The sequence below is a fragment of the Phlebotomus papatasi genome, chromosome 1 (genome assembly GCF_024763615.1).
Source record: "Phlebotomus papatasi isolate M1 chromosome 1, Ppap_2.1, whole genome shotgun sequence".
Taxonomy (NCBI): Eukaryota; Metazoa; Arthropoda; class Insecta; order Diptera; family Psychodidae; genus Phlebotomus; species Phlebotomus papatasi.
The window spans coordinates 59,768,351-60,021,991 of record NC_077222.1 but is presented as its reverse complement, the minus strand read 5'-3'; the positions used below and the strand labels follow the sequence as shown (position 1 = coordinate 60,021,991).

The 253,641-nt window shown below is 33.1% G+C and overlaps 5 protein-coding genes and 1 long non-coding RNA gene across 59 annotated transcripts in view; 3 read left to right on the top strand and 3 right to left on the bottom strand.

Moving 5' to 3' along the window:
• Positions 1-12,251: 12,251 nt before the first annotated feature.
• Positions 12,252-86,050, top strand: LOC129809518 (neuroligin-4, Y-linked-like). Of its 2 annotated transcripts, XM_055859436.1 has the most exons (11): positions 12,252-12,816; positions 43,463-43,786; positions 43,842-44,635; positions 64,006-64,223; positions 64,302-64,451; positions 66,400-67,088; positions 67,150-67,523; positions 68,227-68,345; positions 68,441-68,680; positions 71,012-71,737; positions 85,143-86,050. In XM_055859436.1, the coding sequence occupies exons 3-11, from the start codon at positions 44,385-44,387 to the stop codon at positions 85,364-85,366; spliced, it is 2,991 nt and encodes a 996-aa protein (XP_055715411.1). In that variant the 5' UTR covers positions 12,252-12,816; positions 43,463-43,786; positions 43,842-44,384; the 3' UTR covers positions 85,367-86,050. The 2 variants fall into 2 exon arrangements, with proteins under 2 accessions (XP_055715411.1, XP_055715410.1); XM_055859435.1 differs by having other exon boundaries at positions 43,463-44,635.
• A 3,998-nt stretch (positions 86,051-90,048) lies between these two features.
• On the top strand, positions 90,049-148,410 carry LOC129809512 (putative transcription factor capicua). Of its 28 annotated transcripts, none has more exons than XM_055859367.1 (21): positions 90,049-90,364; positions 96,637-97,027; positions 101,647-102,171; positions 105,476-105,706; positions 108,480-109,540; positions 109,667-109,785; positions 115,671-116,357; positions 118,631-119,196; positions 123,642-124,001; positions 124,094-124,228; positions 124,318-124,561; positions 129,968-130,336; positions 130,616-130,854; positions 130,949-131,171; positions 134,333-134,548; positions 134,629-134,848; positions 134,927-135,081; positions 136,867-137,007; positions 137,086-137,351; positions 140,180-140,291; positions 140,392-148,410. In XM_055859367.1, the coding sequence occupies exons 2-21, from the start codon at positions 96,884-96,886 to the stop codon at positions 140,436-140,438; spliced, it is 6,060 nt and encodes a 2,019-aa protein (XP_055715342.1). In that variant the 5' UTR covers positions 90,049-90,364; positions 96,637-96,883; the 3' UTR covers positions 140,439-148,410. The 28 variants fall into 28 exon arrangements, with proteins under 28 accessions (XP_055715342.1, XP_055715362.1, XP_055715360.1 ...); XM_055859387.1 differs by having other exon boundaries at positions 90,061-90,364; positions 124,094-124,162; positions 129,968-130,303; positions 130,646-130,854; XM_055859385.1 differs by having other exon boundaries at positions 90,061-90,364; positions 124,094-124,162; positions 129,968-130,303; positions 136,888-137,007.
• On the bottom strand, positions 127,600-128,829 carry LOC129809517 (uncharacterized). The gene is made up of 2 exons (XR_008752651.1): positions 127,833-128,829; positions 127,600-127,757 (listed from the first exon to the last, which is right to left on the bottom strand). It is a non-coding gene; the product is annotated as an uncharacterized LOC129809517 (long non-coding RNA).
• A 17,943-nt stretch (positions 148,411-166,353) lies between the features above and the next one.
• LOC129809511 (uncharacterized) lies at positions 166,354-183,576 on the bottom strand. Of its 3 annotated transcripts, XM_055859364.1 has the most exons (9): positions 182,844-183,576; positions 182,674-182,743; positions 179,362-179,535; positions 179,228-179,294; positions 179,052-179,114; positions 173,340-178,791; positions 173,016-173,275; positions 169,372-169,797; positions 166,354-169,293 (listed from the first exon to the last, which is right to left on the bottom strand). In XM_055859364.1, exons 2-9 carry the CDS (start codon positions 182,700-182,702, stop codon positions 166,528-166,530), a joined length of 9,237 nt encoding a protein of 3,078 aa, XP_055715339.1. In that variant the 5' UTR covers positions 182,703-182,743; positions 182,844-183,576; the 3' UTR covers positions 166,354-166,527. The 3 variants fall into 3 exon arrangements, with proteins under 3 accessions (XP_055715339.1, XP_055715340.1, XP_055715341.1); XM_055859365.1 differs by lacking the exons at positions 182,674-182,743; positions 182,844-183,576 and adding an exon at positions 179,841-181,265; XM_055859366.1 differs by lacking the exons at positions 182,674-182,743; positions 182,844-183,576 and adding an exon at positions 180,030-181,265.
• Positions 183,577-195,219: 11,643 nt separating this feature from the next.
• On the bottom strand, positions 195,220-196,623 carry LOC129809516 (gastrula zinc finger protein XlCGF8.2DB-like). 2 transcript variants are annotated; one of them, XM_055859434.1, is made up of 3 exons: positions 196,345-196,623; positions 195,593-196,260; positions 195,220-195,508 (listed from the first exon to the last, which is right to left on the bottom strand). In XM_055859434.1, exons 1-3 carry the CDS (start codon positions 196,515-196,517, stop codon positions 195,411-195,413), a joined length of 939 nt encoding a protein of 312 aa, XP_055715409.1. In that variant the 5' UTR covers positions 196,518-196,623; the 3' UTR covers positions 195,220-195,410. The 2 variants fall into 2 exon arrangements, with proteins under 2 accessions (XP_055715409.1, XP_055715408.1); XM_055859433.1 differs by having other exon boundaries at positions 195,220-196,260; positions 196,345-196,602.
• A 12-nt stretch (positions 196,624-196,635) lies between these two features.
• The window catches only part of LOC129809514 (TLD domain-containing protein 2), a 116,205-nt gene continuing 59,199 nt past the window's right edge, over positions 196,636-253,641 (top strand). For 4 of the 23 annotated variants that reach the window (XM_055859411.1, XM_055859408.1, XM_055859410.1 and 1 more), the window contains exons 1-3: positions 237,561-237,770; positions 243,298-243,712; positions 244,069-244,361. In XM_055859411.1, coding sequence (XP_055715386.1) covers positions 243,434-243,712; positions 244,069-244,361 — 572 coding nt within the window. In that variant the 5' untranslated portion in view covers positions 237,561-237,770; positions 243,298-243,433. Of the gene's footprint in view, positions 196,894-216,424; positions 217,151-237,560; positions 237,771-243,297; positions 243,713-244,068; positions 244,362-248,474; positions 248,570-249,725; positions 249,907-253,641 lie in introns of those variants that run through there. The other 19 variants (XM_055859400.1, XM_055859397.1, XM_055859415.1 and 16 more) reach the window with 16 other exon arrangements.

Genomic DNA, 253,641 nt, shown 5'->3' with positions numbered 1-253,641 from the left:
TCCATAGAGGGACCAGGCCTTCCCATAAGGGGAGTTCGGGACATCCATTATTATTTTTTTCTTATACAGAGATGGGATTGTCAGTCCCATGCCCCGTGGAACCAAGTGCAGTGAAGCTCACTGAACGCAATTCGATCGAACACCTTTAACGCCAGAAAAAATTCCTGGTGACCTAAAAGGGATTCGAACCCGGGATATTTAGCTAGGGTAACTAAATGAAATAGTTGACAAATATTAGTTACAGTATCTTTTTCAATCAGTTACCATAACTAAATTAGATTAGTAACGGATGCAATAACATATTAGTTACAACAACTAAATAAATGTGGTTGATACAGATCTTATTGGCTGTAATAACTATATCATATTAGTTGTGGTTACTTTATAGCTCGAAAAAGCTTCAACACATAAGTAAAAAAAACCACTCTTTACTATTGAAAAAGTTGTCAGAACTTTATGAAAATATAGGTCCATTTATTTGCATTAGTTGTGAGAACTAAAAGGGATTAGTGACCAATATTAGTTGAGATATCGATTTCATTTAATTAACACAAGCACATATAATTGTATGAAACAATTATTAAATAATTGCAGCAACTTATCCACATAAATATTGCCTTATGTTCTCACTACTAATAAATTTATTATGAGTAAAAATTTTTAAGATTATAAGAACTATTTTAAATAGATTTGATAATAATCACCCGGTCAACTAATTTTCATTAGTAATGATGTCTAAACTTTTCTAAGATTGCAGTGATCCCCGGGATTAAACACATCATCGGAAAAAGTAACATAACGCGATTAATAAAGAACGAGACATTTTTACCTGGGAAACTAATTCGTAAAAATTCTATACAAGTTACGATTTGAAATTTATTTTAAAAACATATTAAGGAAGTCAAAGCAAGAAAGTACTTTATTATTTTGACACTGTATAATATTTTCTATAAACAAAAAATGTTAGAAATGTTTTATATATGTAGAGCGTATGGCCCATTCGACAATTGTTAACCCAGTCGACGGCCAAACCCACCAATCCCAATCCTTCATTCCTATGACACACCCCACCCAACATCCCTAGGCGGGTGCTGAAGGTTGCTGGGGCTTTTGTTCATGTCAGCTGTCCCTGCACTTCAGTGAGTGAGCATCAGTCGCCGTGGACGGTTCACTCCAAGGAAGTTGAAAGATGGGTGGCACCTTCAGTTCCCCATTTTCCCTTAATAAGTTTATATTACTTCAGTGAGCCCCATCAGGGCTTACAAATTCAGAAGTGGGATCCCCAATCCCCAAAAGTGGATCGCGAAAAGAACAGTTGAATTAATTGTTACAGTTGTTGTGTTGAGACTTTAATTAATCTTGCATTGTGGTCGTGTGCTGTGTAAAGTCCAGTGATACAACGAGAACACAGAAAATAAAATGGAGCATTCCTGTCGAGGGAAGTCTGCAGATAACTGGGGAGTCCATCCGGAATGACTAAGCCAACGCGAAGGAGACGTCGTTTTGTGGAACCAGGAAGTTGTGGAGCATTTAGAGCGAAGGATTCTTCAAGAGAGTACTTGTGAGGATGGAAGTCTCTGTGCAGAGAAATCATCAGAGAAATATTTTCAGATAAGTCCATTTTAATTAAAATTTCTAGAAAAAGTTATTTATATTGAGCAATCGCAGATACAGTAACAGAGATAGCCATCGATAAATTCGTGCCCATTTCACAGAAGCATATAGTTTACATCGAGAATTGGTTTTGAAGAATTGCAATACTATTAAATGTTTCATTTTTTATTATCAAAGGAAATGTGAGGGGGGATGATCTTCTATGTAAAGTGTTTAAACAATAATTAAATAACGCTTGAACGTGTTTTAATTTTATTAAAGATCTAAATCACAGCCACAAATGAAAAGTTCGTCAGTGATAATTTCGGATACAAGTCCTTCATAACTTCATTATTTAGTTGCATCTGTGTTATAGTCTTCAAAATCACTATTAGTCCCATTTTGATAGCTAATTATTTTCAGGACCCATGACCACATCTTTACGGAAACACATAGTGATTTAAATTTAGTAGAAAAGGTATAAAACTATATTTGAGACAACTATTTTAATAGATCAAACGCGAGTTTTTCATGATTTACCAAGAACAACGTTAAGTGCGCAACTCAGTAAATTTATGATCGAGATCAGAGGATGGTAGCAAAATAATTTAGAAGTCTGTAGGGTCGTATGCAAGCAAGTGATTTCATAGGATTACGTAGGTTAAATTAAAATATTAATTGAGTGAAAGTACTCATCGGAACATTAGCAAATAATCTTTTCGCGGCGATCACTTAACACCCTGTCGATGACGAATAAATATCGGAAGATTTAAACGGTCATATGAAAAGCAAAGTATCATCTAGCAATAAGATTATAATATTTTGGATGAGAAATAGCAGAATTGTAAATGGAATTTAAAGGCTGTATTTATGAATGGTCTGTGAGATTGATGTGTGATAGAGGGCCCTCGAAAGTGTGTGTGAATGAGGTTTTCCATTGCAGTTGTAAATTGAATCAAAATTGAGAATTTGAAGGAATTCGTATAGATTTGATCTTAGGAGAAACCATAATTTCAGTTGTATAGGCTAAATAAGGTAAAGAGTAGGATTAATTTGAAATTGAAGACGCGCCACAATTATATATTTCAGAGGTTTATATTGATATCTATAAGTGATAAGACGTTTGATATTAAATACTTATCTTCAGAAAGTTTACGCGATCAAGGATCATATGCTTGACCATATGACCATATGAACCACATATGCTTAACGAACATTAACGCGGTCTCAGAATTGAAGGGCAAATTAAAATATTAAAAATTGGAATTCATATGATATTGTTGAAATATAAGAAGAAAGGAGGGAAAATGATAAAGATGAGTAATCCATTTTCGAAAGTATGGGAATAACCCAAAATAAATGCGGCTAGAGAATGGTACAAACTTAGGTAAACGATAGGGGCTGTAAAATATTGAAATATTTTTGCAGACAAAGGGACCCGACACGTCGGCAAACTTAATGTTATATTTGAAGGATGCGTTAGAGGAAATGGTCTAAATGAGTTTTCCAATTGCTTGGACCCAAAAAGAAATGCGTCTGGGTTAAGGGGCGAAAAACAACACCTCATTCAGGGATCATAAAATAAATGCAAAAGGATCGATAAGCAAATTAGGGAAACCCGAACATATTGCAGGGACTCATTAGTTCAAAACCTCTCAAGAGAATTTGGGATTTTTTCAAATAGACATATCGGCAGCATTGCAATTATTCTACAGAAAGGTTTTTTCAGTTTTACAATATGCACCACTCATTAGGCGGGTCTTGGGATTTCCGAGATGGTCGGACACTCGGGTTGAAAACTTATCCCTTGCAATAAAACCCTCATAAATAGATATGCGTAATGCTTTTAGAATGTACACAGCTGCATACCATACTTTTCACCAATTGTTCAATATGCATCGGATGTTGGACAAAACGGAGGATCTTCGAAATTACATTATGTCGTGTCGCCATGCCGAGAGAAATTTGAAAACTTTTCCAACTACATGCTCTTGGATCTGATCTCAATCAAAAAGGGAATATTTTGGAATAAAAGGGGTAACTCAAACTTTAAGGAAGCGGATTTCAGATGGCAGATATATGATAGATAAATAAGACAGGTAATTCACGGTTATATAAGTCGAATTCAGTAACAATTAGATAGTATTTTAAAAAAGTCTTAATATTAATATAGTCTCTTTAGAATTCTTAATACATACGGGAATACAGGGCTACGTAACATAAAGACACTAAATCGCGTGTAAATCTAGGTTGAATACGATAGGGAATATCATGAAACGTGACCATATCGACGCGACGCTTATTTTAGTCAATATTTGCGGCATAGAAATTAACTTCAGTTGTACAACACTCGCTCAGAAAATATAGTAATTCATTAATTGGATAAGGCTTTGTCGAACCATCTACATCAACAGAAGATCATAACTCAGTCAGGCGATTATGCAAAATACTACAGATCGACTGTTCGTATTTCGGAAGTGACTCCTTAGAGACAGATAGATAATTATATTGCGAGAGAAGGAATTATTTAATGGGGAGGAATAGGAACACGCTGTCATATTGGAACATTAATGGCCTCTACATACTTTAATAAGTGTTCATCAATATTTGCCATATTAAAGTAAATTTTTACACCAGAGTTAGGACGATCGTCAAAACTTCGTACCGCAAACCGTGAGCTCAATATTATTATTACTCGAAAAAAAACGAACACAAATCAAAGGATACACATTTTAAAACAAAGGATCGGGTTAATGAGGAAATAAAACTTCCTTCAGCGCTTGGGATACATAGGCATGAAAAGATCACCACTTTTATCATATCGACGGTTGGCACTTTTAAAACATTCAGTTGAAAGCTGTACTACGCATAATTGCAAATAGTGGGCGCTGTATACGGAACCGGTAATTCCCATGGGGTCAAATAGGATTAACAAGAAATAGGATGATGAAAAGTTTTGTACCTACGGCGCGACCTTGAGGAAGACGGTGAACGAAACTAGTAGCAGTCGGCACTTCAACAACGGATAAACTATAACTTTAACGGAAAGAGTAAAAAAATACCTTCACCACATCGTACTATGATGACGGATTTAGTACCTACGAGAATAAGACCTACTTAGATTTGAAACAACTACACAACTCATAAGCGGAAGTCCAAAGCCTACAGAGATCGGTATTAAGAAAACAATGAAATCTGTAACGCTATCTGTGCAAAGATTAGTATAGTGACTCTGGTATAATTAGACTGTCGTATGAAGTTTCATGTAGAATTCATAAGACATCAGATAGGGGAAAAGGTAAGACAGGAATGAGAATAGAAGTGAATGAATTCTATTCGAGGAAGGAGAATTGAATGAAAGAAAAGGATAGTTAGCGAGAGGGATAGTATATCACAAACTTCAAATTGACACATCAAGACGTAAAGCAAAATACAGGAATTAGGACTCAGGATAAGAACAAATCATATCAACGAAATGGCCAATAATATCGAATTAGAATAATATTAGAATAATATTAGAATAATAGATGTTTTACTTCGGGAAACGGTAAAGAGGGTGTAAAATTTAAAATTATTGATTGCAGGCTAATTTCTGTTACATAAGTAAGGAAGGATTTTCAGGGGGCTACGCAAAAAAAATATTCAAAAAATAGGAGCGATAAGTTATAAACTCTAGAGTATACGGTCGGTAACTGAATTACATGACTAAAACGGTAAATCATGGGATAGTGGTATGATCAAATTCCTAGGTCCAGAGGTACGATCCAATTACAACAAAGCGGACAGAATCTGGCCAGGAGTTTGATGCATACAATCACTACACCCCAAAGTTAGGAAACAGGGAACGAAAGCACCGAGCAAACCAAGTTAATTCCTGCAGCAAGAGGAAAAGACTTCACATCGGAATCCTACAAGACAACTCTACAACAATGCACGTTCCACACAACAGTGACATTCTATTACACAGATGACTTCTAATCAAAATGCAAGACAACACAACTTTAACCAACAAGAACATAATTGGATTCTTATCAGGCGCAGAAGACCAATGTAAAAGGAATGCTGCTGCTGGATCACTTCAGAAACCTTAGAAAAAAACGATACTCGACAGTGATTGGATCACAATATAGATAGGATATGATACTATGTTGAGCAACCAAGTTGATATAGCCTTTATGATTAATTCCCAAGAGGAAAAAGACGCATTAGCAGTGAGAACCTGGACGCTTGAGGACAACATTGGCTGATCTGAGCGATCGCCACAACATTGGATGATCTGAGCGATCACCCCAACATTGGCTGATCTGAGCGATCACCCCAACACTGGCTGATCTGAGCGATCGCCACGACATTGGATGATCTGAGCGATCACCCCAACATTGGCTGATCTGAGCGATCACCGCAACACTGGCTGATCTGAGCGATCGCCACGACATTGGATGATCTGAACGATCACCCCAACACTGGCTGATCTGAGCGATCGCCACGACATTGGATGATCTGAGCGATCACCCCAACACTGGATGATCTGAGCGATCACCCCAACATTGGCTGATCTGAGCGATCGCCACAACATTGGATGATCTGAGCGATCACCCCAACATTGGATGATCTGAGCGATCACCCCAACACTGGCTGGTCTGAGCGATCGCCACAACATTGGATGATCTGAGCAATCACCCTAACATTGGATGATCTGAGCGATCACCCCAACACTGGCTGGTCTGAGCGATCGCCGCAACATTGGATGATCTGAGCGATCACCCCAACATTGGATGATCTGAGCGATCACCCCAACACTGGCTGGTCTGAGCGATCGCCAGGAGGTCCACTGCAGATCCTCTAGTGGTTTTACAATACCTATTGTGAAACACCTCGAGGGGCAGTGCCACCTCACATTCGATCCATGGCTCATTAACACTGATGTCACAAGGATTCGAACGCTCTCTACATCACGGAAATTTAAGGGTAATTCGCCTTCTTCGATGAGTATACCAGATTCCGAGACATTGTGGTGATATGGGCTGAAGGAGCAGGTTGGTAGACTATGGTCCTGACCCGGGGCTCCTACTATTTCACCACGTTGCCAAGGGACGGCAACTCTGTCAGGATTGGCCGAATTGTAGAGCGTATGGCCCATTCGACAATTGTTAACCCAGTCGACGGCCAAACCCACCAATCCCAATCCTTCATTCCTATGACACACCCCACCCAACATCCCTAGGCGGGTGCTGAAGGTTGCTGGGGCTTTTGTTCATGTCAGCTGTCCCTGCACTTCAGTGAGTGAGCATCAGTCGCCGTGAACGGTTCACTCCAAGGAAGTTGAAAGATGGGTGGCACCTTCAGTTCCCCATTTTCCCTTAATAAGTTTATATTACTTCAGTGAGCCCCATCAGGGCTTACATATAATTTAGAAAAAGCTTTCATTGGGATCAAAAATCATTTGTTAGATTTCAATAAATCTACCGATTGTAACTAATTCACTGGGAATCCTCAGAAGTGTTGCTGTCTTAAACATCCGATCTTCAATATATACTGGGAACTGCTTCTTTTACTTTGCATCTTCAGTACCCCTCGGGGGCTCTCTACTGTCTCAGCTCGTTGCTTAGAAACATAACGCCAGATAGATTTACGGTTTAATCCGAGAGACGGCTTAGTGGGATACTGATGGGAATGTAGTCCATTCATTATTTTTATTATAACTACGTTAAGCCGTGTCTCGGCTTAGATAGTTGGTCTGTCCAGCATAATTAGTCTACGGCAAAGTTGGGCAGATCTTCCAGTGTTCACCATCGGGCAAACCGGGATGGATCTCTAGAATTCAGAAATGTAAAAGAATTTTGAACCCAGAATGAGACTATGTGTGACTACTGTCTCAATGTCTCGAGTGATTTTTTAATTTCAATACCATATCTTGCTCACAAGAATTATATCTTTAAGGCGGAAAATTATACGCCAGTGGAAAATTACACGCAAAATCGCGGCGATAATCTTAAATATCATTATCATCATCAGTTCAATCGCTTTGGGATCGCGAGCCCAAATCGTAGAGGAATCAGACCACAAAGCGCTGGAGACTATTTTTTGCAAAGCCGTTGAACAAAGCTTCATTACGTCTGAGGCAGATTCTGCATGATGCGAAAGCTTACGGTCTGACAGTGAAATACGTCAAGGGGACAAGGATTCCGATAGCAGACACCTTTACAGAGATTGTAGCTCCAATTGCGCTGATTTTGAAAAAGATACTGAAGAGTTACATGTGAATGGTGCTACTTGCTTGACTGAAGCTGCATTGGAGAGATATCAACATGCAACTGCAAATGATCCGGTCTTGCAAAAGCTAAGAAAATTAATCCTGGAAGGATGGTAAGACAGTCGTGAAGAAGTGCCTAAAGTTATAAGGAATTACTTTACATTCCGCGATGAATTATCCATTCTTGACGGGATAATTTTCAAAGGCAACCAAGTCATCGTACCAGTCACCGAGCATCAAAGAGTGATAAACGATATTCACGCTGGTTATGTGGACATCCAATCTCCGCTGCGTCGAGCACGTGATTTCTCGTATTGGCCGTATATGACTGCAGACATCACCACAAGAATTGAGAAGTGTCTCGTTTGTGAGAAAAACCAAAGATCGAGCCAAAAAGAGACAGTGTTGATGAAAAGAGTTCCATAATATCCTTTCGAGATTGTCGCTCTCGATTTTTTCACTCACCGAAAACAAGAATACTTGCTTGATAGTCGACTCATTTAGTGGATATTATGATTTCAAATTGATGACATCATCTACTAGCGCAGTGTTGATCTCATTCTTGAAGGATAAGTTTGCTGATCACGGAATCCCATTGGAAGTACACACTGATGGAGGGCTCCAATTCACGTCGGGAGAGTTCAAGAACTTTAGGAAAACAATGGGATTTCAAACACGTAGTTTTAAGCTATTATTTTGCACGTTCTAATGGATTAGCAGAGCGTTACGTGCAAACTGCGAAGAACCTTCTAAAGAAGTGCAGCGAAGATGGACAAGACATCAAATCGGCACTATTGATGTCATGAAACACTTCAGGGAACGAACTGAGGTCACCGGCGGAGAGACTTTTTTGTCGAAAGACTAGAAATCCCCTGTATTGCAATCTCCTTGTTCCCAAGATCGCCGAATACAATTCAGAACGACTCCAGGACAACGTAACCGACAGAAGAAAAATGTCAATGTGGGCGCAAAATCTTTCGACAAGTTAGCTGAAGGAACTCGTGTCAAAGTTCAAGAGATAGATAATGCATGGGTAACGGGCACAATCCAGAGTCAGCAGACCGAAAGGTCATACAATGTGCAATTGGATGATGGTCGCCTGATCCATAGAAATCGCCACTTTCTCCATGAGACAAAAGTTGAGAAGCTAATATTGTCTCCAGTTCCAGCGAGTTTGCCCGTTTCACCAACACCTGCTAGAGATTCATCGAGTTCCAATACTTCTGTCAGGAGTGAGGAAATTGCATCCGGCGTTCAAACTATACTCCAGAGATGGGTTCACCAATGTTACAGGGAGAATGAGATGAAAGGGACTGTATCAGATCCTCCTGCAACACCAGTAGCTGCCAAATCCCATCAGGATCCTGTGTCATCACCTGTGCCTTTGGCAGTGATCACCACCCGATCAGACAGAGTAATTAAACTACCAGAGATTGAATCTTTAAATATGAATTTCCATTTGCTATACTATTGCATTGAATTATTTAATTACTTAATTCATTGTTAAACTCATTAAGTTTGAATTCCACCAATTACTTCTCAATTACTTTATTATATATTAATATTAAACTGAATTATTAACTATAAAAAGGGAGATGTAACATTGAGGTTATAGAGATGTCAATAAAACAGTTTTCGAAGTGACGCCTGACGCTTTGGATCGTCCTTTTGGTGCTCTCAAGATTATCTCTTACAGAAAATTACACTAATTTTAAGTTTTGTATTAAGATTCTGTGTTCTTGTCTGATTTTACTTGTTTAGTGTAAAAATATTGCAGCCTGTTTCAGTTGGGGTAATAAACACTGAATTTTATTTCTCATAAAAAGGTTATAAAAGCCATTTAATAAGGTTGAAAAGAAACCCCCACACAAAACACATTAAATGTCTAAAATGTTTTAAGTATGTCAGATTCTGGGCAGTGAGTGGTTAAAAGCAACAATTATTTTCATAAAACATGCTCAAAAATATCTCTATTTCTAAGTAGAAGAAAGAGCGCTACCTTCGGACGATTTATGCTTCGCACAAAAGCATTTTTTTTTCAATGTATTATTAATGAATTTGACCCATTATAATATTATATTTTAATGTCCAATGCCTCAAGTTTTCAATAAAGAGCTATGAGTGAAATCCATAAGGAACATAGATAAAAAAATGAATTGTCCAAGTCCAAAGCTTGAGTCGTCCGAAGGTAGCGCGCTCTCCCCTATAGTGCTTTCAGTCAATTATAAAAAATCATAATCAATATTTCCTTATCTTATCTGTCACTTTCTTTAAGTTAAAGACAAATTAGTTTAAATACAAAAATTGTGAAAGTTTATTGAAATTTAAAACATCTTCAAACTGAATTTATAGGCCGTTTAAGGTGGATGACATTGTAATGTCACCTACAATGGGTTAATATGCGGCTAACTATGTTTTTTAGGCAAACTTTTTGCCATAATCGAAAAATGGATATGCACTCAAAAAGCCATTGAAGGCACTGTGGTTTTTCAGTTAATGGATTTAGGGCTTCGTTAATTTTTGAACGAACTCCTATTTATCCCTTTATGGAGCTTTGCTTGGGCATTCAAGGGATTAATGTAATGTATTATGTTTTCGCGACCTCCCAAAAGGCATGGTGTCGTTCTAACCACCACATTTTTATAAATTATTTTTGTTTTTAAATTTTAGAGATAGATACACACACAGTTGTATAAATTTTGAAAAATAATTTGAGCAAAATTGAAATTTAGAAGGCAAATAATTTTAAATGTACATTCAAAATTTCAATTATTTCCACAAATCTCTTTAAAATTTGGACCCTTCAGCTGTTTAATGAAAGTTTCTTAAAATTTGAAGCCTAGGCCAATTTTTATAGAATACAAAAAAAATTAGAATTTTTTAGCTTACCACATAGTACCCCAAGTTCCCCTACAAACTTTGTAATTCTTACGGAGTTATCACACTTGCACATTAAAATTTTAATGTGATTCACATTAATTGTCGCTTGTGAGCGTCCAAATTTGTTATTTGTGCCTTTGAGTCACTTAATATTTCGGGTTTTTCTATTTGTTGATAAAGAAGTGGACTTGGCTTGCAAAAATAAGTTTAAATTCACTTAAAGCATAAATATTTTTCACATTAAGAAATTAAAGAGAAAATCACATTAATTTTTCGCATTAATGCTATAAATCAATTTATAGCAAATTTTGCGGGCCAAGTCTACCTTTTTATCAACAAATAGATCAAATTTTGAATATAAAATGATTCAAACACACAAATTACACATTTGGACTCTCACCAGCGACAATTAATGTGAATCATATTAAAATTTTAAAGTGCAAGTGTGATAACACAGTTACATTAATTCGACTTGTAACAGTATCGCCACATCCTTAAGATATTTATTTCAAAATTCTCGTTTTATTCATTTATTGTCTATATTAACAGAATAGTATAGCTCTTAAAATTAACTTCAAGTTCAAATCTTTGTGTAAAAGTTTAACAGCTGAAGTCGTGAATGGAGTTATCTAGGTGAAATATAAAGTTTATGATCCTCTAAATCAACTTCGAAACAAATGCGCTATATTTCCTTAATTAGGCCATATAAAGTACTCCTTATATCAAAATTATCAAGATGTTTCGCTAAACTTTGAATTTTTATTTTTAAGTCTAACTTTCAAACTACGGTCTTCAAAAGAATCTCTACTGCCACAATATTAAACATCTATAGAACTTAAGTTTTTAAAGCTCACGGGGCGTAGGCAGCTTATCCTGTAGATAAAAACTTTCTCCGCAATTAGTCTTCATGAAATTGTGCTGATTAAGCCACTTGTTCATTAGTATTGAAATTGGCACACCATAGAATGAATTACGTAATTTTAATTAGTTTGAGGGGCGAGGACCGTCCTCCCCATAAGAAAAAAAGCAATGGAAGACAAGTGTAGATAATAATTGTGTTTCCATTTCAAGTTTTCTGGTGTGGAACACAGGGAATATGAGTGAACACCACAGACAATTTTCCATTCAACATTGTGTGGAGATGAGTTTGTTGTGTGGTGAGGGGTGCAATGGTGTAAAAACAACCCCACATCTCACTGGAGAGATGAACAGGAATGGGGAGCTTTTGGGGCATAGGGCGACTTGGGAGGAAGTGTAGGAGTGAAGATGTATTTGTGATGGCGCCGACTCAGAAGGAACTTTGAAAACGAACATATAGTCGCAGGGGAGCTTTCTGTCGCCACCAAAGCTCAGTGTGGGTGAAAGAGATCAAACCAGATGACACCAGCACCAACACATTCCCGTTTGTTGGCGGAAAATATGCATCTGGGAACAAGGACCGGCGCAGTTGTGTTCAAAAGCCGTCCTGGAGAAATGTTGGATGCGTATAATGATTTTCGTGGGGTTTGGAATTTTTCAACTCCTTAGTCGTGAAACTTTCGTGCCACTCGCATGTTACATGCCATACGTACAGATTTCTCTGGCTGTCAGGAACTAAAACTCATCAGGACTTCTCATCCCTCCGTTCCGGATTATCTCGATTAAGTCAAGTGTTTCGGTGTTACAGTCCATTTGGAGTGAAAGGTTGTGAATATTTTGTCTGCGAGTGCTCCAAAGTTTTGCAGAAAGAGTGGAAGAGTGGCAGATTGAGTGGTTTAATACTAAAAACGGGTTGATAAACTCTAGGGAGCGGCACATCTAGCTCACAAAAGTCAATGTATACAAGTGATGTATTTCTCAATATATTCAGCAGTGCTGTGATGACCTGAACAAGTGAGAGAAAATTCAGTATCCCACTTTTTACCCCTTAAATGGTTCTACAGATATTGAAGAATCATCCCAAGTGATCAATACGAACGATTTAGTGAAATTTAATGTATCTGTTTGCCCGGGAGCTTACTGACACAAACCGACAGAAAGTTCTCCAGCAAACCTCAAGAAAAAGTCATGGAAAAGTTCCCGGCACAACTTTTTATTGATGTGCAATGATGGTAAATATTTTTGTCTTGATTTTTACTGTCACATCTACCATCACTCTTAAAGTACACCCTCACAAAAAGCTCCCCGAGAGAAAGCCTCCTCCTGAGTGAGGGAATGAGTTTATTTCGCCATAAAACATCCAACTTATAAACGATTCTTATACGCAAACACCCATGTATGGCATGTAAAAGGGGAGCTTTATTGGAGCATCTTATGCGACCAAAATCGCGTTTTATGCGGTTTTCATGTGAATTCGACAGACCTGAAAGATGATAGGGGCTAAAAATCCTTTTTTTTCATCATATTTCAGCAACTAAAACTATCAATACGATTTTGGTACATAGGCTTCAGTTTATAAACCATTTTCTAAATAAAATGTACTATGACTTTTTTTTCAGTAATCCTCTCACACTTTTTGTTGACCTGCTTTACTATATTATATGTTGAATTGTAGTGTTGAGGGATTAAGTTAGGTTATTGCATAAGTTCGTGTCCTATGCAAAGATAAACTTAAATATATTCAATTTTAATTGTTCTATGATAATTGTTTTTCTACAATTTACAAGTTCAATACAAAGAGATGAGAAAACGTCCGAGCTTTTCGGGAATGCTCGAACTCACTAGATAGAGCTCTCTGTGAATTAATTTTTCGCATGATCTTTTGGTAAATAAATGATTATTTTAGAATTTTCTAGCATGAGTTACAAGCATATGGACAAACAAAAAATATAAAGACGAGAGAAATAAGTCACTCACGTATATTCAACCGATTCATTATATTGATTTCAAGAAAAGTTAAACTTTGACATTCGAAAATTCAAGATGGCGATTTTTTTAGGTCATTTTTTAGGTATGTTTGGACGAAATGATCGCCTGGACCACCTCCAAAACATATCCAAAAATGAAAGAAATCGTAGGAGCCGTTTTCGAGAAAAACAAAAAAAACATGGTTTTAAAGTTTTTAAAGTTTTTAAAGTGCACTTTAATTTTTTCAATACTTAAACATTACCGAATTAACTTTAGTAAAAGGAAAATATTTAAGAGACTATGTACATTACTACCATAATTAACATCCTCAGCGCTTCGTTAACTTATTTGAAAAACCTGAAGTATCCGTTAACCTGTAAACCACTTCTAACTACAATATTTCCCCCAGGCATTTTAATCTTCCAAGTAACTTTCACGAACGCAATCTTTCACACAGGTACTCACTATAACTATCAACAATAGTTGAAATTGTGCGGAACAGAATTGATCTCTCAAAGCAAAATATACATTTCTATATCATCCTATACAATTTTCAGTATAACAATTTTAATAACCGTTTCTGTAGTTTTTTCTGCAACTTCATCACTCAAATTTTTCGAAAATTCCTTTAACAAATGCATTTTTCTCTATGTTTTGGAATAATTCTACAAAAGATAAATCGACTTGTATGACCGGCATTTTTGATTTTCCTTTTTTTATTAAGGTGAGAAAAGACATATAAACTTTCCAGTGCATACAAAGAAGTAAATAAATGTGTTGAAATTCTATCGTAAATCATTTTAATTCTTCTATAAAAATCGGGCACGAACTTATGCAATCACCTGATAGGTCAACCATAAATCATTGAATTGTAAAAACTATATCTCGAATTCTCACTAATCAATATTTTGTTAATAATATATATTCAAATTGCGAATGTTTAATCTTAATTAGCATATCAGGAATTTAATTTAAATTGACTGAAATTGTACCTTTTCAAATACAGAATTAATTATAAAAGAGACGGTTACATAAAAAAACTGAAATTCGCCCAATGCGCTAATTAAATCTCAAAATATTTCAGTTAATTATTATTTTTATAGAAAGCTTTGATCTAAAAGACATACTTTTCAGCTTTTAAACGAATACTTCTATGAATGTTTTATTATTACAATTTATTTTATTTTACTTGTTAATAAATGCCTTTTTTATATTTGTTGAGTTGCACAAATTATTACAAAGCATATCAATGGGGGTAGTATAATTACAGTTCTCGCTTGACGATTCAAATGTTGAGAATTCAAAAAATAAAAAAGACTAAAAATTAAAAAAATAAAATCCGCCAAATGAACTAATTAAGTCTCATAATATTTCAGTTAATTATTTTTATAGAAAACTTTGATCTCAAAAAGGTACTTTTCAGCTTTTAAACGAATTCTACTGTAAATGTTTCACATCACAATTTGTTTTATTTGATAATAAGTGTGTGTTTTTTATGGTTATTGAAGTGCACAAATAATTCTAAAACACATGAATGTATTATGCGGTGCAATTCTCTCTTAACCCTATAAATGTTGAGAGTATGAATCCACTTTGAACTTATTTCCAAAATTTGTACACCTTTACTTTTTTTCGTGTACGATATCTCGTAAAATCACGAAACTTTTTTAAAATCATAGCGTAATTTTTTGAACCCACTTAAGTAGCTCTATATGTTATCAAGAAACTGATCACGTGTATAGATTGGTTGTTGGAATAAAATAGAAAAACTCGTTTTAAACAGGTTTAAATCTATTTTTTTCAACCAAAAAAAACTTAAATTGCGAGATTTTGTCAAATTTCGGCTCAAAATTTGGAAATATATATCAGAACCAGGAATATTCAAAACATAACCTGTATAGGTATGAATTAAGTAATAGACGGCGACCCGGTTTGCAGCATCATAAAACTGTGATTGCATAAGAGAATCAAAGCTAAAACATTGAGCTCAAATTTTCGCAAATTGATTAATGCAAATGAACATTTAAATATAAATACAAGAGTTTTGAATTAACCCTATAACACGCCAATCAATAGATGTACCATCGTAAAAACCCCAACTTTGTATGTGGTACTGAAATTGACATCTCAAATAAATTTTGCCTGTGTACACAATATTAGTCCAATTTTACTTTTCTCATTCTCAAATCACATTCAACCACTTTCCGGTTGGTGGTTCACACTCGTGCCTCAAAAGCTCACCTCATTTCATATTTCCCAGGCCACATAGCGTGATTCAAGCTCCTGTATGGGGCTTTTATGTGAAATATATGTATGCGCGTATTGAAAAAATGAGGTGGAAATGGGATAAACTGTTCAACACAGTATTTACAGATAAATTTATTTTAATTTCTACCAACACTAGTTTTGCGTGTCTCACCAAAACCAATTTATTTCAATGATAGACGCACATTAAGCTGAATAGGAAAACAACCCCAGGAATAAAAAGGGCACTTCAAAATAGCCTGCAATGCCTCCCCCGCTAACTCACCCTTTTCGACACAATCATTAAATAAATTCCATAGACAAGGTAAATGTCAATATTTACTGAAAGTCGTTAAAACACACACAACACACCCTTGTTTTCATGTAACAAATGAAATTAAATATTGATGATTAATTTCACATAGATACATAGCCCACATACAAGTGATAAGATGAATTGACAAAATGGAAAATTATGTAAATTCTCTCGCTATGCAAATACTAAAGATAAGTGTGAGATATACCTGTTATGCCAGTACCTCAAGCACAATCAAGAAAAAGTGAAAATTTAAACCTTTTGTGTAAGTTGAAATACTTGGATTGGATTACTTGAACGCGTAAAGTCATTTTTAAAAATAAATCATTTTATATTAAACGCATTTAGATTTCAAAAACAACGATGAAGAAAAATTGCAGGATTGCTGGAAATTTTTGTCGAATGTTTTAACTTGTGTGCCAGTGTTAAGTGATTTTATACCGTTTAATAAACAACTTGAAATAGTTTTTTGAAATACAAGGAATGTATAATTGGTCGGTTGTATTAACAGATAGCCTATCTTCATTTGTGTTGTATTTGCATTAAGCGACATATTCATGAACAAAACAGATTTAAACAAAAACTCTTTAACACTGTAAGAAAGTCAACTTATCGCTTATGTTTTTTTTCATCTAAAATGTAAGGAAAAAATAAGTAATACTATGATTATGAAAGCTTAAGCAATAGATAAAACAGAATACAGTTAATTTGACTTTAGGAAACCATGTTAACCATTTTCGTCTATAATTTTCATAGTTTTAAGACTGTAGACACATACGAGTCCAAAACTAGACAAAAATAAGCTAGATTAATCTTCATGAATTATTTAATCTTATAGACTTATGCCCTAGACAGGTTTACGGCTTAAGCCGCGAGGCGGCTTAACCCTTAAACGACGAGACACTTTTTACGGACTGAAAATCAACAATTAAAATTAAACTGAGAAACATAATCAATGATAAGTCATACATCTAACCTTGAAAAGTCCAACAGAGTCTGATTCGATTTTGTGCTTCTATGAACGATAGGGACAAAAATAGCCCAAAAATTTAAGTAATTTTTCTGACAATGCCAATGAATAATATTTTTCGCTTTAATGAAAAATATTACGTATTAGTATTAGAGTTTTTATTGCCAAAAGGCTTTTGCTTAAAAAATATTAGATGTAAAAATAAATATAATCAATTTTATGAATTTGAGAATTTAAAAATTCGACATTTTTGAGCTTAAATAATTACTATACATAGCAAATAGCTAGAGACTTGCAAAAAATATTCTAGATTCGTTCAACCTTCTACTTTACAATTATGTACAGACATATGAAAAAAATGACTTTAGGTAGTCAGGAAAAAATATTTTCTTTATGGGATACCGGTGTTCCAATCATCCTTGAAGGGTTAATAAGAAACTGATGGGATTGTATTTTAATTCATTATAATGATTATATTTATGTTAAGCCGTCTTTTGGATGAAGCCATACTGGCTTCAGACCTAAGGCTTAGTCATATGGCTTAACTGTTCTAATTATTTCTTACCAATCACGATTTTTTGGCAAAATTTAACTTAAGATTGGATTATTAAAGATGAAAGACCTATTAGATTCTAAAAAAGCGACAAAATTTCTCGCTATTTAAGATTTTGAGACCTTCGGGAACTGGGCTAAACCTCTAGTCTAAAGACCGCTTTAGGTGTGAACAGCTTTGAAAAAAAATTAAGTGTTTACAACTAGATATATGTTTTCTCTACTGGTATAATAACTCACACTTCACTATTCTTTGAGTTATAGTAAAAAAAATAAATATAACATAAATGGTATACGTATAAAACAATTAGCAATACTTTATTTGCTAAGTTGCTTATTTTTAATATGTATAACGGAAGCTCAAAGCATCTAGATTTCATTGTAAGTATTAGTAGATCACACGTAAGGGTCTAAGCCTAATCCTGGGATTAATTCTAATAAACTCATTTACTGCTCAACAGAAAAATCTATCATATATGGAATTAAGATTGAATATATTATTTATACTTATCCAATATAACTGTTTAACACTTTATTATACACATATTAATCCTTCACTTTTCACTTTGTTTAACTGCCCAGATGAAAAGCGTCACAATTGAGTTTGAGTTTACATACAGATACAGGATAATAAAAAAAATGTACATATATGAAAATCAATTTTCATATTTTTATTATTGATTTTTTTAATCCCACGTAGGGGGAAGTGGGGCACCTTTGAAATTGGGATTTTCACCTATTTTTAAATAAAATTGAGCCTCATCGTGGTATAATGTAGCAGCACAAACAGATTGAGAAGCTAAATTACATTATAATATGACTCAGTTCCACTTAAACATAGGAGAAAAATCTCAATTTCAAAGGTGCCCCACTTTCAAAAGTGCCCCACTTCCCACTAATCTTGAAAGTTTTGATAAAAATACCGATTAAAACTTTTTTGTTCTTTTATGACTTCGGTACAACTTTTAGCTCGGTATTACTTCATGCTTCAAGAACTTGTGTTCAAAAGCAGTTGATTTCAATGAATTGAAAAAAATGAAATTGAAATTGAAAGGTACAATTTCATGAAATCAAAATTCGCGTCCCTTTCTCTTTCACGCTATATGCATAAGTCTATCCCACTTTTTCGGTCCCAAAATAGGACTGAAATAAATTTAATTTGGTGTGATGTTCAAAAGAAGAAGAAGAGGAGAGCGAAAGAGTAAGTTAGACATATGCAAAGCTTTTAAGAAAGAGCGGAACGTGACTTTTGACTTTATGCAATTTTCCTGATCTAAAAGCTATGCCGGAGCCATTATAATTTGAAATCGAACATCAAAAACCAGAAATCCTTAATTTTTTATTTTCTCAAACGTGTCATAAGGGGGACATCCACAACAAAAATTTAAAAAAAAAAATTTAAGAATATCTATTCAGTATTAATGGATTAAAGCAGTTTTGCACAAATATCATAAATATTAGATGAAGTTTTTTATCATAATGATTCATAATAAAATGGTTAATTTCGTGATTTATAAGTCAAGCATATGTATCGGCCATAAAAATTGGATCGTCGACTTTTTGTAATTCATTCGTCACATTTAAATAATTATTGGAACATGTATACCATTATCAACTATTGTAAGACATTTTGCGAAAACCAAAAACAATTAGAAAAAATAAATAATAATTTAAAAAAAGGTGTCAAAGAGTCCCAGCCTTTGCGAAATGCTCGAACTCGTAGCTTAGATGCTATATCTCAAAAGTACTCTCGCATCATTTACCGTTTACCGGTATTCAACCGATTTTAATCGATTCATAAATCACTCAACAGATTCCACAAAATAGTTTAAAGAGTAATAAAAATTATATTCCAACAAAAATTACTTATCGGTAAATAATCGGTTCATTACCGGTTCACAACCGATTTGAACCGACTTATATATCACTCAAAATATTTCCCAAAATACACCTCAGGAGTAATTTAATTGAATTTCGTATAAAAATTATTTATCGGTTATGAACCGGTTCATTATCGATTCAAAACCGATTGGAACCGGTTTAGTTTTGTCAGAAATTCCAAGACCTTTCCAACGAGCATAACATGACCCCATTCGCTTGATAAATGCGCTCTCTAGTGTCTTTTTAACCTTTGAGCTTGAAAAACTGTTATTAGGAATGATTCAACGGTATTTTCGTCTAAGAACGAAATGTCCGTCTTGGTAATCTCTAAAACATATTCAAAAATGAAAAAAATCGCACGACGCGTTTTCGAGCAATCCCAAAAAACATGGTTTTTTAGAGGAAGGGGAGGAGACTCCCCTAATTTTATTCATATTCCTTACTTTCCTACGTATCCCTTATTTTCCCCCTACTCCTCCGAGGAGTGGGAGGAAAATAAGGGGTATGTTAACGATCCTTGGGTCAACTTATGGGGGGGTCCCCTTAAGTCTCAAGTCGCTATCTCTGACCGTTTGGCATCTAGAGCTGGTGACAGCAGGACGAACAGACAGAGAGATGGACAAACAGCGTGACGACATTTCTCAGAAATCGTCTGAAACGTGAAGATTTGTTGACAAAAGTGATCTCCGGGGGGTGGAAGATGGAAATTTTGGGGGGTTAAAAAGTCGGGGGATTATATATACTGCTCTCTCCGTAGATTTCCGAGCAGTAAAAAAATCATTTTATTTTGGGGTAACTATACAACTGTCACGGTAGATGCTTCACTTTCCTTACATACAATTTCATTATTCAAAGAGGAGACGAATGAGAAAATTGCTAATTACATGAAATAATATCAGTGTGATGAGTTTAAATGAAAGACTGAAATTAATTCAGGTATTGCAATATTTCTCTTATGCACCTTTTCTTCCTCATAAGAATTTCTCTGCAATTCACAGGTATACCAAACAAAATTTTGGCTGGTTACTGTTGGTATTCTAAGAACGGAAGTTTGCCACTGTCTACAAAATACTAATAAATGTTTTGGATTATTGTGGACAAGTGGTAGAGTGTAGAGGTAGTATATCGTACTAACTGATAAATATTGCATTTGATTTAATTTTTGCGTATAACCAAATATCACGCTGTTTGTCCGTCTGATCCATCCTTCCGTCATGCCATTAACCGGAGGTAGAGGCAGAATGATTAGAGATAGCAACTTGGAATCTTCGTGGGACTTCCTATAAGTCTACTAAGGGATCATTAACATGACATTTATTTTCTCCCATACCTTCCCTTTTCGTAAAAACCATATTTTTTTAGAATAATCTATATCTTTCTGTGTATATCGTGTATATCACAGAATAATTGCATATGTCCAATTTGTGGCATAATAACTAAAGTTGAAATTCGAAAAAAGAGATGATTTCTCGGGGTATCATATTTTCATCACATTTAAATTGGACGTTGCCTAGTAATTTCTCACATGGAGTGTCTCCCCTCTAAATTAATTAATACCACGTATACCATTTCCCATTTTGTGGTTTTGCAAGACCACAACTTTATGACAATACCGATTATATGACTGCTAGAGATATATGTAACATTATTAATGGGTGGAAATTCTCATATTCCATGTCACAATTTTCCATCCACCATGGACCATCAGTCTGTCAAGAAATTTCTGTCACATGACGAAGACATTAATGCATAATTTTCCCACTTTCTCCATCAAATACTCTCCCCCCAAAACATGTGCGTGTCCATTATGTAGCTCAATATTTCAGGGGAGAAGAGTTTGAGGGTAGAGGATGAGCTCAAAATTGACAATAACTTCTAAGGGTGATTGTCAATTTCATATTTTTCAGCATAAAATGCGTTATGATTTTTTTTTGTGAGTGAACAAAAGAAATACGAAGATTTATTCGCGTGTAAAATTCAATTTGGCTGCAGGCTCATCCAAATGGATACATTGGAATTGTCTGCAGAAGTTGAAATTGAATGTCAGGCAGAATAAAAAACTATCAGACCGAGAAAAGTACTTTTCCTTTTAGTCCCACCATCCTCAATAAGAGGGGTGTGTCCTAAGGGATTTCTATCTCTGCTCCTTTTACGATTATAACCAAGTTTTTTTTGATAGATATGACAAATGTAAAATAAATTGATCATAGGTAAAAGGCAAAGTGTAATAGAATGAAATTAATTTAAAAAATCTTTCTTTAAATAGATGAGAGAAAACCTGTTGAGTAATATTCATAAAGTGTAGAATGGAGAAAGGATTAAGGTTGTTTTGCCCCATTCCATGGATTTACAATGAAGTTATTAATTTCTATGGAAAACCCAAAGCTGAATTGCATTTATTAATGAGAGAATATGTATATTGATGATCTTTCTATAAGATTTGATGGAGAAATTTCGGTTCACTCACCATCACAAGTGAACCCAAGAAGACGCCACTCAATAGACTTTCCCTATACCACAAAATACAGAAAACCCTACCAAAAGGGTTCAATGGTACTTGAGATATTCTTAGAATAGACGAAGATACTTTACTTTCTACGATAAGTTTTGTGTGAGAGGTATCCTTGACCATTGTATACTAATGAAGATGAGGGTAATATTTGAATTTGGCCAAAAATTCATCTAGAAAATAGCAAAACAATTTCAAGTTTAGTCTTTTTTTACTTGTCTGTACAAACCTCTTAATTAGCCTTCAACAAATTCTCTCTAATTTTTCTTTGTTATTTTACAACCAGCAACAGTCTACGCTATAAAATTTTAATATTGCTTTCTTCTGCATTTTTCTTCATTCCACATTTTATTAAATTTACCCGACAGACATTATCATGAGCAAGCATATCTTCTCTAAAGGGGGTAATGTACATTTGACAAATAGGAAAAAAAGCATATCATAATATCATTATAACTTTCCAGAAACTTGAGTGTATTTAGTTTTTAAAGGGGATATTTACAACAATTGTTTCTTAATGAAAATGGAATATAAAAAATGTTCATGCAGGAGGGTGAAGTAGTTTCACGAAGGCATTCCTTTCGAAAATATGTACACATTTTTTAAACAATAAATAATTATTTATTTAACTTAGGTTTAGAGCCAATACCCAAGAGAAACTAACGGGATTTAATTTATTTGAATACGACTCATACTTGTCAAGAAAATGAGTCTTGGAAATAAGTTTAACTGCCCCACCCTCCCCTGTATTTTTTCTTTATTCCAGAAAAATTAGGATTACCTGAGTGCGTTAAATGAAATATTTTATGGTAAATAGAAAGAAATCTGAAAGCGTATAAATAGATATTTGCATATGAAATGATTTAAAAATAAAAAAACGAATATTTTTCTTTTATGATTGGATCCAATTTCAGATTAAGACATTTGTTTTGAAAGTATATATCATATAATTTTTCCTGACGTTTGTTTTATTATCTTTTGACATACATATCTTGTCTAATTTGAGCATTTTTTCTTTTTTAAAAAAATAATGTTTCTACTCTGCAAACGATCAAGTAAAGACCAGAAGCAAAAAACAGTTTTTTTTTCTTTAAATATATTTTTATATCTAAGTTAAATAATTTATTATACAAAACTAAACTTCTAAAGCCCTCTACACATTGAGAGCAATTTTCCTCAAAAATTGTATTTTTGACTTTTCCATCTACAGCAGCGCAAAAAAATTTCCTTAAAAAAACCATTTTTTACAAAAATTGCTCGCAATGTGTAGAGGGGCTTTTAGAAGTTTAATTTAGTATAATCAATTATTTACCTTAAGAACCTTTATGTCACTCATTCTTTAAATTTGAGGAATAAAACTATGGACTTCAAAATAAAGCGTAATAATAAGATTCTTTCTCCCATTCCAAAAGTGTACACATCCTCACAACTGCTTCATAAAAATTCCACTGACGGAAGCAATTACTATCAACAAATAAGGCAAACATAGTGTGTCTCAAACAGATGAGTATATGAAAAATTAAAGAAGGAAATGAATGTCTTAAAGGAGTCAGTACACTTTTAATAAATTATGAGGTTTTCTATAGAAATTAGAGAACCTGCAAGACTCATAAAATATTAATAATAATTATAAAATAGTTGGGTTCTTTATAAAACTATAATAATATTTATAATTTTCGCAATGTTTATAAAACATTTGTAGTATTCAAAAACCATCAAAGTAATAGAGAGAGATGAGGCTACTTTGAGTTGTGAGGCTACATTCATATAAATATGTACGAGTACAACATATTTATATTGTTTTTACTGGATTTTATTTATTTAAAAAAAAATAAAAAAAACGAATAAATTTTGAAAAAAAAACAGAATTAGAACGTAAAGATTTATCTATCTCAGAATTTAAATACTTTACTTTATTGTCTAAAATTGTACTCAAAATCTAATTTACACTCATACCGAAATTCAAACACCCAGGGTTGCATGCATTCCGAAGTCGCCTGTAAAGAAACTCATCTAACATAAGCATATGCCCTAGAAATACTTACAACTTAAGACGGAGAAATGGTTTAACGTAATTATAATCAAAATATTGATTTGACTAAATTCACATCAGTTTACTACTAACAAAACCGATATTCGGCCTAGGCCGAGAGACGGATTAGTCAAAAAATGATGGAAATGTATAATCTGATAATTAATTAGATTATAGAGATTATAATTAAGTTAAGCTGTCCCTCGGCTTAACTTAAGTAAGTGTGTCTAAAGCATTGTCCGGGCCCATTACTGGATATTTTCTATTTTAAATACTTTGAGTTTATTAAAATCGATTAATATGCATTAGTGATAGTATCCGGTCAATTTCGATATAGTAAGGGTCGAGTTACAATGTGTATATCACCGGTTAGCACAAATCTTCGCTTGCTCTAAATAAAACTTAAAAAAAAATAATCTGATAGGGTAATGTAGGCATGGTTCGCATAGAGTAAACCTTCAAACGATGTGAATTTTCTCTTCGTTTGCAAAGAGCTGACTTACCATTTCTCATCTCGTCTCATGAACTTAATAATTATCTATCCTATGGCTAAGAAATGACGAACTAACTCTTTGTAAACAAAGAGAAAATTTGCGTTGTTTAAAGGCTCACTCTATCCGAACCATGCCAACATTCCCCTATATTCTTTAAATTTATTGCTTTCATTGAGTTATAAACTACATTAATTTTATTGAATTAGTTTTTCAAAATTTTTCATAAACATTCTTTTAAAAGCGTAAATAAATAAAAAAGACCTTCAATTTCTCATTTTCTAGTTTATTTAATAAATATACTAAACTTTACGACCAGAACTTACGCTTCACTTCCAGTTTCCTAATTAATTCCACAAATTATTGTTGGGTTGAGGTTTGAACAGAAGCCACAGGAAGGAAACTTTTACTATAATGTTGTAGCATAAAAAAAAAATCACACATTACAAAGCCCCATATCGCTGAAGTAAAATGCATAAAAAACATTATATATGAGGTTCTTGAGATCGCTTGATTTTTTTTCATAAGCTGATTATAGACAAAAGAGAAAGAAAAAAAAAGGAATTTTTTTCGAGCTGCAAAGTTGAGAGAAATTTAAACAATTCCGGTTGAGCAAAATTTATGATGATGCTCAAAAGTATTATTTTCACTAAGGGAATTTTGCATATTACATTTTTTACGAGTTTAGAGGGGCCACTTTAGTTATTGTTGCTCAGTACATAACTCTATAAAGAGTCGTCTTTAATATTTCGTTAAATAATCAGGGAGCATTCTGGTGCTATGAAAATATTTATATTATGTTCCTCGTCTTTTGTCCTTAAGCTCTCCCAGATTAATAAGTCTGTCACTCCATTCTTCATATTCATTGTAAAATTATACACAACAAAAACCTTGTAATAGTATAATTTATTATTCCATATGAGCAGTATATGTTTGTTTTGAAATTACAATTCTAAGTGATTTTTGATAGCGTCTCTAATGGACTTTAGTATTATTTTCACATAAGGAAATTTATTTAGACAGGATGTGTGAATGTTTTTTTGAAAACGACGCCCTCATTTTGCTTCTTCCATAACAAATACACGGTTATTTATTTAATTTTGCGAGAACACACAACAAATGGAATGTTTCCCACCATCTCGACACCCACTTGAGTGACCTTATTAGGGAGAAGATGCACAGTGGACTAATACACGTGCTCCAGAAATACAACGTTCATTGTTCAAAAGGAATCTACCCTGTGAGCAAAACAAATAGTTTTCAAGTTTATTTTATTTTTTTTTAAGAAAAAGCTTCCTTGAAAAGCCACAATATATTCGAGTCATGCATTGCTAAACTAGAAAAAGAGTTAACAGTTATTATTGTAAAGAAATTTTCAAACTTTTAAAGTTAGAGAATTCTTTGAACAAGAAGAAATTTCATAAAAAGTTTTTACTCTTTCTGTTCAATAAATTTTATGAATATTATGTGTATTTATATTCAAAAACAAGTTTTCCATTCATATAGTGATCATTTGTTTGACCCATGCAAATAAGTTTCCAAATAAAACAAGGTTAGTATTTTACAAATTTCTGTTAGCTTTAAACTTCAAGATACTTTTTTATAAAATAGATAGGTAAATACAATGTAATTTAGATTTAGAAAACGTCAATTATTTCTAATAGCTTGGAAAACAAGATTTTAGATAGGAAAGAGAGGAGTCGGGGAAAATTAATGCTAAAATGAGCAGTCGACTTAGTACGAGGGGTCGTCTGAAAATCCTGTCGATACTTTTAACCGTTTGCAAAATAGTGATTGCCATATACGGACAAACTGTTTGGCAACATGTTTCAGAAATCATATTTGTTCGTGAAAATATAAAACAATTTGTCTCCGAGGGTTCAAAAAATAAATAAATGATAAAAATAAACAATTAACAATATAATGTTTCTAAGATTTTTTTTCAAAAATAAAAAATAGGTAATTTCTACTAAATTCTCCAAGAAATCAATAGACAACTTGTTCTGGCCAGGCTGTGTGATTCTAAGTTTATGGAAAACACCTTAATGGTTCACACGAGGAATATTTTTCATTCTATTGGGCCAGATCATTTGGGGCAAATGAAATTAAAATGAAGGGTATAGGGGGCAGCAATAAGTGAAAACATAACACTCCATTTTCACCTACCATCGTTATTTATTGCTTAAGAATGTTGAATTCTCTTCTATAACATTTTGAGGAGGGATCTAATTGAAAATGTATCGTAAGAGGCACAATTTCGCCATGGGAGAAGATCTCTCGTGGAAATTCTTCTGTATAAATAAATCATGTGGGAGAATGATGCTAAAGATGTCAATGTATGGTGGAAAAAAAAGAAGAATTTTCAAGTGGTACTGAGAGTTAAAATGAGGGGAAATAGCAAAAGGCGTTAAAATTGCTTTTTTTTCAATGGAAGTATATCGTGTGGTAGTGGAGAAAAAAAAGGAGCGGAAATTGAAAAACCTCATACCAATGGTTTGACGGAATAAAAAATTTCTCTGCACAACATGAAGCATCACATAAAATTAATACTGTTAAAAAATTCTTTCCAGACATATTGTCAATCATTTTTAAATTTTCCTCGTCAGCTTTCCTACACATAACACCGATTGACACAGCGTTAAAGCACAGGCTATACCTCTCTTTCATATTTTATTCATATATTTTATGTAAAATGATATACCATCTTTTCCTTTTCCGCGGGGGCTGAAGGATGGTATAGAACAAATAGAGAGAAAAAAATACACAACGAACTTGTAACAAGCTGTTCTAGAAAATTTACCCAAGGAAATCATCTTATGCGAGCCAAAGATACATGCTTGAAGATGTATCTTCTTTGGGGATGTTTCTTAAACACTCGTGGTGATGCGGCCTATACAAAATTTCATCATTTTATTAAAATGAAGGAGGAATGGGATTGGGTGTAGGAAAAATATACACATGAGATATAAATTTCACTATACAGCCCCTCAAGGAGAAAATCTTCCCAGAGGATGATGTGAATGAAGAGCATCTTGAGAGCTTATGGTGTCTTTTGTCTATGAGATCTTCGCACATTGTATTTTATTGAGGGGTTACCCATTCCAAAGTAAAATGATCAGTAATTGAAATTGCTTTCTGCTTTAAACAGTGTTAGTAGAATGTATAAAAGATTGCTTGTATTTATCATTTATTCAGAAAGACTTTTTTATATAGAGGCTATACAGAGACGTTTCCCGGAATCATCTATTTTTGGAAAATAAAGCAATGTACATAATAAAAAATTAAGTATACTATTAAAATCTTAATGCTATGACCCTATAAAAAATTAATTTTAGATTTCAAATAAGTAAATTATAATTAAAATATCAACTAATTCTATTTATGAATTTTTATTTAATTAATCCTTTTTTTTAATTTATAAAAGCATTGAACTATTTATAAATGGGACAAAATGTTCTTATACAACAAAGACATTTAAAAATTTCTCAGAAAGCACTTATTGCATATTTTGACATACAATTATAGGTATATTAGAAAAGAATGAACTTGGAAAGTACATAATCTCCCGTATTTTATAAGATAATGTAACCGGTGTTGATTTCTCGAGCAATGCACGCAGTTTTATAATTCGATACCTACAAATTGAATCATTTCACGCCCTTCATAATATATCACATATTATCTAATTGGCATTCCATTGAGTAAGACACGCCAAAATTTAGGTATGATGTCCATTTCCTTTTGTAGAACAACATTTTATTTTAACGGCTATTAATTGTTAGACATCAAAAGAGAAAGTTTAAGAGTTCAGATTCCAGCTTTCTACTGTTCAATAACATACACTTCATCACCAAACCCTACTTACACCAGTTCTTGGTCAAAAAAAAAAAACATTGTGGCCTGAAGAAATGTTGTTTAAACTATATTTTCGCTCTAAAGAACAATTTAAATTAAAAAAAAAATACACAAATTGAGAAAACTCGATTTCAATTTAATTTTTTAAGGCAAAAAACAAACGAGCAGTAAAAAATTAAAATGAGCAGTAAAAAATTAAAAATGAGCAGTAAAATATCTGATTATGGTCAGTAATAAACTTAAATCTTTACAAAAATGGGTCTATTTCATATATTTAACATTTAAAAGAATTCCATATAGAGTGAAAAGCCCTTTATTTTCCCTTTGCCAAAATTTGGACGATAATATCACTGTTTCAAAATTTTTTGTTACTGATCAATTTTAACTTTTTACTGCTCATTTATTCAATGCCATTTTTTAATAGTTTCAGAAAATATTTTTGTTACTGGTAAATCTTATGTGTGAACTACCCTCCATGTTCAATGCTAATATTGATGTGCTGTCGCGATGGTAAATTGAGGAACAAATGTGTTAAAGTTGTCTTTTTTCTGCATTTTTTTCAATGAGCTCCGGTAGATAATTTATTATTGAAAATTAGACTGAAATTGACGTTATAGTCTAGGATTTGTTCTAAACTTTTAGAGTGTAAAAGGAGAAATCAATAGTTAATTCCGTTATGCCATGTTTTATTGTTCAAATTTTGCAGAAAAAAAGTTTAATATTGGAAATCCGGTAGTAGGAGTGATATTACGTTATTGGCGTATACGGATGAAATGTTCATCTGGACAATATCTAAAATGTAATTAAAAATAAAAAAAAGATCCTTTAATTCGTTTTGAATATATCCCAGAAGTATTTGTTTTAGGGAAGAACTGGGAGTGGACGTTAAATGATGGACTCGTTAATGATCTGTGAGATGAGGACATCCTTTAAACATTACAAGTTGCTATCTTTCGTCGTTAAACACCTAAACCAGATGGAAAAAAGCACGGAAAATGAGAAATTTCTAAGACTTGTTAATCAAATTGCCATCAAGGCTGAATCCCAATATTAGCACTTAACTTTAACAATAGTTCATGCAATATATGTCTTCTAGCATAAAAAAAATTACCTTAGGACTGTCCCTAAATCTCATTTCTTTTCCCAAATGTGTGACTTTTTTGGGACAAAAATTTTATCCAAAAGTGCGACTTATTTTGATACGAAGCGAGTAGCATTTACTGGGTAAATCTAAAGCGATTTAAGTCAAAATTCCAAATTTGTCACGTTTATTGAAGTTATAAAAAAGTAAACATAATTTATTATATATAGTGCGCAGATTTTGGGTCTATTTCTTTAGGCGTTCCGCGACAAGCAGTAGAATTGCAGTAGTTTTCATCCAATTCACTTGAAATTTTTAGGGCAGCTGTTTAAATAGATTCTCTAGAGAAGTAAGACAATAAGAAATTCGTGAGATTATTTAGAATGCTACCTAATAGGGTGGGTAGAAAATTCCAGAAGAACAGGATTTTGATATTTTGGTAATAAGTACTTAGCAATAGAATATTTAGGACTTTTCAACGTTTTCAAGAATATTTCAATTAAATTTTAAAAGGAGTGCGAAAATACCCCATACTTTGCGGAATGCTCAAACTCTCAGTGAGATAGTATACCTCAAAAGTACTTCAGTATCTTTTACCTATATTGATATAGTTCTTTAGAAGTCCAATTTATGGAAGAACATAGTGATAAACGTGATAAACAGTATGAGGATTTAGCAAATTTTTTTTTCTATTTTATTTAGGTGAAGTAATAAAGAACGGTGAACAACCGCAACCCTTAGGTCATGTTTGTGTACACGTGTAAATAAATTCATAAAATAAGTTGCTATTGTCACGAAAGCTTCATTTGACATTAGGCAAGGTATCCTCAAAGGAATCCTAGAATACTTTTATTAACAGAATTCCGCAAAGAAATACACAAGATTCCTGAATGTATGGTATGAGATTCCAAACATTTTGGCGCATTAATTACAATTGTACAGAAGAGAATAAAAGTAGACTTTATTGATACTACTCTTTGCGTAACCAGGCGTACCCAGACTTTTTTTATAAGCCAATAAATGTCTGTATAAGAAAAATTGTGTAGAAGAGAATAAACCTCAATATCCCATAAATTGATTCCGAAGTCAGTTTTTTTTTCAAGGAATCCCATATTCCTTCTCAAATTCGGAATTCTTGTCCCCCAAAGAGCTACATAAGATATAACAACGGCCTGGATTTATTAACTTATTACATAAATTATTTTGTGCTAGTCGCCTCCAATCAAATCTGTTTGAGCCAATTATTTGCAAGAAGGGCAAGAAGAGACATTCCCTTTTTTATATATATGTATAATTCGTATCACATGTCTTCCTTATATATTTACTATATTGCTTCCTCTGGCGAGGATATACAATTCGCTGACGGATAAAGGCAGTTTGATGATCTCTAATCAACTGAGATTTCTTCTCATACTCACCATCATTTTCAGAAGGCGAAACGCAAAGAGATAGAAACAGGGTAATCTAATGATAAGAAAAATAATGTGGTACAGAACTGTATTATTATACAATACAATGTATAGCTATATACCCAAAAAATAGAGTGTTCATTGTGTTTGTTTCTCCCACTTTGATATATACAATTGTCTTGTTTTTCCCTCTATTTTAACAAGTTTGATTCTGTTTCGAATTCCACACACATTTATTCATAAAACAAATACAATGAGGAGCAAAATAACTATAATACATAGTGTAATAATAGTAAAGAATCTCATGTAATGCAAAATTTGGATCCAATTATGAAGAGAAAATTTTGATATTTTTGGATATTTATTTGAAATCCGTTGAAAAATCACCTTAAAAAGAAATTTAAAAGAAATTGACTATTTGGAAAATTGTGTGTATTATAAGCAAGCTAGGGGAGACTGGGGCAAAACTTGTCAAAACGCATATTTAATTCCTTCACGAGCTCTGAGAAAACTTAAACGTTTTATAATGTACATATTCTTATAGAAAATTTACTGCTCTACAACATTGCAGAAGACTATTTTCTTCCATCTCGAAAGAAATGTGATTTTCGGATCATTTTCTAAAAGACGATTTTGTGGAAATTCTCAAAATTGCTGGGGCAAATTTTGTCAGTTTTCGGACAATTTGTGACGTTTTACTCTCGCAAACGTTAAAAATATCAAATAGACATATTTTTATAGGAAATTTATTCCTCTACAACTTTGTGGCAGATAATTTTTCTCTATCTTAACGAGAAATGTGCTTAAATTGAGCTAATCAGTATTGATATTTTCTGTAAGCCAAATATTCCAAAAATAGGGCTCAAAATTTCATTATTTTTTATTTTACATAATCCTTCCTTGAATCCCTTGAAACTTTGTAAGTTTAAGAATTTTCATGAAGGCTATCTATAATAAAAATTTCAAGCCTCAGTCTCTTTTATTTTAGAAAATAATGAATATTGAAATTTTCGTTTTGACAAATTTTGCCCCAGTCTCCCCTACCGTCGTTGCGGGTGACTTTGCACGTTTTTTCGCTATTTTTCAACTTTGCTCTCTAAAAGTGGATAGTTAAAGTGAAGGGAGGGGGGTTTTTGAGTAAAATTATTTGTATTCAGTTGTTAATGAATGGATTTTGTGCCACTAGCATTAATTTTATAAAATTTTACTATGTTTAAAAAAATCAAGAAAAAAGGCTTGCACTGGGGATAAGGTGCGGGTGACTTTGCACTTTTTAATGAATACTAAAAAATCAACAATTTCTGATAATAAACGACAATGAAGATCTTCACATCTAAGGGTAAGATGCACGAGATCTGCAAGATGACATGATCGCCATCTTGATTTGACGTTTCTGTCCGCCATTTTGAATAACTGTCAAAACCTAAAACTGGTCCGATTGAGTTGAAATTTTAGTATGTTGTAGCTGATGTCAAGACCTTTTCAGAACGTATCTATGTCCCAGTCTACGTCAAGTATTTACCTAGATACAGAGGCTCAAATTTTAAAATTTTGAAATCATCATATTGGCGATCTTTATTTACTAATCCTTAATTTTAAAATCTAAATGAAATGCCTCAGTAACCATTAAAAATGGTTGAGGCTTTTATTTTATATATTTATTTACTCTTACATAATTTAAAAAAAAAATAAATGAAAAGTGCATTTATTAATTTTTTTATTTTTTCATTTTTGCAAAAACAGTTTTTCAGATCTTTAAATAATATGCTGTTATAAAGAAAAACATTACTTTTCTCTTTGTTTGTTATTTAGATCTCATCGCCTAACGATAGTACTGTCTTTTTTGTGATGATTTCGATAAAAGTAGTTCTGTATTCATGAAAGTGTCAAAATTTTGAACTTGGAGCTCCTGTATCCAGGCAATCGCTTGACCGAGGTCGGATGTTATATATGTTCTGAAAAGGTTTTGACATCAGCTAGAACATACTAAAATTTCAGCTCAATCGGACCAGTTTTAGGTTTTGACAGTTATTCAAAATGGCGGACAGAAACGTCAAATAAAGATGGCGACCACACCATCTTGTAGATCTCGGTCACTTTATCTTACATTATCAAAAAATTGGATAATTTTTAGCCAAATACTTCTATAATAAAGCTTTAGAAAGACCATTACATGCAACTTTATAACATAAATCATGCGTTCTTAGAAAGATAATAGGGAAAAAAATATTTTAATAAAAATAATCAACAAAATCGAAGTGGATTATTCTAGCCAGATAAATTTAGAATAGATTTGGGCAATTTACTACTCTGAAATCGATTTTAAAATTGCACCTTCAGATAACTTTTTCACGGAGCCGTTTTTTGACAAAATACCTATATTAGCATTTCATTGACTATTACTGAAACCACAAGAATCCTTTTGAGGATCATTGTACCTTACTTGGTACTTAACATATCCCTATATACTTTGACATGGTAGACCGGATCGGCGAAGACTATCAATAAGTGCTAGAATTGTTCAAAGTCTCACGAACAGCAGAGTGCAAAGTCACCCCCCGAGTGCAAAGTCACCCGCAACGACGGTACTTGATATTAATTTTATTTTATACAGTATTATCCTTGTTACTTTATAAAACAGTTTTTTTTCTATATTAAGTGTGATTCCTTCTAATCACACCTATTTTTACATATGAATTAATGATAATGGATACAAACGAAATGATTAGATTTTGTGTGCAGAGCGCAGAGGATGAAAAATCCGGATTAGCGAGTGAATGGTGAGTAACAGAGCGACTTATCGGCGCTGATTAGTCTTTATTTAATTGCTCTAATTCGAAGAGAGAGCAGTTATATAATGCGTTTTTTTTCTAAATTTTCACCGTTCTGGAGCTTAAACGGTAAAAGATATCAACTTCTGGTCTTCGATAAACCCATATAAAAAACATTATCCCCAGACGTTTTTTTTCTTTTTCCCCTAACTCCCTTCATCCCCTACAAAACCACTTTTTTTTAGTTTTTATCAAAATTGGCTAAAACTTTTTCGATAATTCTCGGGTATGTTTTAAAGGTAGTCCACAGCAACATTTCGTCTAAACATACTTATGATCGAAAAATTCCCCATTTTGAAATATTAAAGGTCAAAAGTGAATCACTTTGGAGCGCTCATTTTTTAACCTATTTGGTTGAATTTGGATCTTAGGAACGGTCTGGATCTGGACATTCATTATCCGTCTATATCACTCCCCATAAAGGTTAAGAAGGCTCTAGAGTAGAGAGCGTATTTCTCAGCCGAATGAGGTCATTTTTGGGCTCGTCATAAAGCCTTTAGGATTTCTGACAAGTCAGAATCAGTTCCAATCGGTTATGAACCGATAAGTAATATTTATTCGAAAAACACTAATCTATTTTGGAGAATCTTTTGACAATTTTTTTTTAAGAAATTTGGAACATTTGTCAAATGTGCACAAGTGAAACATTAATTTTTTTTTTTTTTTGAATATAGAAAATTTTGTTATGTTACTTTTACAGAAATGATATTTTTCAGTATTATGTTAATAAAAAATATATTAGCTCTCTCTTTAAATTCGAACAATAATGCATTGGAATGGAATCTCACATAGACATATCGTTCTATCGAATTTTTAATAGATAGCTCATTAATTTTAATTGTTAATTTTTATAATGTATATAGATCGTATGTCTTTGCTACTCAAAATGCAATAATCCGTATCTTCTGTGTTTGATTCCGCAACAATTGGCAATAATCGTCATCGTCATAACACGGATAAATCGCTAAACCTTCGAAATATTTTATAAGGTTTTTGTTTGGTATAATACTGTATCTTTCAACACTCGATACACGGCATAAAGAAAAATGTTTTTTTCCACCCAGGAAGTGTGCTTATGTGGACATAGAGAGATGAAATTTCTGTATTCAACGGGAGAATAAATGGGTCTGTCGTCACAAAAGCATCGGCAATAATATGTATATTGCTATATAGAAGAAGGTATTCATGAAAGTGTAAAATGGAATGGATCAATTTAAATGCGGGTGTGAAAAGAGAACTTTTGCAGAGCTTTTTCACTCGTACTTTTTTTATGCCCGGAATCTCTCTTCTTTATCCTCGTGGAAACATTCGTTAGGAGAATTGCTGAATGTATATAAATAAAATAATATACAGTGCGAAATGGCTTCTATTTGACCGTCCTCAAATGAATTCCCTGCAGGAAAACTCAGAAATGGCGAAAAAAAATGTGCTTGAATATGTGAATAAAATTTTGATGAATGAGCATCAAACACAGACGAAAACGTAATATTTTCACTTTAATTCAATGCAAAAACCAATTCCTGTAATCAAATTTAGTCAGCAAGGTAAATATTTATATGCATTTTTATTTGACAAAATAACCATTTTGAAAGAAAAATTTAAATTTATAGACATTTGAGTCACATAACTTACCCATTAAGATAGCAATACTCTGAAATTGAGACTAGTTACTATAAGGTACGAAACAAACTATTTTATTTCGCAATGGCAGCTATTTTAACTACAAAGCATCTGAATATCTTAATTTGCATTTTCAAAATCAAATTATAATGTATCTTGAGTTTAATTATGTTTCAAATGCAATGTGTCGAAATTTTAAACAATTGAACCATAGAATCTCGTTACAAGCTATTAGCTGTTTGTAGTTACAAGTTGAAGAAGCTTTTCGCACGATGGCTGCCACATTTGCTCATTTTTAACCAAAACCGAAAAATCAAAAACAAAACAAATTTGTACAAAATTGAGTTTCAACCATAAACGTAAAACCGTAACTTCACGAACAAACAACTTTATACAAATGACGAACATATATTCTAAATATAGTATTCTTTCGAATATATTTGGATATTTAATTGGAAATTATGCTTCAAACTTATAACCTTAATCCTTATATGCCTGTTCAAAATTTGGCACAGTTTTCTTATTTCTTAAAAAGTTGATACGCTAAGAAAAAAATAATTTAATCAAAAATGTAAAACACTGAAATACAATTTTGATTTTTCCCAATATTTTTCGTTTTTAAGCACCTCTCTCTAATAAATAAAAATTAATAATAATAGTAATAAATAATTAAATTTTGGATAAAAATTAAATTCGGTTCAGATCTTTATCGGTTCATTTTTATCAGAAATTCAGGAACTTATCAGGAAATTAAGAGTGTGAAAAAGCGTATTAGAAATAATTCAACGGATTCAACGGCATTTTCGTATAAAGACGAAATGTCCGCCAAGGAAACCTCTAAAATATATCTAAAAATGAAAAAAAAGTCGTACAATTCGTTTTCCTTCAATCCCAAAAAATATGATTTTAGAGGGAGAGGGAGGGGTGACGCGAAAATAAAGGGCATGTTAATGGCCCCAAGGTCGTCTTATGGGAGATCCTGCGACGGTCCCAAGTCTCTATCTTTACCCGTTTGACTTTTAGCCGTGGTAACGGCCGGACAGATGGATGGACAGACAAACAGATGGACAAACAGACGGACAGACAAGCACCGTGACGTAATTTCTTAGAAATTTCCTGAAACTGAAGATATATTGAGAAAAGTAATCGACTGAGTGAAGTTCAAACACTGCGATTTTTTAATCAGATATTCGACTTCAGAGGACAAGACTTATAGAAATTTATAAGTATTATAGGGATGCTTGTCCACCGAAGAAATGGTCGAGATAGTCCAAGTATAGCAGAGGCGTGCAAGGACCGTTAAAACCGAATAAACGTCAAATGAAACATGTATGTCAATGGTCAAAACGCTACCAGAACAAACTTATTTTGACGTTTATTCGTTTTCAACGGTTCTTGGACACCTCTGAAGTTTAGGGTGGATGTGCCAAATTTCGGCATAGTTGCATGCAAGGACCAAAGTCTCAAGTTTGAATTGTAATATCCTTAATGGAAATTGATTTTTTTCATTCCTTCTACTTAAGGAGTGTTGCTTAGAACTTTGTAGACAGTTTATCGTCTTTATTTACTCTAAAATCATTCTTAATACATTTTAAAATGAATAAAAATGTATACATAGCTTTGGTGCTCTATTTCGGCCACCTTCATTCTCATAGTACCTTGCCCTTCGGGAATTCTTCCAATGTCTTTTTCACGTCATCTCGTTTTTCGAAGCTACATTTTTTGTTATTATTTTGCATTGTATAATCTCTACAGTATGTAAAAACTAAAAATTTATGAAAATTCGAGGAACAAAAAAGGTGGCGGGAATTGCAAGCTGGCCGGAATTTGGCACACTTACCCTAATTTAGAATTAAAAATTAGTGTTTGGTGCTACCCCAAGTTTGGTGGTTTCCCAGTTTCCCAGTTTCCTCTAACATTTAACTGTTCCACTATTCCCTAATAGAGAAAGTTCAATGCTCCCCAAAATAAACATGCTAGACCGCCATACAATAAATGTAAATGCATTCCGATTCACAGTTTAAAACATTTTTTGGATGCTATAAATTTAGTAACAGAATCGTGAAAGTTCTATTGAATAAATTTTCCATGGTCAGGTATATTTTAATTAAATTCAATTGCACTTTTTCCCCAATTCTGGGTGCATAGAAAAGTTGTATGCGCGATGGATAAACAATGTTAACCACATTCATTGATTTAATTGGGAAACCCAAACATTTTCCATTATAAACTTTCATGGAGGGAAAGAATTCTATCCTCTCTCTACAAATTTTCAATGTATTCAAGTAACAAGGATGGTTAGTTATTTGTTTATTGAGGCAATTTATTGCTCTATTAGTTTACCTTCTTTCACACTCAAAACCACGTCTCAAATGCACACAAAAGCTTTTCCGTCCAACCTTCCGTATATAGTTGAAACTCAACCTATCTGAGTTTTCAATGTTCTTATAAAGACCTTCAAGAAGTTGAGAAAATTGAGAAGCATCTGTATCATGTGTGCACAATCATCTTGTCAAAATGTGCCAAAAGAATCAAGGCGGTAGGTTGCACTGCAAAAACGAATAGGGAAAAGGAAGAAATAAAACCTTAAGGGACTGTTAGTCAGGAAAAATAAATTGAGTGTGAAGTGGATATCGAATTTCTCAGTTCACTTACACACGCAAACAATATTCTTTATTGCGATAATTTTTCACCCTTTGTACACATTTTCATGTACATATTCTCCTTGGTTATTCGCTTCATTTTGGTTGATGAAGAACGTTGATTTTGCACCACAATAAACATACACTTGTGAGTTTTTGAACCAATTCACCAGCAACAATGGTAATTATTCATATCTCTGGGTCTCTTTTTCAACCCCTTTGCTCCATATAGCTCTCATACACACCTTATTTATTTTCAACCCATTTATACGATCCCATTGTTTTTCCTTTTGCCCAACCATTCACCACCTCCAAAGTGAGTGGAGGCGCCAGGTGAATGGAGAGCTTTCCCTCCTCAACTGAAGGCACTTGAATCAATTGTTTAAGGACTCTCCCCATACCTTCTATACGGAATCTTTATATAATATTCACGTCAAAAAGGATAAAACTACTTTTGATGGGTAAGGTAGAGTTATGAAGTTTATATAAAATATATATAGCAAAGTATCCCAGCTTTGCAGAATGCTCGAATTCACGAGATAGACTACACGTGAATTGATTCATTGCATAGTCGGCTTACTACCCATTTAAAATGGCTAGTAGATAACAATAACAAAATTGCAAATTGACTATAATGACCAACGCACAATAACTTTTGTTTAGTAAACATGTTTTTGACATTTCAATGAGAGTGAGTGAGATCTAGATTAGTCATCTCGCTCATTCTCATGGGAAATTTTGAAAACATGTTTACAAAACAAAAGTTATTGTGCGCTGGGCATAAAGGTGCAAAAATATTTGTTTTTGTGTATCCTTAACTTTTTATTTAGAAGTAATTTTACCACATTTGAATGAAAACTTTTAACATTTGACATTGAATTGTTATAATAAAGAAATTAAGAACAATTACATATTCATTACCAACGATGCAGTCATTTTGGAGATTTCGAGACCTTTCTAAAAAATCCAAATTTGATCAAATCGGTTCAGACATCAGCTTTCCATAGTCATTGAGCTTTAATTTTGAAAACATCAAATTTCAAAATTTTTGGTCAAAGATATAGGGGAGACTGGGGCAAAATTTGTTAAAACGAAAATTTCAATATTTACTATTTTCTAAAATAAAAGAGACTGAGGCTTGAAATTTTTATTATAGATAGCGTAGAGAGCCTTCATGAACCTTCTTAAACTTACAGAGTTTAAAGGGATTCGAGGAAGGATTATGTAAAATAAAAAATAATTAAATTTTGAGCCTTATTTTTGGAATATTTGACTTACAGAAAATATCAATACTAATTAGCTCAATTTAAGCACATTTCTCGTTAAGATAGAGAAAAATTATCTTCGACAAAGTTGTAGAGGAATAAATTTCCTATAAAAATATGTCTATTTGATATTTTTAACGTTTGCGAGAGTAAACGTCACAAATCATCCGAAGACTGACAAAATTTGCCTCAGCCATTTTGAGAATCTCCACAAAATCGACTTTTAGAAAATGATTCGAAAATCACATTTCTTTCGAGATATAGGAAAATAGTTTTCTACAATGTTGTAGAGCAGTAAATTTCATATAAGAATATGCTCATTATAAAACGTTTAAGTTTTCTCAGAGCTCATGAAAGAATTCAATATGCGTTTTGACAAGTTTTGCCGCAGTCTGCCCTATTATAGCCGAAATTTCTATCTGAGACCATTGCTCTAAATACTTCAGAAGACCAGAGAAATCGTTGAGTCAGTTCTCGACATAAATCAAAAGCATGATTTTAAAGGGGAAAAATGGAGCGAGGCAAAATTAAAAACATCTCTGGATAGTGTTTTTTTTATATTGGGGGTCAGCGAAGATCAGAAGTTGATATATATCTTTCTGTTTGACCTCCAGCCCAATTATACAAGTTGAAAATTAAACCGAATTGTATATATTGCTCTCTCTCTTTAAATTCTCGCTATAAAAGTGGTAAAAAAAACTAAAAACATTTTGAATTGGACTACACTAAAATAACTTATTAAAAGTATATCATTTTGAAAATTTGAATATTTTAATATACGATAATTGATTATTATTATTACTATTGCTTCAGACAGATTCATGAAATTAACATTATGTGTATATTATGCAGCAAACTAATTTTTGAAAACTCTGTGAATGATTTATTCCTCATTTAAGTATATTACACTCATAATGAAAAAAAATAACTCAACATTGAATCAATTATCAGTAATATAAATTGAATTTAAATGAAATTGCAAATTAGCGGCTCATTACCGATTTATTACTATTATATAATCCGTGGTTCAGACCTAACCAAAATTTCAAGAAATATTATTACAAATATTTTTCGAATTTCTGTCATTACTAATTTATGTAAAGTCAATCAAAATTATTTCTTTTGTATTGTATGTATTATTCCCTTTTATTAAGACACTTCAGACACTTACCACCACTTTTGTGTCCACCCCGATCTCGGTGGTGTTGACCAACCTCAAGAGACAAAAGGATGGGAAAGCTCTATCACAGGTTGTAGGGTGAAATGCACACTTATTAGCACTTTGAAAACTTGTATCATGACTCATCATAATTTATGGGCAATAGACAATCATTCAGTATCATTTGGAATATGACATCTTAACACCCCTGTTTATAGGAAAATGTAGTTTAAAGAAAGCAGGTTATATTATTTGCATTTTATCAAATACCTTAACCCAACAAAATGTTTTCTGCTTAACCGGTGTTCCTTTGAGAAATCATACGAACTTACGCTTACAGTCATAGTGGAAATTTTCTAATTTATTTTTAGAAGATGGCTAAAATTTTTCTGAAATTTTCACTTCCACCAATTCAAAAAAAATCAAATGATTCTTTTGAATAATATTACGTTTCTGATATATTGACCTAGGACCTTCGAAAGATTTCTATATTTTCACAGGATATTTTACTGACATTTCATCTCGGTACGAAGAATTTTCAACGGGTCTACTTAAAAAGATTCTGGATCAGTTTGGATACATTTAAGTTCGTTAGAAATGACAAGAAATTTTTGACTAAGATGAATTGGTGCCTATCGATAATGATCTGCTTATGAACTAACTGTATCGTTCTTACACTATTTTGAGCATTTTTCAGTGATTTAGGAATCAGTTGAGCTTGTTTTATAACCGATCAATAATTGGAATAAGTTCAGGAATAGCTCGAATTCATAACCCGCAATTTTGTTTATGTAATTACTACCAAAACGAAATTGAGTGGTAAAAATTGAAATTTACTCAGAAAAAAACTTAAAATCAGTGCATAGAATTTTGTTAGAGTCTACTCTAAGTTTCTATAAAAATAAAACTAATTTATAAAATTAACATCTATATGAATAACTTATTTCGACTATTTCTTTTTGTCGTAATGTGCTTGAAAATTTTACTACTCTGAAAGTTTAAAAAAAATTGAACAAATTTAATTTTTTTTTCGATTAAATTCAATTTTTAACCACTCATTCACATAATAGCATTATGATAATTGACAATTTTTATAACCATATAAATCAGTTATTAACTTAACAGAAACACAGTAAAACGATGTTATTACGTAATCATGGAGTTAATTTATTTTCACGATTATCATAACAATCATACGGAAATTATTAGTTTAACGGTTTAGTCATTAAATTGTCATATAACATTATAATATAATGTCAGTTGGATCAGCAATTGTCATAACTACCTCATCGCCTCATCAGCAGTTGATGTATAGTATGTGTCATTTTATGTTATTAGAAGAAGTGCTGATGGGGCGTTGAGAAAGTTACGACAGTTGCTGATCCAACTAACAATATGCAAAGCATATTTTTGAGAGATCGGGGAGGTTTGGGACACTTTTTCATGTTTTGACTTTGAGACAGTATTATCACGATAATGTATTACAATTCCATGCGATCTATAGGATGGGTATTCACTTAATAAAAGGTACTCGATAGAACTTGGAAAACAGAAGAGTTGTCTTGGAAAAGATAACACATTAAAATTGACGCTTTATCCCAAACCTCCCCGATTTAGGGCAGTATGGGACGCAAAAGGGGACGTTTAATCTCTTATTTTCAATACTTAGAAATTACTTTAAATCTTATTTGTATAGTAGAGTCATTTATTGTCAATCAGTTATTTCTTCTTCTTCAGTGTTCTCTTCTTATTTGCCATCCTATAGCTTTGTTTTTTTTTATTTTAAATATTAAAATCATAATCATTAAATTCCTCAGGCGAGTAGATTCTTTTGACACTTTTAGTTTTGAAATTATTTACGGATTAATGATTGATTTTATGACAACTGCATGGTAACTGCATGGTTTTTCCTTGTTTATCTATATGAGTTCTTGTCTCGCCTTTTCTAAGAAACTTGTGAGAATTGTAGAGGATATTTCTCGAGAAATTTTTCTTAACAGAACGAGATTGCACAAAGGTCGAATATCCTCAGAAGAAGAAATTAGTGATTCCCAAGACATTGATAGTTTAATTGTGTCTGTAAACAACTCCTCAACTGGTAAAGTTTGGACAAGAGAGAGATTTTCAATAGAAATTGGGAATTACTCTCCATTTTGACAGTAACAATTTGCGCGCTACACAATCTCGTCAAAAATCAACGTCCCATTCATCCCCGTTCAGGTGTACCAAACATCCCCGCGTGTAGTTTTGATAATTAAAACCTTTAAATAAAAACAAAAGAGTGTATAATCTCTGAAACTTTTATAAAAATATGTTCCCAAATTACACTGCTAGCTAATGAGATAAAAAAGTTTTGCTTATATATAGCTCATATAAAATACAAAGAGGAAAACTGAGACATCAAAAATATATTATTTTTATCAATTTTTGAAAAAGTGTTCATAGAATTTACACAATAAAACTAAGGTTATCCATTCTTTTAGTCATTATACATCTTAATGTTGCCTACGATTGAGTGGTGCTCAATAATTAATGAAAAAATCGCCTCGTCCCATACTACCCCTGTCCCAAAACTCCCCAGTCTCCCCTATACTTTTAATTAGTGTGAAAAAAGCTATGGAACAAAAGGGAAAACAAAATATTTGGTAGACTGATCAAGCTCGTACTAAAATGCGTCTTCCACCATGTTAATATCTATAACATACCTTCGAAGTACATCATCGAACTCACGTATTCGATCATTTCGCGAAGGCTTTCTCTTTTCTTCACCCCTTGTCTCAATAAATCATAGAAAATAATTAGTATTAAGGCGATAAAACTGTTGGTGGTAAGACAAAGTTGAGTGGATTCAATTGATGTGTCAGTCACAACCAATTGGGATTACATTGTCCAATTAAATACCATGGTGACATTGTATCAATGAAAGAAGTAAAATCCAACTGTATGAAGCTATTTAAAGGCATATTTCTTTATTACATTGCATTAATCATGCTATATTCCACGTGACACTAAGTTAAATTAATGTTTTCTCTTCTCTTCTGTTCATCTTTCAGGTTCCAACACTGCTGATAGTCTTAATGCTTGGGCAGAACATGGGTTGTTCGGGTGGTGAGATGGAAATAAATCATAATAGAAATGGACCAGAGACAATCCCACAATAATTTGGTCTGACGTGAATTCAGCAACATGATGCATTTTGAGTGCTAATTTAATTGGATTTCCAACTCCTGCTGGTGCTCCATTGCTGCCCCAATTGAAGTATTGTTGCGTTCTATTTTCCACACCCCAAAAATAAACACACATAGGAGTTGAACCCCCAAACAATTCCCCAACTCTTCCAGAAAAGTGAACGAGTGCCTGTGTGCGTGAAATACGAGGTGGGCTTAAATAATGACAACAATAATTCATAATTTGATTAGAACTTTCGCATAGTGTGTCCAACGTCACCACATACAGGCCCTGGCAATTCAATTCAGTGAATGGTGTGGGTGTTATTGTAACTCCAACTATCGTGGTTTGGAGCAACGTAAATAGTAATTTTCGCTCCGCTAAAACCCCGGTGGAGCATTTAGCCAGAGTTCAGCTATGCACCCACTAACACTTTGATGATGGTGCTTCAGCTTAATATGTAAATTCATATATAGCAAAACGGTGGATTTAAATTCACGATTCCCGTTATTCTGCGTACTTATATATACAATACTCGGGCAATTTATATATTGTGTCCGCAGAAAATGATTCACAACGGCAACTTAGCCTTCGTAAATCCTATTATCCTGATTAGAATGAAGCACTCATTTACATGAAAATGACTTGAATTAGTTTGTGTAGACTAATTAGTGTGTAAAAGAGAATACACGAAATAACATTTGAAAATTGTATTAACGGAAATATTGGATGTGTATTGACTAAGGAAAAAAAAGTAAGGGTCGGAAGGTGATAAGAAAAGAAAGAAGACACCACCAACCCCGGGAAATGCATAAAATAGTTACTTGGAAAATGAAAATACAACACTCAATTGGCTTCATCCTGATGTACATCGTAACGTTAGTACAATGTTCTTCGATGGATCTGTACAAGAACACTCATCTCAGTCCGAGAATTGTACAGACACGCTATGGAAGACTACAGGGAGTCATATTGCCCTTGGATAGCTACAAATTTCTCAAACCCATCGAAGCATTTCTCGGAGTTCCATATGCTACGCCACCAATTAAATCAAATAGGTAAGAAGATCCAATTGAAAATCTATTTCTACGCACGTTTACAGCCTGTGACAAATTTCTACTTCCTCCCCAATTACCCCCTTAGCATCACCCTAACCCCCGCTCCGTTAATTTCCCTTTCGTGTCTAGCAATTTAAGTTTTATCAATTAAAATGAAATTTCGCAGCAGCAATTTTCCCTCGAGTGCAAATTGTTCTCAAATTCGTTCATTTCATCCGCATATATATATACGTCACCCCAGGAACACTGTAAAAAGCATATCCATTATGTATGTAGCATGAAACAACGTGTGCCATAGTACAAGAGCGCTAGAATTTTCCACCCACCAAAATTTTCCCAGTTATACCCGGGGTGAATGTTACAACTTGGAGGAGTGTACATAATGCAAATGGGTATGGGGGATGGGATATTGTTCCATGTGAATGGAAAGAATAGAGAATGAGAATATATATAAAAGCGTCCTATTTTGTGAATATTGCTCGATAGTTCATGAAATGAGGCATAGAAACAATAGCAACTTTACTAACTCATTTTACTCTACACTTGCAATTTCTTCCGCCATCCACCTTTGCAACGATGAGCACCTACAATAGTCCATGTTGATAGTTATAGAACCCATCCCCGGGTGCCAATGAAATTTCCAACCTACATCAAGAGAAATTTCAGTGAATGGAAGAGCTTTGGTGAATTCCTGGGCCATGTGTGCCCTTTGTCAGCAGTTGCACGTATATCTGATCAAGCAACATAGAAAATATAATTAGTAAAAAAATAACTTAGATAGACTCCTTAGATTAGAAGTTTAGCTATGATCTAATTTTTTTTTAAATTCACAATAAATAAGACTTTCGATGAATTTTCTTTTGGGTTGTAAAGAAAATATTAGTTCACGGCTTAGTTCAAGCCGTTCAGGAATAAAATTGAGAGCTTATAAGTCTATTTAGGGCTCACCGCCCTCTAGTGGAAGTATGGCAAGCAGCTATAGAACGTAACACAAATATATTGTAGTTATATAACTGCTGTCGCTTTCATTCTGTATTTATATTTCAAGTCTTGTTTCAATTTAGTTACTGCGAAAAATTCCAATACTAAGCTTTGTATATATTCATAAAAGCCGTAGGCGAGCCATAAAACAGGAAACCAGAAAAAAATAATCTATAAAAAAATTGTAAATTTATTTCAATAGACTTCTTTATTAAACTTATCAAATAGTTTATATGAATATAAATGCGAAAAGACGCATTATTTTCAAATCATCGAAAGTTTGTTTTTTTTTTGTCTCATACTACGTTTAAAGAATACTGGGGTAGTAGTAAAAATGGAGTAATTGTAAACACTGCGATTTTTTTAAATTTAATATTAGACATCATAGGATGTGACCTATATGAATTCATAGATAGTAGGGAAAGTACCCATGCTTTACACGGTCCCAAGCTTTATAATGACTAAACTTTTCCTATGTTTTTTAACAAATGTGGCTCGTCGCACCCAAATTCTAAAAACTAGGGGACAGTGTCCTGTTTTTAAAATATATTGAGGAGTCATATTTATTCAGAAACATAGGGAAAATATAGTCAATATGAAGCTCGGGACCGTGCAAAGCATGGGCACTTTCCCCTGTGGGAATTCTTCTGTAAGTTTCCTCTACACTAACATTTAATTAGGAACTGTGCTCTGAATCATTTTGTATTAGTGTCGTCATATTTTCTTATAAGGTAAAGTACCCTCACTCGATCGGTGTCCTCGACTCGACCGGTGGGTCAATTTTTGAGTGTTTGATGGTCAATTTCTATGAAATTGTCACTAATTCGTATTATTTATGGAATAATTGACCTATATTAATATTAGATCATACGCTAAATATTATAGTAAGTAATAACAATTATAAATAAATTAAATAAATAATTCTACCGGTCGAGCGAGGGCACTTTACCTTATGCATTATATATCTAATTATAATATTCGTCAACAGTAAGACATTCAGAGTCACTGTTCCTAATTATATTGCTGTCACTGTACACACACGTATATAGATAAGTAAAGAATTTCAAAGCTATCTAAACAGTACGAAATAAAAAAAAATATAATTTTTTTATATAAACTCAAATGTTTATTGTATGTCATATTTAATATAATATACAGGCAACAATTTTTTTTTAGAAAAAAAAAACAATGACGATGCTTCGATTTTAATCGAATTTCTCAATTAATATCCAATCCGAATGGAACAAATTGAAACATTAAAACAATTTAGAGTTTTTAATATCAAAGAGAGAAATTTGAAATGGAAATTTTCTGTATTTAATTATAACTTTTTTGATCAACATAAAAAAAGTAAAATTTCTTAAATAAAAGTATACTACCTATGGCACTAAATTGAAATATCATTCAAATTTATGTACAAAGACATTTAAACTTGTATAATGCTGCAACAGTTGCAATATTTAAGTGCAAATTGGGTAAAATTACCCTTGATAATTTAAATTTAAAATTACTTTGAACATATTTTTAGAGCTACGATTGTAAATTATGAAAAAAATACCCAAACCTCTGCAATATTATTAAAATTGTCACAATGAAACTCATGAATAACGCCCAACGCACAATAACTTTTATTTTGTAAACATGTTTTTGACATTTCAGTGAGAGTGAGTGATATCTCGATCTAGTCATCTCGCTCACTCTCATAGGAAATTTTGAAAACATGTTTACAAACAAAAGTTATTGTGCGATGGGCATAAAAACCAAAAACTATTTGTGAAATGTTTATTATTCAATATTTCAATAAATTAATCTTTCATATAAATTACCAATTGAATCAAGCCCGCGAAGCTTTGAAATTTCTGTTTTGAAATTATGCTTATAAGGCAAAATAGGATTAAAATCACCAATCGATATGAGGAACGTGTCCTAAAAACTTTTTTTCCGACCTTATTCGGTCTAACAGGAAGAAAAATCCAACTGTGACTAATATAATTTTTTGCTCATTACCCAAAATTTGTCTCTGATTACATTTTACCATTTTACGTCTTGTCGATATCAGTGAGGGTGGAAAATTAACTTCAATCACTGAGCATAGCCCGGAGTTTTTTTTTCGTGGACCCATGCTATATTACGATTTCCTGTAATGTGAAAATGCTATAAATACGTTTACGGAGCATTTCACTGAAGTACGTCTGATTTATACGGTGATTATAAATCCATTTATAAATATTATCAAGACACATTTTCTCTACAACACTTTATATCCAATCCATCATTATTATTTTGACTCACTCCCAACTGGAATTTCTGCTATAATTTAATATCGTATACCTCATACTACAATCCCCAAAATGTTGAGCCTCAAATTTATTGTGTTAGATTATTATTAGTCGGAAAAGTTGTACAAGAGGTTGGTTTGGGTGAGACCGGTGAGACAGTGTCTCTCAAGTGCTTCTATCAGTTTTACACGTTACTTATACGGCTTTCAAAGTAGAAAGTTCAAACTTTAATAATGGTGCCTCTTGTTTACCTGGGCCCATAAATATTGTGCATATACAATTTGTCAGTCAAAGTTCTTGTAAGCTTCTATACCAGACTCCTCATCCCCATGCCCTATGAATAAAACTTTTAATTACTTACACTCCAAGTACTATATGTTCACTTCAGAATCAGACACCGTCGCTTTTCAGGCTTTTTCACTAAATCCACTTCTCCATGCGTGAATCCCATTCTTAGCCAGTTAGCATAGAAATATTAAAGGAATTGTTGTATGTGTGTTTTCTCTGGCAAAGCTAAATGGAAATCTCAAGAATAGAAACAACATGACTTCACGATATATCACGATAATTGCCTCGAAAGCTCAAATTGTTGCGATGGGGAGGCATTCCATGCCTTCCCCAGGAGACACATCCATGGGACATTTAAGCGCGACACGATATATATTATGTGGGGATGGTTCTACAGAAAGAGAAAAAAAAACAGAAAGGCATTTCAGACCACCAAGTACGATGCCATAAAATATGATTTACGAAGCTGTAAATTATTTCACAATGAAAACATACAATAGAACTCGGAAATTCCATTGAGCACTATCCAAACTAAATATTTTGATAAAATCTTTCTAGACTTGTTTCGTCTCAAAAACTCCAGAGAAGTAAAGAAAAATTACTTTTCTATTCTTTGTAAGAAAAGTATTAAATACATTTTTGCAACTTTTTTATTGCTCAAAGCGCCACAGACAAAGATAGAGCAATGAAAACTCAAATCAATTTTTTTTCCAATAAATATTTTGATCTAATCGTGGTCTCTAATTGCCTATAACTTGGAAGCACTTTAAACTTTAGCAAATCCAGGAACGTGATGTAACTTAAATTTTTTATGGGATTAAATATTTAATTAAAAGTGGATAGTACTTTTCTAGTGGTAGTATAATGGGGCTATTCCATTGAAACATTTTTAGTTTAAAATATGAATCCGTGCCTCATTTCGTTGTATTTCTTTCTCACTAACCCTTTTTATATAATGGGTACCATTATAATATCGAAATTAATAAAATCTTAGTTGTAAAATTGAAATCAACTTAAAGAATTTGAAAAGGGAAATTCTGTACATATGTTTTTAAAATTTAGATCGAAAATTGACAAAAAATACAGCCATTGGGATTATATAATATTACAATATGAAAAATTAAGGTACTAAAACTATAAAAATACCGCCATTCTTACAAAAAATATTAATAAATAAAATGTCATTGATTGTGAAACCTTTGAATAAGTTGTGCTCGTAAATAAATTAGCTGAGATTTTATATTCCTATTTGAAGTATACTAACATTACTTGTTGTTACAAATTAAATTAATGAAATTTCTTTTGATACTACGTTTTTTATTCATGGCCCATGACCCTTGAATTCATTCTTATACGTCTCAAATATATGGATAAGGAGAGTAATGGATGCTTTTAAGATCCCATCCCTAAATGGTATATGTCGACAGGGAAAATTGTCCTCAATGTTGTGAGCATAAGTTTGAAATCACAAATTTGAGTTGGAAAATCTCACATTGTTAATCACGGTGAAAGTAAAAAATTGACATCATTTCTCTACACTTTTTTTCTTTTTTTTTCCTATTCCTGGCAAGGATGGAATATGTGTCGGGATTGGGAGGGCAGCAGTGAAATGGTTAGCAATGGAATGGTATTTTGGTTGTTTGTGTTCTATTTCCTGGATGGAAGCTCTCTATTTATTTCCCTCCCACAAAAGCTCTAAGCTTTTTCTTTTGCAAAAGATTGCTGAGAGTGGTTGAAAGAGTACACAAGACCAGTGAATGAACAGACACTGAGGAGTGGTTAAAGAATACGGTAAATATTAGCCATAATCAATCACCTCGAGAAAAAACGACACGCGGATTTTTTTTTCTTACTCCCCCAACATGGCAATCTTCCGCGCACCAGTTAATGTTGGGGAGTCTTCCAAAAGAATAATCTTTGCTATGGAATCTCTTCTCTACTTCTCCCTGGGAAACAACAAATATTCAACGGGAAGATGGATGAAAGCAATCTGCTACGTAATCCTTTTTAAAACGTAATACACAGAGAGAGTACTCCCAATGATTCCAAAATGAGCCACACTGAAGATGGAATCGATCCTTTATCTACCTTTTCCAAGCACACGAAGTGCTTATATGTAGCGTGATCTGATCTAGATGTTCCTCAAGTTATAGTTAGGCTATGCATAATAACTATACACATATTTCTTCCAATTTCGCAGGATACAGTAGAACCCTGCTATAGGCCATCGCTCTATAGTCCACAATTTATCGACTGTTGATTTCAAAACACTGATTTTAAGTTAGGTTATGTTTTTTAGTACGCGACATGCAATGTTGTCATAATTACTTTAATATTTTTGGCAAACTTTATTGAGTAGTTGTGATAATTGTGATCCATAAATGAAGAGAGCGAGGACAAGTACCACAATCGCAAAGAAAGTGAAAGCCGTCGCGCAATTTCAATACTAAAAGTCGTTGATAATTTTAAAAAGATGACATGGACTATAGTGCGAACCAAGTGTCAAATCTAGAACCAAATATGGCCTATAGCGAGGCTCTACTGTAATGAAGAAACTAAAATATTGCAGATTTATCTAAATGTTGCATTAAAGAACAATGGGCAGAAGTGCATGAGAGCTGGTCCAACTCTCTTATAAATTTATAGTCCTTCATGTCAAGTTTTTGAGATATTTTAAAATTAGAGTTCTTAAGAAATCGGTAGAGTTATTTTATGAAACTTGCTTTTTCTCAGTAATGGTATATTGTAATTTGTTGGTGCCAAAAACCAATTCCGAAAGGAGAACTCAAAAAACATTTTCCTAGAAAAAAACCATTTCCTTATATCTTTCCATTTTCCTTGTAATTATTCATATTTTCCTCAAGTATCTTTTGAATGTCCTTTGATACCATTAAAAGTATAGCGTCCTTTTGAATTTTTTTTATAAACATTCTTCTTAAAAAAAAAGCTAGGGTTGCTGAAGATTATAAAGTTAGAAAAAATAACAAAAGGTTCAGAGTATAATGGCAATCGCCTCATGAAAATTTTTTTACTCTGAACTTATCATTCAAAGTTTTTGAATAATAGTGTCTTTTAGGACCCTGCGATCTTTAGAGGCTTCAACTCATTTTCAAGGAGAATATTTCTGCATATGACGCATTTCCCTACATGAAATCCTTTCTATGAATTTGAAGGATATTCAAAGAACAATGAGAAGGATCTGGAAAATTGCAGGGAAAATGAAGAGATAGATATGGTTTGTTCTAGAAAAGTCTTCCTTGAGCCCTCCATTATAAATTGTTCTTTGAAACGACCAACATAAGATGAACCTTTATTGTTTAAAAAGAGTTTTGCTAAAAAATAGTCACATTTTTTAAACATGTTTTAGTTCTAGTCCTTTTCCTACATGTACTTTTGAAGTTAATCTCGGTACAAAACTTATTATCTTTACCAACACCTATTCGATGGTATAGATCTCATTCGTGGTGAAAACTTGGACTATCTTGCCCATTGTCCTTTACGTAAGTTTGAGAAAAATGATAAAATTTTATGACAATTAGGAATTTTAATAATTACAATAATTAACAAATTTAACAAAATATTTGCAAAGTTTGTCTTCAGAAAAATAAAAGTGTTCTTGATGTTCAAAACCTACATACTGATTATACGTTAAATGGTTAAATTGAGTAATAAAACTTTTACTAGGTAAGGTTGTTAGCAGTTTCAACCGCAAGTATGACTTTCGAAATATTATATAAAATTTTGAAATAATATTAAATTGAAATGAAAAATGTCATATTTTTCAAACAGTCAATAATCAAGAAAACCAGTTAGAATTAGTTAACCTTAATATTAATGTACAGTTCATAAACAGTTGATAAGTTTTAATCTCCCCAGAGGTAACAGATTTTAAAAGAAACTTTTTATGACCTTCTTAATGAGATATTTGGAAAATTCTTGGAACTTTATGCAAAAATTGAGTATGAATTGTAACTACTCTTATCGAAATTAGTATCCAATTTACCATTTGAACCAAGAGCTTCTCAGACGAGGTAAAGAAAAGTCAGATGATACTTATAAAAAAAAACCTAATGTTATAATCCAAAGGGAATTAGAAGCTTATGCCCGAGACAACTTACACGGGCTTCAGATCGAATTATGGATAAGCCCAAAAATTTGGAGACTTAGCTAAGTCTAATTCCTCGTTGAAACGAAGGTTTAGTGCTTTCTTAGTGGCTTATCGATGATAACGCACCCTTGCAGTGACACGGTGATACATAAAATCAGAGATGAAAAAAGAATTATACAGAATTATTCAGGTAGTGTTTTATGATGTTTTGAACTAAAAACTGAGATAACAAAAAAGCACAAAATGAATTCTCCACCATACTCGAGAGAGAAATAATTTTGTGCGTAACGTTTGACAACGCACTTTGTTTATGGTTTCGGAAAATGCTATTTGACAGCCCGTCAGATTTCAACGTTGTCAGAATCTAAGCACTAAGTCTCAATTTAGATCTTGAAAGGTTTATGGCTCATCCTCAGTCACCAACAAAGCCATCTTAGTCCAGGAACTGGCATTAGTCTCAGGTCTGAAGCCGGCCTTACGGTTTAGCCGAAAGTCGCCATAGTGGGAAACTGATGAGTATATAGTACTAGATATTATTTTGATTATAATTACGTTAAGCCGTCTCTAAGGTTAAGCCGTAGGTGTGTCCAGAACATGGGCACTTACATCGTTAAGCAAACACTCGCTTTTACTATATCTAAACCAACAACAAGTTAAAAATGATAAAAAAAAGGTTACAAATTTACGAAAGCTTACATCTTGATTGAACCACATTGTAAAGGAAACTCAGATGGATACTGTAATTCTTACGGTGTTCGTGTGGGGGTTTTAAAGTGAATTTCACAAATTAAACATTAAAGAATGCTAGCTTGTCCCCAGCAAGGAAGGTTTGTGAAAATATGGTTGGAATTTCCCACACTATATCGCATCTGCGACTCTCAAACTCAATTAATTCAATTGAATTTTTCCACTTGAGTTGCGGGGTTTTTGTTTGGGGCCCATGAGATTGACACATGATGTATGATGACTAAAAGAGAACAAAAAAAAATCGTCACAATCGATGTCGAACATTAAAAATCACAGTTTAAAATAAAATTACATTGAAATAGTGAGTGAATAATGGATTGCGAGTGAGGGTTCGGCACTCGACACGATGGATGATTATTGAATTTTGCAGCAGTCAGGCAGGACTGCCCCTGATTCCCGACCCTAAATCGTTTTTGAGAACCAACCAGAGTATTGGGTGATGATAATGCGTGCGGGCTTGTTTGAGGTACTGAAATTGTCACATATAGGCCATATAGGTAGCTTGTCCAAAAGACTTTGAGTGGCGAGAGTTAACCCCCAATTCCCCCACGTCGCATTTCATTGGTATTTTGGACGTGTGTTATCCACGATGTGGCACAAATCGATAAATTTTGTATTTTGATTGACTGCCAGCTACATATCATGTCCAGCCTCCCAGAGGAAATTTTCAAATAAATCATTTCCAACTTGCTATATTTCACAACTTTTCACTCAATTCACTTTTCATGTTCTCCCACTGAGTTTTTCATGGGCTTGGGTACTAAGGGGAGAGGGGAAACTTTTTCCGAAAACTTTTTCATTCCTCCACCAAAAATATATTCCATAACCCCGTCCCGTGTCAGGAACAAAAAAATATGACTGGGGATTTACCAAAAATATGGTATGCAGGAATTCGTAAAAACAACCTTGCTGAGAGTTTGTCAAAAAATTTTATACATCCGTTATAATTTTTTTTTTTTTTGAAGAGAGGAAGTGGATTTCTATACCTTTCTCCACGGATAACGAGCGAAAATTCACGGGACTGAAAGGAAGGCTGTAAATTTTGTATTAAGGATCTCTCAGTTAATATTTTCACGCTTTTGAGATAAAAGGTTTCACTTTGCTGTTCATGTGAAAATTCGTGAACTTTTCCGAAAGCAATCGACTCTGAAGTAGTTTGTTTTTGGCTGTTAACTTTTTAATGGCCAATATCAATACAGTAATAAAAATTGGCATATCACCAATTTAATTGGTTCATATTTCAATCGAAACTGATTGAATTTTACAACAATTATCAGTTTGAAATATGAACTTTTTGATTGGGATATCTATTTGTCAACTAAATCACGAAATTTCATCTAATTTTCAATGTGTACATAATTGAGGTAATGTGTATTTATCCAAGAGAACAGAAACTGTGCTAATGTTACGCCTATTTTTGTGATAGGAAATTATTATTTTTATTTCCATGTGGACATTTAGCCCACATTAATCATTAAATCGATATCTCTTTCCTTCAACATTTCCTCAAGATCAAGGCCTAGAAAACTCTGGATCTGGAAAACTTACGTTTCAACTGTTTCTAGGTAATATGAACTCATTACAATAGGATTTTAAATTCAGGATACGTTTTAACTTTTTCTAACCAGTTTTAAAATAATATTATATTAAACCAGAAATATTTTTTAAGTAAAAATTCCAGAAACGTTTATCTTAGGGGAGACTGGGGTAGAACTAGCCTGTAAATAAAATTTTTCATTGCGTATAATTTGTAAAAAAAAACTGTCTGTATCATGCTGATAAATGCTTCAATAAATAGGAAGAAAAGTGTTTCTTTGGAATAAATAGTGGTTTCTTTAATATTTCTTCTAATGCAAGCTATAACATTGCACGGTCTAATACCATGCGTGGCTAATTCTGCCCCGGTTTTCCCTACATTTTTCTGCAATTCAATATATTCATTCTCTTATACCATACTAAGAGGCCAAGTCAAGGTATTGACGAGATCTTTGATGAAAATAACAATCTTAGAATAATTTTGTTTTTTGACGGACTTATTTTCTACGTAAAAAAGTTTAGGATAACTAAGAAATTTGTTTGTAAATTGTATTGTTCAAAGAAGATAACCATTAATTCAATAATTCAATGATTTTTTATGATCAAACTTACAAAACACGCAAAATACTCGAAAATTAGGTGAAAGAATACACTCTTCTACAGAAGATTCTGCCATTGTTCGTATAGTAAAATTGAATTCTTTTGCTGCAGTACCAAAAATAAAGTAACAAAATGAACAAAGTTTGAAGAAGTAACTCACGTGAGTACTACTAATAGTCAATTATGTAAAAATACCTGGTTTAGAAGTGTTTCCAAACGTACAGAGTTAATATTCAAACGAAACCGTACCTGTTGTTTGATATTTGTCAAAAAGCATATGCGGAAGAACATGTAATTCTGTAATAATATTCTTTAAATCGATGTATTCCTGTATAATATCATTGATTATGACATAACAAAATATTAGATGTCTCAAAAGTCAAGAATTTTGTGAATTTTGTCCTTGATACATAATTAAGAACGTAAAGTTTAGCGGTGGTAATTTTATTATATGGGGTTGTATTTTCAGAAGTGGCTTATGGTCTGTAATATGGAATATCACATCAGGCAAAATAAACCAGTTTGTTTACAAGGATATCTTTGGACAAGACATGTACTTCAACATTAAAAAGAATTTGCTTTTGGTTTTTAAATTTTAACCAAGCTAATGATGCCAAACACACTGCCAGGATTTTTTAAAAATGGTTCAATCAGAACAAAATTGACCTTTTGGAATGGTCGGTACGGTCAAGGACTTCAACCCTGTTGAGTTTAAAGGAATAGTTTGACTACAAGATAATAAATCTCTGGAATGTGACTAATATGGAATAGTTTTAAGTTAGATATCCAAACTACATGAAATACAATCACATTAGAATAGTGCTAAATCCTGATTTCCTTAATGGTCCTTCGTTGTCAAGCGCTTATTTTTCCAAAAGTTACTTAACTAAATACTAATTACCCCAAATTTAATTTTCAAATAGAATTCGTAATTTGACAATTGTAGTAGAAGCAGAAAGCTATTACTTCTTATAGGGTATGCTATTTATATTGTCCCCTTAATATGTGCCATTTCAAGAATTTTTTTACCGTTCTAAATTTCTTGATAGAACTTTCAGGTTTTTTTTCATATTCAAAATGTAATTATATACAAGTTCATTTATTATTATTAGTTTCATAATTTAAAAACATAATTTTTCGAGATAATAATAATAAGCAATGGTCGAAGTAATTTTCGAAATAAGTAATGGTCTCAGGGTCGACTTATGGGGTTCCCGCGGACGACCCAAGTCTCTATCTCTAACTGTTTGATCTCTAGTTGTAGTAACGGCCTTGGCTCAGACTATTTTTAAAATAATTTCGAAAATAAAAACATGTCCAATAAGTTTTATCAAAATATTTTAGAAAAACAAGGTTCTTAAAGGAATAAGGAGCGATTGTAGTAAATAAAAAGAATTCTTCTCTGTCTAAAATGCTGGAAAATTATATTTTGAATTAGTTAGGAAAAAGAGAATGGTTTTCACTGTTAAATTCCCTATTATGCGTTTAGATTCACACTACTACAGCTCTATTTATACTAGCAATGTCGCACTGTATTCGAATTTTAATAAAATATTCTAGAGATCGTAAATAAGATAAACCAAATCAATTTATTCATGAAAATTTTGAATATTCCATACATTTTCAAATAACTTCTGGATCAATATGTATCCACCTACCACAAATTAATAATAAAAGTCTTTAAATTATGCAAGACCTTTTAAATATCCAAGCAAAAAAAAAGAACCGTAATTTCTTTAACATTGAGAAAGGAAACAACGAGGAGATACTCGTAAATTTTAGAGAGGAAGGGGAAATTTTGTGAAAAACACAGAGAATTTTCCATTCGTGTAAATTTCCACAATAAAGAACACTTATAACTTCCGGTGGGAACGAAATGGGACTTACTCTAAGGGGCACATAGGTACATCTCAACTAAATACACCTTCGTACACAAAAGTCGGTTTTTGTTGGCCACAATGCGGGTATCCGTATAATTCGCACTGTGTAATGTGGTCGGGAATGGCTAGTGGCCCTATTATGTTCACGAATCCCCATTCTATTAATTTAATTCAGCAGAAACAAATTTACCAAAAGGCATTGCGAATTTCTATTGTGTCACAGAAATATCTCAAGGGGGGAGGTTGAATTGTGCAAAAAGCTTTCTACATTCGCTCCATACTATATTTTTCAAGCAGATATTTTATTTAAAGCTGCCCTTTCAAAATCAGATGGGCGGAGGATTTCACATTAAATCCTTATTAAAGTTTTTTTTTTTTTTCATTGAAGATAAAATCCATATGGATTTTTCTCTCACAATTGTCATAAGATGATACTCGAATTTTTCTGCACATTTTCCTCAATGGGACATTGAAGTGCATTTTTCTCGCTTATATTATATATAGTCAACTAATATATTCTAGAGAACATACAAATTGCTTTAAGGAGCTCTTGTACTGATCTCTCGCTCACCCCGTAGGGATTACCTCATCCACAATGGTATTTTTGCTTGTGGCTCAAAATACCGAGAATGTCATTATCGTTTGACTTGAGGAGTCATAAAGTCAAGTAATAACAACAAATGGGGCACGAAGAAAAATGAGAATGGTTCAAGTTACCTTTTCCTCATACTAATGCTCCATGTAAAAGAATTTCTTACTATTTCACCCATACACATCTCAAGCTTTTCACTTTTTCTAGGACTCTTTCTTTTTTTGTCCGATACAATCTCTATCTCACTTCTGTGCAATTCTTTGTCTCCGGCATATCAATCCCCCAGCAATAGTTGAGGAACGAAAAAGAAAACACATTTCTATATATCATGTTTTTTTATGCCTTCATCTCCCTTAACTCAATTCGGGAAACTTTCTTCAGCAAAACAATTTAAACTTTTTAATATTTACCATTCACTGTCAGTATTACTTTCTCATACGTTTGCCCGGTAGTATCAGTAGAGAAACATACAAAGTGGGTGAATAATTCTCTTTTTATGAGACACATATTGATTTAAACAACATAACATGGTGATTCTAAAGATATGGTTATGAAATTGCAATCTTCACAGTGAATTTTCTTTTTTTTTCTGAAAATTTATAGATACACAGAGTTTTACTCAGATAGAATATTTAGTTCGTATTTCAAATTTATTCGCATATTTCAATTTGATGATGTATAGTTTGTTAGTAAAATTACTGAGGTTTTCAATCAGTGAGAATAAATAATGCTTTATGGAATAAATTCAAACATATATTATTTTTGGAAAACAATATTTATTATGTATAATATAAATGTAGTGTTTTCCTGGAATTCAGGTTACCGATCATAGCTGCGCTGATACTTAAATTAAACTGAAACGAATCAAATTATAACTATACCTTTTGTTATATTTTAGGAAATAGTCATTGAGGAGTGCTTGCATTATAACAATAAAGAGTTTATATTGCGGTTTAATACAAATACTAATGTTGTTTAATTTAATTATAGTACCAGAAAGTTTAAATAATGAACATAATTTCCATATACATTTAGCTTTCAGATTCTTCGCAATTTCAGATTTAAGTAAATTTTTTGTGAAATTTTGGACGTACTTTACACACTGCACAGCACAAGTTTCAATACACATAAATCTCGGATATTATATGCGCTAAAAATTGGTGGACTCTCTAACTCGTTGATTTTGAGAATCACTTCCGTATATAAGGATTCCCGGACTTTTATGAAGAGATAACGGAAGGAGATATCCACAAGCGGTTTTTGACAAAGATTAAGGTGTCAATAAACCGTCCGGTCTAGGAATTTCTGGGCTTCTGGACCAAATGCTGCAGGTCCGTCGGGGTTGAAACAGACATATTGACATTTACGCTTTGCCGAAAGCTGCTTGCAAAATCATTGTCTATAGTTTTCGAAAATCGAAATAATTTGCAATAGAATTTGCACCCATTTCGAAGTTGTTACTGCCCCTAATTGCAAGCATTACGAGATCATCTGTAAAGAATCTCAGATATCATAAGTTTATCTGGACTTTCTTTCTTCTTCCCTCATTGTTTCCTTCGTCTCAAAAACTTTTTTCGGGTTTATTTCTAAGACGCCTCTGGCAATCTTTTTCATTTTCATAAAATAATTTGGAGATAGGTAAACATTCCTTACATACTTAATATGGAAATATTGTGTTTTTTTAAGATCAAAGTTAAACCACTCTGGCTTATTTCTGTGCACAACTGCCGAATAGAAAATGATTTGGTGATTCAATGTGTGTTACATCACATCTATTTGATTTTGAGATATTTTTTACGTTAATTTTTGAAGTAGTATAAATCGGATAAATCGGTATAATTCAATATGCGGGTAATACACTGCGTGCCGAATGTCTTGTGTTCAAGTATTTTGCAAAACTGGGACACTGCACCATTGATTTCCTATAAAATTTAATGCATAATTCCTCATTTCCATTCATTTATGGATTCGGAAAGATAATTATGTACCAATGAAATATTAAATCTTGTCATAGCAAATAGAAAAATAAATATATTTGGTCAGTAAAATATTTAATTTTTGTTTAATAATATAAAATGATCAGAAATCATTTTAAACTTCTTTAAATCATAACTAAAATGTTAAAATAGTTTATAACTTCTTAGTTTTCCCCTTGCCACTCATTTTTTATACCTTAAGGATTGGCATCAAACATCGTAGATAAGATCGGTAAAGGAAGACCACCCAAGGCCTAGAAACGAACAGCACCAAAGTCACCCGCATTCACGATACCTGAATTTATGCTTTAAATTTAAATTTAAAATTTATCAATGAATATTCCTGAAAAATATTGTAATAAAAGCGCAATACAACTTAAGTTGTATTGCGTTTTTATTGCAATATTTTCATAGTTTCATAAAATTAATTAAGTATTTCAATGACGCAATAAATAAAACCGTTGGCTCTTGGACAGTTTAAATCCCTGGCTTAACTTACAGTTGTGAATTAGAGTTCCGCTTGGTGAAAACAACTGAATATCAGGAAAAATACATTTTCACTGTTGATATAGCCAATTATTATTATTAATCACATCGAGATATATTTTTTACAATGTAATCATGCTGCAAAATCATATATCCCGTATTAGAAGATTATGCTAAGTCCATTGTAGAGATTGTAGACCGACCAGGAGCGCTTTTCCTGCGATATGGATGCTTCTTCCGTGCCCCCGGAGTTTTTTTTTTGGACAAGCCGATGCATTATGTTACGTTTTATTACAGTGAAAATGGCTATTCCTGACATTTAGTTGCTTGTAACGGGTAAGATTCGAACTCACAACTATGAGAGTCGAGTTAGAGATCTCATCGACCAAGATCCAAAGATCTTACCTATTACGCCACTGAGATCCCCAGATCACAGAAGAAACATCCACATTCATTATACGGGGAAGACGCTCTTGGGCGATCTACGATCAACAGATTCCTATTTCGATACGACGATCAATAATATTACTAAATCTACTAAAATAATATATATCACATTTGGTATGTAATATTTAGAATGTAGACTACCCAAGAAGCAAAACAGCTGCCTTATAGAACCAAGTATCAGACAATTCTTTTAGTGCACTTTTAAAAGACTTAGATTGAGAATTTTCTGTTGAAATTCCTATAGAAGCTCTTAATATCCTTAAGAGTGCACCACTTTACTTATAGTAATCTCAGTGATGGAACCAAGAGCGTTATAAGCAAATAAAAAGATTTTTGGTTCTATAATGCCTTACTTAGAGAATTCTACAAGACTATATTAAGAAAAAATTGCTTCTTGGGTAACGTGATGACTTATCTCATTCTGAATAGATCTTGTCAGCAAAATTATGATATTTGATATCTCGTTCACAGAGCTGCATTTGTAAATCTATTAAGCTAATATAGTTTATAGCAATCTGCAAAGTTGTATTGTACTATAAATTAATTTGTATTTTTAACAATATATAGCAAATTAATAAACTTTACTATGGTGCACCTAGTAAATTATAATAACATTTTAATGAATATCTTATACTTAAAGACTAATATTTTATTACTGTCTAAGGTTTTAAACATTCCTGTGCAATTTTATCACTCAACATAAAGTTGATGCTATGCATAACATTGTAAATTGTGCTTTTTAATAATCTCACCTATTTCTTACTCTCGGAAAATTTTACACAAAAAGGAGGGATATAAAATATTTCACTGTAGAAATTTTATAATTAAACTATGAGGAATTTTCAAGACTTCCAACAGTGTCCACAGAAGTGGAATGCATTTTAGTTTACGAGGTACAACATCTCTATAACCAAATAACTCTCTATCACAGTCCAGAATTTCAGGATAGAAGTATGAAAGATATTCACCATTTCTCTTTGCTCAATTCTGTAAGGAATTTTGAGGAAATTATATCTATCTTCCTTATGACCATCTCTTCTTATATTCAATTAAATCTAATAGTTATGGCCACGATTAGGCCCTTTTTTTGTCTCCGAAAGAAAATTGCTCTTTTTCACAAATTCTCTCCCTTGCTTGTTCTTCGCAATAGACGGAAAACTTTTCTTTTTCTTCAAGTTATATGTACACATGCATATATATAGTTGGATAATTTTCTCAGTTTCGATGAGCGAAACACGACAGAGAGGCACAATGTATAAACTTATAAGTAAAGCAATTCTCATTAACTTTTATGAATATCACGGTAAAGTTGGGTTAATTAAAGGCCAATATTCATTTATCCAGAGAGAAGAATATCAATCAAAGGGTTAATCAAAACGCAATTCTAATGTCCGCCAAAATACCAATTTACCCTAAAACTTTGTTCCATACTAAAACGAATCAAATTCTTCACAAATTCATATGCGTATTAGTGAATGCTCAAGTTATGGCACTAAAATTCAGAAATTTATTGAATATAACTTCGCTTGGGTTATTTTATTAGTCATATCGACAATGATAGTAGGGGAAAGTGCTCTCCCTTCGAACGTTCATGCCTTCAAATAAAGTGAATTTCTTTTGTCTTTTCTAAGAGATTTGCATTAAAATATCACGGTATATTATCAACTATTGATGATAAGCCAACTAATATTTGATAGAAATGTGTAAGTATCTTAGGAAAACTAAAAGACAATTCACATTATTCGAAGGCATGAACGTTCGAAGGGAGAGTACTTTCCCCTATACAATTGGAAAAATAGAGAATAAAAAGAAAAATGCTGATGCATATAATATAAAATATATAAAAGAAGTTCAACGTTATAGAGAAAATGTGAAAAGTTTCACATTGTGTATTTTCTTTCGTTTATCATGTTGAAAGCTGAGCTCATTGCATTTGGTATTGAATTGGCGATCTACTAGTCATATCGTGCGAAAGTATCTCCGTTATAAGTGTATCGACATTTTTCAATAAACTACAATTTCATACACTTTTAGGGAAAGTGCTCACGTTTTTTTCTCTCACTCCCTATGTCAAAATAATAAAAACACATGACAATTTTTCCATAAGAATGGATATTACCAATATTACTGAAATACACCAAGAAAAAATTACATTGTAAAAGCTATGAACTAAGTAAATTCTGTTACCGAAATAATTCAGATAACACGTATAAATTGGTAATTAAAAAAAATATAACTCCGTTCCACATTTTACCAACCACATCAGTTAAAAGTGTCGTTTATACTATCTAAATAAGAGAAGAGGACCACGGATCAGAATGTTAAGAAACATGCTCCAGTTAAAAATATAAGCCGCAAAACACTATTTTTGGTATTTTTGAATATGCTAATTGGTATATTAGAGATTGATTTAACTATTTCCGTACATTTGATTTTTTTTATTTACAAAAAATAATAAAAGATAAATGTGTGTAATTGCAAAAATGCACTCTGCCTGCACTCCACGAATTTAATGAAATACGAATAATTGATTTTATAAATAAAATGTAAACTAATGCAGTGCATCCTTGTAAGAGTTAAATGGTGAAGATTAGAGAATAATTTTAAAAATGAATTATATTTAAAAAAAAATACGAGGATGACCTGACGGTCCAAAGAAACGCTGCTGATCACTGATGCCCTTTCCTTCCCTTATTAGAATGTAATCTGAATATATTTTTTTAAATTAATTTTTCATCTCCTCAATTCTAAACAATCATTGGAATCATTTCTAATAAATGTGTTTTCAAGGTTTAACGTTTATGTTAATAAAAATAGACTTATGGAATCCCGAATAAGTCGTGTCCCATTACTACTGACTATGAATCGATAATAATCAATTGATAATTAATGTAAACATAACTAATTAACTTAAACATAAAACTGTAAGGTCTTATCATAAATACAAAACTGTGATTTTTTATGGAGGTTGTTTATTGTCGAAAAGATGGCGATGCTCGCAAAATAGCAAATTTCTGCAAACGATATTGTTATGTGATCTTAAGGTGCTTTCAATAAAACATTTTCTCCCTATCTGTCTACTAGTGTCTAAAGTTTTTCAAAATAAAATTAGTATCACTGTCTAAGAATTATACATAAGAATTTTTCTTAGTGTAGTACAGCACTCTCTAGCAATTTTTTTGCTTCAGTACAGGGATATCAAGTTAAAGAAACAAAGTACTTGGTATACGAGCAGGAATCATGGTGACAATAGCATGTAACAAATATAATGGATAGAAAGTGGACGTGAATTTCTCTAGAAAGATACTTTCGCAGAGTTACATAAAAGAGAAGAGTTTTCCATTCACTTTTTCAATACAATTTTATCTATTCCCCCAAGACGTGCTATATATGTTTACTAGTCACAGTCGCATATAATTCATAATAAACTAACTTGGGAAAAATTTTCAGATTCAGTCCGACACGTACCCCTTCGCCTTGGGATGGCGTTCGGGTGTCAGATAAATACAGTGCAGTTTGCCCACAGCGTCTGCCAGCTATTCACAATGAAACGGCATCACTGGAGAAGATGCCCAAAGGCAGATTGGAATATCTCAAGCGTCTCTTGCCTTTTCTACAGAATCAGTCTGAGGATTGCCTCTACCTTAATGTTTTCTCACCAGTCTACGGTAAGTCTATCGATTGCACGTCCCATACTGAAATACTTACTTTTTGCCCCAAAGTCATGTCTCAATTCTCTCACACAGCTGCGACAGCGGAGAAAAAGCTCCCCGTTATTATGTTCATACACGGGGAGTCCTTTGAGTGGAATAGTGGCAATCCATACGATGGTTCAGTCCTGGCCAGTTACGGAGATTTAGTAGTAGTCACACTAAATTATCGATTAGGAATTTTAGGTAAATTTCTACTTTTAAAAATGCTATAAATCTCTTGTGCTTTTCTTTATGAAACAATTGCAAAATACCGAAATTCTGATATGAATGCTCTGTTTAAAATTTGTTTATATTTAGGAAATATTTCTAAGGCACACAAAAACAAAAAAATCATTAGATTTTTATCATTTATTTATAAGCAATATATTTATAATTATTCATTTTCTATTTAATGTTGCATTTTTATAATTTTTAAAACAAAAGAAAAACCCTTAAAATTTTGAAATTCTGGAATATTGAATGAAATTGAACACAAGAAGCTGCTCCTTATAGTCTTAAGGAACTTTACGCAAACTATTAAAACAGTGAAAACCGCACAATATTATCTTCAAAGAAAGTAAGAGCTTGTAAACTTCATCATACATACTACTTATTGAACGGGAAATAGTTCAGGGGCTACGATAAGTGTTTAATCTACACTTTTACTTCGATAGTTTACCACCATAGTACAGAAATTGGTAAAAACCATAATTTCTGTAAAGTTTAGTTTTGCAAGAGTTTTAGCAAATCAATTGCAGAAGTCAAACAACAAAAACTACAAAGTTAATGATATAATGATAGTAAAGCTATTGCTTCTGTAACATGAATATTATTCTTCATTCTTCTAAAAAGATAAAAGAAAAAAAAACCTGAACCAAATAGAGGTTTCTTCAGTGAAACTTGCCCATCATCATTAGAGGAGACTGGGGTAAAAAGTCACAAAACAGAGGCCCAATTTTTGAAATTCTCACTCGCACCCGCGAGCTCTTTAGTGGCCGAGAGAAATCCACTCGCACACCCCATAGATTCAAATCCTTCTGTAACGACTTCTTTATAACATAAAGTACTCGTTATACGTACTCAAGAATTTCCGGAGTGTGCGAGTCAATTTCTCTCGGCCACTAAAGAGCTCGCGGGTGCGAGTTAGAATTTCAAAAATTGGCCCTCAGATATTATATTTTTTTACAAGCTACCCGTGCACCTCCTAAATTTCTAAATAGCACAGTTTTATAGAAAATTTACCGCTCTACAACTCTGTGAAAGTAATTTTCTTGTATTTTGTAAGGAATTATATATATCGAGCCGTTTTCTAAAAGGTAATTTTGTGATTATTCTCAAAAATGCTGGGGCAAATAGTATCAGGCATGAGATACTATCACATTTTGTTTCGCTTTATTACGGGATTCCGTAAATTTAAGTAAATACCTAGATTACATATTTTCATTGGAAATTTATTCTTCTACACCTTTGTAAAACACCGTTTTCTCTACATGAGCGAGAAAAGCGTATTTTAAGCTATTTTACAAAAAAAAACACACAAAAAACTGCAAATAGTTTGACCAATGCAAACAACAAGCTTCGACACATAGCATTGACGTTTCTTTTCACCGTGGGACAAAAGAAATTGTTTCGGTTTTTGTTACTTTTTGCTCCATAGCTTTTGTTACTTTTTACCCCAAGTAGTCATTATAAGAATCTTTATAAAATTCTAAAATAGATATCGGATTCGTATTCACGGAATACCCAGGTTAATTTGGGAAATATTCACCAGTGCATCAAATTTAAAATAAGTAGCTTATAATTGATATCTTCTGCACGGAAAATATTTCAAAAATAGGGATAAAAATTTCGATATTTTTTTTATTTTCTAAATGCCTTGTTCAAATTTTAACAAACTTACGACATTGAAGAAGGCCTATGGAAGCTGTCTATGGAAAAAAAATTAAGCCGCTATCTTATTTATCTTGGCAGATATTGAATTTTGAAATTTTCGATTTGTGACTTTTTGCCCCAGTTTCCCCTACTGTTCGGAAATTAAAAATATATATATGTGATACCTGTGATACAATTAAGAGATTTTGCATATTACGTTTTATATAGCAGAAATTTAATAATTTTTTAATTTAAAATAATAAAAATTTCCTTGTATCAGGTTTTCTCAATGCCAATCCGAGTCCTCAGATCCGAGCTCGTGTGGCAAATTATGGCCTTATGGATCAAATGGCGGCACTGCACTGGGTGCAGCAGAATATCGCCAAATTCGGCGGAGATCCCGGTGCTGTGACCCTTGCGGGTCATGGAAGTGGGGCCGCATGCATAAATTTTCTTATGACCTCACCCACAATGGTTCCAGGTCTCTTCCATCGCGCCATTCTTCTGTCAGGGTCAGCGTACGCTTCGTGGGCCGTCGTCGAAGATCCAGTGGTGTATGCCCTGAAACTAGCCAAAGAACTCAATTGCACTGTACCGAGTGATCTAATTAAGAATCATGAACAAATAGTCGACTGCCTAAGGGAGATACCACTAGATGACTTGCTCAATGTTAACATTCAGGCACCCAGCTATTTAAGTGCTTTCGGTCCATCAATTGATGGCGTAGTTATACGAACGGGACTGTCAAACCAGGACCCTGATGAATTACTGTCGTCTGGTACATCGAAACGGTCTCATGACTCATATCGCCGGTATGATCTGCTCTTTGGTGTAGTTACTGCTGAAGCCTTATGGCGTTTCAGCAATGTTGATATCCTCAATGGCTTTGAAGGGGAGCGGAGAGATAAAATTATAAGAACGTACGTTCGGAATGCTTACACCTTTCATCTCAGTGAGATTTTCTACACGGTGAGTATCGCTATTAGAGATTCATCCTGATTAAGTCTGAAGCTTCATTGTTCAATTCCAGGTGGTTAATGAGTATACGGACTGGGAAAGAACATCACAACATCCCATTAATACGAGGGATGCTGCAGTAGCAGCCCTATCAGATGCTCAATTCGTGGCCCCTCTTGTTCACACTGGTGATACCCTAGCTCCCCCACCTGCCCTTCCTGGTCAAGAGAAGTCTGGACCAAAGTGCTTCTTCTACGTATTCGATTACCAGACCAAAGAGGGCGATTATCCTCAGCGCATGGGAACAGTTCATGGGGAAGATCTACCATATGTGTTTGGAGCACCTTTAGTGGATGGTTTTAGTCATTTTCCACATAATTATACCAAAGCCGAAGTGGCATTGTCCGAATCAATCATCCTCTACTGGAGCAACTTTGCTCGCACTGGGTGAGTTCTTTTGATAATAATTATATTACTCTTTGAAAGTCCAAGAAACGGTCTCGTAAAATTGTTATTATGAAAAAAGGTGTTCAGGCTTTCTAAGTGCTACAAGAATTTTCTGAATTTCTAATTTAAATTTTTACTAAAAAGAAATCGAAATGAAACGTACTTTGACTGAATTCGAAAGCGTACTTTGACTCAATTTGGGCAAATATAATATTGATGACAAACTCTTGAATTTTCTAACTAGTTCTAGGCATATCATCTTAATTTACGAGTTAAACTAAGTTATAATTCATTTTAATTAATTTTTTATTTGCAGCTATAAGGTTTTGGTTTTTTATATTTTTTTTCATTTAAGTTGTTTCGTAGTTAGATTTTTTACTTAGTTTTACAATTTCTTTAAAAAATTTCTTACAAAAAATTTCAATGAATTTGAAAATTCACATTCTTGTTCAAATTATCGTTCTTTTGAATAAGATAGAATTAACATCAAATATTTGGAATATTGCCTCTGTTTTTCTTTCATTTTTTTTATATTTACTGAGCTCTGCGCTCCCTCTTTGAGTTCTTTATTTGATGAGTATCCTCTTTTACATATGCTTCAGAGCATTTCGCATATTCTCATTTACATTCACTATGTATGCCCGAGAGGATGATTTGAATTTTTTCAAAAATAACAACATACATACATACCCCTTTCTACCAGGAATCCAAATGAACATCAACGTCCCGATTCTGTGTTGGCTGCAACGAAGGAGCGCAATCGATTTAAAAGTATTGTGTGGGATGAATATGATCCCGTCCATCAGAAGTATTTGGAAATGGGTGAGTATATAAATTACTTCGAGTTAGCACGTATTGGGCATTGATATAAAATTTACCTTGATGGCACAATTGTGGATTTGGTTATTCCACCACAGGAATGAAGCCACGCATGAAGAACCATTTTCGAGCACATCAACTCTCCATCTGGCTCCGTCTAATTCCCGAACTCCATCGAGCTGGAATGGAGGATGTTATTGGACGGCATAATTTATTCAAAAACCACGACAATATGGACTTGTACGAGGGTCTTGTGAAACCAGACTCACTGTCACGCTTGTCGCTTTTCGAGGAGTCCTACAAGAGGCGCAACTCTAATGAGTCCCTTATATTAGGTGGTAAGTGGAAAGTCCAAATTTATTTGCACAAATAACTAAAAGCACTGCTCTTATGGTGACCGAGAAAATTTTGGTGAATATTGTATTAACCCACAAAAGAGCACAGATTAGCGTAGGGAATTATTCATTTGATCTATAGTAAAGACTTGTTTTTGAGGTTTAACGAGTCCTGAATTATAAATTTTTATACCATTTTTTCTGTTTTGCTTTAAAATTAAATCAGATATTTAAATAAAAAATAGAAGAACGTAAGACAAATTATATGATAAGCTAAAAATTTCAAAATTTAATATCTTCTATCTATAGTACAGTTCATAAACCTAATCAAACGTCCACTGTTTTTAATAATTTGAGCAAAGAAAATTAATAGGGTGGAATCACCAGTTCTCGCCAGTGCCCCACTTCTCGCCACTTACATTGAAATGGCTATTTTTCGCAATTTATGAAATAAATGAGTCGCAATTTTTTTGTATTGTTTCTGCTTCTACGCATAGAATCGAAAAATAATAATTATTCGTTTTGGATTCACGATTTTGATCACTTTTTAGAGCAATATTTTAAGCAAGTGCATCGAATCCAACATATCTTACCAAATGTACTAAGTGTCGTCAAATTTTCATCAGGCCAAAAATACCTATTTGGGTAGATAATTTGTCTATTGAATATTTAATTGCACTTGTGGAATACATAAAATTTGTATTTAGTCAATTAATATTTCATTTTATATTATTTTTGTATAAAAATGAGGCATGGCGAGAAGTGGTAATATACTGGAATTGATTTTACCGCCTGTCGCCATATCTTTTCAATAGGCGACGCTAACTTCACTTCGTACATTCTCAGTTGTCAAATCTGCATTGTTTACTTTCTGCAAAAGCCCCATCATTTGATTTCTCAAATAAAAGTGAAGAAAAATCATTTAAAGAGAGTAATAATAAAGTGATCACAAGGAAAGAGAAATGGTGAATGTATTCTTTTCATAGCATTGCCTAAAATAACCGAGTGTGGTTCTTTTCAAGTGGGTGGCGAGAAGTGGTTACAAATTTTACAAAACTGGCGAAAAATGGTAAAAAGTGGCGACGAAATGGTTATTTTTGCATTATTAATAAAAATCAGTTTTTTAAGTAGTCCAGCGTTATGTTCTAGGATTATTGTTTTCACGTATCTAGAGCCAATACATCTAAGTAACTTTGTGTCAAATTTGACTTATCTTGTAACAAGGATTCAAAAGTTATGATTAAATGAATTTAATTTTTTCCTAAACATGGCGATAGCCGGTTATTCCACCCTAATACAAATTTTGAAAATTAAGGCCCTTGTTATTAATATTTTCCTTACGGAAAATATAATTTGAAACCATGAAGTAATTTCACAAATTACTTGATGGCTTTTTACATTTTCCACAACATTTTTAAGAATTCTCATGAAATACACTTCAGAAAATTGCTTGTAAAGCACATTGGAGATAGAGATAGTAGAGATAGAAAAGTGGGTTTCTCCAAAGTTTTATGTTCTATAAGAATATGAAAATTCTTATTACGTAGTATAGTTTTCTAGAAGCTCATAAAAAATAAAATATCGATTTTTCCGCATTTTGGCCTTCATTCCCTTAATCTTCAGAATAAATAGAAACTTACAAGATTTTATCAAAATTATTAGAAAATTTATAGATTTTATTGGTAAAAATTAAAAGAAAAATGTTTCGAATTACTTTAATCTATAAGTTTCCAGAATGATTCATAACTTATCACTTTTCCGTCTAACAAGAATATTGCACTAATTTTATTCATAAAAATTAGGTTTCGGTTTTAGTTATCAAACTCACGAAATTTAATTTTTAGTTTTGCAAAAATACTGCTGAATTTACTTCAGCTATATTTTCAATATCTTTAGCACTAAGTGAGATGCAAAAAGTACAAAACTGCAATAGAGTTGATTGCTATACGCAGTTTATTGAAATTTACATTTCAAATTAACAAAAATAATGTCAATCAATAAAAAAAAGATAACAAACAAACTGATTTTGCTTTATAGTCAGAATGAGTCATTAAAACTTTGTTTCAACATCAAATGCAAATTGCAAATTTTACAAATTCCAACTATCAACTACTCCACTAAGGAAATTTAATTATTTTCACAAAATTAGTCCACAGACTGTACATTGACACTGTGAAGCTCAATTTAAAGTTAAAAGTTAAAATTTTCTTTGGCTAAACTTTTGATTCAACCCAGGAAACTTGGTAAAGCTCTGTTAGAAAATTCAATAGAAGTTGCGGTGAATATATTTTTTCAAGGGAAACACACAAAGTCTAACAAGGGTTTCTTTCACAGGGATTACCACCATGGAGCCATTATCGTTAACAACATGTATGCCAGTGGCAAATTACAGCGCGCTAAGCCCAACTTCTGCCATTAATGCTTCTACAGACACCCTCAACAGCCTCGAAGCAGCTGGATATGCTGCCTATTCCACTGCCCTCAGTGTTACGATTGCTATCGGGTGCAGTCTCCTTATTCTCAATGTCCTTATCTTTGCGGGAGTGTACTATCAGCGAGACAAGACGCGCCTAGAGGTGAAGAGTCTGCAGAAGCAATACCAGCAACGTGGAATGCCGCATCAGCAACCACCATTCGATCCCATCAAGCACGCCCATTACCATCTGGGACACTCGCAGCCATCCAATGTTATCGTGGACGTAGAGAATCACGATTCGGGTACAATACTTCTTTCGAATGACATCAAGTCTCCCCACATATGTTCCAACAGCATGCAAATCAACACAACAGGTGGATGTCTGCAGACAAAGATACCCCTCAGCGACTCGGCGCCCTACAAGAGCACCCGCAATGAACACGTGCCAATGAAAAACACCCTCAATCGTACCACCAACACCACCACAGGCTTCACAGGGTCAGGGATGATGACATTGCCGAAACCAGGAAGTGGAGGTGTCCAGCAAACCAGTCAACTCTCCGCTTATCGCGGTGATGCATGTCTCACGCTGCCACGAAAGACAAACACTGCCAATCTGACCCTCAGCAATGCGGGCAACAATGGTAAATACCTCATTCTAATTACTATTTATGCATGCCTTTGATCCTCTACGCTATACCTCTGCATTGTCCCAAGCAAAGACTATTCGTTCACATCCGGAATATGTTACATATAGGATGTGTGTGTGTACATAAAACTCAATAGGGAATTTTAAGCAAAATCTATTGTACAACAACAGGCAATCAACTCACATTATTAACTTGAATAGGAAAGCATTATTTCAAAATTTCAAATATAAATATTACTTACTATTGGTTTTATAATACTTTTCATTATACTTGAACTTAAGGTAAAATCAATACTCATCCTATGTATTATCCTCAATTATCCGAGCATCAAATAAACGTCTTGTATTACAGGGAATCCCGAATACAAGGGCAAAAACATTACAAATATCTAAGACAGAAAAAATCAAAAACTTTGAAATTAAATAAAAATTCAACGTATCAATGTATACAGAAATCAATAATTTCTGAGTTTACACACAAAAATTCAACAACTTTTAAATTTAACAACTGGAAATTCAACTTACTTTACAATTTGCAATATTATAAGTTATTATTTAGGCCGATGGAAGTTAAAAATCATTCATATACAAACGTAAGGTGAATTTTCAAATTTTGAGGGTTCAGTACATTCGATTCTCGATTTTTCTTTTTTTTTTGTTATGTTGGTACACATGTCCCCAAAATATACTAATATGATCAGCTATTTTGCATTTTTAGTTACCAATTCTCATCTCGTCTCATGAGCTTAAATTATCTTTCTTATGGCTAAAAATGACGAATTAGTTCTCTGCAAACAAAGAGAAAATTTGCGTTGTTTGAAGGTTCACTCTGTGCGAACCATGCCTACATTCCCCTATTAAATTTTTTTAAAAAAATAACATCAAATGCTCAAACGTATTTGAAATGTTAAGTATGACATTTAAAGAGTCTATTTTGATCAAAAATTAAATTTTAAAAAAATGGTATAGATTCTTTACGAAAGACCTGCTAGATCATGTGAGTTACGATCGTTACGATGCTCGTCCTGGACATCAAAAACCTAATAAAACGTTGAAGCAGTAAGGAAAATTGTGGGAAACAGTAAATAAGTTGCTGAACTTGTCGGCATATTGATTGACACATTCCATACAATTTATTTTGGATTTTTTGAACTTGAAACGTCTATAGAAGCGAACTTTTTTCAGAAATTTTATTTACATATCCTTCTTTGTTAGTGATTTTTTGATCAAAAACAATGCCGTAGTCATGCCTAGTCAGTGTTTATACCGAAATTGGTACTCAGGGACTTTTCCCTGTTCCCAAAACCGAAAACATTCTCGAAAATATTATATTTTGTCATGATTTAGAAGACAAAGATCACATTATCAGAAGAGCTCAACGCCATATCAAAAAATACATATCAGAATATCTTCGATTATAGATAAAAACTCAAATACAATTTTATTATATCTGAGGGGGGTTTTTGAAGGGAACAAAGTAAATTTTTATGAAAAAAATAAATATTTTTGAAGAACAAAAATTTGTTTAGTATATCAATCAATCTTTTATTTTTTTTATTAATAAACCGGTAATAAACCTGAAAATTGATATTAATTTTGATAAATTCAATTATTTTATAATTTTATACTAATTCTATTTATTATAAGCAAATTGAATTACTTTTATAAGTACTATTCGGTTCAAAATAGTTATGAATTAACCAAATTAAATGATTCATTTAGTTTTTAATTTTCTTACAAAATGCAATTAATTTTCATATTCTGATTGCTTTGCTATATTTAATTTAAAATATTGTTTGGAAAATTGTACAATTATACATAGCTATATTATTTATCATTGTCAGATTAGTGTTTATAACAAATAAATATAAACTATTATATTTTCAAAGAAATATATAATCTAAGCCGGAAATAGATAGGCAAATTTATTTCCAATTAAGGAATAAATGACAAAATTTAGGAATTGGGAAAAATGGAAAAGTTTCCCTCACACATAACTTTAGCAATAATATAAGTTTTATTTTTCCAAAAAAAACAATTCATACAATTAATAATACCCAATAAAATGAATAGGGCATACCTATAACTCGGGTACAGTTTACGTTCATTTCGTAAATGATAAATTAAATTATGTTTATTTATGTACAGGGCCATTGTAGGCTATATTGTGCGTTTATTGGTTTACAAGTGTTTGCTTCATCTCAATTATGTCAAAGTCCCCTCTTCAGAACGTCTGTTTATTTTGCACCGGGCGGAGCACGATCTCACAGCACCAAAAATCAAGCCAGAGATTTTTTCATCTGATACTCTTACCGATTACAGCACAGAGTCATGAGATCCCTTCATTTCAAAATGTTTCAAATGATTTCATTTAATATAATAAAATTCATTTGATTAAAAATGAAGAGAAAACGTAAGAAAATCGGGCAGAGCGGAACGTCAGACAAATCAATCTGGATTTTTAGGATATTATTAGTCTAGTTATACTTTAAGTAATTGATTACTCATCAGTCAAATTTAGAGAAAATTGAAGAACTTCAAAATTGATTTGTCCGACATTCTACGCTGTCCGACCTTCTACCGCTGTTTCTAACCTTCTCCATGAAATGGTTTTGTATATACGGAAAATGAGAATGTTTCGACCCGTTTAAACTACTCAAGAACAAAAACATGCTCAACTTGACTTTTTTGACTCAAAGAATATTTTATAACTTCACTAAAAACTGATAAAAATAAAAGGATCAAAGGATGATTTTGCAAAGGATGGATCAAATTTCAAACTTTGAATTCACATTTATCATAGTAGAACATGGTAATTTGATCCATCCTTTGCAAAAGGATCAAATGTGGATCAATTATTTTTACCAGTGAAGTAATAAAATCGCATGTAATTAAATAGTCACTTGAGTTCAAAGAAAATAAAATAAAATTGTTAAAACAACAGTGGACTAGTTTGACACAAAGCTGGAACAGGCTAGTTTTGGAGTTGGCAAAGTGAGATTTCACATAGGAGTTAAATTGGCTCCAGTCCAGTTTTCACTTCTTACTCAACTTCCGTCACACTAAAATTCATTCGTGGTGCAGTGATTTATACGACGAGCTTCCCGGTCCTTTTGTGCCGTGTAAAATATGAAAGCTCCCCTTTCCTTACAAATTTATGTGCTCTCAAAAGTTTTCCCTTCCAAAAGATGCCAGCATTCCCCATCTATCGACCACTTTTATAATTATTTTAATCGACTTTATCACCACAATACATGACACAGGATGAAATAGTTCTAACCCAATATCTCATCCGCACATTTTCCCACAATTTTCCCTTTTGTAATTTCAATTTCAATACAATTCCTGCGATTCACCATTCAATTCATAATATTGAATGTTCGCCATTCACCAAAATAACACATTTTGCTAAAGAAAATATTTTCTATTCAGTCACCTAAAAAAAAATTCATGACTTCCATTAAATCTAATTAGGAAATTACTTTGCTGGAAAAATAAATAAACAAAAACGAAGATGTTACATTTTCTTTTCGGTCTTTGTTAAGAATGTAATTTAATTTGGTGCACTTTGCCTTGAGATGTGTATGGTATTTCATGAAAACTCATCCATTCGTATTTCTTTTAATGTTAGCGCAGAATCACATTGCCGTCAAAATTTTGCTAATATTAAATTTTGTAGGGTAATTGTGCCAAATTTCAGCATAGTTGCATGCAAGCGCCAAAGTCTCAAGTTTGAAATGTAAAATTTTAATATCAATTGATTTTTTTTGTTACTTCTTTTTAAAGAGTGTTGTTTGGAAACTTGTAAACAGTATATCGTCTTTATTTACTATAAAATCATTCTTAATTCATTTTAAAATGAATAAAAATGTATACATAGCTTTGGTGCCCTATTTCGGCCACCTTCATTCTCATAGTTCCTTGCCCTTCGGGAATTCTTCCAATGTCTTTTTCACGTCATCTCGTTTGCCGAAGCTGTATTTTTTGTTAATGTTTTGCATTGTATAATTTGACAATAATTATTTATAATTTAGTAGAGTGTGTAAAAAAACTAAAAATTCATGGAAATTCAAGGAACAAAGAAGGTGGTCGGAATTGCAAGCTGGCCGGAATTTGGCACACTTACCCTACACCATACCAATCTGGGTGGAACTTTTAAAAGAAAATTTCTAATTTTTAGATTTAAAAAAATTTTGAATTCTCAACATACATAATTTATATATAACTATTATACACACATACAAACTAATTGTATATTATGTTTATCCTCACTATCCCATGACATAAATTTCATAGTATTACATATTTGAAACTGTGAAAGATTTGCAAAATGTTGGACAAATAGATTATGCATTTCTCTTTCAAATATTCGTTTTCCAAATAGCCAATTTCGATTTCCAACAATTCGAATTTAATGGTTTAGCAAAAATTTAGTTGGAAATGCTTGTTGTCAAACAATTCCAAAACCTCGATAACTTTTAAATATAATCAATTCAACTTGTGCTTCATGAAATAGTTCCATACAAAATGCAAACGTAAACACCTGAATACTATTCTAATAAAAAAAACCCAATTGTTATTTGTTACCTTTCTCCAATATTAAATTTTTATGAATTTATTGTTAAAAGCTAAAAATTTGTCCATTAAAATCTACTTATTGACTCTAAAATAGGCCAACACATATAAATATATTTTTGGGGAAGAACTGACATTGCTTGAAATTAATTGATGTTCTCTGGAAAGAAAAAGTTTTTTCCTCAGTAATGAGTACATCTAAATCAGACTTAGAAAATTAGCCTGGAGGAAATAAATGTATGAGTGTAAAGTTTTGCAAGAGGATTTGGGATGTATAAGGACGTAAAGATGGCCTGCAGGTCTCTCAGATTTGTGGGAAAATCCTCCTTATAATATTCATGTTAACATTTAAATACCGCAGTAAACAACTCACTCACTCCCTTGAAATTTTATGATGGTATTATGTGTAATTTAGTAATAAACTTTAAAGTTTTGTATGATTATTTTTTAACTTTTTCAGAAGCTAGAGAAATAATCAATTACAAAAAAAGTCTTAAGTTAATCTCGTTATCTGTTAGATAATGCTTGCAAGCTTGAAAGCATTCAAAATTTCGCATATAGCACAATGCGACTAAAATATTTTATATCGTATTAAATCGTTGATTAAATATATATAAAACACTATACTTTTTCTATTTATTCCTATCTCTTAAATGCAAGTATTTGAAAGCATTCAATGCTGTGCAGAATTTGTACAGAAAACGAATTGAAATTTGCTCAGCAGAATTCTTAAATTGAAACGATAATAACAGAGATTTTCTATACATTGAAGCAAATTAATACGACTATCGTGTATAATTGAATAATGTGATTATCGTAAAAAAGAGATAGCAAAGCGTTCCAGCTTTGCCAAATGCTCGAACTCACGAAGTAGAGCTCTGCCCTGGCTTATCATTTTCGTAAATTTTATGTCCATAATGGCTTACCATCGGTTACAACTGCTAAATAAATTATTAACCAGAAAATCATCTTAAAACTTTTAAGACTATACAAATTTTAAGGATTTGACTTTTAAATTTTAAGTTATTTCAATGCATACTTGCTCTAAAATAATATTTAGCGTATTTAAATATTTTACATAAAAAAGACAATAGAAAGTTCGAATAGAGGTCGATCCATATAAAAAGGAAATATCTGACTTATTGTAGATAATATCATAAAATAAAATAAATTTCTAGAGTTGTTTTAGAAATAAAAATCCATTTTAACCAAATCGGATTAGGTCCTTTGATGGAGTGATTGATTTTTGTCCTTTGAATATTCAATGTTTTCAAGTAGGTATTCAATCTGAAAATTAAAAAAAAAGAAACATTGAAGCCATTTTCGCAATAAAACCAGAAAAAAGGATGGAAAAGTGTCCCAGCTTTGCGGAATGTTCGAACTCGTCACATAGACACTATTACTGAAAAAAATACTTTCGAATAATTTAGAGTTTACCAATTCACAACCGTTTTATTGAACAGAATGAATAATGAATCACTCAGAAGGTCACCCAAAATAGGTTTAGGAGCAATATAATTGAATTTCGGATAAAAATTAGTTATCGGTTATGAATTGGTCCATTACTGGTTCATAACCGTTACAGTTTTATCGGAAATTCCAAGACCTTTCCGACGAGTTCAAATATTATACCCTTCGGTTGAAAAACATGCTCTCAAGAACTTTTTTAACCTTTGACATGAAAAACCGTTAAGGAATAATTCAACGGGACTTTCTTATAAAGACGAAATTTCTGCCTCGCCAAAAAACTGGAAACTTCAGATTTACAAAATATTGCCACATATATTAATAAGACCATCACCAAATATTAATAAGACCCCTTGGCAGGGGGGGGGGGGTAAAGAATCGTAATATGTATAACTCAAAATCGTGGGATTATAATATTATACTTCCCTCACTGTGGAGTTCGAGCAGTAAAAATAGTAATCGACTTTGTTGAAGATTCCGCCTTCAAAATATATAGAGGGAAGTGGGGAACCATTGAGTTGGGGCACTTTTGAAATAGGGTTATTACTTAATATTTTTAAATGAAACTGAACCAACTTTGAGGTTAAATTACATTATGATAAGGCTCAGTCAGTTCTGTTTGAATATAAGTAAGTAAAAAAAAACATATATTTCAGAGGTATCCCAATTCAAAGGTACCCCACTTCCCCCTAAAGAAGAAATATTATTTATCAATTATTATAGGTCTCATGTCTCTAAATTTTCATTATTCCTTTCCTTTCTTTATTCCGTCTTCTCACCTGTAACGATCACAAGATACAAATATTTTATCTTTACATATTCTTGCTCGGACTGTTGTAAAGGGCTTCCTGCACTCTTGTGGGACTCGTCTGGAAAAGGTCCATAAAGCTGCCTTAAAAGTCTGGAGATATCCAAAGAAACGTGAATGACTTTTCTCAAAATCTTTGTTTCGGAAATATTTTTCAGTTTAACCCATTCCTTACCATGGTATTATAAATCATACGCAAATTGAGTGATTTAAATGATTTATTCCTAGGCAATTTTTATCCGAATTGCTGTCGGGAATGGATTTTTAGTAAATTTACTCCTTCAGTTACTTGGGAAAAATAGTCCGACAGTCATGCAAAAGTCTTGCAAAATTTTAGCTCAAAATGGCGGACGGAAAATTCTACAACCCGTCGAATTTGTTAAAATTGGCCTCTTTCCTGATTTGAATTCTAGTTGACAATTTGTTTTCTTGGATAATTACTCTATCTAAATCAATAGGGTTTGTAATGAATTAATTCACAGAATTTAAATTCAGTGACCGTGTGTTTGGCAAGAGCTCCCCTCGCCTCCATAAGGTAAAAAAAATCTTTTCAAAAAATTTATCTATTAATCTGTAGGAAACTAATCCCAAAATATTCTATCTCAAGTATTTCTGGTACATTGACTGAATGGGTTAAGAAATCGTTGAAACACGAAGATATGTTGCCAAAAGCAAGTCTTCGGGGGTATGCAAGGTACAAATTTTGGAGAGTCAAAAAATCAAAAGTACTTATTACTGCTTTTTCTGTAATTTTTCCGTGTTCCTGCAGTAGAATATAAAATATGAAAATCCTAAGGCCTCTGTCTGCAGTGCTGTAGGCGAAACCATCAAAATTCTTTCAAAAATGCAATTTTTGATGAAAATTGCTCCCAATTTAAGACCTTTAAGAATCTCAGTGAAAATCGCCATGTGTTAAGCATTCCCAGGGGTTCTACATTGGTTCTTGATGTAAATTTGTTATAACATTTTGGAAATTCTTCCGGAAATACAAAATTCATGGGAAAACGACAGGATATATCTTTGAAAATTGACGCTTAAAATTTATGGCAACATGCTTCTAAGATGGACAAAGATACTTCCATCTGTGCAAAACAACGAGAAATGGTGTTAAAATGCCCATGGCAGTAAATTTTAATTGCGCCATGAATGGCACTGAGAATTTTATAAACAAATAATATAAATTTATTATATCCCTCTGACACTCTGGCACTGACTTGGATATTCACGAGGAGCAATCTCTGGTTGTGTGTGATGTAATTAAATTGGACGAGAAGGTCGATTTAATTATTTGAAAAGGGGATTCTCTACTCGATTTAGTGGGAAAACTCTTTTCCCCATGAAATAGCACCATAGGGGGAGTGTTTTTTCAGGAAGGGCAACAGAGGGAGAATTGAACAAGTTTTACTCATAGTACAGTAGTATATGGTTCACCATGCTAAATTCCTCTATCTCTTCAAATTATCACATTAGAAGAACTGCAGGAAAGTTTTCTTGTGAACCTCTGCAAGTTGGAAAAGGGTGTGGGTGAAAAAAAAATTGAATTATACAATCACTTGTGCACAACTTTAAACCCAACATGACTTGTACTACTCATGTAGAAACATCACCACAAAATTCTCACTCTAAAACCTTAAAATTCTATCCTATTTTATCCTGGCTTTTGAACACACACATAGCATTGCTCTATCATGCATCTCAATGTCTATTTGGCAGCAAATGGAGCAGAAGCGACAAAGTTCAATTAGATGATGAAAATTTATCGCAAAATATTCCATTTATAGCTTTTTTATATCTCTATTCTCACACAAATGCACCCTTCTTTAGCCCTAATATCTATAGCACTCAAAATTTGGTGCCTTACTTCCTATATATTTTTTTCTCAGGATTAGGCATATTTGAATTTTTACGACTGCAAAATATTTTGTAAAAAATTAGTAGGAAATTCACATATACTCAACGCATTTTTTTCGAAAATTGATTAAACTTTTAACGAGATTAAAATATAATATAAAAGCCTATGATTAATTTGAACAAAAAAGCAATATTCGTTTTACCACCTTAAATGTACTTTCAAAATGTTCATTTGCTTTAACCTATATTCAATACTTTTTTTATTCAGTAGGGGAGTTCTGTAACGATATGACAATGTCATATGACAAATTATAAAATATTTATGTAGTAAGTTCAGAAAAACTAATCGAAAATCAGAATTGTATCAGTTACTAACAGCTTCATAGAGCTCCTTGCAAAGGTCATTCGATGCTCACCGAGTTTTAATGGCATCCTGCTCGAGATTTTGTCACGAAAATTTGTCATATGACATTGTCATATTGTTACAGAATTCCCCTGCAATTGCTACGATGAAACTAATGGTTCTTGAATATTTTTGGCTTTATACATTTTTATGATATCAATAGAGCTTACTGAATTTTTCAATATCTCATACAAACAAGTATACAAATGATATCGTGACAAAAATTTTACTATAATATAAGTGTATTTATGAACTCTAGGGCTACTCATACAGAAATTTAGTACTAGCAGGTTAAAAACTAGCGATGAACAGATCGGCTTATTGCAAATGAGATTCTGAACATGAGTCAAGTCGAAATATTCTGAAATTGAGGCCATGTAATTAATATGTCATAGTATTATAATGGGAAAAATCAATTTAAAAATGCTATTATAAATAGTGTAATATGAGAAAATAATGATATAGGGCAGAGGGGTGACATTAGCTCTGAAAAATGCGACCGGTTTTAGTGTAATTTTTTCCCTGTTTTCGTACACATTTCACGAGATATCTCCAAAACTACGTAGGTTGACAATTTAGAGTTTTCGGTTGTCTCTTCGCTATTAAAATGGCTTTTATTTTGTATTAGTATTTTTTGCTAATTCATTCTACAATGACAGAAAACAGGTAATAAACTCAAAAGTTTTTTCGGATCGCTAGAAACATAGGAAATGTCATGCCCCTGATATAGGGAGAATAGTTCATTTTTTTAAATGTTGTAGAAGGCTGCAGCTTTTTGTAATTAGGTTTTTTGTGTCTTATCAAATTCGGTCAAATAAAATCCGTGTAAAATTAAAATAAACAGTGAACCCCCACCACTTTTACAGTTCGGGTCAGGTCAGGCGCGCCCGAAAGACATAATTTTTTTTTTGTTTGATAGGTTATAAGGCACAGTTATAACATACTAAAATTTTAGCCTGATCCATGCCAAAGGGCATGACCTATTCAATATAGGAAATTGGAAAATATTTTTAAGGGGTTACAGGGTTCAAGAAGACTAAAAAAAATCATCATATTTTCTCTAATTGTATAATATTTCAGCATAATAAAAAAATTATTCAATTCAAGCTTTTAGACATACTTATATTATAAAAGTACAAATTTTAAACTACAGATTCTAAAATTTTCATTTAAAAATTTTGAAAATTCAGCCATTGAGTAATGATTTTTGAAATTTTCTTTGAAAAAAAAAACACATAATTTTCGGTGGACAAGATTTCTCGAAATTTGTTCTTCTGAAATCCAAAACCTAAATGTTTCCTGTTAGCTTATGAGTTAAACTAGTCCTTGAACGCAGGATTTTATGTTTGCTTAATCATAAATTAATCTTCAAAAATTCTCCCAAAATGTCAAAATTCATTTATTTCAAAAATCTTTCGTCCAAAGACTGACTAGTTTAACCAATCAACTAACAGGAAATATTTGGTTTTTTGTGTTTCAGATGAACCAATTTTGAGAAATCTTGTCCACCAAAAAGTTTTTTTTTTGAAAAAGGGATTGTGAACACCAAACTCCAGAGGCTGAATTTTTAAATTTTTTCAAATGAAAATTTCCAGAAAATACAGTTTAAATATTGTAGTTTTATATGGCCAAGAGCTTGAATAACTTTTTTTTTATTTTGTAGGAAAAAAATAGAGTAAGATACACGGTTTTTTGTCTATTTCGGCCCACCTAATCCCTTAATAGGGCTCCTACTGGTGGCCATCAATGTTGAAAGAGGATTTCACAGGAAGCAACACAGGATTTTAAGAATTTTACCTAAAATATACGCTGAAATTGTAAAAAAAATAAGTGTTGTAAAAAAAGCCATCACAATACACATTTCGTAGGATAGTTCAAATCATGTGCTAAAAGTTTTTTTTTTATTTCTCACACGTTGCGTTTTAATAGTGGCACTGTATAAATGAGCAGTGTAAAACTTGGATTTGATCAGCAAAAGAATTAAATTTAAGCACTACTACTCACTTTTTTAGTACTTTAAATACAGTGAAATTATCATAAAAGTTTTGGCAAAGAGAAAATAAAAGAGTTCCCATTTTACCTACAACCTCTTTAGATGTTACATAATAAATTTTACCTATACTCTCAATACTGAGATAAAGAAAGCGCAACGATTATGTTAAATATTTTAAGTCAATATTAAATATTTCCAGTTCTGAGTTAAATATTAATGATGACGCTTCATCTGTTTTACTTGACACAACATTTTCTGCTTTAAAATTGGTTGGCTTTAATAATGAAGAAAAGCTTCCATTATTGTGAAATTTCTTATTTTCTACTCAAAAGCTTAGAGAAATTTGATAATTTAAAATTAAAGATCTTTATCGTAAATTGCTTATCAGACTTTAAAAGCAGATTTAAAGACTTAACATTTTAAGATTAATCTCTGAATTGGAGAGCAGATTTAGGTTTTTAGCACTGAAGGTCAGGTTTGTAAAGAATTTGAAATTTTTAGGTTTAAATTAATAATACTCTGACCAAATATAATTTCTTATTGATCATTGGTTTTTTGTCTTAAATAATTTTGAAATCGACACTGACCCAAGAAGCATTTCGTTCTTCATATTGCCTGGTAGAATATAATGTCGTAATGGTCGTAGTTGATGAATTCTGCAAAACATATTGAGAAGAAATTCTTACTTGGGTGAGAACCAACCCGAGAAGTATTTTCTTTTTCATTTTCTCTTGTAGATTTTTTTTAAATATTATATTATAAACTTTTCAAAAAAGATTGAAGAAGAAAATGCTCATTGAACAATGTACAGTGAAAGCATAGAACAATAATAATAATAATAATTTATTTTTACCCCTATCAATAGTATAACATGACAAATACTCCCCGTAGACAATGCTCATTATACAGAAAGCGCACTATATTTTTTCTGTGGTTTATTTTCTATCAATTAGAATACAGAAATATTGAGACTTGAAATAAGATAAAATGTGAGCTTTCGAATGTATAAAAAGAAATCCGACGCATATACACTACAACTGCCAATCCCATTCATTCTTCATCTCTTGGGATAGATTTAAAGAAAGCTTAATTGCTTCTATCCCCAAAGAAATCTACAACATGAGCAGCTCTTTTTTTCGAGGGCAATGCCCGAAGGACTAAGTATTGTCTTTCTTGCTTTGAGATCCTGATAAAAGTCATTTCATTCTTCAGAGAGTGTACAGAATAGAATGCAGATTTGAATAATTTAGTAAATCGAAAACTCCTGATTCTTTCATTTCGTCTTTTATAATAGAAAAGGTTGGCAAATGTGTAGTTTGGTGTTAAAAAAAATGATAAGCTCATTAAGCTTATGGTAAGACAGATTCTTTACTGGCAACCTCAAAATTGATTGTGAATTGAATTTTAGGGGTAAAGAATCGTGTCGAACAAACTGTTCTCGGTGACCAAAATAGATAATAAAATTCGCTAGTCGAAAAATTCCAAAACTCAACTCACCAACGAATTTGCGAGGACTTGCTGCCACACTTGCGATGTCGCGTAAATTTTATAAAATTAAATTATTTCTCAAATGTTCTCAAACGTATTGCATATGTTTTAATCCTTTTTCCGAACTCAAATCTAAATTGAATTTAAATTGATAATCAGATGATGAATGTTCTATGGATATTTTATATTTCTAATTACGAATTCGCGAAATTTTTTCGGTCCCGGCAATATTTTTAATTAAAGTCCTTTCAGCATAGACATTTTTTGCTGCTCGAACTCAAAGATAGTGCAGTATAATCCTTTTTATTCAACTTATCAAAGTTCTGGAGCTTCAAAGGTAAAAAATATTGGCTTCCGGTCTTCGGAGACCCCTATTAAAACAGCATTCTCTAACGAGTTCTTTCACGGAAACTACCTTCCATGAACTCAATTCCCTACAAAATCATGTTTTTGCTATATCTCAGAATTATCCCTTGCGATTTCATTAATTTTTGGATGTGATGATAACTCAGATGAACATTTTGTCCATAGACACCCATAACCGGAAAATTTGTCATTTTGTATTTTCGAACAAATAAAATTCAATATGTAGAAAATTTAATGCAGTTCGATAGGTCTATAATTTGACAAAATTGGCCTTTAAGTTCACTAAAAGAGCATTACACAATATTACAATACAGAAAAGTTCCGTTGTGTGAAATTACTCCGCTCTCTCCTATGTTAACATTCATTAGGTCTCCAGCTGGTTTTAGGGGCGTCGTAGGGAGATGAGCATTTGAATTTTAATTCTTTTTTTTTCACTTTGCTATCCATAGAGCCACATTTGAATAAGATACAGCCAAATGGAAGTGCTGTACGGGCACCTCGACCACCCATTAGGAACGGGAGCAGCGTCAGCAACAGCAGCAGTCCACCAGAAAACACACCCCTTCTATCTGGCCTTAATCACCAACATCAACAGTACCACCTGCAACAGCAGAAAGCTCCTCCGGGCCAGCAGCAAGTACCGCAGGCGGCAATAAGCGAAATGAGAGTCTGATTTAGTGGCGATATGGCCAATATACCCAAACTCCAAATGGATTATTGAATACCGTACATATGCGATAGTTAAAATTTCACACAATTACCTTTTACAAGTTGGTTAATTTATCGATCATTTTTTTTTCTTTAAAATCTCATTTACAAAACCATCTTTAACGACACTGTGCTGTAAATATTTTATTACAAAGAAAAAAGTCCGAGGACATGTTTCTATACTTAAAAAAAAACAGAACTATATTTATTAAGAAAATGTGAAAAAAAAATTGTTAAAAAATCTTTTTCTATATTTATGGAAGGACAATCGCGTTTATTTGTCTCTGATTGAGCAAGTGTTGAAGGATCTTCTAGACGAATTCTTTTATTTCTTTCCTAATCCATTTTTCTTTTTTAATTTTCTAGGTGAAACATATCAAAATGTAGATAATTTAATTTCAAATAAACAAGATAACAATGGAAATAATACGATAAACTAATAATGTATTTTCTCAGAATGAACTTCTGTGCTTTGCATCAATTTGTATCGAATTTAGATTTTTGATAAATTGCTCAAGAGTGATTAAAATTTAGGTGATTTTTTTATGTTAAGTGAGTGAATTTGTTGACAAGAAAATGAAACCTTATTGTATTTCACACAATATAATGTACATTGTTACTTAAAATAATATAAATCAAGTCGAATTAATACATAACGTCTTTTTTCTGGTATATGTTTCCTTCACAAGATGATCAATCACCTTACTACTAACGGACAGTTGGGTAGTTTCAGGTAGCTGAATTATTTTTAAAGACTAATTTACGGAACATGTAAATATTAGCGATTTTAGCTATTTTTAAATTTTCAACATTTTCCTATTTATATTATAATTAGTTTATTATTCAAAAAATTTATATTTGATTGCCCCGCCCTTTCCTGTATGCTTTCAAGTTTCCATAGGAAATAAGGATAAGCTCATAAAAACTTATGAGAACTGTGATTCTTTCATTTCAAATTTTGCTTATGCTTTTTAACAGATAAATAATGCAAGATTAATTTTGTAATAACTATAAGGGTACCCTACTGTATTCATTTCTTTTTTATTTTTACTTTCTTTATGATATAAAAAATATTATAGTAAAATGTGATCGTTTGGTAGAAATTTTTAAAATCTATTGTTCTTTAATAAACTAATTGTACAACATATTAAAGACGTTTTCCCAAAGTTTCAAGTTAAATGGAATAAGACTACGAAACTTAGAGTGTAAACTTGGGCAAAAATTTTAATGAAATTTTAAGCCCCAACCCAAATAATAATATAATTAGGATAGGTTGAATCGTGAAAATACTTTAAGCGCCTTTTTCTCAATATTTTTTATTACCAGATTTAGAAATATGTAAAGAGTGAGAATTTTCTTTAATAGTTTCTGAAATAAATAATGAAAATTTCATACAGATATACAGTAGACGCAGTAGACGGTACGAAATATTGAGACCTAAGGTTCCCTACGTTCTTTTTTTATAATTTCTCAACAAGTTTTTTTCTAAGACATTTGCTTTGGATTATATAAAAGCATTTGAAGAAGGAACGACCTTCTGCCACTTCTTTTAAAATTCCGAAAAGTTTTTAGTTGGCCCTACCTTCTTCTTAAGATCGGATTTCAAAATTATCCAGTTTTTCTCAATCGGGTAGTCTTCCGGAGTGCAGGGCGTGTTGAAAGTCTTTTTAACATATAATATATTGTTCTTTCTGGACCAATTCATAGGGTGGCTTTCGCATAATGGGATAATGCTATAGATCAGGCCAAAAGGTATCTAAAGGTTTTAAAAGAGAGTTAGAAGTCGCTTCTGGAGACACTCTTTAATGTAGATACAGTAGACTCTCGCAAATACGGCTCTTTTAAGATCGGGCTACTTTTTAATTCGGGCAGCGGTTCCATTTGAAAAAAGTTTGTTGTCATTTTTCAAGTTTGATTATGATTATCAAATGAATCAAATATGCTCAAATTTGGCATGGTTTGTCTTAGTTTTGATGTGATTATTGAGGGATTTTCATGCAATTTACGATATAAATCAGTGTGTAAACTCAATATCTATATGCACATGTCGCCCGAATTTCTGTGTAATTCGGCTGACATTTCGGTTCCACATGCCCGAATTTGAGAGAGTCTACTGTATCCTTGTTCATCTTGCGTTGCTAACTGTAAAAAATTCAGTGCTGCAACGCATAATATATGAGGGATTGGGTCGCTTCTCAAAAAGCACAATCACTTTCTTTTCCATTCTCTTGTCTCGTTTCGCCACTTCCTGGCTTCTGGGCAATAGTCTTGAGTTTCTTGACCCAAATTATCACCTTCCTTAATGTGCTGGACACACTTACGACTAAAGTCCAGAGACGACTAAGCTCGTTCATAGCAAAGTCAGTTACTGACACACTGTAAACGAGGTCTAACATTTACTGGTACTCACAAAACATAACTTTCGTGGGTTTTTTGCAAATATTTCTACTGATATTCACCCATGCTCTTTTGAAAATGAAACTACTTGTAAAATTACTTCAAAATTCACGTAAAGCAATAAAAAATATTCACTAGAATCACCTAAATTGGCTTAAGTCGCGAGATAGCTTCCACCTCACAAATAATTGTAATTAACAATAATTTATTTCACGTAAACTGAGATATATAAATTTACAATGTTTCATTTTAAATAGAGTACTTGTACATTGCAATGAAAATATCTGCATAAAAAACCACAAAAGTTGTGTTTCGTGTATAACAGTGAATGCTAAGCCTCGTTTGTAGTGTGTCAGGAACTGACTTGGCTATGAATGAGTTTAGTCAAGGGGGAGATATTAGGGTGAAAATGTGTACACCACTTCCAGACACTTCTACAATTTGTATGAAAGACCCCTTCGCACATCCATCATTTCGGAAGACTCCCAAAAATGCTGCAATACTTCTAGAACTTCTTGCACTTCTCATACTTATAAATCAATAATTTATTTAATAATTATGAAAAATTTAATTAATACAACGATATTTTAATATTATCTGTGTTTTACGACCAACAGAATTTCTTTCTATGGATTTTCTAAGACATTAGTGGAGCTACTTTTGAAAAAGAGAGTCTCTAAAAAAAATGTACTGTTGTTTCTTATATTGAAACTGTCTTGGAGAGTCTTTCTGGTTCTAGTCAGCTTTCAAGGGGTCCATATGTTTTCGTACCGCAGATTCTTTTATAGAGATTGAACTAAATGATTCGATTCGATTTTCACTAATCGAATGGCACTATTTTCAAAAAAAAATCCCCGCATTTCCCCTATTCACTTGAGAATGGATAAGGATCCCGTTTTCCCTATAACATTCCCTCTCCTCTTCATATCGAGTGGCTGTGCTACTGTGGAAAACCAGTTGGTACAGGTGGGAAGCCTCTGTGCGACTGGACAAAGTAGTGCCGATCGTGGAAGAGATCGGGTGTTTTTCCGCAGGAGTTCCGGCCCTGTCCACTAATTCCATCTCTACATGTCCACACATCAAAATCGACAATCCAGTCAATTCCTTTCTCAATATTGACTTCTAAAGACGGGGACCATTAGGGAACTCATCCCGATCTGCCCGTTTAATCTGGACTGGTCACAGGTTAGGGCGTACTTCGAACCTGTCCTAGAGGCCGATAATCCCAAAACAAGCTTTTTCATGCTTCCCTACATCTTCTAGTATCCGAAGGTTTCAAGCCCCGTTGTCCAGTGTGGCAGTAGTCTCACTACAATATCTGTTTAGGTTTCCCAGTCATTTCATTATCATTGTATCTCATTGTAAAATATCAACAAACTTTTTTTCAAATTATACTGCCACGTGTATTAAAAATCTGAGTTGAAAGTAGCGTATAGTCTGCAAAATACGAAGTTAGCCAGAGAAGACTTTATTTTCGGGTCCTTCCACTTCTAAAGACTTCCAGGCACTTCATTTTCAGCTGTACACTACTTCCGACCCTAATATCCCCCCCTTGAGTTTAGTCGACTCTGGACTTTAGTCTTAAGTGTTCCTAGGGTATAATGTGCAAGACGAGGTTTTAGGGTAGACTAAACTACTTTATTAATGCCTTAGGCTTTAATACAAAACTAGTTGGAAAAACTGAACCCGTACTACTAATGTTTTCAAGAGAAACAGAAAGTGTAGTGTGCTACAATGAAAATAAAAAATTAAACTTACTAATGATCAATTTAAAGCAAAGAATTAAAAGGAATTTGAGAAAAATAATTAAAATATTCTTTAAATAAAATAAAGTTAGTTATATTTACATGTAGTGCTTATTTCTATTCTACCTTGCGAATATGAGATCGATCCAAAATTAATCGGATCGAAGCATCACAATAGCTGTGAAAATGAAAGAATCACAGAAGAAAATTTATTTTAAATAATAAATTAATGACTGCGTATTTAGTACTGAATATAATAAATCTTTTGTGCAATTCAAGAAGTAATTCAACCTCCTTCTAATCATTTTATCTCATGTTGATTTTAACATGATGAAATGACAAAAAATTGCGAATGAATTTGCATCTCTTTAGTTTTGCCTACATTTTGGAAATTTATGAAATTCACCACAGATTTCAATTTAACGTTTCGTTTGGGTGTAAGACAATTTTTGTACAAACTTTAGGGAAATATGGTGAATAGATGAGAGTCAACAATATCTACCACAGATGGCGCTTGTTAATGTCATTATATTCAGTCGAAAAGCAAAGTTTTAGTGGAAATTTCAATAGCAAGTGTTTGCAATGGCGATAACTCGGGTAAAGTCAAGTGAAGTGAAGTCAAAATAAGTGACCAAGGGTGCTCCAGGTGTTCCCCACCGATGGTGGATGGTGTGCAGGTGCGCGGACTGTAGTGGAAGAGGTGGTGCGTGGTGTCCCCCGAGCGCCCCATCGCGATTGCCAATCGTAGTGGTCCGGTGGACAAAAAAAATCAATGAAATTTTCTCACTTGCACTGTGGCACACACACTTGGGGTTTGTTGTGTAAGTTTTTGGAGGTTGATCTTCTTTACTACGCTCTGTGACTCTGGGAATATTTTGTACAAAACATGAGGTTGTGCCCCCACAGATGGCCGTGAATGTTGCAGGGAGGGAGCTTTCTGGTACTGGGGCCTCCTTGCGCTTTGTCTCTGTTTGGCAGGTTCTTTTTTTTCATTCTACTTAAAAAAAAAATTATTTGTAGGCAAGTAGGCACCCATATCGTTGTCATTTGTTTTATCATTCCCATGAATATTTTTTCCCTTCAATGCTGCGCTTTTTTTTCTACCTCTAACTTGTGTTTATATGCAACAATTCCCGCGAGAATTCACAATGGGTGAGACGGTGTGTTCAATGGTGGAAAAGTGGGCATAAACCTTGTCCTACAGTCCGATTCGCAATTTCCTACATTCACCCACGATTTTTCCAACACCTTTCCCCCGCACGTAAAGCCACGCAAATGGAGAATTTTATTCTAATTCCTCTACGCACACGGGAAAATATGTGTAGAGTACCCTGGCCAGAAAAGGGGGAACAGAGAGAGAGACAGAGAGAGAGGTAGAGGCAGTGAATTGGAAATTCCGATGAATGAACTCTAAAGCTTGAATGTCAAAATACAAGAAAAGAAAAAAACATTCCTTGCTTCCTCATCCTAAGGTCAAAGCCTGTGTACATCCCAGAGTTGTCCCCTTCGAAAAACCAGCTTCCGATTGAAACCTGGCCAGACCCCTTTCTGCTTGGTGATAGCCTTGCTGGTGCGAACTATAGTCTCTTCATTGTCATCATTCATTCATTGATACTGGTAAAAAAGTAGAGTGTAGCTGTGTGAGTTCATTGATTGTATTTGTCCCTGTATGTGTTGGCTATATGACTCTTCTTTTCTTCCTCCCTGACCCCACCAAGCCAAAAGAGAGCTTCAAAAATACGCATTTCTCATGTGAGTGAAGTTGAAAAGAAAAAAGAAAACACACAACAAAATTTCCACACTGCCGACCACTTCAGTCTTTCCAGAAAAACTTCCCCCAAAAAATCAGCCTGTTCACTTTTTCAGTCTGGTCTTGGCTGAAGACTTCAAAACACGTTTTCCTCGCCTACACATCCATGAGCTTGCAAGAGACGCCTGTTTGAGATGGTTGAGAGAGTGAGATTTTCTATTCCATCAACATTGTTATATTGAACTTTTGTCCGAGGAGGTGTTTTACCTGCAGACTCACCATTTGACTGGAGTCTCCTCTCTCTCTGGGCACTTCTACCATATTTTTTTCTCTCACTCTGACCAAAAGCTGAAGATCTCGGGTGTGAGCTCAGTCAGATTATCTCTTGCTATTTTGCTTCATCGTCTCTTGCTCCTTCTGCACAAGAAAAATACCCACGGGAAGCATTGAACATAGCTAGAAGTCTCCCTCTTGCTCATCTTGTTGATTCGACCTTTCCACCAAAAGTCACAGCTATTGCTGTAGTACTGTAACGGCGTTATCACACTTGCACATTAAAATTTTAATGTGATTCACATTAATTGTCGCTTGTGAGCGTCCAAATATGTTATTTGTGTTTTTGAGTCACTTAATATTTGGGGGTTTTTCTATTTATTGATAAAGAAGTGGACTTGGCCTGCAAAAATTTACCTAAAGCATAAATATTTTTCACATTAAAAAATTAAAGAGAAAATCACATTAATTTTTCGCATAATTGCTATAAATCAATTTATATCAAATTTTGCGGGACAAGTCTATCTTTTTATCAACAAATAGATCAAATTTTGAATATAAAATGATTCAAAACACACAAATTACACATTTGGACTCTCTCCGGCGACAATTAATGTGAATCATATTAAAATTTTAATGTGCAAGTGTGATAACACAGTAACACTGGTTTCTGTCCGAAGATTTATCTTACTTCCTGAAGTTCTTGAAATCTTAAATATAAATATTGTATTTTCAAATTTCATTCGAATATTTAACCCTAAATTAACAAGAAAAGTTTGTCAAAAGGATGTTTTTCCTTACAAAATGTTAGTAAAAGTTTTGTCAAATTGGTAAAATGGCATCCATTTGACAAAATTTTAGCAAAATCTATTTGTCCTCTTAACACAACTGGTTTTAGGGTAATATATTTCTACGCAATTGATATCCGAATTACTGCCGAAAAGGGATTTTTATTTACTTCAGTCCTTCAAAGATAGGGGAAAATAGCCTGATAGAGGCGCACGGAAAGTTTGACATCACATCTATTTTGATAATATTTTTCTTCATTCTTTTTCCTGATTTGAATTCTGTATGACTAATACGTTTCTTAGATAGCTACACTACAAAAATAACTTGTATTTGAAAGAAATTACTGTTAAGAATTAAATTCAGTAACTGTCACAGCGCATGTTTGATGGAGTTTCCCGGTGCCTTTTGAATAGATATTTATTTTCTTTCTTTTTACAATAATCATTTATTTATTAATATGTGAAGAGCTGATTTTATAAAAATATTAACATTCTTATCTCTATTGTTATTAATAAATTGTGCGAATGTATTAAAAAACCTTATAGTTAAGCCTTATGCCATAGACAGATTTACGAATTAAGCCGGGAGACGGCTTAAAAATAGGGAAAACTGGGGCAGTAGTAAACACGGGGTAGTTGTAAACACTGTGATGTTTTTAATTATAGATATTAGATTTCAGAGGACGAGACGTATACAAATTTATAGATAGTCCAAGGATCCCTGTTCCCTGAATAAATAGTCGACATATGTTCAAGTACAGTCGAGTTCCTCAAATTTGAACTCCTCAAATTTGAACGACGGTTGAGTTCAAAATGTAAAATTCGAGGTTATGTGAAGAAAGTTTTGCGTGGAGTCTGAATTAGAACTATTTTTCTCTGGTGTTTCCTCAATATTGTCGTATTATATTAAATTCCTCAACAAATTCCACCTTTTTAACAACAAATTCAATTGATAAAATTCTCTAAAGTATTTTGCTTGATTTAGGAAAAGTGAATTTTACATGAATTCCGTTACGTTTTTGAAAATATCGTTCAAATTTGAGGAGTGAGAAATGTCATCTATACCCCCCAAATGTTCAAATTTGAGGAACTCTACTGTACCGCATATATAAAAGTCAGTGTTTACAGTTACCCCGTGTTTACTACTGCCCCAGTTTCCCCTTTTCATGTTACAAAGTTTGTGAAAAAATACAAAATGTTATAATCTTTGTGGATTATTTGCTTTATGACCATTTCGTAAGTCCCCAGTCCCCACTAACAATTGATACACATTTACGAAGAATTTTACGAAACACTTTTTTCTGTGTAAGTATCGTGTGCAAAGAAAACAGAAATCAAAATTTTAGTCCTCTGATTTCGAAGGTTTTTTTTTTTAAATATTTTACAAAACAACGTTAATAGTGACAACGAGTACGAAGTAGATGTCCCAAAAAGAGCATTTTTACTGACTAGAACAAAATAACCTTTTATAGATGAAAAACTGTTTTTGCCTATTTATTTTAAGTTTATTTTGTTTTATTTATTTTAAGTCACTTCAGACCACGCCCCTGGAAAGTTGCCTGAAATTTGAAGCCACTTTCTTATATTTCGATTTAAATTTATATGGGAATTTTTTTGCACTCGCCACCGTTACGCTAAATATCTAAAAAATGAGAAGTTTTTCCGTAATATAAGATACCTTTCCGTATTGAGGGATAAATATACTAAATTTTTGTTTAAATATATTTTTTCCTCGGAGCACTGTGAGCTGAGTCTGAGATCAATTTAGGAAATTGGCTTCAAATAGCTCCATATAAAAAAATTAACTTGCCACATGCTTACTTTAGACGAATACGGCATTTTTCAATTTTCACTCACTAACAAAAGTGACAAATGTATGAAGCGTTTTATATTTTTAATACAAATTGAAATTATTTGTTCCTCCTTTTTCAGAAGAAATCTAGGAAACTTAATAGTAGTTTTATTCTTCTTTATTTTTTCAAATAAAATTCTTAATACTTTTAAAGATGAGTAAATATAGACATTTCTTTACGTACAAAATCAGACACAATATTTATTACCCGAGATTACGCTTTTTTTAGTTTCCTTGCCATTGTACAACTCTAACAACTCTAAGAATAAAAATATAGACATAGCTTTTGGTATTATTTTGGTTACCCTGGTTCTCGTAGTTCCTTGCCCTTCCGGAATTGTTTCAAAGTCCTTGACATAATCTCGTTTAGCGAAGCAATATTTTCTTTTTATAGTCCCAGTATGCAAAACCTAAAAATTCATTGAATTTTGAGGAAAAAAGAAGTGGCCGAAATTTGGTACAGTTACCCTACTATAAGATGAAGCTTAATTTTTTTACATCATCATCAGCATCATTTTCAACCTCTTATCCCTGTTGGGGTCGCGGGAAATTCTTTTACACGATATTGAATTTTTGCCAAAAGAGTTTCTTTGGGATTTTACTTTTACAAGTTAATTTTGAGGTTATGACTGTCGTTTAACGATACATATAAGCTATTTTTTGTGGTTAAATAATTATTTTGATTTAAAAATGCTACTTCACATTCTATTCCGGTTATCTTTCTAATAAACATTTTGCTACCAAATTGAATACAGTAGACTCTCGGCCCTTTTTCAATCGTGCGCAAAATTTCGTAGACAATTTTTAAGTTTGATTTCAAAGCAAATTTATTCAAATTCACTGTAGTTCCTCTTGTTTTATCGTTATTCTATATATTTGAGCGCTTTATTGTGGAATTTACAATAATTCAAATCTCTTGACAATTTGGATGACATTTTGCCCCATATGCTCGATTGAGAGAGAGTCTACTGTAATTATTTTTTTTTTAGATTTGAGGTTAAATTTTAATCTTTATTAAAAGTTTATATGATTTCCCTAGTTCTTAAAGATTTTCGGAAGAAAGATAATTTTTTTTTAATTTTCATGATTATTTAATTTAAGTATGCGAGGATTTTTTATAGTATAATTTTCACATAACCTCACATTTCGAAAAAGCGTCTTAAATGAAATTAAAATAAATATTATAGTCAAAGCAGTAGTGTTTTTAAATATAAAAAAATAATTCAGAAGACTTCACTAATCGAGGAATTGCTTTATCATAAAATTTTAAAATACAAATATAGGGGAAGTGCTCATAATTTTGGACAGTCTGCATATAAGCATCGATATCCTAAGTTTGAAGTGCGATATTTTCAATACTAATTGACTTTTTTTGTTACTCTCTTTTCAGAAGGATTGTTTAGAAACTTGGCAAGCTATTTATCATCTCATTTTTACTAAAATTAGTTTTAATACGTTTAAAAATGAATTGATATGTAGAGGTGAATTTGACTCTTATTTTGGACAACTTGGTTATTAATTTTTACAACTTGTCTGTAAATTTGGACAGATAATCCGCCTCAACAGGATGCCCATTGTTCTTCATTTTATGAACCAATCTTACCAAGTCCTCTTCCTGGTCATGTAAGGGAAACGTGGAATGTCACAAGAAGCCCAGAAACTTTCCATATCATTCATTAAAGTGAGTTGACTTCGGTACTCCAAGTACGTGCGGATTCGCTCATTCCCTGCCCTTTCCGGGAGCCTTTCAAGGCATTTCTCACTGCATCTCTTTCGTATTGATGATGCTCCTTTGTTTCTCCAGGCATTTGTCCAACCTAGTCATCACAAAAACTAAAACTTCACGAAATTTCGTGAGAAAAACACCTGTCCAAAATAAGAACCATCACCTCACTGGTGAATGTCTTAAAAAATTTCCCATTTTTCACACGAAAAATATAATTCACAAGGCAAATCTCACTTCAGGTCAAATGTACAAAACATCAGTAACGTGAATCAACACAATATTCAATAATATCACTCAAAAACAGCGAACAAACTTTGTTAGTACTTCACCAAAACTAAATAAGACTGAAGTAAGCCACGAAGTTCTGTCATATTTCTCGTAAGCAATTGCTCACACTGAATTTTCAACAAAGCAATTTCAACTCAAATCATATTCAAAATTTAACGTATTTAGTGTTAAAATCTTCCAAAAAGAACAAATATTTAGATAGAATTCATTATTCATCAAATATTGGAATAAAAATCCATCATTTTAATCAATTTATTTTTAGTGTCCAATGTTATCCTCAAAGTGTCCAAAATAAGAAACTGGACAAAATTATGAGCATTTCCCCTATTGCCAATTATGGTGGTTTAAAAGAGAATCTCAATTTCCATAAATGTTGTTAGCTGCATTTTCTTATTCCATTCCTTCTTTCTTTCCAGATTTGTGACTGTGGAGTGTAAGATGTGTCGTCGATTTATAGTATTCATCGCATGCAGAGTGAGAGAGAGTGTATCTCATTGAAGGAGAATTTTTCGTCTGTGAGTGATTCAATCCATCGCACGAAGTGGATATAAAAACAATTGTGTATAAAGAATTTCATAAGAATTTTTGAGAGGTGTGTATATTTAAGTGATCTGAGGGAAGTGTCTTGTGTGTGTGTGATTGTGGTGAAACAGTGAGGACAAAATGCATGTATCAACACATTCTTCGAACAATCTCAACTTTACTGTACCTGTTTCATCAGCACAGCGTCAGATATCCCTCTTGGAGAAGCAACAGTCGCAGGATCAGCAACAGGGCAATATTTCCAATTGTGATACAGAAGATGAGGTAAGCACAAAGTTTTATTTAAAAAAAAAAAACAGTGTGCAAGAAGAAGTAGATGAAGATTGTATGCTAAAATTGTTCTTGAGAATATGATAAAGACAAGGAATAAATAGAAAAAAAAGTCCAAGCGTGTAACTATAAATGGTTGCAAAACTTAATTTATCCGCAATTTCGTCACAACTAAGTAGATTATCAATCGAGAAGCAAGAAAACTTTAAAGAGCTGGCTTTGTCATTTATAACATGGAGCATATTCTTTCATTTTGTAAATATTTGTGAAATAACATGTGGATGTCTATCAACATTTTGGGAAGATTTTGTGACAAATGGATAAGTTTTCTTTTTTCGTATTATAATTTAGGCCTAACTAATGCCCTAGCATTATTTTTTTGTGATGACTCTTAGAATCATGATCTCTAAAAAATACTTGGATGATATTATCCTAAACTAACTTTTTATTGTTACTAATAAAATCATAAAACGTAAATTTACGGATTTTCCTTAATCCGTAAGTTAACTAAAAAAAAACTATAATTTGTATTAAATTTTATGAGCAAAGAACTTATAACATGTGGATGATGCAACGTTCCGAAATTGATATGTTTGATTTTTTTTTATAATGTTATAAATCTTTATCTTAAGTAAACAATTTCACGTTTTAATTGGTTTTTGTTGAATAAAGTGAGATAAAAATTTGCACATGCAATGTCAAAATTACGGTTTATTGACTCGACAGTAAACAGTTTAATGTCGTTAAACCTAAATTTTATCCTTTTGGGTTAATTTTTTTGCTTTTTTATCTTTTTTTTTTGTAAAATCTCTGCATAGGATTGTTTGGTTTTATAAACTTAATATAACTTTAACATATTTTTAAACCTAGCCAGAAATTATCTGCTTTAGTACTTACCCTTAAATTTATCAGTTTCTTAAGTAGAGATATTCGAGCATGAGAGAATAATTGGTCAAGTAATCATACTGAAAGGTTTAAAATATTTAAAATCGACTACAAATGGAACTCGAATATAATATAATATAGATCGTAATTTCTTGATTAAATAAATATTATTAGGTACTGAATCCTAACTGAACCTTTAGCTAAACTAAACCTGACTGGTTTCTTTTTGCGTTTCTACTTTTTTTTAAAGTATTTCAACAGCATATTTGAAACATCCATATTCATTTCTATTCAGTAATTGGCTAGCTCTAAAAATTCGATTCCATTGATACTAGCGTAAATAAATAAGAATTTTACAGGTTCTATATTTATTAAGCAAAATAATAAATTGGATATAATAATAAATAAACGTAAATTGTAAAGTAAATTTCCAAATGGGTTTTGCTAATAAAACTAATGCTATTATTTGTAATATAAACAGAACTAACTGAGATTACAAATAACCAATAAATGAATACATGGACCAAAGTTTATCAAGTTTAAAATTCTCATGAATTCTAAAAAAAAATAACATTAAACTTAAAAATTTATGACCAGCGCACAATGACTTTTGTTTGTAAACATGTTTTCAAAATTTTCCATGAGAATGAGCGAGATGATTAGATCTAGATCTTACTCACTCTCATTGAAATGTCAAAAACATGTTTACTAAATAAAAGTTACTGTACGTTGGGCATTATATAAAAATTTTAATATCAACATTAAATGTCGGGGAATCTTGTACAGACTCGTACGGAAAGTGATGTCCAAGATTTAACAGTTTTTATATTTTGGATTTTTTTGTTTTTTTTTTTTTTGAACCTTGGAAAAAAGGCATGGAAGAAAGTGTTGATCCTTCGTACGATCCCAAGCTTCGTAATGACTAAATTTTTCCTATGTTTTCTCAATAAATGTGACTGATTGCACCCATATTTTAAAAACTAGGGGAAATTGGGGAAATTGTCCAATTTTTAAAATATGTTGCGGAGTCACGTTTATTGAGAAACACAGGAAAAATTTAGATTTTACGAAGCTTGAGATCGTACAAATCATGAGTACTTTCCCATAGACTCCCTAGTTTCTCAGGAAATGTCAGGCGTTAGGTTAACTATTAGAATACATTGCCATGAATTAGATTAATTTCGACACCTCAGAATATAAAACGAATGAGTCGCGAATGTCCGACTTTACAGGAGAGCAATTTCAAACTGAGATTTTGCATGCTGAGTATAGGATTTTTAAGATTTGTAACCTGTATGACTTTAGGAATTATTAACTTTCCGATATAATAGTCAGTCACAGGGAAGGTAGAGGGTGTCAAAGAGTACCCGAAAAGCGAAAAAAAACGAATTTTAGGAAAAATCGACTTATTCGACTTTTCTGACAAGTCGATTTAGTATTTTAGAAAATATCAACTTTTATTCGGCTGCAACATTACGAAGCTACAAACCCTCTCCCTCGACGTACAATTTTTCGTATTGGAAGGTTAAAAAAAAAACTCGCAACAAACTTTCAAATTTAATACGGCATAAGGAAATTTGATATTTTCTTTTCAACCTACAAAGTATTTATGAAGTATTTTGCGTTTTAATTCAAGAGGATAATGAGCCTTTGATACCATAATTTAAAAAAAAAAAATCCATTTTTCCTAATTTTAATCTTATCTCTCAACTTGTCAGGTAGATTAGCTTAAAGTTATAAGTCAATGGAATGAAACTTTAAGCTATAATAGATCCTTTTCAAATTACAGTCATTAAGCTCGGCCAATAAAAGCTGTAAGCCTTAATCGTTTCTTTTTTCTGAAATCGTTTGTAGAGACCTAGTACTAGAATTTCATTAAGATTTTGTACATTTCTTTTAAAGAGGAATGATATGCAATTTCTGGAGGATTTTTGTTCTTTTTGAACGAAATTAAATTTTGAAAGGCAAAATCAGGTGTGAATCTAACCGCAATTCACTATTTTAATGCAGAATTTTGTTAAAAAAAAAAAATAAATTTCTAATTTTATTTTCAAACTTCGTTGTGGTCAATGATGAGTATTTTCATCTGGTAAAAGAAAAGCATAATTAAAATTTTGATTTCGAATAAATCTATATTGAATTGCAGGCATCACCGCAATGCTAGTTTTTTCAATAGGATCTCTGAAAATCAGGTGCTAGCGCCTCAGGCACAGCCTTTAGATCAGGAAAATATAATTAAGTCCAAATTCACATCCCTTTCTTTCTCAAAAACATAACAAATTTTAAAATATTTTATAGTGAATTGGATCGTGAATTGGACAAAAAAAACCGATTAAAAGTTTGAAATCTTAATGGCTTTTGCACACGTTGTAGAATAAGTAAATTTCATAATACAGTAGACTCTCGCTCAATCGGCTCTTTTTCAATCGGGCGAAAAAATTTTTTGACAATTTTCATGTAAATTTATGAAGCAAATTTGCTCAAATTCCCTGTAGTTCCTCTTACTTTATCATGATTCTTTATAATTGAGCGCACTTATGGAATTTACAATGACTATGACGCCCAAATTTACCGATAATTTTAATGGCATTTTGCCCTATATGCCCGATTGAGAGAGGATTCTACTGCATATAAATTCACATCGTCTTTTCTCTTATGTATTTTACAAATATGTCTATCCCTCTCTTTCACACTCTTCTTCTTCTTTTGAACATCACGACCAATTCAATTTTTGCAAAATACAGTGCCCGCTTTGTAATCCGGATGATTGGGAGACAATGTGACATGTCCGCTTCGTAATCCGGATGGATTTTTTGAATTTGTTCAACGGCTTGAAAATATAATACAAGTTTTTTTTTGTAGAATTAGAATAAAAGTTCTAAAGAAGATTAAAAAGACATTAATTAGAGAATTCTGTGCTATTATACTTCATTTATTAAAAAAAACATCGCAGGATAAATCATTATCATTGGTGAAGACACATGCATGCATGACCTCAAAATTATCTTAAATGTAACCGTCGATAACTCATCCGGATTACGCCGATCCGGATTAGAGATCGGGCACTGTACACTAGACTCTCTCAAATTCGGGCATTTGGGACCAAAATGTCACCCGAATTAGAGAGAAATTCGGGCATCAAACTATTTGAAATGCAACGACTTTTTGTTCATCTACATACCTCATACCTGTATCAAGTACACATACCGATATTTAACTTAAGTTCCAAGAAAGCCCTTCATAATGTAAAATAACATTATAACTATGAAAAACCATGGAAAATTTGAGCATAATATTTGCTTCATTTAATAAGAATAAGCAAATGTGAAAAATGTCAACAAACTTTTTTTAAATTTAACTGCTGCCCGAATTAAAAAGTAGCACGATCTTAAAAGAGCCGAATTAGCAAGAGTCTACTGTATTTGAGAATGAAAAGGATATGAATTTCGATTTCATAAAATTTTACTAGTAAAAAAGTTGTGCCAGAGGCATAAAGATTGATTTTAGATTGGATTTTTTTTTTAAATATTGTCGCGATCTAAAGCTTGTTGCAGAATTAAGTTCAGGGTAGATCCGCAAATTGTATTCGAAAAATATGGAATGTAAATTACCGAAGTAGCGAACAAATTTTTGTCCATAATTCTCTGATAATAAAATTTGAGACGCTTTTAGATAGCCCGGCACTTCCCTAGATTCTTCTATATATCTCACGTTTCCTTGACATTCAGATTCCAGCTTCGGTGATAAGCAGCGTGGGAACTGTGAATTATCAGCAGACACCCCATCAGATCTATGTTGTGTCCACACAATCAGCAAGTACAACATCTAAGACTCCTACTGGTTTGGCCAGTCAGTCGTCCGGGAAGAATCACGTGGACTCAATTGTCTCAGTGGCATCTTCCAGCCACGTGGTTGAGTCTGGAGGAACGTCGTCAAAGATGGTGCAGCAATCTGTAATTGGACAGTCAGTAGCTCCAGCGGCTGTACAGCAGCCTCGATTGCATCCCAAGAAGAGAAAATTTGACCCGGCCGAATTGGAGGAAATGAACTCGACGGCTGTGGCAAAGGTGGAGGATGGGGCTCCAGCTGCGTCCAGTGCGGATATTGTCAACAAAGTGGCACCAGCAGTGACGGCATCCAATGGTGTGACCACGGCACAAATCATCTTTGCAACCCATACAGTGCCCGTGTACAGTCATGCCAATTCTTACCATGTGCAGCAGACATCGGAGCCACCAACACTACACAGAGATGTAAGATTTGCAAATTTAATGGTGAATGATTTAAAACTCGAGGGGATTGTCATATTGTATTGATTAATGCTTTTTTTTTCTTAACGTGATATCATATCCGCATTTTGTAATATTCTCAATTTACTATCTATTCTTTCTTGTTTTTGAACTCTTTGTTTCACAAATGAGGTATAATATTTGAAAACCACAACAATACAACAAATTTTCTTCGACACCATAATAAATCAGAAATAAGCTTAAAAGCAACTTATTCGTGAAGATTGAATAAAAGTCAAGTTCATAAAAATATCTCACTGTAATCAAATGACTCGTATGAAGATTCTAGCACTAAATTATCTTCCAGTGCAAAGGGGTAACTCATTTTTAGATTTAACTGACTAAAATGTTTCATTTTTATGTTTTACGAAACTTTTTTGGAATCGATTTTTTGTTTCCGAAAATAATTGTTGAGTTTTTCAAGTTTCGCAATTTTTTTTTGGTTTCCTGAAAGTTTAAAGCCATGAAAGTTATGAATTGGGAACATAATTTTGCCTGCGTGTTTATAAGCGGTAAAAATGTCCGGGTTAACTCTTTCCAGACCACAACATATCCAGCGAACGAATTTCAGTAAAACTCACTTTATTGTAAGTCTTAGTGGTCAAATATGATACTTTTGTAAAGAAAGAATTTTCTCCGCCTCTGGGAAATTGGAAAACTCATGGGTACTCTCGTCCCCAAAAGAACGAAAAGGAGTCAAACTACAATTTTCCAAAAGCCAATAATATCAATTTTGTTAATTATTTTTGCGTTTCAAATGACTCCTTTACAAGGTTGATCACTAAAACAAGAAGAATTATTGACCAGTATCTTCTGTGATGTCCAGGAAGTGGTCAAGAAGACACCAAATTCCTGCTTGCCAACAGATTCCTCAAAATATTTCACACAATAGCACTTTAAAACACATTTCTTTCAACACGATGTTATTGTAGACACATTAAGCTTTCTTAAAAGCATAAAATACATTTCCTGGACAATCAGAATTCACCAAAATCTGGAAGAATAGGAAAAAATTCCCTGAAAGCAATCTCGTCAAACGTTAGATTTGACGTCTAGGTTGTTGGGGACGAGCGTACCCAAAAAGTTTGAACAAGTTTTTTGAACATTTAAGAAAAAAATATTTTCGAAATTATGCAATCTGTAATTGTTAGTTATCATTCTTATTGGCCCCGAGATTTTTTTCCTTATTCTGGTCTAGAAATATAAAAAAAAAGTCAAAATATCTGCAAGGAAGCAGAAAATCGAAAATTCACGATTTTTGACCAAAAATATCTTAGCTCAGGAGTTAATTGAAATCCTGCAAAAAATATCCCAGATTTGAACATCCTTATAGTTTGTAATCATCCACAAGAATCGGATTTTTATCGATTCTAAACAGTTCAAAAAAAAATCTTTTTCCGTGGGTACCCAGAGTCCCAAAGGACACGAAAGAGTTAAGGGGGTTGCCTGAATTAGGATGCCAAAAATGAGCTGTTTTTGACGAAGTAACTACCAAGTTTCCTGAAATATTTGTATATAATTGTTTTTAAGTATATTTACCGATTTGAACACGATTCATAAATCGCTCAAAAGATCACACAAAATAGCTTTAAAAGTAATAAAATTGATTTTCGGATTAAAATTAGTTATTGGTTATGAATCGGTTCATTATCGATTCATAACAAATTAAAACCAGATTAGACTTGTTAGAAATTCCAAGGCTTTTCCAACGACCCCAAAAAATTATACTAATTCGATTGAGAAATAAGTTCTATAAAGCCTTTTCAACTTTTCACCTTGAAAAATCGTTATTAGGAATGGTTCAACAGTATTTTCGTATAAGGTCGAAAAGTTCGCCTATCCTAGTATTCTCTCAGTCATATCGAAAAATAAAAAAAAAATCGCACGACACATTTTTGAGCAATCCCAAAAAACATTGTTTCAGTGGAGAAGGGAAGAGGGGCGGAAATAAAGGGCATATTACTGGTCCAAGGGTCGACTTATGCGGGAGTCCCCCAAAGGTCCCAAGTTTCTATCTAACGGTTTGATCTCTAGGCGTGGTAATGACCGAATGGACCGACAAACGGACAGGCAGACAAACTGCGTGACGTCAACAAAATCGAAGCTTCAGATTTCCAAAATTTTACTAAAATGCGACTCCTTGGAGGGTAACGGATCGAAATTTATATAACACAGGATCGATGGATTAATACTGCTCTCTCTTTGGAGTTCGAGCAGTAATAAGTTCTCAGCATTTTTTTTCAAGTTCAACTAGAAAAGAACTTAATGCTGAAAATTTTAATTTTCTGCCAATTCGACAAAATCATAAAAACAAGAAGTCGAAAAACGTGCTTCGAAGTTTTCGCTATTAGCCCGAGCACTTGCGCTTAACGCTTCTTTGCTTTCATCTCTGTATTTTCGAAAATACTTTGAATTTTCTTCTAATTTTTTTTATAGTTTATTGGATTGTTTATTTTTCGATTTTAGTAAAAAAAAATCGTTTTTTTATTTACCTTGTAATTCAGGCAATCCCCTTAAGAGGAAATTTTGTATTGTACGAGATATTTACTGTTTATCATGGCTAAATATTTCTGGATTGTATCCAAAGAATTATCCAATTGCATATGCAGTACCCAGATTTGTTTAATTATGGTCGTGAATTTGATAACGAGTATCATAATGCTTCTTAAGAGCATTTTAATTTTTACTGATTTCATAAAATTTTAGAATTTTCCTGGTATTTTTATTTTTTGTTTCGAAATTTTTCTAAATTTTTTTTTTATTTTTTTCTTAATTTTTTAGTACATGTCTAAAGTTTTAGGAAAAGTTTCAAGTCCTTCTTGAGTTTTCTGGAATCCCCTTAATATTTTCAATTTAAAAATTTTAGTTTCTCAAGCTTTTCATATTTTAAAAAATATATTTTTTAGACTTTTTTAAATCTTTGGAAGAGTTTAAAAAATTTAAATCTTGAGAAAAATAAAACATTTTTTGTTTGAAATATGCTAAAATATATTTTCAGTAATTTATTATTTATTAGTTTGATGCTATCTTAGAATTTTTATTTAAAAATTCAAATGAATCGTTTACTGACTTCATTTATCACTTATTTTATGCTGTGGTTTTCTCACTTTTTCCGAAACATTTCACTTAGATATGACATGGGTTTCGCCATATGAGTAACCCCTTTTTGCAAATGAGCCCCTTGGAGGAGCTTCACATTGCTGTATCATGTTTCATGCAACAATGTGACATTTCACAGCTAAAACATCCTCCCCGTTTCTCTTCAAAGGTTCAACCGCCCGTGCCAAATGTTGATCTGACGGAATGGCGTGACCATCGGGTTCTGCTGAAGCACATCTCGATGAATATCTACCAACCGGGTTCAATTAAAGCCGTGGAGCAGCCTCATACGGTGGTCGTCAAGATGGATGGCGAAGATGGATGCTGCCGAAAAGTACAGGATGTTTTCGGTTCAAACCGTTTTGATATTGTAAGCGATGCCTGTCCATCGGTGTCGGCAGTAAGTATAACATTTTTGCTTAAATTGCATTTTTCCAAACGCAAAATATTTTAGCATTGACACTGAAATTCAATTCCAGTCGTTTTGTTGAATAATAAATTTATCTTATTATTTTTGAGAAGTCTTTTAGAAAATGGCTTGAAAACATATTTCCTGGAAGAAAGAGGGAAATAGTCTTCAGCAAAGTTGAGGAGCATTTTTTAAATTGTTGTTTTTATTAAATATTTGTAAATCTTTAAGAAGTTCGTGGAAGTCTATTTAGTAAAATTTTTTCCTGAAGTCCCTCTGCACAATATTTCGCTAAAATACTTTCGGTCATTCTAATTATTTTTGTTTAGGAAAAAGTAGTTAGTTCGTTGTAGAACTGTAGGGGAGACTGGGGCAAAAAGTCACAAATCGAAAAATTCAAAATTCAATATCTTCCAATGTAAAAAAGATAGCTGCACAATTTTTTTTCTATAGATAGCCTCCATAGACCTTCTTCAATGTCGAAAATTTCTTATTTTCGAACAATCATATTTTAAATTAAAAAGGTCCTTTTAGTATTTCACAATAGAGAAATCCTTAAAATTTACAATACTGTAACATGTTCTGTAAATTTCATAATTTAAAAAGAATTAAGATTGACTTTCTTAGTAAATTTCATTCAGAAATAAGTATTTTAAACGCTTCTGAATGATCAAAATTTCAGATGAAGCTAATTAGGGTAAGTGTGCCAAATTTCGGCATAGTTGCATATAAGCACCGAAGTCCTAAGTTTAAAATGCAATATTTTTAATTCATATTGATATTTTTTGTTACTTCCTTTTCGGGAGGGTTGTGTGGAACCTTGAAAACTAGTTTATCATCTATGTTTTCTTTACATCACTTCCTAAAATATTGAAAAATTATTAAAAATATGGGTATTGCTTTGGGTAGTATTCCGGCCACTTCGAGTGAAATACCGGCCACCTTTTCTCTGGCCACCTTTTGTGACGGAACGGATAGAAAATTTCAAAACGCCAAACGGAACGAGTTTAATATTTAGTTTAATACGTTTATATGAACCACAAGCCCTGAGATCTTCTGCGTAATTTGTTCTGAAGACCTGAAGAGTAGCATCTCAAATTTACGCGCAGATTCTCGTAGCAATTTGCCCTTCCTGAACTCTTCCAAGGCCTTTTCCACATCATATTTTTCATAGAAACGATGGTTTTTTTCTCTGGACATTGTAGAACTCAGAAATTGAAAAAAAAACACAAAATGAATAAGAAATTTAGGAAAGCAAAAGATGTTGCCGGAATAGGCAACACCACCTCACCGGAGAGACGCTCACAAAGTATATACTTTTTTACGCGAAATATAGGATCCAGCTGGGAAATTTTACCCGAAATTTAAAGATTGATTCACTGTTGACATAAATAGAAACAACCTTTAATGAAAACAAATCAATTTTCATGATAAACACCAAAGGAAAACCTTTTGCACTTTACCACAAATCGTAAGACTGCTAGAAACACAATCGATCTGTCACATTTTTTGTAAGACTCTTTCCACACTGAGTTATTACAACGCAATTTAAATTCAAATTATACCTAAAATTTAACGGTCTTTGTGTTAATACATCCTAAAATGAATAAATATTTAAAACCAAAATGAATTCATTGACTATTCGAAGATTACATACATAATTTTAATTAATTTATTTCCATGGCCGAAATTACACTCAAAGTGGCCGAAATTAGAAGCTGGTCGAAATTTGGCACACTGCGTGAGCCCCCAATAGGAATTCATAAACATTTACGAACAATTTTACAAAATATTTTTTTTTCTGTGTAAGCTATTTTGGGTGAACTTCTGAATGTTTTATGCCCAACGCACAATAACTTTTGTTTTGTAAACATGTTTTTAAAATTTTCTATGAGAGAGAGCGAGATAACTAATCTAGATCTTACTCCCTCTCATAGGAAGCTCTGAAAACATGTTTACAAAACTAAAGTCATTGTGCGTTGGGCATTATAATAATATGAACATGGTACGCTTTACCATCCCTTTTACGGAGGAAAATTGTTTTGTTTTCAATGCTGTAGGGTAAGTGTGCCAAATTTCGGCATAGTTGCATGCAAGCGTCAAAGTCTCAAGTTTGAAATGTAATATTTTAAATACAAATTGATTTTTTTTATTCTTTCTTCTGAAAGAGTGTTGCTTGGAACCTTGTAAAGAGTTTACCGTCTTTATTTACTCTAAAATCATTCTTAATACATTTTAAAATGAATAAAAATATGGACATAGCTTTGGTACCCTATTTCGGCCACCTTCATTCTCATAGTTCCGTGCCCTTCGGGAATTCTTCCAATATCTTTTTCACGTCATCTCGTTTACCGAAACTGTATTTTTTTTGTTAATCTTTTGCATTGTATAATCTCTAGAGTACGTAAAATCTAAAGGTTCATGGAAATTCGAGGAACAAAAAAGGTGGCCGAAATTGCAAGCTGGCCGGAATTAGGCACACTTACCCTAAGTTCCAAAAAATTTACGGAAAATCCATCGTCTTGCTCAAGCTATAAGTCGATAGACTTTTTTTTTACACCTAATATAAAAGGGCATCAGCTTTTTAAGCGCACGCACAATGACCTTAATACTGTGGTATATTACGTATAAATACATTCAACAGTCATTGACGCATATCGAATTTTATATTATATGTCTCTGCTTTGTGATATTTCACACAATTTTATCACATTTGCTATTTAGTATGTCTTCATTTTCGCATCTTTCCTCAACTATTCTTTAGGTATCTGTTGGGATGCGCGTGTGTGTTCGGTCGCAGATAGCAGACTCACCTGGATATGTTTTTGTTGAGGGAATTGTAAATGACGTATTGAACAATACAAAGCAGTTTTCTGTGCAAATGGCAAACAATGCTCAGGATGTGAGAATTGTGAAGAGAGCAGATCTGCGACTTCTTCAGCCACCGTGGTGGGATGAATTGACGGACGTTATGAAGGGTGGAAGTCATGATGATGCCATGAATACGATGAGCAGTACAAATAGCTCGGGATTATCGAATTTGGGTGGTTCAAATAGCCATAAAAGTGATGGAGGGACTGATGAGACGAAAATTGTTTATGCAAATTATGTAAAAGGTGCTTGTAGGAATGTTGCCATGAAGTCAATTGTTGCTGTAACTTCGCGTCCAGGGGCAAATTATGTTGGTGCAATGCATCGATATGATACATCACCGCCAATTCAGGTGCATCATGTTCTGCCCATATTGCACAATCAGGAGGAATACTATAGAACAACAGCTACATCACCATTTCAGGGAACAAGTGTTGCGGGTACTGAAGTGCCGCCTGGAGGGACCTCCAGTGGCAATTCAATGGAGGTCTTACCACCAGGTGTGTCAGTATTAACAAACACAACAAGTCCCAATCCTGAGGAACTTATGAGGCGTCAGCGATACGATGACTACGAGAGTGACGATGAATTGCGTCGGGAAGATATTAGTTTTCCCATTGATGGGGATGTGGAGAAGTTGTCTGGGAGTAGTAAGAGGAGCAGTATGCAGAGTCGTGGGAGTACGTCGAGTTTATTGGACCAAAGGCTTACACCTCGATCTCAGCCGGCAACCCCAAGATCTCAGGCAGCAACACCACATCGTTTCAAAAAGGGCGACATCGTAACTACTCCCAGTGGTATCCGGAAGAAGTTCAATGGGAAACAGTGGAGACGTTTGTGCTCCAATGATCCCTGCTCCAAGGAATCTCAGCGTCGTGGCTTCTGCTCCAGACATCTGAGTCAGAAAGGAAATTCCCTCAGATCTGCTGGAGGGCCAAATCAGTTTCCAACTAGGTAAGCAATAGTAAACCGTCTGACCTATTTGACATTTGTTAACCCAGTTGACGGACGGCCCCTTAAAATTTGTGAAAGAAGAGACACTTTGAAGTCCTTTGAGAATTTTTGAATATTTATTTGCAGCCGTTCTAGCAGCAAAGCTCAAGCAGATGAGGATACATCCAGGGACTCAGAAACATCACCAAATTATCGTGTTACTGGACGTTTTGATCAGGAGGAAACTGATGTTGCCAATATGCTGGGTGAGTACTTATCGAAACTTCTTTTTTTCCCACGAACTTAAAGTTAAGTACTATTCTTTTAATTTTCTAATGCCCATTGTATTCCTTTCTATATAAAATCAATAGTTTTTCAGGGTATTAAAAAGTTAGAAGAAAAGGAAAAAAAAACTTCTATGAATGTTCTTAAAAAACAATCGTAAATTTTTGAAGCTTTTAAAAGTCGACTTGTCAGAATACAATAAATCGAATAAGTCGATTTTTCCTAAAATTCGTCTTTTTTGCTTTTCGGGTATTCTTTGACAGCCTCTATCAACCCTGTGAATAATATACCGAAAAGTTAATCATTCTCAAAGTTTTATAGGTTTCAAATCTTAAAAATTCTATCCTCAGCATGTAGGGTAAGTGTGCCAAATTTCGGCATAGTTGCATGCAAGCGCCAAAGTCTCAAGTTTGAAATGTATTATCTTTAATAGAAATTAATTTTTCTCATTCCTTCTACTTTAGAAGTGTTGCTTAGAACCTTATAGACAGTTTATCGTCTTTATTTACTTTAAAATCGTTCTTAATACATTTTAAAATGAATGAAATAGTTTCTTGACCTTCGGGAATTCTTCCAATGTCTTTTTCACGTCATCTCGTTTGTCGAAGCTACATTTTTTGTTATTCTTTTGCATTGTATAATCTCTAGAATATGTAAAAACTAAAAAATCATGGAAATTCTAGGAATAAAAAAGGTGTCCGGAATTGCAGTTGCAAACTGGCCGGAATTTGGCACACTTACCCTAAAATCTCAGCTTGAAATTGCTCTCATGTAAAATTGATCATACGCGACTTATTCGTTTTATATTCTGAGCCTTAAAAAAAACGTTCTATTAGTTTTAGTCAAAGAAGCGTATTAAGGTATTATGATTTTTTTGTATCTCAAGCATGATTACAAGTATATTGTGATCAATTTTTGCATTGTTGCCCAAATTTGAATATTTTACTGACTATTTCGGATTTGTTATAGGCCAATGTGATCCTTTTAAATAATCAAAATCTTAACCTACTTATCAAAAATGTCCAGTAAATACTAATGAGCGTTTTTAAATGTGACTGAAGTTTTTAGAAAATTAGTGAATCTTAGAGAAAACTATATCAATAACTTTTCCGGTGATTTCTAGTAAAAAAAAGTATTATCCAGAGGAAAAACTATTTTTTAAAAGGGGTTGAAAAAGCTTGAATATTTCTTATTTTCAAACAGTAATATTTTAAATTAAAAAGGTCCTTTTAGTATTTCACAATAGAGAAATCCTTAAAATTTACAATACTGTAACATGTTCTGTAAATTTCATAATTTAAAAAGAATTAAGATTGACTTTCTGAGTAAATTTCATTCAGAAATAAGTATTTTAAACGCTTCTGAATGATCAAAATTTCAGATGAAGTTAATTAGGGTAAGTGTACCAAATTTCGGCATAGTTGCATATAAGCACCGAAGTCCTAAGCTTGAAATGCAATATTTTTAATTCATATTGATATTTTTTGTTACTTCCTTTTCGGGAGGGTTGTGTGGAACCTTGAAAACTAGTTTATCATCTTTGTTTTCTTTAAATCACTTCCTAAAATATTGAAAAATTAAGAATAATATGGACATTGCTTTGGGTAATATTCCGGCCACTTTGAGTGAAATACCGGCCACCTTTTTTCTGACCACCTTTTGTAACGCAACGGATAGAAAATTTCAAAACGCCAAACGGAACGAGTTTAATATTTAGTTTAATAAGTTTATATGAGTTTATGAAGATCTCTGAGTGAGATCTTCCGTGTAATTTGTCCTGAAGACCTGAAGAGTAGCATCTCAAATTTACGCGCAGATTCCCGTAGCAATTTGCCCTTCCTGAACTCTTCCAAGGCCTTTTCCACATCATATTTTTCATAGAAACGATGGTTTTTTTTTCTCTGGACATTGTACAACTCAGAAATTGAAAAAAAAAAACACAAAATGAATCAGAAATTTAGAAAAGCAAAAGATGTTGCCGGAATAGGCAACACTACCTCACCGGAGAGACGCTCACAAAGTATATACTTTTTTACGCGAAATACAGGATCCAGCTGGGAAATTTCACCCGAAATTTAAAGATTGATTCAGTATTAACGTAAACAGAAACAATCTTTAATGAAAACTAATCAATTTTCATGAAAAAACACCGAAGGAAAACCTTTTGCACTTCACTACAAATCAGAAAACTGCTAGAAACACAATCGATCAGTCACATTTTTTGTAAGACTCTTTCCACACTGAGTTTTTACAACGCAATTTAAATTCAAATTATACCTAAAATTTAACTGTCTTTGTGTTAATACATCCTAAAATGAATAAATATTTAAAAGCAAAATGAATTCATTGACTATTCGAAGATTACATACATAATTTTAATTAATTTATTTCCATGGTCGAAATTACACTCAAAATGGCCAAAATTAGAAGCTGGCCGAAATTTGGCACACTTCCCCTACACAGAAAGAAAATATTTTGTGAAATTGTTCATAAATGTTTGTGAATTCCTACTGGGACCAACAAAATGCTCGTAAATCGTATAACTCACAAAAAAGTTCGTAAAAGTTTGTACTTTTTTCACAAACATTGTTCGTACCATAATCACTTAACGAGAATTTTTTGTTCTTATACAAACATTTGTTTGTAAATGTTGGTAAACACACAAAAAAAATATTCGAATAATTTTGCCAGTTGTTCTTAAATTTTTGTCAAACAAAAATTTACGAACAAATGTTTGTAAAACATCAAAAAATGTTCGTACATTAAGTACAATTACAAGGAATATTATTGTGAAAAAGTACAACTTTTTTGTGGGTTATGCGATTTACGAGCATTTTGTAAGTTCCCAGTAGGAATTCAGAAATATTTACGAACAATTTTACAAAATATTTTTGCTGTGTAGCTCAAATGTCTCACTTTTATGCCCAGCGTACAATAAATTTTGTTTGTAAACGTATTTTCGGAGCTTCCTGTGAGAGGGTGTAAGATCTAGATCTAGTCATCTCGCTCACTCTTATAGGCAGTTTCGAAAACATGTTTACAAAGCAAAAGTTATTGTGCGTTGGGCATTATGCCCAACGCACAATAAATTTTGTTTAGTAAACAGGTTTTTGACATTTCAATGAGACTGAATGAAACCTAGATCTAGTTATCTCGCTCTTTCTCATAGAAAATTTTGAAAACATGTTTACAAACAAAAGTTATTGTGTGATGGACATTATGCTCAACGTACAATAACTTTTGTTTAGTAAACATGTTTTTGACATTTCAATGAGAGTGAGTGAGATCTAGATCTAGTCATCTCGCTCATTCTTATTAGAAATATTGAAAACATGTTTACAAACAAAAATTATTGTGTGTTGGGCATTATATGCTCAAGATAGTTTGAATTAAATATTTTTTGTAGTTAAAACAAAAATTAGATAAAATGTGTTATTTTTAAGTCCTTGAGATTCACATAACCCCTTAGTTTACAAATTTAAGTGGAAAAATGTAGAGAATTTAATTTTTCTTTCATCCCCTTTAAATGCTGATTGTATAAATTGGACTGATTTTTTGTAAAAAGATTTGGATTTTTACTGACCAAAAATATTTTGCTTTTCTTCATTAAATCAATAATGCCTGTCGAACTCAATATTGATAACTGGTCTTTGCTATATATAGGGGGATGTGAAGCTACACACGATTTTACGTATGTAAATGGTGGAAAGCGAGATACTTAAGAAAAAATTCAATTTCAAATGCATTTTTAAACTGAATAAAAATTTTTTTTTACCATTTTTTTTGTATCATGGGATTCTTTGACAAATATTTTAACAGATTCTTAACAGTTGTTATTAAATATTGCAAACGAATAATCGGAAAATTCACGGAAATTAAAAAAATAACACATTTTGAAAAGATGGAGAAAATTTTGGAAAGTTGGACAAAAACTTTTGGAAAGTTGGACATAGTGATATTAATGACAAAATATCCTACAAAATATGTAGAAAACCAAATGTTGAGGATTTTCTCTGTATACTTGCACATTTGATGGTTATGCTAATCCCTCCTTTATATCCGGGTAACAGTTGAGGAACGCTAATTACCAAGAACTTTCTGGACGTCCAACCAAAAAGAGGTTCTGTAAATTTCACAGACACCTCGCGCTGTCCAGCAGTTATAGTTTTAAACGGGAGGCAATTTTTAGCACATTTCAATTCCCCATCCGCCCAAATCCTTTTCCATTTGCTTTGGGAGTTCTGTAGAGGCTCCTATTTGTCTTTCTCCAGGAGTTTTTGCGATATTTACTACCCACTCTATCAGAAAAAGTGGTCTTCGGAATCTGGAAATCTTTGCAGTCTTTTCCAGGAGATTTTCTCCTTATCAGCTGCTAACTGCTGTTGCAACTATTTCTCCGGATACTTAAGGATCTTTGTCTTTGTTAACATGATTTCACTGCACAAAACCATCAAATTCATTCACAAAATTAACTTGTCCAAGATTTCATAAAACTTGTTTTGAATGTTTTGAACGAAATTAAATCACTTTTCTATCCTTTTTAAATGTAATATTTCACAAATATTTTTTTATTAACCTTTTAAATGGATGTATGTCCTTCGATTTTCACTACGGACTTAACAATATTTCACAAATTATACCGAAAAATCAAACAAAACACTTTGATATTTTCCTAGCAACTTCCATAAGGAGAAAATGACAACTACCCTGTCAAGGTTATGAATATCACTCATGCAAAACATTTTATAAATTCTTCTTGCAAGTCACCCTTTGATTGTTTTATAACGATTTTTGCATTTTTAACTTCTGAAATAATCATAAAATTAAGTTTAATAATCTCTTTATCGAAAATTTAAATATTTAATTGATTTATTATCAAGTTTTTAAGGAGGTGTCTCACATTCCACACTGCTTTGTCCAACTTTCCAAACTGTCTCGCTTTAGGTCAATTACCCTATTTTTAAAGAAAGCTGAGTCTTTCACAATTGTTTTCTTTAGTTCCTCAATTGTTTTGTAGAGTTAAATTACTTTACATTTAAAAACCAGTTTTCTTTAGAAGCAAGAAAAAATCGTATATCAATGTAACTCCTACTCCACAGTTCAAAGTTAGTCCCAACTCTCTCTCTACTATAAAATCTTGCTTATTTGCATTGATTTAGAATGCTTTCAAAATTGACTCTCACTTGGACGAATTATGAGTTTTCGAAAACAAGAGATTATAACATTAATAACAATTCTTGTTTGGTTTTCTCAGAAATCAATCAAAGGCTCAATGTTACTCTGGAAACATCCTTTTTTTTGCGCAATCAATAAAATTCTAGAAATATCCATCATTTCGCAATATGTGATAAGCTTAGATGTTCATTGGACTATTGCCTATCAATAGACAAAAATAATTTTTCTCTAGAATGGAATAATCGATCTATTATTTGCATTGGCTTTCCCCTCTCATCTTTTGCACTTGAATTCTTTGAAATCTTTTCAATTAAATTTATTGGTTGAGCGAAAGAGCAAATTGGGAAGATGACAAAGGAATTATCGATGAACAGTTATTGATAGAAGAAAAAAAATGTGGTAGCTGCATTGTGCAATTGATTTTTTGGGTGATCCAAAGGATGTTCAGTATTGGTCACAATCTCGATGGAGATAGTCCAGTGTTTCCAAAGTGAATAGGAAAAAAATAGTTTTGTTATACAAAAGCCAGTGAATCGATAAGAGGGATGAATTATGAGGATATTCTAACAGGAGCTGAGCTCTATCTTCGATGTCTATGTAACCCATTAATTTAGTTTGTTTTTTTTGTTTTTTTGGTGAACTTTGGCACAGGGTTATGGTTTTTTTTTTTGTGTGTGTGATATCTTTGCAGTCTCCCTCAGTAGCTCAAGATCAGCCACTCCGTCATTTTCCTCCCCAACAAACCATGGCTCTCCCCCAATTCATACAACACAGAGTCCAGTAACTGTGGGCAATAGGCAAAATGTCTTTATGCCCATTGGCAGTCCGGCTGCACAGTCGGAATCCTCCAAGTGGAAGGCTGACTCTCCCAGTCCGGTAGCCCATCTTCCGGCTCACTCCCATGTCATCCGGCCTGAACTGGTGAGGCCACCTCAGACGCTGCCGCCACCAGTTCAGCAACCACCTCCCCAAACTCAGCCACCTCCAGCACCCCAAGTTCAGGTGCACCATCATCAACAGCAACAGCAGCAGCAACAGCAGCCGCCGATGCAGCAACAGGTTTCGGCACCACCGCCAAATCTGCCCGTGGGTCATGCAACAAGTGTCATTCGCATATCACCAGCCTCGAGTCATGCATATCATCTGCAACCGGTGATTATGGATTCGGGACATATGGTGTCCTCCATTCCGTCAGTTGAGAAGCCACAGACAAAAAACGGCATTAATCCCAGCTCCATCTATCCCTGGCACACACTCCTGCCCGTTATTAATCCACCGCAGGTGCGTCCGGGAGCTACTGGATTCAATTCCGGCACGAAGCCACCGTCGCCACCGCCGCCAGAATCCACGGAACCCACCGCAGATGATGATGGAGAAGGTAAGACCTCTTTGATTTTTTTATTGCTTTTACAGAAAGAAAAAATACATAATTCCTTGACTTTTTGACCCTTTGAAATTTCCACCTCCCTGTGATAATTTTTTAGACAATGACCTTCAATAATTCCTTATGAAGATTTTTCAAGGTCAACGCTAAAATAGCCCTATGAAGCGTATTTCTTAACTCATTGCGTCAATTTTGAGTTTGCTAGAAAGGCCTTCACTGAGAAAAAAAGGGGTGCGATTAACTTCTTTCCTCGTTACTTTAACACTTTTTAGGTGTAAAAATATAGGGGAAGGTTTTGCACCTTCGTAATGTTGCAGCTTCGTAAAAGTTGATTTTTTTTCCAAGTAACTAAATGAATTTCATCCATGGCCATATAATCTAAAAGCTAGTCCTACATCTCACATTTCTTGACAAACTTGGAAGCCTAGGCCTTTTTTCCTGGGTCCAAAAGGCAAAAATAAAAATGGGCCTAAAATCGTAATTCTGATGTGTAATATTTTATGCATTTTTGCACACAGCAAGTGTCTTCGCGAAAAAGCAACTATTCCAAGTTTTAGAGGGTTTATTAGGGTTAATATTTACAGTGAAAATCTTTTGCTTGAAGGGGGTCGTTTTTGTTGGTGGAGGAAAATTCATAAAAATTACCACCCTTGCAGCTCAGGAAAATTCAATTTTGCAGCTTCGTAAAAACATCTGTCAAAATTACTGACCACCGAATTTGAGAATTCCTCACTGTTTTGGGTCACACTGTGCATGCCGCTCGGGATATTTGACTCACCAGAGATTCCACTGAATAAATTTACAAGAAAATTAGGAAATTAAACACTTTTCACTAAAATCTCGAAGGAAAACACGCACTTCCCCAACAAAATGAGACTTCATCAGATGTTTTTATTTCACTTCTGTCAAATTAAACATTAAGTCTGAATCTGCTTATGGTAGATGTGATTCTTTCATTGCCCATGCGGTGCGTATTGAGAATTTTTCATCCAATTTGCTTTGTTTTCAAGCGGAATTTTTCACATTTTACTTTAAATTAATCACTGATAATTCTAAGGATCACTGATGTTCAAATAATGTTCTGTAAGAAAGATTCGAAACGTTAGAGAAAAAACAAGGATTACAATAGGTGTGATTACTACTTTCTGATTTGTGCAGTGATGAAACTAGACTGCTTATGGTAAATGTGATTCTTTAATTGCCACTTCGATGTATTATGAGTATTTCTCATTCAATTTTCCTTGTTTTAAAGTGAAACTTCCCACATTTCACTTTAAATTGGTTTCTGGTCATTTTCGAAATCAGTTACGTCCGAACTATGTTCTGTAAGACCAATTGGAGGTGTTAGAGAAAATTCGTGGATTACATTAGGTGTGATTATGAGAGAATCATACCTAACCAAGCACTTAACTGACTGTCAGAATGCAGGGAAAAAATGGTTTTCCGAGTGTCAAAAAACATTAGATTAGAAAAATAGCTTAAAATTGATTTTTAATGCGTGATACCTCCTACAAATGGTGAAAACAAGTAGATGAAAGTTCCATCCAAATAGTGATGCCCAAATTTTTGTATCCGGTGTAATGTTTTCGGGGAAAATGAGGCTTACAGAGGTGGGGAAAAGTGGTACGAAGCTGAGTTAACCAGGGCACATTCGTAAAAAATGCAGCTACATTTTCATTTTCCTGTAGAGGAAAATCCAAGGACTTCCAGGAATTTTGTGAGGCAAAATTATGAACCCAATAAGTAATTGATTTTTTTGATATAGTGATATAATTGATTTGGTGTGTGTGGCATTCAGTAAAAAATCTTAAATCTTAGACTCCTTTTTTTAATACAAACCTTCAAAACCTTCCCCTATCAACATTTTTTAATGTTAATTTTACACCTTTTTAAGTGTAAAATTAACATGAAAAGGGTAACTTTAACCCTAATACACCTAAAAAGCATAATATTTACACCGATTTCAGATCAATATTTCAGGGTAAAATTAACATTTCCGGAATGTTATTTTAACTTTTTCGGATTTCTCTCAGCGTTGGAATCCCGAACAAGTCTGAGAACTTCTATAAAGTCTGGCTTCCAAAAGCTTCCTTTTCAGATGCAGGAAATGGGTTTCGGCAATTGTTGTAAAATCGGTGAATTTCTTTCAAGAAAGTTCTGATTAGAACTCTCTCAAGTCTTCTATGAGATTGTTTTGTCACATTTTGCCCCACATACCTCTGTTCTATTGCCCCTTTGTCAATGCTCCAAATTTTCCCCCCTTTCAGAGGACCAAGGGGATGATGATGTTTTTGAGACTCCAGCTCCGGAACCCTCAAATTCAGGAGGTTCAGGACCATCGACAAATGAGAATTTTCACCCACCCTCGAGTATGGCCAATGGGAGTAATATCCCCTGCAATTTCCTAACCAGTCATGGCCCTTTTGGCAATCATGCTGACAATGATCCGCCGTCCGATGGGGAGAAGGGCACAAAGAGTCAATTTGTGGTGGGAAATGTGGCTGTGTCCCATACAACAATCCTACCGAAAATTGGTCAACTCGAGGCAAATCCCACAAAGACACGGAGGACACAGTCATGCAGTGCCATTGAGGCGAGTACAAAGGACCCACAGAGTCCACAGGCAAAGAAGGAGGGCACCAAAATTCGGCGTCCTATGAATGCCTTCATGATCTTCTCCAAAAGACATCGTGCTCTAGTACATCAGAAACATCCCAATCAGGACAATCGTACCGTCAGCAAAATTCTTGGCGAATGGTGGTATGCCCTGGGACCGGATGAAAAGGGAAAGTACCACGATTTGGCCACTGAAGTCAAAGAAGCACATTTCAAAGTAAGTTTTCTTTTTCTTATCTTTTTGTCTTTTGATATTTTTGGCCTTAAATTCGATTTCTGTAGGGTAAAGTGGTACAAGTTGGACAATGGTACAATTTGGACAGGGCTTTCTGTCTTGATAAATTTAGTACTTCATTTTTATTTGTATATTTTTAATGCTTTAGTTTTATAATTTGGTTCCTTGTGCTTAAAAACAAATTTTGTACTGTATTTATCAAGGTAAAAGCCATGTCCAACTTATACCGGCAAATTGTCCAACTTGTAACACTAATTCCAAATTATACACTTTACCCTACCTAATTTTTTTCTCACAAATCCTAAGTAATTAAATATGAATTCTCCTTTATTATTATTTGCTCACATCACAGACCTTTAAAGATCGTTTTAAAAATAATTGTATAAGAATTAAAAATATATATATATGAATAATGTTTTTAATATTACAGATAAGGAAGTTTAGAATTTTGAAATTTCCATGATATTTCAGATGGGAAAAGAAGAAAAGAAGACTACGAAAAAGGAGAAAAAATAAAAAAAGAGAAAAAATAACACTTTTTCGTGGACTTTTTTCTTTTATCCTTCGGAAACAGCAAAGAAATTTAAAAATTTAAAATTAGATTCTCACAGAAAAAAAGTGTTTTTTAAAATACTCCGTAAATTTTTATGAAATAATTCATAAAAATTTATGACTTATGGGGACTTATGTCATGCTCGTGAATCGTATAACTCACCAAAAAGTTTGCAAAAGTTCATACTTTTTTCCATAAAAATTGTTCGTAACATGATCACTTGAGTATTTTTTGTTCTTATACAAACATTTGTTCGTAGGGTAAAGGTCTTAATTCAAAACCATTTCCAGACGCTTTAATTTTGACTGAAGATTCAACACATTAAGTTCATATTTTTTCTGGAGAGAATTACATAAATTTGCTCCTTGACTCTTCTAGAATGTGACTGTTTAGTGAAAATTCTTTAGATATAATTTGAAAACTTCTTAAATACAAGAAAAATACGCGAGCGTAAAATGCCTCCATTGGAAACAAATTAATCCAAATGGAGACAAGGGAAAGTTTCTAATTGGAGACAAACAGTGTAACAAAAACAGCGACAAAAGGCTTCCAAAACCTTGTTGAGTTGCTCTTGAGTGCAGGATTTGTTCTTATTCCTGATCTTTTCTCCTTTCCCATCTCAAACAATAAGAAAATCTCTCCAAAAAAATCATATTTCCGGGGTTTCCTATTGAAGCATTTGCAGACACTTCGGAAAAACCCTTTTTGTTCACGAAATAAGTAATTATTTCATTTGAAAACTTCACGTACCGTTAACAATAAAGATTAGCACTTAATTTAACTAAAATTAGCCAGAAATATGACATAAATGTTAAACAAAACGAATAAACAACAGTCACTTTATTGTGTTTTTCATTGGAAAACATGGTCGATCGATGAAAAATTCAATGGTGAAAAGGTACACTTTTAATTTTTCTGAGAAATTAACAAATTAAAATTTGTGAATATGCTCGCTTTATTTGGAGCAAAATTAACTAAATAATGAAACTGTGGTATAGAAAATTTATAAATATATTAATTTAGTACTGTATTTATCATGAAAACAATGACGTTTTTATTTGGAGTAGCGAAAAATTTCCATTTGGAGCAGGTTTTGAATTAGCTTAATTTACCCTACATGTTTGCTTGTCTGGCAAAAGTTTACGAACAAATGACAAAATTTTACAAACATTTTTCTGAGTATTTGCTAACAAATGTTTGTAAGAGAACGAAAAATACTCTTCAAGTGATCATGTTACGAACAATCTTTGCTAAAAATAAATGTAGCTAAGATTTTTTTTGTTTGATCTTAAACTTTCAATGATACCCAAAAATTAATCTTTATTTTCTTTTTCAAGATAGTCAATTTTATTAAAATGTTTTAAGTTAAGTTAAGTTAAGTTCAAAAGTTAAAAGGACTAGAGAGTGTATTTTTCTACCGAATGGGGGGTCATTTTTAGGCTCGTTGGGAAGGCCTTGGAATTCCTGGCAAGCCAGATCCGATTTCAATCGGTTATGATACGCTCATTACCGATTCATAACCAAAAAGTAATTTATAAATCGGTTCAAAACGATTGTGAACCGGCAAACAGTAAATGATGCGAAAGTACTTCTGAAGAGTAGCATCTAAGTCACCAGTTTGAGCACTTCGCAAGGCCTGGGATGCTTTACCACCCCTTTTTATTTTTATAAATATAAATGCTCATCAACTTGAATTAGCTTTCAAAATAGGAAAATACTGTCAGGTGTAAATAAAACTTGGTAGGGTGGAATCACCACTTCTCGAAAGTGCATCACTTTTCGCCACTTATATTGAAATCGCTATTTTTCGCGATTTATGAAATAAATGAGCCGCAAAGTTACTTGTATTTTTACTACTGCTATGTTTAGAGTCGAAAAATAGTAATTATTCGTTTTGAATTTACGATTTTGAGCATTTTTAGAGCAATATTTTAAGCAAGTGCATCGAATCCAATATTTCTTACCCAATATACTACGTGTAATCAAATTTTCATCAAGCAAAATGTACCTTTTTGGATAAATAATTTGTCTATTAAATATTTAATTACACTTGTGGAATAGATAAAATTTGTATTTAGTTAAATTAATATTTCATTTTATATTATATTTATATGAAAAGGCGGCATGGCGAAAAGTGGTAATATTTTGGAATGATTTTACCACCTGTTTCCATCTCTTTTTTTAAAAGGCGACGCTAACTTCACTTCGTAGATGTAAAAGACTGGCTTTTATAGGTGGCACTTCTTTATTTGTCGTAGCCTGGGCGGCAAAAGAGGAAACCCCCACCCGGCAAATTCTGCAGAATTCTGCAGAAATTCGTCAGATTTGAATTACTAACTGCCGAAAAATCAGCAGAATTTCTGCAGAATTTTGTTCTAAGGTGGATCTGATCGTTGTATGAAAATTCTGCAGAATTTTCTGCAGAATTTCTATAGAAAATTTTAAAATTATCTGCAGAATTTCTTTAGAGTATTTAGATGATTTCTACATTTCTTCTACCCTTTCTAATGTTTCTAAACATTATTTTAACTACATAAAAATATGTATTTCAATTTATGTAAAATTCAATTTTTATTCAACAATTTTACGTGAAAACTCTCTTTTTTACAATATTATTATAATGTTATAATACAATATTATTATAATGTTATAATAAAATATTATTAAATCAGCCATAATAGAAAATACGAAGGGGAAGGAAATGGTTAGAAAACACGAAAGAAATTCGCGATGCTCACGAAGTCGCACGACTATCCCGAAACCACACGAAGTATCCGATTGAATGACAAGAAACGTTAAAATTTCAAAAGTGCAGAATTGCAGATCGAAGTTTTGCTGGGCCTCTAGCAATGGCGCGCTATTTATAAGAATCGTCTTTTGCCTTGAAGCTGGCTACAATTCATGTATAATTTCAAACTTAAGTAATCTACAACAGTAGATTCTCAAATCTGGATTGTTTACTTTATGCAATAGTCCAATTGTTTGATTTCTCAAATAAAAGCGAAGAAAAATCATTTAAAGTGAGTAATAATAGGGTGATCATGAGAAAAGAGAAATACTGAATGTATTCTTTGCATAATATTGCCCAAAATAATTGAATTTTAAACTTTCCAAGTGGGTGGCGAGAAGTGGTTATAGAACTGGCAAAAAGTGGTAAAAAGTGGCGACGAAGTGGTTATTTTTGCATTGTTAATAAAAATCAGTTTTTAAGTAGTCCAGTGTTAAATTGGAGGACTATTGTTTTCACGAATCTGCAGCCAATACATCTAAGTAACTTTGTGTCCAATTTGAGTTATTTTGTAAAAAAAGGGTTCAAAAGTTATAATAAAATTAATTCCCGTTTTTCCTAAACATTGCGATAAGGGGTTACTCCACTCTATAGATTCATACGAAGAACGATAATAAATAATCTATTTTAATTTTGCGGTTTTACCATTTACAAGCGAACTTTTCATACAAACTGGAAGTTAAATGAAAAAAAATGAGGAAATTAAAATAAAAATCATTCAGAATATGTAAATAATGTAGTTACCTTACAATAATTTAGGGATAAGAGTAGCTATAGAGTTAGTGCGAATTTCAGAGGTAGAACTTGACACATTGATTTGTGATAATGAAATAGTAAAATAGAATGGAACTAAGTAGACTATGAATGGTGGAAAGTGACAAGTGAATGTAAGAGTATTCTCCATTCATAATATATAATCTAACAATGTCTTATCTCGATGATGTGAGCAAATAAAAAGAGAGTTGTAGGTGGAGATTAAGTAATAATGAGTGTTTTATTACTTATGTGTGATATTATAAGAGGAAATATTGTTGTGGGTGTTGTAAAAAAAAATATGGGAAGTGTGAATGAAAATTTCTCTTTCAGGCTCACCCAGAATGGAAGTGGTGTTCCAAGGACAGAAGAAAGTCATCGAGTTCCACCAAGGATGGGCGTGGGAGGACAGATTCGATCGATGGGGCAGATTCATTGGATGAAAAGAGCCCCAAGACACCTGGAGTGGAATCGACAATGCAAGCAAATGATATTATCCCGCTGACTATTTCAGCTTTTAATGCCATGGAGGATGTTGATGCGACAGTGACAGTTAAGAAAGAGGAAGAGGGTGGTCCGGGGGGATCTGATATGAGTACCAATCAAGTGCAATCTGTTGGTGATGGGGGAGGACAAATGCCACACTCCACAGTGATGGAGCACAAAGAGGAGGCAATGTCTGATGATGATCAAGTAATTGAGCTGTTTACTCTTGAATCTGACCAATATCTTTCACGGAGATTGCATTTCATACATGTCTCTCTATTAAATATTTTCTATTTCAGATGGTGATAGCTGAGGAAACAAGTGCAACAGATAACAATGCTGACATTGATTTGCAGTGCGCAGAAAAGGTAACGGATTCAGATGTTGAAGAACCGAATTGTGATGACTCGGAAGAATCACACAAAAACAAGAAGGTTTTTAAAAACTTACCAACGATTTTTTACATTGTCATAAATATCCAACAAATGTGATTGCAATTTTTCGGTTCTCTCTGTCTTTTTAGATGAACGAAACAAACGATGAGGCAACAGCAGCAGCACAAATTGGTCCAAATAGTGCAAATAGTGTGTCAAATTCAAATACAGCAATTTCTGGTGATTCACATCCAAATATTGAGATACGCTGCAAGCCAAAACCAATTAAACCAGCATCTCAAATGGAAAGTGTCATGTACAATTACCAAATACCTATTTCAACTTACCATGGTCCAAAAAATCCATCCGGAGTATCTACTTTTCATCCAACAGGTAAATATATTTTTTCTTTTATTGAACTTTTATTGAAATTAATTTAAAAAAAACATTCGCAAAGAAGCTATTACATTGAAAAATAATTAAAACATCTTCAAAATTTAGTACATATGTGTACTAAATTAATATCAACGAGAAATTTATTATTTTCTTGTGAAATAAAAAAAATAAGACAAATTAAAACGCTAACAGCTTCTTTAAGAAGAAGTCTCACAGTTTCTGTACCTATAAAGCATAATCCAAAAAAAGGTTTAGTACAAGGGGTAACTCATATTGAGAAACCCTCGTCACTTGTCCGAGAAACGCTTTGTGAAACCCGAGAAACACACATTTTGCATCGCAAAACCCGAGAAACCCACTCTTTGCATCGCGAAACCCGAGAAACCCAATTTCTGCATCGCGAAACCCGAGAAACCCAAAAATTGCATCGCGAAACCCGAGAAACCCAATTTCTGCATCGCGAAACCCGTGAAACCCAAAAATTGTATAGCGAAACCCGAGAAATCCAAGAATTGCATCGCGAAACCCGAAAAACCCAAAAATTGCATCGCGAAACCCGAGAAACCAGAGAAACCCTTGTCAGAAAAAATGGAAATGAGTTACCCCTTGGTTTAGTACAATGTTTTAGTACAGCATGAAATACAACCCTTCAAGAACTTTGAAGAGCAACTTTGAGGTATCCGAAAAATTTTCTCATACATTTATTGTTATTTTTTTAAACATTAAAATATTATATTTTAGGTAAAACTATTTTGTCGAAAAATATTTAAAAATAATTAATAATTCGAAAATATGTAATCCAAATTATTGTTAAACGATTTTGAGTAATTTATTTCTGTGCATTTGATATCCGAATTGATGTCGGGAAAAGATTTTCAGTCGCTCCTTAGTCCTTCAATGACGAAAATCTTGTCTGACAGAGGGAAATAAAAATACATATTCGTCTTTGCTTTACGGAGAGTTATGCAAAATTTTTGCATGAAGTTACACACTGAAGGTTCCACTTTGCGTCGATTTTGATAATATTTTCCTTAATTCTCTCTCTTGGTTTGTAGTCTGAGTGACAAATTATTTTCTTGGAATGCTACACTATATAAATAAATGGTATTTGAAATATGGTTTATTGAATAGAATTTAAATTCAATAACCGTTAAAACCGTTAGAATACGTATTTAATAGCATCTCACCGCGGGCCCTTATAATAGATAATTTTTTTTTGTCGTGAACAAAATTGACAATCATTTAGTACAAAATTGTAGTTCTAAAAAAAAAATTCAGAAGCTTTCCGCCAGAGTGTATGATATTCTTCATCAACACTAACAGACTATACAAGAATTTTTGATCTAGGTGACGAGTAAGTTATGTCAGTTGCTGATCTAGTAGACGAATTGTCGAAGTAAAGTATTACTTTTTCAATACAAAGCTTCTTCAATATTATTTTCATCGTAAGTGGAGAAATTCCACTCAAACTAGTTAAGATTTAATATATAATTCATTAAATATTTCAGTAGGTATCCCAATCAATAATTTATTTAATATTCCTGACCTTTTGATACAAGTTTTAGCACATTTCACAATAATTAAATTTATGTACAGTGGGACCTCGATAGAGTCAACCCCCGATAGAGTCAATCTCCAATAGAGTCAACAGCTATTTTTTTACTCTACGAACTCCAATAGAGTGAACTTTTCCATTATTATACTGTGCAACAATTTTGAACTTTTTTTTTGTCCCTGGGTTCTCATGCTACTTTTTCCATTACTAGGGTCAAATGATTTACGAAGATACTTATCATTTTGATTTCATTTGGATTTTGCGCCTGGAATCTAAGCAAAACCGTTTTTGCCGTTTTTTGATACTTCGGTTCCTATATCTCCGATTCTGATTAACCGCTTTATTTCTCACTATGGAATAATTTGCTCTCCTTTACATGCCCGATAAATCCTCTGAAGAGATGGAGTTCGTGAAACTGACACCAGGGGCGCTGTAGTCTCAAATATGTCAGAAAACATGGAAAAATCGAACTTTTTAGCAACTTAGATCAAAAATATCTTGAAAACTAGGACTGTCCCTAACAATCTGTTTTGTGGATTTAATAGAGAATTTAATCAGCTACAACTTTACAGTACAACTTTTCTCTCAGATTGTTTTTTAACCTCGATATTGAGGTTCAAACGAAAAACGAGCACTCAGCCAACTAAAGAAAAACTTAAATATTTCGCACATTTTGACTTTTTCTTTTCAAGTTTAGATAACCCATAGTATTATTTTCACTTTTCTTACAATTGTAGGACTTTATTAATACTTATTGCATTATAAAATGTGTTTAGATATAATACAAGGTAATAAACAATATCTTCAGTAAGATTTCAGTGTTATTTCAATCTCAAAAGACTATTACAAAAAAGGCATATTAACTGCATATTGCAAAATTTTAAATATTTTAAAGAATATTTCTTGTTAAATTTACGTTTTAGAATCAATAAGTATCTATTTTACTTTTTACATACCAGTTACATATGGAAAACTTTGCAAAAAATTCTTTTTCTAAATTCATTTCTTTTTATAATTCTTTAAAAAAAATTCCTACATTTATCTACAATCCTACAATTTTAACCTCATAATTACGTGATTTTCGTCGAAATAAATCTAAAACTAGTTTTTGAACTTGTAATTGTTACTTTATGTATATTTAGATTTAGATTTAGATTTATATACGTATATCACATACGTTAAAGTTTTATACAAGTTGCCAAGTAATAAAATAATATTTAAAAATTTAAAATGTCATATAAAAATCACCATAATATCGATATTTAAGTATTAAATAATACACAGTAAAAAAATATTACAACTAAAATAGTGGGTAATTTTTTGCATCACTATTTTAATGGTAATTTTGACAAACGTGTAATTTTTGAAACGTGTAATTTCCCGCGTGTAATCTCTTGCGTGTACTTTTTTGCGTGTAATATGCAGAATGTGATATGGAATTCTGTGTAAAGTGATGCGTGTAAAATACAAAAACTTGTAATTTCAAACGTGTAATTTTATTTCCCTGTCAAATGCTCACAAAATAGAATTTTTTATTTTCTCGCTCCTTCATTTTTTCCATTTCCAATAGGTGATGTCCCAAGCCGAGTACTGGGGATGATTTTATTTTGTTGATGATATTGATGATGATTAGTGAATCTGTAAAAGGAGACAATTTTTATGAGGGATTGAAATTGAAAATTTGCTTTTCCGGGAACACGATCATGAACATACTTAGAAGAAAATAAGAGAAAAGCTGAAACCTTAAGCGCTCTGCTATCTTCCTTCTCTGATCACTGCTCTACCAGCTATTCCTCCTTCACGTCCTTACAAATTGCTGAATTCCGTCTTCCAGTCATTCACTCAGCCTCTTGACTTTTATCCCGTCTTGTTGTCCATCCCCGTAAACTTTTCTTCTGTGAATAGAAAATAAACCAAATTGTATCAAAATGGGAATGACGTGAACCCGTGTTAATCACAGAAATTATTCCCGGAATGGCAGAAATGCGACTGGAAAAATTCCATAATGCAAAAATGAGCTTAATAATAAATCAGTTGAACATGCGGGGATCACTGAGGGATGAATTTTGAACTCACTAAGATCACAGAAGCGCACTACAGGACAGAACACTGAGAGAAATCGTCTTTTCCGGGAATAATACGTGGAATTTTGACAAGTTTGGAACACGTTCAAAACCTGTTAAAAAAGTTGCAGATTTTTGCACCGGTTTTTGAAAGGATCTCACTATAGGGTTGATGATCACTCTGGGGGCTACTTTGGGGACCACCAGTGGCCAAAAACTGCCCTTTTAGACAGAAAATTTATGAGTAAAATAATGCCCCGCAACCAGGCATTTCACACTGGGATTTTTTCACTATTTTTCGCAAAAACACTTGAAAACCCGCACTGAGTAGACGCATTTTACTTTTTACTTAAGGGATTTGGTCCTTTTTAAACAAAATTAGGGCGTGAAAAGTCGGAAAACAAAGGAAAATACTCACCGAGGTGGATGCTTCTGCAGCTGTCAAACTGTAATGGCGAATTTACACGTTTTCGATTACACGCACCAAATTTTACACGCAGTGGAATTTTTACCAATTTTTTAGTGACACAGTTCCACTTGAATAATGGTAAAATTACATTTTTAAATTACACGCTGAAAATTTTTACACAAATTATTTTTTACACAAAATTTACCATTTTAATAGTGGTAAAAATTAAAATTTACAATATTTTTAGTGGTAATTTGGAAATTACACGTTATTTTTTTTACACGATTTTTTACTGTGTATAATAAAAGCTTGTACTGCCTAATTGCGAAGAAAAAAAAACAATAACACTCAAAATTGTGAAGGTTTTATTTAGTTGGCTGAATGCTCATTTTTCGTTTGAACCTCAATATCGAGGTTAAAAAACAATCTGAGAGAAAAGTTGTACATGGACGAAAATGTAGCTGATTAAATTCTCTATCAAACCCACAAAACAGATTGTTAGGGACAGTCCTAGTTTTCGAAATATTTTTGATCAAAGTTGCTAAAAAGTTCGATTTTTCCATGTTTTCTGACATATTTGAGACTACAGCGCCCCTGGTGTCAGTTGTACGAACTTCATCTGTTCAGAGGATTTATCGGGCATGTAAAATAATACCCCTTTACAGGAGGGGGGGGGGGTAACATTAGCTTTGAAAAATGCGACCGATTTTAGTGTAAATTTTTCCCTGTTTTCGTACACATTTCACGAGATATCTCCAAAACTACGTAGGTTGCCAATTTGGGGTTTTCGGTTGCCTTTTCAATATTATGTTGGCTTTTATTTTGCATTCATATTTTTTGCTAATTCATTCTACATTGATAGAAAACAGTTAATAAACCCAAAGTCTTTTTCGGCGCGCTAGAAACATATGGGGAACAAGAAATGTCATGCTCCTGCCCCTTTATATCAAAATTTGACATTTTAATTGATTTTTTCCGACTCCGATAGAGGCACTGAATCCAATGTAGTCAACAGGCCTGGAAATAATTAGTTGACTCTATCGAGGTCCCACTGTATTACATTTTATAAGTATTAAAACTGCTAAAATTCTTGCTATGAGCTGAGACACACACCATTAAAGTTAGACATTTTTTATATTTATTCTATATTACAAAGTATTTTATTTTCTCTATTGATATGTTTTTTCTTTATTAAAATATGTGAAGAGGAGACACTAGCAGGAGTCTAGGGAAATAAATTAACTGATTTTTTTTATGATTATCTGGTGTGTGTCTTAGCTAAAGGTTTAATGAGTTTAAGATTTTTGATTTAACCCTGAATTTTAGTGGTTATCTTTGTGAAATTGAGTTAGCAATAGCAAAAATTTGTTGTTTAGGTGGTGCATTTAGGACAATGCCAGCAAGTCCTAAAAGTACCAAGATTCCACGGACAATGGATCAGCCAAATGCTGAAATGTACAATCCACAAATGCAGTCGGCAGTTAAGATGGAAAATGTGATGGAATCATGCAATACAGGCAAAAATTCGGCAATATTCACATTCACTCCCAATCCACACGATCAAATGCAGTTGCAGGCAACGCAGCAGGAACAGCAGAGACAAAGTGTGGAGTATCAGAAGAAGGCCTATGCTGCTGCCATGGCAGCCTCAACACAAGGCGATCATCGGCTCGGGGGGCCTCAGTCACCGATGGATGCAAGTGCTGGTGATGGTGTGTACAATAACAATAATGTGAACAACAAAGGTAAATTGGTGGCGATAAGTTTCACTAACCAAAATCATCACCATCATGTTGATCATCAAATCATCACTTCTACTATCTCTACTTCTACTACTTCCTGCATTACTAACACTCCTACTAATACCACTAATTCATCATCAACGAAACATGTAACGGACGATTCGATTGTTTATGAGACAATTGTAATTGAGCATAACAATAACAATCATCAGACAGAAATGTGTGCGGTGAATAAAGGGGGACAGGCGGGATATGTTGTACTGACACCTGCATCATTTTCAGAATTGATTGCAAATACAAATTTGGCTACAGCAGGTGATGTTTGTGGTGCTAAAGATGCCAACAGGGGTAATGTTGGTGGTAGTGATAGCAACAACAAAAAACCACCAATCCCATCACAGCAGATTCTCATGATAAATCCAAGTACAATTGCAACAGTATCGACATCAGCTTCATCATCAAATCCACCACCAGTTGTTAGTCAGAAGCCTATTATGTTGGCATTGAGTGGCAATCAACAGGTAGGTTCCGATTAAGTTGTATTTTGTGACACCAAATGATAGTAGTGGACATGTATCTGTGATAAGAAATGCATTGAATTACTTTCTGTTGCAGATTGCATTTGTTCCCGTGGCAGAGGATAATCAATATATGATGCACAAACGACCGAGAATTTATACTAGTAATGCTGCAACCACAAATACCCAAGCTCAAACTATTGCCAATCCGGCTAAAACAACAGCAGGATCAGGTCCGACAGTTCAGTATGTTATTCAGGGACAAATGCCAAATCTTTTGATATCTGCACCAAATTATTCAACACAGAGTCTTCTAAAAAGTAAGTTTGAAAAATTTGACATATTGCATTCGTTTTTTTTTCCAGAACCATGCGCAACATTGTTTTTATTTCTCCATTTAAAATTTTACCTGGGGTGCAATGGTAACTTTTCGATACCATCGAATCGACAGTAGGAGAGATTGGGGCAAAAAGTCACAAATCGAAAAATTCAAAATTCAATATCTTCCAAGGTATAAAAGATAGCGGCTCAAATTTTTTTCTATAGAGAGCCTCCATAAACCTTCTTCAATGTCGTAAGTTTCTTATAATTCGAATAAGGAATTTATAAAATAAAAACACATCGAAATTTTTAGCCCTATTTTTGAAATATTTTCCTTGCAGAAGATAACAATTATTACCTACTTATTTTCCAAAATTGATGCACTGGTGAATATTTTCCAAATAATTTGGATTTTTTGAATACGAATCCACTATCTATTTTAGATTTTCTCCAGAAATCCTTTTATTAAAAATGGCCACTTGGGGTAAAAAGTAACAAAAGGTATAGAACAAAATGTAACAAAAAAACGAAGCAATTTCTGATGTCTCACGGCGAAAAGAAACATCATTATCATGCCTCGCCGCTTGTTGTTTGCATTGGTCAAACGATTTGCAGTCTTTTGTGTGTGTTTTTTTTTTCTAAAATAGCTAAACGGAAGCCCGTAATGAAGCGAATCAAATATGATAATACCCAATGTCTGGTACTATTTGCCCCAGTATTTTTAAGAATAGTCACAAAATTACCTTTTAGAAATTGACTCGATAAACGTATTTCCTTACAAAATAGAGGAAAATTACTTTTACAAAGTTGTAGAGCGGTAAATTTCCTATAGAACTGCGCTAATTAGAAATTTTTGAAGCGCTCGAGTAGCTTGTAAAAAAATAAAATATCCGTTTTGTGACTTTTTGCCCCAGTCTCCCCTATCGATAAATCTATATTTGTTATATTAAGGGAATACAGACATTTTACGCATTGTTGGACCATTTAATGTGACATTCCAAAAAGAATATGACTATTAATAAATATCTATATTAGCTAAAAAAAAAGTACAACTATCGTTAAAAAATTTTCAGAATCGACAGTCGATACTACACTGAGAAAAAAAGAGGATGCGATTAACTTTTTTTCCTCGTAACTTTAACACTTTTTAGGTGAAAAAATATATCAACATTTTTTAATGTTAATTTTACACCTTTTTAAGGGTAAAATTAACATGAAAAATGGTAATTTTAACCCCTAATACACCTAAAAAGGGTAATATTTACACCGATTTTGGATCAATAATGCAGGGTAAAATTAACATTTCCGGAATGTTATTTTAACTTTTTCGGAATTCTCTCAGTGCATCGAAAATAAGTTATCATGTCACCCCTGGTCTCACACTTTGAAAGATTTTCCTCAATTTTGAATATTTTGAAGGAAATCACTTACATTTGGAAGTGGACATAAATTTCGTCAAAATGCATCAAAATGGTCTATTTTGACAAAATTTTCTCACTATTTCTGGAAACTGTTATAAACTCAAGAAATGTCCGTCAAAATAAAGCATTTTGTTGCATTTTCACGCGATTTACGTAAATCTGTGAATGTGGAAAGATCTACTTCAAAATACTGAATTTTGATAGATAGGGTAAATTAAGCTATTTCAAAACCTGCTCCAAATGGAAACGTCATTGTTTTCACGATAAATGCAGTACTAAATTAATATATTTATGTATTTTCTATACCACAGTTTCATTATTTAGTTAATTTTGCTCCAAATACAGCGAAAATCCATCCATATTCACAAATTTTAATTTGCTAATTTCTCAGAAAGATTAAAAGTGTACCTTTTCACCATCGAATTCAATCAAGTTCAATTTTAACAAAAATTTCTCACAATAATGTGTAGAAATCTTTATAAGTTCGAAAAATTTTTGTCAAATGGAGTATTTCGCCGATTTTTATACGATTTACGTACACTTGCAGTGTACAAGCAATTCAACTAAAAATACTCAATTTTGACCAAAACCACATCAAATTCATCAAAACTGTGCATTTTGACAAATATTTTTCAAAACGTGCAAGATCCATAATTTTTCTTTTTTTTTGTCAAAACAAGGTATTTTGACGCGATTTCTGTCCATATGATAATCAATATACAAGAAAAGGTTATAATTTGACGGAAATTTCTCACAATGTGGAAAGGTCTTAAAGAGTTACATTGTAGGGGACACTCGAACACCACCGAACATCGGGTAGCAGGGAACGCTGACTTTAATTTCTAAACTACTTGGACTATGACGACCATTTCTTCAGTGGACCAGCATCCCTATAGTATCTATATGAATTCATACAGATCTTGCCCTCTGAAGACTAATAGCTTCTTCTCCCTTTTTCTCCTATTGCAGAATACTCTAAAATATTGCAATATATGTTTTAATTCATCAGATATAAGATAAAATGTCCAGAAGCAAGATAATTTCCTTCTTGATTTCACAAAGAAAAACAATGTCCCAACTGTCCCAACAACATTGTTGGCACGAAAACACTTTCATAAACTTTTCCCTTGCCGACAATAGGGTCATATATGACCCGGAAAATTCTACGCGCTTTTCTGGAAAATTGAGAGTAGTTTATTATATCAAAATATGCAATATACAATCTTTGGATATTCTATTTTGTGTTTCTAAAGAATTTTTTGCTGAAGATAATAAATTAATATAAAAAACATTGAAAAAGAAAAGTCATTTCACAAAGTTCGAAATTAGTGATTTTTGATCTCAAATAATTTTCTTTTCCTGAATATTTGGAGTCTTGAGAAAATTAGCCAAGAATCTTACATCCTTCTATTATGATGTCGTGCACAAACAGATAGATTTCAGTTAATGTAAATAGTCAAAAAAAATTTCTCCGGGTCATGCATGACCCTAATGACGTGAAAAAGTTAATCATACTTGTCACAAGTTTCTGTAGAGGTTATGCAAAAATTTCGCACGTGGGTACCTATATGGAAATAATGATCAAACAGCAAGTTTTTGGTGCTCAATCTCTGGATTTTGACCCAGGAAAACACGATGGATTTATCATGCTTTAGCATTACTATATTTTTATTTATTATTATAATTTTTTGTATTACTTTGACACGATAAAAGAAACGATATTCTTGTTTGATTTTTAGTAAAACAAGAGCAACCTCCCGAATCACCGGGGATTAAAAATCTTCCAGCCACACCAAAATCAAGCTCAGCCGAATCAATGGATGTGGGTGAGATAACAAATGAGGATAAAGACAAGATGTTTGATAATTTTGAACCACCGGAAAAGAAAACATTCATATTGGCCCCTACACCAGCTCAGCTGGGAAAGGCACCACTACAGAGAAGACAAAACATGAGTGAGTTACAAGTCTCTCCAAAGATCTGTCCTTTTCCAAAAACCGAAAATCTTAAAACTTTTTTTTCTATTTTGCTTCAGCATCAAATGGAAATCCAAATTCACAAAATGCCAGTGAACCTCAAACACCAACATCCATCGGCATGGCGCCGATTACAACGCTAAATAATAATTTAACAACCAATTTACCATCGTCCCTTCCGACACCAACATCAGCGTCCATCGATGATGTTCATGGGCAAATGTCACCGCAGCAGAAGAAATCGTTCTTCAAAAAGATCAAAAGTGATGATATGGACAAGTGAGTAATAGTGTAAAATTTTGCTTATTGGACTTTGTTTAACAATAGTTGTTTTTTTCTTCTTTTCTTATTTTACAGTGTTCTAAAACAAGTTGATTTTGAAAAGAAATTCCAAACCCTGCCTCAATTTAAACCTGAAGACTGCCAATCACCCAGTGCAATATCAATTGCATCTTCACCGCGTGTTTTCACACAAAATTACCGCAAGAAGTCCCAATCGCTCGCCAAAACTCGTAAGTCGATTACGTAATTTCTTTAAAATCAAATAAATGCCGTATATTTATTGTTTTTAATATTTTCTTAAAAAAAATTATAATGCAGTGAAATATGGCTCAAGATTTTTTTTTATTTTGCTAACATAACAATTTTATTTTGTTTTATTTTACTCAATTTTATATTTACAGTTAAAAGAGTATTCTTAACAATATAATGCTAAAGATTTTTTTACTCTATAAAAAAACACAAAATAATCCATCTCTGAGATATGTAAAATCTATCTCCCCCGAAGTATACGTTTAAATTAAAAATTTTGTTATTCTTACCGCTATGCCCTAGATTTACTTGAGACTTAAGCCGAGAGACGGCTTAACGTAATTATAATTAAAATAATGATCAAATTACATTTTCATCAGTTTCTGACTAATCCGTCTCTCGGCTTAAGCCAAGAAACAGCTTAGTTAGTGGGAAACTGTTGGTAATTTATGACCTCTACACATTGGGAGCTATTTTTGTAAAAAATTGCTTTTTTGAAGGAAACTCCCTGCAGCGTTGTAGGGGGAAACGTCATATTTCTGTCAAAAACGCAATTTTTGACGAAAATTGCTCCTAATGTGTAGACGCCTTTAGTCAAATCGTTATTTTGATTATAATTATGTGCTTAAGCCATAAGTGTGTCTAGGGCATTACAAATCTAGACTTAAACTGAATACAAAAAAAAAAACTGAATAAAAGGAAATGAACTGAATAATATCCTATAATGAGAATCTGAAGTAAATTATCGAACAAAGGTTTAAAAATGCTCTGTAGGGTGGAGTAAGATATTTTGGCCACTTAAAGGTTTCATGTGCTTGTAATTTTTATAATTTTTATTTAAATAAAATGAAATTTTGTACAAAGATACCTTAAAGCCGGTTCTTCCTAATAATCCTAGAGAATTCCCAAATTTTTTTGGATATTTTAGTGAAAAATTCATTTAATGCAACTATGCATGTTTCAGTACTTTTGAACACTTTGTAAACACTTTTGGGCATTGTGTGTAAGCACTTTTGGCCACCTGTTTCCAAGAGAATTTTAATAAAATAACAGAAGAAATAGCTCTCGAAAACTTTCACAAATACACAGGATAAGTCCTATTCTTATTTAACACCAATTTTATGTGATTATTAGAGTATTTTAACTGACTTTTTGCACATTTTCTATTTGATTTAAAAATCAGTCAAAAGTCAAGATAGTTTTTACTGAAATCCGCGAGGTGAGCCACGTGTAAAATGTATGGGAAAATGAATGGTCAAAAGTACTTACACAGCCGAAAAAAGTAAGCTCCTTTAGCCACATCCGATTTTCATTTAATTTGTTAGAAAATCTTATTAAGGATGATATCACAATAAAATTTAGTTAATTAAGAAATGGACTTTCATTGAATAACATCAAATATTTTCATCAAAAATATTAAATAATGCAAAACAATTTCTCTTCACATTAACAAGTTTCTTAAGAATCCCAAGTTTTTTTAGTGATTGTTTACCTCTTGTCGAGAATTTCTTTCAATAACTTAGAATTAAACAAGTCGATACAAAATCAAAAATGGTTTTCTGATTCGTTACATTAGAGGTCACGAAATAAGACCCATTTTCCTGTTCTAAATAAACTCATAATTGCCTTACAATGGCATTTTACTTTAGGTGGCCAAAAGTGCTTACATGGCCAAAAGGTCTGACTCTACCCTATTTGAAGCTCAACAAAAAATAAATAAATAAATAATAATAAAAAAAAAACTATTTTGCTGATAAACCCTAAAGGGTTCATTTGCACTTTTCCAGATGGAGCTGATGAAGAAATGTCGGAAGCGGGAAGTGCTGCATCAACTGCCACCCCATCAGCATCGTACATTGTGGGCAATCGATTTTTCGGTGCTGATTTCAACATTGACCAATTGCGAGGTGTGTCTTCTGTTGCACATTTATCAAATCTTTTATCCCTGGCCGTGTTTAATGGTGCGGGATTGTGTCATGTTGCAGCTGTTGCCGAAGCCGCTGACTCAGATCGATCTCCACGAACGCCAAAGACACCCCTGCAGAGTGCATCATCTGTGCGGAGTGCCACAATTTGTGGGAGTGCTGGGTCGATATGTGGCAGTGCTACTGGTGTGGGTTCCGCTGGCGGACAGGATCCGGCTGAAAAGGGCCACCGAAAGATACTCGAACAGCGACGACAGTTGGTGATGCAATTATTTCAAGATCATGGTACTTGGTTTCCCACCTCTCAGGCAACAAATAGTTTTCAGGTAAGATGGAAAGTTTCACTTTTGAAGTTATTTTCATAACAAATTTTCTATAAACTTGATTGTTATGATACTGGATTATTACTTTCTTTTGAATAAATCTGCCGTAGAACGAATTTCGCGCGGAGTAAAAGTAGTTAAAAAAAAGAAACATCAACAAATGAGCTATAGGAACAAAAATAGCCCAAACATTTAAGTAATTTTTCAGACAATACCAACACTCAGAAAAATAATCGAGTAAAATTTACTCGAATCGATAAAATTGACTCATTTTCGTTCACTCAGGAAAATAATCGAGTAAAACTTACTCGAATTGATGTTGAATTGACTCGTTTTCGTTGTGATTTTCGATTAACTATATTTTAGAGTTGATTTTACTTCTATTTAGGTGTAATATTCGGAAGATTTATTTCCCAAAAAGATATTTTTAACTCTTGGAACGAGTTATTTTAACTTTTAAAACGAGTTATTTTAACTCTTTAAACGAGTTATTTTTAGTCTTAAAAAGAGTTATTTACACTCTTTTGTCATGTAAATTTAAGAAAAAAAGTTAAAACAACTCTTCCGAATATTACACCTAAATAGAAGTAAAATCAACTCTAAAATTTACATGACAAAAGAGTGTAAATAACTCTTTTTAAGACTAAAAATAACTCGTTTAAAGAGTTAAAATAACTCGTTTTAAGAGTTAAAATAACTCGTTCCAAGAGTTAAAAAAATCTTTTTTGGAGTTAAAATAACTCTTTCAAATCCGAAAATGGATATATTTTGCAATTTTATGTTTTTTTTTATTTTGTCATTTTTTTTATTAATATATTCTTGTTCTCAAGTTCCCTATATTCCAAGCGAAATATCACGTATAATGCACGCATATGTCTTCATGAAACACTTTTAGGCAGATTTCTAGTTTGATGTTCCATATGAACTTTGTCACACGAAAATCTTCTTGACTGAAGTATATTTTTAAAACGAAAACTCTTACGGCGTTATCACACTTGTACATAAAATTTTAATGTGATTCACATTAATTGTCGCTTGTGAGCGTACAAATATGTTATTTGTGTCTTTGAGCCACTTAATATTTGGGGTTTTTCTATTTATTGATAAAGAAGTGGACTTGGCCTGCAAAAATAAGTTTAAATTTACCTAAAGCATAAATATTTTTGACATTAAAAAATTAAAGAGAAAATCGCATTAATTTTTCGAATTAATTCTATAAATCAATTTAATATCAAATCAAGTCTACCTTTTTATCAACAAATAGATCAAATTTTGAATATAAAATTATTCAAACACACAAATTACACATTTGGACTCTCACCAGCGACAATTAATGTGAATCATATTAAAATTTTAATGTGCAAATGTGATAACACAGTTAAGCATATACTTCAGTCGAGATGAAATTTTGAATCGAAAAAGAGTAATAATTACATCTATATCCGACGAATTAATTCAACTCGCACGAAGAGTTGTTTCAACTCCATTTACTGAAATTTACGACGAAAAAGAGTAACAATTACATCGATATTCGTAGAGTTAATTCAACTCTGCCATAGAGTTGTTTTAACTTTTTAGGTTTTTTCTTAGTATTGTGATTTTCGATTAACTATATTTTAGAGTTGATTTTACTTCTATTTAGGTGTAATATTCGGAAGAGTTGTTTTAACTTTTCTTTCCTAAAATTTACATGACAAAAGAGTGCAAATAACTCTTTTTAAAACTGAACATAACTCGTTTCAAGAGTTAAAATAACTCGTTCCAAGAGTTAAAAAAAATCTTTTTTGGAGTTAAAATAACTCTTTCAAATCATAAAATGGATAAATTTTGCAATTTTGTGGTTTTTTTAATTTTATCATTTTCTTCATTAATATTTTCTTGACCTCAAGTTCCCTATCTTCCGAGCGAAATATCGCGAATGATGCACGCACATGTCTTCATGAAACACTTTTAGGCAGATTTCTAGTTGATATTCCATATGAACATTTTCACACGAAAATCTTCTTGACTGAAGTATATTCTTAAAACGAAAGCACTTAAGCATATACTTCAGTCGAGATGAAATTTTACATCGAAAAAGAGTAACAATTACATCGATATCCGACGAATTAATTCAACTCGCACGAAGAGTTGTTTCAACTCTATTTATTAAAAATTTATAACAAAAAAGAGTAACAATTACATCGATATTCGTAGAGTTAATTCAACTCTACCATCACTGAGAAAAAAAGAGGGTGCGATTAACTTTTTTTCCTCGTAACTTTAAGACTTTTTAGGTGAAAAAATATATCAACATTTTTTAATGTAAAATTTTACACCTTTTTAAGGGTAAAATTAACATGAAAAAGGGGTAATTTAACCCCTAATACATCTAAAAAGGGTAATATTTACACCGATTTCGGATCAATAATGCAGAGTAAAATTAAGATTTCCGTAATGTTATTTTAACTTTTTCGGATTTCTCTCAGTGTAATACATTGGGTGAATGAGTTAAAACTTGCCTTTACAAATCTTAGCAACCATAAGCCTACACAGAAAGAAATACTATTTCGTAAATATTTGTGAATTCCTAATGGGAACTTATGAAATGTTCGTAAATCGTATAACCGATAAACAAGTTCGTAAAAGTTTGTACTTTTTTTCTCAAACATTTTTTGTAATATGATCACTTTACCATTATTTTTTGTACTTTTACAAACATTTGTTTGTAAATCTTCTGAAACATTCAAAAAATGTTTGTAAAATTTTGTCATTTCTTCGTAAATTTTTGTTTTTGTAAAGAAAGGATTTTTAAGCATAATTTGTTTTTTTTTTTCTCTTTGACTTTTCAGTTAGCCCATAAAGACATCTTTCCTACGAAACAGAGTCTTCAGCTGAAGATTCGGGAAGTGAGGCAGAAATATATGGCACAGTCAACTGGACCTACAACTCCAAATGACATTGGTAAGTTGATTGCGAATTAATTACAAGTTGTTGATGTGAGTTGATGGTGATCAATTTAAAAATATATACATTTTTTTCTTGCAAAAAATGTATTTTTCAGGTTCTCCTGGAGAACCACAACAAACACAAACATCTCAACAGCCATAAATTAATTTGATAATTTTATTAAGAGATATTTTTAGCGTAATATTTCTCCAACATTTTTCTTTTTATTTTAGCACAAAGAAGTAACATTTAAAACGTTAGGTCATAACGTAAATCAACCAAACTTATGGGTCAAATACAAGGAATTTATATTAAAAGAAAAAAAAATGAAAACAGAGAATAATACAGTAATCGTATTAACTTATTGATGAAGATGATACTTTCATGTGAAAAAAAAAATTGTTGTACTCTTTCTCTATCTCTCTATTTCTCTTTTCTCAACTTTGAGGAAAAACAAATCACTTAAATTTTATCTAATACATTTTGTACTAAACAAAGAATACAAAGGATGAAGGGTATAGCAGAAAAAAGCGCCAAAAGTAACTTTTGAGCTTCACAAAGAGAGTTTTTAAAGTGTTGCGAGTAACAATATAATTTCATGTTTATTATGAACTGATTAATTTTTATTGCAATATTTTTTTTAAATAGTAACCATTTATTATACAAAACCACTCATTTATTATATCATTATATATTTTTTTTAGAAAAAAGTATCAAATTCTTTATAAAATTTTATTGAATTTTTTTTTGTTGAAAAAAATAACTTGAATTGGTGCCAATTACTGACATAAAATGAAAAGTAAAGTATAAAAAAGTAATATTATTAAAAAAAAAAAAACAAGTTAGACATTAGTGAATTAAAAATAGTGAAAGACAAAAGGAACAAAGTGAAAGCATATAATCTCCTATATTGATAATGTTACAGTGGAAAATTATGTACAATCGTTCACATATGAATGACTTCTTATAATGTTTTTCTTTTTTCTAGAAAAGAGTAAAAAAAAATAATGTAGAAAACCCAGAGGTTTGACTATGATTAAAGTCGAAAGAATTTGTCTATGGAATCATTTTAACTTGAAGTATAGAGAAAAAAACAAATAATTGTAGAATGGGAATATTTTAGAAACGATAAATAAACAGCGCACGTTTTTGGTGGGCTTTTTGCAAATGAATTCCGGTTAAAGGAAAAGTTGAAATAAAAAAAAATTGTAGTTTACACAGGAAAACCATAAGTTGAAAAAAAACAAGTTAATTGATAGAAGAATAAAAATTTGGCACGAATTTAGGAGTATCACTGAAGATAAGAAAAATGAGAAGATTGCTAAACAATTCACAAAATATTCAGTGTTAATGGAAAAAAAACTAAATTGGTAGGTTGCACAAAGGCAGTAAGAAATAGTTAGAATTTTAAAATGAGCTCTAAACTCTTCCTTCTTTCCACCCGCAAAGAACTCTACGCAGAAAAAGCTTACATTTTGCTGTTTTTTTTTGTTTTAATTGGGGAGGGTGATATCTTCTGGAAATTCGTGAAAATCAATTCAAAAATTGAATTTGAGGATGATATAAAATATTTTTGAAAGCGAAAATAATATAAATAAAAAATAATTATTTCACTGAGAAAAAAAAGAGGGTACGATTAACTTTTTTTCCTCTTAACTTTAACACTTTTTAGGTGTAAAAATATATCAACATTTTTTAATGTTAATTTTACACATTTTTAAGGGTAAAATTAACATGAAAAGTGGTAATTTTAACCCCTAATACACCTAAAAAGGGTAATATTTACACCGATTTTGGATCAATACTGCAGGGTAAAATTAACATTTCCGGAATGTTATTTTAACCTTTTCGGTTTTTCTCTCAGTGTTTGAGAAAAGTCATCAAAAGCGACAACATTAACAGAAAATAATGTTTTAAATAATTTCCTGTGTTAACACGCCGCAACCCTCCCTCTTATTACTTTACACTAATATCAATAAATCCATTTACAGTTTGCTTTATAAAATAATTAGGAATTCTTTTTCAAATTCTTCACCGAAATTGGATACTCCCCCAAAAATATTTTGATATTACTGGCCTTAGAAAGTAGAGAAGAATTTCGATGTTGGCTATAAAATCCATATTTTAAGGTCACTTGAAGATTCTTTTTTCTGAAATATATTGCTGAAATTAGATTGCAGAAAAATCACATTTTACTAAAAACATTCACGGCGTGAGATGCAGTACATCAATTCACCATATTAAGAGGCATATTCAACTTTCGTGACATCTTACTTGCAGTTAAAATAAACGTGCGATTAGACCTTTGATTTTGGTCTAACTAAAATGATGAGAATTTTGAGTTCTTAAAATCTTCCTGATCTAATAGGTCTACCAGAGCTATTAAAATCAGGAAAATTTAATAAAATCAAAATTCGCATCCCTTTATTTCACTCAAATTGGATAAAACTAAATTGAATTTCTTGTGATGTTCTGAGAAAGAAGAAGAGTGCGAAAAAGTGGAATATACATTATGTTTTCTATTAAAAAAAGACTAGTAAAATTTACAGATATCATACGACAACAGAAATGCTGAATTTGCATTTGAAAGAACGTGAATAACGAAAAATGTAAATTAATTGATTTATTATCAAATTAAAGATTCTAAATTGAGACGCCCAGAACAAGAGTGACTTTTTTTGTATATTTTTCCGTATTAAAATGGTTGACTCTTGCTCTCGTGTTTCAGTTGTAAAGAGATCGTTCAGAATTTCAGATTAGGGTAAGTGTGCCAAATTCCGGCCAGCTTGCAATTTCGGCCACATATTTTGTTCCTCGAATTTCCATGAATTTTTAGTTTTTGCATACTCAACAGATTATACAATGCAAAAACTAACTAAAAATGTCGTTTTGACGAACAAGATGTTCTGAAAGATACATTGGAAGAATTCCGGAAGGGGAAGAAACTATGAGAATGGAGGTGGACGGAATTGGCCACCTATGCTATGTCTACATTTTTATTCATTTTAAAATGTATTAAGAAAAAATTCAGAGAAAATAAAGACGATTGACTGTCTACAAGGTTCCAAGCAACACTTCTTATAAAAAAAGTAACAAAAAAATCAATTTACATTAAAAAATATTACATTTAAAACTTGAAACTTTGGCGCTTGCATGCAACTATGCCGAAATTTGGCACATACTTACCCTAATCTTCTAAACCTTCAAAGAACCATTGAACGGTTTTTGAAACGGCTAATAATCGCAGCAGGATCGCCTAAGTTAAATGTATATTTCATTACACAAAATAAGTGAGTTATGCAAATCCAGTCATCTAAATTATTTAATCACAAACTATAATTATTTAGCATATCTCGTTTATCCAATTGGAAAAAAAATATATGCAGTGAAAAATTATATTTTGTCAATAATGCTGCAACAAACCATTTTGATTTGGTGAAATCAGATTTGTCACTAAATAATTTTGGTTGCTTATTAAAGTACAGTTCGAATATTTGAGGTTTCCTCACTGTTTTTAGATGGACTAAGAGAAAAGAAAGGATGAGAAGACTCAGAACAGCTCTTCTTCACGGTTTTTTTGTACACTCAAAACTGAATGATATCTACAAATTCAATACAGTTTTTTTAAGGAGTTACATGAGTCTCTCAGGTCAAAAATAGGCCTTTTTCTGATAATAATTTATTTTGTCGAAAATATTTTAGAATTCCAACTTTTGGGATATGAAAGAGTAATTTTAGAACAAAATTTAAAAAAAAAATGAAAAATTTTGAAAATTCAACCGTTGGTAGCTGATTTTCGGAACCATTCCTCAAAAAAACAGATCTTGGGGTAGGCAGGATTTCTCCCATTAGGTTCATCTGAAATAAAAAAACCAAATATACTCTGTTAGAGGATTAGTTGGACCCCTGGATTCAGGCCTGATCTAAAAGAAAAGTCGAAGTGAATTTTTTGGTGCCTGTTGGCATTCTTCGAAAGGCCGCGAAAATTCACGTAGAGAAAATTAGAGGTTTTTTAATGTGAAAATTGTTTAATTCCTCAGAGTTAAGTCATTTTCACAAGAAAATCCTTTTAATAATTTAGTTGAATAGGGTGGAATCACCAGTTCTCGCCAGTGCCCCACTTGTCGCCACTTACATTGAAATCGCTATTTTTCGTAATTTATGTAATAAATGAGTCGCAATTTTTTTGTATTGTTTCTGCTTCTACGCATAGAATCGAAAAATAATAATTATTCGTTTTGGATTCACGAGTTTGATCACTTTTTAGAGCAATATTTTAAGCAAGTGCATCGAATCCAACATCTCTTACCAAATGTACTAAGTGTCGTCAAATTTTCATCAGGCCAAAAATACCTATTTGGGTAAATAATTTGTCTATTGAATATTTAATTGCACTTGTGGAATACATAAAATTTGTATTTAGTCAATTAATATTTCATTTTATATTATTTTTGTATAAAAATGAGGCATGGCGAGAAGTGGTAATATTCTGGAATTGATTTTACCACCTGTCGCCATATCTTTTCAATAGGCGACGCTAACTTCACTTCGTACATTCTCAGTTGTCAAATCTGTATTGTTTACTTTCTGCAAAAGCCCCATAATTTGATTTCTCAAATAAAAGTGAAGAAAAATCATTTAAAGAGAGTAATAATAAAGTGATCACAAGGAAAGAGAAATGGTGAATGTATTCTTTTCATAGCATTGCCTAAAATAACCGAGTGTGGTTCTTTTCAAGTGGGTGGCGAGAAGTGGTTACAAATTTTACAAAACTGGCGAAAAGTGGTAAAAAGTGGCGACGAAATGGTTATTTTTGCATTATTAATAAAAATCAGTTTTTTAAGTGGTCCAGCGTTATGTTCTAGGATTATTGTTTTCACGTATCTAGAGCCAATACATCTAAGTAACTTTGTGTCAAATTTGACTTATCTTGTAACAAGGATTCAAAAGTTATGATTAAATGAATTTAATTTTTTCCTAAACATGGCGATAGCCGGTTATTCCACCCTACAGTTATTTTGGTTAATTGTGAATAATTGTCGATATTACAACAAAAACATTGGGATGAAATTTTGAGCTGGAAGACTCATATTCTTTTGAGCTGTCCCAAAATTCAGGATAGGTTTGAGAAAAACCCTTTTGTACAACACTACTTTGGTTAATAAAGAATGCAAAAGTACATATTTGAAGAAGGTACACGACCTGCTAATAAGCATAAAATAGAGAAGAAAATATTTTGGGCCATTTTAGATTTTTTGCAACTGCAGCGCCGCTATACTCTCTCTCACAGTTGAATTGCGCGCGATTTAAGAACTTTCCATTTGAAGTGATACTTGCATTTAATTTCTTTGTTTTTCTGCAAAATTCAAGTAAAAGGATATGTAGTGAACAGCTATCCATCACAAGTATGCAAAATTTCAGAAAGATCGGTTCAGTAGACTCTGAGTAATCTTTACTACCGCATTGTAAAACGGTGGTTTGAGAAAAACGCGTTTAAAGTTTTACAACAATATGCGCGCGCAGGATGAATGCATATCTAAAACTGCTCTACCTCCGAGAGTTTTACTCCGATTGACTTGAAATTTTCAGAAAATATTTTTAAATAGGGTAAATGTGCCAAATTCCGGCCAGCTCACAATTTCGGCCACATTTTTTGTTCCTCGAATTTCCATGATTTTTTAGTTTTCGCATACTCAAGAGATTATAAAATGCAAATAATAACAAAAGAATGTCGCTTCGACGAACGAATTGATATGAAATAGACATTGGAAGGATTCCGGAAGGGCAAGGAACTTTGAGAATGAAGTTGGCCGAAATAGGCCACCAATGCTATGTTTACATTTTTATTATTTTTAAAATGTATCAAAAAAGAATGTAGAGAAAATGAAGACGTTTGACTGTCTACAAGGTTCCAAGCAACACTCCTTATAAAAAAAATAACAAAAAAATTAATTTGTTTTAAAAATATTACATTTCAAATTTGAGACTTTGGTGCTAGTAAGCAACTATGCCGGAATTTGGTACACTTACCCTAAATATTTTTAAATAGATAAATAAAAATAAATAAATATCTTTAAATAAATAAAAAAAAATGATTTTTTTGACCTGAGACACATGTAACCTCTTAAATCGAAATTACTTTTACTTAATTTTTCGTTTAAACTTCCAATTTCGATTTGGAATAAGCGTGAAACGATTTTATTCGGTATATATAATAACAAAAAGAAACCTAACTTTAATTAATCAAAGTTATATCGATCGAAATGGTTTTCGCAGCCAAAAAATCAAAATCGGTAAGGCTGATTAAGTGTGCTGCTCTCAAAACTTTTCAATTAAGTGAAATTCAATCGATTGCAATATTGTTCTTCCAGTTGTTACTCAAAAATCAGATAATTTTGACAAGCTTTTCTTGTTAATTTGACAAAACATTTTTTCAGAGTACACATAAAATGTTATTATCTTGGTAAATGGAAAACAGAAGTAATTATCCATCTTAGTAACTTGTAATCGATTTTTTTATGTTTACTGACCAAAAAGAAATACCATTATGACCATTATGAATGATCTACTATTTACTAGTTCTTTTAATTTATCTTTAAAATGAAATGGAAATAAAATAAATCTATCTTCATAAAATCTTTATTAATCTATGAAGTTTGTTACATTTTGTCTTAAAAATCGCGACTTAAAAATTAAAGATCCTTCATTGGAGCATATAAATCAACAATTACAAACGATTAAAGGTTTAATTGAATATTTGGATTTGTAAAATAAGGTGTCAAAAGTTGAATAAGCATATAAAATAAACTTATATTGCACAGTACAGTGTATTTGATGTTTCACAGAACGCGGCATGAAGATTTTTTCTAAAACCAAAACCCATACATTGCTATTAATGTAAATGGAATATTTAGTGAAAAAGAAAACTTGTGACAATTTGTTAAGTCACATGGTTGTTAAAGTCGTTAAAGAAATATTTGATAAAATATTGTGATCGAGGCACTTCCCCTTAAAAATAGTAAAATTAAGAATTAATCGATTTCATGGAGAAAAAACGCCAGTCTTTCGACCTTTTAAAAATTTTTGGATGATAGATGGTTTCTAAAAGAAAAAAAAGCACATATAAAACGAACAAATTTATTCCAAAAATTCAATTGAATAGTCTCTGTAGGCAAAAAAACACGACTATTTCATGGACAATATAATGATTAAGAATATTTTCTCTAAAAAAAAAATCTACCACAAAAAGAACCTTCTATCGAAGAAATGACAAGCTTAAGGAAAAATACCCTATTTTTACACTCTTAAAAAAATGAAAAGATTATTGTGAAAGAAAATCTTTTCTTTATCTTCTATAGACAATTATTTTATCATATTGTCCTCCATTTTCTTGCGCCCAAAAAAAAAACTGTAGATGAGGAAATTTTACAAGGAAAATGTTTAATGCTGTGACTAAAAGATCGTTTCCTTGGACACACAACAGAAATGAAAATCCCCTTTGCTATTCCACGTTCAGAAAACAAAACATGTATTGTAAAATACTGAAACGTAATACAAACTAGGAACGTATATTTCTCCCAATTTAGAGATCCTTGGCATTTTTACAAATCACACAAGACACACGATGTGGAATAACGAATTAATTAGTAGAATATAAAGTAAAACCAAGAAAAAAAACAAGATATTATAAATTGTATGTTGTAATGAGATGCATTGAAAACATCATGAATTATTGTGTAGACGAATAAAAAAAAAAGAAAATATTAATACCCCAATTTTGAGAACCAGCCCCTGTTATTTGCGCGCAAAAGAAATGCAATTAGAGCAATGTTGGAACATGGTTTTCATTAATGATGGAAAAAATATCATTGTAGAAAGAATATACAAAAAAAAAGTATATAACGCAAAAAGTGTAAATTATTATATATATCTAATCATACAATCAATTGGTTGTTATTTGATGGAGAAAACGATGAGGTAAAAAAAAATATTCACAAAAAAAAGAAAAAAATGGAACATTATATTGATTATTACAGAGTTAGGTAGTAATATTAGGAATACGTTTAAATTTATGATAACAACAAACAACAAAAATATATGCTATGAAATAAAAGAAAAAAAATATTACAGTAAATAGCAATGAATTACTTAAATTTATTTTTCTCATTATTTCAATTTTATAGTTAAAAAATTTGGTACTCTTTTTCAGATTTATGCTACTTTTACAAAGGTAAGAAAATTTTTGTTCATAATCGGTTGTATTTCACACTATACAACATAATTTTTAATAAAAAGAATCAATTTATTATTATTAAAATAAAGCTAGATCCGAAAGCTGGAAGCAGTACGTTCGCAGTATTCAAAAGGATACACCTACAAAAGCGATCTGGGACAGAATCAAACAGATTCTGCGACTATTAAACCTAATAATATCAGATAAGTCTCTCGGGGAAACTCTGTTTTCCCACAGAGAATGAGATCAGCGAATACTTAGCGATATCATTTGAAGAGAACTCAAATGATTCCCAACTAAAGTAGGTGTCAAAAGTTTGTTGCCTCATGTAGGGGAAAGTACTCTAGGTTGGACCACAAATTTGAAGTTCAAACTTGATGAATTTTTTTCTGGGAAAATCGAAAATGAATCCCAATTTTCATTACACCGAAAAAATCTTTAGTTAATTGAGATCCCATACTTATATATTTTACCATTCAAAATCCCTTAGTTTCTTTTTATGAGGTAAACAAAAATACTACGTCGATTTGGTCCAAAGCATGGTACAATTTTTGCCTTCGAATGTGACGGTACATGCCTTTGAATCTAGAATTTTCTAGGAAAATATTTCTATCGAAACACTAAACAATCTATTATTGATTAGCCTGAGGTCTAATACACTCACTGAAACTATTTCTACAGAGAAAAACGCTAACAAAAAGAATCTTTTCCAATTTTTCTGAAATACTGCTATTCCAATAGGAATAAATTGTTGGAAAAACCATATTATCAATATGACAACCCTAAAATACGACTGTAAAAAGAGAAGGGTGATATTTCAGGCCATTTTGAAGCCAATAAAATGAGGTTATTTTGTTTCCGGAAACAAATAAAAACAAAATTTTAGAAATTGTTTCTTAAATGATATCAATCAAATGTCTTGCCTTTTTGTGATCCTGCAAGATCACCATGGTGAGCAATAAAATATTTCTAGTCACGTACCGATTTGAAGACTTTTAAACATCTTTATCGGACCATCATTTCCAGACTCTCAAAAAGACAACACATTACACTACACTATCACCATTCCGATTGGGGTGAAATGAAAATAAAGCTACAAAATTTACTATTTTCCTCACGATACAAGAATAATCCGACTTTTAAGTAAGTACGTATATACGATGCATTTAGTCAGCAGCGACCGTGAATTTATTTGCTTAACTACTAGAATCCTTGAGGATTTTTCGAGCGCAATGTGAAGCAAAACATACAAAAATGTGAGGTTGTGGAATAACATATGACATTAAATGGCGGTAGTGTTACTAGATAAGCATTCGATGGCATGAAATTCTTAAATTCGAAGGCAAGGTATGGGTGGTTTTGCAAGTTATCCACCACCCACAAAAATGGTATCCTTCTCGAGAAAAACTATGTTGACGATAATCAACCTTAATTAACCCTTTATCATTCACACTAGTCACATTTTTCCAAAAATAATTTTAAATAGGAAAAAAAAAACACATGTAAAATTCCATATTAAAATAAAGCTTTGAGTCCATTTTCAATTTTTTCTTATAAAAGCATAAAAACGAATCACCAGGCCCTCTACTTTTGGAGGAGACTCGTAATTGATAATAAGCTAACTAATATTTGATAGAAATGTGTAAGTTTTTAGAAAAACCAAAAGAAATTCACAATATTCGAAGGCATGAACGTTCGAAGGGAGAGTACTTTCCCCTATGTTCGGCAAATCAGGTGCAAAAAATGATAGAAAAAATTAATTTTTGAAGTTTTTCTTCTTACAAATTAGTTGCCTGTAATCCATAGATCTTATTTATGAATTTCGAAAACAATATGTCATTTTATTTCATACAAAAAATAATTGCTTTCTAAAAGTTGTTCATTTTTCATGCGTCAAAAGTTTGTTGCCTCATTTGAACTTGAAACATGTAAAACAGTAAAACTACAACCTTTTATTCAGACTGGTCTTGCTTACCAATGGAATATTGCGAGCCACCCAAACATTCCTACACACAGAAAAATGTTGACTCTAAATTTAAGAATATATAAGACTCCAGGAACTTAAATTGGACATGAATCCTCGAGGCGTTTAAATTCAGAAGCTCTTTGTCAATGAAATGGTCTAGAATACCTATCTCTTTGAAACTAAGAGAGGGAGTTTAAGTTCCGCATTAGCTGAAAAATGAAAAATGTTTTGAGATTTGCAAATTACGATTAAAACTAAATGATCAAGGATTTAGGATTAGGGCATTGGCATTCATTGAACGGGATTTGAAATTAAAATTCTGGGTGTTTCCTTTTAAGAATTTTTCATTTTTCTGTGTGTACCATTTTCACTTAATATGGGCTTGTTTTTGTAACAGTAGGGAGCTGTGTTCCTTCAGCAGTCGACTGACTGTGAATTTTTGGAGCAGACATCATTGGGTCACTATCAGAGATACTTACAATGCTTATTATGAACCCTCTGAGTCGATACCCTAGGTCTACCAGTAGCGTTTTTCAGGTGTACTCATACCTCATTACATGTGAATATTTTATGTACAACCTTTCGGGATTTTCCATAAAATTTAGCAATTAACACCGCAGATTCATTCCGACAGTATCTCTGGACGATTTCCCACCTTTTAACTCCTTATAACTTGCCATTTTAACCTAAATTATGAATTATCAAAAAAACAGATTATTTCTAGTTATTTATCATCACTTGTATACACATGTATTTACCTTTGACAACTTTGGAAATGTCCAAACCCACCATTGGCCTCTTAAATAATATAAACTTAAAATATAGACGGTTTACTTTAAGTTCGTTGCATGTTTTTGACCATTATGAGTAACATTTCAAATGAGGCAAAAAACTTTTGATGCATGAAAAAATGAACAACTTTTAGAAAACAATTATTTTTTATATGAAATAAAATGAAGTTTTTTTCTTCGAAATACATAAATAAGATCTACGGATCACAGACAACTAATTTACAAAAAGAAAAATTTTGAAAAGTAATTTTTCTATCATTTTGTGTACCTGATTTGCCCAACATACATGAGGCAACAAACTTTTGACACCTACACACAGAAAAATTTTGTCTCTAAATTTAAGAATATATAAGATACTGGGAACTTAAATTGGACGTGAATCCCCGAGGCGTTTAAGTTTAAAAGCTCTGAGCGAAAGAAATGGGCTAGAATCCCTAGCTCTTTCAAGTTAAGAGACCGGGAACTTAAGTTCAGCATTAGCTGGAAAATGAAAAATGTCTACAGATTTGCAACTAAAACTAAATGATCAAAGGATTTAGAATTAGAGCATTGGCATTCATTGGATGGGATTTGAAATTAAATTCCTCGGTGTTTCTGTTTAAGAATTTTCCATTTTTCTGTGTGTACATGAAGATTATCGTTTATATAAAGATAGTTTAGCAGCTTCTAATGCCCGGCGCACAATAACTTTTGTTTGTAAACATGTTTACAAAATTTCTTATGAGAGTGAGCGAGATGACTAGATCTAAATTTCACTCACTCTCATTGATAAATCAAAAACATGTTTACAAAACAAAAGTTATTGTGCGCTAAGCATAATGCTCTTCCTTAATACTCAGCGCCTGCTGAATTAAACTTTCCTTTCTCAATGTTTGAACTCCAATAAGCTCTAAGTAATTCTAAGGGTCTCTACACACTAGAGCAATTTATGTCCATATCGAAGAGTTTTTCCTGCACAAGCGTAGGGAATTTTCTTCAATATGGACATAAATTGCTCTAGTGTGTAGAGGCCATAAGGGAAAGTCAAATTGCCCTGACGACATCTCATACAGCATGTTAAAACACCTGCTCCTTCAGGGTAAAGAAATGCTAGTATTTTCCGAGTGTTCTTTGCTAGTATTATGGAAAACAGCAAACATTATTCCTATATTGAAACCCCATAAGGACTCTACTGATCTCATGAGTTACCGGCCGATCTGTCTTTTAAGTTGTGTAGGGAAAGATCTAGAAAAAATGGTGGTTAACCGGCTAAACTGGTGGTTTCATGAATTTAATCTACTATTGGATTTCCAATCTGAGGAAAAGAAGATGCACCAATGACAACTTATTTAGAATTTTTGCAACAATTCATTGCCAATAGTTTGAACGTCTTACTACACTTATCTGTAATCAATTTCTACCTTGAAAGAATCGAAACACACTTTCCTCTCTTCACACTCAACTTAATGGAACACCAGCAGAAGCGCACTTTCCGTGTCACTCTTCCTTGTAGCTATCAACAGACTCTGAAGTGTTCTTAAATCCTTCATTGTAGACCTCCCTATTCTATGCGGATGCTTTAGTGATTTTTACTTTAGTGATGTTCAGGACATCTCCGGACATCTCCAGTGAAAGAAATCTGGTGAGTTTTATTCAAAGGAAATGGAACCGCTAGAATTGCATTCAGAAATATGAGACCGTTGTCTATTTGTGGGAGCAATTGAAAATTTTGAGTTTTCTAAGCCAAAGTGGTCACATAAGCAGGTCCAGGAACTGCCACTGGTTAGTATTTTGTACCCAACCCCTTTGTTAGAACTCTATTTTGGCATTCTTAATGAAGGTCAATAAAGCTCCAGGTTAGGACGTTTCGATGACGAAGGCAGGGCAAACAGAGTCGCCCAGGAATATCCTCCGCTGTATCCCAAATGCCGGAGAGTAGCAAATGTGAATATTATCCTCTTGGTCTTCCAAATAATATCGGCAAATCTCATCCGTACTAATGCCTAAGTCAATGAGGACACAAAAGAGGATGTAAAGTTACCCGTAAAAGACAGATGATTAAGCCTTCTTCTTCTTCTTTTTCTTCGCTTTAAAACCGTCAAATCATTATTCTACCTGCCGATTTTACTCTGAGGTTTTTTGAATTTTAACGGTATATTCCAGTGTATTCAGAGAAAATCTGTAGATTTTCTGCTGAATTTCTGCTAGAAAATCTACAGATTTTCGGTAGAATTTCTGCCGAGAAAATCGGCATAGTGTCCATTACTTCACAAAAATATTGTTGATTTATGTAGAAACTGTAGGAGTTATAAAGAAAATGGTATGCTCTGCTTAACAAGCATTACCGATTAAACATTTTAAATAAGTAAAAAGATGCGAGCAAAAATACTAATTTTTTAAAAATCGCCCATGGAATGATACAAAAACACGAAATTTAGGTCGATACTCTGCTTAAAGTTTTCACTTCACTTTTCTCTACTTGTAACACGGCGTCGCAGAATTCTTTATTTTATATAAACACCGTGATATCACAAAAAATAACTCTATTGAATTTTGCAAACTTCAGTGAAAAATTTTTCCATCTCTTCTGACACATCTTGTCTGGAAAGTCTGGAATGTAGAAAAAATCTACAGAAAATCGGCAGAATATCTACAGAAATTCGTCAGAGATTCGTCAGAAAATCTGCCGAAATATTCTGACGAATTTTGTCCCAAGCCCAAATAAAATTCGTAAGAATATCTACAGATATTATCTGCAGATATTCTGTAGAGGTGTAGATTTTCTCTACAGAAATCTTAAAGATATCTGCAGATATTATTTGACGGGAAGTTTTAGGTCGGACCCCGTCAAATAATTTCGTCAGATATCTTTAAGTTTTCTGCGGAAAATTTCTACACCTCTGCCGAAAATCTGCCGAGAAATCTGTAGATATTCCTACGAATTTTATTTGGGATTGGGACAAAATTCGTCAGAAATTTTTGCAGATTTTCTGACGAATCCTGGTGCGTACTCTGACGAATCTCTGTAGATATTTTGCCGATTTTCTGTAGATTTTTCTACATTCCAGACTTTCCGGACAGCTGTGTTTGAAAAGATGGAATATTTTTCACTGAAGTGTGCAAAATTCAATAGAGTGATTCTTGGTGATTTCACAGTGTTTATGTAAAATAAAGAATACTGCGACGTCGTGTTATAAGTAGAGAATAGTGAAGTGAAAACTTTAAGCAGAGTGTCGACCTAAATTTCGTGTTTTTGTATCATTCGATTGGCGGTTTTTAAGAAATTAGTATTTTTGCTCGCAGTTTTTTTACTTATCTAAAATGTGTACTCGGTAATGCTTGTTAAGCAGAGCATACCATTTTCTTTATAACTTCTACAGTTTGTTCATAAATCAACAATATTTTTGTGAAGTAATGGAGGTTATGCAGATTTTCTAGGGAGAAATTCTGCCGAGAATCTGCAGATTTCCGGCAGAATTTCCGCCGAAAATCTATAGATATTCTACGCAGAAATTCTGCCGAAAATCTACAGATTTTATCTGAATGTACTAGAATATACCGTTAAAATTCAAAAAACCTCCGAGTAAAATCGGCGGGTAGAGCAATGATTTGACGGGACGTTCTGACAACATCCACACAGCCTGAAGTTTGCGACTTTGTGTTTTAATATTTTATTTTTATTTTTTAAAGAAATTTTACTAATGTGTAGACACCATTATCGGTCATTTTTTTTATTCTTTTAATATATTTTTATTTATTTATTTATTTTTAATATATTATTTTAAATATCTTTCTTCACTATTTTAAAGAATTTTGTTATTTCACCGATATTTTTTACTGATGTGTTTTTACAAATTGTTTTATAGTTTTGGATTTTAGAAAACTCATACTTGATGCTTTCTATATGATTCATTTTCAATACGTTTCATCAATTTCAAGAATTTTTTACTATATGTATGGTTACTCCTAATGCGGTTAAATACTTTAATTTTTTCTGACCTTAACTTTTGTCCCTTGAACCATGGCTTTTTATTGGGAAATTCCCTGTAAAATTTGCCTTTTTCACTAGTTATTTCCTTGAATTTTTTTGGCACCACTTCTTATCAATTATTTTTTCAGTTATCTTGATATTCTCTTCTTTTGGAATTGTTTCTTTAATCTTTTCAGCATCTGTCGTAGTTCCGCGTCTGGCAGCTGCATCCGCTCTTTCATTTCCTATAATACCTGTGTGACCAGGTATCCATTGAATTGTAATTTGTTTGTCCCGATGGTTAGCTAATTAGTGAATCAGATTATCATAGTAATTTGAATTATTTTTATTCTGCAGTGATAGTGCCGCACTTTGAGAATCACTGAATACCATTATTTTTTCTTTTCCCATGGATATTGCAAATTTACTAGCTAGGAAGATTGCTATCGTCTCCACCGTGCAAATGGAGATTTCCTCCTCAATTTTTTTGCTGATTTCTTCTCCTGTATCTTGCATTATGATGCCTATACCTCGGTTTTTCCCGTCATCAGATCCATCTGTATATATGACAAAGTGATCCGCAATTTTTTTAATTGTATCTAGGCTTATGGTTTTCAGAATCACATTTGAGGTCTGTACTTTTTTCATTTTTTTTAATCTTTTGATATCATCATATATATGCAGGTTCTTAGGTGGGTTAGTGGGGTATTTGACAACTGCCGTTTCCAGAATGTTTTTGTTGTGTTCAGCAAGCTGCTTAAAATTTGGAATTTTTAGTAGGCGATCCTTTTCTTCCTTGCTATTCCCTGCTAGTTTTCCAATAAGGAATTTGTCAACTGTTCTTTCTAAATCATATTCCACCGGATACTCTGCGGCTTCTGCTAACATTGTAGTAATAGGGGCTGACTTAGTGTACCCCAATATTATTCTTAAGGCTTTGTTTTTGATTGTCTGCAGTGTATGGTATTGGTTTGAATTTTTCTGATTATAGAAAGCTTTTGCACCGTAAACTATTCTTTGTTTTATAATTGACTTGTAAATGTTTAGTAAAATGTAGGGGTCAACTCCAGCTCTTTTACTACTATTTCAGTATGTTTAAATATTGTGGGATGTTTTCTTTCACGGTTTTCATATGTATTTTAAAGTTTAATCTATTATCAATAGTCAAGCCTAAAATTTTAGCTCTTTTTACTTCGTTAATTTTATTGTTATCTAATTTTAGCATATTTAAATTATTTCTTTCGTTTTTGTGAAAGATTATAATATTTAAACTTTTCATTATTTAGCTTTAAGTTTAGGGTAAGTAATATATTTTTTAGTTGGTTTAAGTAGTTATTTGCTTTTTCATACGCTTCTTCCAATAAATTTCCGCTAACCACTAGAGTGATATCATTCGCATACTGCAAAACTCTGCATTCTTCATTTTTGAGTTCATGTGTTTCTGTTGTGTTTCTGTCGAACAACGTTGGACTAAGCTTCTTCTTCTTCTTCTTCTTCCTTTAATTTGTACGGCTGTCAGACTCAGCAAAGGTCCATATAGCCACTTGAGTTCGTTGAATTGTTGATGTGTGTTGAATTCTTCAGTGTGTCTTCGCTGCTATAATGTTGATGATCATGATATCATCCATGATATCCATTTTATATATATATATTTTTTTAATCAATGTTTTCTGTGTGTTGCCAATGAATTAAAGATCATTGTAAATCTTTTTCTACAGGGTTGCTACAGACCTAAGGATAAGTCGAAATAAGCAACCCTTGTGAGTTTATCAGGATCTTTTTGGTAACATTTGAATTCACATGAATATTAACTGTTCAACTGTTCAACTGTTTACTGGTTTATATGGAAGCTTTGATACTTGTTACAAACGCACAAATGTCTTTATAGGTTTTATGGTTAATAGGATTTAGTATTTTTTTGATGTCTTCTTTTTCTTTTTTAATTGAGATATAGTTATCTCTTATCGTTTTATATTTTTCACATTTGATTATTAAATGGTTTATATCTTCTACTTCATTGCAATTTTCGCATAAATTAGTTTGTTCTATTTTCATTAGGTTGAGGAATTTTTTGTCAAAGCAATGTCCAGTTCGGATTCTTGATAAAGTTTTAATTTCTTTTGTTGATAAGTTTATTTCACTAAACCACGGTTTTGGTTCTAGCAAACCTTTTCTCACTTCATAGTTAAATTTTCCTTTAATTTCACTTATTGCTGTCCATTTTTCTTTCCATATGTCCCACATTGTATCTTTTCTTATTTTATGACTTTCTTTAAACGTTATTTTAATGTTTGTTTCTTCTCCTTCGTCTAACGCTTTTTTTGCTTCTCTATCTGCTATTTCATTTCCTTCTATTCCTATATGGCCTGGCAGCCATTGTATAATCACATAGATATTATTTTCACTTACAAGATTTTTTATTTTATTTTCGTAAAATTTATTACTTTTGTTTATTAAGCTTTCACACGCGCTTTTAGAGTCACTGTATATTATTATTTTGGATTTTTTCATAGTTACACTGAATTTTATTGCTAAATAAATTGCCACTAATTCGACTTCTTTAATTGACACTTTTTGATTAATTTTTGCTTTATATATCTCTCCACTATTTTTAAAGAATATACTTAGGCCTCTTTTGCCATTGGCTAGAGAACCGTCCGTATAAATGCTTTCATAGTCTTTAAAATGGCTGATAGTTTCTAGTGCACTTTGTTTTAATATTACATTATTTAATTGTCTTTTATTAGCACAGCCTCTTATTAAACTTTTGTTGATTTTAAGGTTAACTGGCATATTTTGTTCTTTTGTTACTATAGCAATGTCTTCGAGATAATTATGTACGTTTTTAATTTGTTTAATTTGCGGTAAGTTGGGTATTCTTTGTCCCAAGGACATCTTTTTTGCGATGTACTTGGCAGTTGTTGATTCCATTTCCATTTGGATTGGTAATTCGCCTGAATCTGCTAAAATAGCGTTAATTGGAGTTGATTTGGTGTATCCCATAATTCCTCTCAGTGCTTGGTTGGCGATCACTTGAAAAGGATTTTTTATCCAGTCTTGGTCCTTGTTGAAAAATGCTGGTACTCCAAATAAAATTCTAGATTTAACTAGGGCGTTATAAACGTTGAGTAGAGTTTTAGGATGAGCTCCTCCATGATATTTACAGAAGATTTTTAACATATTTATATAAGTTTTACAGTTTTCTTTCACTTGTCTTATATGTGCAGTAAACCTTAATCTATCATCAACTATTATTCCTAAAATTTTTTGCTTTTTAACTCTTTCTAAACTTACATAATTTAAAACTACATTTTGATTATTATGTGTACGGCTATTATCAAATATCATAAAGGAACATTTTTCAGGATTTAATTTCAGTCTCAATCTGTTAATGGCTTCATTGAATTTACTAAGAATTGTATTGGCATTAAAAAATAGTTCTTGTGACGTATTTCCTGAGATAATTAAGCTAATGTCATCTGCAAATTGCATGATCTCACAATGCTCTCCATTTAATTTATGTACATTTGATGTATAAATATTGAAAAGAGTTGGGCTTAGTTTTGACCCTTGGGGGAGGCCTGCACTTGTATTAACTGTTAAACTGTAATCATTTGATTCTAAAGTGACTTTTCTGTTAACTAAAAATTGTGTGATCCACTCTCTTATTTCAATAGGAATATTCATGTCCTTCAATATTTCAATTAGGATGAAAACGTTTACTCTGTCAAATGCTTTGTTTAGATCTGTTATAATAATCATGGTTTTTTTATTATTCCTTTTGTTAGATTGTACTATTTCAATTAGTTTAATGATGTAATCTGTTATGTTTTTATTTTTACGGAAACCGTAAACATTCTTATGAATTAAATTATTCTCTTCTAATATTTTCTCTAATTTTTGTTTTAAAATAGTGTGAAACAATTTAGCAATGTTATTTATTAATGAGATTGGTCTATAGTTTTCTATATTAGATGGGTCTTTGTTGGGTTTCGGAATGCCTATGATTTTTATTTCTTTCCAGTCTTTTGGGAGTGTTTGTCTTTTCCATACTTCATTAAAACTGTTAACGAGATTTCTCAAAAGATTTGAAGGTAGCATTTTTAAAATATTATTGGAAATTTTGTTTATACCTGGAGCTGATTTATTGCTATTTTTTATTATGAGATCTATTTCTTGCAGTTGGCAGAAGTCATAATTAATCTCTACTTTTTCGATGGGAATAATAAGTTCATCTTCGTCTACATAATTATTCGATAAGAATTTTTTACCCATTTCTTCATTATTTAAGATACTATTATTCCCCTTATATTTTTTGGTATTGAACTTATTTACTTTATTCCAGATAATTTTTATATCATGATTTGGATTTATACTGTTTAGAAATTCTATCCAGGCTTTCTTTTTAGCTTTTCTTATTTCTATTTTTAATTTACATGTTATTTTTTTGAGTTCAATCAGCGTGAAGAGATTTTTTGTTCTTCTATATATCCTTAATTTAGCTCTTTTGATTTTCCAAAGATTTGTGAGGTATTCATTCCACCAGATTTTTGGGATATATTTGTTGTTTTGTATATTAATATTTACTGTATTTTGCTGGATAATAGTTTTAAGGCAATTCTCTATTTCTTGTAAATTGGGATTATGTTCAAAATTAATTTCTTGTAACTGACTTTCAATACCTTTATGATTTATTTTCTGTTTGATACTATTGTGATAAGTGGTGTCATTACTGTTAATATCTATAGAAATCGCATAATGATCAGAAATTAAATGTGAATTATCGACTAACCAACTCGTATTAGTGATTAGATCTTGGGAAACGCATGTTATATCAATTGCTGAACTATAATTTTTATGTATATTAACGTAAGTGTGAGATCCATTGTTCAAACAAATAAGATTTGATTCGGTAATAATATCTGCTAAAATTATTCCTCTACTATCATTCTTTGAATTATCTTCCCACATTTCATGGTGACCATTTAAGTCTCCACCTAGAATGACATTTTCTTTATTGTTATATGTATCTATTAATTTATGAAAGTCTTGTTTAACTATTTCATTATTTGAATCAGGTGGGATGTAACAAGATATTACATTGTAGGTTTTATCTTTCGTACTTAGTTTAACTTCTACAACTTCGATGGCATTATATTGAAATGAGTTTTGTATGCATGCATTTGCATCAAACTGATTTCTAATTGCAATTCCCACACCGCCCCATCCAACAAGTCTACTGTTTAAAAATAGTTTAAAACCTGGTATTTTAACTATTTCATCTTTTTTTGTAAAAGTTTCACTTAATAATATGATATCACTTTTAATATCATTAACATAATATAAAAGTTCTTCTTTGTTTCTTTTCAAACTTCTAATATTAATTTGAGTTAATTTGATCATTTAAACAAAGATTTTTTGGTTGTGTTTTAAAATGTCTCTCAATCTACTAATCACTAATACCTCATTTTTGTAACTCTCCTCCGATGTGACGTTAGTGCAGATTTCGCGCACTAAGTCCTTGATTTTGTCTAGTGCCTCAATGAGACCAGCATTCTTAACAGATAAATCTCTAATTTGAGAGTATTCGGTTGAAAAATCAGTTTTTGGTAGTCTTGGAAAATCTCCTCCATTGTTGAGTTCCTCTAAAGCCTCCCTGTATGTTTTCTTCTGCTTCACCATTATTTCCTTGATTTTATATTGTTTTTTCCTCTCAACGCAGGTGATATCATTCGTTCTGTGGTCCCCAGTTTGGCAGAACTTACAGAACGTCGAACATTCGTGATTGGGAGTTTCGTTTTTGGTGCATATTTGGCATTTCTTTTCATTTTTTTTGCATATTTTTTTAAAATGACCATAGCTGAGACAGTTGGAACAAAAAGTAGGTTTTTGGAAAAAGAAGCGCACTTTATAGGGTATCATAAATAATTTCACTTCCTTCGGGAGAGTGAAACATCGGAAAAAAATTTTTATCTTGTTTGTGGGTGATGCTTCCTTCTTTGTTTCATCCCATTTTGAGATCCTCTCAATTTTGGTGATGGCTTCATCAGCTTCCAGTGAGTCGAATAATTCTTCATCTGAGTGTTCTGTTGACGCATCGTCAATTACCCCAATTGATGTAAGATACATCGCTGGGACTGATACTTGGATTTTCTGCAGTCGTGCTATTCCAGTATCTTTTAGGATTTTATTGGCCGATTCGGGGTCTTTGAGGGTTGCCTTGATGCTGTTTTCATCCATTTTTATGATCTTTTCTATTTTTTGTTTCCCAACAATTTTTAAAATGGTTTTTGCGAGTTCTGTGTACGGTGTGTCTTCTTTCCTCAGAACAATCACAAATGGACCTCTATCCGTATGTTTGTACTTTAGTTCTTTTGTCGGCGCTTCGGTTTTTTTTTCATTGCTAACCCTTTTTCCAGATGTTATTTGTTCAGCTGCAATTTCCATTTCTGCATCATCATGAGTCATCTCGTTTTGGGTGTTTATTGTCTTCACTGGTGAAACTCCTATCACTTCATGAATTTTTTGGAAATTCATCTCTTCGTCTTCTGGTGATATCTTTGTCTTTTTATGCGGCATGATGTCCTCTGATTTTTCTTGTCTCGAATATGGTTTACGCGCTTCTTTGGGTAGGGGGTGATTTTTCGGGGATGAATTTGAAACTTTTTCCTTTCCTTTTTTATGAGATTTCATTTTTCCCCAGAGTTTTCTTTGCCCTCCAAGGAGGGCTTTCTTTATTACACTGCCTTTTGTAATGTTTTAAATTATTCACACTATTTAACTATAAAAGATCAAAAATTCACTAATTAATATATAAAGCTGATTAAAAATTGTTTTATCTTAATTTAAACACAAAAACCACAATAGTTTTCTTGCACTGAAAAAATAACGATGTTCACACTTCAAAGGTTTGAACTGGAATGTGGACTAAGCTTGCATCCCTGTGGAACTCCTTCACTGGTCCTTATGCTAATTTGTTCTTTTTCCATTGACATTATCAATTCGCTATTGATTAGTAATTGCTGTATCCAATTTGTGATTTCTTAAATTATTTCGTGTTGTTCCATAATTTCTATCAGCGTCTCTATCTTTATAATTAAACCTGATGTCCAATTTTACAATCCGAGCCTCAGAAAGCCTCTTTATATCAAGAAATTTACCTGTAAATATATGCAGGTGTTAATGTGGGATTTCAGAGTCGTAAATACGGCTAGAAACCATCGCGAAGAAGCAATCTCCGGAGATCTCCGGCGGGCAGAGTGAGGTTATGGTAAAGCAGCAGTGTGAGTCTCCGGAATGGAGATGATGATGGAAATTGTTCTAAATATGCACCTTTGTTCGACTCACAATCCTCTCGGATACAGTGAAAACACATTTTTCATGCAATCTAAATTTAATTTAACAAGTGTTAAAATAAAATCACTTCGATGAGAAAAAGAGGTAGATATTCTCGATTCTCCCACTTTTATACTGCTTTAACAGTTTGGTAATCTCGCCCGGTGTCACACACACACACACGCAAGGAGAAAACATCGAAAAACATCGCCACCCGACTGACTTGGTGGCGGTAACGGCCTATTCTTTTTAACTGGGAACTAAGAGCGCAGGATCCCGTGAGCAAGCCAACTAGAATTCTTATCTGTGTTTTGTGCAAGTTTTGAATTTCTTTTCTCCATTTGCAATCTGGTACCAGGATTAATTTAGCACACCGGAGACCTGGCCGTTTAGCACAGTGTATTTTATGCTTACTAGTCACCTTTTCGTTGGAAATCTACTTGATAGGGCTCCCAGAATAGTCGTAAGTAGGCATTGATCCAATAAAGGGTGTCTTGGCACTGAATTTTGCCAAAGTATCCGCAGTGTTGCTGCCCTACATATGTATTAGTATGGCCGGGGATCCAAAAGAGAATTACCTGGTGTCGATTATCCAGTTTGTGTAGTTGTTGTATACATTCAAGAATTAGTTTTGTGGAACATATGGGACAGCTAGACCTCTCAGAACCGCTTGGCTGCTTAAGAATATTGTAATAATGGTGGAGTATGTATATTTCTTCCTACATTCTGCAGCGCAGAATACTAGGGTCAGTCAGTATCTATGCCCAAGGGTACATCACTTCAAGAAATTTGTACACATCTTTTTTCTTTCTCTTTTTTTCTTTTCATTTTTTATTAGAAAAATACTTCATTTTTTAGCTGGTTTTTCATTTATTTTATAAAAACTTCTTTTGAGTTGTAATTTGTTTACAAGCGTGTCCTTTTCCAATCTTAAAGTTTTCCGTATTTTGTGCATAAAGACCAAGACCTTTAATTTTAGCTCTTCGTCATTGATTGCGATTTTCCTTGCGTTCTCCTCCATTTCTTGGATCTTTCAGAAACCACTCTTTTGGGAATATCTCAAGAATCAAACTATCGATACTTTTCATTTTTGAATATGTTTCAGATGTTACCAAGGTGGACATTTTGCCCTCAGACACCAATATCATCCAGAAATTTCTTCTTGGAATTTAGAAGATAAGTGTTTAAATGGAGGACCACCTACGATTGTAAGATAAGAAAACAACGTCTTAAAAACATCTTTCTTTTGAATATTTTTAGTAAGATTTAAGTACAAAAAGGTTGGAGATAGAAGCTTGGCACCTTCGGCGGCGCCCCCGTAAGTCGACCTTGAGATCATTATCCTACCCCTCATTTACACCCCCCTCCCTCCCTTCCCCTCCAAAAACCATATTGTTTTTTGGGATTGCTCAAAAACACATAGTGCGATTTTTTTCTGAGGAAGAGGAGAGGCGGAGGGAAACTGGGGACATATTGAAAATCCAAAAGTTGACCTACGGGGGGTGGGGGTCGTCCAAAAACAACAAATCTATATCTCCAACCATTCAGCACCCATATCACAAAACGTAGAAAAAAGTGCAATATTGGTTTTATTGCCCTTTTTAGTGAATTTAGATCCATTGTTATGGCATAACAAAAAGAACTATAAATTCCTTCTTTGGTACACTAAATTTTTAAATGAAATTCTAGTTAACAACGTTAATTGCAGTAGAATTTTCAAAAGTTACATATCGACCGGAGCTCTTCGAAAAAAGTGAAAAAAATAAATCTTCAAGACGCCAGTTCCTTATCTTACCGTGGTAGGTGGACTTCAATATTACTATTGAAGATGGAGAATAGTTCATACGTAAGATATTTACTAATAACAAAATCATTCCGTAAAACAATTCCTTAATCCTTAATTTTTCCCCAAACGTACGACTTTTTTTGGGACGGAGGGAGTATGTTATTTAAGAATTACATATACAAAAAATAGATCAAAAAATTTTAATATACCACAGAAAATTTATTTATTTATTCTAATATTGTAGTTGTAAAATATTGGTCAAGAAACTATTTTTATATTAATTATTTCAAGTTTCATTATTGTGTACTATCCAGCACATTTCCGCCAAAAGAGAGTCCAGCTTCTTTCCTTTGTACCACTTCTCATATTTTGCTGCAAACTGATGATACCTTTCACCATGCTCGTCTGATTCAGTGGCCTTTTGTATTTGGAAAACATCGAAATGGCAGTGCAAGAAGTGAATTTTTAAAGTCATATGCACATTTACTTCTTCGAAAACTAAAAGCATTTATTCCACAAGTTCTTTGGCATTTTCTGATCTTCTGGTTCCTAAGCAATATTGTGAATAACTTTTTTAATTCATTCCCATGCTTTTTTTTTCTTTTGGAAGCAGAGAATTGGCGAACTGCGTGTCTTTTTCAAGTTTTCGGATATCTGGTCCGTTGAAAATTCCTTCTTTTATTTTTGCAATGCTAAGATGTGGGAAAATTTTTCCCAGGTGCTTAAAAGCATCTTGCTCTTTATTCAGTGCTTTAATAAAATTTTTAGCAATCCCCAGTTTTAGGTGCAATGGAGGAAGCAAAATTTTATCCTTTTCAACAAGTGGCATATGCTTTTGATTAAATTGCGCAATTTCTGTTGTTTCCCGTGACATCCAGCCTCGTTTTGTATACTGATTGCCTTGGTATCGTGAACCCCATAAGCATAAGTAACACATATATTTTGTGTACCCTGTTTGCATGCCACATATTAGAGAGCAACAACTTTTAAGTCTCCAGAAATTCGCCACTGGTGGTCACTGTATTTGAGTTTATTCAGTAATCTTTTTAAACTGTCATAAGATTCCTTTGTGACGGTGCTTATGGCGAGAGGAATAGGGCTTCTTGAGTTATCCGCGTCTAAGAGAACTGCTTTTAATGAGCTTTTCGAGGAGTCGATAAAAAGGCGCCAATCTTCAGGATCATATGGGATATCCATTTCTGCCATAAGACCATTAACATCATTGCAATATGATAGTGTATTGCATTCTGAGATATCAAAAAAACGAATAAATACTGCATTTCTTTGGCGATATGATGTCACTTTCACACCAGGGGCAAGAACATTGCAAGCATTTAAGTGGTGAGCCAATATTTCAGCTTTTCTTTGTGATAATTCCAATTGCCGAACTATCATGTTTAAGTGATTCTGAGAAATATCAATGTGATTACATGATTTTTGGTACATCCAAAACCCTTTGATTCTATGATGTTTAGGAGAGTATTTTTGTAAACGATGCAAGTCGTCCTATGCATCCTTTTAATGGATTTAAGGATATTTAGGGATTTATGAGGAAAATCTGAAATACTTCAGGGAAAATGAGGAGATAGGGATATGGCTTGTTCCAGGAAAATTTTCCTTGAGTCCTCCTCTACACATCCTTGAGTCATCCTTTGACGCCAACATCCCAGGAAGTACCATTTTTGAGAGAAAAACAAATTTCATAAAATATTTCTAACCAATTTCTTAAACATTTTCATCTTAATCGAGCTCAGAAACTAGACGTGATAGACCATAACTTTCTTCGGAGTTATTACTCAGGAGACACCAAGTAATCCGAAAATACCGGTCATTTGAAATCACACGGAAAAAGTTTTCATTTTGTTGCACAGTGTATTAGTCTTATTATTTTTTCCTTGAGTGAATAGTAACTTATGTAGCACTTACCTGTCTCAAATGATTAACAGGTACAGAGCAGCAGGCATAAGACGCAGCCAATAATCCTGATTAGGTGGTCTGATATTTCATCATTGAAATATTTTTCATTTTTTTGCTTATTAACATTTTCGTGATCAGCATTTTATTTCGAATACAACTACATCTAAGCCCTTACACTAATTTAACCTAAGATTATCTCTGCATCATCTTCCTCATCATCCAAATTTTGGTTTTTGGCGAGTTCTTCTTCGAGGCTCTTCAACAGACTCGCGGTTCATATAACAAGTTCACTCGTTGTGATTTTCAGTTTGCGCACAACCTCATTGCGAACTATCTTAAATTTGCTCTGATCAAATCGATACTTGGTTAACTGAAGTTCTTCCAAGGTCATCACCAATCCATTGGGGAACACCATGTGATTTTCAATGATCTCTTCAGTTGGCCAAGTGAACTGCACATCAGGTGTATCTTCCGTATGAGTCTCATTTATATGCTCAAGAGCATTTTCATACGTTAGGAAGAAATTACTGCAGGCCGAACACTTAAAGGATTCCACATGAGTGAGAGTGTGCGTATAGAAAGTAGTCTCTGAATCGAAGATCTGATGGCAGGAAGAGCAAATATAGGTGGGATTTCGAATGGCTACAAAAGTTGCAATAACTGAAGCACTATGCTTAGTTCTCAGATGCTCCTCACTCTGACGCCCATCGATATCAATAACAATCTCGCGGCAGGCTGTGCACCTCTTCATTGGGAACATTTCAATATGCAGTAATTGATCTAAGGTGACTTGGGAAATGACCTGTTTGTATGTGTTCTTGGTATGACGCAATTTAGCATGCCTCAGTAAATTCTGATCATCACCAGCATCATAGTCACAGGCTCCACAAACCATTCCACCTTTGATACTCTTTGCTATCACACTTTCAGTCTTATGAATGTCTTTCATGTGTTTGGATATTTCATCGTATGTATCACACACCTCCTGACACAAGCCACAGTACATTGTCTTGATGGCATGATACCAACACGGTACTGTCTCAAGTCCTTCCTCTTCAGTGTGATTCTCAATGTAGTGCTTCTGGAACAAAGCGACAGTACTACACATTTCGGAACAATGGTAACACTTCAAGTAGAATCCATTCAGTGATACTGGTTCTTTCTTGCTGGTTTCTTCAAGAGGTTCTGGCTCTGGGCACGTAGAAGTTATAACCCTGGTACTAACTGCAACACCAGGATGGCACTCTGGGAAGTGTACAACTTGCATGGTTAGAGCTGATTTTGTTGTCTTCCCACAAATTGTACACTGTATTATTCGTTCAACTCTTGGTCTCTTCACCTGCATCACCAAATCAATTTGTTCCGGCTTTCTCTTTACTATCTCCGTTTCTACAGCCTTCATAGAAGGTATTTCGGAATCCCAATTGATATCTTCATCACTAAATTCTTCCTCTTCCTCTTCAGTGGTTCTCGGAAGGATTTCCTGTGACTCGCACGGAATACCACGTATAGACTTGGCACCATTTTCATCACGTCTCCAGAAATTCACTGAATCTTCTGGTTTCTCTACTCTCTTGCTCTTTCTGGGTATATAGACACCCTTGATGGCTGAATATGTCTCCCTAATGATCATCTTCCCTCCATGACGCATATTCACATGATCCTCAACATAGGATCGTGTATGATGCCCCATAGAACAATAGCCACAGATATACTGATACTTAGCACCATGCTGATTCATAACATGATTATTCATGTCTGTCTTCAAGTAACTCGTTTCTGAACATTCATTGCATTGCCATTTCTTAGGCAATGCCTCATCCTGTCCCTGTGGTGCAGATTCTGCTACAACTGGCGTTTCACTTTTAGACTCATCACGCAGAACATAGATATTTCCAACACCTGAATGGACAGTCTTAATGTGCTTCTCCACCGTCGTCGTTGTCTCATTCATGTACTGACACTTGTCACACATGTACAGCCTCGGTCCGTGCAGACGATAGTGCATGACAATGGTTTCCACAGAAAATGACCCCTTCAGCAATTCAGTTTTGCAGTGTGGACATTTGTACGAAGTCTCATTGGAGTGCAGTGTACTCAAATGATACTTCAGCATGACATCATCAATTGTGATGTAGGAACAATCTTCTACACCACAAACAAATCTCTTCTGCTGCATTACAAAGACTGGTTCATTGACTCCCTTACATCTGCTATCCATGTTCGAGCTACACGCCAAATTAGTCATTTTGTCAAAATTCTTCTCACTTAAGCACGGTACTGGATTGATTGGATCAAGATTTGGAACATAGGCAGCCTGTCGATGTGCTTCAAAATGCCTCACAAGATTCTTCACAATCATCGTTTTGTAGTTGCACAATTTGCAGAAGATATTCTTGGCAACAACAGGTTTCGTAGGTAGTTGATCAACATCATCTGGCCCATAGGAATCTCTCCCGGGAACTTCTTTGTCATTTCTCACAGCACCATCACCAGTTCGCTTCTCATTTAGCGGCAACCTCTGAATAGTTCTCACAAAGTCCGCCTTAAATCTCTCAATCTCCTCAAATTTGGTATTTTTTGGACACAGCAGAAAAATGCCACTTTCAATAGCTGGAGTAATGAGTACAAGACTATATCCCAGCCATTTATGCACAGTTTTCGTACAGTGATCAGCTACATCCTTTTCACTTCGCCCAGTGTAATCACACATGAAGCAGAAGTATCGTTTGTATCCATGAGTCTCCAGATGAATCCACAAGGATTTCGATGAATGCCAAAAGACATTGACACATTGAGAACACTTAAGAAGGGTATTGGTATGTGATCGATCAACATGCTCCATAAAGTCACCCCTTCCCTTTGCCTGATAGCCACATTCTGCACATTTAAGCAGAGTAACTTGTGGTACACCACTCTTTGCCACCCAATCAGCAATAACTCGCGACAGTGATGTAGAGAAGCCAAAAGATTGCTGCTCAAATGCCTCCTTGGATACGGTGACACCTTCCAATACAACGGAATTTGACGACACATCCGCCTTTGTGAGGAAAACAAAAACACAAACACTTTAGTTCCTTTATTGCTTCTTCCTCAGTATAAGAAAACGCTTGATTACCTTAATAGACCCTCCCGTTGCACTGGGTTCGACAGATCTCGAACCCGAAGCCACTGGAGTTGCTGGCTTAGTGCTCGGGGTATCCTTGGACAGTGTACAGACATCCTTAATCACCAAAGATGACTGAGGTGCAGGAGAAACAGATGGTTGAGGTGCAGGTGAAACAGATGACTGTGGTTGGGCATGCAGACTGACCACATTGGAAATTACCAATGGCATTGATGATTGATTGGGAGTTTCCGCAGCAGGTGCTTTCTCTTTACCAGAATTCACAGTAGAAGCAGATGATGTATGTCTGACTACAGATATACCAACAGGAATTTTCTGGATACTCTTTGTCAGAGACTCCTTCGTGATAAACTCAGTAATTACACGCGAAGTGCAGAAATCGTCAAATGGTGACAATTTGAATTTAGCAACATGCTCCTGCAAAAACAAGATTAATTGAGTAAAAATAGTAAAAATATTGAATTTTGAATATATCAAATTAGGTTCGAATGAATTAACTAATTTAGTGTCTATTGAGAGAAACTTATCGAAACATCAAGTTTAAAAAATATGAAAGTTTGATCATCAACCCGGTCCGGAATCATTAGCCGGAACTTATCATACTCATATTCTAAAAGTCCTATTCCTTATAAAGGTTTTAAGAATATGATGAAAAGAGCAACATAAAAGTTGCAGTAAGAATGCGACTAAACAGTGAGTTTGAAGAGACAAGGATCAGGGCTTCACCCTAGGGACTAAAAAGGACTAGATCGCCCCATAAAACGATGCAAAGTAGTGGACAATGTCCACAAACCATTAGGGGTGCTGAGTTGCTGGAGGGAACTGGCAGAGGATCATCAGGACTAGAGGAGGTTAGTGCGAGAGTCCCGGTCCCTTAAAGGTACGTTTTGTAGCCACCTAAGTAAGTATATCGTCGGTTGTGTCTACCCCTATCGTCGGTCGTATCTACCAAATGCAGATACGACAGAGGTAGACGCAACCGACGATATGTAAACTTTGCACCCTTGCTCTTCGTACGCTTTTCTTCAATCCTAGTTCTTAACGATGTTCCAGAAGCCATAAGAGCACTTAAAGATGGCCTAAAGATCATCTAGCTAGATTTTAGACCTAAAGTGCTAAAATTAAAGAAAAGCTTACGAAAAGCAGGAGTACATAGTCACCCCTATATTGCAAAGTCACCCGTATCTGTGATATGTAAAATCTCCTTAGTGAGTGCCAGTGGCGCTAGTACATCGAGGTATTAACTATTTCTAAATATTCCTCATTTAGGGTAAGGGCTCAAATGAATTGATATGTAGAGGTGAATTTGACTGTTATTTTGGACAACTTGGTTATTAATTTGGACAACTTGGCTGTAAAGTTGGACAGCTAATCCGCCTCAACAGGATGCCCATTGTTCTTCATTTCATGAACCAATCTTACCAAGTCCTCTTCCTGTTCATGTAAGGGAAACGTAGAATGTCACAAGAAGCCCGAAAACTTTCCATATCATTCATTAAAGTGAGTTGACTTCGGTACTACAAGTACGTGCGGATTCGCTCATTCCCTGGCTTTTCCGGGAGCCTTTCAAGGCATTTCTCGCTACATCTCTTTCGTAGAGATGATGCTCCTTTGTTTCTCCAGGCATTTGTCCAACCTAGTCATCACAAAAGCTAAAACTTCACGAATTTTCGTGAGGTAAACACCTGTCCAAAATAAGGAGTATCACCTCACAAAATTTCCCATTTTTCACACGAAAAATCTAGTTCACAAAGCAATTCTCACTTCAGGTCAAATATACAAATCACCACTAACGTGATTCAACAGAATATTCAAGGAATATTCAATAATATCACTCAAATAAAGCGAAGAAACATTGTTAGTACTTCACCACAGCCAAATAAGACTGAAGTAAACACGAAGTTCTGTCATATTTCTCGCAAGCAATTGCTCACACTGAATTTTCAACAAAGCAATTTCAACTCAAATTATATTCAAAATTATTTAGTGTTAAAATCTTCCAAAAAGAACAAATATTTAGATAGAATTCATTATTCATCAAATATTGGAATAAAAATCCATCGTTAAACAATTTATTTTTAGTGTCCAATTTTATCCTCAGTGTCCAAAATAAGAAACTGGACAAAATTATGAGCCTTTCCCCTAATTACAGATATTTTTTTAGAAGGGCACTCAATGGATCAAGTGGTAGAGTCGGTAGAGTACTCGCTCTACGATGCAACTATCCCGGGTTTGAATCCCCTTCAGGTCACCAGAAATCTTTCTGGCGCAAAAGGTGTTCGGATTGCATTCAGTGAGCTCAGTGAGATTCACAACCAATTCAGTGAGATTGACAACCTCATCCCGTACAAGAAAAAATAATAATGCATGTCTAGAAATCCTCCTCTTGTGGGAAGGCCTAGTTCCTTCAGGGAATGTTGTGCCAGCATTATCATTATTATTATTACTCCCTCCGTTCCGAAATAAGTCGTACGTTTGGGAAAAATTCTTGTTCCGAAATAAGTCATACATTTGGGAAAAATTGCGATTAAAGTAAAGTTTGTTGGTAAATGTTTTGTGTATCAACAATTATCTCTTGTAAGGAACTATTGCTAATGTCCAGAACTAAAATTGGGGTCCAGTCTTGATGGTATGTTGAGGAACGAATGTCCTTAAAATATCTTATTTTTGGCGTTTTATTTTCAATCTAAAATAGGTGCAGAACGGTGAGAGATACAGACTTGGAACCTTCGGGGGACCCCCCCCCCATAAGTTGACCCTGGGACCATTAATATGTCCTTTATTTTGCCCCCACTCCTTCCCTTCCCATCCAAAATCATGTTTTTTTGGGATTGCTCGAAAACACGTCGTGCGATTTTTTTCTTCAATTCTGGATATGTTTTAGAGAAACATATAAATGGTCCCAGGGTCAATTTATGGGGGGTCCGCTGAAGGTTCCAAGTCCCTATCTCTCACCATTTTGCATTCAGATATTCGAACACATAAAAAAAGGATGTTCTTTTTATTGCTCATTCTGCAAAATTTGAGATATAAAAAATGTCATATCGGTAATAACTGTTGAGTTCTACTTGTGCATACTAAATATTTAGAACAAATTCTAGCCTGTAATGTTAATCACAGTCCATTATGTAGTAAATAACTATCTACCGGAGCTCTTTGAAAAAAACGCGAAAAATGGACAACTTCAACATATCGATTCCTCAACTTACTATCGTGATAGAATCCTCATATTATTCCTGAACATGGAGGATAGTTCACACACAAAATATTTTCAAATAACGAAAACATTCTCTGAAACCATTCCTTAATCCCTAATTTTTCGCCAAACGTACGACTTATTTCGGAACGGAGGGAGTATTAAATTAGAATTTTTACTTATATTATCTTAATACTTATATTATTTACTAAACATACATAACGTTCAACGCACAATGTTTTTTGTATTCAAAAGCTCCAATTACAAAATATATTCATATATCCTGGCAAAAAATTCAATAATTATTTACAAATAAAAGAAAATCAATGAAACTATGATTTCAGTGATAGAGTTAGAACGCATATGAAAAACCCCATTAAATCGAAAATGCAAGTCTACATAATGGTGATTGTAAGTTTTATATAATAAAACTACGCACCTGAACTTCTTCGCGATTGTAGTAAAGCAACACCTTGTTCTGGTGTCGATCACACATATGCTGTGCCAGGTTGTTCTTGTTGACTGTAGCGCATTCACAGTAAATGCACTCATAATTCCCAATTGAGTGGCAGAACATGTGCTTCTTCATGTTCTCAATACGTATCATGGCTGAACAAAAGACGCATTCAAAGACTTGACTGGCATGGTCCTTGATGTGATTCTCAAAATGGTTGTAATTAAGAAATTTGAGGTTGCAAGCTAAAAGATAAGTTTGATTGTTACGTAGACGCCATAAACGCTTGTCAATTTAATCTTAACTTACTTTTACACATTAGAAGCTTCACATTCTCCTTTACGCAACTGACAGGATTCTCAGTAGGCGAAGATTTGTAGTCTGCTTTGATTTGCCACACTTTTGCATTTGAATTGTGGTGTATGATCAAGTGTCTGGTTACATAGGTGGCATTGCAAGCTCTATAGAAGCAATTTGGACAAAGATATTCGCAATGCAGATGTTCCTTCTTCAGATGACTCATCAGTTCAAATGTACTACCCGCCATGTAGTCACAGTACGCACATTCTAGCCATGAGCATGTGTCAGAGATGGTAGTTTTTTCCAACTGATCCTCAATCATCTTATCATGACTCTTTAAGTGCGTTACCATTTCAATTTCATTCATTGTTGTATACCAACACTCTGAACCCATACACTTGAACGATGAACAGAGTACTTCCTTGGTCAACATCTTAGCCACAATATGAGCAGGTTTTGAACACGGTTGCTTTGTCCAAGGTTTCAATTCATTCTCAACCAATGACTTCTGCAAGTCTACAGGAATTGTAGATCGACGTGCAGTGATCTGAGATCCCAATTGCAAATTTATGATTCTAGGTGCATCATCACTATTACCAGTAGCCTTTGGCACTGGTGATGCGAGAGATTTCAGAGTTTGAAGAGAATCAATGGTCGAAATGCGAAGTGGTGGAGTCGAACTTGTTGACAATGGAACTCCCGATGATGAGCTTGCAGCTTCAACTGTTTGTGCTCTAGTTATTACTAGAGATCCCGGCGATGAACTAAGTGTCCCTGCAGTCACAATCGATGGTCCTGGCGAAGATGATGCTGGTTTATCCGGAGACCTACTAACTCTTCGTATTGTTATAGATCGGATGTTTGTGGGCGTTGTAGGAATTTTAAATGCATTATCTTGCTCCATCTGCGCGGAGAGTTTATCCCCAGATAGCCGTCTCAAACGAATTGCAGGTCGTGCTTCCTCCTTAATATCTTCCTGCGGAACTGGAAGAAGTTTGCTGGTATTTTCCTTCCAAATATGATCATTCACCAAATGATGAAACTCCAGTATCATTGAACCTGGATTCAATAGTTTATCATCATGACATAAATTGCAATGTCCCGACCACTTGTCATCATCATGTACTCTTAGCAAGTGGTCAATGAAGGTATCCATCGAAGGCCCAATAAATAAGCACTTTTGCAGTAAGCAGTAGTAGATTATTTGTCCATCTACGCATTTATACTGTAAATTTTCTACCTTACCACTTCTATTGACTTCAGGACTTACAGCAGAACTTGAAGGCGTTATAGTTGTAGTAGTAGTTTGTTCATTTGAACTGATATTTTGAATTGGTGCATCACTTTTAGTCTTCTTCGATGCGCTAGTATCAGTTATACAATCACTCTTCCTCTTGATACTGGTCTTAATTCCGATCTTCTGAACAAGACGATTGAGCTTCTTGTTTGGACCACACTTGCCTGGTTGACTCATAACAGACTCATCACTGTCACTATCAATATCTTCCCATTCATCATCATCGGGTTCAATGGGGTTTTCAGAATTTGAATCAGGCACTTCTGTATTTTGCGACATAGCTGATAGAGTATCCTCAGACTGAATTGACGATGTATCTTCCGATCGTGCCGTGGTGTGTGCAGTTGGGTATTCTTCAGTAGTTGGTTTTTCAGTCTTTACAAAAACACTACCAGCTTCTGATTTTATAACAGGCTTCTCTCCAAATCTCTCATGCAATTTGCTGGTTATGCCACTTCCCGGTTCATTGGGAATTGTCTTAGAGATATCAGCCAAAATCGATTTGCTGGCACTGTTCTCATTGTCTTTCTCATCAGTGGCTTTGAAGACTCCATCTTGATTCTCATCCATCATAGCCATATTCTGCTTGTACATATCAAGGAAAATCGGATGATTCTCCTTAACAGATATATCTGAGAAATTCAATAGTGTCACTATGTGAACTTCAGGAACACTTTCGTGTTCTGTGATGATATGATTACGAGTATTTTCCTCCAGCAATTGGATAAAATTGCAACCACCACACATGTAAGCCTGAATGCATTTTGCATGATCCTGCATGATCTCATTGGCAACATATGACCCTCTCTCTTCGCATTTCTTCACATGAGTACGAATGACTTTCAAATTCCACGACTTTTGACCACAGCTGCAAATGTATTCATATTCACCAGTGTGCTTTGTAAAGTGCGTTATCCATCGATTTGGTGGTTCGTACATTTCTTCTCTGCAGAAAATGCAGTGTCCGAAGACTTTTGATCCCGTATATTGGAGTTTCATATTGTAACTTTCGGCATACAGCATTCCCTTTTCGTTCTTCTTCAGAAATTCTGATATATTTTTTGGCAACCGAGCACAGTAAACCTCATTGAGGGAATGCATCTTGACGTAGTGAGATACAAGAGCTTTGCCAGAATACCCACAAATTTTGCAGTTTTTGTGGTTAACGGCATCTATATTGACATCATTATTTTTGATGTTTGATGCTTCTATTGTCTTCTCTTTCTTAATCACTTTGTGATCGATATCCATAGGTGCAGGAACTGCTTCGGATTCCTTTGTAGTCTCAGTAGATGTTGGTTGTGTTTTTGACTTTGGACCTGGGCGCTTCTTAATTGGTGGTTCAGGAAGATCTATAAAATCTGCAGAAGGTGGATATTCAGACTGAATAACTGCAGCAACTCGGGAACTTTTCACCTTTTTCTTCAAACCTCTGAACCAGATATTATTACGTCGGATTTTCTTTTTCTTTGGTGAGACTCTATCACTCCCTGGAGATGTTTCTTCAACATTCTTCTTCGGTGTCTTTTTCTTTCCTTTCTTCCCACCGGAATTCTTGGGAATTTCACTCTCTTTCAACTTTTGCAACTCCACTTTTAGCCTTCGACTGATATCGAGCTGCTTCTCCTCAAAAAATCTCTTTGCTATATCATCATCCAGACTTTCGCCACACTTTTTAGGTAAACTATCCCCATTTTCTGTAGACTCTTCTGTGGTCTCCTCAGCAGCCTGCTTCTTCTTACGAGTTTTTCTTGGTGCTGCTTTAGTTGTCGCAGATTGCGATTTCGATGGACTAGACACCTCTGGTGTTTTGACCTTTGTCATCCTTGTAGGACTTGTTGGTGGCGTGGTTTCATTATAGCAAACAGACTTTCTTTGTAGCTCGGTACACATTCGTCGACCGGTTGCAGTTAAGACACCTTCCGAAATGAACATTGTGCGAATATCTTCATTCAGTCTATCCAATTCTCGGTTCTTCTTTTGGGGTTTCTTTTTTGCTGGTTTTGCTGCTGGAGTTTCAACGGCAGGCGGATCTGTTGATGATTCAATTGTGGCTTCTGGTTTTTCGGGAACACTTTCAGCCTTCTGCTCCTTTTCTTTTGATGGCTCCTCCTTATTCTCCACATTGTCATCGTCACTCTCAACAATATGCTTCACTTGTTCGAATTTTTTCTCATCGAGAACGTTCTTCATAATTCCCAGGAGTTTGTCTTTTGTCAGCATATTGGGATTGAATAAGTTTGACAGGACACTTTCTAACCACTCCTTCGTAACACCATCCTTGGGTGCTTCTGTTTCCGTGTTTGTGGCATGAGTAGTTGAGTCAGTGGTTTCACATTTTCCAGAAGTTTCAGCCTCCACTTGAGAACTACTAGATACAGGCTCGGGAGTTGAAGTCTTCGAACGCTGAGGATAGTTAGATGGCTCCACATCATTTTTCTCCTCTGATACAGCCATTTGTGGTTCCTTTGGAGAAACTTCCCTGGATTTAGAAGCGTTCTCCGATACAAACTTATTAATTTTATCCGCTTTAACTTTCTTACTCAAACGAGCTTTACGTGTCACAAGAGTTTCTGACTCAAAATCAGAATTATCAGTTTCAGAATCTATATCAATAATTTTAATACGCTTCCTCGATGATTTTCTCCTGGGTTGTTCAGACTCAGCTATTGATTCAGCTGCAGTCGTCTTTGAAACCTCTGATGCTTTTGACACATGTTTCTCTGGAAGCTTTTCATCCTTTTCCTCTTTTTCTATTTGCTTTTTCTTTTTCTTCTTCTTCTTCTTCTCAGGACCTTCCTGAGAGCTCTCATCAATTGATTTCTCCTCAAAGTTCTCCTGCTTTTTGTCTTTGGTAAGTTTCTTCTTTTCATCTGACTTTTCAGTTGGTTTGGATTTTTCCTCACTCTCAGATTCAGATTTTGCTGATGTCTTCTTGGGTATTTTGAAGTCTTTAATACCCATATTTATATTTTTCACATGTTTGTCGTAATCTTTTGAAAAATCATTCTTCCGATACATATCATCGAACTGTGACTTTGAACCAATTTCAGAAGATTCACTAGATTTCTTTTCGATTGGTGCACTTTCAATAGCCCTTGATTTATCGAATTTCTTACGTTCAGCTAAATCATTTTTAGTTGATTTAATGGCAACATATTGTTCAGAAGGCTCCATATAATCATCATCATCTAATTCAGAGCGTCGTTCCATTGGGTTGAATGACTTTTTCGGGGGTGGTGGATTATTACAAACATACTCAGATGATCGCACATCAACGATTTTGCGACTTTCATACCTCGAAATTGTCGTCTGTGGTGGTTCATGCCGATTGATACGTGGATCTCTGCGTGGATCATTTCTGGGTGGAATGGGTTTCTTAAGCCTTGGATCATCCAAACTCACGGTAATGCTGCCAGAGGGATCAATTGGTAGATGCGTTGAAGGTTTTTCGTGCGGCTTCCTGGAAGAATGTGGCTGGTATTTGAGAGCCAGGCGAAAAGTGTCACTGTGACTAACTGTAGTTGTATTTCCACTTGACGGTCTCTGAGGTTTATCAGGTTCACCCATAAGAGATTGAATATCATCATTTGACAATGGTGGACTATTGAGAATATTCATATCTGGCCTCATCATACTATTATCTGGACGACCTTGACAGATTGGAAGTGGACCCCCATGTGATGGTGCATTGTTAAAAGGCATATGCGACGGACCTTCAATTTGAGGAGGATAGCGTCGCTGGAAGAAGGTTTTGTCTTGCGTTCGACGACAAAACAAATTGACCGCTGAAGATCCCCCTTGGAAATTGGCCAGGGGAATTGGGAATCCTTCTGGTGGCACTGCATCACGACGAGGATCAAATGCATTTCTCTCATTTCGAGATGAAATCACCGTTGATATTCGGTTCACTTGCAGTGTTATTTCTGATGTTACAGCACGCCTCTCCAAACGTGGATCCACCGGACGTACCTTATCGCCAATAATCGCACTTGCCTTCTGCTTCAAAACCGATAGGGATGGTGCTGAACTACCACTTTCTGCACCTCTATCCTGGGGAACATCTTTCACTTGTAAAAGTTTCTGCTTCACAACGCCCAAATCAAGATGAGCTGGATCCTTGTCCCTCACTTCAACCTCGAGATTTGGCCTTAGTGCCACAGCCTGGTCAAAAAAAAAATCAATTAAAGTTTTCAACACAATATTAGAAGCTTAATGTTTAGCTTAGTGATCTTTTTCATAGCTCTTCTTGATAAAACATAATAGGAAACAAATTTACATAAATTTACTCGTAAGGAATTTTTCACGTAATTCTTTACTTTTAACACATCTGCTTTTTCATTGCTAAATTAAGAACACGGATGACACGCGACTAAGAGCACTAAACAAAAAGTCACCAAAGTTAATTTTATTTATTCATTTACCTTTGAATTATCAGGTTCATCACGGGATTTGCTCTCACTTGTCTTGTGCTCATGTGAATATCCCTGGAAAGGAAAAGGTTCACAATTATTCAACAGTTAAGATCGTAAGTATTGCAATTGAAGTTAATAAAGCTTAATAAATTATAATAATGTTTACAGAGAAAATTCAAACTAACCCGGCCAAATTTCTCATACAAGTTCATCAAAACTCTCTCAGTTTTCTCGAGAACATCACATTTTAGACTGAAAATTTTAAAAATTTATAAATATAATGCTCCAAATTTATCAAATAAAATTCAATTTATATTACGTTTTGGGTCTATTTTTCAGTAAATCGTAGAGACTCTGAATCTTTTTCAGCTGTGCCTCCCTTGACCTCTCCTCATTGGCATCTTTGAGCTTCTTTATGAAATGCTCCAAAAATGGGATGTACTTGTCTTGAAGTTCCTTGACCTTCTCCCTGTGTTTCACCTCATCCATCTTTCTGCAAATACACAAAGATATTTTTGCAAATTAAATATTAAGAAATTTACATTATTGCAAGTACTAAATTATCAATTGCGAGCTATTTTTAGTATATTTAGAGGAGAAAAATTTATTTAAGAGCATTTGAATATTATTATTTTGCACATTGTATGACGAATACATATAGCTAGACACTGAAAGTAGGTGTACATTTTTTCATGACAAATAGAAACAATTTGCACACTGAAAAATTTTATCTCAAAATTCTTTTAGTATTTCTGAAATTTGACCATACAGAATTATTTAAATATATATTTAACTCACTTCAATGTTAACATAAACTTCTAACTTCACTCATTTTAATTTGTTTTAGTATCGCAATGCAGAAATGTCAATTATTAGAGGAAAAAAGTAAAAGTTTAATGACATCACAAAAATTAGTTGGATATATGGTCAAAAAAACACTGTCAAAATTACATTAACCCTTTGAACACATTGAAAATTTCTCAATACTTTTACAACTAAACATTTTGTTCTCGTTGCATGAATACAAGAATTTCAATAGTCTTCTTAATATTTAACATGCGGTTTAGGTAAAACTTCACTGATGCACTTCATGAAAATGTTTTTGTATGCTATAAAAATGCGGGAACGGAGGCGTCTTTCTCACTGAAATACGAGAAAAATAAAGATATGGTATTGCCCTATGAATTTTTTGACAAGCGGCATGCTGCAAAAACAAAACATAGAATGTACATCTGGCCACCCTATCATTGCGACGCTCCAAATGCGCGCGGAGTCATAAAATTATTAGACAAAGGCACGAGAATGAAGAGAAAGAGAAATTCACACAGCAGCAGCGGCACACGGTACTCAACACAGTCACATGCATGAAGATACTTTTGTTATTATACAAGCTAGTTTGGAGAAAAATTGAAATGGAAAATTGAAGGTATCTTTAAAATAAATCCTACTGTGACAATTCTAATGATGTCCCTCGGTAATCCTTCTATACTCAGGATTACCTGTGATTTTTGTGGTAAACAAATTGCACTAAATAAAATAAATTGTCCAGGTTGTCTTTGATTCGTACATTACTTTTCATTTTCTCAGCAAATAATTTTCAGGTTGCATTATTTTTAACTTTATGTACTTTTTAAGCGGTTGAAATTTAAATGTAAAAATATATAATTGAAACTTCTTATGCAGAATGTACACGAATTTTTATCACATCCAAAACCAATATACACTCCGACTCCAATAGTATAAACACGCTTAGCACTTATTTTATTACTATTTCTTTTTTAAATTTTGTAATTCTGTAGTTACTAGTTTACTACTAAAATGCTGTCTTAGATTTTGATTAGACCAAATCGTTAAGAAGACCATTTTTAAAAGATTTTCAATTTTTTTGGGGTTTACACTATTGAAGTCGCTCTGTATGTCTACTTTTAAGCCAATGCATAAAAATGTTACTTATAAAGGATCATGCTATTTATTTTTTGTAATGAAAATTATAGACCAATTTAACGGCTTCCTTAGTAAGACATTGCTGTGAAGAAAATTTGCAATTAAAAATGTAAGGAAAATCTCAGTTAATTGACAGCTAACGTCACTTTTCGCTTAAGATTTTACAAACTTCTCAGTAAATATTACAGATGAATTCCCTTATCGTGCTTTTATTTTCAACACGTAGAAGATTCCACTATATCCAACCTGGGACCTGTAGAGATTTTGGAGATACGTCTTTGTATATTTAATGAAAAATTGCTTTTTTGAAGGAAATTTCCAGCAGTGTTGTAGGTGAAAACGTTTGAATTGTGACAAAAAGGCCATTTTTGACGAAAATTGTTCCCAGGGTATAGAGGCCTTAAGCTTAATAATGTTGTATCATCTTGCTTGATTTACTCTAAATTCAAATTCTACATTAAAATGAAATACGTTAATTTTGTTTAAAGTAATACTTGAAAATGTAAACAAACTTTTAGACATTCTCGTTGAAACTTGTGGTATGAATTCGAAATCAAGATGTTCTGACCCGAATATATGTCTTTTATGTCCATGATCTCGCATTCAAAGAATAAAATAACCACTTATACTGCGACTGAAACGCCTTTGCAAAGTACTCTACGTCAACCGTTTGAATTAAACTGGAGTGTTTCGACCGTAGATATTGTTTGATTTGGCGTCAAAAATCCTTGTAAAAATAAGGTTTCTGTCTCAAACACTCTTTTAAAGTAAAGATTCCAAAATGAAAATCTCTATAAATTTATCAATGTTCCACACCAAAATCTTAAATTGAAATGAGTTCCACAGCCGAGACAGTTCAGTGGAACTTAGACTGTGGTGTGGAACTTTTAAATGGAGTATTCCTGTCAGCAGCCGATGGTTTTGCTCGTTCTGAGGGCCAATTTTTGAAACTCTCACTTGCATCCGCGAGCCCTTTAGTGGTCGAGAGACATCAACTCGCACACCCCGTAAATTCAAATCTTTCTGTAACGACTTCTTTATAACATAAAGTACTCGTTACACGTACTCAAGAATCTGCGGGGTGTGCGAATCAATTTTTCTCGGCCACTAAAGAGCTCGCGGGTGCAAGTGAGAGTTTCAAAAATTGGCCCTCAGAACGAGCAAAACCATCTACTACAGGAATACTCCATCTTAAAGTTCCACACCACAGTCTAAGTTCCACTGAACTGTCTCGGCTGTGGAACTCATTTCAATTTAAGATTTTGATGTGGAACAGTGATAAAAGAGTATTCCTGATATAAACTGAGTGACTCATCAGGCTTTTTCAGTAACTGGGTGCTCTATATATTTGGCTCTCAGTTGTCTGATGTCAAATTTTTCACACAATGGAGTTTGAAATTTGATATTTTATAAATAATTTCCACACAAAATTGAAATTTTAGGTTCACCAAAGTTCTATTAGTACAATTTGGTTTAATGAAACATTATTTGTCAGACAAAAAAGTAAGGAAGAACTTAATAAGAAATAAATAGAGTTCCAAGACCACAAGCTGGTTAATGTTCCTGTTTAAATAAATCTTAAAATAATTCTTCATCAAAAACCCACTTATATAAACACCAGCAAAGAAATTAGTATTAAAACTTAAACACGTCACACTTCTACGCTAAATCCGTCACTCCTATTTACCTTTTCTTTCGAAAGATGAAGTTCTCCATGGTTGCGCCTAGTACGGCTCTTAGGAATCAATAATTACAAACTAAGGAAAAAAAGAAATTTATACAAAAAGTTATTGACGTACAGTTTTATAAAACCTATGAATAAGAATTTTACAATTAGTGCACTGAAATATACACTACCTAATAATGCTAATGAATAGAAGCCGAAGAGTACATTACAGATGAAGACTTCGTATAGCGTAATAGAAGTACAACCTCTAAAGTTGTCTCCTTATTTCACCATTACTCCCGGTACCGCAGCGTCCGACGAACGGGCTTCGATAAAGTTCAACAAAATGGCGTTCGCGTTGGATCTTAAGACGAAAAATGCGACTTCAATCGACAGATCGGTAGCGCATTTTCACCTTTCCACAACGCAAAAATTTATGCACAAACTTCTTCCCCCTTGTCTTCTTCACAACTTCACAATACTCTTAAGTCTTCCAGATAAGTTTTTCTTGTGCAATATTTGATGCAAAAAGGATTTTTCACGAGATGCGACGCTCTTCCAAGAAACTTTTTCACTGAATGACGTGACAGCGGGTTACCAAACTGAACATTTTACAGAGAAACATCGAATGGCACATGGCAATACTTTCTATGTTTTTCTATGTATAAAATTTGACATTGAAGCAAAAATCCCTATTTGTCAATCCAAATGTAGCGGAAAAACATTTGCTATTTTGTGAGCAGTTTTATTTCGCAATGTGTGTTACAAAAACTGTTACATGGCTCCTATGAATATTGTCTTATATTTTTTTTCGTATAATATCCTTGTGAACCCATCAAGTTTTACTCGATTCTTCCACTCATTCACACACTAAGTAAATTGAAAAAAAACACCACATGTAATTTTACATTCCTTTTGACATCTACACTGAAAAAACACTCTGCTTTTAATATGTGAGAAAAACAGTGTCAGTCATGTCCGAGTCTCTTGACGTGTTGTATCGTGATCTTTCTGTTAGCAATTTTCTTTCAATTTTTGCAAGAGAAAGCCAAGACTTTGGTGTTATTTGCACTTCGAAATTCGAAAGGAATTACTAATTGTATTTAAGTTTTATTTTTGTAAAATTAGTGGTAGAGCAGCAAAATGGGCAAAGTAATGACTAGAGCTGGCCAAAATATGTATTTGCATGTTTTTATTAAGCGTTCTAAGGCTCTATTTGACCCTTTATCTTCACGAATTAGGCTCTTGCGATTCTAATAAACCTTATTTGAAAATGCATATTTTGACATATTTCATGTTTATTTGCATTTTTGCATTTTTACATATTTTTCTGCATATCTCCGACTTTTGTTTAAAAGAAAATTATTTTTCTTGTAAAATGAAAATTTATATAATTTCTATCGCTGCAAAAATAAAGTTTGGAGTCCAGTTATAAATATTAAAATATCCCTTTACACTACTTGGTGCTAACATCACCCACATTGACAAATTCGAAGCCAAGGACTATACTATATTTCAATTTTTACTGCTCGAACTCAAGAGAGAGGGCAAGGCCCATTTAACCCTCAAATGTTTTAAAAAGCTGCTAAAGGAAATGGAAAAGCGTGCTAGTGTTACTAAATATCTTAATCTACTAGATAGAACTCTTCGCTAAATTTACAAAAGGCTTTTTAATTTCCATTTTTTAAACATAAATATTATCTGTAAAATAATTTGAGGTGTTTTTTTTACATTTGGCGTTGAAAAATTATTAGAAGGAATGAATTGAGGTTATTGTATAAGGATGAAATAATGTTTAATAATTACATGTTCTGTAAATCATATTCTAAAAGAATAAAAAAAATCCACAGATCAGTTTTTCGGAATGCGCTTATAATCACGCACAGCTCAGTTATAAAACGGTTAAGATTGCGCTTAAAAATACGCACAGTTCTAACATAAAACAGTTAAGATCGCGCTTAAAAACACGCACAGCTCAATCATAAGAAGCTTAGGATTATGCTTAGAAATACGCACAGCTTAATCATAAATCAATTAAGAATGTGCTTAGAAATACGCACAGCACATACGTAAAACTGTTCAGATTCAGCTTAAAACACGAACATGTCAATCATAAAATGGTTAAGATCGCGCTTAGAAATACGCACAGCTCAATCATAAAACAGTTAAGAATGCGCTTAAAACACGCAAAGCCTAAACATAAAAGGGTTAAGATCGCGCTTAAAAACACGCACAGCACGAACACACGCGTAAAACGGTTAGGTTTGAGCTTAAAACACGCACAGCTGAATCGTAAAACAGTTAAGAATGCGCTTAAAACCATACACTGCTTGATCATAAAACAGTTGAAATCTTTACCGTTTTATGATTGACCTTTGCGTGTTTTTAAGCGCATTCTTAACCATTTTATGATTGTACTATGCGTATTTTTAAGCGCAATCTAATCCATTTTACGATTGAGCTGTGCGTGTTCCTAACCGTATTTTTAAACGTTTTACGATTAAGCAGTGCGTATTTTTAAGCGCAATCTCAACAGTTTTGCGATTTAGCTGTGCTTGTTCTTAAAAACGTTCTTATCCGTTTTAAGATTGAGCTGTGCGTAATTTTAAGCGCAATTTAAACCATTTGGTGATTGAGAGGCGTGTGTTATTTTACATACAACTTTCTAAAATCAAACCCAAATGTACTAGAACTCATGCTGCATTTATAGATAGCTTTAAATATTACTTTCTTATACCAGGGAAAGATTTGGATCTTAAAATGTCATACACTGTAAAATGTCATTTGTCACATTTTACAAAGACAGTGAAAAATTAAAAAAGCATATTTTTAAATTTCAAATACTGAAATAAGATTGGTTGTTATTAAATGTTGTATTCAACCAGTTCAAAATTAACAGACATTGTTTAATTTCTTTTTAAATCGCATTCAATCCGTCGACTGGTTTTAACTTTATCTATTATTGGTTCAAAATAAAAGGATACTAAATTTATTTTAAATAAATCCAAAATGCCAGACTGCGTGTTCGATTTATCACGCCTGTAATTTTGTGGATTTTTCAGAAATATTGTTTTAGACAATGAAATAATGCATTTTTAAAGAATACTACAATTAGGAAACTCAAAAATTCTTTTTAAGAAATACAATACTTTAAAAGATTACTGAACACAGAACCTAATAAAAAGTAAATGCCCAATAGTTAAAGATTTTTATGTGAAAGTGCTAGAAAACACTTTTATTTGGATTAAAAAATGAATTAAATAAATGCATATTTTTCCTGCATATTTGATGATTTTTCGTGCATTTTTATGTCGCATATTTCGAATATTTTTTTGCATATTTTGGCCAGCTCTAGTAATGACACAAAAACGGAAAAAGGGAGTAGAAAAAGACTTGGAGTAGCTATCAGCAGGAAGATATAATATTCGATTATAAAGCTAGGAATATTATTTAAGTATTTCTTGGAAAGCAAAAGATTGTGCTAGAACTTTCCACGCTCCAGGAACAGCCCCAATATCCCAAGTGTAAAGATTTGAAAATGATGTAAACATGTTATCATGCAATATCATTGATTGTTGGTTTTATACACACTACACACTTGATGAGAAATGCAACTCATAAAAAGTACGAGAGGAATTTTAATACAAACACACGGACGAAGAAATCTTTGCCAGCTTCGCCACGTCATGCAGAGGAGGAAAAGAATATTATACACTGCGCAAAATGGTGTTGCATATTGTGGGAAAAATTCTGATAACACCGAGAAAAATGTGGATGGTAAAATTTACCATCCTCCATACAAAATTCTAATGGCCGGATAGTAAAAAAGTCACCCAGCAAACGCGATATTAAATTGGACTGTCAAAAATTGTAGAATCTATTGCATGGATAGTAAATTCTAATAGCCGGATGGTAAATTCTAATATCCCCGGATATTAGATTTTACTATCCGGATGGTAAATTTTACTGGCAGGATAGTAAATTTTACTAGCCGGATATTAGAATGAAAAATGTCGGAAAAAATTATTTTTCCTTATTTTCATTGATTTTTGGCCATTGTTTGAGGGCTTGGGGCCCTTCCTGGATGACATTCTCTGTATTTCAAGCCATTTTGATGCGTGAAAATCTTTTTCCAACATTGACGACTCAGCCGAGATTTGAACACGCGACCTTTGTGATGACAGTCCAGCATCTTCCAGCTGCGCCACGAATTGCTATAATGTATTCAAAGCATATCGGGAACCGTTGCATCGGCACCCACGATATTCCAAAATGACATTCTAACAGTAGGATGGCAAATTTTATTGGCTTGGATAGTAATTTCAATCCAAATTACTATCCTCCGTTAAAATTTACTGTCTTCCAGTTAAATTTTAACATCAAATATGCGGCCAGTAAAATTTACTTCCCGGATATTAGAATCTAAGAGAGGTCAATGTAAAATCTAAAGGAGAATAGTAGATTTTACCATCCGGCTGTTAGAATTTACTATCCATAGGATAGTAAATTTTAAAATGTCAAGATGGTAGATTCTAAAGGAAAGTATCTATGGAGGATGGTATTTTCTACTATCTTTTGAGGCAGTAGAATTTAAAGACACGATTTGTAGAAAATACCATCCAAATTTTTCTCGGTGAATGGGAAACTGAAGTTTGTCGGTGAGATGGTATCACTCTGAGGAAAACAGCAACTCTTTCTAGAGCTTTTAACTGGGAACAGCCGAACAACTAGACATCTAGGAAAAATAAACCCAAGATTAGGAAAATTGAAATGTGGATATTGGGGATAACTTGATTCTGACGACAAAGCATACATCAGAGGCAGTATATACAAATGTTGTTGCTAGTGCACCTTCTTTAATTTGGCCATCGAGCTATAATTTGCCATGGCAAAATAAATCTTGCGAGCTGCATCTTATAAAGTAAAAATCAACAAAAAGAGGGTTGAGCTGGAGAATTGGATCTTCAATTATTATATACGTTGAGCCCGAGCCCATAATGTCCGTCAAATACTTCCGGAAGATAGCTGAAAGTCAACTCACTATAAAGCCTCCCTTTCAATTGATGCAATACTTCATTATTTGTAACTCGAGTACAAACGAATTGCTTACTTATTTACAATGCTATGTTCGAGAAGTCCGGGAATAATTAAGTAGTCAAGTGAATGCTTAGAAGTTTACATCGACCCATCAATGTCTCGATCAACATATTACAACATATTGCATACTCATCAGCTGCTGTTCCAAGCACATTGTCTTTTTGCCTCATATTCGAAATCGCACCTATGTCAGGACTGCGGTATTTCTTATTCGGATGAAGTTTTCTTTCTACCAAAAGTTCAAGAAAGTACCCCAAGACCATGACACCCAGCGAATATATCACATAACCTACAACTGTGTATCTTCCAGAATTTTCAAAAGTGAATTTTTTGTTGGATACAAAGGATACAAAGAATAAAGTTTATATTGCAGTAGTAGCCTCAATAGTATGAGGACGAAAAAGCCACGAGCTAGATTAAAAATATCATTATTCCATTTGAAGTAAAGTATCCATTAGCAGAATTATTACCATAATCAATTATTGGAACAAAAAAATATTTGAAGAAATTCACATGGATTTTAGGTTTCCGATGTGTCTCCTGAATATTATCTCCTGATAGTACGCTCTTTGCGTGAGGTTTCTGAGATATCTTAAGATGAATTGTGGGTGGATATTTTCGTTAAACTTGTTTGTCTCAATAACAGTACATTGTTGGCTATAGGAGTCACAGAACTGTTTGCAAATGGCTTGGCAGATCTACAATAGTCCATATCACTAACTGCTTGCTCTATGGTTTGTGATTAAGAAAAAAGCTCCGTGTTGTGTTTCATTCTCACGTATTATTTTCGTATATAGAGGCCCTATTTATCTGTTTAAACGAAATTTCTTTTTTCCCTTCTCATTTTTTTTTAGTTTGGGTTTTATATCTTCATAATATCAAGCTATTTGATATAATCTTTGAATGGTAAATGGTCAGAGAATATCAATTTTCACATGCTACATAATTTTATTTAAGTGTCAAAAAACAGTGAAATAGTGTTAACTAAGGGGTAATTGAGTAATACAAACAATCTTAGCGTATTAAGTTCAAAATGTGATTAATTTAACGTTTTTACTCACCAAAATAGGAACATTTTTTATCCACAAATATTTTTTACTACCTTAATTTTTCTCAATAAAAATTAAAATAAAAAATTCAGGCATCCCGTTGGAGATCTCATCTGCATATTATACCTACCAAAGCTTTACCTGAGATATTGTCGAACCCATAAAAAACTCATCAGGGAAAGAAAAGACTAATGTGATCCAGGATGATAATTTGTTCCACCTGTGGAGACGTATATGCACAATCACAATAATAAAATATAACGGTTAATGGTTCAGTTCAAGAGCAACCTGAGCATTATTCAAAATGCTTTGATTGAACTTTGTTAACCAAGGATAAGCTCTGATAAGCTTATAAACAGCTGTGATTCTTCCTGCGATATAAACAAACTGTCTTCTTTGCAAATATGGCCCAGGATAACATATTAGTATTCGCATGATTGATTGATTACTGATTGTGAGAAAATTCAGGACTTTCCTAAAATGAAAGAACATAATAAAGGAGCATTTATGTTATATGTATTTTTTGATTACATTAACTTCTCTGACCAGTGACCACAATATTTCCATTCGAAAATCTTCTTTGAGGGCAGAGGCAGCAACAGTGGGTTCTTGGAAAGTAAACTTGTTTGAAAATTGTCTTTAAAGAAGTCCTTTCTAATATCCAATTGGGAATCTCGTGGAGCACTGGACAAAACTACGAATCAGCTCTTTGGCGATGAGTTCCCTAACTCAACTTCTTCAGTTATGAGTTCGAGCCCCGCCCGGTGTATAAAACTGAATGTCAGGACGACAACATTTTCCCGTGCAATAAAACGTATAGAAAAATATCCACGCGGAAGGGCTCTTAAAAGGTCTATGATGAACTCAGTAGATTCTTCCACGTGATACAACACTTTGTAACACAATCACGTTGTACCATTTATCACGATTCTCGATACGAATAATAATAATAATAATGGCATGAAAAGTGCTTTAGGATTCCATATGGGTTCCAAAGTCTTTGCGAGGACCGACCCTGAAATTCGAGATTAAGTTCATTTCATAATTGATTGCAATTTGGGAGCCAGGATTTGATTTGTTGAGATATTCATGAAAAAACTACAACAAATTTTAATTACAGTATGAATATCATATACTGTGAAATAGAAGCTACATTTATAATTTATTTATTTATTATTCCAAATAAATGTGTTAATCTTTTCCATAAATCACAAGAAATTTATTTTAAAATTGTACTTGCACTTTACAGTGTAATAACGGAAAATTCAAAATTTATGGTTCATTGCCAAGGGGTGTATAAACATGATATTTTTGCGGTAAAAAATTATGATTCCTGAATCCTGATCCTGAACATTGAATAATATGAATATTTTATGACAGACAGAATAGTCTTCTCAATTTCTGATTTTTAATGCGTCAAGTACACATTAATCAAAAAGTAAAGCCGTAAAAAATAAAATAAAGAAGACAATTACAATTTCAATTATATTTAAACAGTGACTGAATTATTTACATCTACACACGGCTCTTCATTATCCGGCACTTCGTTATCCGGGTGACAGCTGCCAAACGCTGGCGGTTAATGTATTCAAAACGATTTTTTTACGAAACATGCAGTTTATCCAGAGTGAATTAATATGTTATTTTCATTTTATCAAAGTTTTTGACACACAATCGTGCTACAAAATGAAACATAAACACACCACAAAGAAAATTCTGTTGTTTTTCGACACAAAAACAAATTCCCACAGCAGAAAATATAAAAAACGTTGACCAGATTCAAAAAACCAAAATGTCATTTTGTCCCCACGTCAGCCGGATAACGAAGAGTCGAGTGTAATTTGTTAACAGGAGAGTTAGAATCTGACTTCTAGGTGTTGATCTGGAGATGATAAAGTCAAAAACTCCGGTATACTTACATAACACAGTTTTGCCTGCTATCTAGACTAGACTTATCTCGGTCTGGACGCTTCCTGCTGTGCCTTTTGCACGAGATCCTGTACCTTGGATAATTTTCTTTATGTCCACATGTGTTGAGCATAGTCTCATTCTTAAAATAATCGGATTTCTTCTTCGGCTTCTCCAGGTTCTTTCCCAAATTTTGTATCCATAATGTCTTTTCCCATAGACCACCTCTATGGGGAATTTGAGGGTTTGATCTAGAAATATTTGTTTTATTTGCTTTGTTTGTATAGGGATTTGTTGCCCACGTTTTGGAATCCTGGAGCTGCACTTCTTGTATCTTCAAAATAAAAGAATTCTAACTGCATTTTCTTTGGATCTGCAATCGTAGCAAAACGACACGTCATGATGCGTCGTTAGAAACAAATGCTTTTCTACTTAATAATCCCAAGTGAAAGCAGAACACAGAATAAAATGTTCTATAGGTGTGGAAACCGGTGAGCGTCGGGTAAGAAGAAGCAAAGAAAATTCTCAAATTCTTCCCAAAGCTTTCGGCTCGGACTCCAAGCCTTCCTCAGTGGTCAAATTTTTAGTCTTTTCTTGCTTTGTCAAATGGTCTTTTTTGTTCACAGGGCATGGGATTTGGGGCACTGCACTTAATTTTCTACTTATTTTTAATATTTTAGCAATTTTCCTCTCTTTTTGTGTGTCTTTCTTAATATTTCTTTGTGAGTCTCACAAAGAAATATTAATCTAATATTGTAACATTATCTAATATTGTAACATTTGTTCCGGCCGGGACGTTCACAACAGAGGGCCAATTTTTGAAACTCTCACTTGCACCCGCGAGCTCTTTAGTGGCCGAGAGAAATTGACTCGCACACCCCGGAAATTCTTGAGTACGTGCAACGCGTACTTTATGTTATAAAGAAGTTGTTACAGAAGGATTTGAATCTACGGGGTGTGCGAGTGGATTTCTCTCGACCACTAAAGGGCTCGCGGGTGCGAGTGAGAGTTTCAAAAATTGAGCCTCAGAAGGCCAATTTTATGTTACTCACACTCGCGTCCCTCCATCATGGTCTTTTGTGGCCGAGAGAAATCCACTCGCCCATCCTCACAAACAGATTCAAATCCTTTTGTAATAACTCTCCTTTATAATATAAATCACGTATAATAATAATCACGTAAAATACCAAACTGGCATAAAATGCCAGTGCTGACCAGTGCAGATATTTTCAACAAAAAAGCAATTTTTCCATCCGTAAGACTACTATACGGCAGTTCTAGGACTCATAAATTCATTTTCCAATAAATATTTTCCCATTTTTTGTAATTTTTCATTTTCTGAAAATTGACAAAAAAATACCAAAGTGAATTTTTACAGATTTTCCTTTGAATTTCATTTTTCCTAGCAATTTGGCAAGGATTTTAGGACTAATATCAATAAATTTTCCTGTAAAATTTTCAAATTCTCATATAATAGTTTTCGCTTTTTTAAAGAAAATTTTATGTGAAATTCCAACAGGAATTCGAAAGAGAAAAAAAGGCGTAAAGTGAATTTTCACCTTATTTTTCTCTACAGATCCTTTTTACAACATTCCTGGGTTTCATATTATTTAATTTTTAATCATTACGTGAAAATGTTAACCACGTATTTTTGCGATCGTGACAAAACTCAAAAATTGTCTACATTTTTTAGGTTATATAGTATACGCCATTCAAAATGTCTATTTCTGACGCTAACTACATATAAAAAAGGTGGCATTTTACGCTAATCTGGTATTCTACGCTCATTTTTTGGTTTTCTTCATATTTTTTTTAAATAATAGAAAAGTTATCAACAATTTTTTCCATTAAACGAGAGCTTAATGCCACTTTGGGTTGAAAAAGGGTTGAGGTTAAATGTTGTTGCAAGATCATAAACATAAGATGTAGTAAGATAAAAATTTGCAAGATAAAATGTAGAAATGTAATGTAACATAGGTAATTGTTGAATTTGTATGAATTCCTATCCTATAAGTCCTGTTGAAAATTACAATTACATATTTTCCTCAATTTTATGAAAGTACTTTTGTATAGAAAAGATTTCCTTTTGTGGCAATAAATCACTTTTATGAAGATTCCAAGATTTTTGTTTTGAATCTAAAATATATAAAAGAAGTTACATAGAACATTACAAAGATTAAAAGATTTATTTAAGCATTTGCTTATTTCTCAAAAAAAAAAATCTTTTGCAGAGGGGAAACAAGGTTTTCGTGACTGCTATGCTAAAGTATCTCCGTTGTCTGGTTGATTAACCCTTTAACGACGAGACAGTTTTCGCTGACGGAAAATCAGCAATGAAATGAAACCGATAAACAAAACTTGTGAAACGTCTTACATCTAACCTTCGAAAAGCCAACGGAGTCTGACTCAGTGTATTTCTTGCCTCTACGGACGATAGGGACAAAAATAGCCAAAAAATTTAAGTAATTTTTCTGACGATGCCAATGCCTGATAATTTTCACTCTGATGAAAAATATTATGTTTGAGTATTGTGGTTTCTTGTTTCAAAACGGTTTTGCTTAAAAAAAATTGTAAGTATAAAAAATAATTAAAATCAATTTTGTAATATGAGAATTTAAAAATTTGTCATTTTTAAGCTTAAATATTTACTACATGGAGACTTGCAAAAAATATCCTAGATTCCTTCAACCTTTTACTTTTCAATTACGTACAAACATAAGAAAAAAATAACTTTAGGTAGCCAGGAAAAATTATTTTCTTTATTGGACACCGGTGTTCCAATCCAATCGTCCTTAAAGGGTTAACAATCCAGCCTAATGTAAATTTGAAACATTTCAATTTCCAAAATTTAAACATTGCAAGTGTTGAGTTTGCTTCTACCAGTTAATGGTATGTGTCGCAGCGTAAAGAGTGTGAGATTACAGTGTTCTGCAGTTACTATTCTAGTTTTTTTTTAAGTCCATAAGGCTAAAAATCTTGGAGTCATAACGATTCTTTGGCCTGGGACGATTATATTTTCTACATCAGTAGGAGAGTGAACTTTTCCCTCTATACACTTAAAAGACATCAATTCTTCATCCCTCAGGCTATTCGGCTACTTTTAGTTCGTGCCCTGCTCCTTCCTCTTTTTTCCCATGGTGCTGAGTTATTTTTTTCGTGTGATAAAGCATCGCTTCGGCGCTTGACCGTAACTTTTAATAATTGCATTCGTTTCATATTTTCACTTCGTCCTTACGACCATGTCTCTCATTATCATACTGTAGTATTGGGGCAATCTTCCTGCGGTCACGAGCAGTCGATTTTTTATGTCGGGTGCTTCAACGCGGTCTGCCTGGTTATCTGGCTGAGCTACTGCATCCGGGCTCGTCTATCAGGTCTTCCTGTCTCGGCGTCACCAGGTCGGGGAGCCGCATTCTTCATTGCTCACTCTTTGTCATGGGGGTGACTCTCTGGAATGAGCTACCCAAAGAGAAGAGGCAGCGGCTCATTCGATCCTTCCTATCGTCTTGACTACTTGTCTTTCGTTGTTTTGCTCTTTTTACTTTCAATTTTGTACAGTACATACTTTTTGTTTTTTGTTTTGCTCAGATGGCTTATATACAACCTACGAAGAAGCATTTCCACCGTTTGACTCTGGAGGTTGGTCACCAACACTAAGACGGCGGTGGACGCTAACCCTATCTTAAACCATTTATAACTCTTTGTGCTTTCAAGAGAACTTTTCTCAATAGCACTCATTTTATTATTAATAATAATGGTAATAATAATAATAATAATAACACTCCATGAAGGAACTAGGCCTTCCCGAAAAGGGATTTCTAGACACGCATTATTATTTTTTCTTATACGGGATGAGATTGTCAGTCCTATGCTACGTGAAATCAAGTACAGTAAAGCTCACTGGATGCAATCCGAACACCTTAAACGCAAAAAAATTCTTTGTGATCTAAAGGTGATGCGAACCCGGGACACTTGCATCATAGAGCGAGTGCTCTACCACTTGAACTTGACCCATTGAGTGCCCTTCTAGAAACATAAGTTCTTTAAATTTAAAAAATAAACTTCTTATTTTTGTGTGTTGTTCGTATTGTCATTGAACTTCATTAGACGCCCAGTAATCAGAGTTATTGTTTTTTTGTTAATATGAGGAAAATAACATCCAGAATTTATCCACAAAATCGAATTTCTAATTCAAAATAAGAATTTGTTCTAGCAGCAATTGGCTCTCCATCTCAAATATCGTCCCTAAAGAGTTAAGTGGATCTTTTACATTTTTTTTTAAGTAATATAGGTTTCCATGACTAGTTTTCTATATCTTCTTAATTTTTTTTTTACTAAATGCAGTCTATTATGTTTTTTTTTGGGAGCAGAACAAATATATGTTTTTAAATTCTAAAAAAAAAAACAGTAGTAGCAGGTGTAAGCAGTTTTATCAAAATGACGGTTGGTTATGTTGAGACCGCTCAGGGAATACCTGCCTTATTTTCATTTTTATCAATTAAAACATTTCGTATATTAATAAAATATTTTTAATGTGATCATCATTTAGCACTGCACAAATGAATATTCATAAAATCGTATGTAATTTTTTTTTAGGGGCACTACCAAGGTAAGGAATATAATTCATTATTATGGCAATTGGGAAATTAAGAGAAATGATACGTCTGCTTACTTTGATCGTGGGTCTGCGTTGACTGGATGCTCTCACAAATCATCTCCTGCGTGCTTCCGGATGTGGCTGTTGAGACTGGACTGCTGGATGAATCTTTTTTCGCAAATGGCGCATTGAAAAGGCTTTTCACCTGTATGTATTCTTGTATGAATCTTTAGACATTCCGGAGAGTAGAAAGATTTCTGGCAGTAGGTGCACTGGTAAGGTTTAATACCTGAATGTTTTCGCAGATGTATCTGTAGGTTGATCTTCTGTGAGAAGCGCTTTTCACACAATGTGCAGGAAAATGGTTTTTCTCCTGAATGGGTGCGTTCATGTGAAATCAGTCCGGATTGCTGCGTGAATCTCTTCTGGCAATTTGGATACCTGCATTCGTAGGGTTTCTCGCCGGTGTGCGTACGATAGTGAATCTTGAGACATTCGGGAGAGTAGAAAGCCTTCTGACAAACTTGACACTGAAAGGGTTTAATACCCGAATGCTTCCTCAAATGCAGCTGCATGTTGATTTTCTGCGAAAAGCGCTTATCGCATAGGGAACAGGGAAAGGGTTTTTCTCCCGAATGTGTTCTAAGATGGGAATTCAGCCCGGACTGCTGAGTGAATTTTTTCGCACAGTTTGGGTATTTGCATGCATAGGGCTTTTCTCCCGAATGAATCCGGAAGTGAACTTTAAGGTATTCAGGAGATGAGAACTTTTTCGAGCACACTTTGCACTGATAGGGTTTATCCTTGGCAGGTGCAGTTGGTGGTGACATGGTTGAGTTTGTTGATGGTGATCTAGAGGAGCCGGGGATGACTTTGTAGGTGTTCTCATGTGCTTCCGAAATGACCACTTCTTGGGCGTACGCAGGAACAAAAGTCGGTAGATTTCTATGCAATGTGCTGTCAATTGAAGGATAGAAGGGTGAGAGATTGGTACTAGAGGCAACGTAGGTGGTGCTTTTGTAGCAATTTTTGGCTTCCTACCTCGCTGGGGTTTTCATGATGTCCGGCAGGAAAGCTTGTGAGATTCCAGGATAGAAATATTGTGATGGTGGTTTAAGATTACTGTGTTCGTGTGGTTTGAAGTAGCTGTGAGGAGGTAGGCCCGGTTCTGTCTTAATTGCCCCTGGAGTTTCCTTTAAATTTGACGCCTCCATTGTTTAAAAAAAAGTAGCTCGACTTTTTTTTGTTTTCCTCCTCGCACGGAGAAAAAAACAACATTGCATCAGACAACCCGCCGAACTCTTATGGCAAGACTTTTTCGAACTGTCAAATTTGCGCGAATGCAATTTCGAAAAATGCTTTCACCTTTCTCGGCGGCGCATGTTTTTTGCGAGTTTTCCGGGGGAAAATTCTCCTGTTTTGGGAAAATATTTCCATACAAGTTGCGTATTAATTTGACGTTCAGTAATGCGAATAGTGAGTGCATCTCGGGAAGTGTGCTAAAGACCAAAGACAAGAAAAAACAAGTGAAAATATTTTTTGCATTGTTTTTCATGAACTTAACGGTGTCTGCAGCAACAATTCTGAAATGTAAGTGAAATAGAAAATTGTCTAGTTTTTATTGTAACAAAAAATATTTGCCTTTTTGCGTGGTGGAAAATTTGTGAATCGCTTGTGTCCTGTGAAGAAGGAATCATGGTGGAATTTTCACGTGAAGGACTAACTGGGTGGATTTAATTTTTTTTTTTGGATGTTTTCTATGATTTTCCGTTGGAAAGTACTTTAGGGAGGGATTATCAGGCAAGATGCAATTGGTGACTTTTTTGCTGATCCCAGGAATTATCTGGCGAAAGGTCTTCCAATTTTGCTCTTTTGCCATGAACCGTGCAATCTTTTGTTATCAGGGTTTTGTTTTCTTATTGCAAAAAAGGCATAAGCAAATGAATGGTGCTGTAGGCATTTCTCTTTAGGAAAAGTTAACGTGAAAAACACCCAGAAAATCCTTTGAAGTACCATATAAGTGGAATATCGGGGTGTTATTGAGGGAAAATACAGCAATCAATAATTTCACAGCGACGTCAAGTCAAGATGTCAGAATTGTTTTGCGTTCTTTGCCTTTTGTGCCAAGGGTGGGCTACATAGAGGATTGAGATCATTTTCTAACTCTAGAAGAGGGCGAATCATTGAGATGGAGATTCCTTTTTCGCCACTCCAAGCCTACAAAACCACCCGCCCATTTCCACACGGGCACAGAAACCTTTGTCTCCCCACCTCCCAGGTTTTTCCTGCCTTGAATTTCTGTCCCAACCCAACCACCCCATTCCTGGATGAGAGAAGCGGATGGCCTTCAAATCGAAAGCACACCATCTAGAGGCAAGAGAGTATTGTATAGAAATAGAAGCTTTAGCAAAAGAAAGGCATGGAGAAAGAGACTGGATGAATTATGGGAAATAGAAGGGTTATAAATTGGTGGTTGAATGCTGTTTTTGAGTGTGTTCTCAGCTTTAATAATTATGTGTTGTACCCAGGGTTTTCTGAGACAGTTCTAACTCTGGGGGGTTCAGCAGACCCCTCTGCCCTAACCCCCCTGTATTTCCTACCCTTTCCGCTTGATCTCCCACTCCATAGAACTCCTGAGCACAAGAAGCCTTGAACTTGAAGACGAGAGTTTCCCTACATACCCTTTTTTCCACCTATATACAAACTCTGGGCAGAACTGGGCAGGAAATTCTCCGAAAAAAATTGTCCTTGTCTAATGGCTAAATTTATGAAATAATTCTCAAGCTTTTTCGCTGAAAACCTCTACGTTTGCCTAATCTGAAGTATATAAATTAAGTTAAATTTTAATTCAAACCGCAACAAGACATCCACCACCGAGTCGCATATAGTTTGAAGAAAGAGTAAAGATAGAGAAAATAATTAAGCAATTTTCTCTCCACTGATTTGCTATGTTTATCCAATTTGCCAGGAGAATGTGACACTAAATTAATTAGTATCTTGGCTGTCTTGGCGTCTTGGGGTCTCACACCTTCCTGGAATATCAGATTTATCGTCGACAATGAGTAAATAATTATTCAATTTGCCCTTCTTTCACTCAAAATGCCATATCCTCAGGAGGGATCTATCGTTGTCACTCTGGGTATTATTAGAATAGCTTGAAAGGAGGACCCTAGAGTTTTCTTATTCAGCACGATTATTATTATTTTCTATTTGAGCAGTTTTAAATGGCCAAGCTTCAGTATTTGGAATTTTAATCATTATTTATACTTTAGGGAAGGATAAAAAGGATCCTACCAGTGATAATAAAACATGAATATTTGTCCCACCTTAAAGACTTAGCTAAAAATTGGGAAAAAGTCACGAATATTGATAAAAAATAGCAATTATTTTAAAAACATAACATTTAGAAATGGAACTGCGGCCATTCCTTACTTCTGAGAAAACTCTGTTAAAAATAAAATGATTTACTTTGAATATTTGAAACAGCATCTTACAGAATCCATTAGTTAAAACTTTGCCTGTTAAAAAATTCCAGCTCTTCAGACTTTGGATAAAAGTAAATCAACATAATAGATTCGTTAATTTTTGATGGAACAATAAAAAGAAACATAAGATTATATACTATAACTTTAGTATTGATGCATTAGAGATTAGAGCTACATCTCAGGAGGGGTTTTCTAAAGGATGTAAAAAAGTGAAGATAACTTAAATCTTTCTTATTTTGATACGAAAGCAATGTGTAAAATTCCATTAAGTTTTACATACTTTATTTTATTTAATTAATTTTCAAAATCAAATATTTAAAAGGAAACAAAAATCAATACAAATAACTGTCGGAATTATTTATGGAAGATAATTTTAAAAAAAATTATACCAAACCAAACTTCAATACTTTTCAAAATTAGTTTTAAAGATCGTTGTTACTTTACACTTAAACTTTTATTCTTGAAAAAGAAAAATATAATTTGGGACTCTATTTTATGAATAAATAAAATAAAAAAAATAAAACTATTGGTCCTTATTTAAAATTTAAAAAAAAGTGAAAGTCAAAAGATATGATTTTGAGATGTTTATTTAAAAATCCTTTTCTTATTCATTCACGAAACGATAATCTTAGTATATTCTGCTGTTTTAGACCTTTTGTATGTCAATTCTTTAGCCATTACCAAATAACCTTCTATAGGGGTAATTTAAAATAAAGTATTAAGTACTTAAATGAACGGTATATTCATCTTTACCTGTAGCAGAAATAATAATCTCTTTAGTATGTTTTCTCTAATTTCACAATTTTCTCACGTTTTCTATGGTCTTGGGAATGGGGAATAGAAAAGAAGTATTTCTGGAACGCTCTGATTACAATTTTATTATCTCAGCTGAGACTCAGGGAAGTCATTCGCACAAGCGATGGCATATTTTTCACCTCATTTAATATGTATTGTAGGTACAACCTAATAATAATTTTCCATAGATGGTGTACATAATGTGAAAGATGGAAATATTTGTGGTAATGTGAAAGAAGTTTTACAGGGCGGTTATTTTCATATACTTGGAAATTATAACAATTTCTGTCACCCTATTGTTTAGTGATTGATATAATGAAAAATTGTGTGACAGTTGGATAAATCGTATCGTATATGACTATAAGGTGAATAAAGTTAATAAAAATGGGTCGCGCATTGAATTGGAATTGTCCGCGTAATAGTATATACATTGTGGTTTTGAAGTAAATGTTGGTTGGTGAGGATATCTTAAATAATTTATACCACCATTGATCACGAGATATGGTGTCACGAGGAAATCGATTAAAAATGGGCTTAACACGAGGATTTATTCATTGAAAAAGGTCAAAAGGTCATTGGGTAATTTTCCGGATTTTTTTTCTGTCTGCCTAAACATAGCAAAAGGAAAAATACTTGTAATCTATTTGAATTGAAATATATGTACATAGACAGAATGAAGAAAATTTTTTTGAAGGTTCTCTAAAAGGAACTTATGATAGGAAATTGGAAAGAGGCGTAAAAAATATGGATGCAGAGAAATATGATATTTTATGGGTCATCGAGAGAAACAGGATTTTCTACTCTAGATTCGTATTTGAGGAAGTGTTGAGTGTATACACAGTACAAGGAAGGGCATTGAAGAGGGTGTGAAAAGTTCTCTAGAGAGAAAAATTTTGACGATGGGAGCTTTTCTCTACCATGTGGAAAAAGACGACTGTCATATATGCCAGAAAAAAAATCAAATTAAATATTTATTCTATACTTTGAATAAATTTTATAATTCATAAGAACATATGTAATTTTTAGCAAAAGAAGCGAAGGAATAAGAGGGTGAGATAAAAAGGCTCTTAAAATTTTGATCTTCTTTTCCATAATATACATATGATTCTTAAGTGCTATGTATATATTATATTCTGATTTTTTTTGTGAAAGAAAAGAGATATCTCTAGAAATTTAAGTGATGTGGAAAATGGGAAAATTTTTCTTTTAGATTTGCGCTATACAAGATTTTTTTTTTAAATTACTTCTTTTAGACTATGCTCACAAATTCCTATGGAAATTTTTGAGTATGAGATAAATATTAATTGAAAACTAGAAAAAATACCGTCACGCCACTAACGTTACTAAGAAAAAACACCTAGGGAAGACAGGGGCAGAATTAGCCAGCAAATGAAACTATTTTTTGCTTATGAAAAACTTGTTTAACTCTTTCCGGACCGCAGCATATGCTGCAAGCCAATATCATCATTTTTTAATCAAAAATATCTAAGCTCAGGAATTAATTGCAGTCCTACAATAAATATCTTATATTTGGACATCCTTATAGTTTGTAATCATCCACAAGAATAGGATTTTTATCAGTTCGGAATAATTAAAAAACATTGTTTTTCACAGAACATTCATATGCTGCTTTGGGTACTCAGAGTCCCAAAAGAGACGAAAGAGTTAAGTTAGACTAATAAATATTTCAATGGATAGGAAATGAGTAAAATTTACTCTGAATAAATAGAATGAGTTTTGGTTACATACCACTTTACTGCCAATTAAATTAATTCATAAATTAAAAAAAACCATTCCGAAATAAGAACTTGCTTAAGAAAAGTACTTTCAAAATATTCTAGCATGAGTAACAAGCATGCGGACAAATTAAAAAGTTAATCCGCGAAAGGTATATCATTTACTAGTACTTTACCGATTCATTACCGCTTAAGTCTGATGAAGTCGGGTTCAAAATTTCACAATCTTTCAAAAAATCCAAATTTATCAAGTCGGTTCAAAAATAAGCCCTCCAAAGTTGTTTTAACTTTCACCTTCGAAAATTCGTTATCGAAATGCTTTTCGAATATAGGTGTCTAAGAAGAACATCTTAAACATTCATCTTGATTGCCTTTAAAACATATTCGAAAATGTAAAAATTCCAGTAGTCGTTTTCGAAATAAACCAAAAAAAAACATGGTTTTGAAGGGGTAGAAGTGGACTGGGAGGGAAAGAAAAAAGTCTGTCCTGGATAGTTGACTTATGGGGGAATTATCAAAAACCGGAAGTCGAAATCTCATACCGTTTGGCCTCTATCCGTGTCAGAAGTTGAAAAAAAGTGGATGGTATAACTACTTTCTCTTTTAATTCGAGCAATAAAAACGTGCACTTTTATTCACTTTAGTCATTACCAGCGAGCACAGCTAGCTGAAAAAAAACATGGTTTTCAGCATATTTGCTGAATCGATCAGCAAAAATATGCTGACCGGTCAGCAACTCTCGAAGAAAAAGTGCTAACCAAATATGGGAAAATGACATTGCCTCGCGAGTGTCGTTTTAAAGTGAGAAGAATTCAGCTAAAAATACATATAGTTTCAAATGAATTGAAATCAGCTAACATTAATTTGGTGTTTGCTGGGTTGTCTTTGGATCTGAAAAATTGAAATGATATGAATTTGGGGATTTTTGAATTCAAGGGTTATGGAAAACGAAGTAACTCATAATAATAATTTTAGTCTGTGAGTTTATTTAAAATATCATGGTATAAGAAATCCCATTATAATTCTAGGATTGTGTAGGTATGTACGCTTTGTTACAAGACCATAATGTGAGATTGGGTCATTAGATTTTATGCGGTAAACATTGCGATTTTGTTAGTGTTTAGTAACGATGTTTTCTTGTTTAGAATCTATATGGATGGCATGAATGAAAAGGGATAATTTAAAGTTAAATAAATTCAAAATTCTAGTACAATCTGTATGGTATGATAAAATGTCCTTGAATACACTAATCAAGAAATTATTTTCAATAAATTTCCGCTCACATCATCTATTATTTCAGATGTGGGTCATGCGATAAAATTTAGGAAATGTAATCACATGAATGTGAAAGGTTGAAAGAGAAGGAGAATGTTAGGGATACTAGTAAGGCAAAAGGGATGAGTGAAAATATACATGAAAAGTCACGTTCTTATCAACTTTTAAATGCGACAATTTAAATATCGTCTGTAGAGGGTGGATATGTTTTGCAACATTGTCACTATACTTTTCTCCATTGGAGGAAATGGTTGTATGATGACAAAGGCTTCCATGCCGTTGCTATATTATATATATTTGAGGTATAATTAAAAGCATACATATCCACATGGGTGGGTGAAAATTTAACAGGGCAACAATGTTGGAGCAATAATGAATTTGAAAGTGGTGCTGCTGAGGATGCTTTTGTGCGGGTTTGCAGAAATACTCATGTGGCTCACAAAAATTCCACATTTTGTAGATGTTTTAGAGTATTATTCAAGAATTATACTGTGTACATGCCCTCTTTCAATGTATAATCAGTTATGTAATACACAGCACTTTTCAGAAGAATTTTCCTTTTCCGCTGTAATACTATATAGAAAAATGTAACACTTGTGCAGGTCATTTGAATTTATATATCATTTTTGCAGAAAATCTTACTTCAAAGTGCTGCTCTTTCTCTCGTTGCTGATTTTTTGCGTTCTCTTTCTGGTGTGGTGTTTATCCCATGAAATACAAAAAAAAATGAAAATCTCTGGAAAAAGAAGTGCAGAGTATTTATACGATCGATATCTAAAGTACAGAAGCTTTGTTTTTTTCATTCTTCGCAATGTGCCTTTGTTGGAATATGTTTAACAAACAAGAAATAAAGTTGGGAAAGCATGAGTGCAAAGTATCAAGTAAAATGTTTTAGCAAATTGTGCAGAAATTGCCTTAAATTTCCTCATGTAATTATTCATGATTCTCAAGTCGGCATCATTAAGAATTTCTTGTGTTCTTAACAAGAGGTCTGCTCATGTGATATAGCAGCTTTTCCTGAGAGAAGAAGATGGAGTAAGAGTATGTTTCGTTGTATTTTTGATGTCTTTTATAAAGGTAATTAAAAAACAATTAATGAATACAAAACTGTACAAATGTTTTGCCATAAAAAAATCTTTAAGATTCTTTGCATTTCAAGCACGGCAGAATAATTTCCTAAATTCTGAAACAGGAACTTATAGTCGATATGTATATTTCAAAGCTAGAAATTATATTCGTTACTTTATTGTTTTTTTGTTTAACTTCATAAGATATGGAACAATTTCTCATTTAAGTATTACTTAAAAAAGAGTGAACAAAGAGTCCTAGTAATCGGTTCATAATCGGTTTATTCCCGGTTCCGAACCGGTATTAGTTCAGTCTTACCAGAAATTTCAAGACCTTTCCAATGAGCTGAAACATAAACCTCTTTGTCTGAGAAATACGTTCTCTAGAGATCTTCTTTCAATCATTTGACCTTGAAAAACCTTTATCAGGAATAATTTAACGGTATTTTCGTATATGGACGAAATGTCCGCCTGGGTAATCTCTAAGAAATATTCAAAAATAATTAAAAGTCGCACGACGCGTTTATTAGTGATCCCAAAAACATAGTTTTGTAGGAAAAGGGGAGGGTGAGGGGGGGAGGGGTATGAGGGACAGGTGAACGGTCCTTGGGTCAATTATGAGGGCTCTCCTGAAAGTTCCAAGTCAATATCTCTAACTGTTTGGTTTCTAGAGCTGGTGACAACTGGACGGACAAACGTAGAGATAGACAGACGGAGAAATACCATGACATAATATCTCAGAAATAGTCTGCAACGCGAAAATACATTGAAAAAACGTGATCCCTGGCAGGTGGGGTGAAAGGTGGAAATTTTGGGGTTGGGGGTAAAAATTGAGAGTCTGGGGAGTTTAGGCAGTAAAAACAATTTATAGAATTAAACTTTTTTTGTATATCAAAGTTTTCTCAGAGGTATCAACGGAAACTCTTCTAAAAATTTAAAATGTTCAAGAGTTATGAATAAGTTTGTCAATATATAATTTGTATATTAAATCCTACTGTGATGAAAATATTCCATTTGGTAGATAGGCAATGCATTTTGATTCTCAACTCAAATAATAGTATAATATATTTAGTTTCTCGCTTACTAGTTATTAGATTCTACGTCGTTTTTTTATTGGAAATTATTAAAAATTTAAGCAAAATGAGTTTATAATTTAAATCTCAAAGCTGTAATTGAGATTTATGAATTAAGATTGTATAGTTTTAAATCCATACCCGTGACGTTATTAGATTTCAATTTTTTTACATTCTTGGTACTTGAGTGATTGGGCTTTGTGCAAAATTACAGCGCAGTATTTCGATAATTTTAAATAAATAAATTGTATGTCAGGGTGTATTGAAAAATTTTATATTGAGAAAAATAAGGATAGTCAATCAATATTTTTTTTACAAAATTGATTGTTGGTAAGTTATGATAACGAAATATGGAGAATCATGGCCTGTAATTTGAGAGTATATACGTTAAATATTTTACAAGTCATTTTGCTACAAAAACTTCTTCATGTGGATAGGTGTAATTTGCCACTATTGAGGGTTTGTCGATAAGTGAAATTGGGCAGTGAATGTGGGGCAACAGTTCTTGGTTTTTCCTTTCAACCTTTTATTTTCTCTTGTCTAACTTTTTCCTGAAACAAGGAAGACTGAAAAGCGATGAATTCCTCTTCTCAATGATAATTCCCGTTTCCATGTCAGATTGCTGTCCATTGTGTCTCTTTTTCCTTTAGTGCATATCCATCATTGTGTTTCTCCGCACAATCCATGCTCGTTTGAGAGGGATGGAATCTTTTTCCCTAGAAAGTCTTCAGTGTTGGGATGAAATTCAATGATTTATCCAGCTATAAATTGCTATGTAATTCCTTCACCATGATAATTTAATGACGCCACAGTGATGACGAGGATGATTGAGGTAAAGTGGGGAGGGTAGGCGATGATAATGGATAATACTGTAAACTCACGCAGCATCAACAACGCGAGAGTTATAGCGCCACGAGCTGGAGTAAGAGTGAGAGAGAGAGATCCGGCAGGAAGTGACCTAAATATTTGCAATCAATTGGAAAAATAAAAAATCAACCAACAAGCTTACGTAACATAAAAGTGGAAAAGGATGGCTATTTAGAATTCAAGATAGGAAATGTGAGCAAATAGAACTCAATATGCTGAAATTTAGTCAGAAGAAAATTAAACAATAAATTTTTATATTAAATGCGTAAATAATTAAATATAAAAATATTCAAGAAAAAAAGTTTAATAATATTGACTTGCAGTAATACATTTTTTTTAATTTCCTTAAAATATAAAAGAAAACTAATGGGATTTGTGCTATTAATGAAAACTTATAACTGAAATATAGTTCAGTTTTATGTCCTTTTCTTTCATTCATATTGAATACTTTCAGTCCTATTAATTGGTAGGCTAAATCCATGTATACGTATTTAGCACAATGTATAGGTTCCCAAGTGGCAAAAATGTGTCAGTATGACGTTATAGTTATCGTATGGTAATAGTAATTATTTGGTGCACCCGCACGTCATACTTTCGAAGTGGGGAATAACCTCCACGTTATAAAGAGGTAAGCGAAGCGACACAACTTACCATTTTGGTAAGTTCACTAACGATAGTGACACGTTAGTTGAACGTCGCTTCTTACCTCTTTTCTATTTGTCTCTTTCTACTCCGCATTCTTTTTCTTCGTTCTCTTTTTATTTCCATGACGCATAATTCTATCATGAAATCTCTCACTGAAAATATTTCAATAATCAGCGTGCAAATATCGCGGGATTTCATTGATTTTATTTATTATATTGAACATGCCGATGCCGTTTACCGATAGAGATATTATCAAGTATCGATTTAAAATATCTCCCGACCAGAAAAAACTGATATTTGACAATTTTTCAATGGAATAATTCTAAAAATTTTCTGAATTTTTTTTTAAACTATTCCCTATAATTTCTGACATATTGTTACAACTTCTTGGTCATAAAAATAAATTTCATATGGAATTAGATTTCATGAAAAACGGAATTTAAAGTCAGTGTGAAAATTTTGAATTCGCGCGCAACAAAATCTTATGGCGCACTCATCCCAATAAAAGTCTGTCCGCGTCCGCGGATAGTCATACGACATCTATTGAATTCCAAAGACGGATTCTTTTAACGCTCATAGTATAATAAGATAGATTTTTATAAAATAATTTTGGACACTTGCAGTTAAGAACAATTTCTGGAAATTACGTTATGATTATAAAAAATTTTAATGGCAACGGGAAAATTTATATACATAAATTTATATTTTATTTTGAAGGGATTATCTTGAATCGGGTCCCGGGCAAAATCCTGAAAGCCAAAATCCCGAATTTTTAAAAGTGTCATGGCTACTCCCATTATTGCACTCGCGCATGGTGGAGACAAAGGAAAATTTTCTGTGTCTTGGGAAATTATTCTACACATTATCTTCCATATAATTCCATCCCATTTCAGGATTTTGGCGTTCGGGATTTTGATTTTCGGGATTTGGCTTTCGAGATTTTGGCTGCCTCCGCTTGAATCATGTGGCGTACATTTAGTCCTCAAATCCAACATCACAATCATAAATGTTTGGAAGAAACCTTAATAGAGAGGACAGGTTGTCCTGTTTTCTTTCTAAATAAATTAAAATAAGAATAAAATTTCACAATTTTGTGTTAAATTATTAAAATCACTATACAAAATAATATATATTAACTATACAAAATATGATCGATTTTTTAAAATGTTAAAAATATTTTTTTTTGTTGTATCAATTTAATTTTACTTGATTTTTAAGAAAACAATTGCTATCTTTTAAATTTTTTTTAAATTTTTCTTCGTTAGTGAAAGGCTAAGAACACGCTTTCGTCCAGGAACGTAATGGAATGCCATTTCCGAAAACTAAAAAGCGTTGTTTTGAGAGCAATTTGTCCACAAACTCTAAAAACAAAACTTGCAAAAGAAACTACTTACATTTTTGTGAAAAAAATTCTTTTAGTTTTCTACAAAAAATGTACTTTAAATTAAACTTCTGGAATATTTTGTAATATATCTACAATGCTTGAATCGACTTTATGAGGGTCCTCCTAGAACCCCAAGTCACTATCTCTAACTTCTTAGGTTAAAACATACCGTTGCCCGTATAAACAACGTAGTGTCATTATTAAAAATTGTCAGATTATATTATACTTTTTGAACAATACAGTCTGTTAAGGGTGTGGCCAAATGGTAGTTGACTTCAAATATTCAGACTATTTTTTGTGGACCAATAGATGGCATTATTGTCGTCGATGCTTTGTAGTAAAGATATTAAATTGACTTCAAATTCAAATCTTAGAAATACTTTATGCACATGAGTGTATAACACGCTTCGCTCTAATAAAAGAATGTATTTCTCGATTTTCATCCCAAAAGATCAAAAATTTCACATGAAGTGACCGATAAATAGGATAAATACATCGAAAATTTAAACTTATTCATCTTTAAGTCAATTAAGCAATTTAAAGAAATGAAAAATATCGAAAAAATCGGTAAAAATCGTCTCGTTATATTTAAGAATAAAAAAATATTTTTTCAACACATTCAGACTGACATGATTTTTTTTACCTTAGAGATTGTAAGTTAGAAAAAATCTGAAATAATTCATTTTAAACGTATTTCGAATAATTATTTTATTACTGAATTTTAAAATCTCCTATTTTTATGTTATGTTTAAGTAAAATCATCTATTTAAATTTCATTTAAATGCAAACAATAATTTTTAATAAAATTTTAATTTTTAATATAAAAGTAGAAATACTCTGAACAATTCGTTTGCAAATTATTTGCAAGAACGAAAAATTTTATCACACATTTATTAAATTCAAGACAATCAAATATTACATTTTATTTTTTAAAGCTATTCCATAACCTAATATTTTTATATTGTCATTACTAAACGTTTAAAAAGCTGCAGATATTCTATTGAATATCTTATATGATTACGTTATCTGCACGTAAATTTTCTTAAAAACAGTTACGTCATATTTTGAGAAAAAAACAACGAAAAAATTACGTTATTATAACACAGCAAGTCTGACGTTAATATTTTAAGTAGCCAAAACGTTATATTTAGGTCATAAGGTTTCCTCGGCTCTTTGAAACTCGAAGTAACTTGAGTGACGTGCAACAAACGTTTCTTTTACCTCATTTTTGCACTATAGTAAATTTTTGCCATTTGGGTTATATACAATCTATGTAAAGGTTGTATTTTGGATAATCATATTATCATTTTGTTACACCTTATTTATGTATATTTGTGACTTGTCGAAAACCACAAGTCAATATCTCTTACTGTTTTTAATTTGCAAATACCAATACGCCAGAAAGAAGCAGCCGTAGTCAGCAACGAAAAAGTGTTTCGACGGGTTTGAAATCTACGAGAATCAAAATTTATATCTTTTATAACTGCGGTACGTTGATTTTTTATATGTTTCTTTATGAATCAGACCCATAGCAATATATTTTAATATCTATTCCTATGTGTCGCATTTCTTAAATAGACCCATGTGTCAAATTAATTGATAATATAGAAAAAAATTATTTGTTTGAAGCATTAATCGTCTGCAGGTAACCACACTTTCCCAGATATAATGAATTAAGTAAAAGCAATAAAAAAATATTTCAACGATATTTATGGTGCTCATGTTGTTATTTTTTTTTCGTTTTTAAGGATAACAGTCTGTGTACTTTCTTTTCCTGTTTTTTTTCTGTCATAATTTTACGAAGGGATGATAAATTCCGTGAATAATTTGATGTAATTATGGTGAAGCGAGGAAAAGTACATTTCTCTAATTTTATTTATATACGTCCACAATTTCTAGGGAAAATGTGTGAAATGTAACAAAAAGCACATAGCAAAAAATACATGTTGTACTCATCAAAAATATGGGAAAAATGGAATGCAAATGAAAGTGTCCTACGGGTAAATTAAATTTAGACCATGGAATTAGGTTAATTTTATGTGTAAATGTTGAAAATATTACAGAAGTTGTCATCATTTTTTCAGAATAGGATGTAGGGTTTTTATGGTGTAAAACAAGTGTTTTAGCCATTCTTATTTAGAATAATTACAAAATTTTTAAAAACCTATATGCACAAATGTTATTTAAGGAGGAAGTTGTGAAAAGATCCGACACGTGTTTTGATTGCAAATTTTCCAATTTTCTGACAAATATTTGACATGTAATTTAAACTTGTGACAAGTAAACCGGGAATATTAGATGAGAAAAATGGTTGTATATAGAAGAAGTTTAGGATGAAAAGGGAATAAAAGGACAATGAAGGACACCCTTGAGAATTGTGTGACTTGGTTTGCTGATGTATGATGGGAAACAAGAGTAAACCTTTGGGTATTACTATGTATAATACATAGTAACATCATTTCCAACTCAAGTGGATATATATCTCATGATAATTCCAAGTGAGGAAAATATCTGTTTGCAACTTTTCCTGGATAACATGAGTTTTGGTGTGATTTATTTGTGAATTGGAATTGCATAAAAAATTGCTCAAACATAACAAAATATTTGCAGTTTTATGCCATTTACTCTCACGAGATTTTTCTGTAATGGAAAAATAATTGTTTATAAAGTTTCCCTTTATTTTTTCTTCGTTATCGATTGTAATTTTAATATTATAGAAAATATATATATATTTTTTGATAGGAATAGATTGATGGAATTTTACCTGAAAGGGCTTATTGTAATTCTTTGGAATTATTGAGCCTCTTTGTTTACTAAATCCCATCCGCATGGCAAATTAATGGGAAAAAGGTATATCAATCGACCAAAAATCCATCAATCATTCAACTGAAAATTACAGCAATTTAATGTACGATGAGAATACAGAATAGGAAGAAATGCTATGAGGTATATTTATAATTTGCAAAGAGATTTTGTATTCACTAAATCGGAAAATTTATTTAATACGATATTTTAATTCTTTTAGAATGATTAGGTTACTTTCTGAGACACTAAATTTTTAGCCACGTTAAATCTCCCACTTTTCTCTGGTAATCCCCTTCCCAACTTACTTACCTCAAAGTTCATTGAAAATTTTCATTACTCTTTGTTTAACAAGTTTTTCTAAACAGATATTGACTTTTATTCGGATGTGCTATCATTTTCCCAATGGAAGTGATAATAAATAAACCGGCGGCAGACAGACTAGAGTTGTATGTTGCTTACTTAACCCTTTAACGACGAGACAGTTTTCGCAGACCGAGAATCAGCAATAAAAATGAAACCGATAAACAAAATCAGTAAAAGGTCTTACATCTAACCTTAGAAAGTCCAACAAAGTCTGATTATGGGTATTTTTTTCCTCTATGAGCTTTAGGGACAAAAATAGCCTAAAAATTTAAGTAATTTTTCTGACAATGCCAATGAATGATAATTTTCACTCTAATGAAAAATATTATGTTTGAGTATTGTAGTTTCTTTTTTTCAAAAAGGTTTTGCTTAAAAAAAATTGGAAGTATAAAAAATAATTAAAAATATTTTCATTATGAGAATTTAAAAATTCGTCATTTTTGAGCTTAAAAATTTACAATACAACAAATACCTGGAGACTTGCAAAAATATCCTGGACTCCTTCAACCTTCTATTTTGCAAAAACGTACAAACATAAGGAAAAAATAATTTTAGGCAGTCAGGAAAAATTATTTTCTTTATGGGACACCAGTGTTCCAATCGTCCTTAAAGGGTTAAGTTGATGCTCTTTTATACAAGATAGAACTTCTTATACTAACTACCTTCAGTTTAGGTGAATCTTGAAAACTCTCCAACACCTCAACCCCACCAGCTGTTTAAGGACACCATCCGGCTACTTGAGTCCAACGTTATCTTGGACATCTCTAGACTCCTTGTGTATAAGTCAGATAATTTAACATGTTTTGACGGTGACCATAATTTATAGGTCCTGAAATAGGACTTTCATGTTATGATTCAGCCGTATCTCGTGTTCCATGTTAACGGGCTTCTGCGTAACATTTGCTCTAAAACTTCACCGCTATCCACAAACCTTAAGTGGCAATAGGTCTTAGGGTAATTGCTCATAATTTTGGACAGTCTGCTTATAAGCATCGAAGTTCCAAGTTTGAAGTGCGATATTTTCAATACTAATTGACATTTCTTGTTACTCTCTTTTCAGAAGGGTTGTTTAGAAACTTAGCAAGCTATTTATCGACCTTTTTTTATTAAAATTAGTTTTATTACGTTTAAAAATGAATTGATATGTAGGGGTGACTTTGGCTCTTATTTTGGACAATTTGTTTATTAATTTGTCCAACTTGGCTGTAAATTTGGACAGCTAATCCGCCTCAATAGGATGCCCATTGTTCTTCATTTGATGAACCAATCTTACCAAGTCCTCTTCCTGTTCATGTAAGGGAAACGTAGAATGTCACAGAAGCCCGGAAACTTTCCATATCATTCATTAAAGTGAGTTGACTTCGATACTCCAAGTACGTGCGGATTCGCTCATTCCCTGACTTTTCCGGGAGCCTTTCAGGACATTTCTCGCTACGTCTCTTTCGTAGAGATGATGCTCCTTTGTTTCTCCAGGCATTTGTCTAACCTAGTCATCACAAAAGCTAAAACTTCACGAAATTTCGTGAGAAAAACACCTGTCCAAAATAAGAACCATCACCTCATTTGTGAATGTCTTAAAAAATTTCCCATTTTTCACACGAAAAATCTAATTCACAAGGCAAATCTCACTTCAGATCAAATGTACAAATCACCACTAACGTGAATCAACACAATATTCAATGAGTATTCAATAATATCACTCAAAAAAAAACCGAAGAAACATTGTTAGTACTTCACCACAGCTAAATAAGAACTGAAGTAAACACGAAGTTCTGTCATATTTCTCGTAAGCAATTGCTCACACTGAATTTTCAACAAAGCAATTTCAACTCAAATCATATTCAAAATTTAACGTATTTATTGTCAAAATCTTCCAAAAAGAACAAATATTTAGATAGAATTCATTATTCATCAAATATTGGAATAAAAATCCATCATTTTAATCAATTTATTTTTAGTGTCCAATGTTATCCTCAAAGTGTCCAAAATAAGAAAGTGGACAAAATTATGAGCCTTTCCCCTATACCTATCATGGTTTTTTCGATGATCGAAAGAAGTTTTTGAACGGAAAATTGATTATTCCTTTCTGCAATCCGCTCATTAACCTACCATCTTCACACTTTTGTCATAGCTCATCGTTGACCAGGTACTTGAAGTTTTAGATGACTTCAAAGATTTAAGTATCAATCATGACATAGTGGCATTCTAACGCTGCAAGGTGTTCTCTTCATTGACTCTGAGTGAGTGAGTTATGTGGGCTGCCGAAAAATGATATTCAATAATACTGTAAGATAATAGGGGAGACGTTTTTCCCACATCAAGATAGAAATTTCTTCTTTGGTCTTAGCATTATTTCATTGTAACTTTAGGTTATAATTGTACAATTTTTATCACGATACTGTGATACTTTCAAAAAGGCTTGCTATCCAATTTGCCATCAAGATGTTTGTAATCATTGGCAAGACGACGGGATAGAAATCACTTTCCTGTTTTCCTTATTTATAATTTTAGCTGAGATTTTACTATAGTTGGACTAGCAGGATAAAAATGAGAAAATATAGTGCATGGGAAAATACGTATAATTATTGTTATATGGGCTTTGGTGATTGAACTTTTTTTTATCGATTGTCTGTCCTCAGAGAAGAGTGGCGTCTGGTGGCGTCGCATTACGGAAATGAATTTTCTATTTTCAACATTTCCACTATAAAATGTGTTTTTTTGCTTTGTTTTTGGTTGGAGATATATTTTTCATTTTTTATCCTTACCCATGGTAACCTCCACTGCTAGAAAATTATGTTTTTGACACTTTTAACGCAGGTGGTGAGAAAATTTTCTAATTCAATTTGCCATTTAATTTTCCTTTTGGTTTAATTCGTTGAAATTATGAGGCAATATGGAAAATTATGGAAGTTGATTTATTGATTCGTGGTATGCAAGAGTATTAGAAAATCCTATGAAATTAATCATCTGCTAATGATAATAATGATTTAATTCTTGAAATTAGACAGTGTGTCTTGTTGCCTAATATTTTAGCAATATTAACTTTTTGGCCTGCTGTCTGCTAAACTTGTGATAGAAAGCTCATAATCACGCAATGAAAAAGTCTAATTATACGCCATGTTTTGGTATGAGAAACATGGTGAAAAAATACAATAAAGCTCCTTAATAAGTCGAGAAGATGGGTCAATAAATGAGTAACTATTTGGACTTCAGGCGTCTATATTGCTATAGAAATATATAGATGGATTGTCATTGATTGTGCCTGAGAGGAAATTAAGTGACCAAACAGATCATGATATCACTCACTAGGGGTACCCTATATAGAAATCTATGTGAAGTATGCTTGAAGTTGTTCTTCAACTTTTCCACCTCATCTACGATATATAATTTCCGATTTAACTCAAGACATGAAGTTTTTTTTCGACTATTTAAATTTTGACTATGATTGGCAGGAAGAAGGACATGTAACATTGAATTCAATAAAATGTGCAAAGAGAGCCTGTATTTGAAAGTTGAGGATGTATTCTATTTAAAGAGAGCAGTATTTGTTGTGTAATATATTGAGGGGTTATTGTGAAAAGGGGAATCGTGAGAGTCTTTTACTCTATGGGGGGATAGAATAGGCTGATACCGGGGGGAGTTTGTCATATATCATTTGAAAAGTGTTTCTGTGTGAACGTAGGCATGTAATACTGACAACGACAATGAGCAGGAACGCCCTTGAAGCTTCTATAATGGATGGTGAATTGTGTACATGGAGTGTCAGATGGGTGGAAGGATGTGAGACTGATGGAATTTTGAGAGGAGTCTTGGATTTGCGGGAGGAAGACACGAGTTTTCCTCCACCTCATCCAAAGGGGTTTGGGGTGAGGATTCGGATGAATTGTGTCGTATATGAAAGGAAACAACAAATAGGAGGAACATGTTTCACACAAAATTACCAAAAATTATCTACGAAAAATGATAATAATTTGCTATATTATATCTCCCTGAGGAAATCAACTGAGAAAGAAGGACACTCTTTTTGCTGAACAATCTTTCTTTTTTGTCATACATTTTCAGCTTCTTTTTACCTAATCAAGAGTAAGATGTGTTTATATACACAGGATTTGGTGTGTAATCTATCCAAAGCGATTACGGGACAGTTTTATACAGGATCTTAAATTTTTAGTAAATTTTTGATTTTTAGTAATGGGGTTTTATATTTTACTGCTCGAACTCAAAGAGAGAGCAGTTATATAATCGACTTTTTTTTCAACTTCTCACTGTTCTAGAGCTTAAACGGTAAGAGATATCGACTTCCGGTCTTCGATAACCCCTCCTCAAAAGACATTATCTCGTACCCAACCACTTTACTTCCCCTCCCCTTTCGTATGTTCCCAATCTCCCAAAAATAGGTCAAAAATGAGATTTTCCAATTTTGCATAAAATTGGCCTAAGCTTTTTCAATGATTTTTGGATATGTTTTAGAGCTGGTCCTGGCGAACATTTCGCCCAAACATATCTATGATCGGAAAATTCGCCATTTTGAATTAGTGAAGGTCAAAGTTCAACCACTTTGGAAGGCTCATTTTTCTTTTTGGTTAAATTTGGATTTTTTAGAAAAGTATTGCAAATTAGAACCCGGCTGCATCGGTCTACATCGGTAATGAATCGGCTAAGTACCGATTTTTGATTTTCAAATGCTTTTGCGATTTATGAATCAATTTGATCTCTAGTAGATCAGTGATTCCAAAAGATTATGCAAAAAGCTAATTCACGGTGAGCTCTATCTCGTGAGTTCGAGCATTCCGCAAAGCTGGGACGCTTTGTCATCTCTTTTTAGATAACACTATGAAACTATGATTTTGAATTTTATCAATATTTTACTTTTGAATTAGTTAGTAATCATTAACAATTATACTATGATATTTCTCCCTGTCAACGCAAGAAAAAACTACTCTCCTTTACTATTCTGCTTATCCAATTTTTGAAGTTTCTTAAAAAAAAATTTCTATGAGCGTAACTCGTTGCATAATCAATACCAAAGTGTCACAAAAAAGGTCGTGTTGAATAGGATATTGAACTGTATGAAATTGCCCTACCCTTCCCAAAATTTTAAACTACATCAAAATATTTATTATATGTATTTATCGTATAAGCTTAATGTTTATCGCTGGTTTTTATGTTACGTATTGAATGTACAAAAAAAAGAAAAACAAATGTGAAATACTTTTAATGTGCTTTTTAACCACTAAAACGAAAATTCTTTATCGTGAAAAAAACAACCTTTCCTTTCCTTCTTCTTAAATTATTTTTGAGTAATTGGTTCTTGTATTTTATTTTATTTGCAGGTCGGTGATTGGCATCAACAAATCAAATTTATATTTCTAAATATTTTAAGATAAATTTTTATACTCTCGCTCCCTTAATTTTATAACCATTAAATTTATTCCCAGCTACTTAAAATTCATATCCCTGCTCTCTATCTGTTTTCTTGCTTTGTGATAAGAATTCTTTTGCAATGCCTTACAAATTTTTTTTTGTAGAAGATAAATGGGAAAATAATATAATCACAACATTTTTCCATTTATTTTCTTTGCTGTAAAGTGTAAAATAATCTTCTTTCCATATTTGATGTAATAAGTGTTTTCAAAATGAGCAACCTTCTCAACAATAATGTTGCACTTTGTTTCTAAAAATGTGAATGATGTTGTATTTGAGGCAAAAAAGGAGAATGAGTATTTGAGAGTTTAAAAAGAAACAAAAACAAATGGGTAAAATGTAATTGAAGAGACTCTGAAAATTGTGTGCAATTGGACGATTCAATTAAAAAAACACAGGTGCAATTAAAAAAAAGTATAGTGCTAATTGTTGTATTCTAAAACGAGAGAGACTGTACAAATTAAGCTATTTTGTTGCTGATAATAAGCCATTTTGGGATTCAATAAGGGAGATTTGTATTTTGGGACACATTAAAGTTAATTTCTCCTTTGGTGGGGGAAGTTAGTTAAAATTGCTTGAAATTGTGTCTGGTGGATCTTTTGGTGGTTTCAAAAGAAGAGGGGGTGGCAATGGCAACTCCTTCGCGTGAGAATTCAGTGAAACACCAAAGGGGTGCATGCAAATCAGCAGCTATACCATCAGCCACGCAGCAATATCAAGTGGCTGGTGATCCATCTGTCTCAAATATATCCGGCAGCACGGGAAGTCCAATTTCGGGCAGTCCCACAACCATATCCATCTCAAGTGCACCACAACAACATCGAGGCAGTCCTACTTTACCGCCACTTAGTGCTGGTTCGGGTCCCAGTAGACAACGATCACTTCGCGATCGGTTGAAAGAAGGCATAACCGGCAGTTTCACCTGGCAGTAAGTCCATCCTACAAAATTCCGTTGAATGGTCATGTAGTTGGGGCGAGTGATTAATTCTAATTTATTAGCACTTTAGTGGCACTTTCACTAATATTTGCACCTCCTCTCACACAATAATCATTTACTTGATTTACATTATGTAATTAATGGACGCAATTAGTACATCTAAACAAGGAAAGAACCATTTTATATTGAATTGCTATCCATATTGTGATCATAATTCTTTGAGATTGCAGTTTTTTGTTTAGTATTTAGTTAAGTTAAAACTCGATCCAAAATGCAAAAAAAATCAATGCGTTTTTTCTCTATAAATATCATTTTTCACCTATTTTTCAAGATTTCCACGAGACTTGGAAAATTTAACTGTAAAATTCAAAATTCAACTTAAAAATTATCGTAAAGTTTCAAAGCTTGCAAATTTGAAATTGGTATAGAGTAGAATGCATGTTTTAGCTTAAGTATTGATAAACTTGGTTAGAGAAAGGGAAATATTAGGAGTAAAAAGTAAGTGAATAACAGCTCGCGTCAATTTAGAAAAAAAACAATAACATAGTAATTATTATAAATAGAACAAATGAGTGAAGGAAATTGCATTTCCCTACAATCATTCTAAATGCTGATAGTATAAATTAGACTCATTTCAGTAAATATTTACTTTATTTAATACTTTGGAAAAAGTACTTTATTGGTTTTTTTTTAACTTTTATAAATTATTACTTTGCTCATCAAATATGTTCTTAATCGGTAAACATTTATCCTTTGGGAAGAAGTGGCAATAGATGCATTCTAAATTTTCAGTTTAACACTAAATCTAAGAAGACCCGTCAAATTAACCGGTTTAAAAGCTTTTTAAAATTAACACATATTTAAACTGAACGATGTCCCTATGAAACTTTATGAATTTCTTAAAATATATACATGTATTTAATATATTTTTCAGAGTTTAAATTTAAATTTTTTCCTCTTTTCCAAGAAAAATTTTTTGAGTATCCTACCTTACCATGCGGTCTGTCACTTGACCGAGTGCGCTAGGAAAAGCGACCAAAAACGGGCGGTAGGTTTAGTAGTTAATAAAGATTCATTATTTTCAGTAAATAATAAAATACTGGAACAAAAATCATTTAATGTTTTTCAGTAGACGCGGTTTGCTTTTGTGAACTTAAACGAAATGGTATTTACTCTCAATGTTTTTTTTTTATTATTTGAAAGTGAAGAGAGCGTGACCAATTTTCGGTAGAAGCCTTTAGACCTATTAATATTTTATAATGAATGTTTAACCTCCAGAATAGCATATTACATTAATGACGTATAATAAAACAAAAGAAACTTTTTGATGATTTTATCATTTTAAAATTTAAAATTTAAAATCTCTAATTTTTAATGCAATGTATAACAAGGAAAAAAAATGAAAAAGTTATTAACCATCTTTAAATTTAGGGGGAAGTGGGGCAGCTTTAAAATTGAGCTTTTTCTCATATTTTTAAATGAAACTGGACCTTAATTAGCAATTTAGTTACAAAAAACCAATTGCAAACTTTAATTACATTATGATAAGGCTCAATTCCATTTAAATATAAAAGAAAAAAACCTTTTTCAAAGTTACACCAATTCAAGGGTGCCTAACTTCCCTCTATATGGATTAAAATGATTTCTGATAAATTTTGCATTTTATTTACTAATCAAGATGAAATATTTTATGAAACAAAAAACTGTTTTTTGCTTTTTCCATTAATTGAGGTGAGATCGGTATGAAAAAACAGATTTTTTTTTGAAAAAAAAATTTAAAAGATTATTTTTTTTTAATTCTTTTTAATTATTATATAAGAAAGAAGTGTAATTAATTTATATATAATGTTTTGCATGAATCTGTAATTGTACTTGCATGACAAAGTTTTCTAAATAATTTCATATATTAGTTAGAAGTGGATTTTTCTCAGACATTTTCCATATAACAAGTGTTTTGTGACTTTTATTTTGTTTTCCTTGTAGTGTTGATTGTTATAAATTTGCTATGCAAATATTTAATGGAAAAACAGTGTGATGAAATACATTTTTCCATATATTATAATTTTGAGCCGCATATATTTAAGCAATTTCACCCTGTCCTGCCAATGTCACATTTGCACACATCTTCGATAAATTGACGCAATTACTTCATAAATTGAACACTTATTCCAATTAAAATGAGGCAACCTTGACTTTAAGTGTATTTGTGCAAGTGGAAATTGACGAAAAAGTTATTTAATCCATGATGCAGAAGAAGGTGATGAAAAATGATGTTCCATATTTCTCAGAATTTACAAGTATTATCTTTCATGTATGAACTTTATTTCTCAAGTCAAAAGTGTCTGAAGAGAGTAGAGTGATGCAAGGATTTTTCTTGTATATGGTTATTTTTCTTTTGCATGGGACTTAAAAGCAAAATATTATCGATGGTTATACATGAATAAGAAAATCAAAGTTCAATAACTTGGAGCATATACTATATAAAATGAGGATTTCAAGTTGATCTTGAAGTATTAATTGTTGTACCAACAACATAAAGTCATTATTCATAAAATGAACGATTTCCATGCATTTATTTTATTGGGTGAAAAAATATACTACAAAGTTACTCTCCTTTCAGATTGATCTGGAAAAGAAAACATTAAGATTGCAAATCAAGGTTTAAAATGGGAATATTGAGATACTTAAAGTGAAATAATCTCATTGGATAATATAATACAGTGGGATTCAAAAATTGGTGTAACAATTTGAGTTATTTCGTGATGTCTATTAAGTATTTTCCACAAATTAATAAAAAAAAGTTAAATAATCATTTAATTGGTTAAATCACCTATAATCCAGTTCAAATTTGTTCAAAATATGGAGACCTTTAAAAAGACTATACTTGTCCCTATTGCTTACAAGTTAAAATAAGACGTTCAGTAGACTTTTTTTTATTCCTAAATGGATCTAGAATCCTTTTCATGGCAACGTCGCTTGGTTAATCATAAGTACTTCCAATTATCAGTTCAGTGATCAAAGTAAGGTATTCGATTTAGTAATACTTTTAGAGTTTCGGTAATTAGCTTCTTTTAAAGGGATAAACACTTAAACGTATACTTCGGAAGAGAAATCCATTGGTAATTACTATATAAATTATTCTACCAGGACTCAGTGGCATTTCTTAGACACCAAAAACAAACGGAACTAAGACCAGGTCCAGTGATGCATTTGAAAAGTTTTTCAAAGTTATTCATTGTAAATATAATGATGATTTATCATCAAAGATCTCTTTAAAATTAATTCAAAGAGTCTTTCTTACGGCGTTATCACACTTGCAAATTAAAATTTTAATGTGATTTACATTAATTGTCGCTTGTGAGCTTCCAAATATGTTATTTGTGTCTTTGAGTCACTTAATATTTGGGGTTTTTCTATTTGTTGATAAAGAAGTGGACTTGGCCTGCAAAAATAAGTTTAAATTTACTTAAAGCATAAATATTTTTCACATTAAAAAATTAAAGAGAAAATCGCATTAATTTTTCGCATTAATGCTATAAACCAATTAATGTCACATTTTGCGGGTCAGGTCTACCTTTTTATCAACAAATAGATCAAATTTTGAATATAAAATGATTCAAACACACAAATTACACGTTTGGACTCTCACCAGCGGCAATTAATGTGAATCATATTAAAATTTTAATGTGCAAGTGTAATAACACAGTTAGAATTAGATTTTTAGAAAGGCTTTGAGTATTTTTTATCTGATTTTGTATTCGACTGTAAAGTCTTGGTTGGTGATATTGAGAATTCAACTAGACGGTTGACATCGATTAAAATTGAAATGACTCTCTATAGAGCTAAATATAATGGATTAGAATTTCAAATAGACTCCCCATATGATGCATCTGTCTTTACAATTTGCAATGGCAAAATAAGACTATTAAGATCGTTAATTATTGACTTAAATAAGGAAATTCCGTCCATAATTTCATGATGATTAATTTTTTTCTCGAGTATCAGTGAGAAGCTTTAATATGGAGATAGCAAGTAATGATATAGTTGACTAATAATATTCGTATTGGCTTCCAATTAGAATTTTAGGTGGTGAATTGAGTGCGAAATTTCAAAATGTGCGATGTGCGTGTCTGAAATTGTTGATGAATAGAATAACGTTCACAATTGGTCTACCACCTCATTATTTCCGTCCAATTTAAACGTGTTTGGTGGTAAATTTAACTTTACTAATTTGTTGGACTATTTAAAATTCAACCAATGCCACAATACCAATAAAAATGGCAATACCGCACTGCTATAAATTCCATTTAGTATCCTATAAAAATTTTTCCTATCCAAAGATAATAATGCAATTGGATTTTATTGTTTTTTATTGAAATTCTCAATTTAGAATAATGGTATAATATCTATTTTTAATTTGTCTATATTGACGAAGAAAATTGCCAAAGAGAATTTAATCAAAAGGTATTGACACAAGAAAATGACTTTGAACTTGAAAGAGTTTAAAAAAAGAAGAAAGAATGAAAAAAAAACAAGTGACTGCGCAATTGAAAGGTGTGTCATTTTAATTATTTCTCCTGCAGTTATTAGTTTCGGTTGACTAATCAGAACCACTTGTTGTTAAGCATTAAATCACTGTCTCATGAATGAATATTGTGCAATGAAGCGAGAAATTGTGCCAAAAATTCTTTCGCTTCGCTACTAGACATGTGCTTTATGTGTCTACGGATGAAAGAGTTTATATTTGCGAAAACATGTTTATTTTGATCTCAGCACCACCAGTAATGTTTTTCAACCCAACCTGTCTGTAGATGAAATCTTATTATAAAAAAAACATATAATAATTTTACATACTTGAGAATACACTTTTCGATTAATTTGCAATTTTATCCTTTCTTTACTTTAAGCATATATGAGTAATTTATTCAAAAAACAAAAATACGTCAAAGAGGTTTTCTTACTCTTTTATTTTTGTCTGTTAAAAAAAATAATATTTAACACAAGATTTTTTATAGGTGTGGTGTGTAGGAATGAATTTAAAATGATAATCACAGTGTCGGCCCTAAATTTGAAGGACATCTTATGAAATGCACAAATAATGAATAATAATTATTTATATGCTCCAATGCTCCAACTAAAGCATGAATAAATTGTTTATTTGGTGCCAAAAAGCTATATATCAACTTCTGATTTGATGGATTTTCCATCGTTGACTATGGACGAGGATTAATGTGATATTGTTGGGATTTATGTAATGACATTTAAAAGCAATTTTCATCAATAATACATGTGTTTTCAAAATGACTCACAGAAGTAATATAAATTGTGCTATTCACAAGTGATCGTAAAATGAGAAAGGACAACCCCGAAAGGACATGATTTGAAATGTTGGTCAAGAATTTGCGAATATTTAATTGTTATAATAAAAATTGATTAGTTATGAGTCTAAACACCAAGTATGCAATTAAATATTTAATCATATAAAAGGGACAGATAATTCTAACCGGCTTATGGGTTTCTTAACATGAGCTAACTTTGAATGCATGCAAATTCGATTTAGAGCTGAAATTGGGAGACGCCATTCAGTAATTTTGAATCAAATTCGTGAAATTATACAAATTTTGTATTTAAACCAGAATATTCAGGATTTGGATGGAGTGACAGAAAAGTGATATATGGGTGAAATGTAGACCAGAATTTTCTCTATAACTTTGCCGTAGAACTTGATCTCATCGATTAATCAGAAACCGAGATAATCGAGATTGTTTGTTTCCGAATTTGTTTTTTCGACCAGAGCGCCCCAAGTGTTCGTTTTTTGAACTTCAACTATATCAAAGAATTGTTGTAATTAGTGAGACTTTCCATTTAAAACCCTATTTCAAGTGTCATGGTCGAGTAGAAGCAGTCAAATTGGCATCTGAGTGGTTTCAAAGCGTTATTATGGAAAAATCAATTTTTTCACACTTAAACGACAAAATCGAACAGATCGCATTGTCTGATCGAAAAAATTATGTATGGACAAAATAAAGACATAAATGTCCTCTACAATTATGTCGAAGTAATCATCAAGATCGTTTAAGCACGTGTCGAGATAATTAAGGTTATGTGACATTGAAATTGGTTTTTCGACTGTGGCGCCCCTGGTGTTGGTCCCACGCAGTTTAAATGTTTTAGAAAATTGTAGCATTTTGTGATATCTTTCATTTGAGCCCTCACTCATCAAAATCGGTCAAATAGAACCGGAGATATGATTTTTTTTGAACTTTGACTCCTCATATCTCCGGTTCTATTTTAACCACAGCGAACCCACGCCACTTTTTGGAAACGCCATAGACTAGACTACAACACTCTAAAATTTGATTAAGTTGCACTATGCCGTTTTTGAGAAAAATGTGTTTGAAATTTGACGCTATCACAGCGCCACCTACGGTGACTTTTTGAACTTCTACCTGAAAGTACTCATCGAGACGAAACCAAAAACCCAAAAGTTAGCTCAAAATATTAATTAGAACCGTAGATAGAGGCCGGTCAATTTTCGAACTTTGACCCCTTAGCTCGGGTCAGGTGGGTTATCGATCGACTTAAGTATTTTTTGGTTTGATAAGTATAATCTGCGGCTACTACAACATCCTAAAATTTCAGTCCGATGCACAAAGGAATTTTTGAGTTATTCAACTTTGAAAATTGATTTTTTTTTATTAATAACGTCCATAGCGGTGGTTTTATGAACTTGTGATGTTAAAAGAGGAAGTGGCGTTTCATGAGAGCTTTCCAAAACGCCTTTACTTTTTAAATTTTGACAAGAACCGAAGTTGTGGCCAGTTTAAGAAATTTTTTTGGACACTTATTGCTCGGTTCAAGGGGCTCGGGGGACTTTAAGTTTGGTATTGATCGAAGGCTCTAAGGCCCAGCTATAATATACTAAAATTTGAGCCCGATGAATGCCATAGGGGCGGAGCTATTGAGAAAACAAAAAAGGGGGGTATTCTAAATGTCGGATGGAGGGGTGAGGGGTGGAGGGAGTCAATGCACATTGTTGCAATTTTTATCCGATATATAACCTTTGCCGAAAACAGAAAGTCGATATCTTTCTTAGTTTGGGAGCTATTAAGCTCCAAAGAGCGGCCGGCCGGCCGAACGGCCGGGAACGTAACTTAGCCACCCAAATATTCGTGATCAGGAAGTGGCGAAACACATTTTGGCAAAGCTTGGGTCCGATCGGAGGACATGAAATTTTTGTAGGATTACAGTAGGTAAGATTGTTAAGAATCTCACCTAATATTACAGTTCTTCCCATTTTCTGACTCGCCAGAACTTTAAATGCTGCTTTATACGGGGTTCAGACATAAGTCTAGGCTAGCTTCACTTTTGTGATTTCTTGTCAGTGTAAATTTTGTAGAAATTTTTGTGTTAGTATTGGATTATTAAGGGAAAATTTAAGGCAAAATATCATAGAAGCATTTAATTGAATTTCGGATAAAAAATAGTTATCAGTTCAGGCTTATCATTAATTCCAAGACCTTTTCAACAAACCCAAACATGATACCATTCGATTAATAAATACGTTCTCTAGAGCCTTTCTAAGTTTGACCTTGAAAAGCTTGGAATTTTCGTATAAAGACTGTCCGCCTAGGCAATTTCTAAAACATACCCAAAAATGAAAAAAAATCTGCAATATGATATATTGTACTTTTCTTAATTTTGACTTGATCCAATTTTTTTATCGTTTAACCTTCCCGCTATATATTTTTAATTTAATCGATTTCGATGTTTTGTCCATTAGAATTCATTTTTTCTGAATTCAAGCTGATTAAAATAGAATTTATCGTCATTAGTCAAAAGGGACAGATAATCCTAACCGGCTTATGTAGGTGAGATTCTTAACGTGAGCTAACTCGGAGTGCATGCAAATTCGATTTGGAGCTGAAGTTGGGAGACGCCATTCAGTTATCTTGAATCAAATTCGTGAAATTATACAAATTTTGTATTTAAACCAAAATATCAAGGATTTGGATGAACTGACAGAAAAGTGATATATGGGTGAAATGTAGACCAGTATGTTCTCTATAATTTTCCCATAGAACATGATCTCATCGATTACTCAGAAGCCAAGATAAGCGAGGTTTTTTGTTTCTTAACTCGTTTTTTCATCCAGAGTGCCCCAAGTAGTCATTTGTTGAGCTTCAACTATTTCAAAGAATTGTTGTATTTTGTGGGACTTTCCATTTAAAACCCTATTTTAAGTGTCTTGGTGGAGTAGAGGCAGTCAAATTGGCATCTGAGTGATTTCAAAGCGTTTTTATGGGAAAAATCATTTTTTTCACACTTAAACGGCAAAATCGGAGTGATAGCGTAGTCTGAGCGGAAAATGATGTATGGACGAAATGTAGAGACAAATGTGTTCTACAATTGTGTCGAAGTAATCATCAAAATCGGTTTAGCGACAGTCGAGATAATTGAGGTTATGTGATATTGAAATTGGTTTTTCGACTGTGGCGCCCCTGGTGTTGGTCCCACGAAGTTCAAATATTCTAGAAAGTTGTAGCATTTGGTGAGATCTTTCGTTTAAGCCCTCACTCATCAAAATCGGTCACATAGAACCGGAGATATGATTTTTTGAATTTCGTGAACTTTGACCCCTCATATCTCCGGTTCTGTTTTAACCACAGCGCGCATACGCACCATTTTGGAAACGTCCTAGACTGGACTACAACATACTAAAATTTCATTAACTTGCACAATGCCGTTTTTGAGAAAAGTGACTTTGAATTTCGATGAATTTTGACGCTATCACAGCGCCACCTGTGGTGACTTTTTGAACTTCCATCTGAAAGTGCTCATCGAGACGAAACCAAAAAGGTAAAATTTAGGTCGCTATGTTAATTAGAACCGGAGATAGAGGCCGGTCAATGTTCGAACTTTGACCCCTTATAGCTCGGGTCAGGGGTTTTAGATCGACTTAAGGTTTTTTTTTGTTTGATAGGTATAATCAACGGCTACAACATACTAAATTTTCAGCCCGATGCACAATGGAATTTTTGAGTTATTTAACTTTTAAGATTTAAAAATTTTCTTTTTAAAAAAAGCGCCCCTAGCGGTGGTTTTATGAACTTGCGATGTTAGAAGGGGAAGTGGTATTTCACGAGAGCTTTCCAAAAAGCCCTCACTTTTTAAATTCTGACAATTAGAACCGGAGTTATGGCCATTTTAAGAAATTTTTTTTGGACCCTTATAGCTCGGGTCAGGGGGGTCGGGGGACCTTAAGTTTGGTATTGATGGAAAGCTCTAAGGCCCAGCTATAACATACTAAAATTTGAGTCCGCTGAATGCCATAGGGGCGGAGCTATTGAGAAAACAAAAAAAGGGGGGTCTTCAAAATGGCGGAAGGAGGGGTGGGGGGTGGGGGGTCTATGCACCAAGTTGCAATTTTCACCCGATATATAACCTTTGCCGAAAACCGCAAGTCGATATCTTTTTTAGTTTAGGAGCTATTAAGCTCCAAAGAGCGGCCGGCCGGCCGGCCGGCCGGGAACGTAACTTAGCCACATATATATTCGGAATCAGGAAGTGGCGAAACACATTTTGGCCAAATTTGAGGTCGATCGGACGACATGAAATTTTGTTAGGATTATAGTAGGTGAGATTTTGTTAAGAATCTCACCTAATAGGCCTTAAGGCCTAAGACTTTGGCTAGGGGGATAGGTGAGCGGGAAACAAAAAAAAATGAAATTCATATAAAAAACATCGGTTCCCAAATTTTTTATAGTACAATTTCTATTAAGAGCTAAATTTTGGGGGCAAATAATCGCGTTGAGCCAATTTTATTTGTCTCGAATTTCGACTCGTGAGATTATCTTACTCGGTGTGATACTTCGTTAATCAAAATTCAACAAAGAATTGAATTTAAAAGCATTTTTGTAGTTGTAAGTAGTGCAGGCTTGCCTGAAAAAACACACATTTATTATGAACTCATTTGGGCTTAGCAGCACAACCTTAGTGATTGTAATTTTGTGAAAAATATATATTGATTCATATTTTAATATCAGTAATATTTTTTTTCTATGATTAAACAGTTCAATCGACTTTTGTTTACCACTTAAGGGTGTATTGCGGTAATTTCAGTATATTGTTTACTAATCCACATATTTGCGGTTTCCTTGTTTTTAAGGGGATTTATTGTTTAAACACTTTATACAGAATGTCTTTCCAATCACATTAATCATATTGTCTGAAGTGACTCTCTTTTGTTGCATATTTGATGGTTGATGTTTTTTGGCTTGTGTGACAAAGTTATATATAAATTGAATTTTATGCTTAGAGAAGAGACGACAAACAATTCATGCCATTTTTATTGGGGAGTTTTAGATGGTAAATTTTATACGTGATGCTGGAAAAAGAAATTAGCAATTCAAGACACATATCAAATTTAGCTTAAATTATATTCAGCAGTGGAGCGTGTAAATTGCAAAAGTCAAATTGAAAGAGAATACGAAGAGATGGTTATAAACAATTCAATAGAGTGAATCTTAATATAACAAGACGTTTTATGTATTATTTTGAACAATCAGCGAGTGGGACAATAAAGTGAGAATTATATGTAATTAATTTGACATACGCCACTTGCCCTTCATTGCAAACAATCAGTGCGACACTCTCTGAGGTGAAGTGCATTCACTATATACTAGTTTATCATTTCACATAGACACTATATATGCAGTATCAATGGGGCTAAGTGAAAATAATGAACTAGATTGAATTTCACGTGATTGTCCCTCATCAATCATGAAATGTTTGAAAATTATTCTAAGGCCCAACAAATTGTTTATCATTTATTTCTTAGTTTTTGTTTTAAACATTTATATTAATCCTTTCTCAATGCTGCAGAAAGACAAATCACTTATGCCAAATTTGGTATGAAAAAAAAATTGATTGTGAGGTGGGGAGAAGTATATGACAAAGTGGTGCAATTAAGATTCTTGCTCAATGCAATGAAAATTGACACGAGTTTATATATTTTTTTTATTTATATAATTTTCTAAATGAAGTTTACATAATTTATAATAGTCTAGTGCTAAATAATGATATAGTATTAGAGAGTATTTTGCCCATATCTGTTTCACCATTTTACATTAATTAATTTCATTCACAAAATAAGTAATTGTACACTTCAGATTTTGAATGATTATAATTAATTAAAATCGTGTGACAATTTCCTCTCACTCTTGAGATATTTTAATGTTACATGTTGATTATTATTGTGTGTACGTGCCTAGAGATGGAAAATTAGAAAAATTTTCTCTATAACAAAATATTGAGAGAACTCTTCAGGTGACACTGACCCAAATGCATATGTCTCACCGTATAACATTCTCCCATGTTCTCCGGAAAATGCTGTTGCTTGCAACATGATCGAACGAGACGCTAAAAGCATCATTTTGCATGAATTTTCATAGAATAAAATTATAACTTGGTAGTAATTTATTTTCTGATTTTTTTCTTAAACTACCATCATGTCTTTTGATCTTCATATGAAAGAAAAGATATTAATCGAAATGATTGGATATATTATAGGATAAGAGAAAAAAGATATGTTTTATTTCACTGCAAAATTCCAATTTTTCATGATACCTCATGAGGTGAACTACTTTTTCATTGAGCATAACTCACGAGACTCTCCTAGTAAAAATTGTTGAGCTCGTTGAAAAATCAACAGCACATTGTCACTTTATGCAATGTGAATTATTGCATTTTATTGCACAGCGTGATATGGTGTTAAATATAAAATGGTATAGAATAATATTATAAATTATTATTCCTGGCAAATAGTAGTTTATAGTTTTGAGATCCGTGTCTATTTTTAGTGCAATATAGTTATTAAATAGTTCTAGTTTTTCCTTTCTTATATCTTTTTCAAAAACAAGCGCCATGTCTAATATTGAAAGAAATATTACCTTATAGATTGACTTTACATTGATGTATTTTATGCTTTTCACTGAATTTCATAGTGAAATCAATATATTGGCGGGAAATTGAATATCACGCAATATTGGGTGATATTTCACGGTGAATTAAATAGATATCCATATAAGTATGGTATTTGCACAACGTTTCTGATGGTACCTTTATACGTGCATAGGAAAATATGTTTGTCGGTAATATACCAAGTTTCACACAATAGTAATCGATTTATTTACTAGTCACATGAAAATAATTTCACTTAATGCACAATATTCTTATTTTGTTCAATAAACTCGCTTAAAAATGTCCTAAGTAGAGCAATATTGAAATTTATTGTATCCTAGTAAATTATATGCTAGATATCTTATTTTTTGTTCAATTCTTGAGTAATAAATATCATGACTATAAATACAATAATTTACAGTTTCAAAGTTTCTGTTTATTATTATGTATATATATATTTTTCTTCTATTCAAGTCATGTGATAGCATATAAGTTAGTTGGTTTAGAAGAATGTTTGATGTTGGTTCAAACCAAATTTATCTGGAAAACTCTGGAAGAAATTTAATTGAAATTTTATTTAATTTTCGAATTAAACTTTTGTTGAACTACGAACTAGTTCTGATTGGTCTGAACACAAAGTATTGATCATCAAGCCTTATCTATGTTTATTTTGAATAAGATATTTTTACATACATTCGCTTATACAAACTAGAAAAGAGGCTATTTAATTTTAGTATTTTCTTCTATTTTATTACAAATTTGCATTCAGAAGATTGATGTTTTAAATTAAATACTGTTTTTTAAATTAAAATAAGGAATTATTCCAGAATTACAGGATATATACATATCCACGTTCATATGTAATATTTTGTGATATTTTATGTAAGATTTAGAACTGAATAACACAATCACGAAATATAAATAAAATCTTATTATATATGAATTTTTAAACTGTTACACCAAAGTTTGTATTATAATGGTAATTCTTATAGTTTAATCGATAAGTTTCTTCATAGAGTAAATTGTTTCTTAAAATATTACTGAGGTTAAAAGCTACCTAAGGGATTAACTTGAAGACTCTCATTTACTATTGCATTGTTCTATGTAGCAAAAGTCATAAGATGTTATACAAAGACAAAGTTCATGAATGGGTTTTTTTTATAGAAAAAGTTAAATTTTTAATTCTATCTTTTCTTCCACTTTTAACCTCTTTATACAGGTATTAGGTCTAAGGGATCAAATAGACTCAGGCTAATCTTCAAAACTATTTAGCCTGTAAGATTTGGCAGTAAATATTATATTTAGATCATCATCGTGCAGTATTGATTAGAAATCATCTGCATAATAATTTACTTTGCCATAATCCTTACTTTGTGGCAAAATTTTACAGGCTAAATATTCTCGAGTATCAGCCTGAGTCTATTATGCCCAACACACAATAAATTTTGTTTGTAAATATGTTTTCAAAATTTCATATGAGAGAGAGCCGTATGACTAGATCTCGTTTTCTCAAATGTCAAAAACATGTTTACAAAACAAAAGTTATTGTGCGTTGGACATTAGAGTCCTAAGGCTTATTATGACGGAAAACATACAAAACAAAATAAATACTAACATCAAACAAAAGTTTAGAAAAATATATTAACTATTCACAGATAAATGTACTGCACATATTTTAATACTTGAGTGATTTTGCCAGGATTTCTATAAATTTTAAAACTTTATACGATTTTTTTTTAATAAACTTGGCCACCATTACTAATGAACCAGCTAGCTAATGCACTAGACACATAGTTTTAATCTTTTGATGTTTTCTATTAAATAATTTTAATGACTTGCGTTCTTAGTGGCACAAATTACCACATAGAAGATTTCTGTTAGGCGTCTATGACTAGAAGAAAATTTTGAAGCTTCGGATGACGTAAGTTTCTTATCACACAATTTTTTATAGTTTTTATTATTGAATTTGAGCTATAGTCCTTTGAGGAAATCAAAAATATACAATTGTCTATCAAAAGTCATGGTTTTGATTTTTAATGTACATAGGACAAGTCTAGTGATACGAAATATCTGTTGTCGGAAGCTCTAAAACCTTCATTTATGCCATAATGAATATATTTAAAAATTTAAAAATGTTCTTTGAAGCGAAAATTTTGAAAACGATTTTTCATTATATTTCAAGACACTATTTGCAGCATTTCATGATTTTCACGATTTTCACCATGAAACGATTAGATTGTGGAAAGATAAATTGCAAATTCTCTTCCTAGCAAACTTTAAAGTTAAATACTTCTTTAATGTGATAGAGAATTCGCCTAGCTGGCGAGAGATTCTAAGCTTAATCCTAGATTGAGGCAGCAATTCTTCCAGTCTCACTCAATGTGGTATAATTTGGGGATAGAGTATCACTCGTTATAATTAACACTCTAAAAAAAGTGTGCTCGTAGTTTTTATACTTAAAAAAATAAGAAGGTACCATTAGGGGGAGGTGGGGCTATTTTGAGCTGTGGGGCTAGATTGTTATACGGCTTTTTCGCCTATTTCTAAATGAAGCTGGTACTTACAAATATTTTATTTTGATCCACAATTATTTTGTCTATCTAAATTAATTCATGCTAAAACCAAGTTTCCATTAGAAATATGCGAAAATATTGTATAACAATGTAGCCCCATAGCTCAAAGTAGCCCCACCTCCCCCTAACTTATTTTCTTCATAACGGTTATACCCAACGCTCAACAACTTTTGATTTGTAAACATGTTTTCGAATCTGTCTATGAGAATGAGCGAAATGACTAGATCTAGATCTCACTCCCTCTCATAAGAAACTCTGAAAACATGTTTACAAACAAAATATAACTCGTGTTAATTTTATAACTTTTTAGGGATAAATTATTTTTTCAAAGGGTAACTGTAACCCCTAATGCACCTACAAAGGTAAATTTTATTTTCATATCATTATTGTAAGGGTAATATTTACATTACCGGAAGATTGTTTTTACATTTTCGGATTTTTCGGACCTCACATAATATATTATACGTATGAAATGAAATATTGTTTAAAATAAATTTAATAGAGTAAATTTTTTTACATATTAAGATTTTTAGTAGATTCAAAGTCAAAATTGAACTTCTACTCAAGCGCAAATCAAAAGCTTGTAATTTTCAAATTCCACAATTTAATATAGCATACCGCGAAATTTGAAACTTTTGGTGTGGTGATTTTTCATTCACTGTATACATTGCAGTTTTTTGTTGTATACAAAAGAAATTACGTTATGAAACATCTAAACATCGAAATAATACAAAGAATAGTAAAGTCGTTCTTTTTATTTGATTTATGAAAACCGTAAGTTTGGAAGATTTTTTCTTATGCAAAAATGTCAAAAAATATGATGATTTTAAAATGTGAGGAGACACGATGTCCTTCATCTTGGGGCCATTTAGCGGACAAAACCTCATCATGGAGTGAACGTTATTGATCTCTGTGTCGAAGATAAAAAACTTCTCACAATTCTTGGTGAGATATAAATTTTGTGTTTTGGTGTTCCAGTGGATCAACGACCAAAAACGTTGGGCGCTACTTCCATATCCTTAACCCTGTCGAGAAAAAATGCGTTGATTGACGACAGAAGGCAAGTGAAAAATCTGCAAGGTTGTCTCAGCTGCAAGCTCTCACGAGTGTCTTAATTAACTATAAACCCTACGTACAGAAGAAAAAAAAAGTATAGTACTGGGCAGGTGGGTCTTATGAAAACAAAAAAAAAAAACCTACATAATCTTTTAAGTTGTTTATCGAACATTAAGTAAGACTCGATGCTTTTAAACAAAGTTATGCAATTTCAATTCTAAAATGGAGTTGGTCGTGAAATTGTCAATGAGGCAAGGTTTTATGATTTGCTTTATAAAGCATGAATCAAACATTTTCATCAATTTGTTATATTTATTGATAAAATATGTGGGTTTATAAGTATTTTTCAACAATACACTTTTTTTTAGTGCAGTAAAATGTGAATCACATGAGATACACATCATTTTGTGGGGAGACCTGTCTCAGTAGAAAGAAAGAAAGAAAATGTTCCTATATTGAAGTTTAATATTATGAGATGCAGTTTTCTTACCTCCCCATGTGGAAGAATAATTATGCGATAAAAATAAAATTACAGAAATTACTCAGTTTTGACCTCTGTGAATTTAATGGTGATACAAATATGTAATATGTGTAATATAGTGGCTGAAGTTTGAGATTAGTCGAAAATAACCTTCCCTCGCGTGATGTGATTTCTATGTAGTATGGGACTCAGTTCAAATGGTCATTACCAAGGTGGTTTTACTGTAACAGAAAGAATGATCTCACATGAGATTTTTCTTCTCTACATAGTGCAATTCCACTACTTTTAGTTACGAAGTGAAAACCTTGATGTGCGTATTGTTTGTCTGGTATACATATATTATTTTAAATATTTCAACCTGCCGAAGAGGCAGAAATGATGAGGTGAGGTCACTATAAAGAATATTATTATAAAGCATACTGATTTTTCATATTTTGCACATTGAAGTAGATTAATTTATCTTTATTGTATTTATGAGATTAACTATTCCGATATATGGCTCAGCAGCAGGTACTGAATATTTAAAGTTTATGATTGTGAATTTGAAATGTTTACTTCAATTGTCGACAAAACACCTAAATCATAATTCACACTACATTTATATTGAGAATTCAGATTAAGAAGGAAGGTGTCTTTTCTTGAAATATCACTTCCACATTCACTTACAGTATTATTCAGAAATATTGTTTCATTCTTTAATTATTATCATACCTGCTTTTTGTTTAAATTTATTATTATTTTTTTTTAAATACTTACAATTTTTAGAAGATGCTCAAAAAGACTGGTAAAATGAGCCGGTTAAGAGTTGAATTTGGTCAGTAGAAAATTTATTGTGGCCAGCAAAAAATTCAATTAAATCCTTAAAATATTCAATTTTACTCAATAAAGATCTTAAATCTTTCAACAAATAGATCTAACTTCTACAATCAACACTTTAGTAAAATAATTGCTTATAGAATGAAAAACTTTATTATCCACTTAAAATTTTATTTTAAAATTTGACTGGTATTAAAGTTCTATATCCATAGTGACCAATTTTAGTTTTTTACTGGTCACTTGATCAATTTCGTAAAATAGATTGCAAAATATTATTATTGAAGCATAGAAAAAACTGAGACAGTAGTATAAACATGGGGTAGTTGTAAACATTGATTTTTATTTCTACGCGTCTTGGAATTATGTCGTCCATTTCTTCAATGGACAAGGACCCCTTCCCTATAGAGAACTGGCTTCAAATAGCTCTATATAAAAAAAAGACAATTCGCCATGGGGTGGCTTATGTCCTAGGCATCCTTACGACTTAAGCCGAAAGACGGATTAACGAAATTATAAAACAAAATAATGATTTGAATAAATTCCCATCAGTTTCCCATTAACTAAGCCGTTTTTCTGGCTTAAGTCGAGAGACGGATTAGTCAGAAACTAATGGAAATGCTATCTGTAGGCCAATTCTGAACATCTTTTTGGTAAGAAAAGATAAATCTTTATACACGTACACAGAATTTGTTTGGCTGTATGTGTGAAAATTCAGGTTGTGATTTGGCCAATGCGCGAACACCACCAGCGCCACACGTAGTTAACGAAATGTACTTTTTCCTGTCACTGTATTCACACATATTTACATTTTTTACGAAAATTATCTTACATCCTGCCAAAAAGATATTCAGAATTAACCTAATGATCATTATTTTAATTATATGTTAATCCATCTCTCGACCTAAGTCGTAAGTGTATCTACGCCATTACAGTGTAAACGACGAAAAAATTATTCAATAATTTCTATCTTGGGAGGAGCAAACATACCCATTCATAGAAATATAGACCACGCCCTTCCTAGATTTCTAACTTGTAAATACTATCTATTTTTCTAAACACAATACAATTGTTTGAATTTTCTTAGAAAGTTTCATATTTCTAATCACATTTCCATGTTGTATTAAACCGTAGTGACGAGAATTACAATAAAAAGCTTGGTATAATAAACTTTATAGGCCACGCACAGATTGTCTCGCTTAAAAAATCTTAAATTCTTTTAGTCTAATGTAGGGTGGAGTAACCAGTTATCGCCACTTTTAGGATAAAATGAAATTAATTGTATTATAACTTTTGACCACTTATTATCAGATAACTCAAATTTAACACAAAGCTACTTAGATATCGTCGGTTGCCTCAACAACTGTGCTAACTGCATTTGCTTTGTGTCAGCATTCGTTGTAAGCAACGCATCGCTGCGCGGCGTTTGCAACGAATGCAGACACAAAGCAGATGCAGTTAGCACAGTTGCTGAGGCAACCGACGATATATTGGCTCTAGATTCTTCAAAACAATTGTCCTACAATTTAACGCGGGAGTATATAAAAAACTGATTTTTATTAACAATGCAACAATAACCACTTCATCGCCACTTTTTACCACTTTTTGCCAGTTCTGTAACCACTTCTCGCCACCCACTTGGAAAAGTTCAAACTCGATTATTTTGAGCAATATTATGCAAAGAATACATTCAGCATTTCTTTTTCATCATGATCACCTTATTATTACTCACATTAAATGATTTTTCTCCACTTTTATTTGAGAAATCAAATTATTAGACTATTACAGAAAGTAAACAAAGTAGATTTGACAACTGAGAATCTATGAAGTGAAGTTTGCGTCGCCTATTGAAAAGCTATGGCGACAGGTGGTGAATCAATTTTAGAATATTACCACTTTCCGCCATGCCTCATTTTTACATAAAAATAATATAAAATGAAATATTAACTAACTAAATACAAATTTTATGTTTTCGTCGAATGTAATTAAATGGTCAATAGACAAATTATTGATTCAAAATCGGAAATTTTGTTCGATAAAAGTTTCATGACACTTATTATATTTTGTAAGAAATATTGGATTCGATGCACTTGCTTAAAATATTCCTCTAAAAAATGCTCAAACATTTAAATTCAAAACAAAAAAAGAGTGTTTTTTGACTCTATACGCAGCAGCAATAAAAATACAAGTAACTTTGCGGCTCATTTATTTCATAAATCGTGAAAAATAGCGATTTCAATATAAGTGGCGAGAAGTGGGGCACTGGCGAGAAGTGGTGATTCCACCCTAAGACATGAGATATAAGAGCTCGAGAAAATTTAACTTATATCTTTTTAAAATTATTTAGTATAAATGACCAAATTTACCTATCAAATGCTTTAACTATTATAAAGTATGAACAAAATCAAAAATTATTGTTTTTACATGATAAAAGTCCGAATATGGGTGTTTCATATGAAAGGGAGAAAAGCTACATCCATGTAGCAAATTTATATTCATTTTTGTATCTCACTGTAAATGAATTTTCACTTCCATTTACGATATACACCTTTCAAGATTTAACATTTTACAGTATGTTGCCGTAAGATTTTTTTATTGAGAAAAAATATACCACCAGTTATGGGATTATTGTTATTATCTGAAAAGGCGGAAACTTAAATGTCAACCACGCGTGCAAAATTACTTATAAATCTTTAATTGTATGCAGAATGAATAACAATAAATACAGAATGTGCATTACATTCTTAATTAACTGCGATGATGCTTTAGGAGACATTCACAAGCCGGTATCTGGTAGACGATTAGGAGAAAAAAAAGGAAAAAAAAATAATAAATGCCGCTTAAATAGCTTGAGTGAATATTTACATGGCAAAAGTCACACATTCATGTGAATTTTTTCTATTCCATGACGCTTTTTTATATACACATATATTAAAAATTTTGGCATTATTAATCAATTACATCTATCATTAAAATCACACGGAGGAATTATTTTTATAAAAGAAAATAAAAATATGTATAGTGTGAAGTGAGGAAGGAACAGTTTTCTGACCTTGTATTTGTCCAAGAGAGTATAATAATGATGGATAACCTCAGAATTACTAATGTTTTATACAAAATTTTGTCTATGTATTATTAAGACTTTGCGGGAGCTTTTTTGAACTTCTCTGGTGCAAAATACGATCTTTATTTATTTATTTTTTTGGCAAAAATGCCAAAAGTAGCACAAAGTGTGAAAATTGCAATGACTAAGAAATTCTATATTTAATTTTCCCACGAGAAATATTATCTGTTTTCTCTCTTTTTGAATTTTCTTATGCATTTTCTTTTGGGTTCACTTTAACTATAATGATATCAAAAAAATACAATCAAATTGAAAGTTGTTTTCTTCAAATGTGTGAATGGATTTTATACCTATACTTGATAAAATACCACATATACCTTGATATTTTGTACATTGAGACTGGTTATATTGAGACAGTCATCGAGTACATGAGGGAACACTCTCTTTTGCAGTAACAACCGTCAACTGTAGAGTCGCGATCAACCGCGATCGATGCGTCGCGCTCAGTTTTCAATTGGGATTCCAACGAGACGCGCGCGCAATTTTTTAACACGCTACTGATCACTTTAGATCAATGATCAAGTTGTGTTTTCTATGGTTCTTTCCAATTATTCACAAGTGCCATTTACTGAGACTTTCCTCTGACTAAGGTTCTTTCCCATTGTATGAACTATAAGTTATTTTTTTTTCAAATGAATTTTCTCTATCAACGTTCTGAACTATTTATCTAATAGATGATACCGTCTGTTAATTTTCTCAATTGCGAAGTCTTTGGTCACTTTCATAATTTTATTAATATATAAAAGTTCAGTTATTTTGCGAAAATAATGTATTACCGTGTGTAGTCAGTATACCTAATAAAAAAATGAAATAGGTCCAAATTTCACGATGATACCATTGTGAATACCACAATTCTATTTCGTGCTGCTATTGACGAAAACAGTTTCACAAAAGAATTACCTATATGGGAGGAAATATTTGAAGCAATTGCATCAAAAGTATTTTCTATTTTCGTGTTGATCTGTATTTTAACTTCGTAGTATGAAAAATTGTGTCATAGGAAAATTCCTTTTTTGAAAGTTTCATCGGTGTTGATAAATTGAACGAAATGAAATGCAATGTTAAGAGACTGTGATGAAGCAAAAAAAAAAAAGAAAAGAAATTCTCCGTTAGTATTGACTTGATGTTAAAGAAGAGAAGCACATATCGTTGCTTGCATTACGTAGTGTCGTATAAATATTTTGATAGTTTTTAAGGTGGATTAGTTGTATGTTTAAAGTTTTTTTTCTTCCCTCAAGTGCGCACTAAATACCAATTCGTTCTATTTTTATTTCCTTTTTTTTTATTTTATTCATTTGATATCATCAATACAATAGTAGCTATATTGTTTATTGAACAATCCTAAAGCCTCAAATAGACTCAGGCTGATCCTCTAGAAAACTTAGTTTTTGAAATCTGGTTGTGAATAATAAACTCAAACTAGTCTACACCGGAAGTTCGCATGATCAAGACATTTTTTGCACGAATTTCTTTTACCTGACAGTTTACCGACAAAACTTTACTGTCCAAATCAGTTTATAATCTTATAAAGTTATAGTCAACCAGTCTATTTAATGGTCGATCCCTAGAATTACCTGAAGAGTATTTTTTTATCTTAACGGATAAATCGTTTTATAGAATGACTTTTGACAAAAAAACGTACGTTTAAAAATCTCCTGTTAAAACTTTGGAACTAACTCGGATTTGAGGTCTTAGCCCAGTTACTGAAGGTCTCGAAATTTTAAATTAGAAGCAATTTCTCAGTTTTTTTTCTAAATCTATTAGTTATTTTATCCTTAATATCCAATAGTAAGTCGAAATTTTTCTAAAAATTTGAATGATAAGAAATTAGAATAGTTAAACCAAATGGCTGAACTTGAGGTCTGGAGACCTCTCTGAATCTCAACAGAATTCCCTTCCACTAAGAAGGAAGCTAGATTTTTGAGACAACCCTAACAGATGGTGAAGAAAGTACCCGTAAAATAAAAAAGAATATATTTTACATCATAATCTATCTTCCTCAATAGTGTAGAATTGTTGTATTACACAATACAAGTAGTGCATCAACAACGTGTGGAAATTTTGTTGAATACAATAAACACCTCCAAGTGAACATAGTTAATGTAAACACATTTTGCGGTTTATTGAAATAATTTTTCTTTCATTTTTTAATTTCTTTTTTTTTTTGGGAAAAACAAATTAAAATTATTCCTCAAATATAATATTAAAAGTGAGAAATCATAAATCATAAAAATATACGATATTTGTTGATGGAAACGACGATATGGAGTTTAAAAAAAAGATAGGAATGAGAGAAAGGAAATGTTGTCGTTTGAGAGTGAAGAAAACGCTCTGCAAGATTTGAATGCGCGAACAAGCCATTGAACTGGAATGTGAATAACTTTTCTGCAAAGTGTTTCAAATGTTGTTAACATTGCATCGCGGGACAAAATAAGAATTTTTCAAGAATAAATTCTTTTGAATATTTTTCTCTATATTTACTGGTCATATATAATGTTGATTAATTGAAATTCCTACTGACACAATCGTTCAACAAATAATTAGATTTAATCAAGGATTCGGTATATGTACTGAATTTTATATCCATTGACTTTGGTAAAAATTCAACGTATTTCCCTCGATATTGTGTTATATATATATATATATATATATATATACTTAGACAGAAGTGTATAACCAGGGGAAAGTGTTAATGACTGTATTGTGGAAATTTTCACCAATAAATATTCAATTTGGGTTACTGCACTTCCGCTCAAAAAAAATGCACATGTATGTGATTTTATCAAGAGCCACGTTAATTGTTGCCATGTCGAAATTAATAACAATAATTGCACAATTCAATTTCATTATAAACACTGGTAGTGTTGTTGAAATGCAGAGATTCAGTGTATTTTATTAAAATAGTGTGACAAAATTATACAACGAAACTCATTTCGCATTGCGATGCTTTAAATTTGTTAATTGGGAAAATTCACAAATAAATCACAAAAGTTATTTACAATGCTGAGTGCATTTGTTGCTAAAAATAAAATTAATTTGGAATTCATAGTGTTAATTTTACATTATACTTAAAGCGTATTAAACAGTTTTTTCATCTTTAATATTGGTTAAAATATTCATCTTGAAAGGAACCCATTTTTTATTTCACAATGCAATACAGTTTATTTATTGTAAATTCTTTTTAAATAAAATGTTTATTAATTGCTTATTGGAAAATAAATCAGGAAATTCTTAGTAAATTATGGTGATTTAATAGTACAAGTGAAATAATTCATATTTCTTTTAAATCCAATCTCGATCGTGGATTATTTATGAAGCTTTTTCGAAGTACATTGCATTTATGGCTATTGTACAGAAATTTACTGCTATATACAATAATTCTCATTGTGAAGGAGGGATTTATTTGACGTTGGGTAAAAAAGGAGTTGTTGCAATTAGCATTAAATTGTATATATCATAAGCGGAAAATCGGAATTAATGTCAATTGAAGTAATTTATCAACATTCTTTTTTTTCATCAATTTTCTGGCTGTGAGCAAAATCAGTGCGAGAAATAATCACATGTCTTATCAGACGTTCATATCTGAGATTGGCAAGCCACAACGCAATTTTTTTTGCAGCTTATGTAAATTGTGTGGAACTTTTTTTTTTTAAATAGGCTCGAGGTGATGTAAAAATCAGTGTGCATACTAAAATGTATTGAGGGAGAATTGTTGGAGAAAAGTCGCAATTTCCTTTTGGTCTTGAACATTTTGAAAGTTGACACCACAAAGTTTTCTTCCGTTTTCTTTTCAATAACAACTCTCCTATAAAGTCTGCGTGAATGTCTTATTTGAGAGAGAAAACTGCAAAAGAGTAATTCAAGTATGAGTATTAAATTCACATCTGAGCTATTAAAAATGGTGTAAATTGCAATTAATTTGTAGAATGTTGTTTCACTACGTGAGTGTGTAATTATGCTAAAATTTGTATGGTATTTATTGAGAAAGGTTAATATTTTTGCACTTTGAATTCAGTGGATAATCTCTCACTGAGGATAAGGATTATGGCGCCGAAAAAAAAGTATGTCTTGCGTGTTATCAATATTTCGTTTGACTCAGATTCTCTGAGTTTGTTTCCGTGCCCTACAAAAAGTTGACTAATCCATTTATTTATTGGGACAATCGGGACAATTAATATTTTCGAAGTCATTGTGAATCAGCACCTGCAATTGCGGGGCAATCAACTCTAATTTATGACGATTGTATCAGAGAAATTTCGCATAAAAAGCCAATGATGAATCTTTCTCAGCTTAAGGGAGCGGTGATTCTTCTACTGTAAATTTCAATAAAGTATATTTTGTGTAGGGGGAAGATGGGTACATTTGAATTCGAGTACTTTTGAAAATTGACTTTTTACTCCTATCTTTAAAACGAATTAAGGCTTATCATTATGTACTTCAGCTCCAAATTGGTTTGTAGAGCCAAATATTATCACGGTAATGTCCAGGTTCGTTTAAAATAGGAGAAAATAAGAAGCCTATTTTTAAAGCTGCCACAATTGAAAGGTGCCCCACTTCCCCTGTTAATTACTCAATAAATCCATGGACTACCTCTTACAGTCGCGAACTCGCGAAGTGTTTCTGAAAAAAAAAATCATATTTTAATGAAACCAGAATAGCTTTTCAAGCTTTTTTTTATTCATAAATTTGTAGAAGCAATAAAACCCGCCATAAGCAACAAAGGCTCTGCTTTGGCAAAATTCCCGCTCTTTCGAGACAATGGTCTCCTTTCCAGGACCAGAACCTCTGAGGGTGGTGAAGACGACTGTCAAGCGAGTATCTTATAGGACTATTAGCAACGAATAGGAATGCAAGTAGAGAAAGGGAGAATTCTCTCTCTTCTTGGCGGACCGTCGTGCAGTGCAGACGTGTTTAGGACTAGCTCCTCGCGTACAGTCTGGGGCCCACCCCAGTTTTGTTCACAAGTAGTTCCATTCCCCAATTAAATAAAATGTTAATCCGCATTGGCCCCACATATTAAAATAAAAAGTCTCAAATTTTAAAAAGATAGCTATTATAAAAATGATAGAAACATAGCTAGGTTACGGGTTACGTATTAACAATTCTGACTCGTTGAGAAGAAAATTGTTGTAATATTCCAATACAAACTTGAATTTTAGTGTGCAATATCTGGTCGGTTAAACTTAAAATAAACAAAATAAAAAAATATTAAAAAAAAGAAATTTAAAATAATATATTTCGATAAAGTGTTGATGAGTTCTTTAATTACAGATGTATTTTGCAAAGGTCTCCAAAAGACTTAAGTATAAGAACATAATAATAATACATTTACAGTAATAATAATAATAATATTTATTGAATCACAAGAATAGGTCATCCCTCTTACAGTTGTGAGAGAAAAACAGTAAATTAAAAAGAGGGAAAAAACAAAGGAAGTAATGCGCTATGAGAGCTGTTTTATTTTTTGCGTTTTTTTCATCAGATATTGAACGTGATAAATTTTATCGAAATATGATTTTTTAGTTTTGTTATGATCTTTATTAATTTAAAAGGTTTTTTTCAATATTTTATTTTCATCAAAATATGTCTGATTTGTAGGACTTTTATTGCAAAAACATAAAAAAAATAACAAAATAAGTTTAATAGAAGATGTCATCACACAAAAAAATAGCGCAGGGGTAAGCTAATAATGGAAAAGACGGAAAAGATATCGTCAAAACATCTATTTTAAACCGATGTAGATCCGGCTGGCGGGCCTAGTTATCCTTATAATGTTATACTTCGAAAACTTTTTATTGAATTTTTAAATTTGGGCATGTTTTGTAATGGTCTTGCGTGGGTTCATATAATACCTAAAACAGATTTTTAAAAATGATAAAATGATTCTTTTTTCAAAAATACGCGATTATACAAAATTGCGTAGAAGCTAGGTTTAAGAAAAATCACGGGATATCTTTTTAAATCCTACAGTGGATTACAAACTTGATTAGCTTCGATAGTTACTCAATTTAATTTTGAATAAAAGCTTGATTGAAAATGGTTAACTAAACTCTTGACTAAACTGCATCATTGCAATAGCTGTGATTATTATTAAATAATCACAACTAATCCACATACTTCTTTTCTATAGCAGTTCGTTCATGACGTGAGTGAAAAATAAAGTGAAAAAAGAAGAGAAGAGATTGTCCAAAAATTGATTGAGGAAAAACCAAGACTCTGAAAGAATTTATCAGTGGTGCAAAAAGTTTTGATAAAAGAAAAGAAATATGACGAGTGTATTGTCAGCGGGAAAGTACCGCTCGAGGAAAGATTGGAGCACAAGTTCAATACCAACTCTTGTGTCACTCGAAGAGGAATCCACGACACCCACAGAGGAGAAACAAGACAATGGAATACCTCCAAAACCACCAAGACGTTCATCTCTGGCCATTGGGCTGTTGGGACGCAATCCTACCGTTAGCAATAACAACACGGAAAAGCCTAATAACAAGCGGCGGAGTTCCATTGCTGTGGCATTTCTGGGTCGTCGCGAGGGTGGTCAAAAGGTATATATATATACTACATATATAGGAGAAAATGTGTGCACTAATTGCATTTTACACTTAACTGGAAAAACTTCTACATTGAGGATAATTTGATTTTCTCTCCAACTGACAAGAGCTACATAAAACATATAATGTATAAGCTTTCAATTGAGAGATTTTATTTCATTCACAAGTTTCTGATGAAATCTCTCACAGATATAACAATCACTCTCACAATCGCATTTAAAGTGATCAGTTTATGAAATTGAAGAATTGATATTTGTGTTCAATTAAATTGTGAATTCCTCAGCATCAAAATCTATCGACATAAGAAATGAATTGATGATTTATCATTCTCACGTGATATTTGTCAACAGAATAAGGATCAATTTGGTGAAATGCCCTCAATTGGACGATTGAAAAGTGGCATTGAGGGTGAGAATGGAAAGGCAGATAATGGTGATCATCTTCATCCGGATTTTCCCGGAAGACGACACCGACGATCATCATGGCAGGCAAAATTTGAACGTAGACGTCGGAAGGTCGGCCTTCCACCCACAGCTGATGACAATGAAATTGTGGCGGAAGATGAGCTTGCTATTGGATATGGAGGACGTCAAAAGAGGCACTCCTGGTGGAATATCCTAAAGCCGGAAAATCTCAAGCAGAGGTTAGATTAAGTGCATTCCAATTCAATGTCAAATATATGCAGTGATTAATGCTTGGCTCATTATTAAAATACACACCTTTCATTGATTGACAAAATAAATAAAGAAAAAAAAATTAAATAGCAGCTGGTGCTACGAAGATTGAAAGTTGCGAAATCGCATTTAGATGAAGGCTTTCTGAACTTACTAAATTAGCGGTGATTTGATGTGGTGGAGTCGCATAGAGTTAATTTGGTTGTGGTGCAACAAGTGTTATTCACCTTATTTTCCTCCAATTCATTCATTTTCACACACATTCAGAAGCTCATAATTTAATTTACAGCTACTAGAAGAGAGCGAAATAATTTACATGCGTACACATCTACTATATATATATTATGTCTACAATAAAATTGTAAACAGAAGAGGGTTCCCCTTATAATTCTCACTCTTATACTCTATGACTCTATACCTCAGGTGCAAATGTGTATATGCATTAGTTGATTGCGATGTTAACTCAAATGATACACAACAATATCGTACTAAGATACAAAAAAAATTGGTCTTTCCGTGACTCAAATATTTTTCCCTCAAAATCTTATGTATAACAACTAATTGGACAATGTTCTGTGGTTTTTGTAGCTGGGTCACGGGGATTACCCCATCTTTTGAATACCTGAACACGATAGTGTAATTTTTAGTGGTAAAATTTGTAATTCTTTGCATACAAAATTTCATTGAACTAAATTACATAATTTATTGTAAAATAAACTATATAATAGTAAAATGTTTGACTTATTGGAGCAAATGATTTACGCTTGTGTAGGATTATCTTTAGGATGTATGCTTAGAACATAAAAAATTTACTTATGAGTAGAGTGGATACCCCGAATGATGTCTCTACCCGTTTTGATGCCACTTTGAATAAAAGGGTAATTTTTTCAATATTACGATAATTTCGAATTTTGAAATAATGCAACAATCACCATTGCATATAATTCGAAAATATCGTAATATTGAAAAAATACCCTTTTTATTCAAGGTGGCATTAAATTAGGTAGTGGCATCATTCAGGGTATCCACCCTAATGATTACTTAACAATTTTATTTTATCATAAGATATACGTTTGCTACTTACAATACAAATAATGGTGTAAATCTCATTTTCACGGTTATTACCGGAACAATTTAATTAAAAAAAAAAAATTATGGCTTTCTAAGTCCCAGCAAGATGTAGGATAACTTCTTTTAAATCAAATTCGAATGAAGAACCTCACATTAATTATAATGTGCATATTATTGCATATTAGGTTCTCACATAGCAAATAGGAATCTACAGAAATTATACGAAATTAACTGATGGAGGTGACGATATTTTAAATGGAAAATACTATGTTGGAATGTACAAATTACAGATTCGTATTAATCGTAATTTGTACCAGTCTATAATACAAAAAACATAAATTGTTCTTTTCGTTTTAATCCACACACCTTTCATTTTTTACATAAATTTTTGAAATTCTATAGAGATTGGGAACAATTTTCGTCAACAATTGTTTCCAATTTGAAGAAGTTCTAAGAAAAAAATTCACTGATAGTGACATTACAAAAACTAAATAGCAGAATTAAAAAACACTATCTTCAAATTGGAATATCTTTTTATTTCTAATTAACTAGAATGATCACTGAATTTTAAAAGTTTAAGGAAGTAATTGCTGTTATTATTATGCCATTCTAAGTCCGAATTTCCCCAAAAAACTCTCCATTTAGAATAAATGTAATACCTCTGGTGTGAAGAATGAATTAGGGCCTTGATAGACTTATTCCTTAAATTGACAAGCTACTAAACTCGTTCATAGCTAAATTAGTTGCATAAGTTTTTCGAACTGAAAACTTAATCCACTTCCCGAATGTTTCTAAATCCAAAAAACAACGAATTTTAGTGTTTTCAAGTCCTTTTTCCAAAAACCTGATAAAAAAATTGGAAAAGTTAAGGTATGTGACTGAAACTGGGGCTAAGAAGTTAAGGTTATAAGTTTAGATCCTAATTCCTATACTCAATCTAGGGTCCGTAAGGCCGGCTTCAGACCTGAGACTAATGCCAGTTCCTCACTAAAAGGGCTTTGCTGGGAACTAAAGTCGAGCCAGAAACCTTTTCAGACGTAAATTGAGACTTAGTGCTTAGATTTTGGCAACACTGAAATCTGGCGAGCAGTTAAATTGCATTTTCCGAAGACATAAAAAACTGCATTTTCAAACTTTTATGTACAAAATCATTTCTAACTCGAGTATTGTGAAGATATTTTATTTCAAGCTTTTTAGCTGAGATTTTTTACAATCTCAGCTTTTTAGTATTTCAATTTTTCGTTCAAAATATCATAAAGCTCTACCTGAATACACGTATAATTTTTTCTTTCATCTCTGTAATGACTGATTTTATGCTTTAATGTCTCTGCAAGGTTGCGTCATAATCGATAAGCCACTAACAAAGCACTAAACCTTCGTTTCAATGAGGACTTAGCTAAGTGTCCATATTTTTGGACTTAGCCATAACCAGATCTCTTCAGACTATGACTTAAGTGCTATAAAGCGGTCTTCAGACTAGAGGTTTAGCCGAGATCCCGAAGGTTTTAAAATCCTAAATCGCAATTAAATTTATTGATTTTTTAGAGTGTAATTGATCATTTGTTCTTAAGAATCCAAATCTTAAGTCCCATTTTTTTTTTGAATTCTTGGCTGATAAGAAATTAAAGAAGTTAAGCCATACGGCTAAGCCTTAGGCCTGAAGCCTGTATAAGTCTCATCCATAAATCTCTAGTCTGAAGCCCGTGTATAACACAGTTTTCCAATCTAAGGTTTATCCATATGGCTTAACTGCTGTAATTTCTCAATAAACAATTTTTTTTAAAAAAATTCTGACATACATTCTAATATTGTTGTAGCCGCTAATTGTAATTACGTGTTTAGAAAACTCATATCTTTAGAGAACTGTGCTAGACTTATATTCTGAAGATCGTTTAATGACTCATTCATACTTGAGGTTTAGTAATAAGGTTTATATTTTCATATGTCGTAACGGTAAAGCTTGAAGTAAGCACAAACATTTCTTCTGTGTTCTAAAATTTACTTGAACTTGGACTTTAAAAATTAGAGAAATTTAGATACGAGGTTAAGCTTCCAGTCTGTAGATAGTATAATATTTTCTATAGCGGTGCATAGATGAGTTTGAGTGTTACTCACAGGTTTAGGAATTCATATTGACGAGGCGTGGGAACTTTACGTGGTGTCGTAAATTCAAATATCGACTGGGCCGCAAAAGTGAATTTTTGTGAATGTTCACAACTCATTAACTACCATTCAGTATGATGCAATTATTAATGGAGGTTATATTAAGATATACTGTTGACTTTATTGCGCAATTCGCACGTGAGGACGTGAGTTTTTTCCTGGGTTATATATACTTTATGTATTTTGATAAGAACTACACCATACTTCTTTTACAGCTACTTTCTTGACTACTTGAAAATACACTATATGGGGTAGCCTAAGTTTTTCCCAGTGCCATTGCCTATCAGTATCAGTTTCACAACAAACTCCAGAAGTTAGTCTTGAAGTGTGTGGTGATTTGGAGGGAAAGAGATTTATGATTCCACTTGAGAGTGGCTTTAATCTGTCGGTATTATATATAGTGTTGATGCATTGAGGATTATTGAAAAAGAGAGGGGAGGGTGAGCTTTAGAAGAGAAAAAAAAAGCTTGTATTTGTATGTCTTTTGAATTAGTAGAAGGAAGGAATATATTGAGAGAAGGTTGTTGAATGTTTATTGCAAAATTGCGTGGGCTCATGATGTTTTTTCCTCTTGCAATTTTATTTATTTTTTTTTCTTTTACAAATAGAAAATGCACAGTCACAGACACTTGTGTGCAAGAATATTTACATTTTACACATGTGTTTTATACCCAATGCCTCACAACGCCATAAATATCTTGAGTAGAAGCGTGGACTAATGAAGTGATAAGATGTCAGGCCTTTCTTATACCGTGAAATTGCTAAAAGATTACATTATGTATGAATTCTTTTTTTTTACCCATTGTACCACGAAGACCTCATTCGATCAGTTTGTCAGAAGCTTTCAACAAATGCGCATCGTTTGTGGATATCATAAGTGTGAAAAGATATTTAGGTTTTGTGAAATAGAAATTGCGTGTGTAATGTTTTATTAAACGAAAAGGTGTGCCCCGCTATTACCGCTTAAAAAAAAAACAATTTTTGCATAATTACTATTTTAGAGTTTCAACGATAATGACCTTCAAAAAAAAACTTTCGTGTTATTTAAAAGTATTATTTGAGCACTTTTGAAAAATGAGAAAATTTAAATGTTCCTGAAATGCGTTCTATTTTTCCACACATTTTTTATCGTTTATGACCAAAAATTATCAATAATAAAACAATAATGCTGTATACGGTGCTGTAAAGAAATTTTTGCAAAAACAGCTTTGTCAAACAGTGTGTTGGAGGAAATATTGAAGGAATTTTGTTATTCAACAGATCCGACAATTATCAAAGAAATTTTGCTAAAAAAAAACAGTAAATGAGAAAAACTCCGTGTTGGAAAAGTAAATTTTTCTTTCGAGGCGCTCGAGGCTTTAGAAAAGAACACTATATAACCAGTTGCCTGTAACATAACGTGGTCTGTTCTATTCGAAATATTGTCACGTTACGGTTCTTGTGTTTGCTTGATTTTTTTTTTAATATTTGGGAATAAAACAGAGAGAAGGTTGAATTTCTGCAATAATATAAAGAAGAAGTCTAGGGTGAAAAACAAATGTGCTAATTTTTTTTATTATAAAAGAAGTTAGCAAAGAAAGAATTAATAGTCACGTGTATATATTACTCATGAAGGCCATTCTTTACTTGGACAGTGGTTTTTTTCCCATAAATGTACATTTAGAAGGAAAAATCTACATTAAAAGTGAGATACAGAGAAAAGAATATACCGTAAGGTTGGTAGTTATAAAGTGGAATGGATCGTGAGTAAATGACTTTAAGTCATACTCAATTGAATAACCGTGTATCTCCATCTCAGTCACTGGGGATTGTTTAATTAGAGATAATTCACTTTGAACGTGAAAGTGAAATTAGCAATGAGATCTTTTGAGATCATGAAAAATAAATAATAAAAGAAGGAGAAATTTATGTCACTAAAAATAATTATACTTCTCTCAATGATTATATGCGTCATAAATTCTTAGCGTCATGACTTCTCATATCGTCCACATTCTTGTGTTTGTCTCTTGATAAGGTAGTCGTGTCTGCAGAAGTACTCAAAACTATAATGAGAATTTTCTGTCATGTTTATATATGATATATATAAACATATACTGTAGGTTGTGAGGAAAAGAAAAACGTGTCTTGCTGGAGGCCAGATATTTGTTAACAATTTCTGGGGTATATTGCAATCGATAGACGAAAGGACAGGAATTTACTTTGGGGTCACAGGCAAAATATCACGCACAAGATGGTTCTTGAGACACAATTGTCGAAATTTAAAAAGAAGGCTGGCTACTGGTAAGAGATACTGATATTACGGAAATTCCACTAAATGATTCATTCTACTACATTTCATATCCGCTTGTTCCTTTTTTGTATCATTTAATCACATAGGGATAATCATTCTTTGCTTTCTTATCAAATTTGTCTTACTGTATCGATTGGGTTTCAGGTTAAATTAGTCAAAGTGTTATTAGGAACACGTCTGTTGGGGATTAATTCTACAAGAAATTTTCCTAGACATAAAAATATGAATATGTGATTGAAAATTTGAGGAAAGTGGGTCATCTCAAATTTTCTTTTAAATTCACAATAACTTATACTTTATGACTTAAAAAGACTTTTAGTAAAAAGAAATTATTTATATACTTTTCGAATGCTTGAAGAGTGAAATGCAAATTACGGTGTGAATTTTGTATTCAATGCATTGAAATGGCAGAATAAATCACAAGAACATTTTAATGGATTCTTATCAGAACAATGTATTTTATTAAAGAGAAATTGTGAAAATTGTAGCTACGAAACATACTTATATGAACATAAATAAATTGAATTATACTATGACTTTAAATCCGCATATAAAAATTTTGAAATACCAAACACAAATGCACTTTTTTCAGTAACTTTAAATTAAATTTCTTTCATTTCTCTATTTTTTCTTAATATGATTTGTTTAACAATAAACCGGTTTTGGAATTTATTTTTCGACATTTTGCAATAATAAATTTTAGGCATTCTTTATTTGCAAATTTCTTTATATGCAGGGCATTGTATTGTGCCATATAATAGGGGGAAGTAGGGCAGCTTTGAAATTTGGGCTTTTTCTCCTATTTTTAAATGGAATTGAGTCCATAAAGTAATATAGCTTCCAAATTGGTTTGCGAAGCTAAATTAAATTGTGATAAGGTCCAGTTTCATTTAAAAGGGACAGATAATCCTAACCGGCTTATGTAGGTGAGATTCTTAACGTGAGCTAACTCGGAGTGCATGCAAATTCGATTTGGAGCTGAAGTTGGGAGACGCCATTCAGTTATCTTGAATCAAATTCGTGAAATTATACAAATTTTGTATTTAAACCAAAATATCAAGGATTTGGATGAACTGGCACAAAAGTGTTATATGGGTGAAATGTAGACCAGAATGTTGTCTATAATTTTCCCATAGAACATGATCTCATCGATTACTCAGAAGCCAAGATAAGCGAGATTTTTTGTTTCTTAACTCGTTTTTTCATCCAGAGTTCCCCAAGTAGTCATTTGTTGAACTTCAACTATATCAAAGAATTGTTGTATTTTGAGAGACTTTCCATTTAAAACCCTATTTTAAGTGTCTTGGTGGAGTAGAGGCAGTCAAATTGGCATCTGAGTGCTTTCAAAGCGTTATTATGGGAAAAATCAATTTTTTCACACTTAAACGGCAAAATCGGAGTGATAGCGTAGTCTGATCGGAAAATGATGTATGGACGAAATGTAGAGACAAATGTGCTCTACAATTATGTCGAAGTAATCATCAAAATCGGTTCAGCGACAGTCGAGATAATTGAGGTTATGTGATATTGAAATTGGTTTTTCGACTGTGGCGCCCCTGGTGTTGGTCCCACGAAGTTCAAATATTCTAGAAAGTTGTAGCATTTGGTGAGATCTTTCGTTTAAGCCCTCATTCATCAAAATCGGTCACATAGAACCGGAGATATGATTTTTTGAATTTTGTGAACTTTGACCCCTCATATCTGTGGGAAATAATTTATTGTTATATGAAAATGTAGTAGCCCGTTTGGTGACAAAATTTAGTCCTGTGCAATTAATCAAAGAATGAAGACGCATTTTATTCAATTGTGAATTACATATCCCTGAAATATAGTTATTTGTGAAATTTAAAGAAGTATTACCTCAATATTCAACGTTGTTTCGAATCCTACATGGGGGCTCAACCGGGATGGGTAGAAAATTGTTGGGAAAGAAAACGAAAAACGTGGAATATTGAGGATGCTGACGAAAAAGTGAGTGAAAAAAAAAACTGATGAAGAGACGTGAAAAATATTGTGAAAGACGTTAAAAGAACAAATATAGACGAAAGACGGTGCAAAAAGCACAAAAGAGTGTTCTAGTGAAAATAAAAACCTCGAAGACGCAGGACGAAAGACGGCAAGAGTTGCATAAGACGAAAAAAAAAAAAAAAAAGTTGCATAAGACGAAAAAAAAAAAAAAGTTGCATAAGACGACGGCGACTATTTTTCTAACGACGAACGACGGCAATTGTTGCATAACGACGAACTGAGGCAACACTGCAAACGACGAAAATGTCAAGTGTTCAGGAATTGGTGGAGAATTTCACCAAGAAAGGGTTGATGACTGAATGCGCAAAGAGGGATTTACCTTGTGAAGGTTCCAAAGAGGAGCTAGCACAGCGCATTGTGCAATTTGATAAGGATGAAAATGATACCCAAAGTGACGGTGCATGTGGTCCTAGTACCAATGCTTCTCTTGAAGATGTCCCAGTCCCAACTATTCCCAATATGCTTGTTCCAAACGTTTACAAGATGTTTAGCCTGCGCGATGTAGAAGAATCTCTAGAGAAATTTGGCGCAGAAGAATCGCAGGACGTTGAGGTGTGGTTGGAGGAATTCGAAGACACCGCAATGACGCTTGGATGGAACGACATCCAAAAATTAATGTATTGCAAAAAATTGTTGATAGGCACTGCTCGTAAATTCATTTTTGCAACAACGGGCATCAAGGATTGGAAGACCTTGAGAGATGCCCTGAGAACGGAGTTTGCCCAAAAATTAAGTTCTCTCGATGTGCATAGACGCATGACAAATCGCAAGAAAAAAGCCGATGAAAAGTTCTTGGATTTTGTCTATGAAATGCAGAGATTGGGCAGGATGGGTAGCCTTGACGAGGCAACGATATGTGAGCACATTTGTGATGGCATTGATGACAATGTCCAGAACAAATCTCAGCTCTATGGAGCGAAGTCAGTTGAAGAGTTGAAATCTCGTATCGAGGTATACGAAAAACTGCAACTTAAACTCAAAGACGCAAAGAAAAAAGACGAGAATCTTAAAAAAGTCGCCAGTGGTTCCCAGAAATCTCGCGGAGAAGCCCAAAAACCGGTTGTTTGTTACAATTGTGGTGATCCTGGTCACAAATCCTTGGAATGTCCAGACAAAGAGAAAGGACCAAAGTGTTTTAGATGCAATGGATTTGACCATATATCCCGAAATTGTAAGAAAAAGGCGAAAGCTGAGAAGTCTGAGAAAAAGAATGACGGAAAGGTCAATATCATCCAGTCAGCTGATGATGAACTTGATGTTTTGCAAGTCAATATTGGGGAGAAGAAGCTCTGTGGGGTCATTGACAGCTACAGTGACTTATCTTTGATTAAAGAAAATACTTACAAGTCGATCAAGGACCAGTGTGAGAGTCACCAGCTCTCATCCCGAAGAATCCGAGGTTTTGGTGGTGCTATCACCCATGCATTAGCCAAAACAACACTGAATGTTGACGTTGATGGCACAAAATATCAAATAGAGTGCCATGTTGTTCCCGAAGGAGCCATGGAAGCAACTTTGCTAATTGGCAGAAACTTCCTGAAGGCAGTGCATTACACGATAACGCCTGGTAATGTGACGATACGACCACGTGATCGAGTGGGTATCGAAGCTCCAGAAACGGGAAACTCGAAACAAAACACTTCTGAAGACGAAAATTGGATAATGCAGATCCAATGTGATGAGATTGAGGTCGATGT

Bases quoted from the DNA above. Each gene is read 5' to 3' on its own strand.
- LOC129809512 (XM_055859367.1), top strand. From the start codon at position 96,884: ATGCATGTATCAACACATTCTTCGAACAATCTCAACTTTACTGTACCT. The intron at 124,562-129,967 runs GTAAATATATTT...TTTGTTGTTTAG, and splicing joins ATCTACTTTTCATCCAACAG to GTGGTGCATTTAGGACAATG. The intron at 130,337-130,615 runs GTAAATTGGTGG...CATCATTTTCAG, and splicing joins CAATAATGTGAACAACAAAG to AATTGATTGCAAATACAAAT.
- LOC129809511 (XM_055859364.1), bottom strand. From the start codon at position 182,702: ATGGAGAACTTCATCTTTCGAAAGAAAAG. The intron at 169,798-173,015 runs GTGCGTAGTTTT...TTGTTTTTGCAG, and splicing joins ACAATCGCGAAGAAGTTCAG to GAGCATGTTGCTAAATTCAA. The intron at 169,294-169,371 runs GTAATCAAGCGT...TTCCTCACAAAG, and splicing joins CAACGGGAGGGTCTATTAAG to GCGGATGTGTCGTCAAATTC.
- LOC129809518 (XM_055859436.1), top strand. From the start codon at position 44,385: ATGCATAAAATAGTTACTTGGAAAATGAAAATACAACACTCAATTGGC. The intron at 64,452-66,399 runs GTAAATTTCTAC...TCCTTGTATCAG, and splicing joins TTATCGATTAGGAATTTTAG to GTTTTCTCAATGCCAATCCG. The intron at 67,089-67,149 runs GTGAGTATCGCT...GTTCAATTCCAG, and splicing joins TCAGTGAGATTTTCTACACG to GTGGTTAATGAGTATACGGA.
- LOC129809516 (XM_055859433.1), bottom strand. From the start codon at position 196,517: ATGGAGGCGTCAAATTTAAAGGAAACTCCAGGGGCAATTAAGACAGAA. The intron at 196,261-196,344 runs GTAGGAAGCCAA...TTCAATTGACAG, and splicing joins ATCATGAAAACCCCAGCGAG to CACATTGCATAGAAATCTAC.